This window comes from Cyprinus carpio, chromosome B23 (assembly GCF_018340385.1).
Source record: "Cyprinus carpio isolate SPL01 chromosome B23, ASM1834038v1, whole genome shotgun sequence".
In the NCBI taxonomy this organism is placed as follows: Eukaryota; Metazoa; Chordata; class Actinopteri; order Cypriniformes; family Cyprinidae; genus Cyprinus; species Cyprinus carpio.
Window position 1 is genome coordinate 7,138,246 of NC_056619.1, and position 273,448 is coordinate 7,411,693.

Below are 273,448 nucleotides of genomic sequence, written 5' to 3' on the forward strand. Positions count from 1 at the left end.
CCGGGAGAAAATAAATAATTGAATAAAGTCATTAATTTTGTTTTCTTTGGGCACAAAAAGTATTCTCGTAGCTTCATAAAATTATAGTGTAACCACTGATGTCACATGGACTATTTTCATGATGTCTTTATTACCTTTTTGTGCCTTGACCGTGGTAGTACCCTTGCTGTCTATGGAGGGACACAAAGCTTTCGGATTTCATCAAAAACATCTTAATTTGTGTTTTGAAGATGAACAAAAGTCTTACATGTTTGTAATGACACAGGAGTGAGTAATTCCCTTCTGCCATATGTACAGTGCATCCGGAAAGTATTCACAGCGCTTTAATTTTTCCACATTCTGTTATGTTACAGCCTTATTTTAAAAAGGAATTAATTGATTATTTTCCTCAAAATTCTACAAACAATACCCCATAATGACCAAATGAAAGAAGTTTGTTTGAAATCTTTGCAAATTTATAAAAAAAATAAATAAATAAAAATCAGCCTTTGCTCAATAATTTATTGACGCACCTATTTATTATCTGCCATTCTTCTCCTCGCCTCTTCACCTCTCAAGCTCTGTCAGGTTGGACGGGGGAAGATGCACATTTTCAGGTTTCTCCAGAAATATTTAATTGGGTTCAGTCCCAGGCTCTAGCTGGGCCACTCAAGGACATTCACAGAGTCATCTGTAAGCCACTCTTGATGTGTGCTTAGGGTCACTGTCCTGTTGGAAGATTAACCTTCTGCACAGTCTGAGGTTCTGAATGCTCTGGACTAGGTTTTCATTAAGGCTATCTCTATGTTTTGGTGCATTGAGCTTTTCTTCTACTCTGACGAGTCCCTCAGTCCATGTAGCTGAAAAACACCCCACAGCATGAGGCTGTTACCAGCACACTTTACTTTCAGGATGGTACTCTGCAGGTGATGAGATTATCACTTATTATCACTTAATTAGAAGCACCCCACATTAAATTGTGTCAGGACAGACTACTGAACAGACATCTAGAAGCATTTCAAAATGCAAAGTAATGAAAATAAAAGCTCTGTAACATTTGCATTTTTACAACATTGTAAGTGTGTTCCATCAGGTATTCAAAAGTTTGACACACACTTGTGGTATTCATGCTCACTTGAACACTTGTGCCAAACAGAGGAAATACATCGTATAAGTAGTCAAGTGGTCAAGTGCAAAGACCACAAGTGTGGGTTTTTGGACAGAGCATGTATATTTCTTTATTTTTGCAAATGTCCCTTTATGGGCTCGTACTGTAGCTAGCAGACAGTCAGTTTAGCCAGTCTGTCTGCTTCCTGACTTGGGCCCCAGTTAGTCAAATACCAACTCAAAAGCCCTATTCGCACGGGATTAGTATTACCTGGTGACCTCCATTTATTTGTAATAATTGCAGAGGTTGTCTGTGATCTTAATCCCGTGCGAATCGGCCATGTCTGTAATTTATAAAGTAAAAATTCCCCCACAAATGACCTACAATTTTTCACCGAACACCGAGTTCCTGTGATAATATTAGTCCCGTGCGAATCGGCATCTCTGGGATTTTGCAATTATTGGGCCGGTCGTATATCATTTTTCGAGGTTTTTGTTTCCTGTGCGCCTTTTTATCCATCTTTCGCGAAGAATGGAGCAGTGTTGTAGTGTTTGATAGTATTTTGGGTGCTGTCATATCACTACACCATACAATTTGCAGAAAGAGAAAGCTGAAAAGGTTTTGAGGTTAAAGTCCAACTGAAATCAAAATTGACCATATTTACTTTGTTTGCCTAAATTGTTCGTTTTGAGGTGAACAATTCATCCATGCAAGTCAATCCACACAAAAAAATGTTTTGGCTTCGTAATCTTTAATCAAAATTTGAAAATGCCCCTCCCCTCTGCATTGGAGGACCTTCCCTGATGACGTAGGTTTGACGGTTTGGGTGTCTGCTTAGTATCCGTGACCACGCCCCTCCAACTGACAGTAGAGAGGCTGTCTGTGTGTTTGCGAGCATTGACAGCGCGTGAAAGGAGAGATGGTGAGGAGGTGCATTTCTGGTTCTGGATCCAATCAGGTGCTAGTTGGAAAATAAAGCTACGCCCACTATTTTTCCTCATTTAGTATTCCGTTTCTCTCGGAAATACGTCACAACACTGGAGAAAAGTAGTTTGCAACTTCCGGTTCACGTGGACTTTAATGTATTACAAATAAATCGAGCATAAAGCTTGAGATATTATTTTAACCTGGTGAAATGTAAATGACACAGCGCATGAAACTATATTAGTTTCTTTTTTTAAAATCCATAGAACGGGTCTTGCGAAGGCTTGAGATCCGGGTATCCACGAGATAAGTCAGTAAATTCGAGTAAAATCACAGGCTTCGCTTATCCCGTGCGAATGCGCCACACAAAATTTAGATGTGGGGGGGTAATTTCAAAATCACACAAGGTACCAAGATAATACTAATCGCGTGCGAATAGGGCTTCAGACGATGAACCATAATTCTTGAGAGAAGAAAAGCAGGAAGCTGCTTTGAAACCTTTGTTATTCTGCGGGCATCACTTAGACATCCAGCCACTGAGTGATGGCTATGTATTTCTTCACTAGAGCATGACACAAAAGTGTCTGACATCATACTTGCAAGTACACACCTGTTATTTTTAGTTAAAGTCTAACATTGTTAGACAGATGCAAAAAGTTTTGCAAAGAACACAGCACACTGCAAACTACTGTTGTTCCCAGCCATGGGTTTTCATATATCAACATTTTAAATGTGTAAATATTCTTGACATCACTTCTTTGCAGTTTTTCGAGAAATGGTTTGCATTTGTTGCACCTTTAGCATGATTGTTAAAGCCTCTGCTCACAGGATGTTGGTTTACCACATGTCTGATCGGGAGGCTTAAGAAGAAAAATGACTTCCCACCTTTAACTGCTCGAAAACTGGTATATAAAAACTTCTGTCAGATTTATTTTTGTTTTCAAACCGAAGGCTTTTATTTTTATTTGTGCAAATGTGATTAAAGCGCACTGTAGAGAGAGAGGCAAAAGCCTTCTTCAGCTGCAGTACACTTCAGTCCAGCATTGATATTTTAAAAAATATGTGAAAACAATCTCTGTGAGCACAAGTATCATATTTAATAATCTTTCCTTAAGAAATTTCCTTCTATCTGTTGTTGATGTGCAAACATTTTAGGTTCCTCTGGTTCAAAATAAAAGTGAGAGTTTCATAATTTCACACAATTTCTCATGTTTTTTGCTGCAGTTTCGAATGCCTCTCACAATCCAACAGGGCTCTTTACTCAACAAGATTGGAGGAACAAAGTAGTTCGCATAAAATTTTGCATTCATCAACATTTTTCTGAAACAAAGATGCACTGAAACCACACCCACGATACTTCAAACAGAAACTAGAACAATAAAAAAAAAATTGGCAAGTATGCATGCATGCTGATAAAAATAAAACTTCAAATGTTTTTAAACACTCATGTATCTACAACACATTTTGGTAACATAATACTACATTATTTTGTTACATAATAATTTCGTACACACACAAACACAGCGCTGTTTATTCAGTTTTGTAAGTTGAATTGAAGTAGACACGACATCATGATTTCCTGTCAGGTTTTCATTATAAGTGGTTGTAACAGGAAGTTTCTTACTCATGCAAGGTCTTTCTTCACTGCCGGCTCTGCTTTGACTGCAACTGCAAATGGAAAGGTTTAAAATCTTCCTTTTGACAGGTAGGATGTCGTATTTGGTATTTTAATTGTTAATACAATGGAAACCAGAAAAAACTAAAACTATACTATTACTATAATGCCTTTTCACATTGAGATCTCTGAACCTTTGTGTTCAATTATAGTGGCAGTGAGTGTGCAAGTAAAATCTCAAGACAGCACTACTGGTGAGAATCATATTTTTATACTGTCTTTATGTTAACTCTTGACCCTTGTATTGTGTTCTGGTCTGTGGGACCCATTTTCAATTTTTGTCAAAAGAAAAATTATATGATTAATTATTTTTTCAAACTCGTACTCATTGGCCTTGGCTCATTTTCTGTAAATAACATATATCAGAACAAATTTTCAGTGACCACCACCCACCCACACATATTTATATTTCATACAGGATGTTTGGGTTCCGGAGCTAGTAAAATAAATTTTAGGTCTTGTGTACCTTCACTCTGTCCTCCTATTGTCTGGGCCTGCTATTAGTATGTGTTTATGTGTGTGTGTGTGTGTGTGTGTGTATGTGCGTGTGTGTGAGAGAGAATCTGTAAGAGTGTGAGTTTTGTGTTTCTGCCCCTGCCTGCCACACCCATGGTCTGTGTCTTGTGTTTTGCTCCCCATGTGCTTCCCTTGACCTAATTTTCCCGTGTTACATGCCCATATTTGGTTTCCTTCCTGTTCTGGTTCCTATTGTGTTTCATTGATCCCAGGTGTTTCTCGTAGAGTCCGTTGTCTAGTCATGTATTTAAAATCCCAAAAATGCAGCGGACAGATGAACACTGGCAGAGTAACAAAAATATAAACACCACACAAGGGTTAATGACTATTTTAATTGTTTTATTTTCAAATTAAGAATGGTCTATTAAGCCTGTCTAACCTAAGGATTATTCATCCTCTAGAACCTCCAGTTCAGATTCCCAAGCCCCAAATAACTCTGAATGTAGCTCATAAGGTGCTGTACAAAACAGAGAGAGTCACTCTGAGCTGTGAGGTCACTGGAGGACCACCAGGGTTACAGTATGACTGGTACAAGAACTCAGAAGATCTTGGTGAACATCAGCACAACATCACTGCAAGTGACAGTGGAAAATATGAATGCAAAGCAACAAAAGGAGCTATGTCAGAAAAAAGTGATAGTTACACTTTAACTCTAGAAGGTAAATGAATATCACAAATGTTTATTTAGAAATATAAATTTGTATCTTTAGATTTCTCTCTAGTCCCAGCACTGATTCTGGTATGTACGTAGGCTGAAAGGTCAGTGTGTAATTATAGAGTAAATAAATAAAAAGAATAAATAAAAGAATAATTACTGACCCCAAACTTTTGAACAGTAGTGTACATATAGGCTTAGTGTTAGTATAAGGATATGTATTATCTGTTTGAACGCATTTACATTACAGTTTGGTTCATTGTCCTCTCTTCCTTCAGATCCGCCTCAACCACAAGTCCGGTCTGACTGGACAGAAGCATTTCATGGTGAAAAAGTCTCTTTGCAGTGTGTCATTCAAGCTTCAGAAAACTGGAATTATATGTGGTTCAAGGGCCAGAACAAGATCGTCTCCAATGATGAAACAAACATACAAGGAAACACTCTCACACTCTCAGTTCAGTCCAGTCATGACGGGGAGTATGTGTGTCAAGCTGTGCTGCAGGACAGAAAGGTGACGACATCAATGAGCACACCGTATTCGTTAACAGTCCGTGGTAAGAATCTGTTATCACTGTAGTTAAAAACAGCATTTTATTATTATTATTTAAGATTGAGTTTTAGTGCTGTTTATTTCCTTGCATAAATGTCTCTTGGTGTTTCCATTGAAATCATAAATAAAACTTGCATAAATATAATTGTGTATTTTTGTACAATTATAAAGGCTATGATATATAATACAGTCCAAATTTTTTTAGTTCTGTTACATTGTTCTATATCTGTGCAGAACTGCCTCAGCCGAAATTGTCAGTAGAGTCTCAATGGAAAACATTTTACCCAACTGAGAAAGTGACTCTGAAGTGTTCAGTCAAAGAAGATTCAGATAAATGGGGCTATGAATGGTTTAGAAACGGAGCTCCACTTCCCAAGGACAAGGACAAGGACATTTCCTTGCCTGGAAACACACTGTCCATCAGCTCAGCTAAAGCGGTTCATTCAGGACAGTACACCTGCAGAGGAAGACATCTGAAGAGAACGCCAGTGACTACAGGAGAAGCTGAAGCTGTGCAACTTCATGTTAATGGTAAAACTACTTATGATATTCTATGATTAATAAATATCAACGAAAGTGACAGACACCCAAAATAGTTCAATGAAGAAGCTGCTGAATTTTTGTAACTACTTTTGAAAATATGATATACTGTACTGTGTGATTCATATGAAAGAAAGTGTAAAGAGTACTCTTCTTGACAGCAGACAGACACTATTAGCAGCACTAGTCAGTTCATTTAGTCTTGGATAATAAATAATAAAAAGCACATGCAATTCAAGGCCGTTTTTGTCTGAAGGTGGTGCACTCTTTCTGATTCTTACTTCTGTAACTCTTAGATAACACACCAAAACCAACGATTACAAAACATGAGTGGTTTGAACCCTTCTACAGTAATGAGCAAGCCCAGCTTCACTGTAATATGCCAGGAGATGGTTGGGAATACCACTGGTATAAAGGCACAAATCTTCGGATCACAAATCCAGAACTGACCATCGACTCAGTATCTGTCACTGACACTGGTGTCTATCACTGCAAAGCACAGAGAGGAGACTTCTCAGTGAACAGTGAGACTCTACAAGTGACAGTTAAAGGTGAGTCCATAATTTACCGCTTTATAATCATTTCCATGATGTAATATTCTTCCTGTTGTGCATGCATTGAGTTTACAGTGCCTCGGTAAATTTCCCAGGTAATGCATGAACATAAGCTCTTTATTACCTGTCAGACCTCATTCACTCTTCATTTTCCTCTCTTCCTTCAGATCCGCCTCAACCACAAGTCCGGTCTGACTGGACAGAAGCATTTCATGGTGAAAAAGTCTCTTTGCAGTGTGTCATTCAAGCTTCAGAAAACTGGAATTATATGTGGTTCAAGGGCCAGAACAAGATCGTCTCCAATGATGAAACAAACATACAAGGAAACACTCTCACACTCTCAGTTCAGTCCAGTCATGACGGGGAGTATGTGTGTCAAGCTGAGCTGCAGGGCAGAAAGGTGACGACATCAATGAGCACACCGTATTCGTTAACAGTCCGTGGTAAGAATCTGTTATCACTGTAGTTAAAAACAGCATGTCATGGTTAAATCACAATGTGTTACATTGTGAAATACAGCCATAAAAAAAGAAGAAAAAAAAATCTAATTTCAGAAACCAGTTCATTAAATTTTGCATATTAATAAGCTCAGTGCCGATTAAAGAATTTCAGCATTTTATATTATATATATATATATATATATATATATATATATATATATATATATATATATATATATATATATATATATTATTATTATTATTATTATTATTATTATTATTATTATTTAAGATTGAGTTTTAGTGCTGTTTATTTCTTGTGTGTAAATGTCTCTTGGTGTTTCCATTTAAATCATAAAATTTGCATAAATATAATTGTGTAAGTTTTTTAATTACTTTTATAAAGGTTTATATTTTTTGTACAATTATAAAGGCTATGATATATAATACAGTCCAAATTTTTTTAGTTCTGTTACATTGTTCTTTATCTGTGCAGAACTGCCTCAGCTGAAATTGTCAGTAGAGTCTCAATGGAAAACATTTTACCCAACTGAGAAAGTGACTCTGAAGTGTTCAGTCAAAGAAGATTCAGATAAATGGGGCTATGAATGGTTTAGAAACGGAGCTCCGCTTCCCAAGGACAAGGACAAGGACATTTCCTTGCCTGGAAACACACTCTCCATCAGCTCAGCTAAAGCGGTTCATTCAGGACAGTACACCTGCAGAGGAAGACATCTGAAGAGAACGCCAGTGACTACAGGACAAGCTGAAGCTGTGCAACTTCATGTTAATGGTAAAACTACTTATGATATTCTATGATTTATAAATATCAACGAAAGTGACAGACACCCAAAATAGTTCAATGAAGAAGCTGCTGAATTTTTGTAACTCCTTTTGAAAATATGATATACTGTACTGTTTGATTCATATGAAAGAAAGTGTAAAGAGTACTCTTCTTGACAGCAGACAGACACTATTAGCAGCACTAGTCAGTTCATTTAGTCTTGGATAATAAATAATAAAAAGCACATGCAATTCAAGGCCGTTTTTGTCTGAAGGTGGTGCACTCTTTCTGATTCTTACTTCTGTAACTCTTAGATAACACACCAAAACCAACCATTACAAAACATAAGTGGTTTGAACCCTTCTACAGTAATGAGCGAATCCAGTTTAATTGTAATATGCCAGGAGATGGTTGGGAATACCACTGGCATAAAGACACAAATCCTCGGATCACAAATCCAGAACTGACCATCGACTCAGTATCTGTCACTGACACTGGTGTCTATCACTGCAAAGCACAGAGAGGAGACTTCTCAGTGAACAGTGAGACTCTACAAGTGACAGTTAAAGGTGAGTCCATAATTTACCGCTTTATAATCATTTCCATGATGTAATATTCTTCCTGTTGTGCATGCATTGAGTTTACAGTGCCTCGGTAAATTTCCCAGGTAATGCATGAACATAAGCTCTTTATTACCTGTCAGACCTCATTCACCCTTCATTTTCCTCTCTTCCTTCAGATCCGCCTCAACCACAAGTCCGGTCTGACTGGACAGAAGCATTTCATGGTGAAAAAGTCTCTTTGCAGTGTGTCATTCAAGCTTCAGAAAACTGGAATTATATGTGGTTCAAGGGCCAGAACAAGATCGTCTCCAATGATGAAACAAACATACAAGGAAACACTCTCACACTCTCAGTTCAGTCCAGTCATGACGGGGAGTATGTGTGTCAAGCTGAGCTGCAGGGCAGAAAGGTGACGACTGCAAAAAGCACACCGTATTCGTTAACAGTCCGTGGTAAGAATCTGTTATCACTGTAGCTAAAAGTAGCATGTCATGGTTAAATCATAATGTGTTACATTGTGAAATACATCTAATTTCAGAAAACAGTTCATTGAACTTTGAATGTTTATAAGCATAATGATAATTAAAAGAGTTTCTGTCCCACTTTATATTAAGTGGCCTTAAATACACTCTTAAAAATAAAGGTTCCAAAAGGGAGTTTTTGTAGTGATGTCATAGAATAACTAAAAAGGTAAAGTTAGGGACAGGTTTGGTGGTATGGGTAGGTTCAAGGTTGGGTAAAGGTATAAGGGATCCTTTGACGATCCTGTTCCCCTCTCTCCACCCAATGCTTTCCTGTCATCACCCTACTGTCCTAAAGCCCAAAAAACAACTTAAAAAAAGGTATAAGTGATGGGTCAACAGTGTAATTTATATGTAATGACAGAAATTCATTACTGTAAAAACATGTACACAATAAATGCATTGTACCAAATGATTCATTTAAATGTAGTAGTTAAGGCCACCTAATATAAAGTGGGACTTCAGTTTTAACACTGTGTATTTTATAATTATTTAAGATTGAGTTTTGGTGCTGTTTATTACCAGCTTCAGTTTAAGCAAATGTTTCCTGGTGTTTCCATTGAAATCATAAAATACATTTTTACATGTCTAGGAACAATGTTGGAGAATGTTCAATTCTGTTATGCTGTTTATCTGTGCAGAGCTACCTAAACCAGAACTGTCAATCACACCTGAATGGAAAACATTTTACCCAACTGAAAAACTGACTCTGAAGTGTTCAGTCAAAGAAGATTCAGATAAATGGGGCTATGAATGGTTTAGAAACGGAGCTCCGCTTCCCAAGGACAAGGACAAGGACATTTCCTTTCCTGGAAACACACTCTCCATCAGCTCAGCTAAAGCAGTTCATTCAGGACAGTACACCTGCAGAGGAAGACATCTGAAGAGAACGCCAGTGACTACAGGAGAAACTGGAGCTGTGCAACTTCTGGTTTATGGCAAGTAAAACTGCTTTTGAAAATATGATATTGATCAATACATTTATATGTACACAAAAAAAATTATCAATACATATGAAAGAAATGGTGACAGACACCTTAAAGCTCAGTGTAATGAAGAATTTTAGATTTTGAAATGTGTACAGTAAGGTGTAGAAGGAGCACAGGGTGTAACCTAACACTTTTTTGACTTTCTCAATTTGTGTAAATCCACAGGGGGTCTAGAGGATTTTATTTTATTTATTTTTATCCACAGTAATTTCACACTTGTCTAGTAAAAATATGTCACTTTGTTTCATTGTTACAGTGTATACGTTTTCCTTTATTTACCCTCAAAAAATGGATGTGAAATGTGACGACATGCCCCGTAGGTGGGGTACATTAATACAAAAAAAATATACAAGACAAACTAAAATATTTTGTCAATAAAATAAAATTATTGCCTTTTTCATTTTTTTTAATACGTTTTTTATATAGTCATCGAATAACCCTATAATAATCACAAGTTCCAAGATTAATTTTCTTATATATGTTTTATTTTTTTTTTTAATTATATTTTTTATTTTAATTTTTATTATTATTATTATTATTAAGAAATAATTATTATTATTAGCAGCAACCAAAACAATAGCAATAGAATGTCAGTTGTACACTTTTTTTTAACATATAACATATTTATGCTAATTTTAATAAATACATTTTAAAACATGATTATGTAAAACAAACACATAGTTGCAAATAGTTACTAAAGTATGTCATGATTGAAGTGCTTTAGTGTGGACAGGTTTATCTTCTTCATTGTTTGTAATTATTGCATGGAAATTGTCTGTTTTTGCAGCTTTCTGGTTATGTTGAACTCAGTTCATTTAGCACCAGATCTAGAACAACAAGTACAAGCAACTCAAGACAGTTATTGTTTGAAGGTGGTCAGCTGTTTCTAATTTTACCTCTGTTGCTCCTAGACACAACCCCAAAAGCAGCCATTACAAAACGTGAGTGGTTTGAGCTGTTCTACACTGAGGAACGAGTCCAGCTTCACTGTAATATGTCAGGAGTTGGTTGGAAATACCACTGGTATAAAGGCACTAATCCTCCGATCATAAATCCAGAATTGACTATCAACTCAGTGTCTCACGCTCACACTGGTGACTATCACTGCAAAGCACAGAGAGGAGACTTCTCAGTGAACAGTAAGACTCTACAAGTCCGAGTTCAAGGTAAGTTGTGTCCATAAACTAAATCTTGTGGCCATTTAATTTGGGATGATATAACCATGGCAATGCACTAAACAAGTTTAAAATGATAAGTTGACATGTTAAAGAAACAGTTCACCCAAAATAATATGAAAATTCTGTTATCACATCCCACTCATGTCATGTTGATTCTGACATGTATGACTTTCCTCTTTTGATATCAATTAAAAATGTACTCATTTTTTATCCATTCTGTCTTTATAGTCCATATAGTCTTTGGGGTCTAATGTAGTTATGAACCCCAATGACTTTCAAAATGTCCTCATTGAAGGTAGGGTAGGCAATATCGGAGAGGCTATCAATGACAAGCTAGCTTTGAAAGCATAAAATCCCACCCCCTTTGTATAATCACTCTCCAAAGCCACGCCTCCTCCAAAACACACATGAATGCACTCAGGCAGACCAGAGGTTAACCTGCAACACAGAGAGAGACAGCGTTGGTGGAGCTTTGAATGCAATGCTGTCAGATTACCTCATGTCTCAGTTATCTGTGAGAAAACAATACAGTACAAAGTACATAATATTGCAATAATAATGCCTTACATTCTTGATCAATGAAATGTGCTGATGACCCATCATGTCTGTGTGAACAGAGTGCGCGGAGGTATGTAAATACATACATTGACAGGCAGGTAGGACAGCCTATCATAGACCTCTGACCGAGGAAAATGATTAGATGAGATTTTTAATGTCTGCTCAGACAGAGGTATGATATAAATTTAGTGTTAAAAAAAAATTAAAGGAGGGATTTGATTGGGCATCAGATATCAATGGGGAAAAATATCATGTTGGATATCTATACTGATATGGACTGGGTAATTTGTTAGGAATGAAAGATTGCCACATCGTTTGATGGAAATGAAAATAATGAACCTACAGAGGGCTAAATTCAAAGACACTCCGAAAAATCTAAGTGAAAAAATGATGCAGCATGCTATTCCATTTTGCTGAAATTTTATTGCAGCAACTCAAAATAGTACTCGGTAGTTTGTATGGCTCCCACGTGCTTGTATGCATGCCTGACAATTTTGGAGCATGCTCCTAATGAGACGACGGATGGTGTCCTGGGGTATTTCCTCCCAGATCTGGACCTGGGCATCACTGAGCTCCTGGACAGTCTGAGGTGAAACCTTGCGGCGTCGGATGAACCGAAACATAATGTCCCAGAGGTGTTCTACTGGATTTAGGTCAGGCTAGCGTGGGGGCCATTCAATGGTATCAATTCCTTCATCCTCCAGGAACTGCCTACATACTCTCTGTTAAAATAAAAGCATTAAAGTAATTGCGGAGACCCGATCTGGTTGGGCTATGGAGCAGAGGAGATAGGTACCCGAGACCCAGAAATGACACAGACACAAGTTGTGCAGTTCACTCAAGGTTCAAGCTTTATTATCTAGCGGTACATATATACAGTCTAACAGAAGTGAAATACTGGGCAAAGCAGAAGTGGAGCAAAAGATAAAGTAGCCATATAAAGCAATGTCTCATGACCAGTGGGTAATGTCTACATCCTAAAATACAAGAGGCACAGGATGTTCTAGAATCTCACACTCTCGCCACATGAGGCCGAGCACTGTCATGCACCAGGAGGAACCCTGGACCTACTGCACCAGCGTAGGGTCTGACAATGGGTACCTAATGGCAGTCAGGGTGCCATTGTCTAGCCTGTAGAGGTCTGTGCGTCTCTACATGGATATGCCTCCCTAGACCATCACTGACCCACCACCAAACTTGTCATGCTGAATGATGTTACAGGCAGCATAACATTCTCTGCGGCTTCTCCAGACACATTTTACGTCTGTCACATGTGCTCACGGTGAACTTGCTCTCATTTGTGAAAGCACAGGGAGCCAGAGGCGGACCTGCCAATTCTGGTGTTCAAGGGCTAATGCCAATCGAGATCCACGGTGCCAGGCAGTGAGCATAGGGCCCACTAGAGGACATCGAGCCCTCAGGCCACCCTCATGAAGTCTGTTTCTGATTGTTTGGTCAGAGACATTCACACCAGTGGCCTGCTGGAGGTCATTTTGTGTTTTTAGTGCAGTGCTCATCCTGTTCCTCCTTGCACAAAGGAGCAGATACCCGTCCTGCTGATGGGTTAAGGACTTTCTATAGCCCTGTGCAGCTCTCCTGAGTAACTGCCTGTCTCCTGGAATCTCCTCCATGCTCTTGAGACTGTGCTAGGAGACACAATGGCATGTATTGATGTGGCATCCTGGAGGAGTTGGACTGCCTGTGCAACCTCTGTAGAATCCAGATATTGCATCATGCTACCAGTAGTGACACTGACCCTAGCCAAATGCAAAACTAGTGAAAAACAGTCAGAAAAGATGAGTAGGAAAAAAAAATGTCAGTGGCCTCCATCTGTAAAACCATTCCTGTTTTGGTGGTCTTTGCCCATCTAGTGCACCTGTTATAAATTTCATTAACACCAAAGCAGCTGAAACTGATTAACAACCCCCTATGTTACTTATCTGACCATGGCCGTGTTTTCCAAAAGCATTGCAAGCTTAAGTACATCATAGACCCATTAAAACCAAATGAGCTACGATCAACTTAAGCTTATGATGCTTCAGGGAAACACAGCCCAGATTAATAGCCCAGGTGTTTAATGTGAAAGTGACGTGACATACAGCCAAGTATGGTGACCCATACTCAGAATTCGTGCTCTGCATTTAACCCATGAACACAGCAGTGGGCAGCCATTTATGCTGCGGCACCCAGGGAGCAGTTCGGTGCCTTGCTCAAGGGCACCTCAGTCGTGGTATTGCCGGCCCGAGACTCGAACCCACAACCTTAGGATTAGGAGTTAAACTCTCTAACCACTAGGCCACGACTTCCCCACTTAATTGACTTGACGCTATCCTTAAATTTTTTGTGTACATATAAATACATTTAGCCCACTTAACGTAGTGATTGTTATCGGGATGTGAAGAGAATCTTAACCAGCATTTAAAAAATAAAAAAATTAAAAAATTACCCTGCATGCCTTTAATTCTCCACAAAAGAAAGAAAGTCATACAGGTTTGGAACGGCATGAGGATGAGTATATGATGACAGAATCACTTTAAAAGTGTAGTTTGAATAGTTACTAAAACTGGTAAAATTAAAAGCATTAACGGTACTGATTCGTAGGCTCACTATGAAATATATTTTATTTAAAAATTATAAAGTAACATATTACTTTGCTCTTAGCTCGTCCACCTGCATCCCTGACTCTGGAGACTGAACTGAGCGACATCATGACTGGGGATATGACTCTGAGGTGTAACATCACAGATGGCAGACAGTGGAACTACACCTGGTTCATGAACGGACAGCAGCTCAATGAATCCTCAAATGTACTCAAAGTGGCAGGAAATGAAGAAACAATCAAAAGTGAATTCAAGTGCAAGGGAAGAAACGTAGTGAGACCACTGTACTCCGCTCTGAGTGACGGCTTCATAGCCAATAATATTAGTGAGTCATGGGAATATTTATTATTAAACCTGTTTCATACAATGTATATATGTGAATAAATTGTGCATTAGGACATCTTCAAGATTTAGATTTAAAACAAGAAATAACATTTTTAGTTTTTTAGTTATATTGTCACTGAGATAATATATTCTGTAAACAGGACAGACAAGATAGACAAAATAAACTTCTTATATATATATATATATATAATGTTTGAAGAAAATGTTGCTTAACTTTATCTAAATGTGTGCATTTTCCTTAATATTACAGTATTCAAAAGAAAGATACTGCTGGCCATCTCAGGATGTCTCGTCTGCTGTATTGTAATCCTGATCATTGGATGCATCGTTCTAAAAATCACCCGTAAACCAGGTACAATCAGATATTAATACATATACTTCTGAAATTAAGCTTCTTAATGCTGTTGGCCTTGCATGCAGTGTCCATTTACCAGTGACTGTCCTTGTGTCACTCATTGCTCAGACTCACTGCAAATATTATAGTACCACTTCTGTTTACACTTGGTTTGAGTTTCTCGATATACGCACATGTTAGTGTAAACAGGGGTTTATTTGTTGATATTTACAGTTGGTCTAAACAGTGTCTGTCTACTATAATTTACACTCAGTGTAAACACCATTTCCCTCTAGTACATTTAGTGTAAATAACTGCTTGTCTTAAAATATAAAATTGCTTTTAAACACTTAACCCATTGATGTGGATTCAGCCATCTTGAATTTGTTGTCATACACTGTCATTCAAAAGTGTCTTCTGCTCACCAAGGCTTTGTTCACACTTTGCAACTTTTTTGAATCTGTCAGCATCTGACATCCACTTAAAAAAAAAAAAAAAAATGCTTCTTTTCTTCTTTCCCACTGATGCCAGACAAGAAGCTTTTTCTATTAGAATTTATGTTAAAATGTAATGTATTACTTGAATTTTCAGCATCATTACTCCAGAAACCATTAAAATATGCTGATTTGGTGCATTTCTTATTATTATCAATGTTGAAAACAGTTCTGCTGTTTTTGTAGAAACCATGATACATTTTCAGGATACTTTCATGAATAGAAAGTTCAAAAGAACAGGATTTCTTTAATATATATATATATATATATATATTATAATTTTGTAAACTGTCACTATTGATCTATTTAATGCAAATCTTACAGAACCCAAATGTTTAATCAGTCATGTAACAAAAAACACAATGACACATAAAGAGGACAGTCATATAGAGTTATGGGAAAGGGTCAAGCATCACTTATGCTGGATTTGGTGTCACATCACACATTAAATGGTTAAAAAAATCTGTCCATTGTATTAGACATCAGGGTTAATTTATTGTTGTGATTGCCTAGCATGACTACATTTTACACTTAGCATTAGCTTGTGTGTTTTGAATTACATTTTACATACAGTAAACTATATGTAAAATGTAACACTGTATAAAAACTTTATAAATATTTCTTACAAAAATTTTCATTTCTTATCATCAGAGGTCAAAGAAACACCACATACGGACTTGTTTTTCTCAATGACAGACTCCAAGAACCGTAAGTTTCTCTGTGTGTGTGTGCATGTGAGGGTGTGTAAAATTTCTTTGCATTTACATACATATGGGTTTTTGATTACTCTGCAGAAACTGCTTCACCCATGAAGGAGTACATTGACAGCAGTCCAACAGAGCTGGAGGGTATGTGCTTTTACTGACAATTACAATCAAAGCACCTATTTTGCAAACCTTATACTTTGTAATAATATTAAGTGACAAACTATTAGTGACTCAACAAGTGAGAAAACTTAATTTATGATTTTGTATATTTACCGTGAAAGTAATCACCACACTCTCTGTTATCATTCAGAACTTCAGGAAAAAGAAGAACTGATCACTGATCGTACTTCAGTCGTTCATGAGGATGGTGTGATTAAAGGTAAGAGACCTTAGAAATCAGATATTTTGCTGTATAGTAAACATCAAATGCAGGATTATGATAAAGTTTCAGAGCTACAAGTCTATTGCACAATCTAAAAAAAAATCCATTATGACAAATGACTCTCACAATTTTTCTGTTAAAGATGAAGAAACACCGGCGTCAGAAGCCAATGGCCTGACATCATTTAAAGGTAAAGTTACACTCAGTGTTAGTGTAGTATCATTGAGAAACTATAATAGTAGTTTTCATTCTTATATTTTCTGTTTTCATTTTAATTTTTTGCTAATGTTTTAGCAATTTTATCTGTTTTTGTCTTTGTATTATTGTTATTGTTATAATTGCTATTATTTTATTGTATTGTATTTTATATATGAAGAGGTCAGATGCAAAAGCCTCTAAGTGCCATTTGAAATTTTCATCTAAAAATGAGCATTTTTATCAGGCTCCTATGTTTAGGCTCAGTAATTTTACTCTAATGGCAATGAATAGGTCCTTTTCTATGCAGTTAAAGTGAAATTAATAACTTAGCATAAATATAGGAGCCTGGTAAAAATGCACATTTATTAGAAAATTTCAGATGGCACTAAGAGGCTTTTGTATCGGAACTCTTCACACACACACACACACACACACACACATATACAATGTGAAATCTCATAACATGGCTCACTACTAATTTTTAAAGTATGAGCTTAAAGTATGAGATAAACAATTTCAAGTGTGATAAATGCAAGAAACCTGATTTTGAGTTTACTGTCATATTTCTGCCTCTCCAGGACGCTGAACCATTTCGCAAGCCATCACCATCATCATGGAGTTCCTGTATTTGCACTGAGGCACAGCTAAATGGCATATTCTTATTTTAAAATGACTGCATATAGCACAGCACTTTGTGTAGTAGCAGCTGCACTTCTAAAAACTAAAAACTAGCTTGTTTATGGTTTCTAAAAATGTAGAACTGAACTGCAGTGTTGTGGAGACATACAGCTGTAAATAAAGACGGTGAATGTAGGGGGAGATGAATAACAGACAGCAAGAAGTTACAATTATCAGAAGAAAAAAATATTTCTGTATATATCTGCACATACTCATAACATCTGATTCATATTGCAAATATTACAACACAACAGCATAGAAAACAAAAACTATTGATTTGTAATGCATCTAGTGGATAATTGTGTTATTGTAATTTATCGGCATATTGAACAAAAGCTTTTAATTTTTTTCCCTCTGTATAAGTGCCTTTTTTTTATTGAAGATCTTTTCTTAAAAGTATATGTTTTTTTTTTCTTCTGCTTTCTATTAAGATCGTTTTAAGTGTTTTGGTTTTGGATTATTTACCTTTAAATAAACATGTTTAGTTCAATGATGCAATGAATTATTGATTTTTCAATTATAATTATTAACAGTGTGTTCTCTTTTATAGTTACCTCTGTTGATTTATATTTACGTTACATTTTAATGGCTATAGGCTCTGAAAAAAATAAATCAAAATCTGTCTAGAAAGAATATGTTCACATGACACATACACATATAGACAGATATATGATACTGGGAACATTGCAGGATTTGTAATATAAGAACATCAAAATTTCCAAGTCTTGCATAGGAGTACAAAAATAGTATAATATATAGCTATACATGTGTGTGTGTGTGTGTGTGTGTGTGTGTGTGTGTGTGTGTGTGTGTGTGTGTGTGTGTGTGTGATTACTTCACATCTGCTAGGAGTAAGCACTGATAGTCTTCATTTTCTTTACATCGCTATATAAATTCATTCATTCTCATATGAGCGGTCAGTCTAATTACATCCTGCAACAACAAAAGAGTAGACATCGCCATCTAGCGGTGAAATATAATCGCTTACTTTCTGTCATTTTAGTGATCAAAAAAGGTCTAATAGAAAACAGTTGATTTGAGAAAGACCGGGTGCTTTGGCTGATCAGTAAATCTCAGCAGAGAGAAAAAATAATCTTGACAGAAATCAAAAGTCTGGAGCTTAAGCAGATTTGAATCAGTTGTTGTGTTTGTCTTTTGTCAGTATATTAGTTTATAGATCAGGCCATAAACAGAAGCCCAGATACAGACTAAGACAGAGAAATGAAATTAAAACCAGACAAAAAAGCTGCCAAGTTTATGTGGTTTGTGAAACTCTCTAGTCTAGACCACAAGAACAAGATGCTGCCCACATAGGCTACACTTCTTAAAGGAACAGTTCACCCAAAATTGAAAGTTTGCTTAAAATGCACTCACTCTCAGGCCTTCCAAGAAGTAGATGAACAGATTTGGAGAAATGTATCATTACATCACTTCCTCATCAATGGATCCTCTGCAGTGAATGGGTTCCGTCAGAATGAGAGTCCAAACAGCTGATGAAAACCAAAATAATCCACAAGTGACTCTAGTCCACCAATTAAATGTCTTGTGAAGCGATAAGTTACATGATTGTAAGAAACAAATTCATGGAGTTTTAACTTCTAAACCGTCTTTTCATTTTTGGGTGAACTGGTTCATTAAGCAACAAAGCAAGTTACTCCCATCTTTTGTACCATCACAACCTTTTAATCTCTTTTGCAAGCATTTAATTAATCCACAATCATACATTAAGTCTCTTCCTATTAACACACACATACACACAAATACAGCTACACTTCTGCTCTAGCTTTTGTGGTTCTGTTACTAGATCCGGTATAATTGCTTGTGCTTTTCCTAATTTGAATGTTGCTCTCAATGAAAGTGTCTATAAGTTACAGTAAATGTGTTAAATCTCCTTTTCTTACATATTCTACCTCATTTCATTCATCCCCATCATCTGATATTGCAAAGCTCAGCTATCCTCTGTGTGTGTGAGAGAGAGAGAAAAAAAATGAGCAAGAGCGAACAGGCATAATGCTGGACAGGCCTCATAAATTGCCTCTATCCAATTAAAAGCGAGATCATACATTACTGTGCAGCAGCTCAGCCAATCGGGAGCCCCTGCTGGTGAGTACAGCAGTAAAATATTGAAGGGCTGAGTGAGAAGAGGAAAGATCTTGCATGTATGTTCTCCTCTCCTTCTGCATCAGCTGATCTTCTCTCTGTCAGTTTAGTGTGAATGACACTGGACATCAGATGCCAAAGTGTTTTCTCTAAAGGCACAGCAGGAGAGAACATTTAAGGCAATATAGTGTTTTTCTGAGGCTTTTGGCTTGACACCTCTATAAGTTTCTCTTCGGGACATTTGGCACATATGGTAAGTGGCCATTTTAAAAGGTTCTGCCTGCATAAAATATCTTTTTTTATTATTTTAATTTTACAATAATTTTTATTATTGTTGTTGTCTATTTTGCCTTTTTATTAAATACTCAGAAATATGTTCTTATTACAAAATCCACATAGGTGATTTGGTACAGATTGGACTACTGTGTTTACCCAAAATCCAGCATTAGATCATACAGTATATTCCTTTACTACTATACTGACGGTGAACACAATGATTTATGTGATTAATTTGAAGGATAACTATAGGCAGAGTAAAACTCTCTCAATGCTTAGTTTTGTAACTGACTGTACTGGCAGTCGCTTTGCCCTGCAGAAATGTTAAAATAGGTGATGTTAAAGAGAGATTTTATGTGAGAGCAGAAGGAGAATTATTGTATGTTTTCTTTATATTAATATAATATTAAACTACAATATTTAATGAATTATAAAAATGGTTATTATTAAAACAATGAGAAATATCATACGAGTAATATTGATAGTTAAGCTATGAGCCCATTAACAGCTAAGGTAATCAAGGATTAAAAGTTCATTTTTATACAAATGATACAGTGAGTGATGCATTGCAAAACCATCAACCACTTTTGTAATTTTGTTTATATGCTTTCCGACCAGCAGAGGGCGCCATGCCTTATCATAAATGAAGGAAAAATAAACAATGACCAATTAGTAAGTATGTGCCACTAGATCACAATGTTTCTCTGAGACTAATCTGAAACAGCTTTTTAGACCTCAGCTCTTAAATATTTTTTTTTTTTTTTTTTTTTTTTTTTTTTTTTTTTTTTAGTTTTGAGGTCATTTATGTGCACCCTATGCTCAGTGGAAAACATACTTCTACCTCTAAAAACATACATACACATACAATTGACTGAAGTTTCCAGTTAAAATTAACTCTAGTGGAAGTAAAACACCAATTCCTTTTCATACGAATTGTGATTACAGAGGCAGATTATTGATTAATTACACGTTTCCTTGCACAATACTATTTTATAACCTCAAACCATTTTTATCATATTGGATGATGAAATACTATGTTATACCTCAAACCACTTTATCATAGTGGATGAATTTTTAATGAATACATTCTGACATTTGCATTACATCAACGGCTCCATATCTGTGGATTTCTGACATAGTAAACTTGCTCGGTAGCGCACCTGGTGCAGCATTGCTTGTGATATGAAGTTCTTAGAGTCCCACTGATCATGAAAGAAAAGTGCACTATTCAGTTTCATGAGGTCATTAAAGGCCTTAAACAATATGAATGAGGTTATGGGAGTCATCAAAGCAAGAAGTTTAAACTCATTAAAAAATCTGGTAAATCTGCCCCAACTAATCCATGTGAGATGGGCAATCGATTCATTACAGAGCAAGTACATCCGGTCTTCATGCTGGGCTTTGTTGACAAGCTGATTAATCTTAGGGCGGCAGAGGTGTACTGTGCGAGTTTCTACATTAGGGGGAGTGTGTAGGGCTATGTGTGTATGTATTTTCTGTTCATAGTGTGCATGTGAACATGAGAGAGTGGTGTTGTGTAAGCAGTGTAAAGGAGAGGAAAGTATGAGACTATAATGTAGGACAGAAGAAAGAGGGAGGAGCGTGTGTGGGAGACTGAGAGAATGGTACAGGCACATAAAGACAGAGGGGCACTGTGGGTGAGCATGAGAGAGAGAGAGGAGATGATGGAGTGGGTGTGCTGAAAGCTTCGAGCACTGCGGTATGTTGCAGCGCCCAGCCCCCATTGAGAGTGCAGCATACACACTTCAAACATTACTCTTATTCCAGTGTTCTTCTGTGTGATATTCACGACTCGTTTAACCACACCCGTGCGGTACATCAGAAATACTATTCCTGTCCTCTGAGAGCTTCGCTCAAACTGACGCGGTGTCATGGTCGGTCTTGATGTATGGGATGATGTCCACTGTCAAAACTGCATGTTCTCTTCTCTGAATGACCTTCAGATGCTTTCTCATTCTTTGATTGTACTGAAGTGATATTAAAAGTTTCATTAAACAAAACTGTCCTCCAGATGAATAACCGCAAACATTTCTACACCAGATACAATTTCAATATTTTGTACAAAGTACTCTGTTCTGTCGTCCTACTCAGTGCCATAGCAAAGGTGAAAGCAGTGCATTGCTTCTTGTACAAACTCATTTAAATGTGCTTTCAAAGAGCTATAAATGAAAAGCAGCCTTTAATATATAACGTCAATATATCTACATTACATTAGATTATCTAACCTGTGAATGCATCGTTTCAGATATAACCTAAATGTCTAAAAATATATTGCTTTATAAGGCCTGTCATAGCTCAGAAACAGTTATATTGAGAAACAGTTATTGCAAATGTATTATATCAGTCCGAGGACTCCAGGAAACAATTGCAAAACTGCCAAGCCATGTTTCACAAGGTCTGTGAAACTATGATAGGCAGCAGGGTGTACAGTTGACACATTTTTCTTTTGAACTCGGTTCAAATATATTTGTTCTATGATATAACAGAATCTGGCTCAGAATGCATTGTCAAAACTAAATGTGTTTATGTGTGTAAAATAACTCATGCCTTGGACCCGGTTATTGCACAAAAATAGCTGCTCTGGATTTTTTTAATACTTTAATGTAATAATTTAATAAATATATATTTTAAGTTAAATATGATAATAAGCAGTCAATATACACTGTATTGTTTATTATATTTTAATTACTTATATCTGAAAAATAATAGCAACTACAGACATAACTCGGAAAAAAGTGGAATATACATGCTGGTGGATATCTAGCTGGTTCCTGGTTTCAAGGTAAACCTTTCAACTAATCAGATTGAAATATTTTTTATCCCACTCTTGCCATGTTCCTGTGCAATAAACTATGCATCAGCTACACCTTAGACAATAACAAACAAGAGAAAACAGAGGTGTATGAGCAATACATTTTTATTGAGCTGACTAGAAATAGCATCCAAATACTTGATTTAGTGGTTTCGATGTGTTTTTACAGCTTGAACTTATACAGTAAGGTCCATATATATTTGGACACTGACACAATTTTAATAATTTCGGCTCTGTATCCCACCAGAGCAGAATTAATCAAGATTAAACTGAAGTGCAGACTTTAAGTTTTAATTCAAGGGGTTGAACAAAAATATAACATAAAATGCTTAGGAATTACAATCATTTTTATACACAGTCCCCCCATTTTCAGGGGCTCAAATGTAATTGGAAAATTAAATATAATCAAAAATGAAATGTTAATTTTTAATATTTTGTTGAGAATCCTTTGCAGGCAGTGATTGTCTTAAGTGTGGAACTCATGGACATCAGCAGAGACTGGGTTTCCTGCTTTGTGATGCTTGCCAGGCCTTTACCACGGCTGACTTCAGTTGTTGTTTGTAGGTCTGTATGCCTTTAGTTTTGTCTTCAGCGAGTGAAATGCATGCTCAATTGGGTAGAGATCAGAAGATTGACAGCAATTGCAGAATATGCCACGTTTTTACCTTTAAAAACTCCTGGGTTGCTTTTGCTGTATGTTTTGGGTCATCGTCCATTTGTACTATGAAGCGCCGTCTGATCAACTTTGCTCCATTTGGCTAAATCTGGGCATGAGGTATATCTCATACACTTCAGAATTCATCCAGCTGCTTCTGTCTTCTGTCTCATCATCACTAAACACCAGTAACCCAGTGCCACTGGAAGCCATGAACGCTCATGCATCACACTGCTCCATGTTTCACAGATGATGTATGCTTTGGATCATGAGCTGTAACAAGCCTTCTCCATACTTTTTTCTTTCCGCCATTCTGGTACAGGTTGATTTGTTTTTTTGGCAAAGTCTAATCTGGCCTTGTGGTGAAGCCTCTGTATTTGCTCTGGTGAAGTCTTCTCTTGATTTGATCTCTCGGCTGGATGTTGTGAAAGGGTTTTTCTTCACCATGAAGAGCATCCTCCGATCATCTACCACTGTTGTCCTGCGTGGACATCCAGGCCTTTTTATGCTGTTTTTATGTTCTTTTTTTCTGAAAATGTATACCAAACTGTTGATTTGGCTACTCCTAATGTTCCTGCTATCTCTCTGATGGATTTGGAAATAATGGAAATAACAATAGTCTGTTTTTGTTGTATAGAGAGATCCTTTGACTACATGATGTGGGTTCACAGCAACAGCTTCCAAATGCAAATGACTCACTTAGAATGAACTCCAGACCTTTAACCTGCTTAATTGATGTAGACATAATGAAAGAATAGCCCACATCTGTCCGTGAAACCATTGTCCAATTACTTATGGTCACTTGAAAAAGCGGGGAGGTACATATTAAAAAGCTGTAATTCCTTAACCTTTCCTCCAATTTTGATGAGAATACCCTCAAATTAAAGCTCAGCGTGTGCAGTGTGCACTTTAAATATGCTTTGGTCAGAAGCTAAAATAATAAAAAGTGTGCATGTGTCTAAATATATATGGACCTAACTGTAAATGTAACTATAAGTAGAAGACATTTTCTCTGATCTACAACAATACATATTATCCTACAGATTTAATATTATTTTTGGCATCCCTGTCATGTAAAGATAAAAAAAAAAATAATAAATACAAAGCTCAACTACATAATCAAACCTAACAGGGACAACAATTTAGAATAATTGCATCATTTACAGCCAGATGTATTGTCGAACAGCTGCTGTAATTAGCCATTGTGAGACAGTACAGTCTGAGCCCACATGGGTTAAACGCTCTTGTCCAGGCATTAGCCGGGGAGTGTGCAGTAGTTCCCCTTCATGATGCAATGCTTGAAGCTTTATGTATGTGTGCAGCAGAAGAGTGTTTTCAGACGAGCTTGAATTGCAGCCTTATTTCTTGTTATGGTGCTGTAAGAAGAGCGGAGAATTAAAGGAGGGAGTGAGAGAGAGGGGGGAAGAATTTAATCAAATTTAGACCTCCAAGAATAGAGGCGGAAAGAATAGAGAAGAGAAAGACAGAAAGAGGAGGAGGAAGAGAGAGAGGAACAGGGAGTTGTGGCAGGACAAACTGCAGGCAACACTGAAAATGCTGCAGTGAGCTGCATAATTAATCCAAAGGGAAGGCAGGGGAGGAGTCAGGGGCGGAGCTTAGCCCAGGCAGGACTGAGCACTGCTGTGCTCCTCTGATGCTTCGCTATTACTCTATTCCCTTTGTATTTTAGGCTGTTGTGTTCCTCTGTGATACTGGGAGGAGGTTACAGACAGAGGAAGACATCGCCGCTCTTCTACCATCGATTCATATTCAAGAGATGACAGGATTCTCAAAGAGTACAGGGTGTCCTCTGCATGTCTGTGGCAATGCAGCTCATGTTGTGCATCCAAAATCATTCAGATTCTCTAAATCACACTGAATGGATTCATGCATTCATTAGCCAGGAATAAAATGGCTGATTTCCAGTAAAGCAGTATTGAGTAATTGAACAGCATACAGAGAATCTTAAAAGCAGTTCTGCTGTGCTGTGAAAATGAAAGGAGAAAGAAAGGATGAATGGCATGTTATGGAACTAGCTGAAAAACACTGAAAGGGCTAACAAGCTTTGCAAGGTCAGAGCTGCTCCCATTTGTGCTGTTTTTTTTTAATAATATTAAGCTTAAAAATCTTACATGAACTTCAGTTGACCTGCGATGGAGCACAATAAAAGGACTTTCTGATGTTTGTACATTTTTTAAGTCATGCCAAGAGCAGTGACTGTATTCTTTACAGTTTTATTTTAAAGATAAATCAATCATAATGTGGTTTCTTAATAGAAGCATAAGGAGTAGTTCCACCTATATAGTGTCAATAAAGGAAACCTTTTCTCTTTGAGAATAAATAGTTTTATTCAATTAGACATTTATCACAGAATACAGCAATTTCTGTGACTAGATGACAAAATAACTTAAAAAAATCCATTAAAAATAAAATGTATTATTATTATTATTACATGATCATTTAATTGCAAACTACTGCTTTTACTGTTTTATCTCAATTATATTAGATGACAAAACACTGATTTTCTTTAGTAATAAAAATAATAAAAACAAAAACACCTTTAAAAATATTTTTTTAACACCTATATCCCCATTCTTAGCGAGTGCTCCAGCCGTGACCTAAAAACCCAGAATACTAATTTGCCATAGGTTCCTTTTCGAGATTTTGGGATGGATTTTTATAAGGGAGCTTTTCAGCTTATAAGTAAACAAAGGTCTGTGGTAAATATAAATTGATGATACTTTGACTATGCAGTTTGGTTATAACTTAAATTACACACTTATACTGAAAACAAAAAATCTGAAACAGTTATGTTTATTTCTTAAAACGTATGTTTGCAATTAGTAAATACTTCAGAATGTTTGTGGTGTGCAGTTCAAAACAAGTTATGTTCTATTATTCAGAATTCAGTAGTTCTTTAGCTAGCGTTAGCATATAGATAACTACCGATACTACAATGTTGTTAGAAGCTGCATTGCCGTTTATTGATGTAGATAAGCATGATCGTCTCTAAAGTTTTATGTAAATCACACTGTTACTAGTGAGTTTTAGAGAGCGGTCTATATTAATTCACTTACCCATATAACAAAAAAGAAGCAAATTGGGTATCAAATCTTTCTACCTTGTGTTTAATGTACTGATGGTAACTTTTATTTTTGTTGTCTTTGTCGTTTCTACATAAATGTACCAAGGTGAACATACTAGGACAGGCTGTGAACCTGTTTTGTCTTCAGACAGTCAACTATAACCTTTCGCTTTTAGTGAAACCCCAGGGTCATGTCATTTGCACATGCTAAGTTATATATAAACACTTTTTTTATAGAAAGTTATTATGTGTACAGTCTTCATGTGAGTGTACAGACTTCAGATGACTGCTGAAATTTTATAACTTCATGTGTAAACCTTTATAAATCAACACCAACCCACTGAATTCACCTTTAAGCCTTCATTTCATTGTAAACTGTTTCTCTCTTCTGTTTTTGCACAATTTTTATGAAATGATGATGAGAACAGGGTTGAACTAGACTTGAACATGCAGTGGCTGCATGAGCATCAAAGCTCATTGCATCTGACCACAAGATACTTCAACAGCTTAAGTATTTGATCATTACACACTTTAGCTGTTATTAGTATGCCAGTGGAGTGAGAGGTGTCTGAGGACTGCTCAGTAACCTGACAGTGATGTTGCGCTGGCTTTATGTCATATGGTGCTGTGGATTAGTATCCATTTTGGTGTCAAAGAAAGAGCTTCACTGTTAACCTTTCTGTGCTATCATAGCCACTTTTTACATCTCTACAGAGTGAAGTGCCACCAGAGATGCTTGATTCTCTGCTTCAGTACCATGTGCGTTTTTTTTTTTTTTTTTTTTTTTTTTTTTTTGGCTGCTGGCCTTAGTGCTGAATTTACAAAGAAACCAGCCTGGCTCTTTAAAGACCTTTTAACAACAGATCTGTTGTGAGCTCTGTTTATTTATAAAGACTGTTAATCGATAGTATACAATTTTGTTAAAGTCATATGATGGCAATGTTTTGCACTGAGTTTAACAGTCAGCTTCCAGAAATAAAAATTCCATTCATTTTCTCCATAGAGAAATGGATTTTTACCAAAAACTTTTAAACCTTTAAAGGCAGACCTACTGTGAGCTCTGAGTCTGCTGATGCTATATGCTTTTGTTGAAGCAATCAGTACACATTATTTTAAAATATATATTTTTTTAAATAATCATATTTTACAGCAGAATCCATGGTGAAAAATTACTGTCACAATACGGAAGGAGACCTCGGGGAGACAGACAGGTAAGTTAAAGCTCTTTATTAACAGTTTGATAAAGAGGGGAGAGATGCAGAGCGAATGGGTGAGTAACTCAAAGTCTTTGATAATGACTGGACTTAGTTCAGTTTGATAACAGATCCTTGTATCTCTTAACAGGTCCAACGGATGATGCCTAAGGCAAAGACAGGCGGGTAGCAGGAGAGAGTCCAGGTAGGAAAGTCAGGTAAGGAGTAGCGTAGTGAACTCAAGACCAGACAGAGTGCAACTGCAGTGATTGTGTATTTGAGCTAGTGTTGATGAGGTGGTTACAGGTGTGGCTGATTAGTACTCCGGTAATTGTGATCGGGTGTGTGAGGTGATTGGATCTGACGAGGCTGGATTATCCTTGACAGTACCCCTCACCCACAGGTGGCTCCCGATGCTCGCTGCAGATGTCGAGGACGGCCACGGCCCCTGGGTGCAGGACGATCAGGATGGAGGTTATGGAATTCACTGAGGAGTGAATGCAAGTTAATGCAAGGCTTTAGAAGGGAGACATGGAAGGTAGGTGCTATACGGTAGGGAGATCAAGCCTGTAGGTGACATCATTGATCTGCCTCCTGATGGTGAATGGGCCAATATAGCCGAGACTCAGCTTGCAGAAAGGTATTTGGAGACGAATGTCCTGTGTGGACAGCCAAACCTTATCTCCAGGTTGGTATTGAGGAGTGGGTAGGCGACTAGAGTCCGCTTGGATTTGGAGTCTCTAAACTGCCTGCTGGAGATGAACATGCGATGAGTCCCATACCCTCTCTCACTTTCTCTGAACCAGTGATTGACCGCTGGAACCTCAGATGGTTCTCCAGTCCAAGGGAAAGGGAGCTTGAAAGCCGAGTATGCACTGATATTATGTGAGGCCGGTGGTATTCTGCCTGAAGCAGTTTTGTGCATACTCGGCCTAGGGAAGGTAAAGGCTCCAGTGGTTCTGGTTATTATGGCAGTAGCTACAGAGATATCTCCTAATCTTCTGGATCTTTCACTCAGTCTGGCCATTTGATTATGGGTGGTATCTGAAGGTGAGGCTTACAGATACTCAGAGGAGTTGGAAGAAGGGCCACCAGACCTGGGAGATGAATTGGGACTCACGATCAGAGACGATATCCTCAGGAATGCCAAAGTTGGGAAACACATGATGGTACAACTGCTTTGCGGTGTCCATGGAGGTAGGTAGTTTTCTGAGAGGGAGAAGTTTGCATGCCTTAGAGAACCTGTCAGCCACAATGAGGATACATGTGTGAGATTCTGATTCGGGGAGGTCTGTGACAAAGTCGACTCCGATGTGGGACCAAGGTCGGTGGGGTATGGGAAGTGGCACCAGTTTTCCTTGTGGTAAGTGACGGGGAGACTTGGTGATGGCACAGACTTCTTGGGCCATATTGGGCCACTAGTACTGATTTTGGAGGAGCGAGAGGGTTTGCTGGCTGCCTGGATGTCCAGATCCTGGAGAAGAGTGTAGCGAGTCCAGAAGGGTAATGCGGAGAGCTGATGGAACATAGGTCCTCCCTTCTGGACCTCCAGGAGGAGCAGGCTCAGATTGAGTGGCTTGGTGGATTTCCTCATCAAGTGTCCACTGGATGGGACACACAATGATGGCTGGAGGTAGAATTGTTTCTGAGGACAATTGGTGGGCTGATGGAGACAAGAAAGGGCGTCAGCTCTTGCATTCTTGGTTCCCGGACGATAGGTAACAGAGAACTGAAAATAGGTGAAGAACAGAGCCCACCGCGTCTGCTGAGGGTTCAGGCGTTTGGCCTCACGGAGGTACTCCAAGTCCCAGTGATCCATGATGACCTGAAATGAATGTATAGCTCCCACCAGCCAATGTCTCCACTCATCCAGAGCAAGCTTTATGGCGAGTAGCTTGTGATTACAATATCATAATTCTGCTCCGCCCGGGGAAAGCTTGCGGGAGAAGTTTGCACAGGGATGGAGGATAGGAGGCTCTCCGCAGCGTTGCAATAAAACCGATCCTACCCTGACTGTGGACGCATCAACCTCAACAACGAACAACCTCTGAGGATCAGGATGGACAAGGGTAGGAGCAGTGCAGAAGCCTTCTTTCAGCTTCTCAAAACTCTCGAGGGATTCAGGTGTCCAGGACTGAGAATTGGGCTTGTTTCAGAGCATGGAAGTTAGAGAAGTGGTGATGAGACCTTGGTAAATGAAGTGGCAGTGGAAGTTGGAGAATCCCAGAAAGCATTGGAGTTCTTTAATAGTTTTGGGTTTAGACCAGTTACGAATGGCTTGGAACTTATTGTCATCCATCTGGATACCCTGGGGACTGATCACATATCTGAGGAACTTGGTGGTGGTGCAGTGGAACTCGCACTTCTCCAGCTTGAGGTAGAGGTGGTATTTCCTTAGCTGCTGAAGGACCTGCTCCATGTGGTGGCAATGTTCGACCTGATTCCGGGAGTATATGAGGATGTTGTGGGTCTCTCTATGTTGGTAGCACAGATGGGAAGGAGATGAGATGGTAGTGAGGAAATCTTGGTAATACAGTTCTGAAAACAGTACTCACTCTGGTAAAGAACTTTGTTGATATTTCAGTTAATGATGGGAGAATATAGGGGCATCCTGGGATGATCTCCGTGGTCAAATCCTCCAGCACCAGAAAGGAGATGAGCTCCTCATGAAGGCACCAGATGTGGAGCGTGATGGGAGAGCGTAACTGAATCTTGCCACGGCCCAGCAGTTTTCCCTGGATGGTGAGGATGTTCAAGACTTGAGCAATTTTCTGAGGTTTTAGCTGTAGCCATTGGAGTGTGGCCAGTGAGATGATGTTTCCAGAAGAGCCAGTCTACAAGAGCTTGCAATGAAAGGGATTGGTGAGATAACATTAATGACACATTCATACGAGTCAGAGTTGCTATCTGAGGACTGAGCTGGATGGTACTCACCGCTGGGCGTGCTGGTCGAACAGGGCAAGAGCAAATCAAATGTCTATTCTCTCCACAATATAGACAGAGTCCTGAAGTAATCCTACAAGTGCGCTCCTCACGGGTGAGATGATATTAATCAACTTGCATGGTTTCTGGTGCTGGAGGGGTTGAGGCAGGTGAGATCGGTGAAGAGAGTGGCACGCCTTGCAGGCATGTAGATGCTGAGAGATCTTGATGGCCTTCTGAATGAAGCTTTCCAAGCCCACATCATCATAAATCACCATTTGTAATCGAATGTTGGTGTTGAGCCCTTGATGAAATGCGGCGAGTAAGGCCACCTCATTCCAGCCACTAGTCAATGCCAGAGTGTGAAATTTGACTCATTCGCTGATGCCGTGTCCTGGCTGATGCGGAAGAGCTGATCATGGACAGAGATCTCTGTGGCGTCGTGACTGAACACCTCTTTGAAATGGGATGTAAAGTCTGCTTGAGTGTGAATAGCAGGGCTGTTAAAATTCCAAATGGATTGGGCCCATTGAAGTGCACTGCCAGCGAGATGAGAACTCTGCGGGGAACTCCCATTCGCATGAAGCACTGTGAATGACGTAATCAAGTCGGGCAAAACAATCACATTGAAATCCATCACAAGACCTGCTATTCTATACATTAATAATACAATGATTCATAGTAGCCTCTCGGTAATAGAGCTCTAAATACTGCACTTTCGAAATGATTTAAGTTTAGATATTGACTGTTTGGTCTAAGGGCACCGCAGAGGTGCATTAAAGTCAAGACAGAGGTTTTTTGTGCTGTAGTAAATTTGCCCCATGTCCACCATCTGCTGTCTGCCAGAGAATGGACGTGTGAGGCAGGAGAGTGCAAAGGAATCATTGATCAAAGCTGCTGTTTACTTCTAGTGTTGAGCAAGAGCAAAAGAGCAAGAGAGAGGGAGAGAGAGACAGAGAGAGAGTCTGGCCTCCCAAGTCATGAATGCCAAATCAGGCCTGCAGAGCAGTCCTGCCTTTTCAACACTGTAAACACTTCAAACACTGCACTGAAGTGCAGTGAAACAATAAGGATGTTCACAGACCAGAATTTAATAGAAAATTGGAGATTTTTTTACCTGAAGCAACAAAGGCCCCAATTTACTTCAAGCAAAATCAAAGAACAAACTGCTTCAACGTAATTTCAAACAAAACCAGGCCAAAACAAAACTCATTTTTTATTTAGTGATTTTTTAAATTTATTTAAATATTTATTTAAAAAAAAAACTTTTTGGATGAATATTAGCTACTTTCTGAGACTCGCCAGTATTGTGCCATGAGTGTGAGGTTTTGCTTTCTTGGCACAGACATACCTCTGTCTGCATTTGCTCTCTTCAATGAGTGGCTGAGTGGAGTGACAGGTTCAGTGGAGGCTGTGTGCTGTCTGAGAGAATAAATAAGACTTTCTGTTGCTTCAAACTTTCTATCTGAATGATAAGTTTTACAGTGCAGCCATTGTTTTTAATTTTATGCAGACAATGTCTCGGCTATAAGTCAGGATAAATTTACAGTGCAGTACGGCCGTTTGAAAGTGGCTTGGAAGAGTGCTGGTAGTCTTTGGTTGCATTTCAGTCACTATTTCATATTTGTTCTGTTGTCTGACAACAGAAACAGAAAAAATATGTAATTGAGAACAGCTTTATTGAGAATATGGTTGTATTTAATACAGCATGTGAGCACAAAGAGTAGGGTCAAAGCAAACAGATCCAAATGGGTGATATTTAGCACCATAAATATGCTAGGTAGCTTACAACATAATTTAGTGACATTTCGATCAGACTTTAGCTGCTTTCCATTGAAAATAGTTGGCGACAGTGGGTTTATTTTTTCTGTTCAGTCCTTCGAAGTCAGATGTGAGTAAATGCATGAACACACTTGAGAGCATCTTTATAGTCAAAATTGCAATTGAAAGTGAAATACACTTTCACATTTACTACTGAAAGTCACTTGCTTTAAAGAAATCTATTGTACAAAGTGCAATATAAATAAACGTGATGTGACTTGACTCCCGAATTGCAGAGCTGAAGCAAACATTTTCCACAATACTATGATGTGACGCTTTCTTAACTGCTGTTTTCTCACCAATGTCATTTTTGTTGTGTTTATTTGGTTACTGAGAGGAACATATTCACATATTCATCCAAACGCCGCTGTCAGTAGCATGTGTGGCATCAGTGTGTTCGCTAACAATAAACAACTGTTCAGGTATTTCTGACTTCTTTTTACCCCTGAGTGATAAATTTAATCTTCACATTGAGTATAGCAAAACAGAGAGTGTAGGAAACACGTTAAAATGAATAATGAAATGTTTACAGAGGCATCAAAAAATACCCAAAAGGAAAGGCACTGAACTGACAAATTGAATATGAAAAGACTTCAGCACATTGTCTGCTGTCCTATGCTTATATGACTAATAGAGTGAGAAAGTGTTTTTTCAGCATAAAGATAATAAATTGAGAAGTTATTTGAAAAAATAATTTCCCCTTTAAATGGCGTTTTTACACTGCCATCAGTTGCATTATCTTATAAGTCATATAGAAATTCTGCACCAGTGAAGTGTGCAATTCTTTTAGCGAGTACAACATAAATGCATGTCACAGAAATCACCGGTGGTGCAAATTAACATGCCAATAAACATAAACACTGAGATGTTATGGAATAATTTAAGTCTCCTTACAAGCATTTAACTACTGTACTGTCCTATATGTGTGATATCACAAACTACTAGTCTAACTGGAAAATCAGCTGACAATTCACACATTTAAGACGAGTGACACTAAACAATGTATGTCATTTGTGTATTTGCCGAATTGAGGCGCTATCCACATTCTCCCTGAGGGGCTCGAGTCATTTGGCTTTAAAGCTCACAGCAGTTCTCCTCAGGAGGCTGATACCACCACAATTACCACATGGCTTCTAACTGAGAATCGATTAGTCCTGTCCTCTCCTTTCCTGGCCTTGATTGATTGTTGATTCAGCTCCAAGATTACAGAGCCATGTGTAATTTGGTGATAAACATTCACACCTTGAAAATGAAATGACTGCAGGTGTGTGACCATGTGTAATTTGGTGATAAACATTCACACCTTGAAAATGAAATGACTGCAAATTGAACTTTATGCAGCTTTTTTTTTAATTAACCTAGAAAAGTAGCCATGTGTAATTTGGTGATAAACATTCACACCTTGAAAATGAAATGACTGCAGGTGTGTGATTTTACTTGGCTTTGTTTCTCTTAATGGGAACAGATTTGGGGAAACATCACATCACTTGCTCATCAATGGATGCTCTGCAGTGAATGGGTGCCGTCAGAATGAGAGTCCAAACAGCTGATAAAAACATCACAAAGATCCACAAGTCATCCACACCACCAAAGTCCATCAATTAATATCTGGTGAAGTGAAAAGCTGTGTATTTGTAAGAAACAAATCCTTCGGCTAAAATATGAGTCCTCAATCCATATTATTTCTCTCCAGTGAAAAATATTATCTCATCTGAAACATCACTTTTCACTTCACAAGATGCTAATTGATGGACTGGAGTGCTGTAGATTACTTGTGGATTATTGTGATGTTTTTATCAGCTGTTTAGACTCTCATTCTGACGGCACCCATTCACTACAGAGGATCCATTGGTGAGCAAGTGATGTAAGGCTACATTTCTCCAAAACTGTTCCAATAAAGAAACAAACTCATTTACAATTGATGTGATTCTATGTTTATCTAATTGTGTAAGTATAAATATTTTTAATAATTTTCAATTTAGATAATGAAATATTTATCTTGCTATATTTTTTAGACTAGCAGAACTATGTGATACAATAACTTTATAATGCCTTAAGCTTTAAGATAAGTCTCGCCTTTTCTCCCTTAATACAAGCTCTAGTCCAAGATAACTTGAGGCTGGGATGAATACAAATTTTGTTTAAAGAAAACAAATATGGCTTGATATCTGCAGTGTAAATAATGTGGCCTACATTATTTACAAGGCAGATATTAAGGCATTTGTATACTGTATTCCTAGAAGACCACAACTAGTCTCTACGACACTAAAAAATAATCCAAGCAGCAGGCAGAACAACACTAAAGACCAGTTGATATAAATGTCATACTGTAAAATGTTTAAAGAAAACACATTTGACTGAGACAGATAAAAAAAAAGAAGAAGAAGAAGAAAAAACTATTAAAACTCTCTGTTCCTCATGTCCATTTTCTGCAGTGAAAAATAGAAATCATAAAAACCATTTATAACAGCTTTCAGAAATACAAAGCAGAACTGAACACAGCTGTATATTAAAGGATGCTCACTCACATGAGATGAAGACTCCTGTCATCCGGTCGTCTGATAAAAGCAGTTTAAATTTACATTAACCGGGTCATTTCACGGGGGCAGACACGTTAAAGTCAAAACATGACCAGCTGAATACTTCTCATTTTACTGTCCAATGGCTTTGGACCTTTTCAGAACATAAACAAAATACTGACTACACATTAAACATAATGACAACAGTCTATTTTCTTTTGTAAATAATTCTCAATTATATAATTAAACAAAATATCCTGCAAAAAGGATCCTGTCGCATATTCAAAAGCCTGAAGGGCTAAAGGTTAATACTCACTGTCAGTTAGTCATACTGCATTACTTTCACTGTTTGCCTCTGGGAAAGATTATAATAATTTGCATTTAAGTAAGAAAAGTCAAAGCATGTGCTTATGCACAAGATGAAAACTGAATCTATTTTAGATTATTACGTGTCACGGTACACTTACAGTGAACCCGGTGTTCAATGGTGAATCATCCAGAGAAACATAACTACATTCAAATCTGCAAGACTCTCTTCAACTCAAAAGAAGATATTTTGGAAGGTGTTTCAGTGCTTATTTGTCCATACAATGAAAGTCAAAAGGTTCCAGTGTTGTTGTGCTGTTGGAACTTATTGACTTACTTTATTGTATAGGCAAAAGCAGTTGAAACATCAGACTCAATTTTTTACTTTAAGTTTTTATTTATCCTTATACTGTATTTAAAACATGTACAGTATGAAGTTGGTCTCATCACTATTTTTTATGAATATCTAAAGCAGGTATTTTTATATACTGTACATATCAGAAGTTTTGTGTGTAATTTCAAACAGCATGTCACAGCACAGTATAATATTTGCAGTCCATTCATATCGAGCCACAGAGAGCTGTAATTAATCAGCAGCTGAGTGAACATTATTTTCAGGCGTGATCGTTTGGAGCTGTAAAGGGAGTTGGTGATGGATGACTTTGGTTCTCCACACAAGCAGCAGTCCTTGTGCTGTCCAAGAGAACAGCTGGGGGAGAGCCAGTCACCGGCCAATAGATTTATCACCACACTCTTTAGGAAAAAGGACTTTTCTTAGTAACAGATAATCAAATACAAAACAGAAGAGAAGTAAACCACAGAGTTATGAATCTGGAACATTTCAGGCCTTCGGGTCAGATACCTGTGCAATAGTCTCTGCACCCCTACAAACCGCCCATGGACTGCTCACAGACCGTCTGATGCAAATTACAAAGCTCTGACAAAACAGCATGCTCACATCTGATTTGCTGGCCTCATGCAATTTAAGGTAGGCAGCATACACAATTTTTATCTACTCTGCTGTGAAGTTGATAGTGTTCAGTTACATTACATAAAAAGCAACTTATTATGATGACTTTTAAAATGTAACATTTGTTAAACATTAACATTTATATAAATGAATGATCAGGGAGAAATAAACAGTATGTGATTATTATTAGTTTGAACCTGGTTAGGCTGACAGCTCTTAAAAATGGTATTTGTAAAATTAATTAGTATTTATTTCATCTAGTACATAAATAGGACATTTTGCACTTTATTGAGTGAGTCAGATGTCCATTCAGTCACCGGTTTTAGGTAGTTCATGCAGTGAAAGATTCGTTAGACTGAGTCAAACTGGCTCATACGAGTCATTTGTTCATGAATCAGTCGTCTCAGGCTGCACAGCATTGATTCAGTTTGCTCTTGAATCAGACTTCAATAGTTGCACTTTTTTGATTTGCTAAAAAGAACAAGCTCAGAGTAATTTATTTGACAGTTGGACTTTGTTGATTGAACCGATTTGACTGATTAAAAAGAACTAATTAAAAAGAGAAAGTTCAGAGTCATATTGGTTCATGAATCAGTCTACGCTTTTGATTCACTAAAAGACAGCTAATTTAGATTCATTTTCCGTGAATCATTTTCCCAGTTGCACTATTTTGTTTCACTTGAAAGAAGTAGCTCAGAGTCGTTTGTTCATGAATTGGTCTTGGCTTTTGATTCTCTAAAAAGAACCAGCTCCGAGTCATTTGTTTGTGAATCGATTTATACTGGTTGCGCAGAATGTTTTTGATTGACTTAAACACTTTCATCTAGGGGTGGAGTATCCCTTTAAAAGAACCAGCTCATACTTGAGTGAATTTTGTTCATGAATCGGATTTCAGTCATGCTGTATTTGTTTGTGTTTGTTTTGTGGCAAATAATATTTTATCACTTTACCATCAATCCAGACTGCAAGATGACAGCTTGGGTGATTTATTATTTCTTTTGAAACAGCTACTATATTTGAGCAGCAGAAACACAATGTAAGTAACTATGCACAACATGCCGTTAGAACGCTTTCAGTAAAAGAGTGATGAAGACATTGAAGTCTACTAGTAGTTTTTCACCACATCTCATTTATTTTGTGGTCAGTGTGAGAAAAGTATTCCAACAAATGGTGTGTAACCTGAGTGTGGATGATTGAAAACTAAAAAAAAAAAATTGTATATATAGGCCTGTTGTATAACAACTCATGTCAGGCTGTTGGAGTGAGCAATTGCAAGGAATAATCAGTCTCTATATCTTTAAAGGTTAGCCAGCCTTTAATGTCATGTAAAAATATGAACTTTGGAGGGTCAGTCTCATTGTGAGACTGCAGGGTAGTTACATGAGAGTTGTGTAGTGTGCATATGTGTCACTTTTATCACACCACTTCACCCCATCCAGGCCCATAACTTGTCTTCTTTCCATCTAGACATTCTGACATTAAATGTGCATATCGATTGGCTCCTATCTCTCTTCTCCACAGCTCTTTCTTGGTGATTTAGCCACACCACTTGATGAATATTTATAAAGGCCTGCGGATGAACTGAAGGTTTCACAGTTATGCAGGTGGTGATGCTGGTGAAATATAGCTTGTTCTTCTCTGATACTGTTTGTGAATTCAGCTGAAGGTGATGACTGAGGCTTTCTGTTCATGTACGCTGACTTTCACTCACTGCTGAATCTGCTCTCCAGCTACAGGAAACGCTGAAAGTCACCTAGACTGATATTTTTGTGATTGGAGTGGCTGATACTTGTGACCTTAGCTGCTTCTTATTATATGTTTTGCCACAGCATTGTGTCAGGAAGGAGACATTTTCCTCAAGTCCTCAAGAAATTACTTTCCAACTATTGCTTAGTGTACACTCTTTTCTTGTCTTGCCGTCGGTCACTGTCATCTTAATTTGGTTTACAAAAAGCAGAAACAACAACAGTGACAACTAACACACTTTACAAATCTAAACAAAAAGAACATCTAATATATATTATATAATATGTATTACTAAGCTTACTCTATATGGTTCACAAATTTGCGATCAGTGAGATTTGTGAAAGTTTTTGAAAGATGTTTTCACCAAGGCTGCATTTATTTGATCTAAAATAGGCCAACAGTAAAAACAGTAATACCGTAAGTGTGAAATATTATTGCAATTTAAAATAACTGATTTCTTATTTGAATATATTTTGAAATGTAATTTATTTCTGTGATCAAATCTGAATTTTCAGCATCATTACTCCAGTCTTCAGTGTCACATGATCCTTCAGAAAAATCATTCTAATATGCTGATTTGCTACTCAGGAAAATGTCTTATTATTATTATTGATGCTGAAAACATTTGTGCTGCATACATATGCTACATATATAGACGTTATATGAAAAAAGTTTCAGAAAGTTTTCACTGTTTACACACATCTGTTTAGTGCATTCTCACTAACCTGAAATATTTTAAACTGAACCCTTATTTAAAAAAAAAAAAAAAAAAGCTAAAAAAGTTAAAATAAATATATTTTACTGTGGTGTTTTACAAGACTGCATCTAAGTCATGAGGGGGAAAATAAAAATAGGCCAGCAGAAGAGAATGAGTCCTAATTGCTGTATGAAAATGCTCTCTGATATCTGCCAACTGTTCTCTTAGGCATTCTGCACTTCTTTGAACGTATCGAATGCAAAAAGGCAGCTCTTTTAACTGAGCACAGCTCCACATGCAGTATCAGCAGTTTAGAGACAAAAGCCAAACTCATTACATAACCTCTATGCTGACTGTGACAGACACCCAACTGTCAGCAATCTGCCACGGCACACAAAACTCTACCATCTTGTGCCGCATTTACTCAATGAAGAAATTCAGGGCTTGTCTCCATTTACAGGACTTTGTGTTCGGACCCGTGTGACCATTTGAAAGCAAATGCAAGCCTATTATTTAGCCAAATACTACTGAATGTTGCTGTATTTACTAGTATTTGTTGTAGCACAGTGTCGAGTAGCATGACATATGCCAAAAAAAAAAAACCCATTCATTTTCAAAGATTGCTGCATTTTCTTATAGCTGGGAACCTCAAGGTCAACCTCTAAGAATCCCTGCGGCATTTCCAGCTGTTTTTGAGTATTTATGCACCTTTATACTTATGTTTGGTTACTATTACAAGCTGAGATATTACTGTATGTTGAGCTGGTCACACCTGCTCTCTGTGATTGTGTGTCTCTCTCCAGAGGGCTGCTTTAGTGTTGGCTCTGCTTGTGAGTAAATGAAAGCCTAACTCCCAATCTCCTTCCACGGGGCTTTTCTGCACAATGTGTGGAAAGCTGTTGCAAGAAGGAGGGGTTTGCTTGAGGGTCTCGTGGTCCTTATGCCTTGTTGGAGGCTGAACTGAGACCAGGCTTAAAGGAAACTGAAGAGGAATAATTTAATGGTGATTCGGAGACATGTTCTCGGTTACGTGGACATGCTGTAAGGGAATGCTTGTCTTTCTGGTAGCTGTACATCTCTATTATGTACTCCGTTAACTGTGAGACTATATTGGTACGTTTGACGACAAGTTTGCGACCTGCAGAGGGTGGTACAGAGATGTTATCGTTACACTTTTTCGAACATGAGTTGGTCAAATGCATACCTTTAGTTCTGACAACAGTATCTGACTTTCTCGCACATCCATTGTTTTTGTTTTAACTTTCATATATAATGTTGTTTTTATTGGCATGTTCAATCTTCATCTTCAAGTAGTTCTTAAAATGAAGAGAACAGCTGTGAGTGTTTCCACCTAGTGGACCCACCAGTTAGTGCAATCAATTTTACAAGAATCCTTAAAAACAAGAGTGGCCAACTTAGGTCCTGGAGAGCTTTAGTGCTGCGGAGATTTGCTCCCACCTTGAAAAAAAAAAAACATCTGCATGTAGCTTGCTACCTTGATTAGCTTGTTCGGGAGTGTTTGATTAGGGTTGGAGCAAAACTTGGCCACCCCTGGTTAAAAAGATCTTTCATTCAAAATTTTGTCTTAATTTACCCACCATCATATCATTCTAAGCTTTCTTCATCATACAAAATGCATGTGTCATTTCAAGTCTGGGATACTCTAGTCTACTCAACTTTTAAAATCTGAACAGATTTTAAAACACCAGACATCGTATAGCTGAGGACCTGTTATAGAGGAAAAATTGGGCATCACACACTAAATGACTTTCAGGTTGTCATGACTCAAACTCAGACTCAAAATTAAAACAATATGTGTTCTAAACTTGGCTCCTTCTACTAGAAAAGTCTGAAGCAAAAAAAAATTGGTGTCTGTGCCCATCATACGGATTTTCTGTAAAATCTGTCAACTTCGACTGCCCAAAGTATGCAGACTCTCAGACTTTCGGCAACTAATGACTGCAATTTCAGACAGCATATCCAGACAAAAGTTGTGTTGTGTATTCCAAACTCTGGTATACAATATGTCATACTTGAATTGCAACCTTCCACACTACACTCTCAGATAAAAAGGCACAAAAGCTGTTACTGGGGCAGTGCTTTTTCGAATGTATGCTTCTTTACCTTTAACCCTAAAAGGGACGACGTATCCTGATGGATACAACCATTTGAGAAGCTTGTTGGGAGAAGGAGTGAAAGCAAAGGTCTCATTTCTTGGTTTCATCTTGAAACGGTGTTTGTTGTGAATATCTAGATGAGGTGACTTTTCTTTCTACATTCTTTGTTTAGCTCACAGGAAGCGTTTAAAACAGCATGTCCGCATGTCGTGGGAAATCTACTCACCCTCCGATAAAAGTTGATCTAGTTCACATATTTACACATGTTGGAGGGGACTTACCGGTTTAAAAAGCTGTTGTTCAGCATTAGCTTATTAGGTTTACATTGAATTTTATAAATTAAATGCTTATTTTTTTTGTAATCTGTCAGTTGTTGTTTGTATTTAGTGGGATACATCACCCTTTTATTTTTTTAATTAAATGTTTATTTTTTTGTTATAGACTGTGTGTATATCATTGGAAAGGTCTGGCAGTCAAGATTCCATATCTGGTGACTGTTTTGTAATAGAAGTCATATTGTGACAGAAAATGATTGATTTGTGACACAAAACTGCATTAGAAAAATTCAATAGGGATTGGGTGTAACCCAGTGGTTATTTTTGGTATAGTGCCCAAAGAAAATCTCACAGGAACAACAATTTTTGTGATATCAACTTCAAATTTGGAACATAAATCGGTTAGATATATGGCTTTGATTTTATAGCAATTTAAGAGTGCAACATATTTTATAAAAGATTTATTTTATATAAAATTAAAAAAAAAAAAAAAATTAGTAACAAGCATTGATAAACAGGTGTTCTGCTTCCAGTGAACTTATACCCCCAAAGGGGCGACGTATCCTGGGGATACAAACATTAAAATCAAATATAAGAGTCAAGTTTAGAAAAAAAATCATGAAATTGTATTATCCCAATAAGATGAAAAACAGCATTACATATATATATAATGTCTCTTTATGGGTTTGCCCTTTTTAGGGTTAAGGTACTAATATGCATGCTTTTGTGCCTTTTTTCAGAGAGTGTACTTCTTGAAACATGCTTGAAATATAATCCAATTGACTTTCATAACAAATGGAAAAACAGCTGAAATGTTCTTTGTATTCCTTTGTGTTGTAGGTTCTCTCAGAAAAAAAAGAGGGCAGTACCCTTTGGTGGTAATAGGGCTAAAAAAAAAAGTTGTACCTTTTTGGTGTTTTTGCCTTTATTATGATAGGACAGTACTCGGACAGAAAGTGAAGTGGGAGGGAGATAAGGGCATGGGATTAGGAAAGTCCACGAGCCAGGAATCGAACTCGGGATACCTGAAGCACAACAGCACTATATGTTGCTCTGCTGCTCACAAGGGTATTAAGCACCGTAAAGGTGTACTTTTTTGAAACGGTGCCATCCCAGTGACAGATTTTGTACCAATTTTTTTTTTTTTTTTTTTTTTTCTGAAAGTGTATTTTTTACAGCCCTTAGTTGATATTTTGTGTCACATGACTTGCTCAAAAATATTACAAACCCTGTAGACCAGTAGTGTTCAATCCTGCTTCTGGAGGGTCGCTATCCTGCAGAGTTTATCTCCATTCCTCATTAAACACACCTGAACCAGCTAATCAAGGTCTTCAGGATTACTAGAAACTTTCAGGCAGGTGTGTTGGGACAGATTGGAGCTTAACTCTGTAGGACGTTGGTCCTCCAGGAGCAGGACCAGACACCCCTGCTGTAGAATTGAGCTGATTTTGTATCTTTAGCTAACCAAATACTCATGGAGAAGAGCACATTTTCTTTATAGAGATATAATACATTTATAGCAAGATCTTTCTGCTTTGTTCCTTGTAAGAGTGCTTTGACTATTGCTTTTAAGAACAATTTTGCACTTTACACCACAAAGGAAGCGGCATGTAATTTTGTCCTCTATTCTCTCTTCGTTTATGTGTTCTCATTCCTGGAATTGAATCATCAGAGTGGACAGAAGCGCTTAGTGATTTCAGCCTGGACACTGAATCATCAGAGTGGACAGAAGCGCTGGATGCTTTTTGTTATTTTTTGCTGGTTTTTTGGTTTTTTTGTATTAATGTTTGGCATTTTGTCCTATTGGGAAACAAACAAGTAGGAGAAAGATCCAATTACCTTGTTTGTGTGGGGTCTGCCACATTAGGTTTGTTTTTTTCATGGTTTGGGAGGGCTAACAACCATAATATTATCAAGGGGGATCTGAGCTTCTGCCTCAGAGCGTTTTTGTTTGGGTCTGTGTGTTTTTATTTGCAATAGTCGTCTTTCGGATTTCTCCTAGAAGGTCAACGCCAAATGATGCTTCCTGGTACCTCCTGTCTGTCTGTGCATCCAACAGGAAGAGCTAACAAGACAGAGCGTAGGTGTAATTCGGTTATGGATTTGGCTGTGTCAGAATAATACCATTTTTCATATGTGTGTGGCTGGTCACAATTGTTTAGGATCGGTTCGAAAGAGTGAGGACATAGAAATGAAGAAATTAAAGATTTGTGTAGTTTCTCAGGGGATGAGCTAGTCATGGATGAGCAAATCTTTTAATGTGTTCTCACATTAGCACTAATTTCAAGAAATAGCGGGAGTCTGAAAAACGCTGTTGAGAGGCGAAGAAAATGTGTGTGTATATGGAGAGAAGGAAATCTTGCAGTGAGAGAGAGAGAGATTAAACCAGTTTATCTCTGACTTTTTCCACATATGGAGATAGTAGTCATGGTTATTATGGGGATTGGGACTGTCCCAGAGACATTGAGCAGAGGAGCTGCACTTCAGCAACCTCTAAATGTCTTCTCCTTTTCCCTTAGAGAAGCTGCAATGTGTCTATTACTCATACAACGATGTGGCTGTTGCTAAACCAAAAGCTTCTTTTTATATACAGTAGCAGTGGTTTTACATTAGTGGCGAGCCAACTATACACACAAATGTATTTACAATTAAACAAAGATTTATGAGTTATGAAAATCTGTAGGGTTTGAATGGACTCACGGTTTGTGATGTCTACAACGTGTCAACAACATTGTAGGCTCACGGCTTATGATGTCAACAATATATAATATTGGAAACATTTTGGAAGTCTCTTTACATTTCGCTATTCTTACTACATGCTTAAAAACAGAGGTTCCAAATTTATGCATGATTACAGTATATGGTTAATTGCATGTTTTTATTTGCATTTAGTGTTGTTTTCCCCCACCACCCTCATCAGAACAGTGACAGTTTAAAATGTTTTACTTTATGTCATTTTGTGCAACCTTGTATAATACAATATTGTTCTGAGTTTTATATGTCAGCTTGTTTCCAAAATTTCACAGGAGTATTTGATGCTATTGGATTATTAATTTCCATAAATATTGTTTATTACAGATTAAACCATAAATTTATTCCCACAAGGGGGGCTCAATTAACTTCCAGGGGGGCTGTTGGCTAATTAAAACTAATTAAGCAATAATTTATATATTAAAATAATCTAACTCTATTTTAGTTTTAAATGTAAAAAGAACATGCAATGGGTATTTACACTCCTTAATAACTATAGTTTTTATTGATGAACATGCATTTCTTGAACCACAAAATGGATTGTGGTCAATTTAATATATCAGTACTCTCAGTTTCTGTTAATAAAAAAGTTTGAAAACAAGCAGATTTGCAATAATTGCATAACATTACATTAATAGACCATAAGGTTGGGCATTTAAGTGCTGGACAATGGCAGTCCTTTGTGTAAAAAAAGTTGAGAATTCTGTACTGCTCTGCTCTTTATATTCAGGTTCCTGCACTTATACAAAAGCGATACAAGACAACACATCTGATACAGGTACTGAAGTTTTGTTTACTGAACACATACTGGAGTTTGAGATTAGATTGCTCAGAGCAGAATCTCTCAGCCTCACAGCTTCGCTTAAACGTGAGATTTTTTTTCAGGAATGGAAATCCAACCCTTGTCATGACAAAACAATGCAGTTTTGCGATGGAGATTTGTTCAGCCAGACGGCGCCATGATGGGTGTGCTGGAGTGTGATAATTCAAGAGCTGCAGGGGAGGACTGTGATTTATGGGATATCCTTTATGCGTTACAAAATGTGTTCTTTCGAAAGCCCACCCCCAACAATTCATATGAGTCATTTCCCTAATTGATAGTTGCCTGGAAACTCTATGAGAGGGGCTGAAAAAAGACTAATAATGTACAAAATATAGTGTGTGTTGATCAAGACCAGTAAAACGAAATGTTACAGTTTCATCGACTTGCTTGAGACTATTGATTTTGAATTGATATGGGTTTACACACTACACTGTGCCTGCGAGGTCACTCATAATGAAGTATGGATTAACAATGATGTTTTAAAACAATGCCATATCTTTTGTACAGATATCAGGTGTGATGTCACCGCACCTAATGCGTTTCAAATGGCGCAAATGTACAGCGCTACACCCAGATTATTATAGGCTCTATTTGAGTGCTGTCTCAATTCCCATCATAAAAGCTATTGATTACTCCCTACTTACACTCTCACGCTTGTGCTCAGCCACTGGGATATTGGCATTAATTTCTCCAAGTCAGTGCCTTCAGTGCTGGTCATTTGAGGTCTTTCTGAGGTACTGTGGATGCTAGGAGACCTTTTGGTGCTCTTTGATGTACTTTTTAGGACATAAATGGAAAGGTACTGTAGACAATAAAAATGGCTATATTTAAATTTGCCCTTGGTTTACGATTGATAGTTGTCTCATATAAATCTTATACTGTAACACTGAAATTACACTCATCATCTTTAAAATGCACGTCAGTTAACATAATATCTCAGTCTGTTTATTATAAACAAGACAAGCCCAGTGAGAGGGCTTGTTTTATAGCGGCCAAGAACGTCCTGCCCGTGCCAGAGCCACCCCTCCTCGCTCCCGCTGCAAGCTGTTTGCAGGATGCAGGATCTGGAGGTATTCCCTCAGCACTCACCCCAGCTCCAGAGCTGAAACACTACACCACACTGAAGAGGGCAGACACAGACAAGAGTGACTGGGGAAACACATACAAAAACGGTTTACTAAGCAAGATGAGGGAGTGTTGTTTTTAGGTTACTACCGTTGAGTTTCTGATTTTTACTAGTGATATAGCAGAATGCTCATGTAATTATTTTCTGATTCTCCACAGCAGTTTTAGTAGGTTATGAGTCACACGGGCCTCTGGCTATGGCCGCATTAAACTGCAAATACAGTGGCGCTATTAAAATTTATTAGATTAGAGATCTGTAACTACAACTCTTATGAAATGTATTTAATTGCCTCCTGGTTTGAACAAAAACATCTAGAGCTGAAAATTCTCCTTGCTTATTTTAAATTTCAACCATTCCAATGACAGTATCTGCTTAAATATTGAGGGCATTCCTTATCAATCCTTTAACATAAGCTTTCAGTAGCCAAGGAGGATGATGTTGAATATCTAGCTGTGCGATGTGTTTTATTTTGGTTCCAAATTTTTTTTGTCAGCCAGTGCCCTTAGACAGTATAGGTCCTCCTTATATGCAAAGTACACAAATTGCATATACCCTCCGAAACCACCAGGGAGCCCCCTTGCTCTCAAAGATTATTTAACGAATAGGACTGAGCGATTAATATAATTTTTTGTTTATGTGTGTTTGTTTGTTTGTTTTTAGATTTTAACGATTATGAAAACACCATGCCACATTCCATTAAAATCCTTTAAAGCAGTGCGCTGTCACGCTTCCTACAATATGTAACATCCAAATCATCTAATGTGACAGGACATGCTTGAAAAAAAAATTAAAAAAAAAAAAACTTTTTATATATATATATATATATATATATATATATATATATATATATATATATATATATATATATATATATATATATATATATATATATATATATTATTATTATTATTATTATTATTATTATTATATATTTTTTTTTTTTTGCTGCAAAAAAGACACTATTTCACAAGCAGTTTTCTGTGCACAAGATCCATGATGGAACGAAACAAGGACAAGTTTTGTGTATACGCTTTTGGGGTATGCACTTAGACAAATATAAAATGTCAAAAACAATCAGGTGGGAAAGTAATCGAATGCTTGTGAGAATAAGAAATCTGTGTATTCAGTCTTAAAGTGACAGCAGCTGCTCTGTTAATGTTAAACAACAAAAGAAAACGAGAATAATGTACTGCTTTTTACTGTAACTTTATATTAATAAATTAATGTACAATTAATCCAAGTTTTTAATTTATTTTTTATTTGTATTTATTTTTTACATTTGATTACTTTATTAAATTTCTGTGTAGGCTATTTTACTGTAAATATGCTTATAATTTTTAGGTTAGGTTAAATAGTTTATTTTATATGTGTCTTTTATTCTATTGTATTTGTTGTACTGTTTGTAATTTTCTGCTTTTCATTGTATTACTGACTGTTTCAACTTACTTTTGTTTTCTGACAGTGAAACTGCTCTGAAAGAACAGATTACAGGGTTGGGGGTCATTTTAGGGTTTTTATGAATGCAGACCCCCACTAGCCCTTAGATGTAAAATACTTACTTGAATTACTCCTGAGATGTTAAATTTAAGTCTAAAAATTAGGGACACATTTGCACGTTCTTGGTTCTGTGATATTGGTAATGGTCACATGATATGTAAATAAACAGATAAAATATAAGGTTACATAAATGACTATTTTTTCTTTTTTTTTTTTTTTTTATTATATATATATATATATATATATATATATATATATATATATATATATAATAAAATATTATATATAAATTATATATTATTATATTAGGGCTGGCTGTTATATTTTTGTTTAAACTGTAATTTTAAAAATGAATATATAAATTTATTACTGTTGTAAATTAAAAATGTTCTGTAAAAAAATAACATTTGAAAATTATGAAATTTTATTTACAATATTACAAAATTAATATTTATGTTGTAATTTTAAACATTCAATTCCTCTAGCTTTTATTTTGGCAAATATTTATCCACGGAAATGCCTTAAATTTGATAATAAAGTGATTTTGATTAATTGTGGAGAAACATTTATTTGTTAATTTTACAACATTAATTTAAACATTTGATTTTATTATTAGATTTTTATCAGCACAGAAAGCCCCCGAGGTTTTTCTCACAAACCCACATTTTGGAAAGCCTGATCTAGATCATGATATGAATAAATAATAGTCTTAAATTTAACAGGTTTTCACACTGTTTCTGTCAAGGCTGGTCTATTGTTATTGTGAGTAAACAGAAGGAGCTCCATCCGGTCTCAGAGCTACGCCTCAGGACAGAAGTCACTCAGGGTCCAAGCTGAGGTCACCAGTGAGTGAAATAGATCCAGAATCAGTCAATACTCTGTGGTCACTGAAAGGCAAGTTCCTCTAAAAAGCATCTTACTGAGATCACTTACATCTGCTTGCTGCTCCATATAGCTTGCGCCATTCAAAGTCTTTTGAGGCAAAAAGAACATGTAGTGCTCAATTGCTAACTTTCGTCTGTATATTCTGAAGTAGTCTTTCAATTTTGAGACACTATAGTGTGGCAGTTTTCACAGCTCATGATTAGACACTTTTGAGCACATGTAAGTGTCTTTGCTTCATGAAAGACCTGTGATTTCTTTTTTTAAGCACATTGATTTCTTTTTGAAACCATTCCAAGATTTTCTCTCCAAAAGAATCCAGTTCTGCCTGTTAATGTGAGTAATCTTGTACTAAGCATGTAGCTAGAGTTTGCGGCAAATATTGACAGTCTGTAAGGGCCGAACGATCCGCCTCTCATTGAGGACTAGGTGGAGGAATGGAAAAGGCCATCCCTTTCTCTCCCGTTTAGAGTGATTGAGGCGTTATTGATTTCATTTTCATCAGCTCTGAAGGAGGCAGCCACACTTAAGGGAGATGGGTAATTTTTTGTGACACGTAATAAAAGCCTTGTGAGTCTCCAGCTGTCTGTCTCCGGGGGGCCCGAGACTGAAATCACAGTGGACCAACACAGAGTACAGGCAGATCAAACCGTGAATACGCCATATGAGCGCTATCCCACTGCTGCTTTGTTACTCTGGTGTGCATTAACTCTCACATCATTCACTGAATACTGGGAAACACCAGTGAAATGCTGGAATCGTCTAGAGTACATCTTTCACTCATTACATTTACTTCACGGCTATCGTTTTATTTTCAGTCCCAAATAATGAGGGGGTTTGAGAACTTCAGTGCTTCCAGTAGCTGCAGAAAAAAAAATGCTTTTGCATTGATTTGAGGTTGACAAAACTGTTTGATGCAGCAAGATGCAGGAAGAAATGTCACATGATCCTTATGTTGAATTAAAGGTTGAGTGTATCATTAAGAATTTAATTTCACTAGCTTTACTAGTGAAACCCAGTCTTTGGTCTTTTGCAGTCAATATTTGGTCTTTATATAATCAATATTTGGTATTGACTAAACATTGTGCCTGTGTGTCGTTTAACCCAAGTTTAACTAGTTTTAATACCTGTTTTATTTTAAGTCCAAAATGGATGGTGCACATTTTTGTTTTCAGATATTTTTAGATACTTGCAGTAGTACAATCATGCTAAAAGCAACTTAACATGGTCACTGTTTTTTGCAACTGGTGTTGGGTTGTATCTGGTCCAAGCTGGATTGTTAACCATCAAGTTGGACCTGATTGACCTAGTCTATTTTCGTCATGCATGGGCTCTGCTTGAAAACACAGGTCATACCACCCTTAAGGTAGAAGTATTAGGTATGAAACATGGTGCCTGATGGTTGAAGATTTTGTACCAGTTCTAACCAGCTTGATCAAATGTTCTACCAGCTCAACCACATCTCCACCATCTGGTAGACCAGCTGGTCCATTTAATTTCTGACCAAATGACAAACAACCATACTGCTTTATAAGCAACCTATTACAGAGTATGTTTATATTTAAAGCATGTTTTCAGTTGTGATTGTTTTCTTTTTGAACCCACATACAGTTTTAAAACAATCATGACTTAATAAGTACAAACATCCATTAGCACAATGTGTGTCATGTGGCTTGAATAAAAATGCTTATTTTACCTAGTGTCAGTTTTAAAATACGGAAAACTACTATTGGAAAATCTAGCCGATAACCGATATCCGATAACAGGCCAATCGTTTTTTAAAAATCCGCATTAGTATGAATGAAAAAATTTTCAGTTAATGTAAAATAGAGCTGAAAATTAACAAAAGTAAACTAATGATTTGTACTTACCAAATGAAATTAAATAAAAATAACCTTGCTTCATCACTACAGACACACTGATGATGTTGTTATTTTTACTTTATGAAAAAATGGAATAAAATTATGAAAAGGAGAGAGAAAACGTCTAGAAAGAAAAACTACTAAATTCAACTAAATTCTAAACAATAAGAACTATCGGTGCCGATTAATTGGTAAAACTGATATATCAGTTCATCTCTTATTGGTCAACTTAATACACAGCTTCCCGAAATACTTGGTTCTTATTGGGCAATGATGGGATTCTTTAGTCGGATATGTTTGTATAATGACACTAACCTGTCTAAGCTGACCGCTGTCCCAGACAACCAATTTTCTGCATAGCTTGTATTAAGTGTATAATGTACAGTTTATTTAGCCAGCTGACTTTACATTATCCCTTACATATCAGTCAAACATTATACTTCTGCCATCTCTTTAAGGTTTTCCTCTATGTCTTTCATTCTCTCTGCTGCAACATATTGTGAGCAGCAGAGCCTCTGCAGACCTTCTCTTTAAAAATGCAGGCAACCGCTCCATTTTTCCTCTTCTGTCCAGAGAGCAGTATTGTATTGTATTCAAAATTGAATTTTACCATCAAACAGGCTGCATTTCAGCAAAAACAACAGGGTATTTTGAGGTCACAGAGTTTGATGGGGACAGCAGAGGAAGTGTTTCATATTGACCCGTGCTGATTACCCCACAGCGAGAGAGATGGAGACACGAGAAAAAAAGAAACAGGGATGTATGCAGAGATGTGTGAGCAGCATCTCCAATCAGGCAGCTTAGGAAGAGGATGGAATGGGAAGGGTGGGGGAAGGAAAAATGGAGAGAGAGGGAATGGGTGTGTGTGTATTTGGAGGGGGGGATTTCTCTGTGGGAGAGAGAAAGTGGCAGAGAGAGCACACAGAAGGAGGGGAGGGGTGTTTGTGTGTGTTCACTGGAGTGTGTGTGTGTGTGGTGCTGCAGTAACGAGTGGAGAGGGGGGATGACTGCAGTTTCTCAGGCTGATGGAAGAGCGCGAGCAGGAGACGTTCGCACACCGCTGAAACGTTAACCCCTAAGTGCCTCGCTGGTGTATGGCCCAGACGCTCATTGAGGATTAGGACTGAGCAGATCACTGCAGTCAGGTGTGTAGCCTTTCAACGTGTTTTTTTTTTTTTTTTTTCTCAAAGGTGCTGCAAAATTGGGAGGGGGGATCCGGATATAAGAAGGTGGGATATGCTGTGCTGGATGCTGGAAAGATTGTCCAGGGCACTAGATGCTTATGACTTAATCTTGCAGCGGAGAGGAAAGCCCGTTCGAGAGTGGCAGCACGCTGATTACTAGAGTACTGCAGTGTGATTCATATGCTTGTCAGTCTTGGATAACTCTTGTTTGTGTTGAGTCTGAAGAAAACTGGTCTCTAAAGTGATGTTTAACTGATAGGGAATTGCTGCAGTGTCCCGAGCTCAAAGCGTTTGTCCCAGTCGGCTTATATGGGTTAGTTTAGTTCAACTTGCATTACTTGCTGATCTCAGGTCAGTTTTCTGTCACACCTCATAGAGGTTGAAGTCAGGGACCCGTCACTGGAAGCTGGTCCCGGAACGGTGCACAAGGGCAAAGTAAGCCTCGAGCTGTCGGCGGGCGGGTAGGTGTTTACTCCATCCGTGTATGGGTGCCGGTCGCTTCCTAGAGAGTTTCCAGAGGTCGGTCCCGATGACAGCTGCCACGTTTCCCCCGGAGGGGCAATGGGAACGACACCCTCCTCCCCATCACCAAACAGCGGCAAGACAATATGCTGCGGCTCGTTGGTACAGCTGCCGTTAGAGCAGATCACAGGGAGAGACCACAGATAATGGAGTACATTATAAGAGCTCTGCGGTACAGCAAAGAGAGGAGGAAACTGGATACCTGCTGTCCGCTTTCATTCAATGCACTTTGTCGTTGATTTCCACCTTGTGTTGAACACTTTATAGAAAACTTGATAATCAATACTGTTCCCATTAATACATCTAAATACTCTTTATATATTGAGATGTTTCCAATGTGGACAACATGTCTATATCAATTCACCAATTGTTTTCCTTTAAATACTCTCAGATTCGTCTGGTTTGGTGCTTCCTGTCACAGTGGTTGTTGTAAATGTGTTGTGTTTCTGCTAGAGGCTTGAGTTAGTGCTTATATTGGATGCTAGAAGTGTCAATTCGACACACTGGAATGAAAAGGGAACTTCCTTAGATGCTGGGCAGCTCTCGCTCTCTTTCTCTGGCAAGGATTTTCTTGCTCTCTTGGGATTCTCCTGCAGAGGACTGGGGAGCACAAGGAAGGGACGTTCTCAAGGACAAATGCTGTGTCATCAAGGCTTTAGATTTGAACCAGAGTACAGTACAGTGTGACATTGAGTGCAGATGTAATGAGGAAAATGTGAAAATGCGGTAACAATATTTGTGCTTTATAGCTTGCCTGATCTCTCTGGTTTCAGATGTTAAAGCTGTTGGGTTGTTTTTGCTCTTTTCAGAATGTTTTTGTTGACTGCTAATGTTCATATGTGTTTGAGAAATGTAATATGAATGATTGGGGTTTAAACAAGTTACCCACCACCTTAGATATCTACATGACCAATTACCATGCTTCTGATTGAGCAAGACAAATTAGAGGAATTTTAGACTTTGTTTCACTTATACTGTAGATGTTTCTCTCAAGATAAATATTTCAGTTCATTCATTCTCATTTGTGATTTCTTTTTCCTTTTTAAGTGTTTTTTTTTTAATTCGAGAAAAAGTCACATGACAAATTATTATTATTATTATTATTATCAAATTATTATTATTATTATTATTATTATTATTATTAGATGTAAAAAGATCAACACAGGCTCACTGGAAAAGTAATGTCTAGAGAGAAACCATAAAACAGCTAGTGTCGTTTATCATCATGGACACTCGTTCCCATCTGGTCTCGCATCACAGTTTTGCGTTATGAATTACACTTGATAAGACACAAGTGATAGCTTTTATTGGCAGGAGAACATTATTTAAAACCTGTCCCAAAGGATTATGTTAGAGGGATCAATATAGACAAAGAAAAGTACAATATCATTGTGGAATTCCATTCTTTATGGGGAGAATGCCTCTTTCTTTCAGGATATAGCTCATTAGTTTGGAAACCATCACTGTTAATAGTTCACAAAAAAATGAAAACCATGTCGTCATACTTGCCCTCATTTACTCAAGCCCTGTAAGACTCTAAATCTGTAGATCACAAAAAGAGATTTTTAGCAGAATGTCCAGGCTGCTCTTTCCCTTTGATGGTGACCAGATGTTGTGAAGGCTTCAGAAGCCATATAATAGGTTTAAATGAAGAAAAAACACATTATTCATTGAACATCATGACATTTATTAGACCTGCTGAAAAGACCATTGAATGTTGTGCTTTGCATGCTGGCATCCTGACTAGGTTTAGTTAACCCAAAAATTCTAAATTCTGACATTGTCTGCTCACCCTCGTATTGTTCTGAACCTATATGACGTTCTGTTTGCTGCAGAACACGAAAGAAGAATCTTCCAGCTGTTTTTGTCCATATATTAATACTAGATGGGGTCCAAAGCTCCAAAAAGTACATAAAGGAGACTTAAAAGTAGTCCACTGGTTTAATCAGTTGTAATATCAAAGTATTCTGATGCAATAGAGTCACTTGATGAACACACAAATATGACATCATGATGTGACAGGCAAGAACCAATGAGCTTACATTTTTTGGACCCGCATTGGCTTTTATTCTACTAACAAAAGCAGCTGAAAGATTCTTCAAATTATGTTATTTGTGTTTGACAGAAGAAAAAAAATGATCAGTTTGCCATGACATAAGGGTGAGTAAATGATGACAGAATATTTATTGATTTAATCAGCTTCAAGTCAAAATTTACATTTGAGAAACTCTTTATCCAAAGCATTTTTTGTGTACACATGTTACCTGGGAATCAAACCCATGATCTTGCTGTTGGTAAAACCATACTCCACTAGTAATTAGACCAGCACCAAACCTGAATAAACCAGCATCAGGTCATAATCAGAAGAGGTACCTCAGATGTGGCCAAATCTGCACGAAGGACGTCCATCCACGACAAGAGGAAGCCAGTGTGAAACTTACATGTAGCTCTGAAAAGAGGGTGTGGTTGTGCGCCTGTTCGTCATGGTGCAGTGAAGACTTATTACCCTCTGTAAAAACAGATGCTTAATTGAAGAGCCAAAGGGGCGACAATAAACGAAAAGATACAATTCGTAATTAATGAGGAAGAGCAGCTTTACCCCGAGGATAAAGCTTTTAAGCTAAAACAAGCCTGTGAAACATGTTGAAAGAGTCCACCCAGGGTGATTTGTGAAGATGTTTGTTGTACAACAGTGTTACAGATTTGTTTCAGTATAAGTCATACACTGATTTAAGATCATTATTTGTCCCATTTCAGTTGTAATCTACAAATCGGAGAGATGATTTAGTATGTTATGTGAGCAGTTGCTCAAGAGTCTTTGAATAGTTTCCACCCTCGCATTTGTTTGTGCGTCCAGATCGGACCTAGGGCCACAAAAACCCTCATTAAGTGGCAAACCGAGCGGTCTGGGCCGCCGGGATGTGCGGGGAACACTCATTTTCATCTCACTGAGCTCAATCAGAAGGCTTTCCCATGGAAATGTTCAACCATCAGTAATAAAATGCCTAAAGACAAGATCTCTTTCTGATATGGGTGTACATTTGAGCATGAATGCAAGGGACATCCCTTACCATAGACTAATATTTTTAGCAATTTCAGTAGTGATTAAAAGCCGAATATGTCATATGATGCATGTTTTCATTTGTAAACTGAAAGTGTTTTATAAGTGTTTTTCACACTAAAAGCTTTTTTAACTGCCTTTATATATATATATATATATATATATATATATATATATATATATATATTAACTTTTATCTAATATAATACCAACTAGTATATAGTAAGGGTGTAACCGTATACAAACATGACGTCATGGTTCTATGGTTCTATAAGGTTTCGGTATGGGGGGTGGGGGTATGGTCATAATCAACACTCAACTTAAAAAAATTATGCAAACATGTAAATTGCACATAATGCAGTTTTTAAATGAACTTCTAAATTATAAAATTTCTGGCTGCCATAACATGTTTCATAACAGATATATTTAAACATTAAACATTAAATTTATTAAGACATCACTAACAGTTAAAGTAAAATGTAATGAGTATACAGTCTAATATTTCCCAAAATGCTCTTCATCACTTAATTTCTCTAGCGAACAAGCTGTGGACACTGATGACTTGCCTGAGCTAAATGAAATGCTCTGTGACTTTCTATTTTTATTTTTGACCTTTTTCTGTGGTTGAAACACTGATTGAGCGATTACATGAGGCATGAGATGTTCATTCATGTTTATTTCGTATTAAAACTATTAGTAAAGAGGAAGGGATGATCGTGTTTGAACTTAAGTGTTTGTACAGCGATCTGATGCTCCACATCAAAGAGCGTCAAAACGGCATTTATTGCTTGAATTTCCTTGAATGGACATAATTTGAAAGATGAGACTTTGTTTTTTATCAAAAGTAACAATGTATAAAATGGGAAGTTTTCAATGAAGTTTCACTCGTGCAGTGGTTAAGTCAATGCTGAATTTGTTCAGTACACATGCGTACTGAACTGAAAGACCCGTACCAATAATCTTCGGTATGCACACGTGTACCCTTATGACCCTAGTATATAATGTACTCATCAGTGTTGTTGTAGTAAAATTGTAAGCAGCACCATGCGCATGTGTTTTTTATATGCAGAGGGCAGCAGATGGGATGAGGAGGAGAAGAATTGTTGAATAATGTCGTTATTTTTCAATGGTTTGTAAAATTACGGTTGAGCCACTGATGTCACATGGACTATTTTATCAAAGTGTCACTGATACATTTCTGGGCCTGGGAAAATTTCAGTTGCGTTGCTGTCTATGGAGGGTCAGAAAGCTCTCGGATTTCATCAAAAATATCTTAATTTGTATTCTGACAATGAACGGAGGTCTTACGGGTTTGGAACAACATGAGGGTGATTAATTAATGACAGAATTTTCATTTTTGGGTGAACTATCCCTTTAAACCAAATGAAAATGAGAAATGTTGCTTTGGCAACTAACTGAAGCATGTTTTATATATATTTTATATTATTTTAAAGTGTATTTTATGGTTTTAGTTAACTATACGTGTATATACCTATACCTGTATATTTGTGTGTGTATGTATACATATATATGCTACACACACAAACACTAGATTTCTCCAGACGTCACTCCAGACGTATAAATAGCACTTTTAAAATAATGAGACATACTAATTAAATGTTATTAAATTGCTGTAACTTGGGGGCTTTTCCCAACAAATGTGTTATATGTGACTGATTGCAAATAATTCAGTTAAATAATCTGCATATCATGTAATTGATTCAATTAAAGTTTGTAATCGTTTGACAGTCATATTGAATAGCCTACTCTTAAACACTGATCAGCAGTAACAGGCAAACAGCTACAGATGACAACACTGTGTCTATGTAGTCGCCCTTGGTGGAGAACAGGGAGTGCTCAGTCAGTTCGCGTGTGTGGTGTCCTGTCTGTCTAGTACGTGTTCACTGTCTCAGACGGCCTGTTTTTTACAACAGAACTTTCTGTTCTTGTAATATATGGTGTGCTGCAGGATCTGGATAGTAAGCTCCTCTGTGTCTTTGGGACTTACAGTTTAGATTTTTCTCATTCTTCCTGTGTTTGACAGTAATGGTACAGAATGGTTATAGTTTCCATTCATTTCTTCATTTGTTTGTCGGTTTATAAATATTTGTTCCTGAAACTGACGTGAGCTGATTGAGCGGCAGCATTTTGCTTTGTGTTACTGCTGATAGTCGGTGTGTTCAGCTTTCTGTTTCTGTCATATTTGCTTGTTGTTTGTAACTGTGACTGCAGAAATATTGTCTGACTGAAAAAAAAACAGTTTTGTAATCAGTACATTTGTCTTGTTCTCTAGGAAGAATATGTAAATATCACTGAAACAAAATACATTTATTTTAAATAAAATTGCCTGAGCAATTAAGATCTGTTTACAGAGTCTAATACTTTTCTGTTTAATGCTTTTATTTTTTAAACATACTGAAAGATGATTTTTTGCTAGAACATATTTAAGAAGTATTTTTGTGTCAGAACGTAGACGGTAATAATTAGTCATTGAAAGCATGACAACAGTGTGCTGGAAGTACTTGACTTATTCTTTCTGTAAGAACTGATGAACAAAAAGCCCTTCTCTAATTTAAAATACAGATAACTGTAAAAAAAACTATCCTTTAAAAATGTTGGTCTCTATGAGTAGTATCAATAAACACTGCTCAGAAAACTAAACGCCTTTTTAGATTAGTGAGAAAAACACTCAAGGTGTGATGGTGTTACTGTGTGCAAAGCAACACTCGAGCAGCTGCATGAAAAAAGTCTTATAGTGGACACAACATGAGATTGACTGAATCACTGTCAGCACTTCACATCCCAAACACTTTTCTGCACAGAATCATGATATTTAATGATTTCACACAATCAAACATGACATTATGAACCTTGATTATATCTGTCCCATCGGCAACCCAGAATGCAATCGTTTGAGTGATTTATTATGAGCTGAACAAAGGTTGAAGTTGGTCAGCCGGAGTCTGGCTTGTGATGCTCATTAATTTAATTAAAACAATTTAATTAGGACGAAAGACTGCTCTTTGGGCGAGAGGAGGCGGATGGTGCGGCAGAGTCTGGGAAGAACCGCAGGTCAGATGGACGCTGATTCCACTGCTCTGAAACACACACACACACACAGCCATACAGCAGTGCAATCTTCATCCTCATTCAAGATCTCTGCACCTCGTTTCTGCGTGTGATGCAAGAACTGCGTAACTGTGATAAACATTCTGGAAGAGATTTTTAGTCGTCATATGAAAATGTGAAATAAGAGTGTCTCTTGACTTCAGAGTAGGATTTTAAATTTAGGATTATTACGACTGCAAATCCACTCATGTTATACTCATATTCATACTCATATTTTTTTCATGTATCTCAGCCTGTCATCATAACACAGCATTTATAAAATTATATTATATTATATTATATTATATTATATTATATTATATTATTATATTATATATTATATATATATTATATTATATATTATATTATATTATATTATATTATATTATATTATATTAGAGGGGACTGAATTGGTCAAAACAGCATAATGGTGCTGTTATAGTGTTAGCATTTTGCTAACTGGGTCTGCCATTTTGTTAATTTCAACCAAACCCTCACTCTGTCCAAAACCCTGCCCTCCAAAGTCATGTAAGCAAACTCCAACAAAATGAATTACAGACAGAGAGTTTCATCTGCAATTCCACTTTAGAAAATGCTGTCGTCATATCAGCTGTCTTTCCTCTCTTAGACAGCAATAAAAAAGGCTAAATTCATGGCTGTTTCTCAGTCAAGCATTACAAGCTGACCCAACCATTCCAGCGGATTTATCCCACTGAGCCGCAGTGCCACCGGTCAGTGTCTTTCATTTCTCACCTCAGCGAGTCAGCACCTTGAATTAATCCCACCATAAAGCAGAAAAGTGCTGTGAGATAATGTACGACCACACCATAACTGTATTATTGTGCTCAGTTGTGTTGTAGCAGAGGACCTGAGATGGGGTGAGTGTATTTGTGTTTCTCACATCTGGGATAAAGTCCTGGCAAACAGCTGTGTAAAGGGAATTGGAGCCTATAGTTGTGAAGGCTAGAGAGGGCAGCAGGCCTTGGTTGTCTGGCTGTGACGTTTTAAATTATCTGTCATCTGAGGACTTGTTAAACAGCTGCAGTTTGTCAGCGATACACACCCAAGGTTATGAGCTGGAATAGGCTGAGGTAGCAGCTTCAGCGTTATCAGGTTCAAATAATTAAAGAACTCACTGTCATCACTTATTAGGTTCAGTTTGCATATTATTAAATCAGCATAATAATATTTCAGCCCTGAAAGGGGTTATTAAAAGTAACACATTTATCTTATTTTACAGGAAAATGAAAGAACATTTTAAAAAACTTGGATAATTACCTTAACCTTTTAAACAAGTTGAGGGAAGTAAAAAATCAGCTTTCAATTTCAGCGAGTGAAGAAAAAATTTACACTCATGTGGGTTATCTATGTTATCGACTTTGACAGACAGCATGTTGAAGCCACTCAGGCAGCCATTTTCTCCTCCTTCTCTGAAAGAGATGACGTACAGTAGTAAAAACATCTAGTAGTGCAGGCTGCTCATAAATACTATTGTGTATTGTGTATGTTATTTTTTGACAGACATCGATATTGTGATATTCAAAGGATGTGGGTTTGAAAACAGATGGATCACAAGGTAATAAATATTTATTTCTTAGCTGGCAAGCAGTGAAGTGACTGATGCCCATGAGGGTATAATGTCAATGTTTTTAGTTCTAATATTACAACTGACAGCCAGCTTAAGTTTTTGATGGACATGATAACATGCATAAGGGGTGAACTATGTTTGATTGTTGGGTATAATAAATTGAGAATTTAAGCTTTTTGCAAAGCTAACTATACTTCTTTTATGGAATGAAGTTTATGTCATGGCTTAAATAAATTACATGTCCCTCAAAAACTGACATGTTTGCATGCTGCAAATTCGTTGACTATTCAAACATAATTGCAAGATTGAAGATGCAATTAAAATGGCTGTAACACTGACTTGTTTTGGATGTACTAGAATCAAATCAATGTCTTATACAAGACACATTGTCAGATTGATTACATATTTTAATTTTTTATTTTTTTAACACAGAACAATGCTTCTTGTTAATATTATTTTGTTGTTTCGAGCAATATTGTGCACCATGCACTAACAGTGAGCTGTGAATCTGTAGAGACCACCCACTCTCCCCAGATAGCTAGTTTCTGTTCAGCCAAACGTTTGGCAGGACCTACAGCTTTTCTGTTTTGTGTTGCTTGCTATCACAAATAAGTTTACCTTAGTTTGAATAATAACATTTACATAATGATCATATAATGATCATTTGATTTTTGCACTAGTTATATCATGATTAATTTTAATTAGTTACCTGGTTTTTATTTACTTGTGCATTTGTTGTTTACAACAATGTTACAAAAAATCTAAAGTTGTCTTTTACCTCAAGAACAAAAGAAAATAAAAACTGTGGCATTTATTAAATATTTTTTTCAATTAAACACATCTGGATAAATTCCAAGAATGAATTCATCATATTTCCAGACGTTGTTTTGTGATATATATGTATATATATATATATATATATATATATATATATATATATATATATATATATATATATATATATATATATATATATATATATATATACACACACACACACTTGTGTGCGTGTGTGTTTGTGTGTGTGTGTGTAAGTATGTATATGTATGCATTTTTGTATGTGTATGTGTTGTTTTTATTTTTTTTAATATTATTAAATTAATAGGAAATTTGATATTATGTTATTTAAAATTATTAAATATATATATATACAGTATACTGTCATTTTATGACTTTTCACACTTAATTTGCAAAGCTGTACAACTTTACAGTTCGACATTTCTGCATATTGTTTTGGTTTTATAATGAGAATGAGTTTTTTGCAATACAATAATGACAATGGCGGGAGAATGGGTTTAATTATCGAAAATCGCAGTGCAATAAAGAAACCTTAATGGACTTCATTTGCAGAGTATTATTTCATTATTTTCATTCTGGGAGGAAATATAACCTGGACATTTCCTTGATAGTATTGTGAGTTTCTCCCAAAGACATTATGTAGTCGATATGTAAACTTGTATGGCATACAATGGATCATCGTGGATGATTAGCGTTCTTGAGAAGCAATAACACTTTGTTGATGTGTGGATTGCATAGAGAATTTCCTCCCACACTGAACAAGAGAAGTTTGGCAGATGCCCTGAAGCAGTTATCATTATGGAATTCAGCAGTCATATCTAGATGTATCTCCAAAGGTTTGATTTGGTCTGCCAAAAGCATCCCTTGCAGCAGGTCAATTTCTGTTCCTTCTGTTCCTAGATCACTCGTCCGATCCTGTTTATTTGCGCTTGCTAAAACTTTGTCTAAGTCAAATGTGTCATTATAGCCAGTAAGTTTGTTGGCAAGACAAAACAGACATCCATTCTGCTGATTACATCTGATTATTCCTAGACATCGCATTCACAGACCGCTTTATCTGAGCCAGACTTCTATTTTATTTGTATCTGTTTATTTGTGCTGTTGTATTTACAATATGTGCTCTGGCAGTCACACAGATAAACCAGCAGGAGTATCTCGGAGAGCTGTAAAATCAGTGTGAGTGCAGTGGAGATAATGTGTCCCATAAAAAGCAAAGTGTCTCTTGTCCTCTAAGCGGTATGCGGTCACCCCAGAGCAAAGGCGCGGACGCAACTTCTCATTCACTTCCGCACTTCTCTATCTCCCTCAATGCAAACAGAGGGATCAATCTCAAGCTCTGTGAGTCCAGTGATCATATCAGCGTGTTAAAGGCACACAAGAAGAAAAGACAAGGGGAGGATACGGCAAACATTGCATCACATATTCATTAGGATTTGGTTTAAACAATGAGTGTGTTAATATGGCCTGATACTATCTGTAATTATCTAAATAACTTGCATGAGCATGTCCACAGTAGAGACATACCCGAAGCTAAATACCGTATATGGAGAGGCACGGATAATGGCATCAAAATAAAAAAACTTCTGAGCAATAGATCAAGTATTTGTCAGACATAGTCACTCCTCGTGTTTGGTAAGCCAAAGGAAAGCACAATCTTATGCATTAACTTCTAAAATTATACATAAAATTTTAAAATAATGCAATGATGAGTGTGTGAAGTCAATGAGCGAAATGTGGCTTCCTCTGTGTGTCTCTCAGAAATCAGCGCTTGACCGCAGTAATATCAACTAAGATACTGAATCATATATGTTTCTCTCAAGCTCTAACTACTTTATTAACTTCCCATTTTTAGGAGAAATAGCTATAATCATTGTCCATTTGGAGCGCCTCTGTCATTTCACTACACTCATTCAAATGTAAGCCAGTTGAAATTACCTTGAGATCGTTTAGCCAGCCAATTTCCTTAGATCACAGGTCTTGTTTTTTTCCACCATGAATTAGTAATATCATATAATTGGACAGCTGTGGGCTGGTTGCAAGCTGTTCAAACAAGTGCATTATTTGTCAGTATTTGTTAAATCTGAAAATGATCCAGACTCTGAGTCACTCTGTAAATATGTCAGATGTATCTAATGAAACTGAATCACATTGCAAAGTGTTTTTGAATCAGGGACAGAGTTATTGTGCTGATATCATGAACTCAAGCAAATAAAAAGCGGTAAACTATGGTATTCTGTTAGGCAGATAGATATAGATAGATAGATAGATAGATAGATAGAAATCATCAGCTAGACAGATAGATAGATAGATAGATAGATAGACAGACAGACAGACAGACAGACAGATAGACAGATAGACAGACAGATAGATAGATAGATAGATAGACAGACAGACAGATAGATAGACAGACAGACAGACAGACAGATAGATAGATAGATAGATGGATAGATATATATATATATATATACACGGATATATATATATATAGACAGACAGACAGGTAGATAGATAGATAGATAGATAGATAGATAGATAGATAGATAGATAGATAGACGGATATATATATATATATATATATATAGAAGATAGATAGATAGATAGATAGATAGATAGATAGATAGAGTTGTTTTCTGAGTTGTTTTCTGAAAAAAAAGTATTGTTTTTTTCTTACCCAGTTGCATAATGGCTTTTTCGTTTTAAGCATAAACTCTAACAAAATGTGGAGTGTAATTGCATAATTCATCTTAAAATTATATTTGTATTGTTTATACACAAGCTGTATTATGTTTTTTTTTTCTTTTTTTTTTTAATGATAACATTTTAAAGAGTATTTTCCTCATTGAGAATCTTTAGGGGAACAAATTAACTTCTGCTTGTTTGTGAAAAAGTCGGAGAATGTCAGATGTTTTCATTGCGATTTGCAGGTGCTGAAGTGTCATTAATCAAACTGGTATTCTCGAGAGGCTGCCGGGCTTCGGCTCTGACTCACACTGGTGTTTTCTATCCTTCTTTGCATCTTTTCTTTTGTTAGCTCCTCCTGCAGTCGATCTGTGGGCCACTTGACTTATGCAATGTCAGATTGCATAACTGCAGCATAGCGCATTTTGCAATATATTCCCAGTGTAGGAATGGGACCTTGAATAATAAAACGGCTTGTCCCGTGAATTGTCAGATTCATTAAATTATTCACACAATGCAATGAGTACAGACAGGCTCTCCGCCACTGGAGCAGAGAATTGACGCTTGAAAAATGAGAAATCCTTTTTGTTTGCCAATATCGCTGTGTTTTTAATGAAATTAGAGGGCTAAGTCTCTTTTCATTATGTTTACCATTCTTCGCAGCACAGGTGGACTGCTTCAGTTGAGCTATCTGGAACTTTGAAGCAAGAGTTTTATATTTTTAATAATTAATGCCTAAAACCAAGACCTCCATCTGATAGTTTCTATGTGAAGGGATTCAAGTAAACAGTTCAAACATATAGTTGCTTTTACCTCTAAGAAAAACTAGCTTCATTTCAAATTAAAAAATTGTTCAATACTTACTCTTTCAGTTATTTTCAAATATTTTTATCTTCATTTATTCAATCCTGCCATACCCTATTACTGATGAAATCCCACTTACTGACAAGTAGCACAACACATTTCACATTATAGGCCACATTTTAATAATCAAGAGATCAGACAGTATGTCACATTATGTTGATGATCTGTACCTGTCTATGTTGGCAATATTTGCTTGTTTGATGGGGCGAGTAAGTCGTTTCATTCAGTTTCCATCAAAGCAAATGAGATTCAGAGACTCAGGAGCATCTCATCACACTAATGTCATCTTGACTCTCTTTTTGCCTGTCAGGGTTTCTGTTGGTGTAGCCGTCAAGCATGAAGTGGAATTTGTTTAAGAAGAAGCCTGCAGCCATGGTGGGCCCCGAGCCCACGGGTGCCAGTGCCCTGACCATGACCCCTGCTGTTTCCACACCTGCAGACAACTCCACTGAGCACCAGGGCCCAGTCAGCAAGAATGACGTCTTTGGTGACATCAAAAACAAGTTCCTCAACGAGATGGACAAGCTTCCATGTGAGTATTTGACTGTTTATTGCACGATATTTCATAATTCCTAACCAGAGACCAACATTTCTAATGTAACTCAAGCTCCAAACTCAGCTCAGATCTTCAGACTCTGCTGTTTTGTGTGTTGTATCTTTTTGATTGGACCATGTCAGGCTGTATACTGCCTAGAAACACCCTAGCAATGCGCTAGCCGACATAAAGGTCTGTCTTGACTGGGGCTGCCCCCGATTTTCTATATCTATATTCTCTAAAATTTTTCTAGTCGTCTTGTAGTCGTTCATTTAAGCCATTACTAATTCCATGTCTATATTAATCCAATTTATTAAATACATATACTGACAAGAATATGACTATGATTGTGTCCAAAAAAAATAGCTGGAGATATTTTAATTATCTATTAATAAACTAGTGTTTTCTGAGTCATTGTCGGTTGCACTGATGAAGTTGATTATTCTGACTCGCCATTTTCATCATCACCAGAGTTTTTGTTTTCAATTTTATTGGTTTGTTTAAAAGTAGGCATTTCAAATTTACTATAGATATATTTCTTATATCAGTGAAGCAAGTAGCTGTGGAAGGTCGTTTCTACCACTGAATTTTAAATAATAATGTAATTGTGACTTTTTATCTCACAATTCTGACTTTTTTCTCCCAGTTGCAAGTTATAAAGTCATAAGTGTGAGATTTAAACTCACAATGCTAAGAAAAAAAAATCAGAATTGTGAGAGAAAAACTTGCAAGAAAAGGCAGTCGTGGCCTAATGATTAGAGAGTAAGATTAATGCGATATAATTAAATCTAGCGTATGGTTAAAACGATGAGTTGGCCTGGTGACATTTTGCTTGACTCAATAAGAGTTTAATAAGTCTGTAAACGCAAGTCCTATCGCATCATTTGTATTGTCAACGTGAATGTTAAAGTCTCAGACGATTAGTGCTTTATCAACATTAACCAATCGGTCTGAAAGAAAATCTGCAAATTCTTTAGGAAATAATTCTAAGCAATTACTGCTTTGGGTGCGAGTGACCTAATGTTTAGGAGACCAAGCTTTAAAAATTGTTTTTGTTCATTTATTTAGCATTTTTCCCATTTAATCATGTTCAGATTTTTACTAGATCCTGCATTAAATTTATATTTTGACCTCACTAATTGGGAAACACACAGTCTTTATAGACTGGACAATGCAAGTATTTCTATCATTTAAGCAGTTAGAACAAAAACCATCATATCAGTTATTTGAGAATTGGCTTACTAGTCATATGGAGTGTAGCGTCCTGGAGATGTTGTCCGAGAGGAGATCCGCTCCAACTCTGCTGGGGTGCAGGCCATCAGCGCGAAAAAGCCTAGGATGCTCCCAAAAAAGATTCAAATTATTAACAAAGAGCAGTTTCTGTTCTTTACACCATGACAATAACTATTTGTTTAAAGCACAGCCTGTGCAGTTTATGTTCTTTAAAAAGTGTAGGTAACTATAGACTAAGAAGAAAGTTTTGAGTTCTGAAGCTTACAGGATGTTTTTATAGCAAAATTAACACTTATTTATCAAAGGATCAAAGAAATTTTGATTTCTCAGTTCATGACACCCTTTAATATAGAGCAGATTAAACATACTGCCTAACTAGACAATTGCAGTAATATAAGGTTTGTCCATATTAAACAAATCTAAATGAATATGATCTGGTTAGTTAAAATAATTTTACATCAAATCAAGATTCAGGAGTCGACCTGATAGTAGAACCTATTGTATGCATTGTTAAACAGCATGATATTTTTTTTAAATCATACTCTCATTGTGGACTGAGCCCCCCTAATATGGAAATCCTAGAATCACCCCTAGTAATTAATTACCACAAGGACCAGCTATTAACAAACACTTGTTGTTGTTGGTTTTATTTTTATTTTTTTTCTGTGACTTACAGACTAATAAAATTTTGGTCCACTAAGCCTCTTCTCGTCAACCAGCGTTTATTCGACTATTAGGGGTGCAGCCCTAGTCTTGACAAACTTTCATTGTCTAGAATATGCCTAAAGCTATGGCTACAAGCAGTGAGATTTAAACTTCAGTCCTGTTCTGTATTGATGAAGGTAATGGTGAAGACAAACACTGCTCTCTTAATGACCCTGATAAAACTAGTTTGTATTTCCAGCCTCTCTTCCTCCATCTTTCTCTGTCTTTCTCTCACTTTTCAGTGCCTTCCTGGGCCATCATCGCCATCGCGATTGTAGCCGTGGTCCTCATTCTCACGTGCTGCTTCTGCATTGTTAAAAAGACCTGCCTTAAGAAGAAAAAAGGCAAGAAGGGAAAGAAAGGCAAGGGAGAAATGGGAATGAAGAACATGAAGGGAGGAGAGGTACGACAACCCAACACCAGCGCTCTTCACCCTTAAAGGGATAGTTCACGTCAAAATGAAATATTTATATCATATTTACTCATTCTGATGTTTCGGCCCTGTATCTCTTTCTTTCATGACACAAAGTGAAATGTTACGGAAAAAAGTACAAGCTGTTCTTTTAGATAAAATAAAAGTAGATGACAAGCTCCAAAATGACATAAAAATTCAGATAATAATGTCATACATTATATATGTCATACATACATGTGCAGCTTGAACATTCTTCTAAACATCTCCTTTTATGTCTCACAACAGAATGACTTGAGAGTTAATAAATGATGTCTAAATAAAATTTGGGGTGAACTATTCCTTTAAAAAAATATGAAGAGACAGAAAGATTAATGTTTTCCCATTTGCTAATTTCCGTCTGCTGCTAATGAGTTTAATAGGGTTCGATACAAATCTAATCTGAATCTTTCACTTGTTTAATGCCTTTAACCATGCAATATATTTGAAAGACTCAGCAAAGCTTGTTTTTTTTTTAAAAAAACTGCTGTGTTACTACCCCTCACATATCCTTAATATAGCTTCTAGGTCAAGCAAATGGATGGTTGGTATTCTGGAAAGATTTTTTAGCCATTTAATATTCATGGAATATAAAATATTCAGTGTTGTACGTCATTTGCTGCCTGTAAAGCAGGAAAGCTACATGAAAGATTTCCCGCCACGTCATTTCATTTGCCGTGTTCGTATAATTTGGTTTCCAAAAGAATGTATGTGCTGTTAATCTCTTGTGCTTTTGTGTTAAAAATGACACATTTTCCAGCGAACGCGCAGCAGCTCTAAATCTTTTTTTATCTGTGCTGGAAATATAATAACTGAATAGCTGAAGAGTTTTGCTGTATTTGCCGTGTTGTGTCAGATCCCGCTGTGTGCTGTATGCTATTGTGACAAGCTAATTTCCCTTTGGGAATCATTAAAGTTCTGCCTGTTATATATTATTTTCTATATAAAAAAATCTCAGAAAAACTTAGATGTGCATAAGCACCATCAAGACATGCTTATTAATTATGGGAGATAAGAGGTTATTATAACATGTTTTTTTTTTTTTTTTTTTCGTTCATAAACTAATGTGTACTGCATATTTATCTGCAAGATTTTTGTACAGTATAAGTGAAATTTACTCTATATGTAGCAAAAGTAACTCTTTAATAGACTTATAATGAGAATGACTAAATTTGATACTGAATTAAATATTCATATCACTGATAAAAATCGGTAACTGCTCACTATTAATTATAAATCTAAATATAGTTATACCCATTTCAAATCAGGCTTATTATTTTACTAATTAAAAAAAAAGTGTTTGTAGTTTTTGTTACTTGAAATAAAATAAACACTAACAATAAAAACAATTATTATTTTTAGCTAGTTGCAGAAGCTACATTTTTCTAACTAAACATGTTTAACTAAAAGAAATAAAACTAAAATTGAAGTAAATAAATAAATAAAAATATCTAGGCATATTTTAACAATGCCTAATAAAAATGACAAAAACACAAAATTATTAAAATTAAATATTTAGATGCTATGCTAAAAACATTTTAAATATAAAATTTGTGTTCAGTTATACAATTTTATTATTAATGTTATTATTTTTTGTTATTACTAGTATATATTATTTAATACATATATAATTATATAATATTATATTATAATATAAAAATATAGAATTTATAATAATAATAATAACTGTTGTTAACTGATGATGTCATTATAGCATTTTATTATTAAAAAATGTATGATTTAAGACATTTAATGGGTTACAGTTGCCCTTAGTCTCCCATACTGTACAATAAGATTGCTTCAAATGTGCCTCTATGTTATTTGCTTCTATGTTCTATGTTTTTGGTTAAACTTGATGTTTGTATTAGCCAATAATGTAACATGTTTATTTAAACCAAAATGTGTCATTTTTGATACATGTCCATTAAGTGTTACTTGATTCTGTCTTCTGTGAGTTCAATCTCTCCCTCTCTCTCCATTTCTTCATCTCTCTATCCTACCCGCTTTGTGTCTGATATGTGCTCCGTGTATCTTGACTGTGCTGGACCTGTCTTCTTACGGTAGGTGTGACATGGCTTGCAGCGCCCCTCTCTGACCGCCTGGTGTAAGCTCAGACCAGGGCGGGGGAACTGGGCTATGAAAACTGGCTGGGAATGAACTCTTTGGCTTCTTCTTAAGTCTTGCAAGCTGCAGGGGTGCTGAGGTTGCTTGAGGAGCTAGTTTGGGGTTGGTTTGGGGAGGGCTCGCATTCCACCAGTTTGACATGCCACATGAACACCGGCGGGATGGGGAGTACAGCCAAATGAGTAGAAGGAATGGCCCTTTAGAAGTGGATGTGCATTTGGTTATGAACTTAAACTTCATCTTAGCTTACTGAGAGACACCAACACACCAATCCTCACTAACATGCATGTTGAAAGGGTACGGTTGGTGATTTGTCCTCTAAAAGCTGCTCCACCTATCGCAAATCTGTCCCTTAAATGATCTCTAACTTAAGTTATGCAACATACACGTATCTTTATATATTGCTTTCTTAAAGCAGTTAGGTAGCAGCAAAAGAAACCAAAGAAATATCAAGATGAGGTGAAGCAGCATTTGAGACAATGCCCAATGCATGCCCTTCATACAGGCACCAGTGAATGACCATGACTTGACTTGAGAGTAACTTTCCTGGACGACCCATTGTGTGCAAAGATGCAAAGAAGCTTTTATTTTCTTCCTGAAATGTAGAAATGATTCGGGGGATGAATAGGTGGCGTGGGAAACAGCCGTTCACCAGGAGAGCTATGTGTGTGTGTGTGTGTGTGTGTGTGTGTGTGTGTGTGTGTGTGTGTGTCTGTGTGTGTGTGAAAATTGTTAAGGGTGATGTGTGTAATATTTTCAGTGTTCAAACTCTTTATGTAAACAATGCAGAAATGTGTGTGGGGGAGGGGGGTCCTGATGTGCTGACAACTGATTGGCTGAATGATCTCAAACAAAACCCTAAATGATAAATGATAACATCATTTTTGGAGGAACTATCCCTATAATACGACAAAAAATGAAAATAAATTTACATTTATTTGAAATTTAATCAATTGTAAATATTATTACATTTAAAAACAACAGTTTCCTTTGTAAATATATTGTAAAATCTAATTAATTCCTGTGATCAAAGCTGGGTTTTCCGCATCATTACTCTAGTCTTCAGTGTCACATGATCCTTCAGAAATCAGTTTAATATACTGATTTGTTGCTCAAGAAATAGTTCCTGTTATTATCACTGTAGAAATAGTGATACATTTTTTTCAGGATTCAAAAGAACAGCATTTTTTGTTGTTGTTTTTCAAAATCTTTTCTGTCAATTTTGATCAGTTAAATGCATCCTTGCTGAATATGCAAATAAAAAATTAATTACATTTATAAAATAAAACTGGTATAACATCTATAATATATAACACATAATAGGCTAGTGTTTTTCTTGGGGCAGTGAATAGCACCTAAAAAAGTTAGGCTGAACAGGTTTAAATTATGAACTTAAATCATAATGGAATAAACATGGTAAATCATGCTGATTTGATCACAGGGCTGCTGGTGCAAATAATTGTTTATTGTGAGTGATTGATTTCTCCTTCACCGTTTCTTATTCCATCTGCCACCTTTACTAAGATGAATGTGCTGTTACTTAGCATGCCTGCGCCGGAATGCTCAATGCAAGTCTCCTGAAGTTACGTAAGCGAACCATTGCACACTTCATATTAGCAATTCCATCATTAATCATCCTACAGATATAATGTCAGCATCTTTTTTTTTCTCTATGTCTTAAACAATTCTGCTATCAATGAGGAATATTTTCAGACTTTGCATTTTGTGGCTTGGCATGCATGAATGCATTCTATCCTGTCAATGGTGTTTTTTTGTATGTGCGTGTGTGAGAGAGAGAGTGTGTGTGTTTTTGAGTTTGCGTGTGTTTGTATATTTTGGGGTGAGTGGTCAGGAAGGACAAATCCTCACCCCAAGCATTTTTTGTTCTATTTAGAGACGTTCTGATTCAACTGTTTTCGTTCATCTTGTATTATTGTATTTCTTTTCTTTTCTTGTTTTTCCCAAAGCTAAAGCAGACATCTCCCTCTATGTAAGCTAATATTTGCTGTTTCCCTAGCATTGCGTTTGAGGCTGCATAAATTCTTCAAAGTGCATGACAAATCTCAGAAATGCTTGATCTGATGAACAGTCGCAGTGGGGATCCAGTAATGCTGTTGGATGTTCCCACGTGGATGAGCTTGCTGGGGTCACTACTACCCCCAAAGCAGTGTTAGTCATGTAACAGCGTTATGTACTGTGTTAACTCCATCTCTTTCAGAGGACACAAATGCTAGTCTAGCAGAGAGAAACTTTCAGTTATCAGCATAATGTCTGGTCTACTTTACCGCTTACACCGTGTCCTAACCAGCGTGGTGCGATAAGATTTCAGCGGCAAGCAATTTGTCTGTTCACAAAAGAAGCGTCACAGTTATGTGACCTGAAAAAATCAATCAAAAACCACAGCCAATCAGAACAGTCTGTGGGTGGAATCTCTCTGTAAGTGCACTAAGCTTATAACAACATGGATGAGTACATAATCTAATTTGTAAATATTAAAACATTTTAACATTATTAAAAATACATACTGAGAGACTGATGCAATCTTTGTTATGGATACACTTGTTTGTTCACACTGAGTTCAGTTTATGTTCTTTTAATTTATTTCAAAGCAGGGTACCGTAGGTGATTTGGTTGAAAAAAATGTTTGTCATGCTGGTTGAAAGTCCTTTCACACCCCTATAACAATCACTAATGGTGTGTTCACACCAAAAGTGAATTTAATTTAGTGCTGTCAAATGATTAATCGCGATTAATCGCATCCAAAATAAAAGTTTTTGTTCACATGATACATGTGTGTGTGTAATGTGGATATTTATTATGTATAAATAAATACACACACATACAGTATATATTTAGAAAATATGTACATGTATTTACATTTATATATATATTTATATTTGTATACTTTATATTGTATTATAAATACATTTAATATATAAACATAACATATTTTTCTTAAAAATATACATGCATGTATTTATATATATATATACATAATACATAGACACATATCATGTATACAAAAGCTTTTATTTTGGATGTGATTAATCGCGATTAATCAATGCAAGTACAATATATAGATGTGCCCACAGATCACTTTTACTCGATTCGAAGAGCTTTAAACTAAATTTCGATTAAGATTTGATCCCACAGACCTCACATACAGTAATTTGGCAAAACCAGTGACAAATATGCTATACACTGCCCATATAATCCAAATTACTAGACGAATTTTATTAACAAAGACTCTCATTTTTCTTGTTTTATGATTACACTATTATGTTTAATTTAATCTAAAAAGTCATGTTATAGTATATTCTGCAGTATGTGGCACACACAATGGACAACCTTGTCAAGTAATATTCAATTACAACAGAGGGCACAAAAGTATTAATTACAACAGAATCATTAAATGACAATATAAGTTCATTAAGATTCATTTCAGCTTTTGTCATTTTGAAGAGCAGCAGGACCGTGAGAAATTGTGTAAAATAACACTTAATCTGCTCTTGTACTGTGATCTTTAGTATCTGTCTGCCAAAGGTTTCTTCCAAATTGTCCATCATTTTACATTGTATATATGGGCTGATATGAATATTGGCTTTAGAGCAGCAACACTTCGGTTTTGTATCTTCTAAATCTTTCTTCCTGTGCAAAAGGGAGTCTTTTAAACTCAGTCATCATCTCTCAGGGTTTTATTATACCCTGTAGACTCAGAATCAATTTTAAGGACAGACTGCTTCAGAAAGACTAGAAGCCTTCTGTCTGGCTTTGCCTCCACAAAAGTAATGCAGATGATTGCAAATGGTGTCATGAAAGGAAAAGTGAAATCAAGTCATGTTGCTATGAAGGTCATCGCTGACACAGTTACATACAGTAACACCCGGGTGGTTTGACACCTGGCAAACTTCAGGTAAGCTGAGAATTGGCCCGACGAATCATGTTTGGGGAACATCATTTACCTTCCTGTGCCTTTGATCTAGTTTCTCCTCTAACGTCCATCTGTGCTTCTGTCTCTCCAGAAACAGGAAGAGGATGATGATGAAGAAGATATAGACACGGGAATAACTGAAGAGAAAGAGGAGGAACCGAAAGAGAAGGAGAAGCTCGGCAAACTGCAGTTCTCCCTTGACTACGACTTCTCTGACAACAAGGCAAGACCTCTTTACGCTTTGCAGTATGTTTAAACATCATAACCACAGGCAAAATCCAGTCATTTCAATAAGAATACATGCATTATAGAATTTTGCATGAGGGCATAAAATTGAATTAAGATTTTTCCACTGGTTTACATCTCTCGTGCAAATTCGCAATGGTGACCAACCGAAATATATTTGGTTTTAAAAGATACTGGACCTTTTTTGACCACAAAATTTTGCTAATGTGATGCACCTTTAGATTGACCACAATCATACTGGTTTCATAGTGCTCTTGTGGCAACCATTAATCAAATAAAAAGTTGTAACAGATTTAGCTTGCACCTTGAATCCACTGTAAAGGCTGTCACTCTTATCCTGTAGCTGACAGTGGGCATCCTGCAAGCTGCAGATCTTCTCTCCATGGACAGTGGCGGCACCTCAGACCCGTATGTCAAAGTTTTCATTCTCCCAGACAAGAAGAAGAAGTATGACACCAAGGTGCACAAGAAAACCCTCAACCCCGTCTTCAACGAGACTTTCCACTTTAAGGTACAGCATCAATTACAGTTCAGAACCAGTTTATGTCATTTTCAAACACTCATGAGCTGATGTTGATTTGTAGATTCCGTTCACTGAAATGGGAGGAAAGACTCTGGTCATGTCTGTGTATGACTTCGACCGTTTCTCGAAGCATGATGTGATCGGTGAGGTGAAGATACCTATGAACACCCTGGACCTGGCACAACCTATCGAGCAATGGAGAGACCTGGATAGTGCAGAGAAAGAAGAGGTACACCTGCCCTGCATCTGTCAGCCGCTTCACGTTAGCTAGCAGCTGTCGTCCGCTAATAATAATGAGAGTTAATGAACCAGCGCCTCTAAACATGCTTTTATGCCCATAATATAACATAATGCTGTTCTTTTCTACCTTAACACGTTTCCATTAAAATGACTGTTTGATGAGACACGATTGATGTATTATTATATCTTCATTTACTCCTCATGTTGTTCCAAACCTAGAAAACAGAAGCTGTTTAGCAGAATGTTCAAACTGCTCTTTTTCATACAATTAAATTTCATACAAAAAGTGAATAGAAAAAAAAAAAAAACATGAAAGTGCATAAAACTACTACCAGTCAATTGTTTAGAAGTTTTTTACGCTCACAAAATTTTAACAAAAATACAGTAAAAGCAGTAATATCATGAAATATTAAATAACCGTTTATGTGAATTTATTGTAATGTAATTTATTCCTGTGATGTGCAGCTGAATTTTCAGCATCATTACTCCAGTCTTCAGTGTCACATGATCCTCTGTAATGATCTTCTGTAACATTAGAACTAACACTTTTAATGATTTAATTCATCCTTGCTGGGAAAAAAATGTTTAAGATTTAAAAGTCCCCATGAAATCAAAATTAATTTTTTTTTTTTGTGTTAGTATCAAAACGTTAGTCTTTAGGTTATCTATAAAGCACTGTGCTTGAAATCAGTGACAAAATTCGCATTTAGCAGATATAAGCACTCAAAGCTTGCAGTTCGTCACTTCCGGCAAAACGGCTCATCTCATCAAACCTTCTGACCAATCAAATGCTCTCTAGAATCCGAAGTGCCCGCCCCCTGCACTATACATAGATGCTGAAGCCCGGCTGAGATCGGTCACTTGTTCACAGTGTAGTATTTCCTGTACAGTGAATGGCTCGTAGTGCAAAATGTAGGCGATACGGAACAATTCAGTCAGTGTAAATATGCTTTCGATTGGTGCAAATGAGGTCTGGTGTCACGTTGTTTCCTGCGAACTGTGGCAGCACACACAATTTGACCCGGACTTTGGCTCTGGTCCAGAGACGCAATGTAGGGAGTGGATCATATGCGCTAGTCGGCATTTATATTAAAAACTTTTACAACTACACAGACTCAGCATGATTATGACCACTATTTTGTTTTACTAAGAGTTTCAAATTGAATCTAGGGGGTAATCTATTAGACTGTGGCTATCAAAACTGTGGCTTTACTGAGTTCAATGGCTCTGGCCCGAGCAGATATAAACAAAGTGCTATTGGCTAATTTAAAAAGGGGGCGGGGCTGCTCTATATGTCCTGCCCTCTCTTCCTGTTTCAGTTGAAATTACGTCACCACATAGAATACATTAATGCTGTGTGTTTTAAGGCACTTCAGGGGAACTTTAAGTATCTAATACGGCATTTCACGACTCATAATTGGACACCTAACATTGGGCATTATTGGACTCATATCATAATGGGATTTAGGCAATATTGTGATTAAACATTACCTCTTGTAAACACCATTCTTTGATCAAACTAATGCAATTAAGTTCTATAATCGTAACCATTCAACTCTTTGGCATACACCTATTTAAATCACAATAAACAGGCATCTAATACCTTAATAGCATTATTACGGCTCTGACCAAAGTGTGCATGTGCTCGGACATACATAGATGCCATGTGTTGTTCTCACAATTTCATAAATTAACTTTCTTTTTTTTATTATTTTCCATTTTTGGGTGAACTCTTGCTTTAAGGGTGCTTATTTTATTTTTCCCAACACAGCCTGAAAAGCTTGGAGATATCTGCATCTCTCTGCGCTATGTACCTACAGCTGGAAAACTCACCATCTGTATCCTTGAGGCTAAGAACCTGAAAAAGATGGATGTTGGAGGACTCTCAGGTATACACACACACACACACACACACACACACACACAATGCACTGCCTTTTCTCCTCTCTTCTCTCTCTCCTCCAGAGAGTGGGTGGAGATGAACTCGTGCAGAAGACTGAATGTTCCTGCACATGCTATAACCAAAAATATGGTTTGATTTCAGGTTTTTTGGTTTTTTTTTTTTTTTTTTTTTTGTTTGCACTTATGTGTTATATATCTTTATTATATATATATATATATATCTTATGTGTTATATATGTACATACACTGCACCATCATGTTTCTGTTAGACAGCACAGCAGGCCTCTGTGCCGCAGTAGTGCGTTTGTGTCACGCCTGTGCTTTAGTGTCAGTGGTAGCCATGCAGAAGAGATAGCACGCACGTGCTGACTCTGCAGTCCTGCCTGCGCAGGTCACGCGTCCCCACTGCAGCCACCTGCTGTCGGCTCTGAGAACAACACGCTGCGCCAGCATAAAAGAGCCAAAACAAGTCTTAACCTTCCAAATCTTCATTAAAATTGGAGGTGATGGACTAATAGTGTAAGCATTGGGTTGGTTGTAGGTTTGAACCCTGCAAAGGTGATCCATGAGCTTGCACTATTCCTTCAGGGGAGTTTACCCTGTAATAAATGTTTTTATATACAGTGTATATATATATAATCCTATTACTGTGTAAAACAAGACCTGAATAATTACTATATTCCATCCAGTTATCTTTATATTATGTATTCACATTAATCTGTGACTTAGCAATATTATTAATGAAATATTCACTAGCTACAGAGCTGGTTAGCCTACTTACAAGAGTGCAGTGGGTTACAGTCTTATTTTAGTAATATTAATATGTTATTATGGTATTTATTCATATTTTGAATTTGCTTTTATTTTTATATTTTCTGTTTTCATTTTAATAAAGCTTTGAGCTTTTTTTCTATTGTTTAGTAATTTTAGTACTTCAACTTCAGTTTTATTTCAGCTTTATTTCATTTACTGAATATGATTTTTAATATTTTTAGTTAACAATGTTAACTGGATTATCTGTGCTAGAAAAAAAAAAAAAAAATATATATATATATATATATATATATATATATATATATATATATATATATATATATATATATCTGTCCTAGAACACTGTGGAAAATTGTATTCAAGTCTTCTAGTTAGAGCTCATTACTTTAAGGAAAAATCCAAGGACTCAAAAAATCAAAAACTCTAAATGCATAAGATGCAAACAGAAACATCTACAGTATATAATTGCTTGATTTCCTGTATTGATAAACCTTTACAGATCCCTATGTGAAGATTCATCTTCTGCAAAACGGCAAGCGGCTGAAGAAGAAGAAGACGACTGTGAAGAAGAACACACTGAACCCGTACTACAACGAGTCTTTCAGCTTTGAGATCCCACAGGACCAGATGCAGGTATGCTTTATACGGCTCAACACAAGAGTTTTACATTTCCATGCTCCTTCAAGCGCAATATCCATTTTTTTTCTCCCAGAAAATACAAGCTGTGATCACGGTGCTCGACTACGATAAGATTGGCAAGAATGACGCCATCGGGAAGATCTGGGTGGGCAGCAAAGCGCAGGGCACTGAGCTCCGGCACTGGTCCGACATGCTGGCGAACCCACGCAGGCCCATCGCTCAGTGGCATCCACTCAAACCTGAGGAAGAGGTGGATGCCACGTTAGCAGCCCTCACTGCCAAGAAGTAATCCTGTTCTTCTCCCTTCCCTCCCTCTCTCCTTTCCCTACCCTTTTCCTTTCTTTCACTTTTCAACATGCACAACACGTCATCTTACCCAATCAGCACTGAATTACAGCCATGGGCCACCAGACTAGAGTTATTAAAGAAGACCAGCTCAAATGAGAAAGTGGATCAGAGTCTAATGAGAGAGACTCTTTCCACAGATGTTCCTGAAGACAGGCCGAGCTCAAAGTTGTGTGTGTGTGTATATCCTTGAGGTTTATTCACAGAAGAGATGTAAGCTCACATTCACACCCAAATATCCAAAAGCATTCCAAAGTTTTCCATCGGAGACCATGGATAGAAAACACTGCCTAATTTAACACATTCCTTCTAGATTCTCTGGTCATCTACTGTAGATGAAATCAGTTCTGTTACTTTTGTTGATTCTGAAAGGACAGTGAAGAATTGTTTATCATTGTGAATAATAATAATAATAAAAAAAAATTAAATGTGGGAACTGGAGAGATAGTTGGACTAGATGCTCCTGCCCAGCCAGAAGGAATCTTTCAGGTGTCGATTACACTGCCTGCAAAACAACCTCTTCTTCCATTCTTCAGTTCCAGCTGTCAGCTGGCTTCTTCCACTGCCCAACATCCTAACAAACCCTGTCAAAAAGGAGACAAGCCTTGAAACATCATGAAATAAGCAATTCTTAGCTGCCAGGGACGTCTTCCTGTTAGCATCGGTGTATTTGTTTCTTTGCTTTGATTTCTTGTAGTAAATGTTTTCTGCCTGAGCACTTTAAATCAAGGTGTGTTTTTATTCCAGTCAATGCTTTCAACCTGCTTTTTATTGCTACCTGCAGTTTTTGATGTTCTGAATCCTCTCATTAAAGGAATAGTTCTCCAAAAAATGAAAATTAAGTCATCATTAACTAACTTTTCTTTCTTACGGCAGTGGAACACAAAAGGAGGTGTTTCAAAGAATGTTCATGTTGCTCTCTTCCATACAATGGATGTGAATGGTGACCAAGCTTAAAAAAAAAAAAAAAAAGGCTTGATCTGACAGACTAAAATTGTACAAAAATCTTGCTTGATTTGGAAAAGAGCAGTGTGAACATTCCTCAAAATTTCTCTTTTTGTCTTCTACAGAAGAAAGAAAGGAATGTCATACGGGTTTCGAAAAACATGGGTCAACTATTCCTTCGAGAACTACCATCACTCTTTGTTTTCATGTTTTATTCTTGCTTTAAACCAGAAGTTATGGTTTCATGAGAAGAGCTGATAGAAGGCACTGTTACTGTGTGTATTTAACTGCACATCTTACCAAACCGCTGAACTTATTTGCACTACTGGAACTGCATTCTGTACATATTGCTCTATCAATCTCAATACAAACAGTACTTTTGTGATGGCGCATTCTTGAGACAAGTTTGCATTTGTTTAAAAAGAGAGCTTGTATCTTTTGAAAGCTGCTTTGGGGCTTACAGTACGAGTCATTGTGTGAGGATATGAATCTCAGAATATCTTTTTGCTTAAGACCGACACAGAACTAAATCTTTGTGCGTTTTATCCTCATATTTCTTGGAGAAACTCTTTTGGCAATGATGATATTTGTTCAGTTATTAAGTAGTTGGGAAATTAAGTGCTAGCCTGAATTGGATCAAGACTTTTTTGGAGCATTATTTATTGAGTAGAGACTTTTAAACCAGGCCAAAAACTACAAAGAAGAGAGCCAAGAATGGATTTGAGGGAGACTTTGTTGTGAACATGCTGTAACCCAATGAAAACAACTCCTTCTCATAAGGAAACGTCACTTTAGCAGCTTTTATCCTGCACCACTATCTCATCACTGCAACATTACTCTACTGAACTCTAGTGAATCATCATTTGTCCAGTTACTTTTAGAGTTAAAATGAAAAGTCTGTAATCGTAACATTTGAAACCTGTCTGATTTTCTATCAAAAGCACAATAAAAGTAACTCTACTCATGCTTTATATTCAAAGTCTTCGGAAATCCTATTGCTTTGTGTGAGGAACAGAAATGTACATAGATCACCCAAAAGTGAAAATTCATCATTTACTCACCCTCGTCTCATTCCAAACCTGTATGATTTTGTGTAACACAGAAGATATTTGTTTTCATCCACTCAGTTAAAGTCAGTGGGTTCTAAAACAAGATTGGATCCCATTGACTCTCATTGCATGAAGGAAAAAAAAATTCAAACATTTTTTTTCAAAATGTCATCTTTTGTGTTCCACAGAAGGAATGTCATACATGTAAACAATAACGGAATTTTCCGTTTTGGATAAACATTCCATTTAAGTTTGAAAGTTTTAAATATTGGCAGTTGAAGCCATTTAGTGTCAATCAAACATAAAAATCTCTGAAGACTGTTGACAGAATCTTTATTTAAAAGTCGCTTCAGTGACGTTTCCTGTATGAGATTCCCCTGGATAAAACAGAAGCTGCTCTTCTGACAGGCTGTGTTCAGTTGCAATAACTCTGTTGTTCGTTATTTCCATCCACATTCACAGTGGAGTTTGACATTTTCATGTATTTTTGCAGGTCTAATGAATGTGTGGTTATTTATCACTTGTTTATTTGACATCATGCTTTTTTTCCCTCTAGTATCGTATCGAAACCTCTTTTTTTTACTCTGTTACTGTTCTGTACACCATTTGTTCTGGTGTAACCTTTTACACAGATATGTCCCTTATTTCAGTACTTTCACAAAAAAATTGCACCTCGCAACTACCACCCCCTCCCCAAACCCATAGGCGTGTAGTTTGATCTATATATGCATAGTTCCTACTTTATGATACTGCATGTTACAGTACAAAAAGATGTGCATGTTTCAGAGATGAAGCAAAAAATATATTGTGTACCTAAGTAGGTGTTCTTTGTCATTTTAATAACAAAACGGAGGGGGATGAATACTGTGTATATTTTCTAATCAAATCAAATATGTATTTATTTTCTGTGAGTGGGTACTGGAGAGAATATGAAGTATACTAGACTAATCTTCATTTTCGGATTCAATCCATGCCTGGACATCATGAGCAGATACTGTATGTTAAGTGCTTTGTGTGAACTAATATAGAATGAAAACGTAGCCGCATGCTTGCCGTCTACTAATATTGTTAAGGGACAAAATGATTATGTATTTATTTGAAATGAGTTATTTATATTTATTTTTCAGAGTAATATTTGTATGTGTCTTTGTCAGAATATGTTCGTGGGAAGTCAAAACTTCCAGCGGGGGCTCCAAGTGGATATTTCCCCCATCTTGTAGGATCCTGTAATCAGCAGAGTATCTCTGTTGGAACTACAATGTAAAGTTTCGGATCATACGGAATCATTATGAAAAAAAAATTACACTTTATTATCATTTTTCGTCTTTTCGCTGTCAGTGCCAATGAGAGAAGTCACGTTTACTGCCATTTTAGCTGACTTTACGTCATTCTTACGTGATTTTTTCGGACCAACTGATTTCTACCTTGGCAACAAAGTTGCTGGAGCACAATACTATCAATCGTGTTATAGAAAACTTGGAGTCCCCATTGTTTTCTAACAAGCTTTTATTTATGAATCTTTTACATAAGAACAGTGTTTAACTAGCCAATAAACCGCAAGTTTGTGTGTGTGAGTGTGAATAAGATAAAGCCATAAGACTTGAGCTAAATCTTTGGAGCTCAGCTATATATATATATGATCCTAAAACGTCTCCTCCTTTCATAGGCCGATTAATCTCCTCGACATTCCACATAGTCTGTGAAGCTACAGGGCCGCACTGTTTCCTAAGATGTGCTGAGTTAAGCATTATTGGCAGTTCAACTTGAAATAGTCAGTCTTTCTGTTAATAATAATGTATTTTTGATGAGTTTATGATGATTTCAGTGTATATTGGGGTTTGGAAACGCCTTGATTTACCACAAAGTGTGCTAGGGACGTCTGTGTGAACTTATATATGTGCTCGTAGTTGTTGCCATTCCACTATGTATGTACACATGCATTTTTGGGCAAAGGGCGATTCTAATCGTTTAACTATGAGAAGTTGTTTGCTTTTACCATTTTAATAATAAATCGCAATCCAAAATTCAATATGGGATACCTAAAAAGTATATAATTTGGACATTCGGACAAGAAAATTGAACATAACTGTGCAGAAATTCAGCTTATTCAAGTAATTTCAATCAGCATTGCTTGAGGTTTGAGTGAGAATGCGTGTGATTTTAATAATAATGCATAGGCCCTTCAATAAGGAATAATCATTTGTTGGGAGTTACTCGAGCACTGCCATTCTGCCTGTATACGGCAGCGTGCACAATAAACATTTATTTGAAACATTCCTGATCGTAAACCACGGAGTTGTTACTTGCAAGCAAGGTATTTGGGGGCAGTTTAAAAACTGCTCATGGATTCCGTCTATAAGTTGCTCTCCATTTACGAAACCAGCTCAGTTGTTTTTGTATCTTTCTGTGACTGTTTTATGTGATACAAATGAATGAGAAACTGCTCTAACGCCCATAACAGAGATGGTTTCATTTATTTTTATTTTTTTTCGAATGCTAGCTGATGCCTTTATGTCTGCTTTGGCGTAATCACATAGCTAAGTTCTGGGGATAAAAGAATCAAAAGCCTGCCATTGTGTCTCTTTAATTTGATTCTTCTCTTGCACTTTTCATTCTGCTTATCTAGAGTTGTAAAATGCTCTTTTTTTCTATTTGTATCTATTTGTGATCAGATTTTTTTTCTTTAGTCGGTGGGAGATTGTGAGGGTTTGTCCCTCAGGCTATGTTTGTACCTGTTTCGGTGTTTTCGTGTGCGTGCGTGTTTTCATGTCCGTATTGTCGTGCCTAGTGTGGATCAATCGCATGCTTTAGCCCTTGATGGGACACTTTGAGAAAACCTTGCTCACAGACTCTTCCCACAACCCCCTAGTGGACAGTACATGAGCATCAGCAATCCTTGTAAAGACGTCAAGGGAACCAAATAGCTCTACAGACTTACCATGTGTGTTACCAGCTCTGTACTGAAACAAATGAGAAAATAAAGGCCTTTTAATTACACTAAACTCTGGGTGTGGTGTTGATATGTCGTATTTAACACTGAATTCCTTCAGTTTGCTTTATTTAATTTTGACCTACAATTACAGCTCTGATGGTGTAAGCCTTGTCTTGTGGTTTCAGAAGCAGTTATTTAAAGAGCAGGTCATATGGTATTTTAAAGTGTCCCAATATTGTATTGGAGTCCCCTACATCAGGTTTAAATGCATCTAAGGTCAGAAAACATTGTAATTTTCTCAGAATATACATTTAATATTAGAGTCATTTGCCAATGATTAGGAAATGATTCGTTTCAAGCAAGTTCGGAGCAAGCCCCTCCCTTCCTCAAGCCTACTCTGCTCTGATTGGTCAGCTGGCCAAACCTGTTGTGATTGGCACAGAGATGAGTCCTTGAGCCAGTTAGCCAGCGCTACCATTGACAAAGCACCTTTACATAAAACAATAATATAGTCAATCCGTTCTTATAATGAAACATAAAATACAAAAACACTTATGCAAGGGAATCGTGCCCACAGCTAAAATTTAGCTGCTAAACTGTGAACACTAGGTGGATACGTTAGCAGAGTGCTAACGTGACTAACTGATTAAACAATACAGTTTGTAAACCAAAATATGTCTACTGTAATGTTTGAAGAACGACAGACAAAAGACGCTTTTAATCAGAACGCAGAACAGTTGTATCACAGGAGCACCAGCCGAAATCACTCATCTCTCCCGCATTAACCCTGTAACTGCCAGTGCAGCACAATAAACAGCAGTTTCACAATTATTATAAAGTCTGTGTGCTACACTACATTCTTTATTATTAAACAAAGTAATTAGAACAACGTCAGTCTACGATAATCGACATATTCTTAGGTTCACTGCGAATTTTTAGAACTACTTCAGTAAGACAGTAATCGTGCTTACCTGGCTTTAGCCTAGGTATACATCACATAACACAAAAAATATTATATTTTGAGCACTCAATTGAAAATGTCCACCTAACGTATCAATCCTACTACTTACAGGTCGTGGTTCAGAGAGCTTGTTAGTCCAAATTAATAAGAAGCCAACGAAGATAAAAGCCCAGATTAGAGAAGCAGTTCTTGATAAAATGACAAGCACACAACAAAAGGTTCGAATTGTATTTCTGTGGTATCATTGAACTCCTCGTCTTCTCAACATGATGTAAACACACTAATAGCAAAAAAGTGTTTGTGGGCAGATCAGACTCTGTTCTATTTCGCGGGCAGGCGGGGATTATGCAAATGTGTACCCAGTGACGTACACCGGTAACAGGCAAAAGAGTCGAAAATATAACGACTCGTTACGGCGATTCAGAACTGACTCTCTCTTTTGAGAGACAATATCTTTATTTATCATGCACTTTTTTGATTAACAACTTTGCAGATTGTTTTCATTTAAGGATAGCTTCGTTATAAACTGCAAAAGAGAGATTTTTCAAAAACCCATATGACCTGCTCTTTAATAAAAGGTGGTTAGAGTGACTTCAAAAACCTTATAAATAATATTACCATTAGGTATAATTACCAAGTAGTATGTACACTAATATCAATGTACTTGTGCATAATTTCAAACTATTTTAAATCTCTCGGGACAAAATTTAGCTATGTACCTTTAAGTGTATTTTAAGTGCAAAAGTAGTAAACTTGATTACCCAATTAGTTTATGACTAAGTGTTTCTTTAGTATTGCAACAAACTTTATGTATACTGTTAGTCTACTAATATACTTCTAATCCACAGTTTATGAAAGTACACATTGAAATACACTCAGAGTAAACTATTAATTTAACAGTTTTTATGCTGCAAGATTATATTACTAACTAGTAGTTTACTGAGAGTATTCTTTAAAACGTATTTTCAAAAAAAGAAAGAATTAGAAATATATAACTAGTAAACCAACAAGTTCACTTTTACATGTAGTTTCAATCTAATTTATTGTAGTTTTTAATCTAGACTTAACTAGTTGAACTAATTGTGTACTCAGTTACTGTTCTACTGTTACACAAAATGTAGTCCCAAAAAGTATTGAAATAGTACAAGTATACTTATACATAAAGTATACTTAGAAAATATACTTGAAATTTACTTAAAATGCAGACTTTATAGGTCTGATGAGAAATGGCTACTTTAAACCTAGTTCCGAATCACATAAGAACACTAAATGTAAAATGAAAATGGTGGAACCTGTATAATGGCTGTGATGATCATACAGGCAGGCAGGGGGCAGCACTGCACCTAAAAAGCCACTTGACTACATTTTTTTGTATTTTACAGTGTGTTTTTAATACTCAGGCAAATAACAAAAAATCATAAACAAAGTGCTGTGAGCATTGGTTCAAGATTACAGGTTAAAAACCGTGGACTATGAAAAACAAAGCATCTGAAATGGCATATGCGTGATGTGTTTCTGTTTTATCCATATAGTTACTCTTAATTACAAACAAAAGGCACAAATAAATATAAAACATTCGGTTGGTTCGATGTATCCATTCTTCAGCCCATCAGGTCATATATAAACACTACAAATGTAAAAGTAAACAGGACAAATGGGTTGACATGAGGAGAATGACATCATCTCTCAGTGGGAACATTCCTTTTAGAATGTTTTGGCAGAGCTTCTGAAGATCATACTGGACCAAATGACAGCTTCAGAATAATTCGATTTGATTAATGATCAAATACCGTTTAAAGGAATGGCAGTTTGTTCAGCTTTTCCCTGCTGAAAAGATCAGAACAGTTGGTGACCAATGCTGTGGTTTGGCTGTTTATCCGTAATGTACTGGTGTTCCCACAAGGCTTCTTGACAAGCAAGAGTCTTCTAGTCAGCCAGCTTTATCATAAACCTTGGCCAGCCTCACAAACTATTTTTTGCTGGTTTAAGAGAATGTTTGTGCTGGTTCCACAGGGAGACTATTGGCAATCTGCTTCCAAAAAGGGGTTTCCCCACCAAAGAAGAACCACTTTGGGTTCCCCAAAGAACCTTTAAGTGAACAGTTCTTAAAAGATTTTCTTAGTGTTAAGAACATTTTAAGAACCGTTTTTTCTTGATAAATGACCTTTTATGTAATGGAACATTTCCATTTCTTCTCTGGAACATAAAAGAAGATGTTTTGAAGCATGTTGGTAACCAACAGTTTTGGTGATGACTGACTTTCATTGTATGAATATGAACAATTCTTTTATGTCCCAGAGAAGAAAGAAAGTCATACCAGTTTGTAACAACATGAGTAAATTATGACAGAATTTGAACTTTTTGGTGAGCCAACCTCTTTAACCCTGTAGCTGCTGCACCAAGAGCAGGTCAATGTGAAGTCAGTGTGAAGTTCTCAGATTTGGTCTCTTTCTGTTCAGTATTTCTCCTCTTCTTTAACCGGTCGTCCTCATTTGGAAAGTTTGCTGATGACTCTGATTAAGGCTCCATTCTCATCTTTTAGCCGCTGGTTATCAGACTTGAGTTCTGTCAAAACCTGAGATTGATTAAAGATGAGAATGAGTAAGAAGAATGCATTCATTTACTTAATTATTTAGTGCTCATGCGTTTGGTCATGTGACATCAAAATCGCAGTGCCCATCAGATGGCGATACACTATAAAGTTAAAATGGTTCTTCTAGACCAATATTATCTTAATCTCATGTGAAGGTACTTCACAATAAAGCATGCAAACATTGCTGTATCATAACACCACAGAATATCATTTTTTATAGGAATGGCAGTTGGCAGTACCATGTGAAAGTGTGCTCATGCATTAACCTCCTCCTACTCCAGTGAGTAAAAAAGCATTGCCAGAACTACAAAAGCTTTAACAGGAGAGCAAACCCAGCCACTCATGACTTCATATCACATCTTTCCAACCATCAGATACAACAACAAAGCTTTTTTTGTCCTCCCTTGCAGGAATAATGAGCACACTGTGGATAGTTCTGGCATTCTGAATATGAATAGGATACAAATTGGTGCCCTGCTGTTTTTAAGCAATAAAAGCACAAATCCCATGTTCTTTAGAAAGAGAATTATTAGATATGTATGATAAATTGTTATCTAACATAAGATTTACATAGCATGTAAATTGCATCAAAGATTTTGGCCTGTCAGTGGTCTCGATCTTCTCAACTAAATCCAGCAATTAAAATCATTATTTGCAAAATCAGCTGCTGAACTGCATTAAATTACTTGTGCAAATACTATCCATATAACATAACATAACTATAAATATAACATAAAATTTTCAATAATTATTAACCCATATTTTGTACATTTTGTATTTTTTATTATAGTTTCATCTTTTATTTTTTTTTAATCTGTATTTTTTTATCATCTGTTTTTAATATAGACATCCAATAGTATGTAATTTATAACCAATGAGTTACATATTATATCATTATTTTTATAGCTATCCATGTGTAATATAGGCAATCATTAATCTGTAATGTCATTTATAATCAGTGAATTACATATTCTATTATTATTTTTGTAATTTTGTTATTTTTAGTTTAATTTTTTTTTTTATGCTTAATTATTTATTATTATCTGTTTGTAACCAGTAAGTTACATATTATACCATTATTCTATTTTAGTTTAATTTTTACATTTTGTTTGTTTATTTTTTATAGCTATCCATGTGTGATATAAGCATCCAATAGTCTATAATGTAATTTATAGCCAGTGAGTTACATGTCCTGGCATTATTCTATATTTATAATTTTTTATTCATTTTTAGTTTCATCTTTTAAAAAATATTTTGTTTACTTTTATTGTTTTCTGTTTATAATATAAGCATCCAATATTCTGTAATGTCTAACCAGTTGCATATTCTATCATTATTCTATTTTTGTAAATGTTTGAATTTTATTCATTTTAATTTAATTTAAAAATATTTATATATTTTTATGCTTACTTTTATAGCTATCTGTGTGTTATATAGGCATCCAATAGTCTGTGATGTTATTAATAACCAGTGAGCAGATGTGTTGACAGAGACTAGAATGTGACACTACAGAGGCTGTGATTTGATTTGGACACTGCTGAAGTATAGAGACATTTGGTCATGTGTTTGGAAGATCTATAAATATCTTCAAAGCCACCGCCTGCAGCAGGAATGTGAGGGGTTACCCTTCCCCAGACCCAGGAGAGAAACAGGGAGAAAGAAAGGAGGAGCGAAAAAGCCTTACCAATGCAAAACAAAGGAATGAAACAGAGAGACCTGCCTGAGAGGTGAACAGCAGTGGGATAGAGGAAGAGGACTACAGGGTGCATTGGAGAACAGGAAGGAGGAAGGGACAGAGAGAGATAGAGAGGAGGACTAGAGATCGTCCGTCTCTGGGAGAGAGGCCGTCTGAGTGAGGCGAGCGAGGGAGCGCAGCATGGCTTTATTCTCCTGTAGGAGGCGCGCGTTCCCCCTGCGGAGAGCCTGTAGCCGAGCCAGAGCGGGAAAGGTCTGGAGATACAGAGAGGCCCGAAATCATGAGAGCGAGTGTGAGAGAACTTCAGAGAGGGTTTGGGAACAAAAATGAACAGCATTAGTGTGTCTGAGTTACTTAAAACAAAGTCAACATGAAAGCAAACTTTATTTTTACACATTCCTGGTCTTATTGTGTTTCTAATTCATCATTGCACATTATTCATGAGAAAAGTTTTTTATAATTATTCATCCAAATGTTACGGTGGCCCAGAAGTGCATATTCCAAAGAATGTTGGTATCCAAACAGTTCAAGTTCCTATTGACTTTGGACAAAAAATAAAAGAAATACAACAGAAGTAAATGGGAACAGAAACTGTTTGATTACCATTAAAGGGATAGTTCACCAAAAATGAAAATTACCCCATGATTTACTCACCCTGATGCCATAGGTGTATATGACTTTCTTCTTTCAGACAAATACAGTCGGAGTTACATTAAAAATGTCCTGGCTCTTCCAAGCTTTATAATAGCAGTGAATGGTGGTTGAGATTTTGATGCCCAAAAACGTGCATCCATCCATCATAAAAAGTGCTCCACATGGCTCCGGGGGTTAATAAAGGCAAATCGATGTTGGAGACTGGTTTTCCTTTGCTGTAAACAAAACTTGGTTCTCATGAGACTAGCATATTCTCGCTCTCTCGTGAACGTATGTGTATGATAGTTACTGGCTAGAGCAGGGATGCCCAAACTCCATCCTGGAGGGTTTAGTTCCAACTTGCCTCAACACACCTGCTGGGAAGTTTCTAGCATGCCTAGAAAGAGCCTGATTAGCTGGTTCAGGTGTGTTTGATTAGGGTTGGAGCTAAACTCTGCAGAACACCAGCCCTCCGGGACCGAGTTTGGGCACTCCTGGGCTAGAGATTACAGTTTATGAAGTTTTAAATATGGATTTTTATTTACACAAATACATTGCTTCACTTCAGAAGCCAGGTCATTTTTTAATATAACTCTGATTGTCCTATACACCTACTGTAGCATGCCTTGAGGGTGAGTAAATCATGGGGTAATTTTTTTTTTATCAAAAAAATATCTTTGTTGTGTTCTGAAGAAGAAAGAAATGCATACAGGTTTGGACCATCATGAGAACAGAGTTCATTGTTTGGGTGAACTATCCCTTAAACTAATGACAATCCAGCTACTTATATGTTAGTTACTAATCAATGCAAGAATCTCCCATTTGTATAATGCAATGATTTTAATTATCATTATCAATTGACTTTAATTATCCATATCGTTAATTCTGCTTGAATTAAACTCTGTTAAAGCTGAATATGCCATGTCAGAATTTCTCTACCACCTGTAAGGGGTGCATTAAATCTGACAAAGTGGTTTAATAAAAGGGTCCAGTGGTCTAAGGACATCCAAGGATATATTTTACCAATCTTTTTTTAATGAACACTTGAATTTTGCATATAATAATGTAGCTATGTAATATTACTACTTTTGAATGAGTCAGTCGGTTTCAGTCAGTCTTTCTCTACCCGCTTTAATTGTGCAATAAATCTAACATACTGGCATCTTGCATTCTACAAAAATTCCAAGTTGACTTTTGATCAATCAATCAATTTCCATTAAATAAAATCAAGTCTGGTCCTATATCTTTCTTAAGGACATTCGAATAGGAAACAAATATTTTGTTAAATGCATTAGAATATAAATCATGTTTCACTCTTAAGGTATGAAAGTCGTCGTCAGAATACTCCATCTGCCATCAGACATGCAATCTGGGTTATATGACAAAGACAGTGACGTGCCTTACAGCCAAGTATGGTGACCCACACTCAGAATTCGTGCTCTTCATTTAACCCATCCAAAGTGCACACACACAGCAGTGAACACACACACACACACACAGTGAATACACACTCGGAGCAGTGGGCACAATTAAATGTCATATTACAAATAAAATGAGTTTCATGTTGACTTTATAACGGAAACAGAAATATAAGCATGCAAAGATGATCAGATGAGAACAGAAATTTGTGTTTGATGAACTCACTGACACACAGCACATGCAACTGTAGTCATTCACAAAAAGGATGAGGAGTACAGGCTTGCAAACATCTTCATGACCACTTACTTCAAATAAAGTCAAGCTTTTTATTGGAGGACTTTTAAAAAGTAGTAATCACCACTATTTTCTTTCATAAAAGCCACATTGTGCAGTGAAGAGATTAATGAGCAGCGTGAGGCATCTGTGGTCAACCTCAGAAACTTCCTGAACCAGCATGTGGAGAAACCCTGAGGTTTGACACCATTTCCAAACATGGTTTCACAGCTTATGGATTTGGGACCAGGCCATTGAGTTTCTCCAATGCATGAAAAACCAACAGAGAACTGCAAGGCATCCGGCATCTGTTGAGAGCTCTTTCATGATTCATTTTTTTGTCTCTACAAAGAGCATCTGTAGTCATATTTAAATGGTTAACTCTATGAAATGACGCACTGCTTTGATAAACGGAGGTTGGCATGTCATAACGGCCAGCACAGATAACCAGTACAAGTGCTGTTGTGCTTCAAGTCATGACTCTGTTTGTCACAACATGGCTTCTAAATGGTGCTGAGGCTCTCGTCTCTTTCTGCTGAGCCATTCCTTACTCAGTAGCCTATGCTTCATAACCTGCTATCTAACCTAAAGCAACATCCTTCAAAAACAGCCATGTGAAACACTCTACATAGGCAGCAAGACATGACTAGCAAACAACTGATTCCAATCCGCTTGTTAAGTTTGATGTTACACGTCACTGTTTCCAGATCCAAATGCTCCTTCAGATCTCAAAAGCAAACAGCAAATGGTGCTAATATACATTTATGGTGTGCTATAATATACTGGAAAAATTATAATCCTAACCTTTGTCTTGACAGTGAAATCATAGTTGGCCAGAGAGTGATACATTTTTTTTTTTATGGATGTTAAAACCTTGCACAGAAACTGATATTGTGAGTTCTTAATAATGTGCTATAAATAATTTGTGGACAAAACTCAATCAACTCAGCTGCAATGGAATCGAGGCTTGGACCCGAAAACAGTATTTAATTCATCACAGTTTATGCGGACAGAGTTTGCCCTTAGCATGTTGCTTCTAATGTCCCTCTCAACAAACTATACGTTTATTAATAAGGCATTAGATTGCATAGAGTGCTTTCCATTTGGCTTTTGGTTTATTGCAGAAAATTAGCTCTGTGACCTACAAAAGTTTGTGACTTTTACTTGTTTTATTTTTCAAGATAATATTTACAATTGAACACAACTTTTATGAATAATAATAATAATGAATTTTGAAATACAATCACCAGAATTCAAAAGCTAAACATAGGCTATGTAATCTCATTTAGCCATTTGTTAGCAACCACATTTTGATGTATTACTGATATATTTTATGTCACAGAATAAAACATGAAAATATCTAGAGCTTGTGTGAATCAGAGACCTTATTTCAGGCATTTAATCAAAAGCCCATTGGCTTTTTTGGAAGATGGAACCAAAAGTTTTAAAATTCAAATTTATTTCCAGATTTTGGCCTACAAAAACATATCATCCTTCCAGCATTCTTCTGTGGCTTTGTCTATTGACTACTCAAATTACACAGATTCATTTTTGCATTAATAGTGTACCATACAGATGCATAATTCAGAGTCTGAGGAGAACAGCTCAGAGCAGGATGCCCTGGATTGTCATCTAGTAATTATGTCATGGCATTAACACAGCATTTCTAATCAATATTACGCTTGATTCAGCCAATGCATTCTGGGATTGTCATTATATTATTTGGTCACAATGAGTAGCGGTTTTTCATACAGTGCTCACTGTTGTCTTCATAGGACAGTAAGCCTGCTGTTAAGGAATTACAGTAAGAGTTATTTCGAGAGCATTACAGAGAAAAAAAATGTATGGATACAAATCTGTGACTAAGAGTGATCTACATGACTCACACCATGTAGTAATGGGTGTGTTTAGGTGTCTGTGAGCAAGCAACCACACGTGGGGCAAAACCACTCACCATCTGCCCCCTTTCACCCAGTCCAGCTGAGGATGAACTCAGGGCTGGTACCGAAACCTCACTGAGGGCGTCTGCTGGGGCAACAGTGACATCACTAATCAAACAAACATAAGTGCTTCTCATTTTCTTATGCTTATGAGCTCGATGAAGTGAGAGTCAGTTGGACCTACCAATCTGTGTTTGAAAAGCTGCATAAATATACACTGTTAAAAATAAAGGTTCTTTTAATGGTATTAATAGTTACATCAAGAATCTTTAACATTTATGGAACTGTTCCATTGAAAAAATAAGGTTCTTTATAGTGGACAAAGGTTGTTTAGGCTCTTCACACAAACGGTTCTTAGTGATAGGGATAGTTCACACAAAAAAGAAAATTTGCAGCAATTTTGCAGTCAATGGCTACCGTCACTTTGAGAGTGAAGCATAAGCATATCAGGCAACACAAAAGTAATACTTATGGCTCTTGACGATGTATTAAAGGGGACATAGAGTTTTGCCCAATCTCATGTTAACCTTGAGTACCTATAGAGTAGTACTGCATCCTTGATATCTCCATAGAGTCTTTAGTTTTATCATATTAATAAAAGAAAGATACAGATTTACAATTCTTTCTGAAAACAGCCAAGCTTCTGGAGGTGTGCTGTGGGTGGAGATAAAGAGTCGCAAACACTTGCACGCCGATTAACAACAAAACGCATGGGGTTCCGAAAAATGACTGGGATCTTTTTTCACTGGGACCACTCCATCTTTCAGTATCAAATGATGTGCAAATCCAGCGTCGAACTGGTCCTTGTTTATAATACATTCATCACCAAAATGAAGGGAACAAACAAACACACACACTGCATCCACTGTTTCGTAACAATGGGTTGGCAAAAAACGGCATCATACTGTAGGATCATATACGCTGGTAGTTGGATCATGTCGGGTCGGAGTGACTGTCAGGAATGTCTGATAATGAGTTTTGACTGAGTAACATACAGAGCCACACACTGTTATACACAGTTCTGTCTGATTTTGTGTACTGGTTCAACTAGTTCACTAAAAAGAATCATTTGAAAAGAATGATTCGTATGTGAACCAAACACCTCTCAGGACCATTTGACTGAGGCTCTGGATTGCAGGTAATAATGTCCTGGAGAACCCCCAACACTGCACATTTTAGATGTCTCCCTATTCAAACATGCCTGATTCAACTCATCAGCTCATTAGTGAAGACTTCAAGACCTCAGATGTGTGTGTGTCAGATAAGAGAGACACCAAAAGCATTCAGTGTTGGGGGTTCTCCAGGACCAGTATTGGTAAACACTGCTTAAAGAACTGTCCACTGAAAAATTATTTTAGAAACCAAAATGGTTCTTCTATGACATCATTGTGAAAACCGCTTATTGGAACCTTTATTTTTTAAAAGTGTATTTTATTACCTCCATGGTATTCTGAAGGTAAAGCTGTTTTTATATTTGCAGTATAAATGACAATGTCATCTGCATATCTTGAATCTAATCTAATCAACTTTTAACTAATTTGAATCAAAACACCCCAGAATCCATGTTACCTTAATTGCAACATGGATCAGTTATCCAACTGAGCCTGGCAGACTACAGCAGCCACAGATATCTCATCTCCCTCACACTGATTTGGCCTTTCATATATTTGGCACCATGCTCTTCTTGGCCCCTCAAAATGCCAGCTATGTGCAATTACTGCTGGAATGCTGAACAAAAGCCGTGCCGTGTCTCTGTGCTGGATTCAGTCCAGCACTGGCGTAGCTGGAACTAGGTCACCATGTACTGCTGCAGCTGTGATTCGCTACAGAGCCGAGAGTAGTGGGCCAGTAGCAAGCATTGTGGTGTCTGAGATTGACTAACATGGGTCAAAAGAGGCATGGTAGTTACACTAGCTGTTAAAATCTTGTAATTTAACATTTTTAACAGTCAGTTCAAACAAACTGTCAAACAAAATAAATTTTGAAGTTAGCATCTTTGAACATGCTTCCATAAGTCACAAACACACACAAAAAAAAAATTTTCTTCCTTTTACCTTTAATTCTTCTTCCATGTTTGAAACCCTCTTCTCCAAAGCTTCTTTTTCCTACACAAGCACAGAAAAAAAAATATATAAAAAAATCAAGTTTTTAAAAAAAATAATCTATATAAAAAAAACAATTTTTATATTTATATTTTTTATTTAAATAATTCATATTTTTAATATTTACCCAAATGTAACAATTAAATTAAAATTTTAAATTACTGAAATCAAGATAATAAAAAAATTAAAACAGTTTGGAAATGCTCCGGTTACTCATGTAACCTCAGTTCCCTGAGATAAGGGAACGAGTGTTGCGCTGTCATTGACGACTGTTTGGGGAAACTCCTGTTTACTCTGTTACTGAAGCCTGATTTGTTAACGTTTGTGTAGTTCCACAAACCAATGGTGCTCGAGCCTGCTATGTAAGTCGGCCCATTTCATCAGAATCAATGACTGAAGTGACAGCCATCGATTTGCATGCAACTATAGCACGGGCAGTTACGCAACACTCGTTCCCTTATCTCAGGGAACCGAGGTTATGTGAGTAACCAGAGCACGTGAGGTGGAACCGGCGTCAGCTTTCTGTCATTCAGCATCATTTATATTTTTGATATGAATCTTATCACACTAGACAGTGTTTACTCATGTGGTTGTTTGATTGCATTTAATTCTGAGGAATAAAATGAAGTATTTATCTGACTGTGAGTAGTTATATATACAGGGGTTCTTGGTATAAAAATTTCTCAAGTAAGAGCACGTGTTTACCTCTCTTTCTCTGAGGAGCTTGAGGCGGTCAGCAGGGGCTGCTGGGTGCAGGCAGTCCTAACCTACCTTGTTCCAGCTCCTTATTCTGGGGGCGTCACTTCTCTTACTCCGCAGTCTAGAGTCAGAGTGGCACTCCCAGACCGAAGGTTTCTAGCGGAAGGCGGTTCTGCGGACCATCATTCTAGCTAGATAGCCTTTGTCTAAAACGTCCTGACGTCTAAGGCCTATAGGACTTCTGAGGGACAGCTCCCTCTGGGAAAGAGCGGTGTACAACGCATTACACGGTGCCCATCCTTCCTCAGTGTCCTCAGGAGATCGATCTGCCAACTCTGCCAGTTTTCCAGGGCGCAGCGGTCTCCAGCGAGCGCTTCTCTCAGTTACCGCCCGGAAACGTAGCGGTGCTAAGAGGCTTGCGACCTCCACGGAGGTCTCTAGAGCAGCTAGTATGGCCATCCCCTGCCGGTTCGCTGCTTCATGGCACCGAGCTAGCCGCTCTAAGTGCACAAGAGGCCAGTCTCGTGAGACTGGTTCCCTTAGTATGTCACCTGGTGTTGTGGAGTCCCTGCCAAGCATGCTTCATTGGGTCCTGCCCCGAGCAGGCTCTGGTCTAGTCTTCCTAGAAGACGACGTGGGTCTGAGGGCCATCGTTTTCAATAGGAGACTTCATCTATGAGAGTGCTGATGCTGTGGCTTAGGACCTCAGAAGGCAGGCCCCTCTGGGGAAGAGCGGTGTACACCGCATTAAACGGTGCCCGTCTCTCCTCATTCCCCCTTAGGAGATCAGTCTGCCAACCCTGCCGGTGTTCCAAGGAAGGATAAAGTGTTGCGTCCTATTTTAGATCTGAATCTTTTGAACTGTTCAGTCAGGGGACTGAAGTTCAGCATGCTTGCACACTCGTCAAGTCATCAAGTCTGAGGACTGGTATGCCACAATCGATCTAAAAGATGCACACTCCATCCTTTTTCATCATAGGAAGTTCCTGAAGTTCCTGAAGCTTGCTTGCGGTGCTTCTTTTGGCCTTGCACTCTCACCCCACACTTTCGCGACTCAACCACATTGACGATTTGTTGATATTAGCTCAATCAGTGCGGATGGCGGTTTAACATCAAGATGTCGTTCTCGCTCACATGAAAGAGATGTGAAAGAGACTTAACGCAGAGAAAAGTGTGCTTTCTCAAGTACAGAGAACCACTAATCTGGTCGTGGTGTGGGAGTCAACCACGATGCAGGCACGTATGTCTCCTGCTCGGATTGAGTGGATCCTCATCGCAGTCGTGAGAGTGAGTGTAGGCCGGTCACTCACTGTCAAGCAGTTCCAGACTGCTGGGTCTGATGGCAGCTGCGTCCAACGTGGTTAATTTTGCCTGCTGTACATGAGACCCCTACAGTGGTGGCTTAAGACCAAGGGGTTCTCCCCGAGGGGAAAACCGCTTTGCATGCTCAAGGTCACACAGCAGGCATAAGAGATCGCTATGTGTTGGTGCGCACTGACAACACAGCAGTGGTCTCTTATATACACTCACCTAAAGGATTATTAGGAACACCTGTTCAATTTCTCATTAATGCAATTATCTAATCAACCAATCACATGGCAGTTGCTTCAATGCATTTAGGGGTGTGGTCCTGGTCAAGACAATCTCCTGAACTCCAAACTGAATGTCAGAATGGGAAACAAAGGTGATTTAACCCTCTGGAGTCTAAGGGTATTTTTCGGGCCTGGAGAAGTTTTGTCATGCCCTGACATTTGTGCTTTTTTCAGTTTCTTATAAATATCTAAATGGCTAAAGTCTAATCTCACTGTAATCAGCACAAACTAGGCTATAAATAATATGTGAGCAGCATGTATGAACATGATTTGTGTTTTTGAGAAAAAAAAATGTTATGCGTGGTTAGTGAAAAACGAAAAATGTTAAATCACTTGAATAAGGCAATAAAACACATACAGAAAAATGGTTCCCAGGAATTTTGAGAACTGGAGCTTGTAGCCTAGAATGTTTTTTTTTTCTAAATGATGTGAAAATCATCTTGTTTACTCACTTACAGAAAACAATGATATTGATTTAAATTTTCTAAGACACTTTTTGTTGGTAAAAGTCATATGCGTGTAGGCGTCAACTATCATGAATTCACACCTGAGAAGACAAAGGCCTGCATAATGAGCTGCATAATGAGCCATTCAGTCAGCTGTGTGACTGAGAGGGATGAGTTACAAGAAAGAATGTGAGGACAAAATAAATGTATATAATTTTATGTCTGTAGTTTATTTAGAATATATTTAATTATCCCACAACATAATTTAATAATTAGACGCATTGTGAGTGCAGTTAAACAGTTTATTAGGAACATCCCAAAGCTGACTTTCAAACTGAATTTTTTGCACCATTACTCCAGTCACACAATCCTTCAGAAATCCTTTTAACAATCTTATTTTCTACAAAAAAACATTTATTGTTAGGGGGTTATCATCATTATTATTATTATTATTATTATTATTATTATTATTATTACATAATGTTGAAAAGAGCTGAGAATATTTTTTTTTAGGTTTTTAGGGGGGATAAAATTGAAAGAACAGCAATGATTGTTACATTTGTTACAGTTACATTTATTGTTACATTTATATAGTATTTACATCAAGCTTTTGAATGGTATAATAGTGTATATTGTTATTGAAACTTCATAATATTTCACTTGATTATACATTTAGTCAGGAATTATAGTTTGGAAAAAGTCTTTGGAAAAAGTCTAACTAGTAAAATGTTTACACGTTATGTGAAAACTAGTACAAGTATATAAATAAATAAAAAGAGACTTACTCATGTTTATGATCTTGTTGAATAAAGTGCTTCATTCTTTTTTCTGAGGAAATCCAAATCTCAAATCCTCAACCACATCACATCTTTTTGGGGTGAATTATGTCTTATTCCTCTCATCGCGAAGCAAACAGTAAAATAATAAAAACTTGAAGAACAGTCTGGCTGTTGTCTTTTGTTGTGTGGGCGTATTCAAAAGCCGCGCGCTTCAGTGAAACATTTGAATCTCAAAAAGCGCGCTCAGCGGGGGGGCGTGGTCGCATTAGAAGATAATGAAGGGAGACGTGAAAAACGGACATCGCGTTGTTTTCATATGGATTACTTTATCACAGAATATTTGTTTTCAGCATGACATTGTTTAGTTTAAAAGTAGACATGTCAGGCTTTCTATAGATATCTCTCTCATGTCTCTGTGTTGAGTATTCACTGAGTTACAGTTCATTTTAATGACGCATTTGTATCTGAAGATCAGCGCAGACAAAGGCTGCAGACAGCACTCCTTGTTTGTTATCTTTATTTATAAGTGCACAAAGTTTTGTTGTTATTATGTCTGTATACAAAAAAAAGTAGACCATTTACAGATTCGTTGATATATTGCACTTATCTGTACGATCAAAACTGAAAGTGTAATTTAAGTTCTTTTCGGGGTTATCAGGAGAAAAATACCCCAAAACGCGTATACACGTTAATCGACTCCAGAGGGGAATGTCAGAATGGGAAAGAAAGGTTTGTTGGTGCCAGACGGGCAACCATTTCTAGGGTTTACAAAGAATGGTGTGAAAAGGGAAAACATCCAGTATGCGGCAGTCCTGTGGGCGAAAATATCTTGTTGATGCTAGAGGTCAGAGGAGAATGGGCCGCCTGATTCAAGCTGATAGAAGAGCAAACTTTGACTGAAATAACCACTCGTTACAACCGAGGTATGCAGCAAAGCATTTGTGAAGCCACAACATGCACAATCTTGAGGCTGATGGGCTACAACAGCAGAAGACCCCACCGGGTACCACTCATCTCCACTACAAATAGGAAAAAAAAGAGGCTACAATTTGCACAAGCTCACCAAAATTTGAAGAGTTGAAGACTTGGAAAAATGGGGATCCATTATTGAGAACATGGATCCATCATGCCTTGTTACCACTGTGCAGGCTGGTGGTGGTGGTGTAATGGTGTGGGGGATGTTTTCTTGGCACACTTTAGGCCCCTTAGTGAAAATTGAGCATCGTTTAAATGCCACGGCCTACCTGAGCAATGTTTCTGACCATGTCCATCCCTTTATGACCACCATGTACCCATCCTCTGATGGCTACTTCCAGCAGGATAATGCACCATGTCACAAAGCTCAAATCATTTCAAATTGAAAAATTGAACATGACAATGAGTTCACTGTACTAAAATGGCCCCCACAGTCACCAGATCTCAACCCAATAGAGCATCTTTGGGATGTGGTGGAACGGGAGCTTCGTGCCCTAGATGTGCATCCCACAAATCTCCATCAACTGCAAGATGCTATCCTATCAATATGGGCCAACATTTCTAAAGAATGCTTTCAGCGCCTTGTTGAATCAATGCCATGTAGAATTAAGGCAGTTCTGAAGGCGAAAGGGGGTCAAACACAGTATTAGTATGGTGTTCCTAATAATCCTTTAGGTGAGTGTATGTGGGGGCGGACATCCTGTTTCCTAATAATCCTTTAGGTGAGTGTATGTGGGCTCACCCGTTCCTGCCTCACCCCGAGGAGAGTCTTTGGCCAGGCTCAAGTGGACTTGTTTGTGACTCAGATGATATTGCATGGTCCCCCCTGGTTCTCTCTCTGACTCATCCAGCTCCACTGGGGCTGGATGCCATGGCCGAGGCTTCGTCTGTACACCTTTCCCCTGATTGTTCTGCTCCCAGGTGTTTTGGATGGGGTTTGATGTGATGGGGTTGGATCTGCTACTAGTAGCCTCATTCTGGCTGGGCCGAGTATGGTTCTCGGACCTGATTTCCCTTCTCCTGAGCAACAACAGCCTGTGACCGATAAGTTGCCATTCTGAGTCGCTAGTATTAGCCAATCATCGAGGTAGTTCAATATTGGGATTCCCATCTGTCTGACCCATTCTGCATCTAGGCACTTCGTAAAAGTGCGAGGGGCCAGGGACAGACTAAACAGTAGCACTGCATACTGATAGATATGAAAGGTGAATTTCAAAAACGGTTTGTGACGGGGTGCTATTTGGATGAGAAAGTAAGTGTCTTTCAGATCCACAGACAGAAACCAGTCCTCAGGGCAAATTTGCATGAGGAACTGCTTCAAAGTCAACATTCTGAACGGGCATCTCATGAGGGCCCAATTCAGATGCCTGAGTTCGAGAATGGTCTCATCACTGAAGGAGAACATTCTGATGAAATGGCGCTCCGGGCCGACTTATATACAGTAGCAGTTGGCTCTGCCCCTTCTGGCGGGCTCGAGTGCCATTGGTTTGTGCAGCTACACAAATGTTAACAAATCAGGCTTCAGTAACAGAGTAAACAGGAGTTTCCCCAAGCAGTGTTCAATGACGATGCAACAGGAGTTACCTTTCAATAGGGAACAAATTACTATGAGCTACTATGAGAACAGCATTAGCCAACATTGAAGAGAAACACATCGAAATTTCTCAGAAAGTGTTAATAATGATTATATGATGATAACATATATACCCTTTTCTCTGATTCAAATACAGAGGATCTCTCTGATATTCTGTCCTGCTTCTGAAAAACATTCACAGAAAGATTAATAAGCAAAAGAGAACAAATGCACATAGAAACAAAACCATAAAGGGGATAAAATAACACTGTAAATTCATATTCAAAGCAAAATACGGATGATTCCGGCAAAAGAAAATCTCTCTCCTTATCTGTTGGGAGTGTTTTCTCACCTGTGTGACTCTGTCAAGCTGAGAGCGGATTTTGGTGAGCTCCTGTTTGCTGTCCTGCAGTCGAGACTTCAGCTTCTCATTCTCAGTCAGTGCGTCCTCATACAGCTGATAAATTAAACAAACAAGGGTTGAGTTCATCTGACTAATTTAGCATCTCCACTGGGAGCCTCTTTCCTGTTGCTGGTCAACAGAAGGCCGCTAATGGTCTGCACTGGATAAACACATTGGCATTTAGATGTATGTACTACTGTATTTTGATTTAACTAGATTTGTACTATATATATATATATATATATATATATATATATATATATATATATATATATATATATATATGCATTGTCCATCCCTTAAAATACCCTTGTCTCTGGGGATAGTATTTGAGAGAGAATATCTAATGTAATGAACACACAGTAAGTATTTTATTAATCAAAGTTATCCTGACCTTCTTATAGTCCTTGCTGGCCGAGTCGTCCTCTGTTTTGCTCAGAGAGGCGAGTCTGTTCTCTCTGCGTGTGTATGTGCTGGTCCGGGCTGACAGTCTGTCTGACGGAGACTCCACACCACTAGAGTCTGACCTGCTTTTAACATCATTCATCAAGTAAGTGTTGATCATACCAGTTTTTATGAATTCATCTTTCAGTAAACAGAAGCAAATCAATAAATAATGTTTTTAGACAAGGAATAGAGCAGCTTACCTTGACGCCCGGTCTTGCTAAAAAAAAAAACAAAAAAAACAAACTAAGTTAGATAAAATGTGCTTAAGTTGTCATTTAACATATAAAGGTGATAACCACATTACATTCACAAAGTAAAGTATCACTTTTTTTAAATACATGTACCATGGTATTCCATGGTATTCATTGATAAACCATACAAGCACATGAATATGCTACTCATAGCGCCACTATGAAGGTCTTTCTTTTTTTCTTGTGAATGCACCCTTGTGAAAGATAAATGCACAAAAGCAGTACTTTCATAAATAACATACTTTAAAATGATATATTTAAGTACAAAATGAATGTAATGTTGTCAGACACTAACGCAATTAGATGCACTTTAGAGTGCTTTTTTGGACTTAAGCATGTCTTCATATCTAACTTAATTAATCTTTCTAATATGGTTAAAATGTACTGCTGAATGCACTGACAAACATTAATAGTAAAGTAAACATATTTTAAATACAATTCCTATTGAAACTTGTATTTCATGTATTCAAATATGTTTGTGATTACAGGTTTGTAATGATGAAGATGCAATTTAGTACATTTAAAATATATTTTTATATGTAATGCACTACAGTTAAAATTTACTGTAAAGTTAAGTACTTTACATGTGCTTTAGTATGTTAGCCAACACATCAAAATAAGTGAACTTCTTTAAAGCATGACAAAAAAATTATTAAAGTATAATGATGTACTTTGAAGTAACACTTTTAATTTGCCATTGTTACAATGTGCCCTTTATAAATGTTTTTAAGTGTAACATATTCAAAGTAAATGTGAACTCACTTTAAGTACACTTAAGTGGTCTTTAATTTCATTAATATTATATATTAAGTACACTACAAGTGCACATTCAATACAATTAAGCACACTTCTTTTTTCATGGGAAGGTTTGCATCCACTTGATCACTAATCTGGATACAAAAGCTATTGGTTGCGGACAAATCTAAATAAGCTGTTTTCTGATTGGGTGATTTTTCGATCTTCTTGATCTGATCATAGTGATCGCATCTTAATGTCAACATGTTTAAATGACCTTATTGTGCAAACAGTAGAGTTTGTAAGTGTGACTGAACTTGTGATATAAGTGAGCTGGAACGGTCTTCTAGACCCCTCAATCTGTCAATGGAAGTCTGCCATACAAATTCCTGGAGCAAGAGTATGATATGTTGTTGCAAACTTGTGCATATGTGTGTCTACATAAAAATGTTGTAAAGTGTTTTTAGTAAATCCGCTCCATTTAGCAATGACAGCAAAACAGCTCATTTCAAGAGGATTTGTGCATTTTGTAATTTTGTAATAAATTGTTGCTCATTTTTGTCCACTAGCAACTACATTCCTACATTTTCCTTATACAAGCACATAAATCAGGTTGTTTTTATGGAAGGGTATCTTGCAGACAGTAAATCTACTAAAAGAACATTTAATTTCCATTTTAGGTACATGTTGTGCATAGTCACATTTTGTATACATCACTGTCCACCATCACTGTCTGGATGACCTTTTATCCTGAGGATCTGCATAGATGGTAAATGACTCGTGTAAAGGTCTGACAGTCCAAGCAGAAACATCCATAACAAAGATGGCAAGCTACAAGCCACTCGTAATTTCAAGTAGTTAAACTACAGTCAAGCTGCTCAACGGGTGCAGATTCCACACGGGTCTGGTAATATGTTCTCATTGCTTCAGATTTAAGGCCGTTCAGTCCAGAGAGAAAGAGAGAGAAGGAAAGGCAGAGAAAGAATCCCCTCTGTTCCTCTGCTAAAGACAGCACATCCTGTTTAGGCACTCGGCAGCACACTTGATTATGCATCAGAGAGGAATAACAGTCCACTGTCTGAGGGGGACGTCTGAACAACGCCAAAAAAGGTCATGCAGAATCAGTCACTACAGCTGGACAAAGTTTGGCAGAGAAAAAGAAGAGCTTTCCATGTGCTTATAAAAGTAATTATAACTATATATGTGCATCACTGGAGAATATGTTTTATTCTTTACCTGACAGTCACGCTTATTACAGTGAGTGTGCTAAATTGTATTGAATGTGCACTTCAAATCTTAAAAGAATATTTTTAAAAATCTGTACTTTAAGATAATATTACTGAAATAACAGGCGACTCAAGTGTATTTAAGGAGAGTTCACTTTTATGATTATGTTTTTTAAGTACATTTGTACAAAAAAAAGTGCACTTTGTAATTAAATTGTAATTTATTTAAAATTAAAAGTTTTACTTCAAAGTACATTTTCAGTCGTTACATTTAAATTATTTATTGTCATGCTTTAAAGTGCACTGATTTTAATGTGTTGACACAGAATAGCGTACGTTGCCTGCTACGCTGATTTGGAGAGACACAGAGAAGAGGAATTGTTGAATAAAGTTGTTATTTTCGCTTTCTTTGTGTACAAAAAAGTATTGCTGTCGCTTCATAACGTTACGGTTGAATCACTGATGGAAGATGGACTATTCTGATGATGCGTTCATACTTTTCTGGACCTTGACACTGTTATTTATTTGGCAGTCTATGGGACAGTCTCAAGCCTCACTGTTTTTATCCAAAATATCTTAAATTGTGTTCCGAAGACAAACGAAGTTTTTACGGGTTTGGAACAACATGGGGGTAAGTGATTAATGACAAAATTTTCATTTTGGGGTGGAGTATCCCTGTAAGCATGTTCTTTCAAAGTGTATTTTTAAGCACTGTTTTAAAAGTATACTTAAGTGTACTTCTTTTTTACAAGGGTTTACATAACATCTCAAATTATGCCTACCAACATCCCATGAGGGAAATGATGGTGATGATGGAAATTACATTTTAAATACTTATGGAATAAAATGTCTGACTCCTATATCAAGCTAATTTAATAACTATATCACAAATATACACAACTAAATAATATTTAATTCTTTTTGCAAGATTTGACAAAATTGGCATGAATATAAATGCATCAAATCACCTGTCTCATACAGTATGTCCTTTAAACTCTGAAACTATTGTCTCTTTGATAATAAAGTACACTACTTCTGAAACTGTTGCTCATACAGGAAATTAAATCTATTTTCACAATGCATTTTGAAGTGGTTTATTTTTTTTATTTTTTTACATGATCAAACTTTAAAAATTTTATATTATATACTTTATGATAGATATAAAAAAAATATTTTAAGACTGAAATTCTGGCACAAGTGTAAAACAACCAAATTTAAACAGACAGAATATATGAAAAGTAGATCAAATAAATAATTTAAGGCATATAACATAATATTTACAGATAGCAAAAAGTTAAAATATGTGATCTTTTTGGTTGATTTTAGAATTAATTTTAAATCAACCTAAAAGAGCCCGTAGATGTTAAAGGCAGTATGACATATACAAGCATATGTGACAGTGAGAGTATCTTACTGATCATAAATGCATCTGCTATAAATGCATCTGCATGATTCTGTGGTATTTTTACATAGAAATAAACAGAGGGATGAGAGCATGGCCCCTGGCCACTGGAGAGACAGGCCCATCTGAATGTTTACACAGTATTTCAGAGACATCTCTCCTTATGTGGTTATACAGAGCGTCCCCAGGAACCTGCTCTCTGACCACATCCCAGCAACACTGGAGGAGAAACAGAGCTTGACCTGCAGCACAGATTTACAATAACTGCTGTAATATCTGTGGCTCCTCTGTGTTTTACTGGGAATAATTATGATTTCTAAAAGTGAGGCAAGATGTCTTATTCAAGTGTTTACATGTAGCCACAACAAAAAAGTTTCTGAAACGTTCACAATGTGTGCTGGTGGTCTTGTTTAGTTCTGTGTGGCCACATCATGTGGGGTAGATGAAGTCTGTATTTAGTGCATCTGTGTTCTGGTGGTCTTGTTCTCATGTCTGGTCATTCTGGGATCTGAGGTTATCGCAGTTTTCTTGGTTTGGTATATATTCTTAGTCCAGGAAGAACATTCTTATCAAATAACTATAAACCACCTTAACTTACAATCAGTGAAAATAACAGTTCACCCAAAAATGCAAATTTGCTAAAACTTTATCCTCAGACCATCCAAGATATAGATTAGTTTGTTTCTTGATTTGGAGAAAGGTATCATTACATCACTTGCTCATCAATGAATGCTCTGCAGTGAATGGGTGCCATCAGAATGAGAGTCCAAACAGCTGATAAAAACATCACAATAATCCACAAGAAATCCACACCACTCCAGTCCATCAGTTAACATCTTGTGAAGTGAAAATTTGTGTTTATAAGGAAAAAATACATCATTAAGAATTTTAAACTTCAAACGTTTGCTTCCAGCTAAAATATGAGTGTTTAAATGGTCTCTCAGTCTAGTTCTGTAGGCTACACAATCATGGGGAAGACTGCTGAATTGACAGTTGTCCAAAAGACGACCATTGACACCTTGCACAAGGAGAGCAAGACACAAAAGGTCATTGCAAAAGAGGCTGGCTGTTCACAGAGCTCTGTGTCCAAGCACATTAATAGAGAGGCGAAGGGAAGGAAAAGATGTGGTAGAAAAAAGTTTACAAGCAATAGGGATAACCACACCCTGGAGAGGATTGTGAAACAAAACCCATTCAAAAATGTGGGGGAGATACACAAAGAGTGGACTGCAGCTGGAGTCAGTGCTTCAAGAACCACTACGCACAGACATATGCAAGACATAGGTTTCAGCTGTCGCATTCCTTGTGTCAAGCCACTCTTGAACAACAGACAGCGTCAGAAGCGTCTTGCCTGGGCTAAAGACAAAAAGGACTGTACTGCTGCTGAGTGGTCCAAAGTTATGTTCTCTGATGAAAGTCAATTTTGCATTTCCTTTGGAAATCAGGGTCCCAGAGTCTGGAGGAAGAGAGGAGAGGCATACAATCCACATTGCTTGATGTCCAGTGTAAAGTTTCCACAGTCAGTGATGGTTTGGGGTGCCATGTCATCTGCTGGTGTTGGTCCACGGTGTTTTCTTAGGTCCAAAGTCAACACAGCCGTATACCAGGAAGTTTTAGAGCACTTCATGCTTTCTGCTGCTGACCAACTTTATGGAGATGCAGATTTCATTTTCCAGCAGGACTTGGCACCTGCACACGGTGCCAAAGCTACCAGTACCTGGTTTAAGGACCATGGTATCCCTGTTCTTAATTGGCCAGCAAACTCGCCTGACCGTAACCCCATAGAAAAGAATGCAGAAGAGCTGAAGGCCACTATCAGAGCAACCTGGGCTCTCATAACACCTGAGCAGTGCCACAGACTGATCGACTCCATGCCACGCCGCATTGCTGCAGTAAAGGAGCCCCAACTAAGTATTGAGTGCTGTACATGCTCATACTTTTCATGTTCATACTTTTCAAGTTGGCCAAGATTTCTAAAAATCCTTTCTTTGTATTGGTCTTAAATAATATTCTAATTTTCTGAGATACTGAATTTGGGATTTTCCTTAGTTGTCAGTTATAATAAGCAAAATTAAAAGAAATAAACATCTGAAATATATCAGTCTGTGTGTAATGAATGAATATAATATACAAGTTTCACTTTTTGAATGGAATTGGTGAAATAAATAAACTTTTTGATGATATTCTAATTATATGACCAGAACCTGTAATAATATAAAGGTTTGTTTTTTTGATTGGAGTTGGAAACAAATATGTCATGGATTTTGATGTGAGAGGACAACAGGGGATGGCCGTTTTCACTGGATTAAGCAGATTCATATTTTGGAACATCTTGATGGATTTGTTTCTTACAAACACACAACTCTCGTTTCACAAGACATTAATTGATGGACTGGAGTGGTGTGGATTACTTGTGGATTATTGTGATGTTTTTATCAGATGTTTAGACTCTCATTCTGATGGCACGCATTCACTGAGGATCCATTGGTGAGCAAATAATATAATGCTACATTTCTCCAAATCGGTTCCCATGAAGAAACAAACTCTTTTACATCTTGGATGGCTGGAGGTTGAATAAATTTCCAGCTAATTCTCTTTTTTTTTGGGGGGGGGGGGGTGAACTATTCCCTTAATGCTATACTTATCCTCCAAATCCTATTGGTTAATAGGAGTGTTGATCCAAGAACAATTTCTGCTTTGGGTAAATCATGGCACAGACTTGTGTTGTTGCCATTCAGAAGTTTTAAAGCCCTCGGGGGGCATCATTATCCACTGGCACCTGCTGGCCCTGAGCTCACTGTGTACAGAAAGAAAGAGAGGAGGAGAAATCGGCCGTACACTTTCACCACAGTAAACCATGTAAGGCAGTGCTGATGCTGCTGCACACATTCCATCCTGATATAAAAATAACACTGAATCAGATTAATTGGGATAGAAGCAAGCAGAAGAGAAGAGACGCTAACCCACTGTTTCATTGTGATCATCATCAAACCCCCACAATTACATAATAAAGTGACAAATAATGTTTCTCATTTGATACTGATGCTAATGGAAAGCACTTACTGTCGCACTTTCAGGTACCTGCTCAGGTCAACATGGACTAAATTGTAAACTGTACACTTTTATGATACTGAAATGCTGCTACTTATGTAATGAGAATGTTATCTTTTTATATATTGTTTAACATATTAATGTGGTAATATACACAATCTGTGTTTCCCATCTCTAGTTTTGTATGATATATTATTAGGTATTGTGTTTTGTCATGTTCATTATTTATTTATATTATTTTGTGTTGTATGTTTTTGTCACCAGAAATGTGTGTGTGTGTTTTATGTTTTTGTAAACAAATATGTACTATACACACACACACACACACACTCACACACAACATATAATATATATATATATATATATATATATAATCTATAATATATATATATATATATATATATATATATATTATATGTATTATATTTTATATTGTATTATATTATATTATATTCATGTGATACCTTTTGTATCTTACTATTAATATTATTTTTTACTTTGATACTTTTAATATTATTGGCAGTGTGTATCGGGGTGGGAAATTTTAATGTTACTATGTGATGTTTAATTTGGCTGCAAATTTAATTGTTTGGATGTTTTTAGACCTCTGTTTGATCATGTGATATTGAATTGAGTTGATTGTTCCAGGTTATTAAGTATTGTTTCTTATTTGGTCTGAAGAGTTGTGGGGTTCAAAACAATATATGTGCATGCTTTGGTTTATTCTTAGCATATTTTAAGGCCCTTTTATACTGGCTTCCTTTAGGGGTTTAAGCCTTAATTGAGGGGTCAAACCCCTCTGGAATTCACACCCTGACTATAGCAGAGCTGGCAGAGCTCGTCCTTTTCACTATTAAAGATCTGTGAGCAATTATGTCAATTATTTTACAGTGGATGAATGAGGATTGGGTAAAGCTGGATCAGTGCAGCAGGACAACTGTACCTTCACTGCACATCAAAGGCATGTGAACTGTGTCGGGTCACAGCATGAACACCGCAGGGCTGCTAAATTCTCCATGCGTTTAGCACATATGAGCTCTATAACTCATATACACTATGAAGTAACAGACTGAGACTGCTTCACGCAGCTGTGGGCTTCACCCTGATCCCATAACTCCACAAACTGTAACATTTACAGGATCTGGCTCATGCTGAAGTATTTATACGCAACCACTTTAATCCTCTCTTTCCCCTCATCACTTCATCCCCCCCTTTGAGAGCCAGCTAGTCCGGCTGCCAGCATGCAAAATGGAAAATGTGAGCATTTCCGTACTCAAAAGGAGTATTACAACACAAGTCCAAAAAAAGACTTTTCTGCCTTGCAGATCTTTCTCTTCACCACTCCCACCGCTCTTTGGGTGATAAGCCAGATATATTAAGAGAAAACAAATCAAGTCATTTGTTTTGATTACTTTATAAGGGCTGGTTTCTTCTGATCTGCTCTGATCGAGGAACACTTCATCAAAAAAGAAAAGAAAATTCTGAATCATTTACTCATTATGTAGTTTCAAACCCATATGAGTTTCTTTCTTTCACACTGATGTGTGCCGGTTGCTCTTTGCCATGTAATTACAATGAATAGAATCTATCAAACTTCAAAAAAGGATTCAAATGATTCATGATTTATTCAGAATGATTTCATGATCTGAATCAACCAATTCAGATCAGACTTGTTTATGTATTTTCATGAACTCTCATTTTGTTTATGAACTCTCATAAATACACAGAAAAGAACAGGGAAAGATTTCTATTTTCAGTGAACAATGACAGTTTAAATCAATTAATCTTATGATTTCATATTCAAATGCCCATATGACTTCAGAATACTGTGTAGGATTTACTTGGAAACAATTTACACTCAGAAATAGCAAGCATCACATTGAATCAAATAAGAAATATTGTAGTGCAAAGACTGAAAAGGCTTTCTACTTTGTAACGAGAAGCGCTTTTAAAAATAAAATAAAAAGCAATTTTATTGTATTTTACAGTTAAATATTACAATGATGATATTAAAATGTTTTATTTGTTTAGTAATTTTTATATTTGTATTTTATATTTAATAATAAAATATTATTTTTATTATTATTATTATTAATATTATTATTTAGCCATATTGATAAATAAAAAAACAAACAATGTGCATTTACAATGTACAATTATACACTGTAATAACAAATTTCACTCAGAAATTACTATTATCATTCACACACACACACACACACACACACACACACACACACACACACACACATATATATAATATATATATATATATATATATATATAGGTGCATCTCAATAAATTAGAATGTCGTGGAAAAGTTCATTTATTTCAGTAATTCAACTCAAATTGTGACTCGTGTATTAATTAAATTCAGTGCACACAGACTGAAGTAGTTTAAGTCTTTGGTTCTTTTAATTGTGATGATTTTGGCTCAAATTTAACAAAAACCCACCAATTCACTCTCTCAACAAATTAGAATACTTCATAAGACCAATTAAAAAATAAATAAATAAATAAATAAATAAATAAATTTAGTGAATTGTTGGCCTTCTGGAAAGTATGTTCATTTACTGTACATGTACTCAATACTTGGGCTCCTTTTGCTTTAATTACTGCCTCAATTCGGAGTGGCATGGAGGTGATCAGTTTGTGGCACTGCTGAGGTGGTATGGAAGCCCAGGTTTCTTTGACAGTGGCCTTCAGCTCATCTGCATTTTTGGGTCTCTTGTTTTTCATTTTCCTCTTGACAATACTCCGTAGATTCTCTCTGGGCTTCAGGTCTGGTGAGTTTGCTGGCCAGTCAAGCACACCAACACCATGGTCATTTAACCAACTTTTGGTGCTTTTGGCAGTGTGGGCAGGTGCCAAATCCTGCTGGAAAATGAAATCTGCATCTTCAAAAAGCTGGTCAGCAGAAGGAAGCATGAAGTGCTCCAAAATTTATTGGTAAACGGGTGCAGTAACTTTGGTTTTCAAAAAACACAATGGACCCACACCAGCAGATGACATTGCACCCAAATCATCACAGACTCTGGAAACTTAACACTGGACTTCAAGAAACTTGGGCTATGAGCGTCTCCACCCTTCCTCCAGACTCTAGGACCTTGTTTTTCCAAATGAAATACAAAACTTGTTCTCATCTGAAAAGAGGGCTCTGGACCACTGGGCAACAGTCCAGTTCTTCTTGCCCTTAGCCCAGGTAAGACGCCTCACGAGTGCCTTAACAAGAGGAATACGACAACTGTAGCCAAATTCCTTGACATGTCTTTGTGTGGTGGCTCTTGATGCCTTGACCCCAGACTCAGTGCATTCCTTGTGAAGTTCACTCAAATTCTTAAATCGATTTTGCTTGACAATTCTCATAAGGCTGCGGTTCTCTCGGTTGGTTGTGCATCTTTTTCTTCCACACTTTTTCCTTCCACTCAACTGTCTGTTATCATGCTTGGATACAGCACTCTGTGAACAGCCAGCTTCTTTGGCAATGTATGTTTGTGGCTTACCCTCCTTGTGAAGGGTGTCAATGATTGTCTTCTGGACAACTGTCAGATCAGCAGTCTTCCCCATGATTGTGTAGCCTAGTGAAACAAAACTGAGAGACCATTTTGAAGGCTCAGGAAACCTTTGCAGGTGTTTTGAGTTGATTAGTTGATTGGCATGTCACCATATTATAATTTGTTGAGAGAGTGAATTGGTGTTTTTTTGTTAAATGTTAGCCAAAATCATCACAATTAAAAGAACCAAAGACTCAAACTACTTCAGTCTGTGTGCACTGAATTTATTTAATACACGAGTTTCACGATTTGAGTTGAATTACTGAAATAAATTAACTTTTCCACGACATTCTAATTTATTGAGATGCACCTGTATATTACAGTGTACAGTATAGTTCCATAAACCACTTTTATGTTACTTTTGTTGTTTTTTGGTCATATTGGGAGTTTCTGGAGCAGCTCCAGTCCTCATTCACTTTAATTATATTGACAAAGTGGACAGGATTTAAAAATCACATTTTATGTTGCAGGTAAGATGAAGTCATACAGTTTTGGATTGACATGAGTGTTAGCAAGTGATAAAAGACTTTACATTATTTTTATATTAACGACCCCTTTAAAAATAGTTTTCACACGCCCAGTCAGATGTGTTTGTCTGTTTATTACCCTGTGTTCTGTTGTTTGGGATAAAAAGTCCTTCATAAACATGGATTAGAAGAGCACTAAAAACAAAACATATGTTTATTCTTTCGCTCTCTTTAACTTTCGCTCCCAAGGAGACCTCACGCGCTCTGCCTCCACTCGTCATGGAAACTTCAACATGTGCAGCTTTGTTGATGGGAAAAAAAGCATGTTATGATTAGAGGAAACATAAAACGTCATGAGCGTTTTCTTCAGCTAATCTTGTCCTATTATGTGGCGAGCCTGCCGTTACCATCACTAAACATTAAACCTCTGTAACATTGTGCAGACCAGTGCTGGGAAGTAACTATGTAAAAGTAGATGGTAAACTTTGCAGTAATGTGACAGTCGTTTATCTTTAAATATAGTGTTGCTTTTCCAGTATCAATAGCATGACCAAATGCTTCATCGCAAGTGCATATATTTATTTATGACTGTGTTCATTTACACGTGAGCTGCTCATTGTCTAATGTTTTCAGCATCTCTAAGCGGTAGGTAGAATTTATATATATATATATATATACAGTATATATATATATATATATATATATATATATATATATATATATATATATATATATATATATATATATATATATATATTGTTTTATTCAGTATTTTTATATTTTTATTCATGTATTATTATTTTATAGTCATATAAATATATAATAACAAAATTTCGGTTAAATTGCACAGCCTAATAAACAAGCACAGCAAGCCGGTATTTTTTGTAATTGCATTTGTAACACCGCAATCGCAAATTTATCAGGAAAAAATCACAATTTGATATTTTTTTTTGCCATGCATCACTATTAAAGTGAGTAACATGTTTGATTGCTGTTTGTAATTGTTATTGATAAATGATAAACAAGGTTGATTCTGATCATTTACAAACTATCACTTTTAACCCATGGTGAGTTACACTATTTATTGTATTTGTCTACACTATTTATTGTATTTTTACACCAAGTAGGACCCATCCCATTTCAATTCATTCTGGTTCTACATTGTTCTGCTCCTATTCTGGTTCATTTTAGTGAATTGATTTAAATAATTATTAACTACTGTAAGTACAGCTCCTGCAATGCATTTTTGTTCTTTTTTTATATAGAGGTGTATTTCGTTAAATTTTGCTGTTCACTACATACACATTTTGCTGTTTTGACTCAGTACTGTAAATTAGGGTTTATTCTATTTATTTTTTAGCTGTATTTAATGTAAATGTATCCACTTAGAGTTTAATGTTAATAACCAAATTGTTCATTCATTAATTAAAAAAAAGTCATTGTTTCTGTGTCAGAGACAAAACACAGCTTGATTAAATTATGAATTACATCATTGGATAGTAGTTGAAAATACTGCCCTTATATAGCTTCAATGTGGCAATACCTTTGATACAGTAAAGGTAGTAAAGATACAGCATGTAGTGAAGGAAACTATTGTTTCAAAAGAGTTGCTTGACTAGTTTTGTTCACACAGAATACATTTTTCAGGCCAGAGGAATGGAAAAAAATGCAACAACTTATTTTTTTTTACAACTTTCAATTTGAGCTCTGTGTTTCTGAAATGCCTTGTCAAGCACAAGACACTGCAAAAGATGCAAGAAGTGAAAGCAATGGGCAAACATGTCCTTCTAGCATATGTTTATATAGAAAGACAATAGAAAAGCAGCTCAGTGCTATGCAAAAATGTGTTCTGTATAAACAGCCCCCAACTACTTATAAGTTATGAGTAACATCTAGCTTGACAAACTACAGAGATGTGGGACTAGTGATGTCATACATGAAGCAGCAGTTTTATGTCCAAATTGGACTGTCACACTCAACAAAAGCACTGGACTAATGGCAATCTGTTTCTTCTTCATTCAGTGCTTGCATTACCTTCCTAAAGACAGAACAGCTGCAGCACCTGCTGATTTTATAGGCATTTTTTCACTGAAGTAAACACAGTCTCCACACGTCAACATGGCCTTTATTGGTCTCGTTCACTCACAGACTTTGAGTTTGTTTATGGGGTTTTAAAGTGGCAATACAGCAGCCAAAAGAAAAACTGAAACAGCGAGTGTTTCAACAAATGCTGTCTGATTATGAAACAGTATATCCTGGATTGGTCCGGTGAGATTTAAAAACTGAGTCTTATGAAATGCATTATGGTAGCACTTTTCAAACCCAGCCACGTGGAACCGTTTATGCACTTGTAGTTACAACTCAATGACTGTGTGAGAGGGAACTCGCAGTGTTCCCCGTCACACACAGATATTGGTTTCTCATGTCATACAAAAATTGACAGGATTTTCCTGCTAAAAAAATGATGAGGAATTTTCAGTTTCATTTTATTCACATTAATGGTTATGTATTATCCAGGAAAGGTGTTTAAATCTATTAAGGGGAAATATTGGATTATATGGGTGCATTGTTGGCTTATATGTGAGATCAGCTTACTGCCTAATAATACAGGACAAACCCTGTTCGCAAACACAAGCATAATGACTCAAACTGGATCAAAACCTGTCCCACACTGCCATAACTTCATGCATTTAAAAGACATTCAGAAATGGCATGTTGACATGAAATATCAACCAGTGACAGCAACGTCTTTCAGTGTGAATAGTATAGTATGTGCTTCATCTAAACTGCTTTTCTAATCATTTTAGAATTATTCTGCCATAACACAGAAACTACATTTGTAGTTTTGTACTTCTATAATTCATTTTTTATTTTTTTAGTTTTGTAATATTTATTATATTTGTGGTTTTGTACTTTTTTTAGTCAATTTTAGTATAACAAAACTCATTTTTATGACTTAAACATCAATAAATCAGTAGAATATATATCTTTAGACCAATTTAGACCAACAAAACTCATTTTTTTAACTTTATACTTTTTTTAGGTGAATTTTTATATGTGTGTGTTTTTTTTATGAATTGAATATTTTTGAAATTTTTTAAATTAAAAAATATAATATATACAATTTTTTTGAGGTGACTTTTCCTTACTAGCCTCAGTATTTTGCTCAGTTTTTGCTCAGACGAGCCTCAGATCTGAACAGATATTAAACTTACTGTTTATGCTGAATGATTCCTTTAATCATTGGTTTGTTTAGAAGAGGTGTGTGTTACTTCTACCGCATACCTAAACCAGTCTTATGATTTCTGTCTGGTGGATTATAAAAAGAAACACCCAGAACACCTAGAAATGTTCACGCAACCACAAAGCAATCGCTGGCAGCATCCACAACACTCTAGCATCATGCATTAACAAACATCACTCATATTTTCTTAAGAAAACCTGACAAGAACTTCCAAAAAATCTTCACATCATGTCAACTATATACCATCAACTCACTACTGTACCATATACTAAGCATTTGAAGAGAATTTTCTTAATAGGCCTCTTCTGACAATGCTGCAAACTGTTTATGCTCTGCAGTAATTATTAGCAAATCACTGGGGGACATGGCCAGAGTCATTTCGAAACTGAGTGAACCATGATGGCTGGGACTGACTCCCACAACATCCTGAATCAGTGTTTACATGAGAGACACTGAAGCTCTGTTCACTCGCTGATGTCAGGAACAACAACACCGTCTGATGAGCTCAGAGATGCTCTGTTGTCATACAAGCACCACAACTTCCTTTACAACATGATTATTGGTTTGTTTGCTGCAAGTTAAGGACTGTTTCTTGCAATTTTGTTTGATTTCTGAAACTGTGTACTGATTTACCAATAAAATTAGCTTTTGTTTGCTTTAACCCTATAAAACCTACCGCATCATGTCTGATACATACATTTCTGAGGTTTCTAAATAACCAACATGAACAAAGCATTGCTGAAAAACCTGTTGTACACTATACCACATGCCTTCTGTCGAATGATTGATGCTTCATACTTTTATAGCAAGTACAGTAGTAAAAACGTTATTGTGCTGTGAAAAGTAGACTGAAGAATAACTTTTATATGGTCAGTAATATTTCAAGATGAACACTTGCTGGACTGAAGCAGCTTATATTATACATACATCATTAAAAAGAAAAGAAAAAAAAAATCATGTTATAATACCAAATGTGATCCATAAGGCTTTTAAGGAACATTTATCATTGTATTGCGCTGCATTATATGTTTTGACCAGCACAATAAAAACTAACATTTTGATCATGAAGTTAAATATCATCTTATTAAAACATATTATATTAAGTGACAATTGATATTTAGATGCATTTTATGCAAGTAATCTGCTTTACTGTTATAAAGATCTCATTGGTTTACATTTAAGCTCATTTAAGATCAGAAATTCATTTTACCATTTGGGTATATAAATATTAGGAACTGCACCATATTGCATAATGAGATGGTTTTCCTCCTCAAGTATGAGCTTCATATTCTCACTATATCATATGAGTTATATACAGTAAGCTTGATGTATCAAATATGATAAATCAAAAAAACAAAAAAGACTTTTATATTTTATATTTTGCGTAAAGCTTCAATAAACTGTCCTATTTAAAAAGTATATCAATATTTTTTTCTGATTATTATTTTATGTCAGGCTTTACAGGGTTAATGACAGCAGCACTCAAGCTGCATGAACTCTATACGTTTGGATAAAACCTGATGATCACGTTCTCAACAGTCTTCGAAACCAGTCACATGATCATTGTCACAAATTTACTTCAGTTTGATTAGTGACCTAAAAATACTGCAGGATCTGACATTTAGAATGCATTTCTTTGCTTAAAAGTGCTCAGAATCCTAAAACACTGTTTATTTCCAGGTTTGAATGAAAAACAAAATCACAGATTTTCACTGTGGTCTTTTGGTAAGAATCCTAAATAAATGTTTATTTACTTGTTTGCTAAAATGTTTAACCCATAAAACTTGTTTCCTACTGCTGTTGAAGACCAAAAACCCTACATATAGCCTAAAACATTGTAACACGTGAACATTTGTATCCTCCAGTGACAAATGACAAAGTTACATCACATCGAACACAATACTGCCTATTGAAACATCAGTGTTACTGTGACAAACACAAAGCAAACACAGCTGACTCTTACTCTGAAGGTTTTGGTGCTGGGGGACGGGGAGGAGGGCGGCGAGTCCGACAGGGACTTTCTGGAGCGAGAGGAAAGGTCCTTGCTGCGCGAATAGAGCGATGACATCTCTCTCCTGTAAGATTGGAAGACCCCAGATAGACACGAGCACCCTCTCACACAGCTGTGGAGACGGCCATGACTGCTAGACGTGAATAGATACGCTCAACAGGTGCAAACGCGCGCGCGTGCGTCCAGAGGAGTCCTTCTCTCTGCAGTGTGTGCGCTGAGACTGACAGCCGATCTGTGTTTCCGTTCCTCCTCGATCATTACAGAAAAATGAAAACAATTAGAAGCACCTCTCCTCTTCGCTATCTCCACTCCCTCTATTTCCGTCCCACTCCCTCACTCACAAACGCATAAACAACAGTTGCGTCTCGTCCAGCTGACGTTCTCTCTTTGACACTCACTCATTCATACAATGAGAGCTAAATAAGGAGAGGACTTTGCTTTGTTAACTTTACAGACGGCTGAAAGCCTCCTTTACTGTTCTGTCTGCTTACAATCACTCCACACAAACACTGAAAGAACAAAACTGTTTTCACTCGGACCCACGCAGCTCCGTCTCTCTCTTTCTCTTTCTCTTTCTCTTTCTCTTTCTCTCTCTCTCTCTCTCGTACACACACACACACACACAGTTTCTCTCTTCATAAATCTCAGTCCTTTCACTTATTTGTTCTCTTATATTCCTTCTGCACTTTCTCTGGCTCAGTACCAGGTGGTTTAAGTCACTATTGTATCTATTTTATTTGAGTACTTTAAACAGAAAAGGACTGTAAAAATGTTATAGTAAAACTTGTTCATTTGTTGAAGGGATAGTTTAACCAAATTTTAATTCTGTAATCATATGATCACCTTTAAATTGTTCTAAAATCAGTTTTCTGTAAATTACAAAAGGAGAGATTTTGAAGAAAGTGCTGGTCACTCTTTTCCATGCATATTAACTGCATGGAAAAGAGTGACCAGCACTTTCTTCAAAATCTTTCCTTTTGTAATTTCTCTCCTTTTAAAAGGATACTAAAACTTTATTGTTATACTGTATATTGACTTTAGAGAATTGGAAATATAGTGCATTTGTAATATGAAGTACTTTTTTTACGGATTTTTTTTTTAGCCCCCATTCATTGTACAGTAGCCTAATATTGTTAAAATATTTTTTAGGCTGTAAAATAAGTGTGGAAGAATAAAGTATGAATTACCTTATAATGTACAGTGAAAAAAATACATGTGCTGTTACAGTAAAATATTGATTAAATTGTTTTTGTTAGTTAAATCTCAAACTTTTTTTGTCTATGTATTTTTTTAATAAAAGCTCTCAGAAGTGCCTGTGTGTTGCATTACTTTTGATTATTTTTTATTTGAATAGTTATATTTTATTATCAGGGTTTTCTATCTTATATTTTATTTGGTTAATGTTATTGTTTATCAGTATATCTAAAAGTGAAGCCCAGATCAATGCAGTTCAAGTACAGTAGGCTGTAATTTTAACATTATACAATATATGCAGTTATGAAATGTAAAATAAACAGGTACCAAACAAATATTTTTGACAATGTTTCAGTATGTGAAAACTGAACAGTATATGTGGACTGACACATACTGGAAACAATGATGAATCCATGACGAAAATTTTGTACCGGACCTAAAATTAGCTTACAGCGGTCCTGCCCCAACTGCCCACTAGCATGTTCCAGTCGTGCCGTATGTGTCATGAAGTTGGTCTGAAATGACATTTGAATGAAGAGGCTAACTGTCAGAGCTCATGTGAGTTAATGCTCTGTCAGTGAAGCTCAGTTCCTATCTCGTGTACCGCTCTCCCTTCCTTCAACTTTAGCCCTTGTGCCGAATTAAATATGACAGATCACTGACACTGAAGCAAGTTAAGCAAAAAATAAAAGCAAATACATTTTGTTTTAATCTAAAAGTTAAAATTTGCTGAAAATGTACTTGCCCTCAAGTCAAAGGTGTAGATGAGTTTGCTTCTTCATCAGCACACATTTGGGGAAATGTAGCATTACATCACTTGATCACCAATGGATCCTCTGCAGTGAATGGGTGCCGTCAGAATGAGAGTCTAAACAGCTGATAAAAACATCACAATAATCCACACCACTCCAGTCCATCAGTTAATGTCTTGTGAAACGAAAACTGTGTCTGTAAGAAACAAATCCATAATTAATACATAATTCAAACTCTTCCTTCCTCTATCCATAATATTGCTTTCTTCAGTGAAAAAGTCATCTTGTCTGAATCAGGAGAGAAATATGCACTGATTAAACACTGTTTGCAAATAAAACACTGACACTGATGAAGGCAGCAAGCCGAAATGTCTGTTATTTGTATTTATCTCCTGTTTAAATAAAGAGAATTTTAGAGTGCAGACCTTGAGTAACATTAAAAAAAATAAAAAGTTCTAAACAAATACATTGGTGGATTTTGATATAAGAGGACAACAGAATTTTTCACTGAAGGAAACATTATTATGGATTATGCTCTCGTATTTTGGTTAAAGGCAAAGGTTTAAAGTTAAAAACATCTTAATGATGGATTTGTTACAAATGCACATCTTTTGACTTCACAAGACAGATTATCAAGATTATCATGATGTTTTTATCAGTTGTTTGGACTCTTATTCTGACGGCACCCATTCACTGCAGAGGATCCATTGGTGAGCAAGTGATGATTCTCTAAATCTGTTCTGATGAAGAAACAAAGTATTCTTTGGTGGGCAGTTGATGAGATTATATTGTTTTCTATTTTTAATTTTCGGGTGAGCTATTCCTTTAATCTTTTAAAACCTGACAAAGTACTTTTTGGAAATTTGTTGCTTTAAATCTGTAGTTGTACAATCTTTCAAGACACACAACTGGTGGTGTTCACTGTCATTAATGTCTGCAGCACAAACGATGCAGAATGAATTATGTGCTGAAGTTTAATATTAATGTATTTAACATTAAGGATTTCTCCAAATACTTTTCAAGTACATAGGTTTTGGAGCTGGTCCGCTCTTTAAAAGCAGTTCCTCTTTCTTTCTCTTTCATCCTGTCTGTTTCTGGCTAATAATGCAAGAGAACTCAAAGCCATCTGCAGAGGTGAACCTAAGCCATACAGTGCACCTCATCACATCGGCCACAATGGCTTTCCTTTTCCACTGGCCTGGACGGAGTAAGCCGGTGGAAACTGGCCTTGGGAGACTTGTTTAAGACAGTGGATTTCAGTCTGGAAGCCAAAGGTTCAATAGCTGCATCTGCGTTTCGGGTTAAGCAGACCTGACCTATTCTTCTTTTTATGACTTTCCAAATGGAACATTCATATCCGCGAGCTCTTGGGTTCAGTGCGTGTCCTCTACTTATCCTCTCGATTCAGGACACAAACTAATCTTTGAGATCCGCATCCCAACAGTGAGATAAAATGAGATGAAAACAAAAGGGCCACTGGAATGAATCGTTTGACTCATTGGGCTTTTTTAGGTTGGATTCCCATCAACAGTCATAACATGTAAGATAGATGAATATTCACTATTGCAATCTTTCCTTGTTTCACAGCTCACATATATGAATAAGTTTATGAGTGTTTTAGTATGGTCTCTAATTTATTTATTTATTTATTTATTTATTTATTTATTTATTTATTTATTTATTTATTTTAGTAAGAACATATTTAATATGTAAAAATTACTGTAAAGACATTTACAGTGTTGCTAATGATTTCTATTTAAAAAATTAATTTGTTTATTTTAGTGTGTGCTTTTTTTGTGTGTGTGTGTGTGTGTGTGTGTGTGTGTGTGTGTGTGTGTGTGTGTGTGTGTGTGTGTGTGTGTGTGTGTGTGTGTGCATGTATATATATACAGTATAGACCAAAAGTTTGGAAACATTACTATTTTTAATGTTTTTGAAAGAAGTTTCTTCTGCTCATCAAGCCTGCATTTATTTGATCAAAAACACAGAAAAAAAATGTAATATTGTGATATATTATTACAATTTAAAATAATTGTTTTTAAATTTATTATACTTTAAATTATCATTTATTTTTGTGATGCAAAGCTGAATTTTTAGGATCATTATCACATGATTCTTTAGAAATCATTCTAATATGATGATTCATTATCAAAGTTGGAAACAGTTCTGCTGCTTAATATTTTTTTTCAGAACATGTGATACTTTTTTAGGATACCTTTGATGAATAAAAAGTAAAAAAAAAAAAAAAAAAAAAATGTGTTTTAAAATAGAAATATGTTTGCAATAACCAATATACACTACTGGTATATTTGTATGTTTTAACAATTTTCTTTCTCTTTTTTTTAAATAAAATCCATTCTTTTATTCAGCAAGGATGTGTTAAATTGATAAAAAGTGATAGTAAAGAAAATATATTATTAGAATATATATTATTAGAATTTTTTTTTTTTTTTTTAATAAATGCAGTTCTTTTTAACCTTTTATTCATCAAATATATTAGACAGCAGAACTGTTTCCAACACTCATAATAAATCAGAATATTAGAATGATTTCTAAATGATCATGTGATAGACTGGATGTTACATGTGACACTGAAGGCTGGAGTAATGATGCTGAAAATTCAGCTTTGCATCACAGGAATAAATTATTTTTTTAAAGTATATTCAAATAGAAAACCTATTATTTTAAGTTGTAATAATATTTCACAATATTACTGTTTTTTTCTGTATTTTTGATCAAATAAATGCAGGCTTGATGAGCAGAAGAGACTTCTTTCAAAAACATTAAAAATAGTAATGTTTCCAAACTTTTTTTTTTTCTGTATTTTTGATCAAATAAATGATGTTTTTGCGGTCAAATGATTATTTGCGATTAATCACATCCATAATAAAAGTTTTTGTTTACAACAAATGTGTGTGTACTATATATATATTTTTATGTATATATCAATACACACACATGCATGTATATATTTAAGAAAAATATGTTAGGTTTATATATTAAATTTATTTATATATAAATTATATGAATATAAAAATATTCACGTAAACATTTTCAAAATATATACTGTATGTGTGTATATTTATATAAGCATAATAAATATACACAGCACACACATTTATTATGTAAACAAAAACTTTTATCTTGGGTGTGATTAATCGTTTGACAGCACTAATATACATATATATATATATATATATATATATATATATATCAGCAGCACAACTGTTTTCTAAATAAATAAATGAGTCATGTTAATACAAATAAATAAACTGGTAAATAAACAGATTTTTCTTGAGCAGCAATCATCATATTAGAATGATTTCTGAAGGATCATGTGACACTGAAGACTGAAGTAATGATGCTGAAAATTCAACTTTACATTACAGGAATAAATTACATTTTAAATTATATCCACATATAAAAGCAGTTATATTAATGATCATTTATTTGATCAAATAAATGCAGCCTTAGTGAGCATAAAGGACTTCTAGCTTTAAACTTTTTTAAAAAATCTTACACACCCCAAGCAGTAGTGTAGTGTATATTTGATTCATTTCTATGAATCAGGTCAACGGTCAACTTAATGAAACTCAGTGATTCATTTGGATTACCACTCAAGTATTCTCTGTGTGACAGCTAGCCCTCACATTCTCACAAAAAGAACACTATACTGTGCGTGAAACATATAGTATTAATGAAAACACATGGTTTTATGAAGGCTGATGTCTTCTGTATTTCAACACTATATATATAACGGATGTTGTGGCATGTTATCGCCAGATTAAACAACATGTCATGGCTTCATGAAGGGTCAAAAAAGAAACAGCAATTACAATATAGAACTGAGGAGAAATGTATGTTACAGCACAGCAGGAGATTTCAGGCCTGTGTGGAAAATATGAAAGGAGAGGAGACACAGGATGGAAATGTTTCTAGCAGAAAGTAAACTTCCATTGCTCTCTGCTGGGGTCAAAAAGAGGCCATTTCCACCATAAACACACACATCAGCACACACACACTTTGTGCAATCTATTCCTAGGATAACACGCAAATCCATTAAACACAAGAAATACACAATAACCAAATATAGACATACGCAATCACAACAGATTATTATGAATACAAACAAACTCGGTGGCTTCTGCATAAAACACACACTCACATACACACTGAGATACTGAAGTCCACACACACACACACACACACACGGCGTCTTCACACTGTAGCTGGTCTGTCAGATCATTTAGCTCTTTTATGAGAAGAGGCAGAGTTTTGGTTAACCACAGCATCCCATGGTTTGCAGCTTTCTGGCTCATTCCCAAGATCTCAGCTTACATATCATATAATACTCCATCTCAAACCTACAGCACCCAGTATAGCCTTCCCTTACAGCTCGTGTCTTTATATAATAATAAACAATATAGTCAGAAATTTGACCATGTCTCACTATGGAGCAAAAGCTCTATTGTGTAAAATGAGAAAAAGTTCCACTGGAATAAATCATTTTTTACAGTCAAATTATGATTTTTGTGTGACATTTAAGATTTAAGTTCAACTTGAAGTTAATCTTTGGAATTTCCATATATGACTACACAAGACCTAATTTATTTTATTTACAATATATGTACTGTTAAGCCACACAGTATTTATTTACAATATATGTACTGTTATAAATATCTAGGCTATCTACTATAATATAATATAATATAATATAATATAATAGGCTATAATATATAATATAAAAAAATAAAATAGCTTAATTAAAAAAAAATGTAGATTAAAAAATGTTAAGTGAGTTATGTGATTAAAAAGTAAGTAAAATTTAAAATGTAATTTGACAAAATCCAGGTTTACTTTGCTTGTTTTCGGGGCTGCACAATTCGGTCAAATCTTTGTGATTATATATTAATATGGCTATAAAATAATAGCAATAATAATCATCTCATTGTCATTGTCATCATCAGTATTATTATTCATGTTAAAAATAATAATAATACTTACTATTATTATTATTATTACTACTACTACTAAACAAAAATTTGTAAATAAAAACAAAAAATACTACTGTAGTATTTCACTGTTAAATGTAAAACAAAAATCAAGTGTTAAAGAATAAATAAATAATAAAAAATATAATTTTTTGATTTGCATTACTGTAAAATTACATCTTAATTTCTTTATTTTCAACATTAAACTATATATATATATAGATAATATATATATATATACTATATTACACACACACACATACTATATATATATATATATATATATATAATTATTATTATTCATTTTTTTGTAATTTTTTTTTTTTTTTTTTTTTTGTGGAAAACCGCAAGTAGCCCTAAAGCTTCTCTTTTGTTGACATGCTTGTTGAATGCATGATTTAAGATTTAATCAATTAAATAAACTGAAACAGCTTGATGTTGGCACACACTCTGATAGTGTTACAGTGATTCATCTTCCATCAAGCTGGCAATAAGCACTGCTGCCCATAAAACACATAGAAACAGTTGCACTAAACACACACACATACATTTCCCTCATCAGTAACAGTAACATGACTCAGTTTACATTCATGCGGCATGCTGAAACAGGCTCCGTCCTGATGAGTATCAGTGTTAATTATCAGTGACCGATATAGGCCGCAACTGCACAGAAGCTTTCTCCTATTACACAGCGGCTTCCCCAGAGTCATTCAGTGCTTCGAATCAGACGAGAGCCAGCTGACGGATTGAGAAGGGGATTCACTGTACCTTTCCACTGCCACACATATAGGTTTTGTCCTTGTTCTCTCTCTCCTCCACCCATTTTGTTGCCTTATACAGTACGTCTCTTTATGCAGTGCAGGCTTTTTCTTATTGTTTTATTTTCATTTATTTCCCTCACTTTATGTGATGTATTAAGCGTATAGTGCTGAAAGCTTGGGGAAATAGAGAAGGAGTGGGATGAGAGGCTGTAGACGGCTCGTTTTGCCCTACATGGTATGGAATGTCAGGATACCTCGCACACTCTTCAGGGGTTCATTAAGAGCGGAGAGCAAGCTCTGAGCCTTACCATCTCTATACATAAACAGAGGAAAACATTTATCCTGATAAAAATGTATAATGGGCATATAATGTGAGAATTTAAGGATAATAGATTACTTTGAAACAGATCTTCTACTGGGCCAAAAATGTCATTCTACATAGACTAAAAAAGAACTATGCTGCAGTGCTATCTAGTGGTGTGAAAGTGCAATTATTTGTTTATTTTTGAGAAAGGAAATACCAAATTGTCAAGGTTATAACTGACCTTCTTGGGAAATACTAAAAAAAATGAGGAGATGGAGGTTCTGATCTCTCAGAATTCATCAAAAATAACTTTATATATTTATTTAAATAAGAAATAATGTTTTGGAACGACATGAGAGTGAGTAATTAATGACAGGATTTTCATGGCCGTAAAAATTCAGCCTGCAATTATCACATACAGTAAAATGGGTGAAAAGAAGAAAGATTCATAAAGACCTACAAAACAAGTGCTTTAAATGAAAGGGTGTACATTTCAGAATTTCAGTAAACGATAAATTATTAATTGAGCTATTGACATTGCTATTCTTGTGCTTCTCATATGAGCAATGTATAAATATAACAATATACTGTACGTTTAAAACAGCAATGAATAAGCACACTAGTGGTACCTGAGTGAGTTCAGCGCTGAGATCACGGTCTTCTGTCAGCTGCTGTGTCAGAGACGCATCCGAGGAACCGTGAAGGATGTTGTCATTTTCATCTGTGCACTCAGACTCTGTAATCAATAGACCGGTATTATGATGATGATGCAGCTTATATAAATCACCGCACACTTTGTCAGATCTTAAGGTGCAGTAGTACCAATGCAGGTGCTGCGACTCCTCAGACTGGGGGTGAAACCACACGCTCCTTTAACTGATGATGAGAGGCTAAAAGATGACCTTTCAGGTTTGCTTCTTGGTCTTCTTTTCCAGTTTCCTTGCTTGGAGAATTAATGAAGCAATAAATGAATCAAAAACATACTACCACAATTAAAAAAAAATCTATAAGTCACACTTTAGGGTCACAGCTTCAGTCAACGGCAGATTACAGGTGTGATACTGCTTTTATACAGGCGTTTAATAAAGAAGAAGTTAATAGTGAATAACTTAGACTGAACATACTGTGATAATGCCAGTAACTTTTTATTCTGCCAATGAAAATCTCCAAGTAACACATGAGAAAAAGCATACTTTTATAAGCATACTTATAAAGAGTAATTATTAGGGAAATAAACACACTTTAGTTAAAATTATAATCAAGTACTTTACACGGCATGTACTTTAGTATGTTAGTCAATGCATCAAAATAAGTGTACTACAAATGACTAAATATTATTAAGCCATTTGTAAAACTTTTCCAAAATATTCATAAGTGTATTTAAGTGTGTCAAGCAACAGTCATGAAAGTGAACTCTCTTTACGTACAGAAATAAACACCTTTTTATTTCAGTAATATTATATTATCTGCAAATATAGGTTTGGAGTACACTACAAGTGACAAGTGCACATTCAATACAATTTAGCACACTTTTTTTTCAAAAGGTCTAATAGTAAATTATGCAATGACGCCTCTTACAGTATAAAGTATTTTGATTCAAATGCAATAACGTTCATACATATTAAAGTGTGGTGTCCAATACTTTTGGGGTCACTGCATATGATTTATTCTTTTGAATAAATTGTAAATTGCATATGTTTGTGCTGTCACCTTATCCAGGTGTTCACACGGGTGTTTGTCAGACAGCTGTTCCTCCCTCAGAGCCGGGCTGGTTTCTGTCGTGTCCTCGGGGACTCTTCTATTTGACGGGCTGAAGGCTCTCTTTGCCTCCAACATCTCTGAGAGGGTAACTCCCTAAAAATACGACGATTAAAAATGAGAAGAGACTATATCAGAAACATGTGTACAATACATTATAATTCTGAATGATCAAACGCAACACTAAGCGGTCATATATTAACTGTTGACAACTTGACAGCATCCTGTGCGACTTTCATGCACGTGCTTTTTATGAAGTTAAAATTAGCAAATTGGCGCCATCTTGCGATCCATAATAGTTACTGACTTGCTAAAATGGCTTCAGATGATTGCCTTTCATTTTCTATTGAGCATAATGAATAAAAGACTTGTTGGATTTGAGATAAAAAAATAAAAATGGTAAATTATATTATATTAACAATGTTGCAGTATTGATGCGAGACCAATGATTTTCTAAAAGATATTTAAAGGGTAAGTTCACCCAAAAATGAAAATTCAGTCATTAATAACTCACCCTCATGTCGTTCCAAACCTGTAAGACCTTTGTTCACCTTCTGAACACAAATTAAGATCATTTTTATGGAATTTGAGATTCTCTGACTCTCCATAGACCGTAACACAACTGACACAATCAAGGCCCAGAAACATAGTAAGGGCATCGTTAAAATAGTCCATGTGACAACAGGGCTTCAGAACGTAATCAGCGTTGTTTATGTTCAGCATGCGCGAACTGTCTACTGTACGTAAACAATGCTGATTACGTTCTGGGCTACTCTAGGAATTAAGAATTGCTGAATAAATTATGCTATTAGCCTATTGTAAAGTATTCTCGTAGTTTCGTAAAATTACGATTGAACACCTGTTGTCACATGGACTATTTTACCGATGTCCTTATTATGTTTCTGTGCGTTGATCGAGGTAGTATCCTTGCTGTCTATGGGAGGGTCAGAGAGCTCTCAGATTCCATCAAAAATTTCTTAATTTGTGTTTTGAAGATGAACGAAGGTCTTACGGGACATGAGGGTGATTAATTAATGACAGAATTTTCATTTTTCGTTGAAATATCCCTTTAAGCTTTGCGTTGAGGCCATGTCCTGGTTCATTTTATGATAATTACTAGCTGACCACACATTAAACCTTATTTTAGCTAATATGTAATCCAGTCTAATTAGAGCATACAGAAGAGTCATATTCTTCCTTTCCTGTGTGTTTTGTGATTTTGACTGTACATCATACCTGTGTAGCTCGTCGAGTCTGTCTGGCCTGCCGTGATTTGGCCTTCCTCTGAGACTCTGCCTCCTCATCCCTCACTGGGATCATGCGTGTCCTGAGACAGAATACAGGAAGAACTGATGAATCTAAACACACTGAATATATCTTCACAGTGAAAAAAAAAAAGGATAGGAATATACCCAATTATAGAATAAAAGCCTATAGAATGTTTGCTTATTTCTGCCCCTGATTAAGTATTAATGGATTATTTGTTTTAGAATTAAAACCGCAGTTGCAATTTCTATTCTTTACCATTTGTAATTTCAAAATTGTAGTTATAAAACTCAATTTCATCAAAATTAAGATGTGCAGGCTGTAGGGATAAACTGACATATTGAACATACAATAAGTCAATTAAATGTTATATATATATATATATATATATATATAATATATATATATATATATATATATATATATATATATATACATATATAAATGAATGCTTTTCTTCAGCAGTGATGCATAAATTTATCAAAAGCACCAGTAAAGACTTTTATATTGTTTCAAAACATTTCTATTTCAAATAAATTATTTTTTAAACATTCTATTCATCAAAGACTTCCACGATAATATGAAGCAGCTCAACTGTTTTCATGATTGATAATAAAAAGAAATGTTTGACTGGAGTAACGATGATGCTGAAAATTCAGCTTTACATCAAAGAAATAAATAACATTTTAGATATATTCAAATGGAAGATAATTATATTTGTAATAATATTTCACAATACCAATACTATGTTTTATGTATGCTGTATTTTTTTAGATAAATGCAGCCTTTGTGAGCAAAAGAGACTTCTTCAAAAATATTACATTTTACTGACAACAAACTTATGCACTGTAGAGTAGTATATATACAATACACTCATACACACACACACACACACACACACACACACATGCACAGACATTGTAAAACTTTAGATTAGGGAATATTCACTATAGTTGCTTATTAGTGTGCATATTACTAGCATATTGGTTTATTACTGCTTATAATGCACATGCAATATTGTAACCTTTGTGACCATAACATGACCATATTCTACATTCCAATTTATTTTGGGACAGAAATATGATCTTATGTTCTTTACAGCATTTGTGAGATTCATCCAGTGATGTCTGTGCTCTCAACAGATTGTTTCATGCTGCACAAGAAGATCAATATCTATAAGTGTTGAATTTCCCCACTGAAAGCACTAGAGGCCAGACGACATACTGTCCCACTCAGATGAGCACAAAGAGATGAGTAAGCATTCTGACTAATGGCCAAATCAGCCCACTTAGCACTCTGCATGTTCCCCACCCTTCCTATCCAGCAGAGTTATCGATCGACATGTGGCCATGAGCCTCCAGAACCATATCAGAGCATTACTGATGTGATGATTCATTTACATTCAGTTTCATTAAAACTAGTAGCCCTACCTGCCAGCTGCTCATTCTCCAGCTGTAGATTCATTTTAGTTAATTATTGTTGTGATGCCTGCCAGCTGCTCATTCTCCAGATCTGTTTCTCTCATTAAAACTAGTAGCCCTACCTGCCAGCTGCTCATTCTCCAGCTGAAAACACACTTTAATTTTTTTTATTATATATTGTTTTATTGATAATAATATTAATACCAACGATTTTATCACCTAGTGTATTATAAATAATAATATTATTGTGTGTGTGTGTGTGTGTGTGTGTGTGTGTGTGTGTGTGTGTGTGTGTGTGTGTGTGTGTGTGTGTGTGTGTGTGTGTGTGTGTGTGTAAACAATATTGTCCAGTACACAATATAATACAATATATTATAATCTACAATTTTAATATACAATGGTATTATAATATACAGTAGCAAATATTGCAAAAATAGTATAATCTGCTTCTAATATCACCCTTATTAGACTAATAATAATAATATTAGTTTATTAATAATAATAATAATAATTATTATAATAATAATAATAATAATAATAATAGCAGTGGCAGTAATAATAAACAAATTGTCCAGCATATACATAATATATGTTTTGTATTTCTAATGTACAATTATAAAATACAATGGCATTATAATATACAGTAGCAAACATTGCAAAATGCTTCTAAAATCACCCTAATCAGACAAATAACAGTGCTGATAATAATATAAACTATTTCTGATAATAAAAAATATAGTCCAGTATTCATGATTATAGGTTACCAATATGCTGTGCTTCTTATAATGACACTCACGCCCTTATATTAATAAATAAATAAGTAGTCTGATTAACATTCATACCAAACTGACCATTCAAACTGCTCACATGCAAAGAGAACATAACATTAGGTATTAATTATGGCATATTTTTATTATTATGAATACCAGTTACCTCAGAGCTCCACAACTCTTCAGAAAGTTAGAAGAGACTTCATCTGTCCTATAAGACCTAATCTCAGAACATGCTGCTAAAGCAAAGTGTCTTAACTCCTGGTAAAAGCACAGTATTGAAGACATCATTGATTCCTCAAGGCCACAGACACAGCAAAGTGATCTTACAGTGTATCAGCGATGATAAAGGAGGAGCATGCAGCTGTTTGAGGGAGATAAAGCAGATCAGGCTGAATACTGTACCTGAGCAGACAGTCCTGCATCGTCCGGCCTGACACTACACGACTCGTGCCGATGTTAGCGGAGGAGAGAGACTGCAGCTGTGATGAGAACAGGGATGGAGGGGGAGGGACAGAGAGATAGGACACAGGATACAGTGACTTTCAAGGGAGGAGATTAAATAGCAGTAGGACAGAACAGACTGTAAATGACAGAGAGATACAAGCATAGAGGCTAGTCACATGATGCTCATTTTATCCGGATTCACGAAATTCAAAAATACAATAACAATGCAATTCACAGAGACAATGATTTGAATTTTTGACATTTCAGTTTCTGTGTCTCATGTTTTCAATTTCTTTACGTTTTTGGCATAAGTATATTAAATATGTTATTGCTATTTAAAAAATAAATAAATAAAAACTAAAATACTGGAAGACATTTTTGAAAATAATGATTGCATTTCAATTAGTAATTCAGGAAAATTTATTTTTACTTTATAATTACATCAAATTTTTTGTCATTCAAAGAAAATTAAAGTCGAAATTATTAAAGCTATAAAATGAAATAATAAGAAATTGAGTTAAATTCAAAAATAACAATGACATAAATGCTTTTTATCTCATAATTGTAACTATTTGTCAATTATAACTTACCTTTTTTTTCTTATTGTGACAGAAATGACTTTCCATGCATTCTGATACAGCTTTATTTGTTACTGATTCTTCTTTGACACTGAACTTGTAAACTGCTATAAACTGAAAGAAAAAAAAATAGAAAGTCTGAAGATACTGACATATCTTGTTAAGTGAAGCACAAGAACATGATCTTAGAGTTCATGTAGTGACACTTAATTGCCTGTAGAGGTCAGCATCATTCTCTCCACACACAAATTGTTGGTAACATGGCCTTGTTTCTTTAGTTAGATGTAAGATTACATCACACATAAGACAGGGTTTCTACTATGTAACTGGAAATGTACAAATATTTATAGCATGGTATGACTGCACGTGTTTCTTGAGTTTAGAGGTCTCTGTGATTTAAAGGTGAGCTAATTCTATGTATGTCATGTTGCAATTACCGAAATTGCAGGGATTGAGTTACAGGAATAACACCAGCATCTTAAAATGCACAAAGCAGTATGTCAAATGAATAGGATGTCAGAATGCTCAGTATTTATGATACAGTAGGCATACAGAAGTGGATGACCTGCATACACTCATGGACAAAAGTACAGGAATTCAAACTCAGCCAAATTGGCTTGTCATGTGTCATTTCAACACGGCGACCATCATGACACTTCACACAGAATTAAAAAATAAAACAGCATGAATGAAAAAACTCACTTTTTTTTTTTTTTTTTTTTTTTACTAAGGAAACTGGTTTTAAAAAGGTCTCTCCCTCTCTTTCCCCTTTTGATTCAACAAGGAATGAAATTGGTCAATATATTAAATATTAAGCATTTCTGAAGGATCATGTGACCCTGAAGACTGGAGTAATGATGCTGAAAATTCAGCTTTACATCACATGAATAAATTACAGGTTAAAACATATTCAGATAGAAAACAGTTAAAATTACATAAATATATATAGTTTAAATTATACAATAATATTTCACAATGTTACTATTTTTACTGTATTTTTGATCAAATAAATGCAGCCTTGTTGACCTTAAGAGACTTTTTTTCTTTATTTATTAATCTTTTTTTTTTTTTAAATAGAGATTAATAATCGATACATAAAAAAATTGTGTTTCTGAGCCAGGCATGACCACGTGTGTGTGTGTGTGTGTGTGTGCGTGTGTGTGTGTGTGTGTGTGTGTGTGTGTGTGTGTGTGTGTGTGTGTGTGTGTGTGTGTGTGTGTGTGTGTGTGTGTGTGTGTGTGTGTGTGTGTGTGTGTGTGTGTGTGTGTCTTTCCCTGGACTGGTAGAGGTCAAGGATCAGCACTTGAAGTGGAAATAAATACCCACCATTTCTCATTCTCATCAGTTTTGGGAGTAAGTAGGAGACCCATGGGTTTGCAGAAGAGAAGCTCATAAAACAACATGACACTGAGAGGAAGCCCACGTTAGGCGTGCTGAAAGATGACAGTATTTTTGAGACTGCGATGTTATTGGTTTCTGAGGGTAGGTGTGGGGGGGGTGGGTGTTAACATAGAGATTTTCCCTCTTAGTCCCACATTACCACCCCATTAACCTCTGACCCTGTGCTGCCGAGAGCAGAGGTTCAGCGGAGGGCAGAGCGAGGGAGATGAGTGGAGGAAGAGGAGGCCTCTCGGGCAGAATGTGCCCCTGGCTTCAGAAAGAGAAAGTGAGAGTGTGGCCCGTGACCTCGCGCACACACACATGGTCTGCATTTGGATGTCTGCGGGTGGCACGGAGCTAGCGCTAATCTGAAACAGCCTCCGCTATAAACAGGATGTCGGAGAGTGGATGAGAGAGAGAGAAAGCTGAAAGAAGGTGAGCAGGAGGAAGAGCTTGTCTTGATAAAGGTGTTGGTTTGGTATGAAGTCTCACAACTTTTTTTCCCATAATTTTAACTTTATTTACTTAAACTTACTTATTTACTTATGTAGCCTATTCAACTTTATTTATATCTCACAATTGCAACTATTTCTGACAGTTGCATTGTTTTTCTTTTATGTAATTGCAATTAATTTTGCCATTATTTCTCATAATTGTGACTATAATTAAAAGTGTGAATATGCTGTATCTCGGAATTCTGAATTTTTTTCAAAATTACAAATGTTATGCCACAATTTTAATGAAGCTATTTCTTACAATTCTGAAAACTTTTTTATGTAATTGTGATTTTATATCAGTTATTACTTTGTAATTATTGCATCTGTTTTTCATATTGTGACATTATCTCTTTTTGTAATTGCGACATTTTAACATTATTGCACCTTATTTTATTATTGCAACTTTTCTCTACAATTGGGACTATTTAACTGCAACTTTGTGTTTTTTGTAAGTGCGAATTTATTTCTCATAATTGTAAATCTATCTCACAGTTGCAACTTAATTTTAGTAAATTGCAATTTAAAAAATTGCAGCCTTATCTTTATATCTTACACTGTGAATATATCTTATAATAGTCACTTTTTCTCATAAATATCCCATCTGATTATTTCTCACAATTGTGAATAATTCTCATTATTGTAATTATATTTCACAATTACAATTTTATTTTTCATTGTTGCAATTATTTCTCACAAACTGTATTTTTGCAATGTTTTTCTCACAATTACAACTTAATTTCTCCAAATTGCAATTATAATAATTACTGCATTATTTCTCATAATTGTGACTGTTACTTCATGTGATTATGACTTTTTCCTCACAGTTATGAGTTTTATATTGCATGTGACCAGACTATTTATCATAATCTCAAATAATTCTCAAAATTGTGGCAATTTCTTACAATTACAACTTTATTTTTCATTATTGTGGCTATTTCTCATAACGTGACTTTGTTTAACAATTTGACTTATTAAATGGCAATTTCTTATTTTATACTTCATCTATTATTTTTTTAATGAAGTCCCAAAAGTACGTTCAGGAGGAGCCTAATCATTCAGTCCTGTCAATCATCATTACAAGCCTACTGTATATAAGCAGCTCTCATTGTGCTGTCCCAGCGTCAATTCTTCCAGCATCCCTCCACCTCCCCATCTCCACCTCTATTCCTGTTTGTTCTCCCTCTAGGTTGTACCACAATGGGGGGTTAAACTCAGTGCTCAAGCTGAGCCTTGGGTTCAAACTTCCATTAAGGACAGCAAGCCAAGTTCGTTTGCCATCAACCATCAGCACTGCAGGCGAACTCATGAAATCAGCTGAAAACAGTTTTCCATACGTAACTCTCTTTCACACACACACGCAAAAGTGTGTACTTTTTACTTTTTCAAAATTAAACATTTTCTTTTAAAAAAAATTTTTCTTTAAATGTACATATATTGCCTTGTATGATATAGAATTCCCTTACATATAAACCAGTTAACATGTTGCCGTTAACTGTAACCAGTTAAGTAATCAATTGTTACAATTAATACAGTTTGTACAGCTAACCAATTAAGTGTAGCAGTTTTACTTTTTTCAGTTGAAATGACAGACTTTTCCCCCGTCACATGTTTAGCAGTAGTGAGCTTTCTTACGCATGCACAGACAGCACACATGTGCACAATCTGCTGTCGGCATGACTGCTAAAGCCACACTAAAGCACTGCTGGAGCGAGCTTACGGTGACAAGGCAGGATGAGCCAGTTCTCCTGATGCTCCACAAACATGCATTTGTGATTAGCACAGAAAACATCTTGCATGCAAATGGAAAACTTGAGTTCTCACTTTCCCCTTAAATTATGTTACCATTATTAATAGTACATGTTTGTTAGTGTTTCAGATTTATTTAGTGTTTGTACGCCACCCTTTGCCCAAGTAGAGAGCAAGAAGAAAATGCAAAGGGAATTTCTACCAATACTGTGAGGGAAAAAAAAGATCATCCTGAATAAACCGAATTTCCTCATTTCAGTTTATCCATCAGGATCTTATTTGCTTCTAAGATACTATTAGAGGATTCTGGTTTGACCCTATAAGAGTTAGTTGCAAATTATATATGGATAGAAATGCCATTAGCATACCTTTAGGACTTTATGTCAAGAGAAAAGGAGGGCAGTATAAACTTAGAGATGTTCTGTATGCGTGTCCTCACTAATACACACACATGTGGCGGCCGCAGGTCTCAGGTCACCGCTGGGCTATGAGGTGCTTGCTGTACTGAGAGAACAGCCTGTGTTTATTCAAACTTATTTATTGGGCTAAGCCTGCAGTAAAAAACTATCAGAGTCTGGAATGATATCCTTACCTCACATGCTCCTAATAAACGCCCCTCTGTGGAAATAAGAAGAAGGGAATGTACTCGGCCTTTAACTTAAGGCAAGCGAATCAAATGGCAATCTCATCTTCTTATTATAAAGATGTATTTAAGGCCAGTACATTTTCTTAAAGAGATAGTTTTCCCATAAATGAAAATTCTGTCATCATTTGCTCACCCTCACTTTTTCCTTTCTTTTGTTGAACACAAAGATACTTTGAAGAATGTTGGTAGCCAAACAGTTGACGGTAGCCATTGACTTCCATAATATGGAGAAAAACTAATATGTAAGTCAATGGCTACCGGCAACTGTTTGGCTACCAACATTCTTCAAAGTATCTTTGTGTTCAACAGAAGAAATAAACTCATGTTTGGAACAACATGAGAGGGAATAAATGATAACTGAATTTTCATTTGGCAGCCGGTAATCCCATATTTTGGAATTTTATATTATGCAACGATTTTCAAAAATGTTTTGGACAATGTCTTTTTTAAAACAGTGTGGACACATTAAAAAACACACCAGACGACAAGGATGTTTTAGACTCCATGTTGGAAGACCAGGAAAATAAATACACTTTTGTTTCTTTCATTGAAAAACTATTTACACAGTAGAAAGCACAAGTATCATATAGAAGTGTGTACATGTGAGCATGTATATGTGTGCATACATATGTTGGTGTATGTGTAAGAGAGATGTTACTTGTGGAAATTTCCTTTCACTTTTTTGCCATATTAAACATGAATCTTTGTACAAATAAGATAGTTCTGCATATTGTCCTTGGTAAACTAAATCCTGGAATTGACCTGAGATCTTCATATGGTTTTGCTGGGAACTTGTTGGTGCTCCTTTTATAAGAAAATGAGGAGCAGTCAGATGTGTGACTGTGTGTGTCTATGTGTGTGTGTGTATGTAATAGGACTCTAGTGGCAGCCACACGCTCTGACCACCATGTTGCGGTATTTCTTCAGGATGACATTGGAGCTGTCGTCGAAATACAGGACGGAGATGGCGTGGAGTTGTGTAGGGGCGCAACATGGTTTTGGAACCGTTTCAGGGTTGATGAAGTGAACCTGAGAAAAAAATACAACGGTCAAAGTTGAAGGTGTAAACAAAAGTACTTTACTTACAGTAGATGTTAGTTTTATGAATGCCAATATAACATGGTTTAAGTCAAATTGTAAGAATGACAGTCTGACTCTTTGTGAAATGCTTGATTCAAATAAATTTAAAAATAAATAAAAATAAATGTTAAAAAATTTAAATATAATTAGAATTATATGTTTAAAATATCTTATAAATATCTTTATTCTTATGAAATAAAATATTTTATATATAGTCTCATTCTGTTTGTGACACTGTATGCTACAAAACCATGCAGTTTTTTACTACCAAGATGCAATTTTCTGAGTGTGGGTTATTCAATAACGGACACAAACAATACTGTCCCTGAAGAACTGAAACGTAAACAAAGGAATTATCATCATATTACAATGTTATTGCTTCATTGGACTAAATGTGCTCTATGAGATGTCGTTCAGTGGACCCTTACCTTTCTAACTAAACTGGGATTTACAGCTGTGGATGTGTTTATGACTCGTTATAACGACGAATCTGGTATGTACTGCGTTTTCATTCTTCATGTTTTGATGTGTACTGCTTACAAAAATTTTAGCAAATACATTCTTTATAAGCTTTCCATTGAAAAACAGAGATCTGTTGTCGATGCTTGAGGCTTAGATCTTTATAATGATATATAGTTTGTCAAGATCAATTTTGTCCCGTTTCATTTAATCTATTCGTTAACACTGACACATGCAAACAAAGAGAGTTCAGTGCGTCTGCGTCCAGATGCGGGTTACAGGTTAAGAGCATTTTAGGGGAGAATGTACTTGTTTGGACTTCAAATTTTTTATGTTTGCTAATAAAGATAACGTCTATATGAAAATTTGCTTTGCAGTTTTCGGAGATGTAAGCTCTAGGGCTTCAGCGCTCATAAACCCGCAGAGAGAGCGCCTCACCTTGGCCAGATCTTCTGGAATCTGCCGCTGGCTCTGATGTCTCTCATAATACTCTACTATACATAATACACCGCTTTTAATACAGTATTACAATATGCTTTTAATGAAGCAACTCAACATTCCGTTGTTACTAGTTCTAAAGTGACGTTTTGGAATTAGTAACAGAGGCTTGGGTTATAGCTGTTAAACTGTCAACTTTAGATTTGAATCTGTGGAGGAAGGAAGTAGTTCACAAAGAAGAGGGCTTTTAAAGACAGACCATCGAACTGTTGTATAAACGCAATATCACACTGGTAGATGTGAGATATGGCTGTATATCAACACTCTGTGATTACCTACGGCCCAGTCACAGCCATGCCGATATACAGCTATATCTCACGTCCACTCGTGTGATATTGCGCATATTACACACACAGTATACAGTAACTGTATACACTACCATTCAATCTAATGCTCACAAAGGATGCATTTATTTGATAAAAAATGCACCACAACAAGAATATTGTGAAATATTATTGCAATTTTAAAGAACTGATTGCTTTTTGAATTATGTTAAAATGTAATTTAACTTAATGTAACTGTGAAGCAAAGCTGAATTTACAAGCATTATTACACCAGTGTCACATGATCCTTCAGAAATCTAATTCTAATATGTTGATATGCTCAAGAAACATTAATAATTTTGAAATAAAAACCTTTTATAACATTACGAATTCCTTTACTGTCACTTTTGATTAATTTAATGCACATTGCTTAAAAAAAGTATAAAATAAAATAATGCAAGATACAGCTTTAGAAATATTTGTGATTGGCAGCTGTGGTGAAAAAGTACCAGACTTACCAAAGTCTGTACAATGGCATGGTTTGTGGCATTCATGTAGGAATTGAGAGGAAAGGCACATTCTCCCATACAGTAATATGCAGCGTATCCTTCAGGAGCTATAATCCAATCCTGAAAGATGGACAGAGCACAAATCTGTTAACACAACATCCAACTTCAGTCATAAAGCTTTAGCTAGATCTTTCCCAAACAGATGGTCTTCAATTTCATAATGCATTCTGCACATCAGAACAAAAAGATCATGATAAAGCGTAATCGTATTCTGCACTCGTGTTAAAGTATGTGTAAAATGTTATGATTGAAAAGGGAATTTGAGAGTAATATAAACCAACATGCTAGAGCCAGGGTCTCAGAGTCCTCGTCAGCTGCTCTGAGTGACTGTTTTGTGCTATGATCCAGTAGGAGAGACAGATATGTTACAGGTGGCAAGACTATGGGTGTTTTAACAGAAACCAGGCTCTCTTATCTTTGCTTGACTGCTGGTGCTCGTACTCTTGAGGTAATGCAGCCTAATGGACAGACTGACTTGAGCTACACAGACTCATAAAATGGTTAGAGCCATAAACACAGTGAGAGATAATGGAATGTCGAGTGAGAAAGAGAAGGAACAGCTAATGAAAAAAATCAGGTTAAACCTGATTTAGACTATCAAGTTGGTTTTGGAATATTTCAGCTGGTTAGTTGTTGGCTCTGGGCTGGTGGTTATTCATCCTAAGCAGATTGACTGAACCAGCTACTGCCAATACATCCATAACATGCTGCTGTAAGCATGTAGAAATACTGCTGCTGCACATATGTGAACCTGGACCATGAAACCAGTCAAAAGAGTCAACATTTCGACTGAGATTTATACATCATCTGAAAGCATAAATAAGCTTTCCATTGATGTATGGTTTATTAGGACAGACAATATTTGGCCGAGATACAACTATTTGAAATCTGGAATACTGAGAAAATCGCCTTTAAATTTGTCCAAATGAAGTTCTTAGCCATGCATATTGCTAATGATATAATAATGATATATTTACGGTAGGAAATTTACAAATTATCTTCATGGAACATGATCTTTACTTAATATCCGAATGATTTTTGACATAAAAGAAAAATCGATAATTTTGACCCATACAATGCTTTTTTGGCTATTGCTAAAAATATACCCAAGCGACTTAAGACTGGTTTTGTGGTCCAGGGTCATATATATGAAATAACCCCATATATAGGATACATGAAATTACCCCATAGCAGATCTATACAGGTGGAGCTGGGGAAGTGGAGGGTTTCTGAAACACAATGCAACTGCTACAGCAAGCACTAGCTGAGTATTTGAATGTTGAATAGCAAGATCACTGGCTACTGATGCAAAAAAAAAAAAAAAGAACTAATCAGCTGCGCTGTGTGAATGATGATGTAATTATCACATTGAGTTAGAAAATATCGGCCTGAAAAAGAGAGATAAAGGGGTGAACAATAACACACCTGCCATCCAAGGTCTCGGAAACTAACGTACAACTCATGTTTCTTACAGGCCTGCTTCTGATCCGCACTGCTGTTCTCTGAAAACAAAGACAGAGAGAGAGAATTGCTGAATAGAAACCTTTTAATGAAATGATAATCCCGTATGATGATGTTTAAAACTCAATGAAATCAAAAGTTTGCATGATTAGATCTATGTCTGTTAGTTTTAAGGTCATCTATATGCAAGTGCAGTGATCTTCCAACAATAATAATTTGAATAAAAAACGAAAACACTATGTGAGTGTCCAACAAAATATACGTTTAGCAGATATGCACATTTAAAATGAACCAGGGTTACGTATTAATAAGTCATCTTGTCCAGAGGAGTGTATATAAAATTATTATAATAAATTATTATTATGATTATCTGTGATAAAATACTTGGTAATATTATAATATATCACGTTATATATTAATATAATAATAATAATAATAATAATACTTTTTAATATTATAATATTAATTTAGAATTAAGCATTTTGATTGTTTTTTAATACATATTCTTTAAAATGAGGACGTCCCCTTCTCCTCATACCACCTGTCACCAGCTGGCAATAGCAAGTTGCAAATCATGGCTCATGGCTGTGACATAAACAAAAGGCTATTTGATTTTTTAACAATATGGGATGTATAGTCCATGTGCTGGTGACATGCTGTCATTCCTCTTAGAAGAATGTTTTACACAGACATTTTCTGCTCAAATAGTACAGTATTTCAGATATGGGCACTGTCTGACTTTTAAAATATGTGAAGGGGTGTTGAAGCTAATGCTAAACTGTGAGTGACATGGAGAAATATGAGGAATAGGTCATTGAAGTCGCCTGGAATCGTTATAACCCTCATACCTAAGCAGAACATCGACCCAGATTCATTTAATATCCATTTAACACTGTAATGCTATTACTGTGCAAAATGACCTGCAGAGAATTACACAGTAATAGGAACCACATGAACACACTCACTGACGCACACACATTTTAGCTGTGATTTGCCTTTGCCTTAAAGGGACAGTTCACCTTAAAATTAAAATTCAGTCATTGTATACTCATATCATGTTGGGTCCAAGCCTGCATGCTTACTTTTTCCTTTTTCACATATGGCTAGGCAGATTTGGACAGCTTTTTTCCCTTAATAAATTAAATCCATATTTCAAAACTGCATTTTGTATTTACTCAGGTTATCTCTGAGTAATTTTAAAATTACTTTGATGATCTGAATCTTTTAAGTGTGACAAATATGCAAAAAAAAAAAAAAAAACAGGAAGGGGGCAAAAAACCTTTCATGGCACTGTATAATATATCTTCTATTGTCTATGAAATATGGTCAAAGTGAACTGCTGAATGTCCTGTCAAGGATTTAGGATGAACTAAAATATACTTTAATGTCATTTCTAGTGAAACTTTTATTGCATGTAGTTAAAAATATTTGTAATGACAATGTGTAATGATGAAGTTGCAATTTATTGTAATATTAAATTATTCAAACTTAATGTAATATTAAAATTAACACAAAAAAAAAAGTTGAAATTTTAATCAAATACTTTACATGTGCTTTAGTATGTTGATCAAAAAATCTTAATTAAGTGTTCTTCTTTAAAATAAAAAAGATTATTAAAACAATGTCTCAAAATGGACTTTAAAGTAAAACTTGGCATTATTACAAAGTAATTAAAGAAAGAGTGATAAAAGTGTGCTCTCTTTAAGTACTCTTAAGTGGCCTTTAATTTATAATGTATTATCAGCAAGTACAGCTATTTTTCTTAATATACTTTTAAGATTTGAAAAGTGCACATTCAGTGTAATTAACTGCACTTCTTTTTCACAAGGGATTTCTAGTTTCTAATAATGAAACCATCAAGCTAAAATGATCATGGTATTTCCATGTTCTTTGGATATGGATCCATAGTAAGTTTACCAAGGACATATGGTATTCTTTAAGTACCTTTCTTTCTGATTTATTATTTCTATCCCAGCATTTGTCTTTCTTCACCTAGCTTCACACTTTTGTACTCAATATATTGAAAACACACACCTGCGATATTGGCAACACGCAGTCCCTCCTGGCCCTTGGTGGTTTTGGAGCGGTTGGGATTGCGCTGCTTGTTGCCGCCCTGTGGGGAGCGGATGCTGCGGATGTGGACCTCCGTGGCTTTGAAGAAGGCCACCATGAAAGGTTGTTTGCTCTGGGGTCCGCTGCGGCCCACCAGCCCCGCCACCCATGGGTTCACGCTCTGACCTGCAGGGGGAGACAGAGAGACTTCAGCGCATACAGAGACATTTACAATTAAGGAAAGAAATACATTGTTAGTAGCAATGCTGACAGGTCTCTTGAAAGACATTTTTCACCTATGTCGCAGGAGGCAAATGTTTCCATTTGTGTTTCTGTGAATCGGTTCCTTAGAGAGACCCACATTTCACTCAGTGGGACAGTTTAGCAATCTTTTATTTTGTCAGAGCCCTGTGGCCTAATAAATCTTGTAATATGAATTATATAATAATCAGTTTGTGTCAGTCGCATTCTTATAAATCAAGACAATTGTGTAAGAGAGAGAGAGAGATAGTGTGTGTGTGTGTGTGTGTGTGTGTGTGTGTGTGTGTGTGTGTGTGTGTGTGTGTGTGTGTGTGTGTGTGTGTGTGTGTGTGTGTGTGTTCTCCAAGAATATGCAACTACTGATGTTTATTTTGTGTAATCTCTCTCGCTCTCAAGAGCACTTTTAGTTCGCTGTTTACTCAGAAAATTCCTGCACTTACATCTGTTTCTGTCTCTGTGCCATTCTGGACTCCTTTTACCTACACACTGGCTTTAATGTGTGTGTGCGTGTGTTTCTTACAAATAGGAAGGAATGCTCTCTCTGTCTCCACGCCGAGGTAAAGCCGGGTTGCCGGTTGCCTACGGCGACAGGGTAGGCGTCCCGCAAGCATGTCTCGACAAGCTCGCTGATCTACGCGAGCCCCATAATACACTGCACCTGTTTTCATGCTAACACTTAAAACCTGTAACATCCTGTACACACACACATCGTCCTACTCACACAGATTCAGTGCAAAACACACTCCCACTGCAGCTGGCAATAAAGTATGTGAGTGAAAAACAGTAGATTCAAATCTGCATTAGTTAGAATGTATGTAGGACATCCAGACCAAGCACTGACCTTAGACTAAACTACAGCATTAATAGTGATTTCTGCTGATACTCCAGACTAAGCATTAGTGATCAGCTCATCTGAATTAGGACCTGATCGGTTCTGCGCATTACCTTGTATTACTGGTCTTGATTCTCATGGTTAGTTGAGGAAAAGTCAGATCTTCCATTAGCGCTTGTCTAGGTTCATGTGTGCACATTTGACTGGATCTTCCTTTTAAGGTTATATATGTATACAGCCGGCTCTAAATGTACATTGAAAATCAAATTGAATTCCATATTTGGGAAAGCTCATGCTCTCTGGATCTTAAATAATAGTAGTAATAATAGTAGCATTTCTCTCCTGGTCTCAGACTTTTGGACCCCACTGTAGATGTTTCCTTTGAATGGCCTGTAAATGCATTATAATAAATTACCCTTCAAAGACACTGTAAACATTTACTGAACTGAACTGCATTGAACTTAACAGCGAACAAAAGCAAAACAGACTGAGTACTCTGCAGTGTGGCCTCAGAAATGGTTTAATTTCTGCAGTCTGTCTGTGATGCAATATGATGTACATGTTTCATATTTTGACCTCTGTGACCTGCGGCGTGTGCACATCCACTTACCATCCAAACTCTCCAAAGCGAGCTGCAGGCCCAGATTCCTGCCTGGGTTTAGCACCCAGTGGTTACTGGTGGCTGTGATGTCGAACACCAGCCAGCCCTCTTCTGCTGCCCAGATCACCCGCGAGTCCAGCAGGAACAGATCTGAGTCCCTGAAGGAGAGAGTGAGAGCATATGAGCCTGCTGAAAACAATAGCCTATCATACATTTCATATACAGCTGTTTGCACAAGAGAAAAGTAGCATATTTTATGTTTTATGTAATTTCTTTTAAATGAGGATGTGGGGTTTCATTGTTTAGCGGCGTCAAAACTAGAGTTATTACTGCTGTAAAACTAAAACTAAACCCATAAAAAAATGCAAAAATCTAATTCCAAGACCTTGAACTGTATTCAGCTCCTTCCCCAAGTACATGACCCCCAAACTTTGTATTTGCCAACGAAACGCCTCTGGGATGATCTGTGACCAGCTAAGTGTGACAGATACCTAGAATGACATTCGTATTCAATAAAAGAGGTCCAGAGATGGAGGACTAATGTAGTGAACCACAAGAAAAATACAATCAGTGGCATCCTGATTCTTTGAATGATATAAAGGTGTGACGTTTAAATTATCCTGTTCATACAACAGTTTGAATGCTGTTTACATTCAAGCTCCTTTTCTACTCTCATAATAACTGTGAATAACATCCGGTGATTTCATACAGTATCGCCACAAAGTGATATATGATACATGTTGATGAACTGCAAAAATTATGAAATATTTCAAACTTCACCTTTTTTTCACATTTTAATAAATTTTCATATTTTAATTAGGTTGCCCGGTCAGTCTGCCGATTCCAAGCTGAAAATAGTTCCAATCAAAGCCAAAGCAGAACTGTTTTGTGCCTCCAAGCATCACGTCTGTGTTTTGTTACTGAATGAATCCACGTTTTTGAATGAATTAAGTGAGTCAATGTTTTAGTAACCCATTCATAAAGACAGTATCACTTGCCTCGTTACTAAATGAATCAGCCATTTGAACAAATCTGTTAACTAAATGCCTCACTCATTCAAACAGTCATTTGTTGCCTCCTACGTTTGGTTTCATATAAAACTATCATTGCATTTTCCTGAATATTTCTTATTTTTTCTGTTTTAAAAATATTCAAAAAATATTCTTATAAAAAATTTTATTATAAATTTTGCAGTGTAAATGCATTTATGGCACCTCCGCTTTATCAAACAGTCTGTGTAAATACATCTAATGCCACTTCAGATGCAGCTTCTGTGTTTCCTGCAGAGGAAAGATGGAGTTTGTTGATTCCGATGTCATTTGAATGGTAACAGCTCTGCAGTTTCTTATTATTCCAACTGAATTAATTGAAACAGTGTAAGAATTTGACGTGAAAGATGACATATTTAATAGGCCTAGTAGTGAAGAAATGTCAATTTAAGGAACATAGTGGGAAATGACATCTGTTCTGTTATGCTACAGCAACTCCTTTTCAGTTAATTATTTCTAGCTCTTTTCTAGTCACAGAGCACCTTATTTTGAGAGTTGTTTAAGTGAGAGAACTTCTGTAACTTTGTCCAGATGGAGGAAATTGTAATGTTTAATAATTTTGTATAATGTAGGCTAAATATTTTTTTACATATATATATATTTGTTGGTAATGCTGTCAATTATAGTTTTTAAAAAGAAATCAGCAAAAATTGGTTTCAGCAAATTGGCCCGTTCACATCAAGGATGATAACTATAAAGATAATGATATAGTTCTAAAAATTGTTCTCATTATTAAAGAATAGCAGAGTCCACACCACACCACTATAATGAAAAAGGCACAGAGAAAAGGTATCGTTGGAATCACTTTCAGAAAGATTTTTTCCAGCTGATGATTGATACAAACATTGACAGCCAATCAGAATCAATCCTGCTATAACAACTTGGAGAATTTAAAGCGGCACACAAGCGTGTACTTAGAATAACAGACAAAATCTTCTGCTGGTGTGGACGCTAATATCGTTATCTTTATAGTTATCATTCTTGGTGTGAACGGGGCTTTACAGTGAAAGACGGACAAGGTTGCAGACAAAGTGAAACAGAGGGAGAAAGTGAATAAAGTGGAAAAATGGGAAAGCGAGAAACAGAGCACTCGCTCCAGATGGTAAGACCCTGGGGAGCACTTCATTTCCTTAATTGACAATAATGGCTTTATAAACGGCTGTTGATCTCAGAGTGTGGCTGCCCTGCACTAAATCAAACAGAGGAATTTAGAGCAAGACAAGACGACAGCATAAGAACAAGACTGAAAGGCAGTATACAACAAAAGACAAGGGAATCGCTGCAGGGAGAGAAAGCTGAGCGACTGGAACCACATGAACACACTTCAGACATTTCAAAGACTCAGAGCAGTTCAGGTGCTCAGTGTGTGTGATCCAAACACCTGTTCTGCTAAACATCTGCGGCCTCAGCCTTAGTCTCATTTATCCCTCCATTTCTGTCTCTTTTCTCTCCCTGATGGGAGCACAATGGGGTGTGTTGTTCCCCACAGACCTGTCGATGCAACTGAGGCCTTCAGGAGGGGTCGAGCAGTACGTAGGAGGAGCAAAACGTTCTTGAACCCAATTCACAGTGTGGGTCATGCCAATATTCTAGAAGGGCCCAAATATGTGGTGAAGGGAAGCCCTGTGGCGCACAACTGATTCTTTGAGAGGAGAGCCGCTGAGTTGGAATAGGAAACATGGTGTGGGGCGACAGTAAAGTTTGCATTGGGATGCTTAGATAGAGTGAGCACTGTGTGTGTGGCAAAAAGAAATAGAAGGAAAGGAAACACAAATCAAATGTGTCCAGCATTAACAGCCCTCAAGAGGAAAGGATTTTCCTTGGAAAAAAGTCACAGACAAGAAACACCCACCATAAAAAAATAGTAAAGTATATCCAGGCCCACATGAAAACTGCAGACATTTTCCATATTTTGGGGGGGAAACTTAAAGTTAAAGGTTGTAAGTCCAATCACTTTTTCTAGTGCAAATTCAACTGTCACTTGGTAGAAGTTTACAGGCTGAGTGGCTTGTCTGCATCTTCATAAAATACGACCTAACCTACACAAGGTAGCAGAAAAACTGACCTAGACTTTTGGCATTTTGTCTTTTAAAGTAGAGACTTGACAGGAATGTTTCCTCACAATGTTCTGTATAAAGTTTTCTGAAGTTTGGATGATATGATCACAAGATATAGGCTTAGTCATTATGATCCTCACCTATAAACATATTGGTCTATATCTGCTAAACAGTTAAGTGAATCCAAATTCTTTTGATACATTTTTGTCAGGAGCATGTCTAAATGATACGCACCAAGTTTTGAGCAAATCAGACCATTGGCCTACTGTAGGACAGGTACGAAAAAGCTTTTCGTTGACCTCTCTTAAATAAGGGATGCCTCAAGGATTTATTATGGGACCCATTTTGTTTTCATTGTACTGTACATGCTTCCGATTGGGTCTATATTTAGTAAACACGGAATATTGTTTCATTGGCAATGATATGCAAATATATGTAACAGTAAAGAATGAAGGCAACTCCTTTAGGGACTCTTCTTGGATGCTTAAAGGATTTGAAAACATGGTTGGCTATGAATTTTCTACACCTAAATAAATCTAAAACTGAGACTATTGCTTTTGCACCCTCCAATTCATCTGGGTCCATCAATATAGATTTAGGCCCTTTATCTATTTATGGTACATTTATGGTAAAAAAAACTAATAATAAAAATGTAGGTTTAATTTTTGATTAGCCTTGAAATTGGACAAATAGATTAATGGTGTTTTCAGATCATTTTTTTAACTAAGCAAAGGTCAAGCCATTTTTATCCTTTTGTGAATTTGAAAGGATGATGCATGCTTTTCTGTCTTCTTGCCTGGACTATTGTAATACACTGTATGTAGGGATTAGTCAGTCCATGCTGTCACAATTACAGATTGTCCAGAATACCACTGCTAGAATGTTGACAGGTTGTTGGAAATGGGACCATATTACTCCCATTTTGTCATTGGTAACCGGTCTGTTATAGAATTGATTTTAAAATGTCCCCCTTTTTCTTTTTTCTTTTTTCTTTTAAATCTTTGAATGGCCTTGCACAATCTTATCTTTCTGATTTGTTACAACCTTACTCACCATCAAAATCGCTCAGGTCCTCTGACCAGAAGCTTTTGATTGCTCCTAGGGTCAGACATAACTATGGAGGACCGTGCTTTTGCAGTGATATAAGAACTACCTCTACTTTGGTGTTTACATTTTACATTCTACATTTAAGTCTCTTTTAAAGACTCATCTTTTTCCCCAGGCTTTTTAGCAGAATGCTGCTCAGTGACTTGTTGTTGGAACCTCAGTGTTTTTTTTTTTTTTTAATGTCAGAATTATTTTTTTTTAATGTATGTGTTGTATAACAAATGTGTGTGTGTTGTATGTTTATTTATTGTTTAGAATCTGTACAGCACATTGGTCAACATACTGTTGTTTTCAATTGTGCTTTAGAAATAAATTGCCTTGCCTTGCCTTGCCTTTTAAAAAAACTCAATGGCCGAAAGTTTACGTATGTGCATCTACAATGCCTTCTGTTTATGCTTATAAAGTTTTGTTAAGTTTGGACATTGCATTCAGGAGATAATGGTCAGTTTGTAAAATATGAGCGAGATCTTCTTGCCATGTTCCTAACTGTTGTGTGCAAAATTTGGTGAGGATTGGATTAACAGCCTGGATGAACAGACTCTAAATCGCAAACGATAGCATGCAATTTTCATAGCAGGGAATAAATCTGCCAAGAACATTATTTTTAGATTTTGTCCCAAGGATTCAGAGTAAAGAAAATAGATTCTAGCCTTCATGGAGTTAAAATAGAATACGCAAAGGACCTTATTATAGCGCCACCTAGTCTTTGACAGATGTGTGTTTGCTTGCCTAAGAGCCTTAAATATAACTTATACTTAATATCCATGGTATATTGTGTAGATGTACCTGTCTGAATGTTCTTCCAGCACCTGGTAGATGCTGATGCGGAAGGTCTCATTGTCAAAGCGTTCTGGAACAAAGTCCTTGTAGATGCGGAACTCTGCAGCAGTCACCGCTTCACCCTCCGGAATCTTGGACAGGTCAAATCGGAATTCTCTGTGATGGCGCCTCACAGGCAAAAACTCCTTATCATGTTCAACTGTATAAGACAAACAGTGAAAGAGATGCATCCATGTTATATCAGTGCTTCAAAACAGTGTCAAAATGTTCAGTGAAAGGTTAGCTCGACGTTTACACTGTTAACTCAAATGTCACCTTCATTTGCACTATTGCCGCCCGCAGGCAAGTCAAGCCGCCCCTTTCTGGTTTTTCATGCATAAACACAGAGCACATTTCTAGACAGATGTTTGAACTCTCCAGAGCCACTGATTGAGACATAGTCCCGCAGACAGCTTTATGTGTCTTTTATTCTCAAGCCCTTTTTCACTACTTCCTCCATCATCTGGACTCTGTGAGGCAGAAGGCATCTCTCACATTTTGTGAGCTTGGGACTTGATTCAAACTGGCTGACCAAATTGTGTTTACATTTTATCATCTTGAAATCTCTGAATGTTTTTCGCAAAGAGCACAGATTCTGACATTGAGCCTTGAGTGTTTTGGTAGCCTAAGAACTTGAATTAAAGTGATCATTCAACCCAAAATGAAAATTCTGTCATCATTCACTCACCCTCATGTGTTTATAAGCCTATATGATCGTCCCTCTTCTGATGAAGACAAAAGATGTTTTGATGAATGTTCACCCTGCTGTTTTCCATATACAAGTTTAGTGGCCTTTCCCTTTAAAACGTAATCATTACTGATTTACACTCCCCCCCACCACATTGCATTTATATTCTGGCTTCATCTGCTTGCCTTTACAAAATATACATAATCAATAAGGTGTTTACTGAATTTCGCCTTTTAATACCCGCGTTTAACTACATTACTACTTAATGCAAACTGCGTAAAAATAACTGGCGGTCAGTGGAGCAAAGCGTCGTTTTGCCCTCCAGGTAGGCGTTCCTATAAGGGTGTGACATCACGTGAAAACTATCAACATCAACCAATCATCATAGAGACGTAAATTTTGTGATATTAGTTTGAACGTCTCCTGCTGAGCTGATAATGCAACAAATAGGTTATGATGAGTAGCGATGTTGAATATTTGATCGCCAACAGATTGATCAAGCTGTCATTCAAACAGTATATACAAAATAAAAATAAAGGGAGAACACGCCTTAGCTTGATATAGGCTACAGCAGTCAGCTTAATTAAATGGCACAACAGGCAGCTCTCTTAAGTCATAGGCCAGGTAAGTGAAGTTATATGATCTTGCTGTATGTGTGTCATTTTCTTTAAGTTTTCTGACTAAAAGCAACCAAAAAGCCATTTTAAAGTGGTTAAGCAAATAATAATAATAATAATATTCAGCACTGATCCCCAGACCAATACAATTAGTGTGCCTCCTCTATTTTAAAACCCACGAGCCGCCACTGGTGGCACATAATGAACTTTACAGCTTTATATGCTGTACAGGCTTAATGTATTTGGTGTGCAGTGTGTTCACTGTGTATGTGCACAGTAATATTTCAGAAACATGATAAGATGATGTATGAAGAACATGTCTATGTATCCAATGTGTTGAACTCTCACTTTTCAGTGATTGATAAGCTCTGTCAGGGACTGAAGATAGCTCTCTGTGTCTCTCTGGGTCTTGTTCTGTCTTTTATCACTGTGTGAGAGTGCTACACACACACACACACACACACACACACACACACACACACACACACACACAGACAATAGCAGCCTTGTTGACTCTTCAGTCAGTGCATCAGAGCCAGAGAGAGCAGCTGTCATCCTCATATCTCTACTGAGAGCCGTGAATCATGGTTTGAAGAGACTCCACTGTGTGAAAATTAAGCTGTATGTTTCTCTTAAGACTGTCCCACAGAGTGTGATCTATTCTGGTGCTTCCACACTGTATTTGCTCCAGGATCAAGATTTTACATTGGTCATCAAGTAACACAATACCAAATGGCATATAAGGCAGTTCATATATATATATATATATATATATATATATATATATATGTGTGTGTGCGTGTGCGTGTGTGTGTGTGTGTGTGTGTGTGTGTGTGTGTGTGTGTCAGTTTAACGCGTTAACTTAATTAACTAGTTATGAAAATATTAACGCACTGGCCCCACCCCCAGACATTTACATCATCTTACATTTCATACATCATATTACAGTTGAGAAATATGATGCAGGGCTACATAAATGCAGTTAAGCCCTAAAACTCAAGATATTGGGGCAAAAACATGCCCTGTGTTATATTTTATACAAAATATTGTCTGTTTTTGTTCAATGTTGCCAACGAAAATATCACCTATAAAGCCACAGCAGAACTCTTGTGTGTCTTCAAGCAACACAGCTGTGTTTAGATTCTGAATGAATCCTCATTTTGAACGAATCGTGTGAACCAATGATTCAAAGACCTATTCATAAAGAGAGCCATTAGCTTTATTCCTGAATGGATCAGCCGTTTGAACGAATCGACTCAAAGACATTTACCGCCACCTGCTGGTAGTTTTTGTTTCTTCTTTAGAGTATCATTTTCTTTAATATCAGAACACCAGCGAGACAAGACAAAAACAATAAAACCCATTACAAACGAAGCATTTGTTGCATCCATTGGGGATGTCTGCATTTTTGATTGGAGAAACAACAAACAAGAAGCGATACTCTACACCAGCGGTTCTCAATTCCAGTCCTCGCGCCCCCCAGCTCTGCATATTTTGCATGTCTCTCTTTGTTAACACACCTGATTCAGATAATCAGCTTGTTAGAAGTGAGCTCCGTGCATGAACTGTGTTCCCACTGACATGTAAACACCTCTGTGTTGCACTATTCCCTGCTCACCTCATTTATCCTCATTGACTTTCTATCCCTCCATCCCTTTCTCTCTTCTCCTCCTCCAGATCCTTTCACCATCTTTTCCACCCATCCTCTGCCCTCTCCGTCCACCACTACCTGTCCTCATCCTCCTTTCATAGCGCCTTTAGAACGGCAGCAAACAGCACAAAGGCCCTACTGTGCAGTAAGGTGAAAGAGCGCGCATGGATCCGGTTACCCAGCAGTGACGATTAGCAGGGGGCATTCCGTGTCTCATTGTCCCGCTCTTCTTAGAGGACTGGAATTGTTTACCCACCCTTCTAATTCAGAGCTGCCCTTCCACTGAACCCCCTGGGTGCCCCCTCACAGGGCAGACGCAACACCAGGGCCACCTGTGCCCGCTTGGCACACAGCGACGCCTCTCACAGAGACGCCCAGACCTCTACGGCAGCACTAAAGCTCTAAAACAACTATAGCTCTTTCTTATTATGCAATACTTTATGAGTTCAAAGCCAGAAGAAAATAAAACACTGTCTAGAGTAATTGCACCTCTGACAGCTGCACTATAACCTGTATCATTCAACGCATGCTGAAATGGATTCTAAGGAACTGGATTTACACATTTCCCATAGTTCATCAGTTCACACCTACAAAAAGTTTCATAAATCATTCTAAAGACCTGTTCACACAAAGGGCGATAACTAAAGTTAAAAACACTGACCAATCAAAGCTCAAGCATTTAACCCTTGTGCTACTATCTACTTCCTAATTTGGTGTCAAAAATGACTGGCCTTTTAAAATATACTTGTAAATCTCTTATCATGCTATATTATCTCCAAATCGTGGATTCAATCGTTTTGTCAACAAGTTTTCTTTCAATTAGCACAGGTTTTGTTTTTCTTTTTGGAGCTGATGAGATGGTTCTCACTGCAGAACACAAGATCCAGGGGGCGTGGTTGGATCCAGATCCAACTCCTCCCACCTTACATATACCTAAACCTACCCGTCTCCACCCCCTGATCCCTAAACCCACTCACCGCCACCCCTAAACCTACCCATCTCCACCCCCTGATCCCTAAACCCACCCACCGCCACCCCTAAACCTACCCATCTCCACCCCCTAGATGGAGATCCAACCACGCCCCATGGATCTTGTGTTCTGCAGTGAGGGGCTACTGGAACTGATCAACTATAGGCTTCTTTTATTTGAGCTTATGCACTTCAGTTTTGATTGAAAAAGGCATTGTTTATGGATAATTTAATGAATAATTTGATGGATAATTGATCATATTTAGTAATAGCATAACAAGAAATTTATGTCATTTTTTTTAGCTCAGTTATTTCTGACAGGGAACACCACAAGTGCAACCTATGTGATAAACAATGTGATTTTTATTTATTTTTTCCTGTGGTGTATTGTTTGATGTATTTCTCAATCTTTCTTTGTTTTTTGTTGCAAATTTTGTTGCAAGGAGTTGCAAATTGAATCTCGTAAAAATCGTGCAAAGACAATTAAGTATTCAAATTCAAATGTACTCGCATTTTCGACAAGAAACTTCTCTCTGGGTCAAAATGACTGGAACACAAATGGAGGGTTAAAGTGTCAGAATATAGTAACTTTAGCACATGCTCTTAATAAATAAAACATTAATAACCTTTGGTGATTATCTTTTTTTTAGCTGATCAATGATACAAACATTGACAATTGACTTTAAAGCAAAAAGTGGTATACAGAACATTATCCTCCACTGGCATGAATGTTTTTTAAAAAAAAATACAATATTTCCAAATGTTTCCAAATACAGAATGTTCTTATTTACTTAAGATTGTTCTCGAGACATCTGAATCTGAGACAAGCTCTTATATTAAACATGCCATTATTTTCCTTGACAAGGCTAATTAAATTCATGACAATCAGTAATAAACTCTTGTCAAACCAGTTGCGATAAAAATAGTATGCAATTGCAACCTTATCATTATAATTACGGCAATCTGCAGGCAGAGCAAAAAGATGAACTGTGGTGTATTTTCAGCATGATCTGCCATACAATCAGATAACACGACTTTTGTGAGACCAGCCTCAGAATGCTCTAGTGACATATTGTAGAACATTTTAGAAACCACATAGCAATGCCCCCAAAACACCCAGAACTCCTTAACATTGTGCCGGTAAGTATCACACTCACATTTTCTTCCAAAAGTCTAAACATTTAGATTGTTATAGTAGAGAGAAGAGAGGAAATTATTCAAGATTCAAACTCACTTTGCCCATTTGAGCACCATAGACTAACATGCATTTTGGAACACGTGTTTACTGCTAAGCCACAGATCCAAGGGATGCTGGCCAATTTAAGGGGGAGAAATGGGATCAGAAAATGTTGCAAGCTATATCTAAACTTGCTTTGCTCAAATTAGGCTATACAGATTTAGTAGGTGCATGGCAATTTAAGCATCCTTTTAACCAGGGAATGATCTATGCATTCAAAAATCAAAGTATAGTTCATTTACAGAGTTTCTTCTTCTTATCTTTCTTTTTGCCTTCTATATTCCCTTCTGAAGTCAACATTTAACTTGGGATTTTTATTTTATTTGTGTATCAGAGGAAAACATTATTAACAACTCTATCTCTCTCACACACACATCTCTCACTTCCTGTTTTCCTCGCTCTGTCTGTCCCTGAATCTTTCTGTACTTCTGTCAGGGAAGATCAAACATTTTGCTCTAAGTGCTTTTCCATTTCTCTGTAGTTTTAATGGATGATGTGTACAAAGCTGTCATTGCTTCACCCTTACACCATTTAAACATACCTCCAGGAATGTGCTTAAACAACACACAGACACACACACACACACACACACACACACACACACACACACACACACCTGATAATGTAGACCGGAGCACAAACACCCATAGAGTGCTGTATACTGCATGCATGTGTACACCAATACAGTCACCCCAACAAGCACTGGAACACACTTACAGTAAACCACAATTAAAAATATGATTTTAAGTGGATTATACTGATTAAACACAAAACAAACCATTTAACATAACATAAGTTTAAGTCTGAATGCTAAATATATTGTCCAAAACTAACACAAAAAGTGTTGTGATGTTGTGGTTGTCAAATGTTGTGGAACATGTTCAAAGTTATTATAACTAATGCTCCCTTCAGTTATTTTCTGCTTCCCACTTCTGAAGTCATAATTACAAGTCTGTCACATTCAAGTGCTTTGTTGTCCGAAAGAATAGAAATCATGCACCAGGTGCATTCTTGCCTATTTCTTGAAGAAATCATTTTTGACCTAAATGCACTGAAGATATTTAGTCGATATCCAATGTATTTAAAATTAAATGTACAGTAGAATCCTTTTTTATTGACGAGACGATCATATAAATGTATACATTTATTGCATCTGTAATTTTGGTTAAATGAATGCTGTTTTGCTGAAGATACATACTGTATGCATTATGGCTTACAATATACAATTTGGTTATTTATATACATAAATATAAATGACTAACACAATCTCATGAAAGTTTAACTTTTTTTAAGTTTTGCAAAATTGGTGACTAAGTCATATAAATGTGTATGATCTCAGTCATTACTTTTTTGTACATACAACATTTGTATGGTTTTATTTGAAATCGCCACCTCACAAAATACTTATGTTTACATAAAATAATACGTTTACATTTTCTTGTGATATGGGGTTGTGAGTGTAATGCCAAGAGAAAGCAATGTTAAATACGAATAAAACTTAACAGTAACTACAGCAATGGTTCTGTTGGAACTCAAAATGAGTTTCCCAGTCATAAATATGAACTGAGAGGCCGTTCATGTCCAATTTCTAACTAGGAAACTATTTACAATAATTCTGATAGAATGCGATGGCAACATAACTACTAGGACACCTGTGTGAACTTGTGGAGAACTGACTTCATACATCCTCTAAAAAAAAAAAACATCCTGACATCAGCTGGAGAATATGACATTAATAATGAGAATCATTTGCAGGTGCCACATTTTGTCATCTAATTCTATTCATTTTTAGTGTGGCCAAATACTTTTTGGATCCACTGTGTTTATGCACTTCTAGAGAAGGTCCCATGAGAATTGGAATCTAGGTGACGGCAATTTGGCTGCGTCTTCAAAATTACACAGTGTTCTGAATGCTTTCGACTGAACCAGAAACAAATGATTCAAACGGCCACCTGTTCATCAATGGCATCAGCAGAGTGAGACCAGAGGAGTGTCATAGTTCAGCTATTTAATAAGAGCCTCTTCGCATTTTTCCCCTATAGTTCATTTGGCTTCATTGTCTGCGCACATGTGAGGCTTAACAGTAAATTAGATCACACACACACACACACACACATCCACTCAAAATAACACATGGCTACAAACACAATGCACGTGGCTACAGATACATCATGGCAAATCTACTCTAAGAAACATCTGCAAACGTGGACACACACACACAGAGTGAATGATTGCAGCAGTTGTTCTGTTCCACCCTGTAACCAATAAATAAGATCTCCAGGCTCAGAGCAGCCAGAAGTGATGACACAAGTAAGCGTGCGTCGCCCATCCATAAAGCCCTCAAAAGCCAAAATCCAGGCTGTACCCCAAACCCGTGTCCCAGGCCCCTTAATCTCTCTGTTAAAGCTTCCACATTAAAGAGGACTTTATGGACTGTGTGGAGCAGATGTGAAGCAGACTCCTCTCCAGCCTCCTTCAGTCTTCAGTCCTTTCACAGAAGTCCTGTGATGCTGTTTTGTATCATTTTAAGACTTTAAATTAACATCAAAATCAGAAAAATTAAAAACTGTCGATTCATAAAATATTGAATAAGGGTGTGTTCACACTGCCGATTCTCTTAGTTCCTTTGGTCTGAATGAAAAAAGAAAATTATACTTTTAGTCCTGGTTCGCTTAGCGTTCACACTGTCATTTTTAACACCAAACCTAAAGATACAAAACTTAATGGATTTGTTCTAGCTGGTCTCATGGCATAAATGTACCTGGATGCGCTTTTTAGCTAGACGTGAAATACGTACCAATAAGTACATCACTGCAGTTTCCAAAATAAATAAACACTAGAGGCAGTAAAACTCCGACACATTTTAGTCCTTTTCACACAAATTTATAGAGTTTAGATTAATAACGCGTAATTTTCGCACAATTACTTGAAGAAAATCATGTTATGACTTCAAAATAATATTAATATGCTGGGAGATCTGAAAACTGATGCTTCTGAATGTTAGCATCGCACATATCCATCTTCATATCTATGGGTTTTCATAAGCGTTCGGTTTGTATGGTAGCTCACAGAGTAAGGAGATGTACTTAAGAGGCAAGGAGCTCCGGTTCGTATCCCGTGTAACCACGGTTCGACAGAGCAGTTCAAATCTGCATATAAGGAAGTTAAAATGGCACAGTTGCATCAGTAAATGCATTTTTAATAACAGTTTTGCATTTGTTAACACTGTTGGGTAGGTTTAGGGTTGGGTTTGGTGTAGGGCATATTTCCAACACGACAGAGCAGTAACTTTTAGCGACAGTCCCCAGATATTTGAATTCTGAACTGTCGCAATACGCACCAGAAGCGACATAATAAAAACATAGCAATACGTAGCTATTTCAACGTCATAAAATGTGCCAGGGTTCACAAACTGAACCAGTGTTTTAGCGCCACTCAGTGGACATTCCTGTTTGAAACTGCGGTGAAACGTGCAGTAAGGTACGTAAAAACGGTGTTGCACAAAAAGTGCACAGAGGTATGTATTTTTATGAGACCAGGTTGGATTTGGTCTTGGCTTAAAGCTGCAGCCCGTACGTTTTGCCTCTTTGTCGCCATCTCTGTGTGAAAACCTGCAATTACACTTATTTGCGCAATTTTCTTTATTTACTGTTCATGAATTGTGCTTTGGATCAGCTCCAGCGTGAATGAATCTGATGTTTTGAGGAGTATGTGTGGCTGTCAGTCACCGCACCAGTGTGGATACTGTACTTAGGAATCACAGATTCTAGCCTACGTCTTGGAAGTATGACCCAAATAAGAATTTTCACCAGATAATGTGATCTGAAGTAACAAGTCTGCCACTTTTGTTCTGACCAACTGAGGAAAAAAGCATTACAATAAATCGCACTATCAATGGTGATTAAATCTAACGATCACTTAGCTCATATCACATCAAACATGCAAATTATTATTATTGTTATACTTTATTCTCAAATTGTTAATGTTAACAACATATTGCGTGACTATGTGTATATAGTGTGTATGAGTGTGTAGATTTAAATTTCTGTACAGTCTAATCTCTAATTGTCATACCATTTGAATTTCATATTAAGAAATTCTTTTAGCACAAAAAGCAAATTATTCTTCCTTCAAACTGGTTTTCTTTAAAACACAAATCTTGTGTAATCCCAGGCTATCTGTAATCAGAAGCACATTTAAAACTGCAATATAATTTAATTTCATTCACATGTGTTTCATAAACACATAGTGCTTTCTCGATTACGATCTGCCATTAAAATTATACATTTAATTATTTCAAGCTGCTGTGCGAAAAGGCTATGAACGATCTGCCACCTGCAGCATCCTCACATGCGATAGCCTACTAGCCGGGACAGTTGCCAAAGATATAACTTTTGGGGTTTTTGTAATTAAAAACAAATAAGCTAGCCCAGCCCAGGTGACAAAAGTAACACAATGCATTACAGTCCGAAAAGAGTAACTAAGTAACACAATTAGTTACTTTTAATGGATTAATGCAATATTGTAATGCTTTACTTTTAAAAGAAACTTTCTCCAACACTGTCAAGACCCCCAAAAAGGTGGGTCTTGGTCCACTTGTTTGATGTGCATCATAGTTCAGGTTGCATTCACACTTATTTTAATGAACCGCACTAACAGAGCAATTGCACCAGAGTTTGTTTTAAACTAACCAATCCTGCCAAGTGTTGTTAACATGCCCTAGAATATAATGCTAAATACTTTCAGAATCTAATCAGAATGAACTGCAACTTTTATGTGAGCATCAACAGAGAATGCTTTTACAACATCTGCCAGCAGTGGCTTATAGGTCTATGCTAAAATCCTAGTGTACTTCAGTTTTGATGCAAATACATAATCTTAAGTATATTCCATTCGACAGCATGTGAACACAGGCAGTCCACATATGGAATGAGATGGAAGAGATGGAACAACAAAAAAATACCAGGAACTGCAACAAAAATACACCCAAACTGCTACTTCAGAAAAATCTGGATGTGCCAATACAGTGTGTGTGTATTATGATGAAATTTACTTCACTTGCACTGTATGTATACCTTACTGTACACATAAAAAAGAAAGTATAATCTGGGTTTAACCAGTCAAATTTTGATCCATTCATTCACCTTTTGATAAGCTCCGCCCCCTTTGGTTTCAGGTGCTACAAAATATCACATAGAAATGAACTGGAGATTACTTTGAGTTTTCCAGAAAGTTTGTACTTGCATGCTGTTTTAAACCATAGAAGTTAATTCAAAGTAGGCTACCTTCATTTTGGCCAGATTTTGATCACAATTATGTCATGCATTCAATTTTACTTAAACTATATCAGGGGCCTTAAGTGTCTTCTCCCTCTAGCAAGCATGTTTCTTCTGCCTAAGGTAAACTGAATGCTTTTTTGTGAACTCGGCAAACTCCTCAAATTCCTCTAGACAAGTTAAAAAGTCTGGATGAGAAAGTGCTTTAAAACCTCATGTTGTTTCTGGATGGAGACCAGAACAAATCCCTGTGAATAATCTCCTCACCTTTCTGTGATGGCAGCAGCTTCCAAAACATCACCTCTTCATGTTTATCATCCCTGCATTTCCATCTCTTTCTCTATCTCTCTTCCTCTACACATATATAGCAGTCATTAGCAGCGGGGCTGGGCGCAGTTAAACCCAAGCGGGCACATTTATGACTTCCTCTGGGAGGAAACAAGTGGCTAACGGCATGTTCGCCCTACCTGTGTTAAATAAACATCACTGAGAGAAAGAGAAAGACACAGCATTTATATGAGCAGCTAGGAAAACTCAACCCACAGGCATCTGAACAGCTGCCTGTTTCCACTGCTTTTCCTTTTCATCCCAACACACGCAAACACATAACAATCCCATTAGCACTCATGGCCTGCATCACTCCTGCTTCTGCAAGCGCACACACGTGCACAGCATACACACTGTTTACATACGAGGTAATGAAGGTGACCCCGCAGGCCTGCTGAACCTGTCGCCCACCTGGTGCTATGCAGATTGAGCGCATGTGCTCCTTACCTATAACATTTAGATGTTTCATACCTAAAGAGCACTGTAAAAGTCCTGCATAGTTCTGTAAAAGTAATAGCTGTTGATATGGTTTCATTATTCTGTCATTGTAAATGTCAGCAATAGTCACAAATGAAAAAGTTGTGATTTACTGATTTGTCTATACTCTTTGGACTAGAAAGAGCAGACTACTGTTACGACTGTTTATTTTATTAATGCATCTTTAGCTCCTCTGTGCCTGCACAAAATTCAGTGTTAAGATGCAATGCTGGATTAAAGTCAGACTGAATTATGCCTACTCTGACCAACTTTAGCCCCTAGTACAGTACATAGGCGGAGTTTCACTTTTTTTTTTTTTTTATGTTCTACATTTCATGTATTTATGTAACAAATTCTACATTTAGAATGAACAACTGCTGTACTAAGAGTAAAAAAAAAAAATTGCAGAAAAGAATTTTCCGAATTGCATATGACCAGTAATTTTCTTTCATCTCTTCGGACAAATTTTCAATCAAATCATTTTATGTGTGCTACAGTATATCAGAGCTAGTTTCTTCTCCTCATAACTGAGAAACTTCTGACGGACTAGAACTTTTTTACACCCCTAGAACACCCCTTACACCCCTTCAGGCCAATTTTCACATCATAGTTCAGACGCGGGCTGGGCCTCGGGCCTGTTTTAGGCTTCTCCTCATTTTTATATTTTAAACATCCATCAATTAGTGATGAATTAAATTGCTACGCTGGTGGAAACAACCATAATTAAAAGTAATTACCACAAATGTGTCTGGGAAAACAGTAAGGAAATATCTGAATTATTTACTAATAAATAGTGTTTTCTGAGTCAGTGTCGCAAGGATGAAGTCTCCATTAGACGCACCTTTAGAGAGAAGTGCATCTTTGTGGATAACGATTATAATAAAAGTTTTTGTTTTTGAGCACAACTTTTGTTGATATTGTGAGTGCACACCCTTTACAGTTACGAATGATGCAAATGAATGATCCTTTGAGAAAAAAGGATGGCGTATCCACTGGAAAAATGCAAGTTATTGCGCTGGCCTGGCACCTCCATGTCCTGCAAAGAGTCTTTTATCTAGGTTTAACATTTAAACATTGTTATATGCTTAAACAGTTTAATATCTATAGATTTTATTTTAAGCAAGTTGTGATGATTTGAGAAGGCTAAATTGAACAAATATAGGCTCAATCGCCGCTGGCCGCTTGGTCGTTGCTTTAAAAATCAAATACTCATATTTAATGAACAAAAATGCTCCTTAATAAAAAAAAATAAAAACCAAACGAAATATAATCACTTTGCCATTACATACAAAACTGAACCATTTTAATAGCTGAAATTGTAGTAGGTGGGAGAAGGGGAAAAAATATGCTTCATGTGAAAATCGCCTGTCCAATTTAGCCAGGAGTGACTCAGTCCACCACATTTTTATTCACGGGTTTATACAAATATACAACGTATCTCCATTATTCAGTTAACTTGCTAAAGTGGGAAAATAATGAAAAGGAAGTCCTCTCATGTAGCCTATGGCAACAAGTTAAGAATCATGATGTCGAGTCGCGGCTCACGAGGTTGGGGCTTAAATGTCATAGAAATGAATGTAGCCCAAAACATAGGCTACTTATTCTATCCACTAATATAACAAGATAATACAAATAAAATGAGAAAATATTAATTTAATTTTTATATTTTATTCATAGCTCAGACAAAATCATGATTGGTTCTTGTCTGTGGGGGCAGTGCCCCCCTCAGCCCCCACTAAACTCCCCCTATGCCCTAGAATATAGTCTTCTTGGTGTGAACGTGGCTTTCATTTGCCATAATAGATTAAACAATAAACAAACTTGTTTCAGAAAAACAAACAATGCTACAGCTTTTCACCAAACTATAGCCAAATTTACAATGCAAAGGCATAATTTAGTCTGGCTTTGATCGGACATTGTGTATTTACACTGAACTTTGAGCAGCCTTCACTCAGCTGTGTGAAGTTGCCATAACTTATCTTTAGCAACACATTTTTAACATGATATATAATCAACTTATTTTTACGAATTTTAAAGCATTTTTAAACATTTTTAGTAGATGTATAAGGTCAGTTCTCCTCAATTTCACACAGAACGTTAAATTATCGTTTGACAACCACAAAGTGTTCAACGCCTTAAAAACAAATAAACAGTATATTTATAATTATATAATTTATATCGTTATATTTTTATTTATACTGTACAACACTGTCAGTTGCATTAACAATTTTTTCTTTGCAAAAACAGATTGAAATAAAGTAAAAGAAGAAGAATTCACCTCGGAGTAAACAGTATTGGTGCTTCATTCCTGAATGAAACAATATGTTGGCATTAATGTTTGAGTGAATGATTCAATGATTCATTCAATATATATTCTATTGTCACCACTACTGGTGTATCAATATATATATAACCCGCAGAAAGAATTAATGAAAATCCCCACCACTAATGAACAGCATTCAGGCTCAGCCAATCAAATCTGAGGACTGGAACTAACTATACAGAAGCCAAAAAACAGGATGTGAACATAATATATCCAAATTCATAGTTTTTACAAAATAGTAGACCAAGAGTACCTGGATGACTACTAATGCAATGACTTTCATTCTTTTTCAGTGTACTGAAGAGAAAATCTGTAAGTAACAGAAAACATTTTCTTTTTGTTTTTATGTTACAAATTAAAATGTCCTGTAATGTGCTGCATTTAATTACTATAAAAAAAATCAAGTTTTCCTTCCTCCACTAAACCACATCAGTACAGCCAGACCAAAACCCACCGATTCATCTGTGTGTGTGTGTGTGTGTGTGTGTGTGTGTGTGTGTGTGTGTGTGTGTGTGTGTGTGTGTGTGTGTGTGCGTGTGTGTGTGTGCGCGCAAAGCCATTATGAGATGAATGTGACCTCTAATTGGAAACACACCATCAAAAGTAGACAAATGAAAACGCATTATTTATCCTTTGTGTCTTTCTAATTCTCTTTGTCTCTTTCTCATACACAGACTTACATTCCCCTCGTTGTTATTATTAAATTACTGTCGCTACATTGTTTTTGTTTTATAAAGTATGAGGTAAATTTCCTGTCTGTGTTTTTTCTGCCATAATAAGCTGTTCTAAACGGCACATGCTCAAACGGCTCAATTTGGCAGGCGCTCTCAGTCTCTCACATGTGTTGGCCACAGGAAAGAAGTACTGGGGCTGTTGAGCATCTCACCAAGCGCTTCCTCCACACACATGCACACTTTGTTTAGTTGTGGGATTACGAGCGGACCTCTCACATTTAAACTGAGTGCAGCTGCTCTTGATACACACACACACAGTATAACCGCAGAGATGATGTCACTCTTCATCACTTACAACCTACACCAAACAGCTCACCAACATCCTTCTGATCGCCCGACAACACCCTGTATTTCAAATCCAGTTCGTAACAAGGCATTCTGGGGCAGTCACTTCTGTGCTGTGTCCTTATATCATTAAGCTATTTTATAATGTTGCTCTTTCAAACATTTTCTTTCCCTGTATACTGCACTTTTCACCCATAATGCATGCTGAATTACAAGAATAGTTTACCCAGAAATTAAAATCTGCTGAAATTTTACTAACCCTCAGGCTATCCAAGATGTAAAAGAGTTTGTTTCTTCATCAGAACATATATTTCACCAGTTGATCCTCTGCAGTGAATGGGTGCCGTCAGAATGATAAAAACATCAGAATAATCCACAAGCAATCCAGTCCATCAGTTACCATCTCTAGAAATGCAAATTCATCAAGAAATTTTTTAACTTCAAGCTGTTTCTTGCGGTTAAAATACAAGACCTCTTTCCACAATATTGCTTTTTCCAGTGACAAAGTTATTTGAATCAGGAGAGAAATATGGACAGATCAAGCACTGCATACAAGTGAAAACAGTCCAAAACAATAGGACAAAAAGAGATGGTCTTTTTCACTGGATGAAGCATTATTATGGATTATGGACTCGTATTTTGTCCAGAAGCAATGGTTAATAATTAATTTGTTTCTTCCAACACGCAGCTTTCAAGACGGCACCCATTCACAGTAGAGGATGCGATGTAATGCCAAATTTCTCCAAATCTGTGCTGATGAAGAAACAAATTGTGTGCTTATATTGATAACACTTTTGATGAAAAATTATAAGTTAATACTTTTATTTAGCAAGGATGCATTAAACTGGTCAAAAGTAACAGTAGAAATATGTATAATGTTATAAAAGATTTAGTTTGCAAATAAATACTATTCTTTTTTACTTTCTATTAATCAAAGCAGTTTCCACAAAAACAGCACAACTGTCTTCAAAATGGATAATAAAGAGACTTTTTTGAGCAGCAAATCAGCATATTAGAATTATTTCTGAAAGATCATGTGACAATGAAGACTGGAGTGATGATGTTGAAAATTCAGTTTTGATCACAGGATTAAATAACATTTTACAATATATTCAAATAGAAAAGCTATTTAAATGTTACTGTATTTTTGATCAAATAAATGCAGCCTTTGTGAGCATTAGAGCTTTCCTAAATCATAAAGAATGAATAGGGGAGCAAGTGAGTGGTTTATTTGTAGCAAAGCATTGTGGGCCATGGAGTAGGAGGGTCAAAAAGTGCCTTGTCAAAGTGTGACACGTTTCAGGAGGTTGACACCTCTGAGGCAGGATGTGAAGGGAGGCCGGGTGACACAACAGATTAGTGCACACGCCCGTCACCCGCTTCACACCCGCCGCCCCAACCGGTGTTCTTCCTCTTCTCAGCAGGACACCTGAAAACTCCTTCTCCATCCCTCACTCTTTCTTTCTCAGCTTCAGTCCTTGACACTATCCATGTTACATTCATCTGCTCTTGTATGTTAGACTCTGCCACGAAACTCCAACTTTGTTGATCCCAAATCTCATCTGTATTCAATTAGGTTCAAAATACAAACTCATCAGTCAGGTTTTTCAGACTGGAGAGGCACTGATAAAAATTTTTGGCTCATTAGCTTGTAAATAATTATAAAATATGTAAGGTAACACCTAACGGCTGATAGAGAGATAGATCATCAACAGAGAAGATTAATATTATAAAGAAGATCCATGCCACAGCCACTGAAATCACTTTAGTCAAACACCTTGCAGATCAAGCTCTGAATAAACAGCAACATAATAGCATGCTATAAACCATGCTGAAACCAAAACATCGCCTGGAGACCACCTATAGCCTTTATATTAATATGCACACAAATGCACAGATGAATAACGTAAGCTACACAGAAACGCAAAATAAACAACAATCCGCATCATCACACGCAGCACAGTCTGTTTGCATTGTACTGTTGCACTGTTGTTTATTTACTTTAATTAGATCCAGAAACTCTTAGTGAATTAATGAAAGAATCCCGTTTAGCTCCAAGCTGCCTGCGGTTTAAGCATTTCCTAAATAAACTGATGTAATATTTGCCGTTTTCATTTTTCAGACTAATTTGACACACGTTTCAGGTCCTCATAAACAATGGTTTGCAGTTATTGCTTAGCCTCAAAGTAATGGGCTTTCATTTGGCTCATTAGCATGTGCTAACATCCTGTGATGCATTATGGGGTTCTGTGTACAAAAAGATCCTGTTTACACACACACATGCAGAAACATGGACACTCTGTCACAAAATGTCACACAAACTTTTTATCTTTTTTTATTTTATTTTTCAAACAGTTGGTCTTTTCTTTTGTTTTCGTGCTGATAGTATAACAAAGGTTCTCTTTGTGGAAGTCTTTTCATTTGAAAAAGTTAATTCTTCTAAATGGAGTGCAGATCTCAGGGTTTGGTTTGGCATCAGTTCAAGGAGGCAGGCATCTGAGCACAAACAGTGCTACTAATACATCCTTTATCTCTGGCTCTCTGCTTCTCTCAGCTGTGAAGAGTCGAAGTATGTATGAGTGTGTGTGTGTGTGTGTGTGTGTTTTTATTTTTTGAAATGCCTGTGATCGGTTATGGGGTCACTGGCTGGATTTTAGCCATCTTCTGGACTCTCTGCAGTGTTGAGTGAGTCTTAAGCCTGCAAGTCTGTTTGGAAACTTAAGGAGCCTGTGTCAGACTGAGCCAAATATTCATTTCTCATTTCTATTTATTTCTGAGGTAAATTTTGTGCATTTGCACCATTCTTTACTCAGATTACAAAATATAATATAATAATATAATAAAATAATATTTTCCCTGAATTTACTTTTTTCAGTAGTGCTGTTTGAAACATATTCAAATGAATTATAAAAAAACAAAAGAATGAGCTCATTTTGCACCCCAGAAGAAAAAAAAATAATGCTTCGGTTGATAATTCTAAAATAAAAAGTATAAATTATGAGCTAAATAATTATGAGATAAGAAGTCAAAATTATTATAAAAAGTAAAAAGTATGAAATACTAAGTCATAATTGTGAAATGAAGGCAATATTATGGTAAAAAAAAAAATCTAAATTATAGGATGCTACGTCATGATGAGAGTAAAATTCAATATTGTTACGCTAATTCAATTATGAGATAAAAAGTTATAGCACAAGTCAGACTTATGAGATAAGTTATATTTATGACATGAAAAGTCAAAATTATGACAAGTAACAAATAAAAGTAACAATTAAAAGATAAAAACTATACTCTTGACAAAAAGTCAAAGATATTTGCATTATTAAAAGTTTAATTGTTATGAGATTAAAAAAAATCATAATTATGACAAAAATTGCAACATTTTGTCGTAATTATGGCTTTTTATGTCAGGAAATTTGAGGGTTATTGCATGATTGTGACTTAGTTTCTTAATTAACTTTATGAGAAAAAATTAGTCAAAATTATATACATATATATATATATATATATATAATTTTGACTTATTTTTTTAAATCTCATAATTATGTATCTCATAATTTTGGCTTTTTATCTCATAGTTATTAACCAAAAGCATGTTTGTTTGTTTTTGTGTTAATGGCCTTCAACACATTTGGTAGTCCCAACATATCAAGTGATTCATTTAATAATTATTTTGATTTACCCAACCATGATGGGCTTCAATACAAATAATAGCCATTGCAATAAGTGTTAATGTATATAAACATATAAAGTTACAAAACAATATTTTGTTTGTTTGATTTCTATTTCATTAAATGTATGTCTATGTTCTAGTATTCTGTTATATTTTATTATTTTAACTTCACGATGACATGAGGGAGAGGAAACAATGAATTTCACAACAGCCATCAATACACTGATATTCCTCTTGGTTGTTCTCCACATTCTTCCAGTCCTTTTTTATATTTTGTCAATTGGACTAAAGAAAACAGCTGAGGAATCTTTTGTTGTGCTTTTTCTGATATTTCCCAGCACAGCAAGATCTCTGTAACAATGTTACACAATGTTGATGCTCCGGAGATGTATGAGGGGTGAGAAAAACTGCACTCAGACCAACAACAAACAGGCAGGTTATGCTTGATTTTCCTCACAAAGAGAAAAGAAGAGGAGAAGAGGAAAAGCAACAAAAGTGATAAAACAAAGGCAAAATGAAATACATTAAATAGAAAGCAGCGATTATGATCTCCAAGTGGTAGAAAAGTAACACTTCATTTACACAAGACAACATGTCATGGCAAGAGTACTAATCAAACTCAACAAGAGGAAACAAATTCTGTCAAAAACCTCCCTTTTATTTGGTGCCAAGCAGGCCGATGGGAACATTTTCTCCTTATAAGATCTCTATTGTTTGTTATAACTTCCAAGACTTGTCCATCTGCACCAGTCACATCAACAACCAGCAAACACAAGCTCTGCACAGAAGGAACTGACATGTCTAGACCTACAGTTTGTACGCTTAAAAAAGAGTGGATGCAAATTAGATTGTGTGTGTGTGTGTGTGTGTGTGTGTGTGTGTGTGTGTGTGTGTGTGTGTGTGTGTGTGTGGTGTGTGTGTGTGTGTGTGTGTGTGTGTGTGTGTGTGTGTGTGTGTGTGTGTGTGTGTGTGTGTGAGAGGAAACAAGGACAGAAGGAGGTGGGGGGTAAGAGTATGTGTGTGTGTGTTTGGACTTTGAGCAGATAAAGTTCCCCACACAGCTGCTTTGGCCCGCAGATGCACAGAAACATCTGTATTAACCTCTGGCAGTGTCCCAAGGGCAGCCCGCTGAGAGCAGGAATGCTAGGAAGGCCCTTCCACAGACCCAGAGGCAGAGAAACAACAGAAAGACACGGAAAAGAGGCACAAAGAAGAAAGGAATTAGAAAGGAAGACACTCTGCTTGATATTTTAGCATTTAGCAACAACAGCTATGCCATAACTGACTGTCTCACTTTAATGGCACTTAGTGGCACTTTAATAATTTCTCTGAACATTTATGAGCACACGGTGAGCCAGCTGACCGGTGAACACTGGACGGGACATATCCGACCGGCCTGATAAATCAGTGATGCATTTTACAGTTTTGACTGGTGTGCTTGAGTTAAAAACATTTGTAATCCTTTTAAGTGGAAAAATGGAAAATCACATATAAATGGTCCCACATGATTCTGTGCTGAAAGTGTCCTACATTTCAGTGTCAGCGGTTTGTCTCGCTGTGGAGCTTTAGAGACACATGAGCAAATACTGAACTAAATATAGATCTGTTAGTCTGGAATCTTTACTTATTGACACACAGCTGATTCAAACATGCAACCCTTCCCTTGTGACAAATAAGTATTTTTCAAAAAGAGTACTTATTATGGAAATAATGTCATTTAAGAAACTGATTATAAAGTTTTCAGACACTTAAAGGGATAGTTCACCCAAAAAATGAAAATTCTGTCATTAATTGCTCACCCTCGTGTCGTTCCAAACCTGTAAGATCTTCGTTCATCTTCAGAACACAAATTAAGATATTTTTGATGAAATCCGAGAGCTTTCTGACCCTCCATAGACAACAACACAACTGACACATTCAAGCCCAAAAAGGTATTAAAAACATAATTAAAATAGTCCATGTGACATCAGCGTTTCAACTGACGCTACAAGCATACATTTTGTGCGCAAAGAAAACATAAACATGAACATAAACAAGCACAGTTTTTAAGTGCACTTCTTCTTCTTTTCTTTTTTTCTTTTTTCTTTTAAGTTTGGATACAAGCCCAGATCTTTAAAGTGAAGGAAAAAACTTTATTCACCCTTATGATGTCCCAAACCTGCATGCCTTTATTTTTTCTATAGGACAAAATGAAACCTTTAGCAGAATGATCTGCTGAGCTCCAAAAAGAACAAAAATGACAACACATCTCCTTTTGTGCTCAAAGGTCAAGAAGGTCAAAAGGGTTTAAAATAACATGAAGATGAGTAAATGATGACAGTTGCGAAAAACTGACACATCAGGTGGACTAAAATCCTACAATCCCTCCTGAATGGGGCGTCATTTATTTTCCATGACAGAGACTGTTAATAGTCCAGGATGAATTATATACACAAGTTTATTCCTTCAAAACACAAACACACCATGTAAAAACAGCAAAACAATGGTGTGATGTGTTCGCTTGTGAATGTGCATTGACTCAGTCGCCTTTTAATGACAACACACTGCTAATCTTAACAAATGTACCTATTACATCATGCTTCCCAAACTAAGCTCCTTATTACCTAGCCGCTATAAAACATTACTGACTGCCAGCCATGAGCCTGAGTGTCCAAAGAGATCTGTGTGTGTGTGTGTGTGTGTGTGTGTGTGTGTGTGTGTGGCAGAAAGCAATGTGTGTGTGTGGTGTACCCATTGTTGAAAGACTCCATGAGGATTACCCATTGTTGTAGTGAGACTCCAGAGAGTTTGTGCACTATATAATGTATAGATATCACTATATATATATATATATATATATATATATATATATATATATATATATATATATATATATATATATATATATATATATATACATATATATATAATGAGGTCAAAGTCAATATGTTTCTTCTGTTTAAACTGTTCAATGTCATGTCAAATGTTATGTGGTGTGACTAAATAGTAAAAAAAGGCAGTTAATAATCATATGGTTTATAATCTTATGGTAAAATATTTTAGTTGTTATGTCAAATAATACTAATACTAATGCTAATACTACTAATACTAATAATAATAATAACATTTTAACAACCTGATACACTGACTATTAATATTTTAAAAGTCATTTGAAATGAGAAAATAACTCAAACATTAAATTATTTTATAGAGATGTCCTTCATTCATGTAGACCTTCATGGGTGTTTAGTGGGTGTTTAGTCATGTGGTGCAACTCCTAAAAGAATTGTGAATTAATAATTTATTATATTTGTTTCAAAACATTTTAAAAGAAATATGATAATAATAATATCATTATCATAATCATCATTATCATTATTAATGGTAACGAAAACATATTTATGATGTGGGCAAATATTTGAATAATTTTTACTTTTTATGATTACACCACATGACATTTAAAGAGACATTCTCTTGAAAACACTGTTTTCATTACATTTTTGTGTTCCATGTCATGACAATAAGTAGGTGATCATTTTCATTATTGGTTGAAATATACTTTTAATTGCATTATGCTTTTTGTTTTGGTTAATATTCAGTATCAATATTCAGATAATAATAATAAGTTGTTTTCTGTAGAGCTTTCTTTCATAATTGATGAACACTGAACTGACTCGAGCTCAATAAGGACACTATGGGAATGCTGTAAAGTTAATGCTGTTATTTTCTTGTTTATGAGTTTGAATCCGCTATGAAACAAAGTATCATACAAAGCGCTATTTAAATAAACATTACTTGACTATTTTTTAATCACCATTGTCTGTTTCCTCTAAACATCTGCTAAGTATTAATGGTAACGCACACAAGTTCATTCACCTTTATTCTGTGTTCGGATGTGTGGCTCATGATGCCAGGAGTGCTGTTTAATTTTTGTGAATCCTCCAGAGACTGTGATGTAAATGTGACCTATTACAAGGACAGGAATCAATTAGAGGCGTAATAACTATGAAGCATTTAGTCTCTCTTCCTCCCTCCCTCTCATCTATCTATCTATCAGAGATTCCACTCGCATGCTAGCCAGAGGATCGCATGAGAGCGAGCTGTGACTAATGCTCTCAATAGCGCATTAGCGGGGCTGAGAGACGGAAAACAGACCCATAAAAAAATTGATGGGGTAATGACGTCTCTTTCTCGTGGCAGGTAGCAGACAGGCCATTTCCTCAGCCGACAGGACTCTCAGCAGTGTTGGGGTGCGATTGAGCTAACGGCGGGGTCAGGTCAGGTCAAACGCATTTCACCCCTCTCCATCTTACTCTCAGACTGCCGGAAGTCTGAGCACTCGCAGAGAGAAGTTTCATTCGTAATAGGCAAGATCCAGTTAGATGATCAGGACTAATTCCTGCTGGAAGTCTGGTGTTGACTGAACTGTTCAAATGCACCTGGATTTGGAGTCAGTGCTGGTCGAAGCTAATTTATAGGTCTGTCCCAAAACCTAGACAGACACACATCAGAATTTAAGGATGTTTCCGGCAACATAATTGTGATGCTTTGTAAGATACATAACTTTTATAGCATTAACATTAATTGTAATTAATTGTATCGTGACCATAGTTTATCTGATAGAGAAAATTAGTGTGGAAATAGTTTAATGTAGTTAAAAAAGCACTATTTTAGCCAACATTTATTTATTCATGAATGTTTCAAGCAATGAAAGTGAGCAGACAATAGTAATTTTTTGAGAACTCTAGCACACTATTTTCCAAATATTATTATTTTTTTTTTAAACAAAACATAACAACTGACTACACAGCAAGTCCCTCGTCCACTCAGAAACACCTTGTGTCTTTAGCTCTCCCACCCATTTTCTGCACATCTTTTCCTCCAATGCCTCATTCTGCTCCCACATTAGGTGAATAGAGCGAATGAATCTTGTAGTGGCCAGAATTATAGTTCACTCTTTGGACGTGTTTGTATGTGTCCTGACATGCTAGGATGGAGACATCCCACCTAAATATGTAACTCTAACTTTAAAGGAAGGAACCACAAAGTGGTCTGACTCAATTAAAGACCTTGATATCTATAATATTAATTAAATAAAATGCCACTAAGTGTACTCAAACAGATTTCACTTTCATGACTGTTTCTTAACACACGTAAGTACACTTTTAAAAAGTAAATGTTGTAGTAATATCAAATATTGACTTAATGGGCCCTATTTTAACGATCTAAGTGCATGGTCAAAAGCGCAGGTGCACTCAAGGTGTGTCCGAATCCACTTTTGCTAGTTTAACGACGGGAAAACGGTCAGTGCAGCTGGACGCATGGTCTAAATGGGTTGCCCTTATTCTCTTAATGAGTGATGGGTGTTTTTTGAGCGTAACGTGCAATAAACCAATCAGAGTCTCATCTCCCATCCGCTTTAAAAGCCAGTTACGTTTGCGCCACGGTGTGTTCGCTATTTAATGTATTTTTTTTCATTTTTAAAAATGTTTGTGTGCTGCTGCGTATCCCTGTGTGTGTAATAAGCAAAGTGTACATGGGTTGTGCACCCCCTTATAGGTGCATATTACTAACACGCTTTTTAACTAACAAAGAAAAAATATTGCGCCAGACTTTAGACCAGGTTTGAGTTGGTTTATGGTGCAGTCTATTTTCAGTTCCTCAAAATAGCAATGCACCAACAATGCGCCTAAACACACCTCTTTATTAGACCAGCACACCCATGAGCGCACAAATGGACACAAATGCATTTGCTATTTAAACAACGTGGCACAGGACATGAAAATGAGTACTGCGTCAGGCTGAAACTAGCAAAAAGGTTTATACCATGCATGGCGCCACATTGCGCCAGGTGCATGATAGGGCCCTAAATTCCATTCAAATCATTGTTTTAATATTTTTTTCATACTTTAAATATACTTATTCTAATGTGTTGACTAACATACTAAGGTATATGGACTCCCATTATTGCCAGTGAAAACAAAATGTATTGTGACTTTTTATCTTACAATTCTGACTTTTCTCGTAATAGTGTGATATAAGTTTACATTTATGATTTTTTTGCACAACGTAAACTTGTAGCGCAAGTTATAAAGTGAGAACTGCGTGATAAAGTCAAATTTGTGGGATAATGACTTTATTTCTCACAATTACAAGTTTGTATCCCGAAATTCTAACTTTATAACTCACAATTACAAGTTTATATCACACAATTCTGAAAAAAGTCAGATCTACTTGTCAGATACAAACTTGCAATTGCAAGAAAAAAAAAATCAGAATTGTGAGATGTCGCAATTACCTTTTTTATTTTTAATAAGGAAACTGGCTTCCAGATAATTTCAACTGTAGTGTGTTATTAAATATTATTGTACATTTGAAGTTAACATAGTTTTAAAGTTTTAAATTGCATTACACAAAGTCATCTTTGTGTAATTACAAATCCATTGACTTCTTTGGTTAAAAACATATCTTCTTTTGTGCTCAACAGAAGAGCGAAACTCAAACAGGTTTGGAATAACTTGAGCATGAGTAAATAAGGAAAGAATTTAAAATTTTAGGTGAACTGTCCCTTTAAGTTGGTCAAACTTAAATGCAAAACTATTTGCATTTAATAGAAATGTAATCTACATTTCAATTTAATTCCATTTAACATGCATTAACATGCAATAAAGTGTCTGAAAAGTTTTTGTCCTTTAAGGTTCTTGATATTCACCATACACTTTAATTATATGGTAAACAGCAACCTAAACATTCAGCTAGGAATCAACACTGATTAGTATTCCTCCTTGTGGATTTATTTGAGTAGTGTCTTGCCGAGTGTCTGCATTTCACACACTGAAAAGCATGTTCTAGATCCCTGGAGCGTTCACACTCCCTCCGCAGTTTTGACTCGTGTTGCGTGCAGCATGTTGCATTTACATTTTACATACATGCCGTAAGCCATTTACACAGCTGGGCTTTTTACTAAGGTGACTCAGAGACAAAATGTCCAGGTGCCCCACCCACTTACTCTACACACGGCACACTAACATCTCTGTTATCATTAAACCTAACAAAATGAGACCCTTTTAGGGGCAGAATGACAAGACATATCTGAATGAGACAACTAGAACTTGGATATCAACTCAATATTAAAATGAATTACATAAAAACAGACATTGAATATCATCAAAACTATATCCTACACATACCATAACTCAGAAACAGATGGCTCTATAAAACTCTGAACTCAAGTACAAAGCCATTGCCTCCAGTTCTACTACAAACAGTTTTAGTGAGTCACACCTGTGCTGGAATTGAAACGCACTTCATCCGACAGACGGAAAGATTCATTCTCTTGGAGCAGCGAGACACCCACATGTCTGTCGTAAATTGTGCCCCAGCCTCATGAAACATTTGTAGGAATGAAGAGGGTCCGGCCGTGCCAAACAAAGCCTCTTTAGAGCCTGTCGTTCAGCAGACCTCCCCACCGCGCTTCAGAGGAGTATCTGTGAAATCAGATCCACGAGTGTTGTCATAATATTTTAGAAGCAGCGAATGCCACCCAGCTTCATTCAGGAGGAAAGACTACAAGTCGTCAAGATGGAGGGCACAAGAAGTACACTTTCTTTTCATCATTTATGAGAAACACTTAAATCGCTTCATCTGAAAATGTTGCATGTGTCTGAAAAGTTGAAAAAGCTTCAGACAGTATATGTAGGTAAGAAGACAGGAAGACCTGGTGTTGAAAAGAAACGGTTAAAAGAAGTAAATCTCTTTTAAAACATCTATTCAGTTAAAGGGATAGTTCTCCCAAAAATGAAAATTCTGTCATTAATTACTCATTCTCATGTCGTTTTAAACCCTTAAGACCTTCGTTCATCTTCAGAACGCAAATTAAGATATTTTTGATGAAATCCGAGAGCTCTCTAACCTTACATAGACAGCAACACAACTGAAATGTTCCCAGGCCCAGAAACGTAGCAAGGACATTGGTAAAACAGTCCATGTGACATCAGGGGTTCAACCATAATTTTACAAAGCTACGAGAATACTTTTTGTGCGCAAAAGAAACAAATTTACAACTTTAATCAACAATTTCCTCCACGTCACTCTAGTGCCATTTTGGAGTATATTTGCTGGACGTAAACAGTGTATGCTGTTCTGTGTCAGCTGCGTCACACGGATACGCCGTTTTCATTCAGATCAAATCACAACAACATAAGAACCAGATCCGGTGTGACGCAGCTGACACAGAACAGCACACACTGTTCAATTCACATAATAGTGCATCCAATTCACATGTGAGATTTTTTTCTTTAGGAAAATGGTTTCGGAAGAAGGTTTTTTGATTGAAACATTGGTTTATCTGAATTAAACTTTGAAATCTGCAACAGAATGCAGGAGCTTTTCTTCACTGAATGGATCTCTACACGTAAAAAAAAAAAAAAACCCAGCTCAAATGATACATTTCTTCTTAAAACCATTGGAAACATAATTGGCCATTTTATAATTTAAAGGGATTTAGGGGAAATCATATTCCAGTAAACATTAAAAACTCTTTAGATGTTACTGGATCGCATGTGGTTTCTGCGTGAACTCTTTTTGTTTTCCTTGTGTTTATTTTGATTATGTAAAACATCTTTGTTATGATTAACTGTCAGGTTTATGGATCGCAGATTCAGTGAAGAAAGCAAAACCCTCATATCGTATGGCATCCATGCAGTGTTCTCTGGGCCTAATGCAATATAGCAACTTACGTAACCACCACAGTGTAAATTAAGTATATATATACACATATCTGCACATTCTTCTTGCAAAATGCCAAAGGGGAAAGTCTCTGTTGACACTGTGTTTAATATAAAAGGTGTGCTGTGGCACTTGGTTTTGGTTGAATGGAGCGGCTACAGCAGGTTGTTTCATTTAAAGCTGGCGGGAAGCGCGAAAGCAAAGCAGAAAGAGAGAGAGGCCCTTGATTCTGCGAGCCTCTGTGGTCAAATCCATCTGTGTCAGTGCTTGTCCAAAATAGGCACAATACAGCAGTCCTCTGGATAATTACACATTTCAGAATAAGAAACACTGTCACCTCCCTCCCTACAGTCATACACATACTTACACACACAGACACACACATTAGCCTTTTCTCAGATGAATCATTTCTTTTCATTATAATAAACAAAATATGTTTTTAATTCTTGATCACTATTTAAAGGTGTTCGGTATTCTGACATATCATTCCAAACCTTTAAATCAGCCCAAATATCTTCTTTTGTGTCCAAAGAAGAGAAAGAAAGCCATACAGGTTTGAGACGTCATAAAGGTTTTACAGCTTCAAAAGAATTCCGATCGTCACTCAACTATCAAATCCAACCCATCTTACCAATATAAAGCAATACAAATCACACCCTTAACAACATAATTGCTCTTATCGGACAATAAATCACACTTTGCATGGCAGTGTTGTGCTTGCGTGCAGATGATGACGCTTTAATGAGGAAACTAACAGGCTCGCTGATAAGACAAGTCAGGTACTTATGAAACATTAAGGCAGGAAAGTTAGGCGGTGTCAAAGATTATACTTTAGGTGGAGGTAAAGGTGGATGACTAAAAGCTGCTTGAATGGTGGGAGCGTTCATACAAGACGTGTTGCCAAAATACCAAAGTTATTACAGTTATTGTTTTTATAATAAAATAGTGAACCGTAGCTACCACGGTGCTGAAAAAAAGGCATTAATCAAACTGACATGTATATATTATGTGTCATGGTTTTACAGTAGCAACATTAAATGGTTTTGGCAGAAACTATGGTTTCCATAGTTAAGGGCCATTCCATTGTTGCTTTTGAATGCAAGAATATACATGAGTGGCCCCATAGGCTTTCTCACTGCAGTTAAGCAAACGAGTCATGAGACGTACTTTGCACTTAGCAAAACACTTGTGCCTCTGTCAGCTGATATCATTACTGCAGAGAGAAAAAAAACTGAAGATAAAGAGACCGTTGAGCTCCCAGACAGCCAACTCTGAACACCTGAACATTAGCGGAGGACACAGCTGGCGCTGAGACAGCAGACTCTTGGGAATGCGACAGCGCTTTATTATCACTCCCCAAAACACACAATGCAAATATAGGTTTGCGTTCACCAGTATTAGGAGCATGGAAATCACGCCAAGGTTAAGACTTTGCACAGATAAGTGGCCTAATAAAATCAAACAAACAATGAAGGAGAGAACTATGCATGCTATTTGGCCCAGGAACAAATAAAACATCTAAGACTCTCGGGGGGGAAAATCCCCATTCTTAGGCCAGTAATTATTCACTCAGTCCTGTTATTATTTGATTTCTGTGGCAGGTCTTTCCTGTCGATGCCAAAACATGAAGAGGCAGAGGATCAATCTGATTTTTGACTTTTATTTGAACTGACTATCAGATAGAATAGAATGCAGTCCCCATCATGATGTTTCACATTCAAACGCTGCAGTTTCATTAGCCGCTCTTTGTCTTCCAAAATAAACCGCATTTTGGAACCAGACTTTGTGACATTGTCAAGAACATCTATACAAACACTAAATAGCAGAGTTATGCATGCTATGCAGCTTGAAATTGTTTCTTATAAAACTATCAATCAAATATGTTGTTTTTCTAAGTTTTAACCCACATAATGTTCTCAATGATAGGGTACAATGGGAATAAAACCCCAAAGATGTGATTTTCCATCATAGCCATAGCATGGTCTTATTGGTTTTATTGAACGGTTACTGCAAATTGTTCTTAGAATGTTCACTTTTCATTTTAATAAGCAAATTCATGAAAGGGCCTCAACAATGTAGAATAAAATGCTGTGATGTTTCACTTCATAGTGAAAATAAAGGGGTCATACAAAGCAATTTCAATTTTTCCTTTCTCTTTGGAGTGTTGAAAGTGAAACTACTTTGTAGTTTGTAACTACTTTGTAACTACTTTGTAAATACTTACGCAACACAACCAGTAAAAATACAGTATAAGTCATTATAATCAGTAATTATGTCCCCACTTGATGATACTAATGCCTCGTTTATAGCCAGGACACTAGGCATCACAGTATGTTAAGGGGCGTAACATTTCCGTCACACACTTTAGGCATTCGGCCAATCACAACGCACTGGATAGCTGGCCAATCAGAGCACACCTCGCTTTTCAGAACCATGAGCTTTGTATAAATCAAGTGTTTCAGAAAGGTGGGGCATAGAGGAGAAACAATAATGTACAGTATGTGGAAAATAATGTGGGGTTTTTTTTACCTTAAACCGCATAAACACATTTCATTACACCAAATACACAAAATAATGGGTTTTTTTTTTTGTTGTTTTTTTTAGCAGCGTCATATGACCCCTTTAATGGTTCAAATCAAACTTATAGATTTTGAGAATTTAGCCTGGGTTTCACAGAGACAGTTACATATTGTGGAAAATAACACAACTGGATGCCCAAGTTAACCAATCAGAAGCACGGACCAGAAATATCCGTTTTATAAACAAAGATTTTTGACTGATGAGTTGACCAATTAGAATCAAGTAGTCTATTCCAGAGCGCCTTGTAGCCTAATAAAGTTCATTAAATGGACTTTTTTTTTTTGTCAAAATTGTGTACAAATGTTCTATAGTGTTTCTTTGACCTATTAAATCCATTCATATTTAATTATTATTTCATAGTACACAATATGACTAAATAAGAGCGTTTATGCACTGCATGGATTTTAATATAGTTGAATTAGTTTCAATTTAAGCATCATAGGTGGGCGCAGTTTCACTTGGCAGGTTAAATTATGGCATTTGACATCCCAGAACTGTCAGTGCATCTTACCTAGATTAACAAAACTCATGACCATGTCCGCGTCGTTCAGAAAGTTGTTGTCCTGCAGGGTCGCAATCGGCGGTCCCTGAGTGGTGAAAACCGGCTTGTAGGGGTACGAGAAGCCCTCCTCGTCTCCCTCAGTGGACATGGCATTGTACAGATCCAGCATGAACATCGGCGCGGCGTTGTGCTTGCCGTGGAGGTGCGGCCGCGGCCGGTGCGGTAACCCGAGGATTGACAGGATCTCCCGCTGCATCTCCCGGCGCTCCTGGCTCTTCAAGCGCCGGTGGATGAAACTAGAGTGGACCTCGTTGTCCAGAGTAAAGTTTGTGAAGACCGTGTCCGCCAGGACGCAATATCCCCAAACGAGCAACAGAACAAGAGCGCTTAAATCCAGCAACGAAACCATGATGAACTTTCGCGCAGAGTTTCACCCAAATATAAATGAGCCAATCCAAATAGGTGATGACTGAAACGTTAACGCTGGTTTAATTAATTATTTTGTTCCAACATTTCGCCCACTATTGAACGCTCTCGGATTCATTAACGCACTTGTAACCTGTTGCGATTGTTTTAAACCAATCCTGGAGACGCTCAACCTGGAGACGCGCAGAGCTCTGAGTACAGATGGCAAACTGGAGGAGGAGCGAAGCGGAGCCGCATAAACTCCGCTAACTAAGCGGAGAGAGGGAGGTATGAGGACGCAGGCGACTGATAACGGTGGGTTAGCTCCGCAGATGCTTGTCTTTGAACTGTAATGATGGGTGCAGGCTGCTTTACGCGCTTCATGGATGCGCGCTTTCAGAAATGCACCTGCGGCGACAACAAGTTGCCCCGACGCGCGTCTCGCTGTGTCAAGATATTGCAACATGTCAAGGAGAGTGAATTATACTGCTGGTATTACCTGTAGTGCTGGAGATCTTACCTGAGGGTAGAGATTACAATCAGAACATCTCAAAAGCGAGTAGAAAACGTTAGTTTCACGCTGGCTGTAGGCTAAATTATGGGAGGTTTGTCTGACCCCATGTTTCAAACGTGTATAAGTAACCTAAACGTCTAAAGAGAATTAATTAAAAAATAAAGTAGTATTGTTCAGTGCTTTGAGCAGAAGAACGTTGTAGAAATATAGGCCTACTGTTAACATTTAGATTTACATTTAGTCATTTAACTGACAAAGCGACTTACAAATGAGAACAATAAAGCAGTCAAAACTAACAAAAGAGCAACAATATATAAGTGCAAATGACAAGTCTCGGCTAGCCTAACGCATATTAACTGCATGGACCTTCTATACACATAAGTTGATTTCAGCTGTATTTACATGATAACAAGAGAACAGAGAAAACATTACAAATGACAGCATGTCTACCTTATTTTTAATTGTTTGTTTGTTTGTTCATCACTAAAAATACCCCCCAAAAATCACCAATTATATTTAAATATCACCAAAATAGCTCCTTGTCACAAAACATTCATAAAAGTGTATTAATGTTTTGTGAAAAGGAGCTATTTTGGTTATAATTAAATATATTTGGTGATTTTTTTTTTTCAGTATTTTTAGTGATATCAATGAGAACAATGAGAAGGTCACAAAATCCCCAAAATGGCAACATCAGTGCACACATATCAAAATCCAACAGTCAATGAACCAACCTACATTTTTTCTTTTTCGATAATCTAGTACACGCAGATGTACATCACAATACGGAATTAAATATCTGTCGCTACACTGAAAAAAAATGATTTACTTAAAAATAAGTTTTCACACAGAAATTTCAAGAAAAACAATTGCAATGGAATTGTCAAGTAACACCTTGCATTAAATGAGAAATTTTTATTTGTTTGTTTTGTTTTTAAGTATACTTCTGTTTCATTGCAACTTTTTCACCACTCTTCATGTTGCACTTAAAAACAAACAGGAAATTAAGGAATATAAGATAATTTGGTTTTAAATTGGTTCAAATCTTCAACAAATGAACTCATAAAAATGAATCATGAGGATGTGTTGATTGCATGATCATAAAAATAACTTGCTTTAAATTAAACATAACATGTAAATTTCACCAATAGCCTTTTTCTCGGGGGAAATATGCAGAAGGTTAGGCAAAAGTCTACTTTTATTCTCATGGCTGAGAAACAATGAAGGTAAAGAGAATTCCTTTGTGATTTATGTAAAAACTCATAATGATGAAACAGCCAGATATATAGGGACTCAGATGGCGGACAGCTGTTGTGTGAAGCCAATGCCACCTGCCCCATACAGCTCAGCACCTCTTAAACACTCAGTTTAATGCCCTGCTTCTGAAGCTCACCTGAGCTGTTTATTCTGTCACCCTGACACATTAACCTCCAGATGCGCTGTACAGTTAAGAGCCACGCGTAAAAGGACCCAGACGCAGAGATATTGCAAAATCTTTGCCTTGAGCACAGGTGTCAGGTACACTCATTAAAGTGGCTTCAGCACCAGGGGAACAGGGCAGTCCCAGATGTGAACAACAGCTGCTTTGATTTAGGTTTTGGGAAGATAGATGGAGAGGAAGTCACTCTTTGCTTTACGCCCTTAATTGTGTGCATTTCTCATTTAAGAATACTTTCAGTCCTTTGATTTGCAAGGAAAATAAATGTGCTTAATCTGCACCGAATATCCGTTTATGCCTCGATCAGTGTTAAATGCAAATTAGTAGCAGCCTGAACCATGTAAACTTAGATAGAATCAGTGAATGGCCGCAGGTGTTTACATTGAGGCAGTGTCTGATTCAGGGCTTAAAAGCGAAAGACATGGTTTCAGTTAAAACTGTCCTCCGTCCCTGTATGTGGGAGCCAGGGCCCCCCGGTCCATCTCTTGGCCCAACAGAGAGCTGTCATTCTGGGGAAGGACAATAGGAACAGACCCCCCTTTGTTCCAGCTCCGGCGGTGGCCCTTGTGACCGGCACAGTAAACAGCGGGTACAGGCTGATTTGCCGGCCTGGATAGCCACATTGAGGAGCTTTTGACTGGGGGAAGTTAAGCAGAACAGCACCCTGAGATCTCCCAATGACTCGCTCTTTCAAGCACAATCTCTCTCTCTCTCATGAGTTGTTCTTTTGACCGTCTTTTTTATGTTTTTAGCAGGGAAATGTACACAAAAGCTAGGCACTTAAGCAAAGGAGAGGTGGGGAAAGAATAACAATGCAAGGGTGTTTATGCGTATATATGTTAAAAGGGCACCGTCACTCATGTACTGAATAATAAGGATATACAGGGGTTGGATAAAATAATGCAAACAGCTGTAATGGTTCATATAACTTAGGATACAGTGGAAAAACAAACGTAGCGATTATCTTTTACTTAACTTTTTGATTTGTGTAGAATACTTTTGTACAGCAGTGCCATGAGTGAAATGGGTTGGACTTCCAAAAATCATGAAAGTCCATTATTTTTAATGTCTGTAACCTTAACAGTCCAATTTTTTGGTGTTTTAAGAACAACAGTCATAGCAAGACGGCACTGATAAAAAAAAAAATAAATAAAAATAAAAATAGTGGGCGAAAAGAGAAAATGAATTATATAGGGATCTCTGAACACTAAAGGATTGTGTCCAAATATCACAGAACTACTGATGCAAAGAGACAGCCAACATCAATGTTCACCTTGAAGACCCTGTTTCCTCAAAAACCACAAAGCCAACATCCATGAAAGAGCTGCAACTGTTAAACCTTTAATCAAAAGATGGAGTCATGATCTTAAAACCTGGACAACTGGAGCACCAAAATGAACTTTAACACCTGCCCAGGCCAGACAAATCTCCTGACAGTCACCTGAATTGAATATTATCAAATAGATTTGGGCTGAAGAGGGAGAAAACAGAGGAAACGGACATCTGAAAAGTAACTTGCAGTTGATTTTATAGACAATATTTCACTGAAAATAATTCAAAATTTGTGTGAAGCTATTCTAAGGTTGGAAGCTGTATTAAAGGCAAATAGTGGTAAAACACCTGCCAAGAGTTCATTTTATTTAGTCCAACCCTGTTTATGACTGACTTACTTCAGATGAACACAAACAAACATTTGTAGAAATATTAACCATTTCTGTGAGTAAATTACAAGTGGACAGTAACTTGAAAAAAGTTGTTTCATAAACTAAACAAAGTGAATGCGATGGTAACCCATGCAACCCTAGTGTATGAATCAGTTTCTTCTGAAGCGAAATATTCATATTTTAATTCACCTTCAGCCAAGTGTCATGTGCACATCCATGAAGATTGCATGAGAAGTGATGTTCCCACATGTTTTCAGTCTGTTCTTAATGCCAAGCTATCAAATAGCTTTATGAATATAAGTTGTTACCATCCAAATTTGTTGTATTGAAAACTCAGCCAGCTGGAAATACACAGTAGGTAAATAAATGGCAATAAAATGACAAAATTATATGACAACATTTTCATATATTAGACATTCTGTAGATAGCTGGGGATTGGATCCAGCTTTTCTAAATTAACATGTGAATGAGACTAGTTAGACATTTTCCTGACAATGCTGGGTAACTTAGCCACCCTGATCACATGAAAGGAAAATTATGAAGCTTTCCTGATTGTTTACACACTATGGAGCACTGACATTGCATCATGTCTTAAAAGCAAGATAAAAAAGGTCACAGTTCTTAGTCTAAACAAGCTCAAGCCACACTGCAAACTGTTGAGTGATAGAAATTTTAGTAATCAAGTGAAGAAAGAAGAACACTTTTTCGGCGTGAAACACTACCACTGAGCAAAAGATATTTAATATTATTAATAAATATAATATAAATTAAAATATATTTTATATTAAGCTGTGAGATTGCAGCATTTGCAGTCAAATACATAATTTGGGGTCTGTAAGATTTTTTTTTTTTTTGAAAGATATCTCACACCATTTATTAGATCAAATGTGCAGTAAAAATAGTAAAATAGTAAAAAAAAAAAAAATTTTGCAATTTAAAATAACTGTTTTCTATCGTAATATATAGTAAAATGTAATTTATTCCCGTGATGCAAAGCTGAAGTTTCAGCATCATTACTCCAGTCTTCAGTGATCCTTCAGAAATCAGTATAATATGTTGATTTGCTGCACAAGAAAATTATTGTCAATGTTGAAAACAGTTGTGCTGATTAATGTTTTTGTGGAAACTGATACATTTTTTTTTCAATACTTTTGATGAATAGAAAGATTAAAAAACAGCATTTATTTGGAATAGAAATATTTGTAACATCATAAATGTCTTTACTGTCACTTACTGTATCCTTGCTGAATAATGCATTCATTTCTTTCGAAACCTACCCTCTGTCTCTTGAATCTGTCTGCCTAAGTTATAATCATTTTAACTCCTGCAGGTTGGAGCATGATGCTGAAATCAAAAGATGTGCTAATTCCAGTCTGAGGAAACTGACACATACGCTTGTGTTCACACTCTCCCACACCACCTCAAAGGCCTTCTGAAGCTTCTCTTCTTTTTTTCCTTTTCACTCGCTCTGTTTGACTCTGGCACCAAGAGTTGGAGACATGGGTCAGAGTAATATTTATTTCGCATGTTGTCTGGTTCAAGGCGGGGGGTGGCCTTTTGAAGGCAGCGGGATGGGAAACAGTGGGGTGGCCCTGTGAAGGATACAGTAAAACTCTTTCAGGGTAAACTGACCCTCAAATGAAGATTTGGGGAGGGTCGAGCGGGGCAATGAGTGTTCCTCCACCCGTTACGTCCTGTCTAGATTTTCGAGACACCCTGAAGGTGAGCACCCAGCATCATGGCAGGCTGTTAAAACACTGGCGGCCAGGTGGGACTGAGCGATAGCAAAGCTGACACCACGAGAGGCCGCATGAACATATGAGACACAGCTGTGAAAAAGGGGGAAGGAAGAAAAAAGAAAACGTGCTTTAGATCTCTGTCCTATGGGTTTCTCACATGCAACGGCTGGAGCACTGCATTTCTGCCGTGTGTTTTACATATTTGTGCAAGATGGCCACTCATGCAGCTGTTTGAAAGCTTGGAGGGATTCTTGTTTCCGCTCATGTGTTTGAATGTTATTGCATTAGGTCTCTGATCTTTAGTTTGTCATAATTTTATGCTTTGACAGTTTCTGCAAAACGATTTGGACTTTGTATACTCGTCCTTGAGTCTGAACCCTGCACTTTTAGCTCTTTCTGGCCTACTTTGTTTTGCAGTTCTTTAAACATTGCTTCTTATATGACAAATCACTTACATTACCATTCCTCATTTTTACATTGCTTTTTAATAAATGAAAGAGTAATGAATCAATCAGCCAGTTATTCCCCCAACACTCAACTAAAACTATGTGTTCACACTTCTGTGTCCCGAGTCTCCCGACCAAAAAATAAATTATACATTTGTACATTATGCATATAAATTTGAAAGAGCCCATTTTAATAGAACTAAACCTGCCAAATGTAAACATTCCCTATGTTCAGAATACTAGCTTCAGGGCCCATTGAGAGACTTATAACAAAATGTGTCATGGATCATCCAGGTAACAACACATTAAGAATCCAGCATATGTCAACCATACTCCAACCGTTTCACCATTTGTATCACTCTGTTTCTAGTATTTCTTGGCAGATGCCCAAATCCACTATAATTAAATAGTATATAACAATACAATATTAAATAATTAAAATTAAAATTTTAAAACAATGCGATTAAATCAGTTTCAATGCAAATCAAAATTTCAGGTCCTTATTATTATTTATTTGGTCTAAAGCTGCATAATAAGTGGTACTGTATATTATAGCTTAAATGTCGGTCTTGTTTGAACTTGTTCATTTGTCTTGCCTCAAACATTACTGTTTTTCTTCTTGGAAGCTTTTAGTTTTGAGCTAATAATATATTTCAAATTGATATTTCATGTCCATGTATCTACTTTTGTGGCAAGTTCCTATATGTAATAGACGGAATAATGCATGTTATCACTTAATGAAATATGCAGTTATAAATTTATAATCCAAATTTACTGGCATGTTGTAATAGAAACTGCCAAATGAACATTACATAGGTGGCACAGAAGCGCTTCTGAAGTGGCATTCAGGTGCCTTTACACAGACAGTTTAATGCTGCTCAGAGGTGGCATGAATGCATTTACACAGCAGTTACAGCGGTATACTTTGAGACTAATGGTCATGGAGGTGGGTCAGAGCAGGCATAATTTAGTCTGGCTTTTATGCAGCATTGCATCTTTACACAGAACTTTGAGCAGGCACAGAGCATAAAGAGCTGCGTAAAGTAATTTTTATTTTGTTCAAATTTTAACATTTTACAAATTCTGCAAGGTGTATGACCACAAGTGGAGACAGTAGGATTACTGAGCCCAGGACCTAATGACAAAGCCCTCCCACATTCTTTATCTCATCACTCGGTGAGGCTATGCAGAGCTGTCCATTACTGCCAGGACCAATCAGTCACTTCCTCCTTTGGGATGCTTCTCTGGGTCCTATTAACAGGCTGAGAACAAGCAGTATTTGGCAAAGGGCAGATGTGAAAGAGATGAAGAAGTAGTGGGGTATGTGCCAAATGAGAATGAGAGAGGCAGAATCGAGGCAGCTCTGTTTTCTGTTTGTGGGGATTAGACTGACAGATCTGTGTTTGGTTTCAGAGAGGCCTCTGGCTTCAGCTAATCCTCATCACCTGCAGGCCGGTGCCCTCCTCCCTTCAAAAAGTCTCTAAAACTTCCCCTTCTGTGGCCCTATAACCCTGCACTTCGGCCCAACAAAGCAAACACTCAGCCTCAGACACAAGCCTCACACTACGTGAGATTGACTACAACCTCAGCACAGAGGAAGAGAGATAGTCTTTCTCTTTGTATCCTTTCACAATCTATTAAAGCCGGCTGTGAGGTGTTGCTGTGTTGGTTTTGGAAAGATAGCAATTATCTGTAGATTAAACTCAAGTGTTACGGAAACTGCTTGTCAGTGTCACTCAAGAAAAGAGGAGAAGATGCCCAGATGCTCAGTGAGGAGCCGTAAGGAGGTTTTCAGGTCAGGTCAGGGGCAAAGACCTCTGTCTCCTTTAGTCTCACAATTTTTTTTTTTTTCACACACTGTCAACAAGATCGGATCCCTCTCTTGACATACTAATAACATACAATTCTGCTACTCATTTCAAACTAGATATATACATTGCTCAGCAAAACCACAACATGAAATAACACCTGTATTGAAAAAATTGATTTTTTTTTAGGTTTATTATAATACTACTGTATGTAATAAAATACCACTTAAGTGTACTTAAAGTACTTTTAAGTACTTTTTAAATTATTATGTCTTTAAAAAATCTTGTATAAGTACACTTATGAGATGATGTGTTGACTAAACACATGTAAAGTACTTGATTATAATTTTAACTGTAGTGTGCTGTTAAATGTTACTTTTAAAGTAAATATATTTTAAAATGTACTTAATTGCAAATTTATTATTACATAACATACAAGTTCCAACAGAAGTAACAAACAGTTTTAGCTTACCATAAATGCCTGTCAGTACATTCAGCAGTACACTTTAACCCCAATTAAAGACAATAGAAATAATTATATAATTACATATATACTGTATATAGCTCCTTGAGTCCAGGGGCCAGTTGCATAAACATAGTCACCATGTTAAGACTAAGTAGCAATTAACCAAGTGGTTATCATTCTTACTTTTCATGGTTCAATGGTATGTTTAATGGTAAGTTTAAATCAAGTTAGTTAAAAAAAATTTAATAATCTAGGAAGTAGTCAGAATACATTATCTAAAATGGGTAACCTGTAACTACTCAGCTCTTGTTATACTACATTTTCTTCTGTATGTGACCCAGGACCGCAAAACCAGCCATAAGGGTTTTTTTATTTTTTCAGAAATAAAAAATCATCTGAAAGCTGAATAAACAAGCTTTCCACTGACATATGTATTGTTATGATAGGACAATATATGGCTGAAATATTACTATTTGCAAATCTGGAATCTGAGGGTGCAAAAAAATCTAAATATTGAGAAAATCACATTTAAAGATGTTCAAATGAAGTCTTTAGCAATGCATATTAGCTACTAATCAAAACTTACTTTTTGATATATTTACGGTAGGAAATTTACAAAATATCTTCATGGAATATGATCTTTTTTGACATAAAAGAATAATCGAATAATTTTGACCCATACAATGCTACTTATGACTGGTTTTGTGCTCCAGGGTCACATATGCAAATAACATGCCATTAAATGTGCAAAAATATTACATTTACTTCACACTTAAGTATTCTTGTATGTTATTTCCGTGAGTAGCCTACAATTTTTTTAAATCTATACTAAAGTCTAGCTACTTAGGCCTATGGGTCACTTTTTTTCAGTCACTACTGCATTCCGCTCAGTGTTGCCAACTTTCATGTAAAGTTGCTAAAAGTTGCTAAATGATGGTGTGACATCATTGGATGATGTCATTATGTTACCACAACACAAAACTGCATCATTGCATAGAATAAACATTGAAATTACTCAAATATCAGCAAAGAATGTAATCTGATATTCATTTAGATTTTTTCGTAAAATATAAACATTTAATATATATTATTTGTGATGCCTATAATTTTTTTTTTTTACATATTCTTTATTTTGTATTTGTAGCCTATTTGATGTAGGCTATTTTTTCTAAACTAAACTAAAACTACACATTTTTAACAATTATATTTTTTAAGCAGTGTATTGTTAGTAAGTTTAATGCTACACAAGAAAAGTCCAAAAATAGGGCACAGTGTTCTGTGTTAATGAAGGGATTTTGAGTATTAATTTTTTCTCCAGTATTTTAACTGTATTTAAAATTACACATTGCATTTCGATAGATAAATAAGATAGATACGGTGTCGATTTTTGAGATAATAAGATCAACAGTGTACCTAACTGATTAACTGAACCAAACAGATTATAGGTACAAACTAACAGCTAAGGTGTATCATAAATTGACAATTATTATTGAACAAGTGAAACTAGCAACAGATTCACACGTGATGTGTGTATGGCACCTCTCTCCAATTCGCTACCAACTGATGTGCTGCTTGGCTGACTAGCTGTTCAATAATTTCTTCTTTTTGTGTGGTTAAAAGGAAAAATGCATGCTTTTTTATAATCTGAGTCACTTTTCAAAAGTTGATAAAAGTTGCCAAATACATTTTTAAAAAGAGCTAAATTTGTCGCAAGGTGCTACGGTAGGCTAGTCTGAAAAGTTTCCAAATCTAGCAAAAAAAAAAAAACTGCAAAATTAGCATCACTCGCTTCTCTTTATTGATTCGAATTGCGCGCGACAGAAATCAGCGCAGCGCGCGCACAGTCGTTATTTGCTCACGTCTGAATCGTTCCGCTTTAAGTGGATTATTTTAACTAAATACAGACCAAAACCTCGTTTAGCATAATCGGTGGGTTCACCTTCGATTGTTTTCTCACGTGGCCGATAATTTCCATAAAGTGCTTCCCAATCCGCTGATAAGCGTCATCACTTCTGACGCTAATACGCTAACTTAAGTTGCTGAAAACCGCTAAACTGTTTTCAACTTACAAACAAACAACAGCTAACGTACAACTACAGCGAGACGAAACATTAGCAGCCATTTAGACTTCGGTTCTTATTCTTCATTTAAATGGCTGACCAGTTTATTGAGGTAGATGAGTTAAGAGACACTCTGCGCGAGAGTCTGGAAAAGGATGACAGACGCCAGGAGGACATCAGCAGGTGACAGCAGCAGAAATATAGAAATATCAGGTTTTATTTCTGGTTGACCTCATCTCTGGTCTGTTTGGTCAGTATAATTGTAAACGAGTTCTCCCCACCCACAGACAGGATGTTTTGACGCGCATTGAGAGAGTCATCCAGACGATAGTCTTCAGCGTGTCTGAAGGAGAAGCACCTGTGCTGAGACTGATGAACAGATGCAACTGGGCCAGTGTCAGGTGTGTGTGTGTGTGTGTGTGTGTGTCATGTTTATTTATAAAGCCTAATTAAAACATGCAGTAGCCTCCTATCTATCTGTCTGTCTGTCATTATATTGTTTATTGTTATCTATCTATCTATCTATCTATCTATCTATCTATCTATCTATCTATCTATCTATCAATCTATCTATCTATCTATCTATCAATGTCTGTCTGTCTATCTATCTGTCTGTCTGTCTGTCTGTCTATCTATCTATCTATCGATGTCTATCTGTCTGTCTGTTTATCTGTCTGTCTGTCTGTCTATCTATCTATCTATCTATCTATCTATCTATCTATCTATCTATGTCTCTGTCTGTCTGTCTGTCTATGTATCTGTCTGTCTATGTATCTGTCTATCTATCTGTCTGTAGTACTCCGTCTGAACTTTTATCCTCTCTAATGAAATAACTTCCTGGCTCTAAACAGGTGTTATTTCATGAGAGGATTAACCCCGCCTCCCCGCCTCTCTCTTGGACTTAGACAGACTTTAAATCCTCTGAAGAGGTTTTCACTGTGCACGCTGTGTAATAGCTCTTGTGCAGAACAAAGAAAACTGTCTGGTCAGATCTACATCAGCCCTCCCTAAGGCTTAAAGCAGGTTTCATCTGGGCCCCTCAGAGGCCAGGGGCCTGACAACTTGGAGAATGACTTGGATTTTGCCTTATTGCTTTTATAAAGGTATCCTCTGGGCTAGCAAAATGACTGATAGTTTTAATAGCAGATAAGAGAATGAAACACTCATTTAAGTGAATTATTTCATCATGCGTAACAATAAAACCCAGAGCAGCATTTTGTTATGATCATCATAAGATTTCTTTGAGACGTCAAGCTGTTTTCCCCAAAACATTTCACCCGTACACCCAAACATGGAGTAACTCCTGAAGTCATCTCCATCTCTCATCTTTATTTGTGCATATTTCAGAGCATGCTATGACTTAAGTGATCTTAGCCAACAAAAACTAATTTTCAGAAAATAAATAAGAAAAAATGGAAATGAGTAAAACTGATGTTGCTCTTACTTTCAGATTTCACGAGTCTGTTGGTTTAGTACGGAAGGCAGATGTCCCTGTGACGACTCTCCGATGTGACTGCCCTTCATCAGCCACCAGATTTGGTAAGATCACTCTGGTTACTTGCTTTTACATATTCATATTTACAGAGAAGTTAAAAGTAATCACATACCACGCAAATCTGTTTTTATGTGGATATATTCAAACTTTCAGTTGTTACTGTAAAGTAATCTTACAGGTTTTTGCCTGACGGACAATAAAACAGGCAAAAAATCCCATATACTTGCATTTAAACATGGACCAAATCATATATAGAGACCAAAATACACTGTAAGTAAGAAATCTGTTGAAAAATGGAAAAAGTACTGGTAATTTTCTGCCAAGAAATTATCCGTTAATTTAGCACAATGCAATCTGCAATTCAAACTACAGGTAAAACAGCTGAGAAAACTCAATACAAAAATTCCTTCTTGTTAACGCAGTACATTTGGCCTTGTTTTTCTGGGAGTGTATCATAGAAGCTCTTTTGATTGGGCCTAGCCACTCACAACATACTACATAGCAACACGCCAAAAACCACTAAGAACATATTAATCCTGATTCGGACGGTAATTGTTTCTCATGTGGATGTCTGTAAAAATAAATGTACATGGCACCGCAGTGAAAAAAACTCGATTCGGATGGAGAAATTATTATGGATATAAAATATTGTTCTTGTAAATACATTCCAGCATTTCAGAAAGAAATATGTACAACAGGTACTGTACAGTGTACGGCTGTGGTCAAAAAGGATTTAAACTCTGAATTTTGAATTGATTTGTTCTTGTAAAGATGTGGATTCGGACGGAAGTTAAATTACAAGATGCCCCTGGTGTTTGTCAAAAAACAGTAGGTAATTCGGCTGGGGATTTTTACGCGTGTCATGAGAGAAAAACACAGACATTCTGGATTTGGGCCGCAATGAAATCACCGACTACCCCCCTGTAAATAGTGAAAATAACTTTGTCCCCATGAGAAACAATTAGCATCAGAATAGGGCTTAAGAAACAATACAGCAGCCCTCTGGCAACCATGCACACATAGCATTGTGATAGTAATGTCAAATTCTAGTTGAACTAATATTGTCAGTTATGACTGTCTGTGATATGTTTCTGTTTTACAGCCCTGATTTTTAAGCTCTTGTCTGTTATTTACAAACTTGTACAGAGTGACTCCTATGCTACTAAAAGGTAAGTGATATTCGATACAAGCTTTATAAGTTCAAATGTGGTCAACATTTATATTTATTAAGTATTTATTAATTGTTAACCTTCATTGGTTCACTTTATATGGTTTGTGTTGAGACGAATAGATTTTTTAAAGTACAAAAAAATCTGTGTTCCATATTTGCTTGCATAAAAATAATTTAAAAAAATGTTTAAAATAGTTTTAGGTGGAGTTCAACTTGTCACACTGCAGGACTTCTTAGAACTATTTCATGTCAGCTACCCAAGATCTGTATTTTGGCAAGTTTTACTCCAGTGCCTTTTAGTTATTGCCTGTTTCGTGTCTAAATATTTAACATTTTTGTCAGCTTTTGCGGACCGTTTCATTGAAACCACCTGTGGATGTAAGTGATGATCTGATTATAAATCAGCAAACTGCATCATAAATCATCTGATATAGGGAGCAGGTGGAACCTTTGATTTTTATGACGTGATTTGTCAAGTGCACCTGTGCACTGAAATGTTTTCTTTTCTCTCCGTCAGGGACATATACTATAATGATCCACAGCTGTTTGGGTCCCAGAAGACCTTGGATTCCATCCTGGATGACATTTCATGCATGCTCAAGGTTCCTCGCCGGAGTTTGCATGTGGTACGTGCATGTGTGTAAGATTTGAATTTCTCAGACTTTTATACACTGCTTTTTTCATAAGCACTAAAGAGAATGTGTTCACAGTAAATCATTTCTTTTAATAACCCTCACAGTTTGCAACATCCAAAGGCTTCATCTCAGGTGATCTGTGTTATTTGGAGGAAGATGGCACAAAGGTGGACTGCAATTCCAGTTCCACTGTGAGTCCAGATCATCCGGGCAACCTTTCTGTAAAACTCACATAATGCTCACTGTGTGCAAGTGCATGTTTTATAAAATCCTCTTCTGCCCGCGAGCATTCATCTATAATTCTACTAGCAATGTTTTGAAACTGTATCTGTCAAACATTCACATCAGCTTGCTGCTCCACTTCACACACACCATTCTGAATCCACTCAGTCATTTTATCTCTTTGAAGTTATGAGTTTGTTTTTCCACACAAGACTATTTTTGCTGTGAAATATGAAATGTTTTTATAATTCTGTTCTTGTTTCTCTCTAGGCGGTTCCGGTGTCTTCCAATGTTAATGGGATCAGAAGTATCCTTCCTGTTTACTTTAACCATGTCATTAAATGAATGCCACCCTACGCCCTTGTGGTGATCTATCTTTCGGTTTGTCTCTGAATCCCTGTGTGGACTAGTGTTTGGGCCAGTTGTTTTAGTATTATTCATATGCTGTTATAGTATTTTAAATTATATTTAATTTTTTTATTTTCATTTTTCTTTGTAATTTTAGTAACTTTATGTGCTTTTGTCATATAAGTAAAATTTTTACTTTAAGTTTTCATCTAATATTTATATTCTATTTTATTTCAGCTTTTTTATAAAAATTTTTTTTTTTTTTTTTTTTATAGTATTAGTTAACAGTAACTGCACTGGTTTGGATGGTAATTGTGTCACAGAGGGACCAGCACCCGAGACAGAACTTTGGAAATATTTTCTGACCGTTGCCAAGTGCCTTACAGTTGTTCTGTGTGTTAATGTGTGGATTTTTTGCACAACGGAGGCTTGTATCACAGAATTTTTGAAATGATTCACATTGAAGTTACATCACTGCTGCACAAAATGAATGGGAGCTTTTAAAGGGATAGTTCACTGAAAAATGAAAAGTCATTTACTCACCCTCATGTTGTTGCAAACCTGTATGACTTTTTTTCTTCTTCTATGGAACATGAAAGAAGAGCTTTTGAAGAAACCTTAAACTTTAATATATACAAATATTACAATTTGAAAGACTGTATGATCATTATGCTCTCTGCTGTATTATGTTACATTCCTCAGCAATGTAAAGACATTGTATCAGCTGCGAAATTCATTCTGATAGTGGAGAAGGATGCAACTTTCCAGAGACTACTGGATGATGCCTTTTGCACCAGACTTTCTCCCTGCATCATCATAACTGTAAGCGTCTTTGTTAGATCAGTGCTACTGCGTGTTTTCAAGGCCTGAATGTTTGTTCTTGTGTGTCCGTCAGGGTAAAGGTGTGCCTGATGTCAACAGCAGACTGATGGTGAGGAAACTGTGGGACACGCTACACATCCCTGTCTTTGCTCTGGTGGATGCAGATCCTTACGGTACAAACACACACACAGAGACTCTGAGATGATTATTAAAGGAATAGTTCACCCAAATATGAAAATTTGCTGTAAATGTACTCAACTTCAGGTTAGTCAAGATGTAGATGAGTTTGTTTCTTCATCAGAACAGATTTGGAGAAATTTAGCATTACATCACTTGCTCACCAACTGATCCTCTGCAGTGAATGGGTGCCGTCAGAATAAGAGTCCAAACAACTGATAAAAACATCACAATAATCCACAAGTAATCCACACCACTCCAGTCCTTGACTTATTGGCCTGTAAAGTGAAAAGCTGCATGCTTGTAATAAATCAATTATTATTTAAGATGTTTTTTTGTTGATTCATGCAAAAATATGAGTCCTCTATACATTATATTGCTTTCCCTAGTGAAAAAGTTCAGGGGGGAAAAAATGCACAGATCAAGCACTGTTCCAAGAGTTCTGATCAAATGTGTCAGATTTTGATATTAGAGAACAACAGGGGATAGACTTTTTCACTGGAGGAAGCTAATATTTTAACCAGTTTGAAATTAAAAACATCTTAATGATGGATTTGTTTTTTTACAAACTTTTTTTCACTTCACTAGATGTCAGTTGATGGACTGGAGTGGTGTGGATTACTTGTGGATTATTGTGTTGTTTTTATCAGCTGTTTAGACTCTTATTCTGACGGCACCCATTCACTGCAGAGGATCCACTGGTGAACAAGTGATGTAATCCTACATTTCTCCAAATCTGTTCTGATGAAGAAACAAACCCACGTACGGTTGGTATGGCCTTAGGGTCAGAACATTTTGAGCAAATTTTAATTTTTGAGTGAACTATTCCTTTAATCGTGCTTAGGTCAAGCAAACTACCTCTCAAGGTCTCAATGAAAATTATTGAATTATTCAGTGTTAAGGTCACTTCACAAACATGATGTTCCCTGCAAAATGTCATTTATACTCGGTAAAGTCAATGAACTATGAACATACACATGCACTTAATGCAAAGACAACAAACACAGGCACACTCAGCGCTGATGGTTTCTTTGAGAACAACCAGCCCTGCAGTGATTTTCATTTGTGGCAGGTCCAGTACAGTTTAGCATGAGGAGCGTTGAGGCCCCTGCTATTTCTGACACTGTCATTATCAATGACTCCAGCGCTCTCTGTGCATGTGTAATGCTTGACTTTGTTCTAGGGTGAATTAAGCTGTCCCAAAGGATAATTGCAAGGGTATGGTGGTGGTGATTGCAGAATCAGTCTCTCTTTTTTTTTTCCCAGGCATCGAGATCATGTGCATCTACAAGTACGGCTCACGGGTAAGTCCTGTTTCCTGCTATTTCTGTGTAATTTCCAGTGAGGCTTTTGCATTGCGGCGACGTGTAATTATTCTTCTCTCTTTGTGGCAAGACAAAAAAAAGGAAGCACTCATTCATGAACTTAAAATTTACCCTGTGGAAAAAGTAAAGCGTTTCTACATGTGTGTGACACATCTGCAGAGTATGTGGCAGCAGTTTGGCTGTTTAACCTGCTTCCACGTACAGAATCTTGCACTGTGAAAATCATTTTCTTAATGAATATTTTAGGGATGTAGAATATGGTCATGCAGAGTATGTGCTTTATAAGAACTAATAAAACAGCCAATATATCATTAATATGCATGCTAATAAGCAACTAGTTAATAATGAGAATTGGTCCCTATACGAAAGTGTTACAAAAAAATATAATGAAAACGATTTTGTTCATGATGATGTGTTCAGCACATGAAAACATAAATGTGGTGAGTTACATTTCATTGTTCTGTCACACATCCTATACAGTCAAACCAAAAATTATTCAGACACCAGATATAATTTTTTATATCTTTTTTTACTAGTGGGTGCAGGACACAGTTTATTTGTATAAGTGAGGATAGAAAAATAAAGTGAACTGTGACATATTACACCCAAAAATTCTTCATACAGTGGACTACAAGTAAAATTTGGGATCAAAAAATATTCAGACACTTTGACCTGACCATGTTTTGCTTAAGTGTTTTTTCTTTAATTGCTAATGCTACCTTTTTACACCACAAACTGAACAAAATTAAGCATTACTTGGTAATTAGTTGATCTAAATTGGTATTATCTAATTGTGTACAGCTGAATAATTTTTGGTTGATCATAATCCATTACATAACCATTCTATCAAAGACATTATCAAGATGAATTCATTCTGACACAGTTTAACTCTGAGTTCTTTTCATATTTTATTACCATTTTCTAACTATAGCATATAAATTGTGATATAATGTGAGAAATGCTGAAGGTGTCTGAATACATTTTGGCTTGACTGTAATTCATTTAACTTTGTTTAGAATTTTTCAATACTTAACTGCTTTAGTAAATCATGTAAGCTCATTTAATGTCCGAAATGAAGTCTGTCCAGCTTTATGAACTCTATCTGTCATCTGTCCTCAGTCTCTGGCCTTCGAGGCCCACAGTCTGACTGTCCCCAGTGTGCTGTGGTTGGGCCTCCTGCCTTCAGACATCCAGAGGTTTGGGAAAGTCAACTCATTACTCTGCTTTGTGGTTCGTGATTGAGGCTGGGCTCGCTCTGGTTTCCGTTTTCTGGGTTTTTTTGTTTTGGTTTTTGTTGCTGCTGCTGTTTGTTATTTCCTTCCTCTTGAAGGCTATTTTTATGTGGATGTGTCAACTGTCATGGACCTCAGAAATCAGAAGCTCTTTTTAGAAATACACAGTAGAAAGAAGTCTTCGTTACAGTTGTTGGCACCACGTACATATGTTCAACACTGGCCACTTTACATGCTACACTCTCTCGTTTCACTTTCGTCACTTTTGTGCTTTTAAAAGTGTTTTAGTGGCCACACCACCGAAAAATAATTAAATTCCAGTTTGCAATTTTCCATCTTCCAATCCGGATTCAGCAGACTACCTCAATCTGGCGTAGTTTACTGGATCTGTACAACATCTATCTTTACTTAAGTCAACTCTTTCAAATTCTGTCCACTTAATTCAATATACGCCCAATTTCATTTGATGATTTTAATCAGTTGATGAAGAACTGCTGCCGTGATTCATGAAAGTGAAATTCTGTTTTCCGCCAGCACAACATTAATTTTGGCAAACAGTACTTGATGAATCTATATAATAAACCTGGTTTTCATTGGAAGAATGGCTTAGAGTTTGGATTGTGATCGGATTGCAGTTTTTGTACTGAAATGTACGAATGGCCAGCTGTTTAGTGAATTCAGCATGCATTCAAATAAGCACTGGAAACATCCTCAGGTATTTTAGTTCTGATTCCGACAGCATCAGCACATTCATGCTGCCAGCTTCCTGCTCCACCTCATCCCAGAAACACTACTGGACTGAGATCCTGCACGTGTGCATGCGCTTGCAGTACACTGATGTCATGTTTGAGAAAACAGTTTAAGAGAAAGCATCATTTGTAGATGAAATGACCAGTGTATTGGACTTAATGGACTGCGCAGTAGTTTGAATCTTCTACAGCACAGTATGATTTATGAAGAGAAGTGTTTCTGGATTGGTATTTGTGATTTTGTATTGTTATTTGAACAATGCTATTGTAAAGCGAGCTTCTGAAATGTGAAAATGTCAGCACATCAGAAGTTTCTCAGATGTGGGAATCAGCACATGGTGTCTCCGAGTTCACACGCCTTCCCAATTTTGATGTTTTGTTCAACATCTGCGACACTTTAGGATCATGTCTGAATGCCAAGAGGAATGATGACCACAAAAACTAATTTTGATTTGTCCCTTTCTTTATAAGAAGAATAGTGAAGCGTATCATTTTATAAAAACACGCATTATACAGTTAAAACGTGCTTTATTTAAGGTGTTAAGTTGTTAATAATGCGTAATGATGTCAAGTTAAATTTTGACTTCAAAGTAAATTTTAAATAATTATGTTTTCATAATATTTGGTTGTGTTTTAAGAAGTGCACTTGTTTTGATGTGTTATAGTTTCAACTTTAGTGTCATAAATTATTACATTTTAAGTTAATAGATTCTAACTTGCACCTTCATCATTACAAATGTGTTATTATATCTAAATATATACAAGTTTCAACAGAAGTGACATTAAAGTATGTTTTGCTTTACCGTAAATGCTTGTCAATACATTCAGCAGTACACTTATATTTCAAAGTCAACAGAAGTAATTATGAAATTGCATATTAATATGCAAGAGTCCTACTTAAGTGAGTCAAAGGCATTTTAAAGTTCAACTAACTGCATTTAATTTCAATTTAAACTCTAATACATTTTCATTTAATTGCAGTTAAGTGTCTGAAAACTTTACAGTCAGTTCTGACATAAAGGGATCGTTAATCCAAAAATGAAATTCTGTCATAATTTACCCTCAAAGTTGTCCAGATGGTTTCTGGTGCAAGGGAAGACTTACTTAATACTTACCTTGTATTACACTTAGAATTGACCCCTACATTAGTTCCAGTCACATGCTTATCTTTATTAACTGTAGTACTATGTAAAGTGGGCAGTGAGTGTATGTAGTCTTAATTGTGTTAACTGTATAATAGATTATCATGCATGCATAAGTTCTCATGGTGTCTGATTATGTATATGGCTGTCACAGGTACAGAGTCCCAGAGGAAACGCTTATTCCATTTTCTCAAGCAGATGAGAGCAAAATCAACAGCCTGAGGACCAGAGACTACATCAGCTGCCAACCTGCCTGGGAGAGAGAGGTGCCATCACAATAACAACAGCCCAAAGATGTTTCCTCTGAGGATGTGTGTGATGTAATCTGTGTGTTTGTGTGACTTCTCAGATAGAAGCTATGCAGAGACTGAAGCAGAAAGCTGAGATACAGTCCCTGTCATCCATCGCCCCACACTTCCTCACTCGAGTCTACCTGCCAAATAAACTGCGCTATGGAGGCTGGATATAAGCATCTGCTGCCCTCTGCTGGATTGGTTATATATATATATGCATGTTCTGCATGAATTGCACGATTGAATACTGTGCAGATGTTCCAGTGTGTTCTTACTGAATGTTAGATACCCGTCACCACTGACTGAGTTATGAGCTCAAATATGCCATAAATCATTTGAGCCGTTATGTTGAAGCTGCTCTGGAAGGTCACATATTTGCTTTGGCTGTGAATATAACGCAATGGAAAAACGTCAATAAATGAACTCTTCCCTTTCTTTGCTTACTTCCTTATGAAACAGACTTGTTTAAGTATTAAAGTATTAAATTATGCAATGGCTGGTGCAAGACATTAATATTTATTTAAATATTTATTTTCATGCGGATTTTGTTTTGCAGTAGTCTGTACGGTACTCCAGGTGTTTAACAGTCCTGTCCTAATGACTCTTGTTTAGCGCCAGGAGGCGGTGTTTACTCAGTTTTGTTCAATTCAGAAAACATTTACGCCACCCTTCTTAGTTTTCGAGGTTTAAGCAAATATCAATGACAGTCCTCAGGGTATCATAGTCATATTTTTCGTTATAAAGCGTCCGCGTTCAGGAAAAAGGTGGACTTTTTTTTTTACCAACTAATTACATAATTTCATGAATGCTTTATACAATTTTTTATTATCTATGCATGTTATTTGACTCATTTGAGGATGTTGAGGTGTCTTGTCTCCAGAAGACATTATCTGTCTGGCCTCAGTCGGACTGCAGCGCCTGGGAGCTTCCTCAATGTGCTCCTGAGCCAGTGATCTGAAGAATAAAGAAACTGACACTCTCCTCAAACAAGCTACAAAATCAAGCCTGCAACACTTAGAGGAAGTCTTTAAAAGTTTTCAGCAAAAGATCAGGTGCCTAACCTTCAGAAAACCATGATTGTCCACCACAAACACTTCAAGCTCTTATATAAACGATGACTCTTATTGAAGTGGTTTTGTTATTTTCTTCCACTAATATGTGAGCAGTTTTGGGTAAGTTACTCTAAAAAAGTAATTAATTTCCAGTTACTAACTGCATCTTCAACAGTATAAGTAGATTACTGTACAAATTACTCTCTCCAAAAATTAAAATTCCATATCAACCTCGACGAGTTAATAATACAAGGATTTTAATTCTTTCTAGTAAGTACATAAATTATTCTGGTCACACTTTAGATTAGGGTCCAATTCTCACTGTAAACTATTAACTATGACTTGCCTCAATACTACTGATTATTAATACTTAGTAAAGGAGTTGTTAAGTTTAAGAATTAAGGATTTAGAATAAGGTCTTGCAGAATAAGACATTAATATGTGTTCTTTAAGTAATAATAAACAGCCAATATCCCATTAATATTCATGCTAATAACCAACAAGTTAATAGTGAGAATTGGACAGAAAAGTGTTACCAATATTCTTATTAACTTACCAAAGTATTTAAAGTGTGAAGAGTACAGTACATAAAAAGCATGCATTTTAAGGTTAGACTTTAAATTGTGATGTTAAATCCAATATTGTATTGTGTATAAATGCTCTACAGTCTATATAAAGTTCAATTACATAAGAAGTAACTGTAATTACATTTACTTTACAAAGGAAAAGTAATTAAATTACAGTAACTAATTACTTAGTAATTAGTTACACCCAACACTGTATGTGAGTCCATATAATAACGCTTCCTCCAATGAAAACTCCCATCGTCCTTCTCGCATCAAAATCCATCTGACATATTTGTAATCAGTACTTGTGCATATTTCTCTCCTGAATCGGACGAGACAACGTTTTCACTGGAGGAAGTGTTATTATGAATTACAGACTCGTGTTTTAGCTGAAAACAACATTTTGCAGGTAAAAAAAAAATGTTTTGATGGATTCATTTTTTTTTTTTAAATTCATTTATTTTATTTTATTTATTTATTTTTTAACACACAGCTTTTCACTTCACAAGACATTAACTGATGGACTGGAGTGGTGTGGATTATTATGATGTTTTTATCAGCTTTTGGGACTCTCATTCTGACGGCACCCATTCACTGCAGAGGATCTATTGCTGAGCAAGTGATGTAATGCTACATTTCTCCAAATCTGATTCAAATTCTCCAAATGATTTTCAAAAAATGGGTGACAGGGTTGCAAATTTGACCTAAATAAAGCTGATTAATGTATATTTTCTACAAAAAGATCAATTCAGCTATAAAAACAATAATTTTGATAACATGGTGGAATGACTGAGTTTGACGAATGCTGTACATCTGATCAGGGTTGAAGCAAAATTTGTGATAAGATAAAACAGCCAAGGTGTTGGACCTGAACAGTACAGGTTTCACAGGGAATGAATGATATCTATCTAAAACCTTCTAAGTAAAAAGTATTATGTAAATCTAATTACTAATTCTAATCTACATGCCAGAAGATTAACAGTTCAGCCAGGCCTCACGTGATTATTGTCCAGTACTAAACAAGTCAACAATACTCTACAACCAGTGGAAAAATAAAATAAGTCAATCTTTTGAGATGGGGGTTAAAGTCATTGGCTAGAGACATTTGTCTGCAGACAAAGGGTCTTTCAGTCTCTTTCAGGTTTGAGAGGTGTGAACAGCTGCAGGCTGGAGAGGGTGTGAGGTCTCCATCAGTGCTCAACACCAAAGCCTTAATACTTAGCAGAGACGTGCCAGTAAAGTCACTCCATGTCTCGCTCTTCTCATGTTCTCAACAAATTTGCCAGCAGTCTTACTGTGTACTGGACGTATAACCTCTCAAGATGTCTGTTGTGCTGTCCGTCTTCAAGAGCACTGAGGTCAAACTCGACTGTAAGACACACTGCAGCACAATGCTGTGGAGCCTGTCTGTGCCTCGCTCTGACTTGCACCATTGTTGCTGTGGCGTATTAAACTGATAGATGTGTTGGACACTGTGGCATTTGCCATTGTGGGTGAAGTTTATTCTGAGATGTAAACGCACAGCAAAAGCTATGATAAAAAGGTAGTTTACCCAAAAAAGAAAAATTCTGTCATCATTTTACTCACATTCTCTGCAAACCTGCAGGATTTGTTCTTTTTCTTTCTTTTTTATAGATAGACTTATAGAAGATCATTTGGAGGGACTTTTTCATTGTTTATTTTTTTTTTTCCTCTGACATTTTTTTTTAAATATCATCTTTTGTGCTTCACAGTAAGGTGGAGCACAGACATGGAGGTGAACACATTATGACATAATGTTTTTATTTTTGAGTGAATTACCGTTTAAGATTTAAAAGTAAAAATGTGTTAATATTAAATCAGTGAATTTCAACTAGTTTTAATCCAAGACTCAGATGTTACATTTTAAATAAATGTATGAAACAAAAACCAACATTATTTTGCAGTGATGTTGTTGTTAAATGTCATAATTCCAATAAATAAATGTGTTTCATAGTTTTATTTTTTTTATAACCAATGAGTGTACATGATTTTTTAGTTAGTGATTAAATTATATATGTGTGTGTGTGTGTGTGTGTGTGTGTGTGTGTGTGTGTGTGTGTGTGTGTGTGTGTGTGTGTGTGTGTGTGTGTGTGTGTGTGTGTGAAATTAAATAAATGAAAAGAAAATGTATTACTTTTCATTTATATAATTTCATTTTCAGGTTTACAAAAACATCACTTTCAAAAATTCCAATTGTTAACTAGAAATAAAAAAAAAAATAAATAAAATGTGTTAAATGAAATCAAGCTGAAATACAACAAAAATATAAATATTATATTTAAAAAATTAAAACTTAAGTACTTAAATTAGTAATTAAAAAAAAAACTGAACCTTAAAATATACATATAAAATATAATCCAATATATTTTATAATATATATAAGTACCATAATAGTGCATAAATAATACAATAATACAAATAATACAAAAAATAGCACTCTTGTTTTGCCAAAAAGGAACTACATATAACATATAACAATCCCAACAAGATTATTTCATTATATGTATTTAGCATTGTATTTTCTTTCTGTCAGAACAGACATGAAACCATCTCACAACCCACAAGCTGAGAAAACGTCTTCCTGATATCACAAGAGTGTTTGCATATATACAGATACTGAATGCAACAATGATGCTTCTTTTCTTACCGCAACTATCTTTAAACTTTTGTTCCTTCTTCTTTGATCGCCCTCCTCTTCAGACTTGAAGGCTGCAGGCGTGAGAAACCCTCGCTAGTCTTCAGGCCAGAGCTGTAGTTCCTGTGCTTCCTGTGAGCAGCGGGTCGAGGGTGTTAATGTTCCCACATAAGGCTGCACTGTAAATTTAAATGACAGTATGTGAGTGACTGACAGACTGGTGTTGAGTTCTCTGATGCTGAACCCTTGATCAAGCATATGAAACTGTCACCTAGCAGATGAAGAAACCATGCATATGTCCCTGGCACAAAAAGGTCACAAAATCTATATATTTATGTACCTTCCAAAATCTACATTCAATAATCAACTGTAATAATTGTGTGTTGTTTTCTCTGAGGATGTGGCAGGTTTTCATCTCCTGCTCCTCCTGCGTTCACTTGCTGCTGGCGGGTCACTCCCTGCATTCACTTGTGGCTGGAAGGCCACCTGCTGGCACAGACGGATCCCACGTGACCTGAGCCGCTACTGTACAGAGCCCCGCTGCTGCCACCAGCCAGGCCAAGGCTGTGCGTCCAATCTGCTATTGTACTGAGATTATTGACACATCTACTATAGCCTGATAAACAGGCCAGCCTTTGGCCATTTTCAGATTATCTGCATTGACCGATAAGTGTGCCCAAATACCTGATATCCTGGGCAGTAGTTCCCTCTTGTGACAGTTTCAAAATAAACACACTCAAATATATATATATATATATATATATATATATATATATATATATATATATATATATATATATATATATATATATATATATATATATTTAGGCCTAGAAAAATTAAAATTCATTTAAAATGTCCTTCCATTTGCATTACACAGTTTTAACATGAACTAACTAATTAACTTTATGTGATGCATATTTTGTCATTCATACATAAATGTAGCAGGTAATATTTCTGTAATATTACTAATAAACAGAATATGTTTTAGATACACATGTGCAATTTATATTAATATATGTGCAATATAATATTTATAATGTATTAAATTATTACATATTATAAAATTATGTCCTCATTTGTAAGTTAAATGACTAAATGTAAATGCAATATATATATATATTTACATTGTCTGAAGATACATAAGTTCAAGAAGAAGTGCTTGCGACCTGAACATAATGTACAACACACAAGGAAACCTGGTGAGACGGAGGAGAGGCCGGGGCAGGAGGCAATTTTGCCAAATTTTCTGAGGAAGGCATCTTGTGAAGCAACAGTGGAGGAGAGACCAGCACTCATGGAAATTTGTGATAACCTGAGGGAGCACATTAAAATTTTGCGAAGAGCTGAATGTCATCGCAGGGACAGGAAGCGACGAATGAAGGAGCGGACAAATTTCACCAAGAATCCTTTCAAATAACTGTCGAAACTTCTGGGTGATGTAAGATCAGGGCAGCTGAAAGCTGGAAGAGGGGGAGGAGCACCTTTCGGCAGGTCCATAGCGACCCTAGAAGGGAGGACAGTCTGGAGGAGATGGAGAAACCATATAGACCAACAAAACCAGCTATCCCCTTCAGAGCTGAGGAACCGAGCTGGCAGGAGATGAACACTATTCTCAGGAAGGCCAGAGCAAAATCAGCCCCAGGGCTGAATGGCATTCCGTACAAGGTATATAAAGATTGCAAAAGGCTCAGGGGACGACTTTGGAAGCTACTGAGAGTGGCATGGAAGAAGGATTTCCTCGCTGACAGTTGGCTGGTCGCCAAGAGGCTGACCTCCTTTATGATGGACAAAGGGTAGATGGACACGTCTGTCCAAAAGGGGGGAGTTCCAGGGGTAGTGGGCTGTCTTGAGCACATTAGCATAATCAGCAAGATCATCGAAGATGCAAAGAAGAACCGTGGTGACCTGGCAGCTCTGTGGCTGGATTGTGACAATACCCCATAAGTTGGTGGATTTGACATTGAATCTCAGAGCGTTTCCAGAAGCTTTTGCAGCGCTACTATGACAACTTCAACATGCGCTTCACCTGTGGAGATTTTACCACCGAATGGCAGAGGCTAGAGGTGGGCATTGTCACTGGCTGCACGATTTCAGTGATCTTGTTTTCAGCAGCAATGAACCTTCTCGTAAAGTCAGCAGAGAAGTTGCAGCGGGGTGCAGTGTTGACCAGTGGCATCCAGCAGGTACCCATAAGAGCATTTATGGATGACCTCACCATCACAGCAATATCAGTACCCGAAGGGAGATGGATCTTGGAGATCTGGTTGAGCTCACCGATTGGGCAAGGATGGAGTTTAAACCTGAAAAGTCCAGAAGCCTGGTATTGAGGAAGGGGCGCATTCAGGACCGGTTCCATTTCAGGATAAAAGATACCATCATCCCAACGGTCCAAGAGAGACCAGTGAAGAGCTTGGGGAAGTGGTAAAGGGCAGACCTCAATGATAAGCAGAGTGTGAGGGAGATGATTATCCAAGTAGACACCTGGATGACATCCTAAGAGTGAATGTCATCCAAGAGTGGCCTACCCGGGAAATATAAGGCCTGGGGGTACCAACATGGGGTACTTCCTAGATTGCTCTGGCCTCTGCTTTTTTATGAGGAACCAGACATGCCAGGCCATGATGCTGCGAGACAGCAAGGACGAAAGTGTACGCCAGGCAGGCATTGTGGTCAGGACAGGCCGTAAATGATCAGCCAGCAGAGCATTGATGGAGGCTGAGGATCGGCTGCAGCATGCTGACATTGTTAAGACAGTAGCTCAGGGCAGGCTTGGACTGGGTTGTTTCACCAGAACGAGTTGGAACAAAGCTGACCCAAAGGAATGCCACAACATGATACAGAGGGAGGTCCGGAGGGCAGAGGTGGAAATCCGGAAGAAGGCTAAACTTTCCAGTGGGCACCAGTTTATTCAGTCCGTCAGGACAGGAGATAGCACTGCAGCAGGACGGAGGAGTAGAGGGGTCTTGGCCTCGGCAAATGACTGGGAGATGCAGACAAATCTGAAGAAGCTGCTAAAATTCCCAGAGGAGATAGCACACACCAGCCTCAGACCAGATATTGTCCTCTGGTCTAGAGGCACTAAGCAGGTGGTGCTTATACAGTTAACAGTACCCTGGGAAGAAAGGATGGAGGAGGCTCAGGAGCATAAGCGCAAGAAATATCAAGACCTTATCCTTGAGAGCCAGCAAAATGAATGGAATACTAGGGATAGATATATTTCACAATTAACAGATTTACCTGGTTCAAGCCATTTGAATAAATGTATTTTAAAAATACGATTATTTAAATAAAATCAAATAATTAATAATAATAAACAATGCCATGATTTTTTTTAAGTGCAGAAATTTTACCCTTTTCATTTATGACTGACAAATAGCCTATGCATTTAGTTTATCAGTTTATGTTAAAACTGTTTAAAATGGATTGAAATTTTATAATTAATTCAAATTAAATAAATCTTAAATTTAAGCCTAAATATTTTTTTTGTGCACAGACAAGCCTTTCCACGAACAAGTGCATATTTCCTTTCAAATACGATACATTATTTTTTTATTTATTTTTTTATTTTTGGTAAATATTTAGTAAATAATTGTTAAATGTTTATTTCCGAGCTTCTATACGCAAAACACAGACAATCATTATAAATGCTTCTACAAAAGTACAAATGTTAAAATCAGCAAAATAGTGATTGAGTGATAATATAATTGTAATCTAAATCTGAAAAATGATGCATTCCAATATTTCATTTCACGATTCCAGGTTTTCAAAGTGATTCTGCTTGGCATCAGTTATTTAAATACACATAATTTGACACCTATAACAATACATTGACTTACAGCCCTTACGAAAATTAACCATGGTTATACACTACAAATAAAACCAAAATACAATGGTTACTTTAGTTAAATCATAAAAACCACAAATTGGTTTAAGCATGGCATTTGTAGTAAAAATGTGGTTATACAAATGGTAATCAGTACCAAAAAAAAAAAACATAGTCACTACACTTTTACTATAATAAAACCATGGTTAATTTTCGTAAGGGAGTGGCTAATATAGACTGTGGGTCATTTTTCAATGGATAAATCTGTTGGTAGATGCAAAAAGAAATATTAATGCGCTAGGTTGTAAATATTAAACCAAGTATTCACATCAAGCGTAAAGAATACAGCAGTCTGCCATCAAAAGCACAGCTAAGACTCAAAGCCATGTGTCTTCGGAGTCCCAGAACAAAGACAGGTGCAGTTAGGGAGCAAGGTGAGGAGGCAGAGGAAGGGTCTGAGAGCGTCACAGAGAGGAGGGGTGTATCTCATCGAGTGCTGCTGCAGCCGAGAGAGCTTCACCTGCTGTCAGTGTTTCTCCGGACATGGACTAGTGAGGAGAGCCACGGGAACCACAAGCCAAAGGACTATCTTTATCTACCTCGCTGCCTTAGCAACCTTTGTAGAGTCGCTGAAGACACGGCCGTTATTTATGTTTATTTATATTTATTTATAACGCGCGCGCTTCGTATCTACCTTGCACTGAGTCGCGCGCCCCGATGCTTTTACATCAGTTCGCGAATGGGACGCTGGAAACCATGTATCCCGGTATTCAGAAAGACACGACTTTCACCAAGATCTTCGTCGGCGGTTTGCCGTATCACACCACGGACGCGTCGCTGCGGAAATACTTCGAGACTTTCGGCGACATCGATGAAGCCGTGGTGATAACGGACCGGCAGACCGGGAAATCCAGAGGATACGGCTTTGTGAGTGAAAAATACCGTGCATTAAGTGTTGTTTTCTTATAAATCTCAATAGCTTATAAAATTAATAACGTTACTTTGTTTTTGTTGGTTTTACTCTAGCTACGCAGTTCTTTGCGCAGACTTTAAGTAGTAAATCGGACGTGTTTGTCACTATCACAGAAGTTTTGAAAACACAATTGATCGTACAAAGAATAACAAACGCGATAGCTGTTGTGGACACGAGCGCGGTGTTCGATTCGTCAGTGATTTGTTCTTGAGAGTCGAATCGTTCGAACGATCGGTTTGATCCAGGGTTAACAAAACCGTACTGAAATATTTGTTTTCCGGTCAACTGACTCACTGAACCGAGCAGCGGACTCCGTTCCGTAATGAGCTAAAAACTGTAAGTGAGCTGAGCTCATATTTTATTGACTTATGACGAAAAATACTTGAATAGCAGAAGTGTTACAAATATGTTTGTTCTCGACTTTTGTATGATACCTTTTTATTAACACGCGTACGAAATAGAGCTGGTTTTAATATAATGACAAGGGACCATGTTAATATATTTAAAAAAAAAAATAAACAATCTTTCTTTGAAACGGTTCTTTGAAGCGAACTGTTCAAAAGAATCGATTCGCAGAAGTGTGTCGAACTTCACTTGAATGATTCGCTCGTGCGCGTGCGGTCTCCAGGTGACAATGCAATCGTCGCGTGCCGCTGGCGCATGTCTTTGTTACAATTGTGAAGAACAAAAGCCAGTAGATGTACAGTAGAAACTCCTTTAATTTGCCTTAACACATATGCTAGTCACTAATGATGACTATGAGCCTTTTTAATAGGCCTAAATGTTTTTCCACCTAGTCCGATTTAGTGCTGAAGGATCTTAAATGTAATCCGCAGATATTGCGAGCTTTTCAGGAGCACAATGTGCTCTTACATCGCATTGCTCCACAAGTGTGTGTGTGTGTGTGAGTGTGATGTTGAGAGTCACATGTGGGACCACAAGAGGATTATTTCTAAAAAAGTATGTCATCAATTATCTTCTTAGCCTCTTGGATGAAGTTTGAAAGCAGGGTCTCAGATTTCTAGAAGTGGCCCCTTTTAAATACTTCTTTTGAGCATTGTAAGTGCAAAGCGTGGTCCGGTCCAAGGGTTTATCTGCTGTGACCTCTGCTCACTTAAGAAGGAGGTTATGAGGGGCAGAGAGGAACGGCCCTAATGTTGACTGTGTTTATAATATGTATTTTCATTATTCTGCTTTCTCTTGACCTCTTTGTATAGGCTATAAAAGGGATCGTGTGATATCATGGTGATGTTATCAAATGGTTATATCATGGCACTTTGATATATGTGCGTTGGTACATATCAAATCACACCCTATATTACCGAACAAATACTGTAATCAAATAATGTATTCATTTAAATCAGCTTTAAAGTCTAATGGGATGTTGTTCTTTTTTTTAAATATATAATTATATAATTATATAAAGCTTGTTTCTACTGTGGAATAAAAAAATAAAAGGTAATTGTGACTTTTTATATCAGAAATCTGACTCTTTTCTTGCAGTTCTGAGAAGAAAAGTCAGAATTGTGGGATAAAAAGTTGCATTACTTTTGATATTTTTATTCCATGGAGGGGAAAAAAAATTAATGTGAGATAATGTAACAACTGCAACGAGTTTAAACTCGCAATTTTGAACTCTCTCTCAAAAATGTAAGAAAAAAGTCTAAACTGTGAGATAAAAGTGGCAAATACCTTTTTATTTATTTCATTCTGTGGCAAACACAGGCTTCATTACATGTTAATGGTTTTAAATAAAAAAAAAATTCTAAAAGTAAAATATCTTTTTACATTTTTCTTTTGGTTTTGGGATGAATGTGATCTGCACTTGTTGCACTTGTTTTGAGTTTCGCTCATATAGATCTCTTTTTCTCGGCTTGCGTCTGCTGTGTTCACTGGTACAGAACTGTATCGTGGTTTGCCTTCAAAAGCATTTGGAAAGCACAGATAAGACTGCACAGTTTCACTTCATGCTTTTTTATTTTATTTTTTTGGCATGTAATCTGCCAAGGTGTAAACAAGCACACTAGATAAACCGAAGGAGGCGGTGGGGGGTCTGGGGGGAGAAGGAAATAAAAGAAACCAGACGAGAGGGTGACAGATTTTGGTGGCTTTGTTGTAAATGATAGTCTTTAATATCCTGGCTGATACACTCCCTGTGTGGGAGGCCTGGTCTTAAAGCTGAATTCTGGAATAGGAAAAAGAGGGAGGGTTCCCAGAAGATTACAACACAACCCAAAAAAAAAAAAAAAAAAAAAAAAAAAAAAAAAAAGAAAAAATAATTTGGTTTTCCCAACACGCTCACTGAGGCTTGTCGCCTCATTTACCAGCCTGGTTTTGTGACTACTGAGATAATAACATGGTCGCAGCTATGTGTGTTTGTGCTTGTTTTGTTCATGTTCAGTCCGAGACACTCTCCACACAAGGACACTCCAGAAACGAAGCGCACACTCTGGTGTTTACCTGACAGAAACCAGATCCCATGAATCCTCCTCCTAACCGCTCTCTCCGCTACCGCTCTGGCTGTCTTTCTCGTTCCACCAGCCCTGGGGAACACAGCTGCCGCTGGGTCTACACAGGGTGGGGCGTGTGTGTGTGTGTGTGTGTGTGTGTGTGTGTGTGTGTGGTCACGAGCAGCTCAAACCTCATATTGCAGAGCAGTGGAAGAGCGTTTGTCACAGAGAGCCGAGCTGTGAAAACAAGTCAGCAGTTGAGGCTGCTTAACCGCTTCACAGAAATAACCATAAACCCCTTCTACTTAAGCAAACTGGCATGGTATTAATGCCATGCTTGTATTTGTTAGATTAGTTTTAAGATGAAACACAACTTAAATGAGACACATTTTTGGCAACATAAACTATATAAATTGATCAGCTGATAAGAGGAACTGCATTGTGCATAAATACTGGTAAACCATGTCTCAGTTTATTATTACATCTCAGTTTTATGAAATCAATGCAAATAGGTTATTCTTTATTCTTACAACTTAAGAATGGCATAATATTTGTCAGTGTATAATATCCACGAGCTGAATTAATTGGAGTGGGTTTATAAATTTGGGGAGAAATGGCACAGTGAGACATGAAGATTGGAATGAAAAATAAACTATTATTATTCTTTCCTTGCAAATAAATAAAATAAGAAATAGATGCATTTTTATTAGACATGTTAGGTTTATTAGACAAGGGAGGTTGCCCAATTAATCACATTTCTAATCGCGATTACAATTACAGATGCCACAAATATGTAATCGTTCAAAACGGCAATTAATCGTTCAAAGTCCACTTATGTTATTCTGTGTGCTTAAGATGTGTTTTTTTTCTTTCTGCAGGTTATTTTAAGGGTTTTTCCATTGTTTTAATTTTAGTGTTAGTATAACATTATAATACCATTCATATTTTTCACTTTTTTTTATTATTTAAAGAAGAAACCAATCCGATGTACAGTTGACATTTGAGCCTTCACGCTATAGAAAAGCACTAAAACATTTTCTCTTTGAGTGATTCCAGCTTGTTTATTTTCATATAAAAATATGGCATGCAGTTGCTTCAAACAATGGTATAAACATCATTCAATGTAAATTGTGATAATTGTAATTAATAATCGCAATTACAATTTCAAGGGAATAATCAACAATAAGAGACAGTGTCTCCTCAAAATACTGGATGAGAAAAAAAAACATTTGTGGTACAAAAATAAAACTATGCCAGAATTACAAAATATATAATTAAAGGTGTATAAATCACTCATTTTTCTGAAGAAAGTTTGTCCAACAGCGACACAAGGAGGTAAAGTTACAGCGAGACTCAGTACTCTCTTGCCTCCCCTGAGCCCATTAAGTTTTAACAGACATGGGGTGAGTTTGGTGGGGGGGTGATTGAGAATGAATGAGGGAAAGTCACATGAGAGGAGGCAGTATGATTGGATATGACCGGTTCATGCAGTTAATCCTGCCTCTTGTGTATATGTGCATTCGCAAATCAGTCTGAACGAACAATATGATGGTGTTAATGGGAAGACTAATTTTAAAAAGTATGTAAACAGCTGACACACTTAGATATAACTACTTCGATACATTGAAATGAGACTTAAAATAGCATGAAAACATGATCTGTGGGAGTTTTTAGTGAGTAATCAGCTTGGTGAAAGTCACAAATCTCTGTCTGTGACCAATATTTACAGAACTTTGATAGAACAAATAGAAAACTACTTGTTTAGAATTGTTTTTTTTTGTTGTTGTTTGTTTGTTTGTTTTTCTGATAGTTTAAGGAATGTTTATTTTAATGAATTTACATTTGATTTAAAAAACAACTTTGAGGAATTTGCCTCCTTATTTCAGAACACCACTACACAAAACTCATTTGGATTTCGCAAGCGACAACAGTGTACCAGCTCTAATGCCATGGTGAAAGTTTGAGCAAAACATAACTGTTCTGTCTTTGGCTGCACAGAGGAGCACAGAACACTGTTTAGAGACCCAGCCTCAGAGCAGACGAGAGAGCAGTGCATTTATTGATTTATTTACTGTATATTGCTGCTGCCACACAGATGTAAAATAAACATGCAATTTAATTCCCAGCTGTTTACCTTCACAGACATAATCAACTGTTTTTGTAACTCGTGTGTTTTTAACGTAAACTTGTGTGTGAATGAGAACTTAGTTTAGTACTCACATGCAGTGACAGCCGCTTTCTGTCTGTGTGCGCTCAAAAAAAAAAACGTATATCAGAAGTGTAAACTACTATGGTTTTAAAACGCATGATTTCAGTGCGATAAACATGATAATCATAAACAAAACAGATGTTTTTTAGCAGGTACGAGCTGTAATGACACAGCTCTATTCTGGAAAAGGGGGCGGGGAGCAGCAGCTCATTTGCATTTAAAGAGACATGCACGAAAAACAGCGTGTTTCTGCTTTCACTCAAAATAGGCATTTTCAAAATGATATAATAAATGATCTTTGGAGTATTTTGAGCTGAAACTTCAGACACATTCTGGGGACACCACAGACTTATATCACATATTGTAAAAAGGGGCATAATGTGTCTCCTTTAAAGGCACATTGGAGTGTACATTTACACGACAGCAATTGTACTAAAATCGGAAAAGTTTTATAATTTTTTATTAAAGTTGTGCATACTGACGCCAATGTTGATCCCCGTTTACACAAATCAGAGTAAATGACTAAAAATGCTGTATTTTCATCCCAGGCCAGTAGGTGGCAACATACGAAGAAAGACTGTGTGTCTGTGGACATACCTATAGACTGAACACGTAATACACTTTGCATGACGTCACTTTTCACAAATTCAAACTGAAAAGATAAAAGTATTGTTTTCAAATGTTTGCATTTTCAGGCTCCTTAAACACCGTTATTGTGTAAATGAACAGCCAAAACGGTTTTCAGTTTACATTTGAAAATAATGTCATGTAAATGCCCCCTAAGCTTATAATACGATCATATAGAATTATAAAAAATAATGCAAACAGTTTGACAAAAAAGTGAAAAAAAATAAATAAATGTATGAAGTGGCTCAACAAATAGCCACAAAAATCACACTCATTCATACTGTGTCTGTACTTCATTTCTGTCTTTCTTCTTCAGGTCACCATGATTGATAAAAGTGCAGCTGAGAGCGCTTGTAAAGATCCCAACCCTATTATTGATGGACGCAAAGCTAATGTCAACCTGGCGTACCTCGGGGCCAAACCACGCAGCCCACTGACAGGTAAACACCCGACACAAGCTTTAAAATTACTCAAAATTGGGTACTTATCTTTGAAATCCTATAGTTACCTATTGTTCTGTCACTTTCAAAGGAGACGTGTGTAATTTAAGCACCACAGAAATGCAAAAATAATGTGTTTTCAAACAGGTTTTCTTAACATTTCCCCAATCTGCCATTGGTCTGTCAAACAAGTAAGTCTGTCCCAAACTCAGATAATGTTGCTGTGTCAGGCTGGTTCAAACGAACACAACAGTGTTTTGAAAGTGAATCATTCTGTATATTCAGTTCTATTGTGATTAATAAATTATACACTTCCCCTTTAAGAATCCTAAAGTTGTATGGTAGAGCAATTGTTGCAGCTTTTTCTTGATATCTTCGCTATGGATGATTCATACTTGCAAAAACTGATGTATGTTTTCATCATATCATGCTTTGAGTATCATAATGATCTTTTGTACTCTCTCACACACACAGCTCTCTCTGGCTGCCACACACACAATATCACACTTATTTTAACGGGTTGTTTGACGGGTTAAGCCTGTCAAGAATTTACTGCCATCCTACATTTGCATCTATACATGTGTGTGAATGCCCTGGCATAAAGTGATATATGTTCTGTCAGCACGTCTACTGCTCGTTCGACCTCCAACTTTGCATTTCTGTGTGTGTGTTTTGTGGCTAATATGTCAGAAAGAGGAAGGGTAACCTAAAGCATGTACACCTGTCCTAACACACCGTATTCACTCAGGAAAAGAGGATATTTTGGCCCCTGCTCTTGTTCTCGTCCAAACATGTTTGAAACGGCAGTCCTGTATCACTTTGTCTCTCTCTCCTCTGCCTTTGTAGCCATCGACACGTGACTCACGCCTCGATAAACGTTTTTTTTTTTGTTGTTGTTTTTTTTTTTTCAGGCTTACATGTTATTTTGGGAAACATACTGTTCAAGCACATTTTAGTTCAAAAGTGAATGACAAATAAAGATGATTAAAAGAAGAAATCTCAAAAAAAAAAATCTAGTTCAAATATAATGCCAAGTTCTTAAAAAAAAACATTTATATGACATTTATTTAGACATTATTAAACAATATACTTTTAAAAAAAATATTCTGTTTAGCTGTAAATTATTATTATTTCTGTTTTAGTTTTAGTGATTTTAGTAATTCAACTTAAACTTATTTTGTTATTTTGCTTATTTTTTATTTCAAAATGTTTGTAAAAGTTTTTTTTTAAGCACAAATGTTCTATTTCAATGATAACCAAGATCAATGTGCCAAGTTCTTAACAAATGTTAAAATCAATGTCGAAAAGTAAAACAATATGTATATATTATTAGTAATATATTATTTCTATTTCTGTTTTAGTTGTTCTAGTATTTTAACTTATTTTATTTTTAATTATTTATTTCAGTTAGTTCTTAGTTCAGTTAGTTCAATTATTTTTATAATGAATATTTTCAGTTATGTTATTTTCTATAAAGACCATTTTTAGATGTTAAATTATTTTATATATTATTATATTATATATTTATATTTTATTTCAGCTTAAATAAAACAGAATTAAATCAAATAAAATGATTGATAGTTATTAAATAATAGCTAATAGTTTCAGTTTTAGTTAACACATTATTATTATTATGCAATCATTTGCAGATAAATATTTTTGCCAAATATAATACTAGTTAAAAAAACTGAATGTTACGTCACTGACCTATGTATAATGAACATAAAATGAGAGAAGAACGTTTTTTTTTTTTGATAGACATAGAAAAAAAACACATCGAATTATGTTCACCATATGGTTTGTGTAAAGGGTAAAGTGTGTTTATGCAAATACAGCAGTGCTGCAGAAGAGGCTGTTGAGCGTGCCAGTCGTGTGTGTGTGTGTGTGTGTGTGTGTGTGTGTGTGTGTGTGTGTGTGTGTGTGTGTGTGTGTGTGCTGAATGGGCATCCAGGCGAGAGATGTTTCGGATCTGTGTCCAGGCAGATGCACTGTTACGCTGCTGAATAGAGCTGACAGCCTGGAGTTTTTCACATGAATGACTTCATGAGAGCGCACAGACAGGACGAGAAGAAAGAGAAAAAAACTAAATCAAAAGTGCATATTGGGTGAATGGAGAGAATGAGTGCCAATTAAAGCCTAAAGAGTGTGCGGTTGTGGAGGACACAGAATTACAAATGTGCATCATGAATGTCAAACATAGGGCAAGCAGAAAACTGGAGAATGAAAGACTCCGTTTGAGGACAAATGTCCAGAGATGATAGTCAAATAATTATGTAGCATTTGTCAGCTGATCCATTCAATTTCTGCTGCTTAACAACCATAAAGCTTAATTTACTGCCAAGATGTCTTAAAGGAGTGTTCTGGGTTCAAAATGTTAAATGAAGCTCTGTCGACAGCGTTGACTCATAACGCATGCACATGTACAGTACTGGACTTAAAATAGAAGTCTATGTGGCAAAACTTTCTACTGGGTTTAAAAGCAGAAATGTGCAGCTTTTATTTTTGTACTTATTAAGGGTTGACCAATATGGATTTTTTGATCTTAGGAAGCAGGGTAGCCAGTGGCTGATGGACCACCAAAGAAAATAAGTAATTTTTTTTTTTTTTAAGTTTGTAATAGACGTTCTCATGGATGTCAAAATAAAAGTCATGTTTCTGACACTTGACCAAACAGAAAAACTAATCGACCAATAATGCTGATACATTTGCCCTGGTATATTAATATTGTAATAATATTAATTTTTCCATACAAAATTAGTTATTTTAGCTATAAAACTCAATAAATCATTCGTTTCAGGCAGATGGATTTTCGGTTATGTTGTTATAACAATCCCTTTGTGTTCTGTCCTAGGGTTTTATGCGCTCAGATTTTGAACGGATGGAATAGTTTCATGATAACACGTATAATAATTAGGTTTTGTGGTTATACTTTCCAAATTGTGTGTATTGCAATGTCTCGATCCCTTAAACTTCCATTATAAGTGCATTACTGTGCAAATAATATTAGTTTGTTTTTACAAACTGGAGGATGAATTTTAAATCTGGGTCATTCCTGTAAAGGAATAGGTCACCCCCCCCCCCCCAAAAAAAAAAAAAATAATTTTCTGAATGACGAAAAGGACAAAAACAAAAGGAAACACCAAATATAAATGGCAGTTTGTATTTAAGACCTGCAGCTTGAGGAAAGCTTGATATATGAATTGTAGCTGTACTAAAAAAACAGATGGCATGCAAAACAAGACTTTTCGCAACACACATTTTTTTTTTTTCAAAAATTCTTCTTTTGGGCTCCACAAAATAAAGTCAGTCATACAGGTTTGGGACGGAATCAAACTCATCATTTCCTCGCCCTCCTTTCTGGGTGAACTGTCTCTTTAGTTCTCAGAAGCAGATTTCAGTCTCTTGTTTGTGCTCTTGTTGTCACAGGATACTCGACTGGAGTACAGCAGGTTCATCCAGCCCTGATCCAGAGGCAGTATGGGTAAGCATCTCTTCTCACTCTGCTAATGTCAGGGGTGAGGGAATAACATGAGCACGACCCCTCAGAAACAGTCCTGTCAAAACTGCACTTTCATTTAGCCCAGAACTGTCCGTTGTTCTTAACAATCGGGCTTCTTCCTCTCACACGTCTCACTCAGATCTGAGGACACGAGCTGTGAACGTTAGTGCACCTCTTCCTCACTATTTCTTCTGATGTGTTTACAGTAGCGTCTGCGGTTTATTTTCATCTCTCTGCCTCCTTCCCAAATTCTCTCTCATACTGTCACTCAGTCTCGGTTTCTCTCTTTTTACTCTCTTCCTCTTTCTGTATTTCCCTCTTGGTATCTTTCTGACAGCGTTTCTCTTTCTTTAACTTTCTCGACTCTCTGTCTCTCTTCTCTATCCTGTTCGACCTGTTTGTCTGTCAGTTAGGTCACCACCTGCCTCAAGTCTGCTAAACAGCCAGATGTCATGCAAAACAAACCTTCATCTCTCTTTCTTTGTCTCTTTCTCTCTCTCTACAAACATCTTTCTTGTTCCCTATCCCACCCACACATACTCACCGACATCTGAATCATATTTTACATATATTTCAAAGAAATTGTTCATTAAAAATATATTATCATTCATTGTTTACTGGTTGAATAATGAGGTTGTAACTCAACCGTTCTCTGTGTACAGAGTGAGATTTAGCGTTTAGGAGAGGAGCGAGGGCTGAGTCTGTATGTTAAAGGGTCTTGTCCATATCTGTGGGGGTCTCTATTTAAAGCCACTAGCTTTTGTTTGAACAGGTGTCCTGTACCCGTTGTGGGTCTGTATGTTTTTTCAGTTAATAGTGCTTCTGATCATGAACTTCCTCTTTGAGACAGACGATGCTAATAATGAGAAACGCATTAGAGGTGAACTTAACTCCACTAGAGTAATGGCCAACAGACTGCAAACAAACAGACCTACCACAGTATGTTGGCTAAAGGTTATGCTAACATGCTAACACTTAACATAAGGCCTGTTCAAAGAGATACTACACCCAAAAATGTCAATTCTGTCATCATTTAATCACCCTCATGACGGTCCAAAACTGTAAATTTATATATTGTGGAAAAGAAGAATGAAGTCCAAAAACAGACTCATGTATGGAGAATGAAAGAGACATTTTTCATACAGGTTTGGAACGACATGAGGAGGAGTAAATGATGGATTTAATTTTTCAGTGAACTGTATCTTCAAGGTAATTTAAAGGTATACTCCATCCCAAAATGAAAATTTTGTCATTAATCACGTACCTCCATGTCGTTCCAAACCCGTAAAAGCTTCGTTCGTCTTCAGAACACAATTTAAGATATTTTGGATGAAAACCGGGAGGCTTGTGACTGTCCCATAGACTGCCAAATAAATAACAGTGTCAAGGTCCAGAAAAGGTATGAAAGCATCATCAGAATACTCCATCTGCCATCAGACATGTAATCTGGGTTATATGAAGCGACGGGAACACTTTTTGTAAGCGAAGAAAACAAAATTAACGACTTTATTCAATAATTAGTTTGTCAAAGGTCTCCTCTGTGTCTCTCATTATCACCGTATGCTGTGTATCTCTGTATCATCCGCACCACAAGGATGTGCTGCTTCTACTTGTATTTAGCTTTGACTTGAAATAAAACAGTGCATCCTTGTGGCGCTGATGATACAGAAGATACACAGCATACGGTGATATGGAGAGACACAGAGGGGACTGTTGACAAAGGAATTGTTGAATAAAGTCATTATTTTTGTTTTCTTCGGTTACAAAAAGTGTTCCCGTCACTTCATATAACCCAGATTGCACGTCTGATGGCAGATGGAGTATTCTGATGACAAATCTCATACCTTTTATGGACCTTGACACTGTTATTTATTTGGCAATCTATGGGACAGTCTCCAGGTTTACATCCAAAATATCTTAAATTGTGTTCTGAAGACGAACAAAGCTTTTACAGGTTTGGAACGACATGAAGGTAAGTGATTAATGACAAAAATGTCATTTTGGGGTGGAGTATCCCTTTAAGAGATTGTCTGTTGTGATTAGGATCAGCATTGTCTCTGAACAAAGCATCCATTGTCAGTTTTGCTATATATGAGGCGTCATGAAGCTCAGTCAGTGAGTAGCATGTCCTCGTTGAGAGGAAGATGCTCCTGCTGTTGTTGTGGGTTGGCACTCTCACCATCTGTTGGCTGGCATTAGAGGGATTTCTCCCGTCTTGCCGTTGGGGCTTCCTGAGGTAGGAGGCTTTATCAGGGTGCTGGAGATGGGGATTACGGGAGCCTGTGGTTGGGTGTTGTACAGGAGGTCTGCTGAACCAGCACAATGAGGATCAAACTACTTGAGCATCTCAGATACACATACACGCTCATGCCTCTCCCACAGCTTGTCGTGCCTCGAGCCGAATGTATGTTCACTGACATCTGACCTTTATCACTTGGTGGTGACATTCACACCACTCTACCAGCGAGCAGCCATGTGACACTGCTGATAATCTAATGTTAATAATATTTGATGATTCATCATATGTATTGATTCAGACAAAAAAGGAAGGAACGAAAGAAAGAAAAATGTTTTTGAAAGTAGTCTCTTTTGCTCACCAAGCCTGCATTTATTTGATCAAAAATACAGTAAAAACAGCAAATATTATTACAATTTAAAGTAACTGTTTCTATTTTAATACGTTAAAATGTAATTTATAACTATGATGCAAAGCTGAATTTTCAGCATCATTACTCCAGCCTTCAGTGTCACTTGATCCTTCAGAAATCATTCTAATATGCTGATTTGCTGCTCAAGAAAATGTCTTATTATGAGTGTTGAACAGTTGGCTTTTCTGATTCAAAATTTATTAGAAATACAACTCTTTTTCTAACCCATATAAATGCTGTTACTATCACTTTTGATCAATTCCTTGCTATGGAAGCCTGTTTCTGCCATTGAATAAAAAACACAGTTTCTTTTTCTCAGAATTGTGTCATATAAACTTGTAATTGTGAGAAATAAGTCAGAATTGTGAGATAAAAAGTCACAATTACCTTTTTTTATTCAGTGGCAGAAACAGGCATACATTGCTGAATACAAGTAATTCATTTTTTTCTATTTTCTGGGTAGAAAGAAAAATATTATTATTTATTTTTTGCACATTTGTTATGTTTTTAGGGTTATGCATATTCATTTCAGACAGCTGTGAATCTCTATGCCCTACGGTCTCACACAAGCTCTCATTTTAGCAGCGCTACATTTAGTTAGAGAGACGTGACAAGGGTGGCCCTCTCCCAAACTGTCCCTTCACTAATTCATCAGTAATTTAGTGATTGCACTGTTTGTTTCTGTGTTTGCCTGGTAAGATATGACCTTTAAAAACCCCCCTGACTCTCTGTCTCTTCCTGTCTGTGACCCACACCCAACACAGCTGGGGCTGCTAAAAGTGATATTCTGCTCTGGGCATGACGGCACGACCTAAAATCATTCGTCCTTCCTCTTTGTCGTCATAATTTGCTCTCCCTTATGTTTCTCTTTGTGCTTCTGCTCTTTGTTGCTCCCCACATCAACAGAACCACCCAAAAAAATTACAGATAAACACTCAAACAAAAAGATATTGTGTTTTTAACACTGATAAAAACACATACACTACAAAACCTACTGAGCTGTCTGCAGACACAGCATTTAAAGTCACTATGAAATCAAAATGGACAATTCTTAAAATAGAATATTATAGTGTTTATTATAAATGATTTATCCATGCACATCATTACTTTTTTTTTATTTCATGTGCCATTGTAATCTTTAACTAAATATATTAAGGTCAGAAAGCTCACGGATTTCATCAAATATATATTAATTTGTCTTCTGAAGGTTTGGAACGACATGGGGGTGAGTAATTAATGACAGAATTAAAGAACACTTGCGTCTGACCGGAAGACAAGCCACTTTAAACAGTATGCTGAGTTCATCTGAAGCGCTTAACATAAAGCATGTCTCATATTAAGGACTTTCTGGATCAGCAACTTACTTTGTGTCCTCCGTTGATTTTCAGATGCATTTGCAAAAAGTTTCGCACACACAGATGTTCTGCACATACAGTAATTAAAATAGTACTGCGTTTGTCTGATACTTGTGTGCCGAACCAAAAGACCTGTACAGAAAATGTTCACTCTATTTATGCACCATATCAGTGTGGACAGAAGGCAAAAACGCAGTGTTTTCAAATCAATCCGGATTAGTGTACATGTAGTCTCAGTCATTAACGAGGTTACAACTTCGTTAGCAAGCAGTGGTTCTCAGTCAGGTCCTGTACTACGCCAGCACTCCACATTTTCAGTTTCTTTCTTATTTAACCGTTGCAAAGTACGAGAGGATCTCTCCTCTGTATTGACGAGCATCGGACTGAAAAAGATTATCAAAAAATAAAATAAAAATGGGTTGACTTGGTTTTGTCCATCAGATGATTGGATGGAAGCAGATCTGAATGCAAGGTCAAAAATTTTAAAAACATGCCTAATTTTCACAAAAAGATAGGGTGAATGTTATTTAACCCTTATTTTTTAAATCAAGTCAACCCAATAGGTTTATCTAAGGGTTAAGAAGGCTTCTACATAGGCAGCACAGAGCTAAAAACACATACTCATTTCCAACTAACTTGTAGCAATCAATTTTGTCAGTCCTCACACCCTTTTTTATTTTGCCTTGTCTCTGTTTTTGTCTCTCCTCCTCCTTGTCTCTCTCAATCCCTCCGTTTCCCTGTCTGCATTAGCGTTTGCTAGGATGAATAGGGTCAGTAAGGACGGCAGACTCAGTTGATTTGCTTACTCCACAAAGCCTCTGTCAGAGCCTATAAATCATCCTAAAGCGAGGGACTGGCAGACGAGTGACACTGCAGCTGTGTGTGTGAGGGGAAGTGTATGCTGCTGCAGATGTGTGAGGCTGTGTATGAGCATGTTTTTAATATTTTGAGCTCCGTGTCGGCGGCCCCTCTGGGTTCCTCTGTTTCTGAGGGTGGCTCATGGGTCTGAGCTGTGGGTAGCAGCCTCCGGTCTCTCTTTCTGTCTTCAGTTTGCTGTGATATCATCAGACACAAACTCATGAGAAATATTAATGAGGTCAGTGAGCAGGTCAGTTAGAAGAGCAGAGTAGCTGCACTTCAAATAATATGCTATGTTTATTTGTAACAGTACACTACTGTTCAAAAGATGTAATGTGATGTTGAAAACAGTTGAGCTGCTTCACATTTTTGTACAAACTGGTGATAATTTTTTTAGGATTCTCTGTTGAATAGAAAGTAAAAAAAAAAAAAAAAAAACTGCATTTATTTGAAATAGGAATCTTTTGTAACATTATAAATGTCACTTTTGATTAATATAATACATCCATGTATAATTGACATTTGATACAATTGACACTTTATGTAACAATGTTATACTAAAAAGGCATAAATCTTGCTATAATAAATGTACTCTCTGGCTAGTGCCATATACTTCAATGTAATATATATATATATATATATATATATATAGTAACAGAATTTATCAAATTTATTATTAATAAAATGTTAATAATAATTATTAATACCTGATTGTATATAAATTTTGACTTGATTTTATACAAAAACTATAAATCATTATTATTATTATTATTATTAAAAAATAAAAATAGAGTGTTTAAGAAAAATATAATGTAAAAACAATCATTTTATTTTACATTACAATTGTAAAATGTTGGAAAAAACAGGTTCGCTGTGCTATTGCAATTATTATTATTATTATTATTAAATATAAATATCAAAATTAAAAAAGTTAACTAATGGAGCCTTAATGTAAAGTGTGACCGAACTATAAGGAATCAAAACATTTTCAAACAATATCTAGGGCATGTTGTAGTCCAGGTTAAAATGTGAAAATAAATAGCCCATTAATCCCAAGTATTCAAGTATTTGGCGAAAACAAACATCTGAATGGATGTTAAAATCATTTAAGTACGTTTCAGAAAGTAGCGCAGCTGCTTCGTTTACTGGGTTTCCATGATAACGACTGCATTTCATGGTATTTTGAAGTGCCCACGATAACAATATTGTGCATATATTCATTATCGGGATTTATCGCATTACCGAATACCGGCACATGTCTAAACATGCAGCACGTATATTAACCAAATAACCAAATAGCAGCCTTTGTGATCTGATAATTGCACTCGAGATTTCATTTTTTATTTTCAAAAAATTCCTGCAGGCCTCGTTAATAGTTAACTCTCTCTCTCTCTTTGCAGACTCAGCCAGCCGTATGTTTACCCTCAGGCCTTCCTGCAGCCCAGTGTGGTTCTGCCCGCACAGGTCACCTCCAGCGCCTCGACCCCTTACCTTGACTTCAGCACTGCCTACACTCAGTACGCCTCCTCGGCCTTCGAGCAGTATCCCTACGCCCCCTCGCCAGGCTTCCTGAGCTACATGTACCCTCCAGGCACCCCCGGGGCCTCTGCCACAAACCCCCCGGTCCCCACAGCCCTCCCCTCCATCGGAGGAGCCCCCAGCACAGCCTTCATCCAGATCCCTCCTCATCAGCTCCACGCCGACCGCCTGTAGAACAGGCCACAGGGACCCAGCGCGTTTGCTGATATTGCACTAGAACATCATCATTTGGGACAGGGAACTGTGACATCATCCGCCTGAGACCGGGGTCGAATACAAAAGGGCTTTTACTCTGACTGGTTACTCTTTATGGTTAATAATGATATATATTATTGGTAGAGTTTGTTGAATAAATGGTGGATTGCAGGGTTGTAATGTAGACGGATCCAATGAAGGAGAAGAAACGAGAGGTTATACACACACAACCGTTCAAAAGTCTGGGGTCATTAAGTTTTTCTAATGTTTTTGAAAGCTGTCTCTTATGCTCACCAAGCCTGCATTTATTTAATTAAAAATACAGAAATATTATTACAGTTTAAAATAACTGCTTTCTATTTTAATATGTTTTAAAATGTAATTAATTCCTGTGATGCAAAGCTGAATTTTTGCTGAGTAGCTGCTCAAGAAACATTTCTAATTATTATTATCAATGTTGGAAACAGTTGTGCTGCTTCATATTTTTGTGGAAAATTTTTAAATGATTCTTTAATGAAGAGAAGGTTCAAAAGAACAGCATGTTATTTCAAATAGAAGAGTTTTATCAAAATATAAATGGCTTTTGCTTCCACTTTCTATCAATTTAATGCGTCCTTGCTGAATAAAAGTATTAATTTCTTTCAAAAAAAAAAAAAGTTACTGACCCCAAAAGTATGCACGGTAGTGTGTGTATATGCCGCTAAGTGACAGTTTTTTAAGTTTGGATGGTGTGCATCTGTGCAGGAATATCTGTTAAGCACAAAGCCTTAGAGACTTCTCCAGTTTATATATATATAAAGCTGTTCTTATGACACAAATGTGCTTCCCTCTATCTGAGCAAAAATATGTGGATTTTTTTAACCAGACTTTTTCCAAGAATAGCTAACTTTTCTAGAAATGTAGCACTGCAAAGGATTTGTAATTCTGCTTATCACCGTCACCTAATGTCTCTTCCATCCCTGTAGTTCCTTTCCTCCAGATTCCTCGCAAACTTAAGTAGCTCCATGTAGATTGCAACGACATTAATCCAGCATTCAGTAACACATGGGTTCAAGATGCGCTGTAGCTCGCCTGTCAATAATAACGAGGAAATAGACATTGAGTATTAATCATATTGTAATTCTGCATTATCTGCGATGCTTTTTAGACTCAGTTTTGGTCTGCTAAAAGGACAAATGAAAGAGTATTGTGACAATTGTCCGTGGTTGCTTTTGATATCCCTTCACGAATGACACTACAGGACAAAATGCCAGCAGGAACATGCAGAAAACCTTGAGAAAAGTCTTGACTGATGAAACGTTTGGACAGCACAAGAGGACATGTTGCCAGGACAATCGGTATGTTTTCACAAGAACAGTGTTGTCATGAATCTGCCCTGAGACACTCAACTCAGAATATGAAAATACCTTACAGTGAAAGCCATAAGACCAGAACATGCAAAACAAGTAATAAAGTCAATTTGCAAAAACTGACCTTCACTTATGTGGTTCTTTTGAAGTCTGTGTATGTTTTACTTCATTCTTAACCCCACCCCCGCCCATCCTGACGATGCACTATTATATGGTTCATATGATTATACTGTCAGTTTGTCTGTTTTACACTTGTCAGTTGAGTTTGTTTTTCTTCTTTGGAACTTGTTTTTTTTCTGCTGACAAATTCATTAAGAAACACGGAAGTATACATGTGCTTACAATGAATAACCGAAGGCAGTTTAACAATCATTTATGGCTGCTTCAATGGAAGTGCTGGAGTGAATCCAAGAGTTCGTGGACGAGCATACAAACCTATGCAAATGAAGGGCATTAGGGCTTTATACAGGGCTTTATATATTTTTGTGAGTAGGCAAACTATCACTATGGAAACTACTGGAAGTTGTATGCATGAGGCCTCAGACCTCAATCCAAATGAGCACCTGTGAACGACTTCACAAACAGACAGTCCTCCCTCCAAGCAGATGAAACGTTTATGCACTCTGCGTGATGCTCCCATTATATTGCACAGATGTATTTTTTTCTTTTTTTTTTTTTGTTCAGTTTAGTATGATTTTTGTTTTGTTTTGAGTTTTGTATTAATGTGTGATGTGAGGGGAGGTTTGATTTCAGGGCAAAGTAAAGAGACTGAAAAGAAAAATAGAAGTGAAGGTGCAGTTCAGGAGAGAACTTTCAATTATTTTGCATGTCCCTAGCCTGGGTCTAAACCTTTTTAATGTGATGGCCATACAGAGAAATGTGTTTCTGAATTAGTTGTGGGTGTATGGGATGGCCTGGATGAGTGTGAGATTTCCCGGCCTGAAATTTTGTCCCAGTCCACCCCTGCATGCTTACTAAAAGTACATTTTGACTTCATGGAATTGAGTTTGTGTTTTTCTCCCTTTAGTAATAACATTACCACTGCATTTAATTCTGTTTTACTGTAAACAGGTACTGGCAAATTTTCTTGTTCCTAGTTTCTATTCCTAAATGTCTTTATCTCTAATTCAGTGGTTCTCAGCCGGGGGGACAACCCAATGTCGGCTAGTTAGGTTTTGATAGATGACAGTCGTAATCAAGGTAAAGACGATTACAGTGAAATACAAGAGTCAAGTTGTTTTTGATGCACAACCGAACTGTGTAACGTTATGTGTGCGCTCGGAGCACTGATCACTAAAACATTGTTTCTACTTATATTGTATATTGATGTAGCTGTCAAAATTAATGTACAGCGAGTGTTTTATAACGGATGCTCACCTTAAGAGGTGTGTTTTGGAGAAATTTGTGAGGATCAGTGGTGTTTATGTACATCACACAATCGCTTGTTCTGACATCTTTTTAATCACTGTTCACTAATAACGTCGAGTCTCCACACACGCAGAATGTTTCAGTTTTTCATTTGTATTTTGGTGTGTTTAGTGATTCTGAATAGGGCCGTATAATAGTTTATATGCAGTCCTCCCTGTGGTCTTGTTTGGTATGGCAGGTTGACTTGTGCTTATTTGTTAAAGCTACTTTATAGTTGAGCTTTATGTACTTTTAAGTACTTTTAAGTTGTATTGAATGCCTGCAGTGACATTATTGCAAAGTATGCTAAAAAGAACACTGGATATTTAAATCTATTTTGAATTTGTTTTGTTTAAAAATAATTAAATGGAATTGAAAAATTAATAACAAGAGAATGCAAAGGTTTTAGTGAATGTTGGGTGGGGGGCTTGCAGTATTTATTCGGATTGGAGGGGGGCCTCGGAGTAAAAAAGTTTGAGAACCACTGATCTAATTAAACCCCGCTATAATAAAACTGTAATGGCAGCTGAATGTTCTGAGGTCACAGACTGTTGTACAGCGCCGTCTGGTGTTAATATTAGTCCCTGCATCATTCATACTGCAAGCAAAATGAAGCATGCGTGCATGCGATAGGATATACAAACACTTTCTTTTCATGTATTTATTTGCATTCAAATATGATTCATGTTGCTGTTTTTTTTTTTTTTCTTTTTTTTTTTTTTTTTTTGCACAGTCATGGATGTTATCCTCAAACAAGATTTAATGAAAGGCACAGACACTGTAAACTTGAGAAGTAATTGCAAAGACCGGCTGTGTTTAGTCAGCTCAGTCCACGGGTGGTTTGTGTGAACGTCAAAGTGAATGGAATATCATTGCAAACAATACATTTTGGGGTGTCTTCGAGTCCCGTAAAAATAAGAAAGAAAAAAAAAACATAAGCGTGGTACAAACACGAGCGAGCTGTAATGATAAAACCCAAAATAACTGCTCAGCTGACAGACACACACACACACATACACTTGATTATCATGCACGAGCTAAACACACGTACATACCTGGGCACGGTCTCACACACACTCACACACACACACACACACACACACACACAATGACCCACACATTTGCACTCACTTGCACACCCACGTGAACTCTCACGGAAATTAGAAATAAAAAGTGTGAAACCCTGGTTAAGTTGCATACATCCACATCTTTGGTGTTGTAGAAAACGAAATTGAAAAGGAATTGTGAAAGTGAAGTCAGATGAAAAGTGAAAAGCATGCTTAAATAAACAGCTCTAGCCCCGCCCACATCCACCCGAACCCTGCCTCAACCCCGCCCCCTGCCCTGCATTGATATCAGCAACAAACCTATAATACTAAACAAAATAGAGTACTCAATTCATCTCCCTTAATGAGTTTAGCGTGGATATGCGACCCCCAGCGAGATGGTCCAGTGAGGTAGAGCCAGATTTGGGTCCACAGGTTCTTAGCAGGTTTATAGGGTTTGAGTCTTCAGCTCGATGGGCTCCCCGCGGGTCTCCTGCTGGTTGTCGGCCTCTGGGGGCCGGCTGCCCTTGAGAGTGGCTAGCCGCTCGGAGAGACCCCGCATACGGGGAAACAGCATGAAATCATACAGGATGGCACCCATAGCACCACCAATCATGGGTCCCACCCAGTACACCTGTCAGAAGAGAAAAAGAAGCTCACTAAATACTTTATTCCTGTAGTGCGGGACAGTTTCAGTACTTCACTTTGCGTTTCTCACCCAGTGGTTGATGAAATTCCTCATGATGATAGCAGGAGCGAAAGATCTAGCTGGGTTCATGCCAGCTCCAGTGTAGTACATCTGATTCAAAGACAAACAAGGTACAGGTTTGGTGCACTGCACACTTAAAATACTCACAAATGTTTATTCTAATACTAAAATATCCATTCTCACCCCCATCAGGTGGCCCATGGTGATAGAGAAGCCAATAGACAGAGCGGCAGAACCGAGACGGCCGTTTCGTCTCTCATCTGTGACGGCGAAAACGCAAACCACCAACTGCATGGTGAGAAACACCTCCACTGTAGTCGCCATGCCGAGACTCATGCCGGGCTGCAGCTGCAGAGACATAAAGTACAAAAACAATGAATTAAAAAAGATGTAAAAGCCTGCACCATAGATATACAGTTCTGTAAGGGCCTATCAGCGCAGTACTGTATACTTCTATAGTACTATATACAGTATGAATACAGTAAATATGATTTCAATAGATGAAATTTATTAGATAAATAGATTTTCCATTAAAACACATTCAGACTCTTGTAAACTCAAAATGAAATTAAATTAAATTAAATTAAATTAAATTAAATTAAATTAAATTAAATTAAATTAAATTAAATTAAATTAAATTAAATTAAGAATAAATAAAATAAAAATTAAGATTTATAAAATAAATAAAATAAATTTTTATTACAAAATAATATAGCATTCTTGTTTTTTGCGTCACTCTTACCGTGTTAAGTGCCAGAGTGCCTCTCATGTTGTTGGGTGTAACTCCATAAAGGGCCGCGGCTCCTGCCATGGCCCCCAGGCACTGAGCGCAGATGTAGAAGAACGCTCTGAAGAAGGACATCTGAGAGCCGACTAAGTAGGCGAAGGTGACGGCCGGATTGATGTGTCCTCCGCTGATGTGGCCGATGGATTGGATGAGCGTGGCAGCAGCGAAACCGAAGCAGAGGGCAGTGTGGAAGACGTGGTACGGCCCGGAGGTCCAGCGTAGCGCTGCGCCCATCCCAAAGAAGACGAAGAACATGGTGCCGAAAAACTCTGCGAACACCGCCCGCCAGAACATCATAGAGCGGAACTCCCACATCATGAAGTATGAGATCCAACTAAAATAATAAACCAAAGCTTATTTAGAGTTAGCAAAAATGGCTAAAGGAAGTGTCTTTGAGGAAAAAAAGTACACAAAAGTACACAAAAAGTAAAATCCTTAACTAGTTGATCTGAAGCTGCCGCAAAAAAACAAAAAAAAAAAACAATCGAGGGCGAAAGAAGTGATGAAAGTCCGCCTTATAGAACTAGCCGTTAGCTAAGGCCGTGTGGGAAGCCGCGAGTAAACGGTCACACATGTAGCCGCGCACAAGTCGTCTCTGCCAACGTCGTTTATCTTCACCTGCACAACACCCAGACTGCTAAAGAAACATGAGGTGTGTGAGGTTGTGTGTGTGCACGCGCAGAAGATTTGGAGGGTTTTGTCAGAGAGACCTGAACATCGATGCTAAAAGCTAAATCTACACGGCTAATTCTAGATGAGCGACACAGAAGAGGTTAAAGAGCATATCCTGTCCACACCTAGTAGATCTGTTCTGACGGACCACAAAGGGGCCATAGGGGGCATTTATAATGGCCTCGGGGCCCAGCGTGACGACATAATCCCCCCCGAGAGGCAGAAGCTAAAGGGGGCATCCCACATCAAGCACACGCCACTCACTTCTCTCTGCATTAAACTCCTAGAGAGCGAGATTAAGACAGGGACACCAGGGCTCAAAGGGAAGGGGATGTATATTTTTGAGGCCTATAGTGGCCTAAAGTACAAAACAGATCCACCAATCAGATTTTGGTGAGGTCATTAAATGTCTAATTAAAATTTGCATTCGAATCGCTTATAAAAATCAGGAAAGTTGTGGATTTTTATTAGAACTTTGTGTGGATTTATGTTTGCCCTGAACTCACACACACACACACACACACACAATACACATCCTCAGAATAATACGACACATCTGCACACACACACCTTTCTATCAGTCATTCTATCTACTGTTATACCGTTTTTTTTGTTTGTTTGTTTGTTTTTTGGATTTTGTGATGTCACTAACTGTAAGCATGGTGTAGATAAACCTAATTTTTTTTTTTTTTTTTTTTTTTGAAATAAATCAGTGCAGTGTGGTTTATGGATACATGTCTGAGTGCTGTTGGTGGTTCTGGTTTGTTCAGGGCAGAAGTGATTAGGCAGAGGTTTGTATTGTGTGTGGAGGGGCGGGGGGGCCTCATAGCTGGATAAAGCCTGGAAAATCCCTCTGTTAGAGGAGCTGATGGTGAATTAGGATCGCTGATCTCATCTGTTTTACTCCCTCACTTACACACACTCACACTCACATGCATGCTGAACAAAACAAAATTGCTGGCTTGAACTGTGTGGATGTTCTTCATTGTTTAAGTGCATGTGTGTGTTATTAATTGCTGCTATGTATGATTTATGCATGTATATTCTAGCATGAATGTTCACCACAGTGGTTGTCCATATGTAAACTTGAATATGTGTGTGCAAATTTACAGGTCCTTCTCAAAAAATTAGCATATTGTGAAAAAGTTCATTATTTTCCATAATGTAATGATAAAAATTGAACTTTCATATATTTTAGATTCATTGCACACCAACTGAAATATTTCAGGTCTTTTATTGTTTTAATACTGATGATTTTGGCATACAGCTAATGAAAACCCAAAATTCCTATCTCAAAAAATTAGCATATCATGAAAAGGTTCTCTAAATGAGCGATTAACCTAATCATCTGAATCAACTAATTAACTCTAAACACCTGCAAAAGATTCATGAGGCTTTTAAAAACTCCCAGCCTGGTTCATTACTCAAAACCGCAATCATGGGTAAGACTGCCGACCTGACTGCTGTCCAGAAGGCCATCATTGACACCCTCAGGCGAGAGGGTAAGACACAGAAAGAAATTTCTGAACGAATAGGCTGTTCCCAGAGTGCTGTATCAAGGCACCTCAGTGGGAAGTCTGTGGGAAGGAAAAAGTGTGGCAAAAAAACGCTGCACAACGAGAAGAGGTGACCGGACCCTGAGGAAGATTGTGGAGAAGGACCGATTCCAGACCTTGGGGGACCTGCGGAAGCAGTGGACTGAGTCTGGAGTAGAAACATCCAGAGCCACCGTGCACAGGCGTGTGCTTTTGAACCAGAAACAGCGGCAGAAGCGCTTGACCTGGGCTACAGAGAAGCAGCACTGGACTGTTGCTCAGTGGTCCAATGTACTTTTTTCGGATGAAAGCAAATTTTGCATGTCATTCGGAAACTCAAGGTGCCAGAGTCTGGAGGAAGACTGGGGAGAAGGAAATGCCAAAATGCCTGAAGTCCAGTGTCAAGTACCCACATTCAGTGATGGTCTGGGGTGCCATGTCAGCTGCTGGTGTTGGTCCCACTGTGTTTATCAAGGGCAGGGTCAATGCAGCTAGCTATCAGGAGATTTTGGAGCACTTCATGCTTCCATCTGCTGAAAAGCTTTATGGAGATGAAGATTTTGTTTTTCAGCACGACCTGGCACCTGCTCACAGTGCCAACTCTCCTGACCTGAACCCCATAGAGAATCTGTGGGATATTGTGAAGAGAAAGTTGAGAGACGCAAGACCCAACACTCTGGATGAGCTTAAGGCCGCTATCGAAGCATCCTGGGCCTCCATAACACCTCAGCAGTGCCACAGGCTGATTGCCTCCATGCCACGCCGCATTGAAGCAGTCATTTCTGCAAAAGGATTCCCGACCAAGTATTGAGTGCATAACTGAACATAATTATTTGAAGATTGACTTTTTTTTGTATTTAAAAACACTTTTCTTTTATTGGTCGGATGAAACATGCTAATTTTTTTGAGATAGGAATTTTGGGTTTTCATGAGCTGTATGCCAAAATCATCAGTATTAAAACAATAAAAGACCTGAAATATTTCAGTTGGTGTGCAATGAATCTAAAATATATGAAAGTTTAATTTTTATCATTACATTATGGAAAATAATGAACTTTTTCATAATATGCTAATTTTTTGAGAAGGACCTGTATATGCATAAAAGGGGTGATATGGGAATATTGGCACTGAACATCATGCATTAGCATTTCTGTAAGAACACAGAAACAAAACTATTGAATATTAAAGTTTATTAAATTCTGCTACAAGTACAAGGTGAAATGTGGATCGAAGTAATTTGTAGCATGGCAATTCTAAACGTGAGAAAACATTTTCGTGTTGTGCAAGGAAATGAAAAGCAGGTTATTGTGTACGTATGGCTGTGCTTGTATTCCCATTTGATATCATTTACAGAAGATTGATATGATTTAAGTAAAGTAAGAGTTTAAGAATCCCATTATCCATAAATATGAAAGTCAAACTTTTGCTCCAAATTTAAGTTAATCTGCCAAAAAGAAAGACAACACACTGACATATACACTTTAAATGTTGTTAAGCACTTTCAATTATAGCCATAAAATCAAATTTAAGCTGAAATCCTGCAGCTATTTGATTAACAGTGGATTTAGGGAAAAGAACATAATACTACTGAACCATAACAGCAAGCTCAAGCCACATTGGCGTATGTTTGGCACTTTAATATCTATGCATGTGCAAGCTGAGGGTTTTTAAAAACGGTGTTAATTACATAGCTTAAACAGTATAGTACTGCTTCCAGTCCACAATAGAACATTCTAGTACGAAAACATTTTTATAGAATATTTACAGAATATTAGATATTAATGTGATAGTTAACTTTAAAGCCTAATGTATCATATTTGATATGCAAGTTTCTAAGGTTTCTGATCTTATCAACATGTTCAAAACCTTAATGAAATACTTGCTATACATAAACTTTTAGATTTTTTTTTCAGATTCAACAATCTGTTCACCTTCAAAACTAATAATAATCATTCTTAAATCTCTTATTGCATCTCTCAGTTCATGTTAGCGTGGTTATGAAGAAGCCTCACAAGATCTGTTCTGTTCATGTTTCATGATTAAGAGCCATTGATTGGTTGTTTGTGACTAAATGTAAACCTGTAAATGTAACCACGGTAAGAGTGACGTAAAAACCTGCATTCTGAAAGAAGTGAGTGTGAGCTTAGCTGTGCTCCAGTTTGTTGCTTTGTTTGTTTCTCATGGCGCTCTGTGTGACAGTGGACAGGGACGATCGAGACACGCTGGCCATCTCCACAATCTCAATGTCCTTACAGGTCAAACAAGCCATCAGCTTCTGTCTGGATGCACTGGGGGCAAAAATGAACTCATGAGACACTCCAGCCAGCACTGCACCGAAGATTGGACCGATCCAGTAAACCTGAAAACAACAGAAAGCATAGATACATAGCATTTTAAAAACTGGTAAAACATCAAATAACTCTGCACATCTACATTTAGCTCAATATTTGTATTCAGCCAATGCAATGAACTCTTTTCAGATTTCTAGGCCTTTGATTGCAGTACAGGCTCATGGGAGATCAGGGTAAATATTGTTTTCATGCTGACATTTGCTCCAGCAGCTACAGTTATTGTTTTTGTATTATAGATCTGATTAGTCAACAGAGCTGCTTAAAATAGTTTTGCTTTGCTTACCCAGTGATGTTCCCAATATCCAAGTATTATAGCGGGACCAAGAGAGCGAGCTGGGTTCAGGCTGGCACCAGAAAACCTCCCCTAAATCCACACACACACACACACACACACACACACACACACACACACACACACACACACATACATTTAAATAAATAAATAAATATATGTATGTAAGTATGTACATATGTGTATGTATAATACATGCAGAGGGAGGACAGAACAAAGGGATCATTATTCATAAAAAACATATTATAAATGATAATTAAAAAATAGCCATCCTGTAGCTTGACTGGTATTGTACAGCACTAGCAATGCCAAAGTCATGGGGAGGCACATGCACTACTGTCCAAAGGTTTGGGGTCTGTAAGATTTTTAATGCTTATTAAGGCTGCATTTATTTGATCAACAATACAGTACTATTGTAAAATATTACTAAAATGTAAAAAAAACTATTTTCTATTTGAATATGTTAAAAATGTAATTAATTCCTGTGATGCAAATCTGAATTTTCAGCATCATTACTGCAGTCTTCAGTGTCACATGATCCTTCAGAAATCAGTATAATATGCTGATTTGATGCTCAAGAAACATTTCTAATTATTATCAACAACTGTGCTGCTTCATATTGTTGTGTAAACCTCGATGCATTGTTTTATTTTGGATTCTTTGGTGAATCTAAAGTTCAAAAGTTAATTTATTTGAAATATAAATATTTTGGACAATATATCTTTACTGTCATTGTTGATTAATCTAATGTATCCTTGCTGAATAAAACTATTAATTTCTGTATTAAAATAAACTTTGGGTACTTTTAGCATATAGGCTGCCATATAAGTGTGATGAGGAATATTATGCAAAAATAACACTGATAGTAAAATGAGGATATAGCAGTCAAATCAAATCATATAAGCAGGCTTACATTCCCTTTAGTCCCAAATTGAGACTCCAGGTCTTACTCTCACACATCCAGAGCGCACACACTTACAGCGATAAAGATGGCAGTGGTCACAGCGAACCCAATGGCTAAATTCCCTGGTTCATTTATTTCTCTCCTGCGTTGATCTTCCACAGAAAATACGGTGAAACCCAGGAGAAACGTGGTAAGCATCTCCATCCCAAGAGCTTGACCTGCGTTCATTTCCACTGGGACCCAGAAAAGAAAATGAGAAGGAATTTTTATTTGTAATAAATTGTTTGATTTATCTTAACATTGAGTGTCATCTCTGTATCTCTATGGACTGGAAAATAAGTGCAAAGAGCTCTAAGGAGCATAATATATGTGTGTGTGCTGTGTATATTTATTATGTGTGTGTGTATATATATATATATATATATATATATATATATATATATATAAACAAAATAAAATATTTTTCGGAAAATGTATATATTTCAGAAAAATATGTTATATTTATATATTAAATATATTTATATATAATATAAATTGTATGAATATAAATATATACATGTAAATATTTTCAAAATATATACATGCATGTGTGTGTATTTATATATACATAATAAATATACACAGTATACATACATATATTATGTAAACAAAAACTTTTATTTTGGTTTGACAACACTATATATATATATATATAAGTAAACAAATGTATGGATAGGTTGTTATTTTTTTTAATTACATATGTGTTTTATGTTTTGTATCATATTCAGTCAGGCTTTTATGCCTCATATAGTGAGAATATCAAGCTCATACTTGAAGAGAAAAATAACATCTATATTTTATTCAGAGGTCCAAAATGAATGAAATTATGCAGTTTGGTGCAGAGGCTGATATTTATATGACCAAAGAGTAAGATGAAATTCTGATCGCTTGTAATGTAAAGCAGTGAGATATTTGTAACAGTATAACACATAAAATCCATATTGATATCACAGTTGTCACTCTATATCTTCTGATTAACATGTTATTTAAATGTTTAGTTTTATGATCAAAGCTCTGTAGTTTTTATTGTGGGGGCAAAACATATAATGCAGTGCAATACAATGATGATAGAGAGATGAACAATAAATGTCTGATATATCATATTCCATACTCACATTTTTAGGGAAGGGATGTAGATTGTGTGCAACAGGTTTTGATCACATTTATAATTTAGAGCCCTTAGAAATGTGTGTATGAAATATAATAGGATTAACTAGCCTTAAAATCAATGGGAAATTTCAGGTTGACTCTAAAATCTGACAGGTGCATATGAATGTAGTGTGAATCAGAACAAGCCCTGTGTGGTGAAAACCTCTGAACCTTGTTGATGTAGTTCTGTGCTGTGGACTTCAGGGGCAGCGAGAGGTACATGAGGCCAGCTGCGAGGATCCCACCCAAACACTGAGCGAGCAGATACACCACAGCCCTCAACACATCCACCTTACGAGTGGCCAAGAGAGCCACAGTCACCGCGGGATTCACCTGACACCAATAACACACTAATTACACTCTAAACTAACTTCCTTGTTGTTACACATAACATGTACTTACTGTTTTAATAACAGTTGATTACATTCAAGTAACCCTAAACCAAACCCTAACCATAGTAAGTACATGGAGTTCATTAATATTACTCAGTACCTAACTTGTACTTATTAATTCCTTCACACTTTCATCAATTCTTCATTCAATTCTAAACAACATTTGTATTTATTATTTTTGCTGATTCTTTTATCCAAAGCAACATACTGTGCATTCAAGGTATTATTATACAGTTTGGTGTTTCTTGGAAATGAACCCGTGACCTTGATTGTGTACACTATGATTTACCAGCTGAGTTACAGGAAAATAATTAAATTAATCACATTTCTTTACCTGAGCCCCACTGATTTCACCAAAGCAATATCCCAGAACCACAGTCGCCATACCAGCAGCCAGTGCGGGGTAAATGGGCCCCGGGGAGGCCCCGTCCGGCCCCGGCACTAAAGAGCCCAACACAGCAGACACGAAGATCAGGGAACCAAGAGTCTCTGCTAGAATCCCCTGCCAGAACTGACGGCTCCTCAGCTCCTGAGTCGACAGAAGAGATCAGCGGCCGAAAGAAAAGAAACCTGTGATTCATTCACTACTTTACTATCAATAGCCAGTAAACAATACCCATTTATATGAATAAATTCCCATATTTATGTATTCGTATTTATATTGCATTTTTGTAACCATAAAACAACATGAATTTTTTGTGATAAGGCAAGAAAAAAAAAAAAAAAAAAAAAAAAATATATATATATATATATATATAATTTTTTTTTTTAACAGAATAAAACCAAATTTTGTTCATTTAGAATTAAAGACAATATAAGATGCAATGACAATATCTTGATGCAAACTATTTAAAAAAAAAACTTCCAAATGTGTATTTAAATCCAAACCACAATTATTAGAGACAGAATACTGTTAAAACATGTTTTACTACATTTAAGTAGCCAAACAGCGTACTGCAGACACTGATGAAAACGAATTAATAAAATAAATAAAAGTCGTCAAGTCAAATTTATTTATATAGCGCTTTTCACAATAAACATTGTTTCAAATCAGCTTTACGGAATACCATAACAATAATGACTATTTATAAATACATTATAATTAATTGTTTACGATAAATAATGGCTTAATATAACCATTATTCATATTTTATATATATATATAAAATTTAATTGTTTGTAATTTAAAATAGTTAAAATGAATAGCTTTTCATTAAAAACTGAAACATTAAAATGATAAACATTAAAATAGCATGATGTTCATTTTTCATTGTTTTCATTGTCTCGTTGCATTTAGCACATTACATAAATAAATATTTAAATACATAAATAAATACCTTTTTGAAATACAGATGTAACGTCACCATAAAATCCATTTATTAATTTTGGTCAAATGCGGGAAAAACATCAAACTTAAATCAACTGATGACCCCAAAACTTTTTAGCTGGCATTTCATCATAAGTTCACCTGATCATTCACACAAACTGGAAATGAAACTGAGTCTCTAGTCATTTAAATCCTTGCCTATCAGTCACTCTGATATTTGTCCTTACCTCCTTTATGGCCATTCCAGGTGTGATGTTTTATAGTCTGTGTGTCTGTGCTGATGTTGTGTGTGTTTGAGGACATGGGTCGGACTGAAGGACGTCTTCTGTAATTAATTTCAGCGGAGGACACTACAGGAGGCCCGGCACAAAGGGATCACCGCCTCCCTCCGTCCCGCTACTCGCTGACAAACCTCACCACAGCTTGATCATGAACATCAATTGGACACATGAAGCTTTAATTCACTATAACAACAACCACCCTTGACAGCAGTCCCTAGATAGACAGCAAGCTAAACTGTGAGGTGATAAGATGCACTGAGTTTATCATTATCTACCAACATCCGTCAATTAGAAAATAATGCAAACCCTAAGTGCACACATATATTATCTACCGTTTCTCTCCTTTCATCATCCTGCTTGTGAAGTACTGTGATCATCGCCATGGCGACGGCCTGATTCAGTTGCCATGACAGCTATTATGATGCTGGACGGCATCTTTAAAGTGGCCTGTATAGATGAGCTGTTGGCCTTGAGACTGAGAGGGGTTTGAGTTCATTTAATCTAATTCATCAGATCAGATGAGGCTGATAGAGCTTCACTCAAATGTGATTCATTTCTATTAACTTACAGTGTGTGCATAATTACTAGGCACGTTGATATTCTGATCATATTTTTTCCAAGCACATTTGGCCAGTTCCACACCACATCAATCAATTACTATTCATTTTGTATTTAATCACAAATGCAATAACACTAATCAAAATGTTTAGACTTTTTTTTTTTGTTACATACAAATGTCGTTGTTGTACTTACTTTTTGTTGACACTGACTGTCAGTTTTGTCTGAATGGCCTTGTGCATCACTGAGCTTTTTAGATTCAGATTTCAACGATAAGTTTACCGGAAAAGTTCAACACTGAAGTACATATAAAAAGAGTATGCATTTATATGTATAACGTACATTTTGTTCTGTAGCAATGTGTTACATGTAAAGAGAAAACATTCCATGTCATATTAAATTAAAATCACCTGCCTAATATCATGTGCTGCCAAAACAGCTCTGATCTGTCGAGGCACCTGATCTAAAAGAAAACGTGATTCATCTTCTTCAGTTTTCTCTATGGTCCAGTTCTGACGCTCACGTGCCCATTGTAGACACTTTCACCTTGGCCCTGATACCTGGGTCACCAGATCTCCTTCCACAGTTGGTATTAATCACTGCATACCAAGAAACCCCACAAGACTTTGCATTTTAAAGATGCTTTTTTCTATTGTAATTACTGAAAACTTATATATATATATATATATATATATATATATATTTAGTTTTAGCTAACAATAACAATACTGCTATGATAATACTACCATTATACACAAACATTTTAAAATGTAATATATTATTTTTAATTAAAAGAGAATGAGTTGGATGGAATGTGCTTAATTTTCTTTTTTCTAATTAAAACAATTTCAAATTTTTCAAATATAACCTGGGTATCAACAAGTTCTTGACAAGTTTTCATGAGAAGCTCCTGAGGTCCATGATCAGTTGTGAAGAAAATGTGCAAATAATGATGAAATAGTCTCTTAACGTTCATCTCGGCACACTTCTGGGGCAGAATATGCTTGGCATAGCGGCTGACTGCAGGTCAGAGTGAAAGTTCAACTTCTCAGACTAGATCAAGGTCAGTATTGCCTTGGAGAGGTCAGGGGAGCAGGGAGTGTGTGTGTGTCCCGTCTGTAATCGACTTCACACTGCTGGTTTGTGGAGCTGTGATCCCCTCTTTTGTGACCCTAAACCCTGCGTAGGCCAGCAAGGGGGGGTTAATTTGACAGTGTAGAAACCCGCCTGCGCAACTTTTTCCACACACAGAATGCTGACACCAACGGTACACACACACACACACACACACCAGCCGGAACCGCACACAAGTGCATCACACAGCACCAAACTGCCAGCTAAGGGTTACTAGAAAATAGAGGAGGATAGAGGAGGCTAAAACAGGGTTAGTAAGAGTGAAGTTATAACAAGACAACTAGAGCAAGATAAAGAGATTCCAAGTGTTCGGAAACCTAACCCACACAAGTCTTAAGTCACAAATCCATTTCATTTCATTAAACAACAAAACACTGAATGCTGCAGCTTTTCTCAGAGCTGACTTCATGTTTCTAAGTCATTAGTACAAAATCCAAAAATGAAACAAAAAAAACAATTTAACAATGCATTTAGATGCATAAGCCACACTTGAATGTATGAATATCATTGGAAGTGGTATTTATTTGGCATAAGGATAACACAAGTACCATTTTAAAGCTAAAAAGCTATTAATTATTTAATCAATGTATTTATGTATTAAAACGTTATTAAAAAGTAAATTTAGTAAAAATGTATAAATTTATGGATTCACACTGTGCAATTCTGGCTTTTTTTCTAGGAAACGAGTGATAAAAAAAATTCTTAGTATTATTAGATATAAACTCGCAAATGCCAGTTATAAAGTCAAACCGCAAGATATAAAGTCAGAATTGCGTGATAGAGTATAAACTTTCAATTCATAGAAAAAGTCAGAATTGTTAGATTATATAAGTTGCAATTACCAGTGGTGGAAACGGCCTTCCACATGTTTAGTGGGACAGTTAAGTGGTAAAGTATGTAGTATAAATATGGACTATATAGTAGGGAAGTATTAAGACAGGGTCATTTACTCTGGATCTATGAGTCACTGAATTATTCACTCAATTGGATCATTCAACAGTACAGAGACACGCACAATTCTCCTTTGACTTCAGTTGGAACTATTTTCGTTGCTGAAGAAAAACAGACAAACTGTGATTGTAAACATTGTGTATAAAACTATATAACTGGCTCAATATTAACTTATTTCTTCACTTATTGTATAAAAGCAACATCACACCTGCAATCATGGAAATGCTGATTATTCTGAGTATTCTTGCTTTTGCAATATTACATAAACATAAAACTTCATTACCAGACGCAATCCAGTTTATAAACACATTAAAGAGACCAGCTTTCGTCTACTAGTTGGGTTTTATTTCCGCTTACAGTACATTCTACAGATGCACGTGTGTTACATTACCTTGAAACAACATGGTCATTTAATGTCGCCTCTTAAAAACGATATATTGGTCCTAAAAATATAGAAAGGAACAAATTTAAAGTCACAAAAACTGTACATTATTAAAAATTCACTAGACACCACATTTGGAGTTTTCTTGTACTGTCTTCAGTTTTACCTTCTGTAAAAAAAGAAGCAAATATGTCCCTTTTGTATGATGAGCAACACACAGTGAATGACGCACTGCCTACTACGCGGATCGAGTTCAGTGTATGAAAACATGGCAAATGAACATGAATAGTGTGCTCTACTGCGCTCCTCTACTCAGTGCACTAAGGAAAATAAGAACTAAGGGAACTCTTATGCGTCAGTTACACCAGTAATGATGCAAGGCATTTTCATCTGAGAAAGCATAGTTAATGTCAAACGACGTGTAAAAATAAAAAATAAAGTCCTTTTTAAGGGAGTTGGTCCAGGGTCAAACACACACAAATCCTTAAAACACATAAAACAGTCTAAACATCTAAGGATGTGGAGGTTTCAGAAACCCAACAAATTGACATGTTCATGAAAACCAAGAGCAAAGCAGATCAATCATACTGAAGAGACAGCGAAGATACTGTTCCGTTGAAAAATAAGCGTCGATAAACAAAACTATACTGCCATAAGTACGTACACATCCTTTCCATATAAACCAATATCAACACAGTCTAAAGTTTTTTTTTTTTCTTTTTTTTCCCCACAGACAATAGTCATACACCAAGCAGAAGCTTTGAAAACGGCTATCTAGCTAGCAGAGCTTAAAAACAAGAAAGTTAGAACCGGCCTTTCGTTGCATCAGTTCTGCTGCAGGCATTACGTTAGATTTCCTTATGCATAAACACTGATTTCTTTCTGGGTTTGGGGGGCGTGACAGAAAAAAATACCCTAGTAAAAGATGGCAATCCTCCAGTTTATAAGACCAATACTCTAGAAGCAAAAGACGTGATGAGTTACACGTGATATAGTATGTTTACTGGCCATTTCATTAGTCACCTATACAGCTCTCTACGACGTGGTCTGTACAGAATCACTACAGTCTATTGCTATTAAATAATCTAGACTATTTTTTTTTTCTGTCTTTAAGTGTATATATAGCATATAATAAAAATATACTGAGGAAATTGCTTGTAGTCTCGAAAGCACGGTACATTTTCAATCAAGGGGACACAGGTGGTCCACGACCTATACATTATGGAGCAGAAGGCTTCGAGTAGAATGGTCGAAAGTGAGAGATCGTCCTGATAGAGGTGTGTCTGCGACACGTGACATCAAGTGTGACCCAATCAAGTCCTGAAGAAGTACTTCTACTCCGGAGGAGTGACGGATGAAGTTGAATATAATGAGACGTCTGTACGCCGTAATACCAGGTGATGAAGAAATGCTTTAAGCTTATCAAGGCGGGCGAGGAGGACAAACAGATACTTGTAAAACAACAGAACATATCTATACATATATCTACACGTGTATGCATACAGAGACTGGAGGACTGGCTCTCCAGACAGAGTTTTTAGTAGTTATGAGCATCAAAGGGGCGTGGCTTTCGAGTGCTTCCTCCCATGCAGCAGAGGGCAGCGTCTCTATTTGTCCTTGTTCTCGTAAAACTCCGCCCAGCGGTTCTCGAAGAAGCGCCGCATGGCGTGTCCGGCCTTGCCCACCTCCGACGTGTCCTCGTTGAAGAGCTCGCAGTTGTTGAAGACCAGCTGAGCGTCGGCAGCAAACTCCTCACAGCTGCAGTACCTGAGACACACGGGCGGAAACACAGACGCTGATCAGGTTATTCACTCCACCTGATCTTTGGGTATTAACTCTTTCTCAGTGTCATGTGCTACCAAACAAACACCAAATTACCATAATACATCTAATATTACGAAGATACAAAAAAATAACAAAATACAGCAAATGCATTTACAAATCATCAAAAATGGTCCATAAACAACAATCAACAAAATATACACCAATAAAAATGTCATGACTCCAAAGTTTTAACATCACTTTTTATACACACACACACACACACACATACATATATATATATATATATATATATATATATATATATATGGGGTGTAATGGTACACATTCTCTATTGTGTAAATTAATATATTTCAACAAGAAATTAAGCAGAATTTATTTTATTACTACATTTACAAGTTTTTTTTTTTTTTTTTTATGTAGAAACGGCCTTTTGTACAATTTACATGTTTGCATACAATTTTTTACTTGAGTGTTTTTTTTTTTCATGTAATATATAGTTTATATCTATTCATTGATCTATTCATCCCTCCAGCCGCATGTGTGTCTGTATACATATTATATATACATATACATGCATCTCAAAAAATTTGAATATCATGGAAATTAGGAGTAGTAATTTGTGCAAAAGGAGCCCCAGCCAAGTATTGAGCGCATAATTAAACCTACTTTGGAGATCTTGAACATTTCTGTTATGTAAATTTTTTTTTATTGATCTTTGAGAAAACAGTCAAAAAAAAATTGAGTTACTGAATTTTTAATTTTCCTAAGCTGTAAGTCATAACCATCAACTAAAAAAACCTTGAAATATTTCTGTTTGTGTGCAATGAATCTAGAATATAAGAAAGTTTGCTTTTAAAAAAAAAAAAAAAAAAATTTAATTACAAAAAAAGACATTTTCCATGATATTCTAATTTTTTGGGATAAACATACACACATATATATATACATATATATATACACACACACACATACATACATATACACACACATACGTTTTTTTTTTTCTTATGTATTTTTTCTTTATTACAGTTACAGAACTGGCAAATCCAGTTACTAGTAAATTGAGTTTATAAACTTATAAAACATCTAAATGTGAATTTCTGAACTTATAAATGCTTGTGAAAAAAAAATAGTTATCAAATAAATTATAATTATATGAACAAATTCTAGTAAAAATAAATTGCATTAAAAATATAAGTAAAATTTAAAAATATGAATAAAATTAAAAATGTATTAAAATGTATGAAATTAAACTAAATCTAATCTATAATAAAGACTATTTCTGGGTACAGTTCATGACTCAGCGCTGCTGTAATATTGAGATCAGCCTTAATCCAGGCACACGGTCTCTTACCCCCCCTGCAGAAGTCTTTCCCTCATCGTGAGGAAGTCCATGGGGTTCTTGATGATGCGTCGGTAGCCCGGCACCAGGCGGGGATTGACCGGCTCCAGGAAAGGCCAGGCGTCTGAGTGAGCCTCCATTTCCATCAGAATGATCCTACAGCACAACAAACAGCTCGTTAATTACTCCATGAAGCCCACTAATCATTCCACGCAGTGAATTCATTTAGAATCGGCTCAGAGATGCACCAAATCACAAGAACAGGTGTTTATATACATCATGTCCAGGCAACCTACTAACATATAAAGTGCCACTGAAAAGTAATTCTAAATTTAATAATAATAAAAGCTCTTAGCTCTTAATAAAAGCTTGTCGTATTTGGAAAGTACTGCAGACTCACTCGCAGTAGGTGAGGTCAGGCTGGTTTCGTGTGGCCATCCGTCTGCGTTTGGAGGGCGAGATGCTCGCCCCACTCGAGGAAGCTGCAGCATCTTTTTGTCGTGTGGTCATGCCTCGTCTGTACCCATCATCCTCGTCTGAACTATCCTCTGCAAGACGCCTTTTCTGCACCTTTGATCTTTTCCGCGATGAGCGATGTGATCTCGGAGCTTCACCGCTTTCCTGCAAAATTCTGTTTCTTAGTTTTTCTTATAAACATGGGCAATATAGGCAAAGAGAAATATACAATTCAAACATTAATATGAAAGAGATGGGGCAAAAACAGAAGCTGTATTGTTAAAGATCCTGGTCACATTACCTTAGCAACGCAAGTGGGACAGAACCAGTCGCCTTCTGGCACCTGCATGACCTTTGGCCTCAGGCAGAACATGTGACAGCCACGATCACAGCCGTCACACAAGAGCAGGTACTCGTCATCATCGCCCTTACGGCACACCTGACACGTCTGTGGACACACCAGCACCAGTTTATACTAAACTACAGCACAATGATTTTGATAATACATAACATCATCTCCAGAGCTGCTCTGAGAGTCCCTTCACGAGCATTTTATTATTTATTTATTTATTATATATTTATTATTTAATTTGAGAAAAATGAATCAAACTTAAAAGGTCTTCACGGCAACCCATCAAAATAAAAGTTTGGTTTCATTTAAGAAATTGTAACAAATCAATGTTTTTATTCTAACAGTAAACCTCTGGGTTTGTTTCATTAGATTAAAAAACAAATTACATTGTTTTATGTCTTCACTTGATTGCCAGAAAAATTTAAATAAACAAAATGTCATTTTTGTTCAACTTTTAATAAATTATTATTAAATTGTAAAAGTTTCATGATTTCAATAATTAGACATGGTTTCTGATTACTAAAATTTAATTTCACCATTATAACAGAGACCAGAAAAATGAAAATGGAATTGGAATGGAATCCAGAAAAATGACAACAGAAAAACAAAAACAAACTGAATTGGGGAAAAAATTCAACATAATTCATAGAGCCCTACAAAACACATTCAACATACACTGAAATAAACATATTTATGGTTAGAGAGCAACACTGCATATGCAACAGCCATTTCACTGACATCCACCATACATGGTGAAGAAGACAGAAAACAGAGGTTGTGATTTCTCAAGACATCTATTTTAGTGATATCTGTCAGGTATGTATATAAACAAAATTATGTGTAATAAGGGCTGGACAATAATTCAATTTCAATATATATCGCAATATAATTTTTGCAATAATGGTGATATGCTTTTTAAACACATTTCCGATATTTGATATACATTAACCAGTGTTTACCATACATTGATTTATTCGTGCTGGCCACGATATCGACACTGACCGCCACAAATAGATTTCCCAAAAGACTTTAGGACAGTTTGACTTCGTTGAATAAATATGAGCGCTGCACGTTTCAAAATCAAAACGCAGTGCGGGTGTTTTTACATGAATGTATCTTTGAAGGGAACTGACTGTCTTCAGAAAAGCTTCCATGTCATTTTCATTTGAGCTGATAAAGAAGCACTCAAGGGAGCTGAGCCATTTACAGCCGTTACTCGGGAAACCGCTGGTTCTGCTGCTCTCAAAGCGCCTCCTGCTGGCAGAGAATCAGCTTGCATTTTCAATAAGCCCTGCTTCTGGAACGTGTTTTTGTTATCGCTCCTTCTGTTTCCTGCAGCAACTCTGAGCACTTTTAATATTCTTTATCCTGGCTGAAGCTCTTTTGTTTTTAATCTATAATAATAATCAGCCTGTGTTATAGTTTAAAGTTAAAGCTATTAAAATTAATAAAGTGAGTCTGAAGGTCCTTGAGTCCAAAATTTTGCGTATGCATTTTTTTGTATTTGTCATGCTTTCTTATCAAAATGCTTGCTATGGATGCGAAAACGCAGAAAATCAAACCTGGTCCGATTTATTTATTTTTTTTAAATGACGAACGAAAATTTCTGAGGCAGCATGTAAACATGATTGACAACGTCGTATTGAGGTCGTATTTATTTTTCAACATGCAAAAATTTCGGTCAATGCAATGTGCAATAGCCTTGAGAGTTTATTTGATAGTGATTTCACATTTTTTGTTTGTATGAAGGCTAAATACAAATAAAAAGTGAGCATTAATTTATTTGTACTGTTTTTCTTTCTAAAATGTTATAGTTTTATAGAAGTTTTCATAGACTTGGCAAATTAATTTTTTCAGAGGTTTTGTGTGCGTTCTTGGCAGTTTTTTTTTTATTGTTCATATCGATATCGGAATTAAATCATCTCAACCGAAATTAAGAAGTATACTGTGATATAAATTTTGGTCATATCGTCCAGCCCTGCGTGTAATATAATAATGGTACAGGCTCTGTGTGTGTGCTCTCACCACTCTGACGACGGATCTTTCCCAGGCGATGGCTTTCTCCAGCTGCAGCAGACAGAGAGAGAGTTGAGACGCACTGCGGCAGCGGTCCAGGGCCTGCCGCCACGTCCTCAACCTGGGTGTGATCTCACTTTCCAAGCTACAGAGACACACAAACACATGACTGATATGCTCTAGAGGGCATATAATGTACTGTAGAATTTGGAACAATCATTTGTTTTGATAAAGGCTGAAAAATGATTACTTTGAAAAGTGATGCTTTGGAGATAATTTTCACTTTATTACCCAAAGACCCTAACTCTGACCCACCTGACAGCATCTAGCTGGACCTCCTCCCCGCCGGGCGGAGGGGTGAGAGGCGCCAAGCGCACCACCTCGGACAGGTTCCACAGCGGCTCCTTCAGATAGCGCCGCTCGATGTTACGCTCCAGATTAGTCAAGCGGAGGACGGCCAGGTCCAAGGGGTTGCTGGGAACTCGCAGGAGGTCGGACCATTCCTTCTTGGTCTTGACTATCCAGTCGTCCTTGGGGTCAAGCTCGTGCTCGTAATACTGCAGGTCCTCCCGCGTGGAGTCTGCCTCGGGAGGGGTATACATCTGAAACAAGTCCAATGTGAATATTACAACAATTTTGATGTCAGGATAATCCAAAAACATAATTACTTTAAAAAAAATAATAATACATCTATTCTCTCTCTCTCACACTCACATATAAACACACACATATTCAGTAGGGTTGCTGCGATAGTGTTGATGGTTTTATCGGTGTGAAGCCATAACACCGGTTAGGTCACTTGCCCACACCACAGTTTCGATTTTTTTTTTATGTTAATAAAAATCATTTAAATTTGTTGGATTCTGAAAAGCCTGTTGACTTCTGCAATTTATATAAAGTGATATTGTAAGTTTTTTTTTAAACATTTGTTTCTTATTTATTTTCATATTTATTTGGTTCCACAGTGTTTGTAGATTTTTTTTTTTTCAACGGTGTATTTTTATTTTATTTCAAGTATGCTAATTTCAACGCTTTCTTATTCATTTTGCTAATAAACGTACGTTTTCTTATTTATTTGGTTCCACAGTGTTTACTGATATAAACTTTATATATATTCTTAAATATATCTTTTACAAGATATTTGTTAGTTTATATTATGCATACAGCATGGTGTATTATTTGTTTTGTTAATAAAAGTTCTATGTTCTAAATTGTATTTTGTGGTTGCTTGAATTGAACTCAAGCAATTAATGCAGAATAAGCTATTTATAAGTGAAGGAAAGGAAGGAAAAGAGGTAACTAATTATAATAATAATATAATTAAATAATACACCTTTACCCTAATATTCCCTTTTGAAGAGTTTAAATAATCAGCAATAATGAATAATGAAATTAAATAACTAAATATATTAACACCGGTTTAAATGTGAAATTACTAAAACTATTTATTAGTTAGAATAAATATAAACAATGTGCATACATACATTTTCATTATCTCATTATTTCAAGATATTCCTTTTCTTATGAGTAATAATTTATTGAATGCATTTAATTACATTTTTATTATTATGTTTTTTTTTTTTAATATTATATTAGAAATAATTTATTGTCTGTATAGTGAAGAGAGAAAACCAGGGGAAATGCAATCAGGAAGTGATGTCAGACATAATCGTGAACAAACCACAGCGCTGACAATTTACAGAAACTCTGTTGATATGGTACGTGTTTTTGCTCTGTAAAACATTACTGAGCGTATGGATATAGGCGTATCGAAATGAGTACAATATTAAATATATTTATTAATTTTATTTTAGTTCATTAAAACATTCATATTCCTTCAGACATATATATATATACACACACATATATACATACATATATATATATATATATATATATATATATATATATATATAGAGAGAGAGAGAGAGAGAGAGAGAGAGAGAGAGAGTATATTTATATTTATTTATAAAGTCATGAAAAAACCTCAACACTTACAAATTACTTTTAATTTAAGCACTCTGAGCAACTCATCAGGTTGTGTCACATTCATTATGAGTAACTCACTGAGCAGTTTCCTCTACTTGTTAGGATTAATAGTCTCAAAACAGAGCACTTTCATTACCTGAAACTGAGAGCTTGATGATTCCTCACTAGCCTCACTTTCCCCCTCCGCATTGGGAATGGCCATCTGGAGAGAAGGATTGTGGACATGGTGATAAAGTGAGCGCGCTTGTGTGCAGTACATACAGCATGAACAGTGCCACCCTGTGGCCACAAATAGAGCAAGACCTCGCAGTACTGTGATTACTTCAATAAAAGAAAAAGTGGCTTTTGAATCAGCTGAACAGGTTTTCTTTACCTTGAGCTGAAGGTCTGCACCGACGACCCTCTGCTCCAGATCTTCCACGCACTGGAGAACACGGATGTCTAACTGCAGGACTCTCTCCTGTTCACTCCACGCCTGTTTAGACGCCTCCAGCAGGGCATCACCATCCTCCACCGTCATCTGGAAGATGGGATCTGGGAGGAAACGATGGAAAACAAGGCAATAAACATGCTGGTATCCACCAAATCCTGCAGTCCCTCTGTATGTGCTGCTGCTCCTCACCGGTGACGGCCCGCGTGCAGACCTCAGACATGTGCTCCATGTGTTTGGCGAGGTGCTTGTGGAGCACCTTCTCACGGATGCCTCGAGGGTGGAGGGCGCTCAGAATGGCTGTCAGCTCCTCCGGTTCTCTGATCCACCACCAGCCCTTCACCATTTCTGTAGGACAGAGAGACAGTAAGTCAATGAACGCTGCGCTGCTGGAAAACAAGAGCTTTAGGATGTCCTTCAAGATACACAAATAACATTTTGGAATATCATATACTAAATATTTTCACTTTTCTCTGTATTGTACCAGTAGAGCATCACAAATAAAACACTAAACGTAGCATGAAGATAAAACTCTTCATATGGGATCTGAAGACATTACTGAAGTTAATGAATATAGGAATTATAAAGCCTTTATGTTTCATCCTAAACAGACAGTTAAATGAAGTTTATTCTTATGAACTCAAGGTTATGAAATATTTTGAAGAAATCAATCAGTTCAGTAATTTGAATTGAAATTAACATATCAAACTGATAGTGAATTAGAATATAATTTCATGATTTATTATTATTATTATTTTATTTTTACAAAGAATAGGGCAAGCATTTTTTAAAAATAATATATCATTACGATATTATTATTCAGCAATGTTTTAGTATTGTTTTTATTCTATTTTACATTTTTCATAGTTTTTATATTTTCAGCTGAAACAAATTTTTATAGTTTCTCACCTAATATATATATATATGTCAAGTTGACAAGGCTTAGAAAAACTTGATTTCACCTTAATTGTCAAGTCCAGCATAAGTCACTCACCTAACGGGATAGGCTTCACCACCAGCTGAGTGAAGTACTTCAGCTGCACCTCTTGGAAGAGATTGGAGGGAGGTCTGCCACGCCTCTTCGCCGCACTGGAGCGAGCGTGAGCTCGGGACGTCCCGCTGCTTCTCCTGCGCCTCCTTCCAGCCCTGGGAGCCGGAGTGGAGCACACCTTAGGAAGAGGAGGAGGAGCAGCTTCTGTTTGCATCTGCGGTTAAGAAAAAAGAGGGAAGCGATCAGAAGAATAAAAATTCGACATTCAGTATATTTGCAGCAATAGCCAACAACACACTGGGTCAAAATGATCCATTTTTCTTTTATGCCAAAAATCATTAGCACATCAAGTAAAGATCATATTCCATGAAGACATTTTGTAATTTTCCTACCGTAAATATATCAACTTAATTTCTGATTAGTAATATGCATTGCTAAGAACTTCATTTGGACAACTTTAAAGGCGATTTTCTCAATATTTAGATTTTTTTTGCACCCTCAGATTCCAGATTTTCAAATAGTTGTATCTCAGCCAAATATTGTCCGATCCTAACAAACCATACATCAATATAAAGCTTATTTATTCAGAATAAATCAGTATTCATTTCCAAATTCAAAACATTGACCCTTATGACTGGTTTTGTGGTCCAAGGTCACATATTATTAAAGGGTGAACCTGTGCTGTCGGAGGCTGTGGTGGAGCAGGAGCGAGCGGGTCACTATCGAGGGGTGCTGGAGTGTCTTCAGTGGGGGATGAAGCGGGTGCAGGTGTGTTCTCGCACGGCTGGGAGATCGACGTCTCGTCGCACGGCTCCTTGGGCAGCAGATTGAACCACTGGCCTCGTTTCTCTGCCTGCTCCCTCATGCTGTCCTCCGGCTGGCTGTTATCCTCGCCCTGACCGGCTCCAGACGCTGTGATCGGCGCGCTGCTGTCGGCCTCAGCGTCCTGCGGCTGCTCGAGAGGCGTCTGGAAAGCGGGCTGAGCGGGATCCTGCACAGGAGAGCTGAGAGTCGAATCCTCGGCTGCTGATCTGCTGCTACGGCGCCGCCGCCGGTTCTTGGCCTCTCGCAGGTGGAGCTCCACTTCAGGTTTGATCTTGCGCGGGCGTCCCCGTCCTCGATGGCTGCTCATCAGAGAGGCCTCGCCGGGGAGAGGATCCGCCTCTGTGGGGGAAAGCTGGGACGCTCGAGGAGAAGAGGGGAGAGATGCGGCGAAGGCCGGAGAGACGGGAGGCTCAGCTTTAACCTCTGTCTTCACTGGAGTTATGACCTTCACATAAGTCACAGGTTCATCGCTGACTGTCACTTCATCTGAGGCTGAACACAAGGAAGCAGTAACTGGTCATTAATATCAGTAACAAGTAGGGCAACACAATAATATTCGCACATGATGAAAATCAGAAAGCCATATAGTATTTTATAAATATTTTACTTTTACAGTTGTAACAATTTTTTTATTATTCTGATTGTCTATGTGACATTACGTCAGGTATGGACTCTGAGGGGGATCTTAAAGGCCTAAATCTCAAAGTGTGCGAGATACCAGACCAACTGCATGCTGGGAGTTTCCACTCACCCAGGATATCCTCGGCTCCCTCCACGAGGACACATCCCATATAAGGCAGCAGCAAGTACCTGCGGCGGTACCGATCCTGCCCCAGAGACACGGCCCGCATGGAATGAGACGACTGCTGCAGCTTCTTGCGGAAAAACACTTGACGCTGAGAGACAGAAGCAAACATCGTTACTCAAAATAAAGAGCAGCCAAGATCCTTCACCGTTAACACAGGTTTGAAATCAATGACGTTTGTTTCACATGATCCTAAAAAGCTTTTGAAGCTGCTTTGCAATCTGTATTGTTTAAAGTGTTATGTAAATATAGATATTTTACCTTGGTCAGTTTATCAATCTGACGCTCCAGCTCAGCAACACTGCAGGTATTGGGACTCTCAATCTATGAGATAACAAAACAAACATAATATTAACACACAGGTAACACAACAGTTAAACCAGGGAACCCCTTTGAACAAACTTGAAGTAACCAGACATTTATTATTTAGCAGCACATTTTCATGTTCACATGTCTCTAGTGTTGGTTAATGGTACTGCAACATTCAGATAAACAATGTTTGCTCTGTTTTATTCAGATTTTTTTTTTTTAAATATTTAATGATTTAATTAATTATAAGCTTTTCATTACTTTACGAACCCCCTGCAGTTCCCTCATGAATCCCAGTTTGGGAAGCCATCAATTAAGCTCTGAAACTGAAGTGACTCATTTATGATAGTCTCTCATAATCACATCTGAGGTCAAAGGAAGTCGAGACCCAGCCCGTTTCCCTGAACTGACAGCTCTCACTCAGGAAATGTTTAGTAGATGGCTCTTCTTGATTAATTACATCATTTCACATCTTCAGAGTAGCTGCGGTCTACACAGAGTCCCTCTTGTTAAGCAAATTTTGAGTATGGCACATGAACTACTGACGTGTACTGCTCTAAATAACATAAGCGCAGCTCTGGTTTGGCAGGGGTCCTGTACCTCTGTGTGTTTGGGTTCCTCTTTGGCCTTGCGGCGGCTCCCTCTCTCCAGCACGCAGCTCTCCTCGATGCTCTCCTCCTCGGCCCCGCCCACACGAGCACTGCGCCGGCGCTCCTCGAAGCACAGCTCCTCCTCCGGACGGCCCGTCTTACGCATCAGCGCAGCCTTCAGTCTGCTCAGACACACACATTTATGAGAATGACGAAGCGGATCACAGAAGAGCTGCTTCACACCTGGTCCAAACCCTCCTCCCACATGCAGGATTATTTTAATGTCTGAACCACAGTACGTTTGTGTCATCAATGTGAGGAACTAGATTCAGAAAGAAATAATCCAAGCCATTATCTCAGAGTGTATTCTAGTGATCATCCAATATACTGCCGAGGCCGATAGTTAGCTTTTTTTTTTCTGTTCAGCCAATATGTCGAAACGACTTTTATCTTGACAGGATCTAATAAACGTCTACACCTACACACTTCAGAGAATCTCACAGCTAAATTTGACAAATTTGAAATCTTTTATATCAAGTTTGCTGCGGTGTTGTATTCATGTCATTTTCACTATGTGCAATAAGTACAATTAGTGTTGCATTGCCAATTTGCTGAATGCATGTCGGTTACAGTGTTCACTTTTAATTCATATTTTTAAGCATTTCTTTATTTTGAAAAATACTATATCGGAATTACACAAAGAATTTACCATCTAAATAAATCTCTATTTTAAAGATTTATATTTTTATCAAGTTAAATTTTTTCATATGTGATGTATTCTTTTTAAATATAAATATGTAAAATAAACATTTAATTTCAGCAAGCTATGCATGTATTCCTTTAAATGAAATGTGTGTGTGTGCATGTGTGTGTATATATTATCTATGATAGGTAAAAATTGATGAGCCTGAATGCACTGTAAGTCGCTTTGGATAAAAGCGTCTGCTAAATGCATAAATTTATATATATATATATACTGTAAGTCGCTTTGGATAAAAGCGTCTGCTAAATGATATATATATATATATATATATATATATATATATATATATATATATATATATGTGTGTGTGTATATTTAATATATGATGTGTGTGTGTGTGTGTGTGTGTGTGTATATGTGTATATATATATATATGTGTATATATATATAGTATATATATATATATATATATATATATACACACACATATATATATACACATATAAACACATACACACACACAGACAGTAGGGTCATGCAGAACAAAACAAGGCATTGATATGTGCTATATAAGTACTATAACTGCTTATGTAAGTAACAGCCTATGAAAGCTAATTATCAGCTAGTTAATAGTAAGAACTAGTAAAGAACTATAGTATAGTAGAACTACAGTAAGAACTATAAAGTGTTGCCCAAATTTTGATATCAAACAGACTCTGGTTCACACCGTAAGCTGTCAGGATAAGAAGCAGCAGGGGTCTTACTTGCGTAGTTTGCCTTCTATAATCCACTTGTTTTTCCTGTAGGTTGCCATATTCTCTAGCGTGTTATCAATCTCCCTGCAGAAACAGAACGGTTGGGACATGAAAATGATGTTTACACATGCAGATCTACAAACCTCTTTGAAAATATGATGTTAATGTGATTTGAATTCCTGCTGACCTGGTGATTATGTTGCTGGCGTTGAGTTCCTCCACCAGGAAGGCCAGTATGGAGGCTTTGACGTCGGGTTTGAGGGTCTGGAAGCTCTTTGTACGCAGGCTGTTACACACCTCCAGCTCAAAGCCATGGGCTTCCAGAAAGATCCGCAGCACCTCGGACACAGTGCTGTGGCTCAGCTCCAGATCCACCAGCTTCTCTCCCAGGATCTTCACAGACTGAGACAGGAAAGAGAAACAAACCAGCCCTCATTAACTCACTGGCCAATCGCATCCTACATCCTACATTATTTTCCAATGAATATTCAATGTTAATATATAATAAGACTTCAACAAGTTTAATGTGCTGTGGATGTAGTTTCTTGTTGGTTTTTAAGGCTGTTTTCCATTTATGTTTAGTTATTTTAGTTAGGGTTAGTTATTTAGTAATTACTTAGTTATAAAGTAATTTTTGTCCAAGTTCAAATATTTTTTAGACCGCAACAGATCAGATTTAGACTTTGACACTGTTATAAATAGAAAGCAACTTAATGCACTGCTATTAAGGCTGGGACATTAAATCAATGCATTGCAAATCAAGAAATTATTCTGCATTGATTCTGAGATTTTCCGAATGCATCGTGATTGATTTATTGTCCCAGCCCAAACTGATATCAGTCAAAACAAAGACAAACCTGGTAATATGAGGGCAGTCCAGGATCGTGCAGAGCGGCCTCCACCAGTTTAATGAGCAGATCCAGGAGCTCTCCTTGGCTCTTCTCCATGCCGAGGAGCCCTTCCTGCAGGGTGCTCAGGCTGGGAATATCCTTGGGCACCTGGAGCCCCAGAATCTTTCCGTAACCATGCAGGAACTCAACCACCCTTAAACAGTTGGAGAAGGCCAAACCCGAAAGCACCAGTCCTGGTATCCGAGTCAATTGTGGGAGGGGCTACAGAGGGACAGAGAAAACAACTCAATGAGTAATGGAATAAACCATCCCAGATAAGACAGCACACTTTAATTATCCAACATTCAGTGACACACTCAGGACAAAATAAACTGTAGTAGACGAGTATAGGTCCCTCAAATGAAAGTATTATCAACAGTAAGTTTTATTGGTGTGTGTGAACTGGTGTGGAGTGGCAGAGTTGAGCACCAATAAATGTAGTATACATTAAAAGTCAACCCTAACATCTCTTTTAGTGTGGGATGACAAATCACATGATTCTGTAAACGTATCATATTACTCTGGTTATTATGACACTGTTAAACAATAGCAGTTATTGCTTTTGTGAATAACACTGGCTTGGTGATACTTCAAATGGAAAAATTAACCCAACAAATTCACAAAAAGTTTCAAAGTGGCTTCAAAAGTAAATTTTGCCAAGTGAGGAAACTTCTGTATAGGGCTGTCGCTATCGATTATTTTTGGTAATCGAGTAGTCAGGCGATTATTCTATCGATTAATCGAGTAGTCGGATAATTATATATTTTTTTTTTTAGTAGTAATAAAAACAGACCTAAGCAAACAATAGCCTCTACTTAAAATACATATATAGTATAATAGCAATGAGGCAATGTAACATTACATTACGCATAATAACAAACATCCTTATGATTATTTTTACAATTTACTGCGCAATCTTATCCTTGTTTAATATTGACTAAACAACATAATTCAAATGTCCACTAAATTTTTTATATTTGCTCATTTCTTTACGACAGAAATGCTAAAGCCGCTGTTTAAGATGCACAACACATTAAATGATAACAGTTTGTGTGGAGCAGCATTTACTGTGAACGGAGCTGCTCTTAGATGCACTTATGTAAACTACATGCATGTAAATAATAAAGGGGCATATATTTAACCTACATCATCTATATTTATTTAACTGAATCATGCCGTTTGTGAATTCACAATAGCATTTTGCGTTATGATTTTTAAATGGGTTTAACATATCATGCAGCCTTGGAAAACGGTCTGATAAAGCATTTCATAGATTTTCATCTGTGGAATGTGCCACTTTTGGTATTCTGCCGGTTACTAGACATGGGCAAAATGCAATTTTTTACAAATAGAGTACTCGATTCAAGGACTTGTGACAGCGCTACTCGTGTAGTACGTGTGAATCCCTCAGCACAAGCTCTCACCGTGTGGTCGGGGAGACACATGTCCTCTGCGGGCTTCTTCATCTCCTCCAAGATCATCTGCTGTCTCTTCCTCTCCTCCATTCGTCTCTGAGCCTGCGCCCTCCGCTCCGCCTGCCTCTTTGCTGCCAGCGCAGCCTGCGCTTCGGCCTCTGCTTGAGCCTGGGCTTTGGCCAGAGCCTTGGCTTTGCTGCGGGCCCGGGCCACTTTCTTGATGGGACTGGCCTTCTCCAGGTCCAAGGCCTCTGCTGCAGGTGGTGCTGCGACCTTCTTCCTGCGGCCGGGCTTCTTGGGTCCCTCTGCGGCTGAGAAAGGGCTTTCAGATGCCTGGCTCAGATTCTGAGACTGGTCTTCATCATCCTGTTCCTGCTCTTTGGCTTTCTCCAGCTGCACAAACACATCAGAAAACACAGTCAGAGTTCAGAACACTGGGATTTACAGCTAATAAGCTAAAATTATGTGTATATCAGGGTTCTTACACCTTCAGAACATTTTGATGACTTTTCCACTTACCTCAACTTTTTACTTTAAGGATCCACTTTATCAAAGACAATATTTAAAAGAAAATATTTTACTTCTGATATACTACTCATTTACAGAAACCAGGAGTGGCAAAATATTAAAAACAATGACATAAAATAATTATAATTGAAATGAAATTTCATAATTCCACTAACTGAATGTTCTTCATGGATTACCCTTTTTATAACATGAATAACATGATTTTCATATCTTGGGACTACAGGTTTAAAAAATATTTTTTACTTATAAATAGCCATTTCTAGCCAGTAAAAAATATAGCTTTATAAAAAAGGAAAATGTATTAAATTTCATAACTTTTCCAGGTCTATATGAAAAATATCCAGTTAAAATTCCAGATTGTCCAAGATAGTTAGAACTCTGGTTGTTAAATAAAAAAGACAGTTGTTAAAAGAACAAATTAAAATAAGAAAATGATTTTTAGCTGTTTTAGGTTTTTTTAAGCATTGTTTTTTATATAAAAAAAAAAAAAGAAAAAAAAAATATTAGAAAGCATTAAAGAAAACTTAGAAAAAATGATAGACATTATTAAAACGTATAACTGATTACAAACCATAGTTAGGAAGCATTTAACAGGTGCTACATAGATATATTATCATTATTAAATTTTTTTCTAACTTGACTGTATTTAAATGCATAATCTTTCTGAGTTTTCAGGTTTTTCCATCATTACGAACCCTGTTATGAACATATCTGAAGACATGGAGTTTCTTACTTTGGCTTTCCGTTTCTCCTGCCGGATCTTTTTATTCTTTGCATCCTCCTTTCTTTTCATTCTCGCCTGCATGAGAAAAACCAGATGATCAGCTGGTCCCCAAAACACATTTTTGTAATAAACAACAAGTCAGCTCACCTTTCTCTTCATCTTCTTCTTGATCTTAATCAGTTTTTCTTTTTCTTCCTCTGTGAGATCCTCTGTAAAACAATCAACATGAACTGAGCTATGATTCTCATTATATTTCACATAAAGAGCTTTAACTACAAAATGATGAAAAATAAAAAGGTGGTACTTCTGCAACAAGCACCTGATCTGAATATTCAGACTCACCCTTGGCCTCCAGTCTCTTCAGCAGCCTGGCGTCCACTTTGCTGAGCAGATCCTCCATCTTGGGCTTGGGAGGACGGCCTGGCCGTCTACCTTGGGCTCCTCTGGCTCGGCGGCCACGGGAACGAGGCTCTTTGTCTGGATTTGGTGGACGACCGCGTCTGCCTGTTATAGCCATGATCATGGAGGGCACTTCCTCATTGGCGAGGAGGAACCATTTCTTACCCTGTAACAAATTAAAAAGCAATGACATGCAACAGTGTAACTGTCCTGAATCCACAAACCACATGTTCTCCTGTAGCACCTGTAGACATCTTCATACACACCTCAGGGGTTTCCCGCTCCTCATAGAAGTCACCCACTGGCATGCGTGGACTGAAGCTGAAGTGCTCTCTCGAAACGCCCTGGAGAGCATCCTGATGCCTCTTCAGAAACTGGAGAATGCAGAGAGACAACAGCAAGTGGATGAAGACAAGCCTTTTTATCACTCACGCAGATTAGGTTACAGTGGTACTGTGGGCAATCATTTGTTATGCAAGTATAACAGATCTCACCTTGATGACCTCGGGGAACTGCTTCATCCTCCGGCCGCAGGGGCTATAGTACCACGTCTCTCCTTTCAGGCGGTCCTCGAGCCTCCGGACTCGAATCTCTCGCCTCCAGCTAGCAAATGGGAGAAACAGCACGTGAAACAGGAGTGCCATACCAGTGAATTTCCATGACATTTCAAGCTGTTTGAAACTGCTGGATAAATAAGGTAACACTTTAGATTAGGGCACACTATTCACTATTAACTAGTTGCTTATTAGCATGCAAAATACTAGCATATTGGCTGTTTATTAGTACTTAAAAAGCACATATTAATGACTTATTTTGAAGAATCATATTATAGATCCCTTAATCCGACCCTATACCTAAACTTAAATAAACAACTACCTTAACTTGCAGGGCTCGACATTAAGCTTTGACATGTGTCATTCACTTCTCAGAGTAAAAAAAAAGTTACTTGTCCGGGGGAAAAAAAGTTGTTGTTTTTTGGCGGAAATGTAATTTATTCTGAAGCAAAAGTCTCATCAGTGCTCTATCAGGTATTACTTTAATTAGCATATTTGTGATATTTGCCTTAAATTGATTGCTGTTACACTTTTTAACTTTATGAAGGACAATATTTTCCTAACCTGATTAAATGTACGTTCACCATTTACGTCAAATTCTTAAATTTGATCAATACATTAAGTTAGAATAATAAGACACTATATGGATGTTACTATTCAAATGAAATCAGTATCAACAAACTCCATCTTTCCACTGCAGAGGAAACACAGAAGCTGCATAGAAAGTGCCATTTAGATGTATTTACTCAGACTGTTTAATGACGATAAGAGTAAATAAATTAATTTACTCAAAATTGCAGATACATAAATAATGCTATTAGATTAATGTTTCAGTTTTTTTAATGCAATGATACTTTTCAATATGAAATTAAACCACCAGTAGGTGATAATGAGTGAATCATTGATTCAACCGATTCGTTCAAACGCCCGATTCATTCAATAAATGAAGCAAGTGACTGTCTTGACGAATGGCTTACTGAATCATTGACTGTTCAAAAATGCTGAATCATTCAGTAAGGAAAGACTGTTGTGTGTTGCTCGGAGATGCACGACTTGTATAAAATTAATATCACATTTGCAATCGAGCTGAAAGTCAGAAAAACATCACTCTTGGTTGTGTGCTGTTGCATATATTATATAGAATATTTATCTTTTTTTCTACCACAGTATGTTTGTTTCTTTGTGTGTGCTGTTGCGCTTATAGTTCTGATTTCTCTGCGAGTCCTGCAGGCTGCATGAGCCTCAACTGACGCAATTTTAAACTGTAAAATATTTACAGTATATCAGCAAATCATTATTAGTCACCATTTACACTGAAAAGTAATAAAATCAGAATCATTCTCGCCAAAGTTTCATTGCTGCCCTAGTTATTGTTTGTAATTAAAATTTTAATCAGGTCACTTGTCCGGTCGGGCAAGTAAAATTCTCTTTCACTTGCCCCTTCACAAAATCCACTTGTCCCAGACAAGCGGACAAGGGTTAATGTCAAACCCTGACTTGCTATCAATAAGAAGTTAATTAGGAGTTTGAGGCAAAACTCTTAGATAATAGATGAATAGTTAATAGATAAAGTGTTGCCTTTTTTATTATTATTTTGAGAAGAGCAGATTTCTATTTGTACGTTAGCTACCATATAGTGCCAGCATTTCATTAGATATGTGCAAACTGTAAAATGTAATTAGGAGTAGATGGTAGTGTACTTTTTGTATTCAAATAAATTAAATATTTTATTAAGTAAAAACTATTTTCATTGCACCCCTAAAGTTCTTTTTTCAAATTAGGAGCACATGGGCTCCTTGGGACAAGTGAAGCATCAAGAGCTGGCTATCGATACTTTAGATCAAGGACTGCTCACCCTTGCTGCAAAGCAAACTGGACCTGCTCTTCAGTTGCAATCCGACGCCTTGGGGTATCACCTGAGACACACAAACAACAGTTTAATCTACTTTGAGCTTAAGTGCCAGAAGTATGCATATAAACGAGACTGAACACTACTTAAGAACAAAGCAAATTTGAAACATGTAGGTACCTGCTGCGGAGCCGTTATCATCGTCATCTTCTTCAGTTTTTCCTTCGGTGAACTCTTTGGCTGGTTTGGGAGGCTTTGCCTCGTTCACGCCTTCTTTTATCTTGCGCTTCCAGATCTTCTTTGGCCGGACTATGGGGCTCTCGCTATTGGTCAGGCTTAAGTCATGGATGAAGGTCACTGGATCAATTAAAAGGTGAGGCTGAGCATTTGAAGGAGTTGAGGTATCAGTTGGGACGCCCTCCTGTTCTTTTGCCTCTTTAGAGATTTTCCTCTTCTTCACTGCGGTCGGTGAATTATCTTCTGTTTTCTTTCTCCTTCTAACCTTTTCTTGTTTTGGGCCATCAGGTGTTAACTTGCGCTTCTTGATCTTGGAATCAGGAGAGCCAACTGGAAACAATTAAGTAAATTAAGTCAGCATTAACCTAATTTTGACCATCTGATTCATTAAAGACAATGATCTTAAAAAGAAATCTGTAAACCATTAGCTATGCAAGCACGACAGTAAAATTGAGCAATGCATTTACTTTCAGCGGTAGCAGCTGTCGTCTTTGGGGTTCTAGGCTTCCTTGGCTTTTTTGTTGGCATGGCGATAAGGGCTTCAGTCATATGTGTGGTCGTCCCTTCAACAGAACCGCTTACGACCGCTTGCAGTGCTTTAACCGTCATTACAGAGAGCGCAGATCTTCTGTCACCTCCTGAAGTATCACCTCCATTCTCTTTACCAAGAATATGATCACCTGTGGGCAATAAAATTAGTTTTGTTTAAACAAAAAAGACATCAAAAGATGTCAACAATATATATGTGCCAAGCATTCAGATCACCGTCTGAAACTTTAGTGTTCAAATGCACCTGAATAAGGGCTAAAATTACACTACAGGTCACTTTTGACCAAAACATTTTACATTTCGAAATATAAAAAAATCATATCTTCATTGGAACGGTACAAAACTTGGTAACTTTAATGGCATTTGGTATTTTGTATTTGAACACAATTTGAAGGAATGATTCGAAAAGGCTAAATGGATAAAACATTATTATTATTATTATTATTTTTTTAAGTGTCACGCTTGTGGTCTTTGCTGTAAGAAATGACCACCATAGGAAATTATTGGGAACTGGGAAAACACAGAAAAAAAAAATCAGCCATGATGCAGAAAAAAAGTGCACAGCTAATCTCTATCATACTGTATTAACAGATTTTTTTTTTTTCAATTGGAAAAAATTTATCATTATTATTGCATAAATATAAATTGGCACATAAAATTATCTCAAAATACAAAAAGAAATAAAATCATAGATTGACTTTCCTGAAAAATTAAAAAAATCCAATCCTTTGGTCACTTTGACCAGCAAGGTACCAAGAGTGACCCAAAAATGAAAAGGCTTGGAGGGTTAAAATTAATCAATAAAAATACAATTTATCAACCCTGTTAAGATGGTTGAAAGATTATAATCTTCAGCAAGTGAACAGATTCACTTATTTATTCATTTATTATTAGTTCAATATTAGTGCATTGGAAATCTCACCTTTGATAGAATGTGTAGAGGCATTAATCGCTGCAGAAAGCAGGGAGGAGCAGTTTTGTGAGCTGTCGTTTAAAGAGTCATCCAGTAGAGACGTGCTATCTTTGAGGGACGCCGCCTCGGTGGAACTGTTAGAGGTCATGGAGCTGTTCAAGTTTTCTTCTTCATAAGAAGTGTCCTGCAAGTCCCTGGAGTCATCAACCATGGATCCTTCTGTAAACTTTGATTGGTCTCCAGTCTGGGAAAGACTATAAGAATTATCAAAAGTGTCCATCATTGAACTCCCATCCTCAGCTCTTGAGCTTTCAAGGTAGGTTGACTCGGCCAAGGACGGATAGTCCAGTGACGTGTCAGTGCTAAAAGAATCATTTAAAGTCTCACTTTCTCCCTTCCTCGGGGCAGCATGATCTCTGATACTGTTAGAGTCCTTTCTGCCAATGGCCATAGTGTCTCTTTCAGGTTCCTTTGGAACAATGAAAGCTAGTTCAAGGTTTCGACCATGAATTTGCACCTTATGCATCTCAGCTTGAGCCTCATTGTTGGATGTGGCCATTGTGACTGCAACTTTACTCTGGGAACCACAGGCCTCATGTGTACCATGAATCAGACTAGAGTGCGATTCCCCAAAGTTGTGCCGTAATACACCATGAGAACTCATCTGCCCTGGACTGTGAGAAGAAACATCTACGTTTGCCATCATATCTGAATGTCGAGCTGCAGAACCAATAAGTGAACGAGATACATTTGGAGCAGCAGAAACATTGAGACTTGCTGAAGATGCCTGAGAAGAATAGCTAACAACAGGAGGTGGTGCAGATGAAGCCAAAGCGGCAACTTGAGGAGAGCCAGCGACCACAGACTGAAGTGCAGAGACTGTGGGGAGAGAGACGTTGTCGGCAACAGATGTTGGAGTCGAGGAAGCAGCAGGATGTTTAGGACTCTGGCCTGTTAGAGGTGATGCCTCTTGGGGTCCTTTAAGTGGTGCCAGCGCAGGAGGAGCGGAGACAACAGATGGAGATGCAGCTAAAGATAGAGGTGTTGGAGAGACCTGTGGACTTTTTGACCCCTGGGTCTCCGCCAGAGGTTGTGCAGCAGGCACCGTTGGAGGATGCATCAAGGTCTTTGAAGAAAACACCACAGGCTGGTTGTGGGAAACAACAGGTGGAGCTCTGGAGCTCTTAGGAGAAGACACTGAAGGAGATGTACTAAGCCCTGCAGGTGTTCCTTCAGCTGATGAAGGTCCAGAGAATCCAGGTCTTTGGCCTTGGACTGTCTGAAGCGGAGAGGATGGAGAACTAGACGCATTTGCGCCGACACCTGAAGTTTTAGATAAAGCAAATCCTGAAGATGAAGGAGAATGTGAATCCTGCCCAGAGCCCGTTTTCCGAGGCGGACTAGCTAGTGGTGGAGGAGGTCCAGAGATGGGGGAAGAACTAAGCTCTTTTGCTGCAGCTCCCATCTCCTGAGATTGTTTTACAGGTTTCTCCAGGTCCACGGTTGGATGGTGCGCACCCTGGTTATAGTCAGTAGAGGACACAGGGCCAGGGGGCTTTACAGGAAAGCTCTCTGTTTTGGGTAAATGTTGGGGTACAGAGCTTCTCTCCACTCCATTGAAGCCTTTATCCGTTTCTTTGAAAGACTCATTCATAGGAACTACAGACCACAAAAAAAAAACAACAAAAAAAAACACAACAGCTGTTAGCAAGACATGTAAGAATATAAAACTGTTCAGAATAGTAGCAAAAATCCACATTCATTTGTTGGTTTGAAATGCAACTAAAATTGGATTTTTAGGTCAGAGATGTGGCATGGAATGTAGTGCACTATACTGTTAATGTGCAGGCAAGTAGAGTTCAAACCTGACTTGGGTTGTGCAATAGCATGTGTGCCAAATTCACTCTTTTACACTCACTATCCATGTAAAGAAATATAAGCGGTGTATAATAAATGAGTGTACAGGCCAAAAATCAACATATGCATCAATGTGGAAATGGCTGTCCTCTTGTGCTCCTCTGAACAAAATGAATACAGTGTGAATAAGGTCAAAGCAGAGCAAAATAAAAATTAAGACACAGACAATGCATTTTGATCTTCAATGAAAAGCACAATATTGTTGATTGTTTTATTGCATCTAGGCTGCGTGAGGTTTTCCATTGTCTGATGAATGAGGGAGAATATGGGTGGAAAAGAGAACCGGGGCAAGGTATCACCTGTTTACGAACTATTTTTCAGTTTGAATCACTTCCAAATCCAAAGAGTCAACTACCATTGGTGAAAACACGTCTGACTGGCCTAAAGTTACTTTTGTCAGAGCACAGAATACTAGCGTTGGTGATATTAAAAGCCATTCAGGAAGTGCATGGCACCACCTAAGTACAGGAAATCAGAACATGCATGATAAAACACGCTGCCATTCTTGTAATCATATTACTTACAGTTTGAATGCCAAAGATTATATATTGTTTCCACAAAGCTATCTGCAAAGAAGTGAGACAATCTTGTTTTGAAATGCTGTAGAGCTCATAAAACAAACTGACTATGCAGCTGGTCATATGTGCAACATACCAAAATGTTTTATTAATTTAAGACAGCACACTAGTATAGATCTTTACTAAGGCTTAATTTAAGATGGAAAACAAAGTGAGAATTGGACAGGAGCACTAATCAAAACAGTGCTTTATTTAATTAATGTTAGAGGAAAGTTACATAGCGCACATACCTTTTCAATGGGAAAATTTCAAATTAAAACACAGTTTCAAGATTCTAAAACTAACTAAAATAATATCAAATTCATTGTTTTTTTTTTACAACTTTACAACCCACCGCTACTAAACACGAAAATGCTACTCATTAGCAATAAGGGCTGCACGAATGTGACAAATCATAATTGCAGATTATTCCCTTTATATTGTAATTGCGATTATTAATTACAATTATCACAATTTACACTGAATGATGTTTTGAGTAGCTTTATACCATTGTTTGAAGCAAGTGGATGCCATATTTTTATATAAAAAAGAAACAAGCTGAAAACACCCTTACTGAAAAACTGTTTTTAACGGCTTTCTATAGCATTAAGCCTTAAGCACATTTTAACCACACAGAATAATGTAAGTGTACTTTACCACTTTTAATTTTTTTTTTAATTGCGCCTTTGAATGAATATGAAATTGTGGCATCCATAATTGTAATAACGATTAGAAATTCGATCAATTGTGCAGCCCTAACAATAACACCACTAGACTGCGATGAGAAATCTGATGTTGTTAAATATTTAGCAATTTAACTTTTGGCAGCCCTAACTAATGCAAAAAATAAATAAATAATAATAATAAATTAAAACTTACAAATGAGAGTATTAAAAATAAAACCTAAACTGAAATTACAAATTAAAAGCTACATAAAAAATCTAAACCATACCAACCCAGTTTCCAACACTCTGAGGCCTGTTTGTGGCAGTCGCTCACCTTGCATCTCTCTGCTCTTAGGGGAACCGCTATCAGGCACAGCAGAAAGGGACCTCATTGGGACCGGCACGTGATGGGGACTGCTTCTGCCTCCTCCACTGGCCACGTGATGGTGCTGAGGGCTTCCTCGTGGAGGTGTAAAGCTCTGCGCGGCAGGTGGTATCATCTGAGTCTGCGCTTGAGACTGAGTCGGGGCCTGCGGTTGGGACTGGTGCGATGGATGCTGGTAATACGGCATTCCATTAGGCATCACACCATAATGCTGCTGCTGCTGCTGCTGGTGTTGAGGTGGGTGGTGGTGTGAATGGTGTTGGAGGTGATGCGCCGTTGCAGACTGGTGCTGCAATGCTGGAGGCTGCTGGTGATGCTGGGACGCTGGGATCCCCTGGCTGGGATATGTCCCATACATGCCGTGAGAGTTATATCCCATTGGCATTGAAGATCCCCCCTGCGGCGGCTGCTGCCCAGCATTTCCCCTTCCCCAATACTGCGGCCCCGTGCCCGGAGTTTGCCGAGACGGTCCCATACTTCCGTTGACTTGGTAAGGTCCATGGCCCTGGAAGTGGTGCTGAGGCTGCTGTGGTTGTATCCCACCCTGGGAGCCAGGTTTCTGGTGCAACCCGTGGGATGGGACGGGCCCCATCGCTGGGCTGTACTGAGACTGGCCCCACAGATAGTCAAAGCCCATGCTGCCTGGGAGGTGATGGTTGCTCATATGAGGATAAGAGGAAGAGGGTGGGTGGGTGCCTGGCTGGCTGCTCCCACCTGCAGTAGTGATGCCGTTCACATTCATTTCGCCATTCAGATCTGTGTGACCAACAGCATCAGTTAAAAACAGAGCATTAAAGGGATAGTTCACCCAAAAATGAAAAGTCTGTCATTAATTACTCACCCTCGTGTCGTTCCAAACCTGCAAGACATTCGTTCATCTTCAGAACACAAATTATGATATTTTTGATGAAATCCGAGAGCTCTCTGACCCTCCCATAGACAGCAAGGGAACTACCACGATCAAGGTACTAGGCCTGTCAACTTTAGTCGTTTAGTCAACTAATCGGTCGATGCCGTCTTGGTCGACTGACATTCTCATTGGTCGACCAGTTGCATAATTTTTTTTTTTTCACCAATAAAGAAATTTTCATTGATTTACTCCTTGATATTTATTCCTTTATTAGCAGTTATATATTACTGTATTCTAAATATAATTAGCCTATGTTTTATCCCAAATGCTTGTTTTAGGCTATTTGGGTTTTTTGTGTGTTTGTTTGAAAACGCCTAACGTTAGATCGGCTGGACAAAAGTTAACCCATAGCTTTGGAAGTAAAGAAGAATATACAGCCTGTATAAACGAGAGCTTTTGTTAGGATTTTTCATTATTTGGCAGTTTTAGCAGTTATATTTTTTGTAGCGTGTGGTGTGGTCAGGTGCACGATTGTGACTGTCACTATAGACCTAGGACAGAGCTCCTCACTTTGCAGTTAAAAAAAATCACTTAATTTTCAAAGAATTGTATTATTATTATAGTTTTATGTATTATTTTGTTGTTGTTTTATAAATGCTCTATGACAATTGTTTAATAAATGTTCAATCAAAATGCAAAACATTGCGTCTTTTTTTTTTTTTTTTTTTTTTTTTTTAAGTCGACTGATCGTTGCGCAGGACAGGACTTTGGTCGACTAAGCATTTCTTTGGTTGAATACAGCCCTACAAGGTACAGAAACATAGTAAGGACATTGTTAAAATAATCCATGTGACATCAGTGGTTCAACTGTAATTTTTTGAAGCCACGAAAATACTTTTTGTGCACAAAAAAAACAAAAATAACAAGGAGACGACAAATTGTAGAATAAAGCCGTTATTTTTGTTTCTTTGAGCAGAAAAAGTATTCTTATGGCTTCAAAAAATTACGGTTGAACCCCTGGTATCACATGGACTGTTTTAATGATGTTCTTATTACCTTTCTGGGCCTTGAACTAGGGCTGGGCGATTTTTCTGATTTTAATCGATTCATTCGAATTTAATGTTTTCCCACGATTTTATTTTTTAGAAGTCGAGAAATCGCTATTTTGAATAGAAATATTACCAAACGTTAGAATTAGACACTTTGTGTCACATTTTCAAGCTGACCAGTTAAAAATCATAAAAAAATAAAAATAAATCGAGAATCGGTCAAATGATCTACAAAAAAAAAAAAATAATAATAATCTAGATTTACATTTTTTGCCAAATCGCCCAGCCCTACCTTGAATGTGCCAGTTTGCGTTGCTGTCTATGGAGGGTCAGAAAGCTTTAGGATTACATCAAAAATATCACAATTTGTGTTCTGAACATGAACGAAGGTCTTACGGGTTTGGAACGATACGAGTATTCAATCACTGCATTTTCATTTTTGGGTGAACTAACCCTTTAAGGGCTCAAAATCCACCACATTTACGGATCTATAGTCTACATGTATGGATAAAAAATGAAACGCAAATACAAGACAGAGACTCACTTTTCCCTTGCTGGGGGAAGCTCATGGAGGACCCGTTAGTAAAGAGAGAATCCCCTGAGGAATGCTTCAGTCCTGAGTTAGCGGACACAGAAGAGTGAGGCCCGTAGTTGAAATGGTTATTTGCTTCCATCTGGCGGAAGAAAAAAAACAACAACTGAAAGATGATACGAGGCATATTTTTAGTATTAAGATACTTTCACTTACGCCACATTCTTATGCACAGACAACTGTATATACGCCAACTGTCACCTGACTCCCCTGAAGAGTGTAAACACTGTCCCTGCATCTGAACATGCCTACTAAACATATGTAAAATCAGTACCAAATTATACACTATGAACAATACAAGTTTTGTAAGGTTAACTTGTCCAGAGTCTGAATGCGTGAAGTGTCCATTCCACACCTAGTTTTTTTTTGTTGTTGTTGTTGTTGTTAATTAAATGCACATCCAGGCATTTGAAGTGCACTTATTTTTGAAATTTTCAGTGTGAACACAATAATCACACTATTCATGCTACAAAATGGCACAGAATAGTGCACAAGGACACAAATTGGGATGCACCTTATGTCCAAAAGCATAGTGTTCAATGAAAAGTACCTACTACTTCAGATGAGATTCTGAAGTACGCATCCAAAGCACACTTTCCTATTCCACAAAGGCCATGGGAGAGGATTATGAATGACAGTGAAGCGATGCAACGGCTGTTTTATTCGAAACAACTTACATGAGTTCATTTATTCCCTGGGAATCGAACCTATAACCTTGGTGTTGCTAGGTCCATGCTTTTAGAGATTGAACAGCTCAATAGCTTGTGCTTTGTTTGTCTTGGGGTCTGTCATCCAGCTGTCAAACCATTAAAAACACAGCTTTACGTCTTAATCGGATTTTTTCCTGCGTCTCTGTGGACACACCGAACGCAACACTGCTGCGCGAGGCTCAGAGACGCTGCTGGGGCGGACATCACAAATATTGCTCTTCGCATCTCAACATAAAATGTCGCAGATAAAGCCGATGAGATGCCCGAGCAATCGCGTTAAATAACACGCATCTCACACTCCAATCTCACGCTGAGCGCCAGCCTCAAACTCGTCCTGAAACACAACAACAAGTCAGTCCGGGACATTTTTATAAAATCTAATAAAAAACGACATCATGTGCATGTATGCATTTAGAGCAAACCCGGCGGCGCTAATTGTTTTATGCGAGTCCATCACTAGCCACACGGCTAACTGTAAACATCAAACTCAAAACTGTGCGATTTCACTCAGAGAGGCCGTGCCGCCGACATAACGCCACTAAAAACAACACATACTTAGAAAGAGTGATGTTTTAATTACATATTACACGGGAAATGTGAATAAAGAGACGAGGGAGATGAAGGAATCGGTTAGCATGAAGGCTATGCTCCGCACACGACCACGCGCTGCTTCTAGATCTCACACACACACACACATATAAATATATATATAAATATATATATTCACATTTGATAAGACTTCTCCAACTCTAAAACACCGCAGCTCAGGGTAAACCAGCTCGCATCTGCTCTAGCTCGGGTTCTTCGTTCTCTTTAGTATAATTTCACTCTCGTGCGATCATACATTAACCCATAAAACGAAGAAAAAGACACGAGACGCGGCCAAACACAGAAAACACAGCGCTTTGAGATAAAAGACTAATTATGTATTAACACATACCACCGCGAATAAAGATAACTGGAGAGATATCGTTTCAGTGGTGTACACAGTGTAAACCTAGCGCTATACAGAGTACAGACACTTATAATGTTATTCTGATGTGAAGTTTGATTAAAGTGCTCGGTTTATATCAGCGGCGATGACAAACCGAGGCCTGCATCACAGCGAGTCCTCGCGAGCGCTTATGACAATATTCCCCGATTAGCATTAATGTTAATTCAATATTTAGGAGTATGAATGAAATTGGGCTCGGAATTAATTTAACAGGGTTTAATCTTCGACGAGAGAGGTGTAAGCGAAAGCACCAGCTCTTATTTACGTAAACACGGGTTTGTGCGTTATTTAAATAATTAAAGACGTACAGATAAAACGGGCTGATTATATAAATACGAGAGGGTTTGTGAGCTGTAAGACATTGTGGGAGGCTTGTCATGTTTCTAAAGCTAGCTGATACAAATGCGATATTAAAAACGGACGTGCATCGTCTCGTCTCAGAAGGTCATCTTTCGTTGATTAATTCAGGTTAATTCAGGAAAATGAGGCAGCATCACCCACACAACACTCTCAGAAGTTTCCCCGTGTAATGATAATAAAACTGGCCAACCTTGATCCCCGCAGATCGCGCAGGAGACGGGAGCGTGTCCCGCGGCAGAGGACCGATGTGGAGGAAGAGGGGGTAAGCGATTAAAGAATAAACGGGTAAATAGCTAACCTTTGGGTTTCAGATTCGCAAACATGGCTGGTAATGTTTGAGCGCAGCCATGATCACCGACGAGAGACAGAGAGCGAGCCGAAAGAGGAAGTGAATTACGGGCGGCTGGAGAGCGCGCGCCTCCGGGTCTTAACGCCCGCTGCATGCGCTGCCCTCCAGTCCCTCACAGAAAACAGCTGTGCATCCACCACAACACCCCTGAGAACACGACTGTCATGAATGTGCACCTGTGGTGTACTTAAATCAGATAATATAATATTACTGAAGGTCATATGTGACCCTGGACCACAAAACCAGTCATAAATAAGTCAACTTTTAGGTGCAAGGTGAATATGTAAGCTTTTCATTGTTAGACAATATTTGACAAGATACAACTATTTAAATACCTGGAAGCTGAGGGTGCAAAAAAAAAAAAACATTCTAAATATGAAGAAAATCACCTTTAATGTTGTCAAAATGAAGTTCTTAGCTATGCATATTACTAATAAAAAAAAATAAGTTTTTATATATTTATGGTAGGAGATTTACAAAACATGACTTGCTTAATATCCTAATGATGTTTGGCATACAAGAAAAATTGATAAATTTGACCCATACAGTGTATTTTAAATATACCTGTGCTACTTACGACTGGTTTTGTGCTCTAAGGTCACTTATTAAGTGTACATAAAGAGAGTTCATTTTCATGATTGTTTCTTAACACTTAAATACACTTTTAAAAAAGTGTCATTTGTAATAATGTCAAATTGAAAGGTTTACATCTCTGATCATTGGTTTAGATCATCTTTTGTCATGCTTCAGAGAAGTAAGCTTCTTCTTTATTATTTTAACTGTAGTGTTGTTTGACTTTACATTTAATGTTAATGTATTTTAAAAGCCCAGCGACCCTACAGAGGGTAAGCGGTTTGGAGAATGGATGGGCGGATGTTTGAAATACTAAATTGAAACTTCAGCTACAAATGTGTGGCCTAGCTATAGCCTAAATATATTTAAATAGGTCTACATGACATAGAAGTATCAATAGAAATGACATTAAAGTATATTTTATTATAAATGTTATACTTAAATTTAATTATGAAATTACAAAGATGTATTAAAATTATAAAGATGTCCTATATGGGTCAAAAAACACTCTTAAGTTTAATTAATTGCATGCAATATAAACTATAATACATTTTAATTGAATTAACATGCAGTTATGTGTCAGAAAACGCTTCTTCAGTTTGCATGTTCTTTTAAAGTATTATTTTCCATAAAAAGAACTCTTTTTAAAATTATGCAAAGCAGCTTCTGAACAGACAGCTAGATTTGATGAATGCGAAACTGGTTGACTTTCCCAAGCCCCTATTGGTGGAAAATCGATTATTATGATATTCTCATATTCAGTTGCAAATATACGTAAAAGCTTTCCTAAATATTCTGTCCGTCTTCCATTGCTGTTTTATTCAGCAAGGATGCAATAAATTGGCCAAAAAATATAGTAAAACACTCACACTGTTACAAACCATTTTTGTTTTTTGTTCGCTTAAACTTTCTATTCATAAAATAATCTTGAAAAAGGACAATCACGGTTTCAGCAACATTGTTTTTTCAACATTAAATGTTTCTTGAGCAGCAAATTAGCACATTAGATTGATTTCTGAAGGATCATGTGACACTGAAGATTAATGAGTGATGATGCTGAAAATTCAACACTGAATAAATAATAGTAATAATTTTCACTATAAACTGTCAGTAAATTTATATAATAATATTGCCTCTGATTGGCCAATACACAGGGCCCCGGTCAGATTCTGGGCCTGTCTCAAATCATATTCTTAAGGAATTCTGATGAGCATCATCGCATATGACTGTATGACTTCATAAGACAGGTGTCCCATTTTAGGTTTCATTTGGGATAGGGCATGATTTTTGCTGCTATAGGGCTGTCACACAGACACAAGTGTGTGGTCAGTTTTACACACGTGGCACTCAAAAAAAAAAAAAAAAAAATCAATTATACAGCAACTCTAATGGGGCAAAAACCAAAAACTTAACAAGGAACCACAGCTATTTGTAAATGTGGTCTGGTGAATAAAAAAGCAGGGCGGGTTGCAACAAACAAACTCCTTTAGTAATATACAATTATGAACAAAATAGTCATTATTGATTCGCTTTTCAATAGCCTGATTTGTTGCTGCTGAGCGGAGCAGAAAGCTGTCAGGCTTTAGGGCCCAGCGCGGTGATGCTCCGAGTCGCTGGAGAGGAATGGATGCGCAGCCACAATGCGGCTGCAGGAAGTGATGGTCCGCTACTGAAAGGTAGAGTAGAGGCCATGCCATTCATCCAATAATAGGTGAATAATATGTAAGCGACTGCATTTATTAAGAATATCCCCTTTACATATTGCCGACCGCATTTATGCATAATTAGCATAAATGGCCTAAAAAAAAATAAAAAAAGATACATAGGCTACACCCTGCTAAGAGTTGGTGTTGGTGTGAGCGAGATGTGTCCGCATGGCGTCATAGGCCTACAGCGCGCATTGTTACGAACCCATCATCATTATAGCACCTCATTCTAGACCTCGAGGAGAAATTATGTATGAAAGCGCGAGCTGTGGACGCTTATTAATTATGCCTCTGGAAATACGGAATTGGCATGTAAAAACAATTGTAGCTCATGCTTGCTCAGATATCTTATCACCATTATGCCCTTGAAGGTTGCCTGAGGGAGGAGTCTTTACAATAAGGTTCCATTTGTTTACATGAAAAACACGCATGAAGCATTTATTAATCTTAGTTAATGCTCAGTCAGCTCAACATGAACTAATATTATTAACATCTAAAGTTGTATCTGCTAAAGTAATATTTCACCTCAAGTTTGCTGAAAATATACTCGCTCTCAGGCCATCCAAGATGTAGATGAGTTTGTTTGTCCATGTGAACCGATTTGGAGAAATGTGTCATTCTTGCTCATCAATGGATCCTCTACAGTGAATGGGTGCCGTCAGAATGAGAGTCATATAAAACATCACGATAATCCACAACAGGACTCCAGTCCATCAACGATGGATTTGTTTATTACAAAGACAGCTTTTCACTGCACTGGAGTCCTGTTTTGGATTATCGTGAT

General features: G+C 36.9%; 9 protein-coding genes across 18 annotated transcripts; 4 read left to right on the forward strand and 5 right to left on the reverse strand.

Annotated features, from left to right (window-relative positions):
- The first annotated feature begins 3,601 nt into the window (after positions 1-3,601).
- Positions 3,602-17,762, forward strand: LOC109101525 (titin). 3 transcript variants are annotated; one of them, XM_042750281.1, is made up of 19 exons: positions 3,603-3,716; positions 3,839-3,880; positions 4,604-4,861; positions 5,136-5,411; positions 5,642-5,938; positions 6,244-6,498; positions 6,669-6,944; positions 7,438-7,734; positions 8,040-8,294; positions 8,465-8,740; positions 9,451-9,747; positions 10,710-10,964; positions 14,196-14,459; positions 14,730-14,831; positions 15,959-16,015; positions 16,102-16,155; positions 16,325-16,393; positions 16,539-16,586; positions 17,173-17,762. In XM_042750281.1, exons 1-19 carry the CDS (start codon positions 3,686-3,688, stop codon positions 17,178-17,180), a joined length of 3,417 nt encoding a protein of 1,138 aa, XP_042606215.1. In that variant the 5' UTR covers positions 3,603-3,685; the 3' UTR covers positions 17,181-17,762. The 3 variants fall into 3 exon arrangements, with proteins under 3 accessions (XP_042606217.1, XP_042606215.1, XP_042606216.1); XM_042750283.1 differs by lacking the exons at positions 7,438-7,734; positions 8,040-8,294; positions 8,465-8,740 and having other exon boundaries at positions 3,602-3,716; XM_042750282.1 differs by lacking the exons at positions 6,244-6,498; positions 6,669-6,944; positions 7,438-7,734.
- Positions 17,763-19,429: 1,667 nt separating this feature from the next.
- LOC109081822 (synaptotagmin-2-like) lies at positions 19,430-82,176 on the forward strand. Of its 3 annotated transcripts, none has more exons than XM_042751285.1 (9): positions 19,430-19,625; positions 63,843-64,064; positions 66,248-66,408; positions 72,603-72,734; positions 73,101-73,268; positions 73,342-73,509; positions 75,292-75,409; positions 76,696-76,829; positions 76,909-82,176. In XM_042751285.1, the coding sequence occupies exons 2-9, from the start codon at positions 63,869-63,871 to the stop codon at positions 77,122-77,124; spliced, it is 1,293 nt and encodes a 430-aa protein (XP_042607219.1). In that variant the 5' UTR covers positions 19,430-19,625; positions 63,843-63,868; the 3' UTR covers positions 77,125-82,176. The 3 variants fall into 3 exon arrangements, with proteins under 3 accessions (XP_042607219.1, XP_042607218.1, XP_042607220.1); XM_042751284.1 differs by lacking the exon at positions 19,430-19,625 and adding an exon at positions 50,707-50,873; XM_042751286.1 differs by lacking the exon at positions 19,430-19,625 and adding an exon at positions 50,707-50,873 and having other exon boundaries at positions 72,609-72,734.
- Positions 82,177-84,431: 2,255 nt separating this feature from the next.
- Positions 84,432-130,298, reverse strand: LOC109081823 (protein phosphatase 1 regulatory subunit 12B). 4 transcript variants are annotated; one of them, XM_042750062.1, is made up of 12 exons: positions 130,201-130,298; positions 127,575-127,665; positions 126,291-126,434; positions 125,403-125,523; positions 125,210-125,316; positions 100,838-100,854; positions 100,585-100,720; positions 100,140-100,244; positions 99,922-99,972; positions 93,676-93,726; positions 91,636-91,706; positions 84,432-85,642 (listed from the first exon to the last, which is right to left on the reverse strand). In XM_042750062.1, the coding sequence occupies exons 1-11, from the start codon at positions 130,218-130,220 to the stop codon at positions 91,674-91,676; spliced, it is 876 nt and encodes a 291-aa protein (XP_042605996.1). In that variant the 5' UTR covers positions 130,221-130,298; the 3' UTR covers positions 84,432-85,642; positions 91,636-91,673. The 4 variants fall into 4 exon arrangements, with proteins under 4 accessions (XP_042605996.1, XP_042605995.1, XP_042605994.1 ...); XM_042750061.1 differs by having other exon boundaries at positions 91,636-91,709; XM_042750060.1 differs by lacking the exon at positions 91,636-91,706 and having other exon boundaries at positions 100,585-100,717.
- A 5,280-nt stretch (positions 130,299-135,578) lies between these two features.
- Positions 135,579-178,956, reverse strand: bmp7b (bone morphogenetic protein 7b). Its single transcript, XM_042750757.1, has 7 exons — positions 178,252-178,956; positions 148,165-148,357; positions 143,175-143,323; positions 141,454-141,657; positions 139,384-139,460; positions 137,908-138,018; positions 135,579-136,118 (listed from the first exon to the last, which is right to left on the reverse strand). Exons 1-7 carry the CDS (start codon positions 178,649-178,651, stop codon positions 135,969-135,971), a joined length of 1,284 nt encoding a protein of 427 aa, XP_042606691.1. The 5' UTR covers positions 178,652-178,956; the 3' UTR covers positions 135,579-135,968.
- A 9,260-nt stretch (positions 178,957-188,216) lies between these two features.
- spo11 (SPO11 initiator of meiotic double stranded breaks) lies at positions 188,217-198,841 on the forward strand. Its single transcript, XM_042751046.1, has 13 exons — positions 188,217-188,965; positions 189,070-189,183; positions 190,233-190,321; positions 191,380-191,446; positions 191,966-192,074; positions 192,188-192,274; positions 192,576-192,612; positions 193,366-193,475; positions 193,549-193,648; positions 194,919-194,956; positions 196,097-196,173; positions 198,255-198,366; positions 198,450-198,841. Exons 1-13 carry the CDS (start codon positions 188,874-188,876, stop codon positions 198,567-198,569), a joined length of 1,152 nt encoding a protein of 383 aa, XP_042606980.1. The 5' UTR covers positions 188,217-188,873; the 3' UTR covers positions 198,570-198,841.
- An 8,061-nt stretch (positions 198,842-206,902) lies between these two features.
- Positions 206,903-224,758, forward strand: rbm38 (RNA binding motif protein 38). The gene is made up of 4 exons (XM_042750614.1): positions 206,903-207,420; positions 213,069-213,192; positions 216,619-216,673; positions 222,953-224,758. The coding sequence occupies exons 1-4, from the start codon at positions 207,211-207,213 to the stop codon at positions 223,263-223,265; spliced, it is 702 nt and encodes a 233-aa protein (XP_042606548.1). The 5' UTR covers positions 206,903-207,210; the 3' UTR covers positions 223,266-224,758.
- Positions 224,759-226,427: 1,669 nt separating this feature from the next.
- Positions 226,428-229,582, reverse strand: mipb (major intrinsic protein of lens fiber b). The gene is made up of 4 exons (XM_042751017.1): positions 228,540-229,582; positions 227,981-228,145; positions 227,807-227,887; positions 226,428-227,722 (listed from the first exon to the last, which is right to left on the reverse strand). Exons 1-4 carry the CDS (start codon positions 228,900-228,902, stop codon positions 227,537-227,539), a joined length of 795 nt encoding a protein of 264 aa, XP_042606951.1. The 5' UTR covers positions 228,903-229,582; the 3' UTR covers positions 226,428-227,536.
- A 3,310-nt stretch (positions 229,583-232,892) lies between these two features.
- Positions 232,893-237,866, reverse strand: LOC109058964 (aquaporin-4). The gene is made up of 6 exons (XM_042750768.1): positions 237,473-237,866; positions 236,253-236,447; positions 235,699-235,859; positions 234,414-234,579; positions 233,426-233,506; positions 232,893-233,150 (listed from the first exon to the last, which is right to left on the reverse strand). The coding sequence occupies exons 1-6, from the start codon at positions 237,485-237,487 to the stop codon at positions 232,935-232,937; spliced, it is 834 nt and encodes a 277-aa protein (XP_042606702.1). The 5' UTR covers positions 237,488-237,866; the 3' UTR covers positions 232,893-232,934.
- Positions 237,867-240,492: 2,626 nt separating this feature from the next.
- baz2a (bromodomain adjacent to zinc finger domain, 2A) lies at positions 240,493-270,536 on the reverse strand. Of its 3 annotated transcripts, none has more exons than XM_042750831.1 (30): positions 270,335-270,536; positions 267,925-268,054; positions 265,431-266,237; positions 261,967-263,616; positions 260,963-261,175; positions 260,439-260,825; positions 260,265-260,325; positions 258,350-258,458; positions 258,122-258,229; positions 257,799-258,021; positions 257,604-257,665; positions 257,466-257,531; positions 256,214-256,597; positions 254,757-255,011; positions 254,087-254,301; positions 253,909-253,983; positions 252,452-252,623; positions 251,804-251,866; positions 251,489-251,633; positions 250,589-251,229; positions 249,916-250,126; positions 249,114-249,269; positions 248,865-249,025; positions 248,628-248,693; positions 246,818-247,104; positions 246,512-246,647; positions 244,436-244,582; positions 244,079-244,299; positions 243,691-243,834; positions 240,493-242,318 (listed from the first exon to the last, which is right to left on the reverse strand). In XM_042750831.1, exons 2-30 carry the CDS (start codon positions 268,052-268,054, stop codon positions 242,159-242,161), a joined length of 7,455 nt encoding a protein of 2,484 aa, XP_042606765.1. In that variant the 5' UTR covers positions 270,335-270,536; the 3' UTR covers positions 240,493-242,158. The 3 variants fall into 3 exon arrangements, with proteins under 3 accessions (XP_042606765.1, XP_042606766.1, XP_042606764.1); XM_042750832.1 differs by having other exon boundaries at positions 246,818-247,111; positions 248,635-248,693; positions 270,227-270,536; XM_042750830.1 differs by having other exon boundaries at positions 270,227-270,536.
- Between the last annotated feature and the right edge of the window lie 2,912 nt (positions 270,537-273,448).

Bases quoted from the DNA above. Each gene is read 5' to 3' on its own strand.
- bmp7b (XM_042750757.1), bottom strand. From the start codon at position 178,651: ATGGTTTCGTTGCTGGATTTAAGCGCTCTTGTTCTGTTGCTCGTTTGG. The intron at 141,658-143,174 runs GTAAGTGGATGT...CTCCCCCTGCAG, and splicing joins CGCTTTGGAGAGTTTGGATG to GTCAGAGCGTGAACCCATGG. The intron at 138,019-139,383 runs GTGTGTTATTGT...TCCATCTTTCAG, and splicing joins TCCGAGACCTTGGATGGCAG to GATTGGATTATAGCTCCTGA.
- LOC109101525 (XM_042750281.1), top strand. From the start codon at position 3,686: ATGGAAAGGTTTAAAATCTTCCTTTTGACAG. The intron at 6,499-6,668 runs GTGAGTCCATAA...CTCTTCCTTCAG, and splicing joins TCTACAAGTGACAGTTAAAG to ATCCGCCTCAACCACAAGTC. The intron at 14,460-14,729 runs GTGAGTCATGGG...TTAATATTACAG, and splicing joins CTTCATAGCCAATAATATTA to TATTCAAAAGAAAGATACTG.
- spo11 (XM_042751046.1), top strand. From the start codon at position 188,874: ATGGCTGACCAGTTTATTGAGGTAGATGAGTTAAGAGACACTCTGCGC. The intron at 190,322-191,379 runs GTAAGATCACTC...TCTGTTTTACAG, and splicing joins TTCATCAGCCACCAGATTTG to CCCTGATTTTTAAGCTCTTG. The intron at 192,613-193,365 runs GTATCCTTCCTG...AGCAATGTAAAG, and splicing joins CAATGTTAATGGGATCAGAA to ACATTGTATCAGCTGCGAAA.
- mipb (XM_042751017.1), bottom strand. From the start codon at position 228,902: ATGATGTGGGAGTTCCGCTCTATGATGTTCTGGCGGGCGGTGTTCGCA. The intron at 227,888-227,980 runs GTGAGAATGGAT...TCTTTGAATCAG, and splicing joins CCATGGGCCACCTGATGGGG to ATGTACTACACTGGAGCTGG. The intron at 227,723-227,806 runs GTGAGAAACGCA...CTCTTCTGACAG, and splicing joins GGAATTTCATCAACCACTGG to GTGTACTGGGTGGGACCCAT.
- rbm38 (XM_042750614.1), top strand. From the start codon at position 207,211: ATGCTTTTACATCAGTTCGCGAATGGGACGCTGGAAACCATGTATCCC. The intron at 207,421-213,068 runs GTGAGTGAAAAA...TTTCTTCTTCAG, and splicing joins AATCCAGAGGATACGGCTTT to GTCACCATGATTGATAAAAG. The intron at 213,193-216,618 runs GTAAACACCCGA...TTGTTGTCACAG, and splicing joins ACCACGCAGCCCACTGACAG to GATACTCGACTGGAGTACAG.
- LOC109081822 (XM_042751285.1), top strand. From the start codon at position 63,869: ATGAAGTGGAATTTGTTTAAGAAGAAGCCTGCAGCCATGGTGGGCCCC. The intron at 64,065-66,247 runs GTGAGTATTTGA...CTCACTTTTCAG, and splicing joins CGAGATGGACAAGCTTCCAT to TGCCTTCCTGGGCCATCATC. The intron at 66,409-72,602 runs GTACGACAACCC...CTGTCTCTCCAG, and splicing joins AGAACATGAAGGGAGGAGAG to AAACAGGAAGAGGATGATGA.
- baz2a (XM_042750831.1), bottom strand. From the start codon at position 268,054: ATGGAAGCAAATAACCATTTCAACTACGGGCCTCACTCTTCTGTGTCC. The intron at 258,459-260,264 runs GTGAGCAGTCCT...CCCATTTGCTAG, and splicing joins CAGTTTGCTTTGCAGCAAGG to CTGGAGGCGAGAGATTCGAG. The intron at 251,634-251,803 runs GTAAAATATCTA...TCTGTCTCTCAG, and splicing joins AGATTGATAAACTGACCAAG to CGTCAAGTGTTTTTCCGCAA.
- LOC109081823 (XM_042750059.1), bottom strand. From the start codon at position 130,220: ATGCAGGACTGTCTGCTCAG. The intron at 125,524-126,290 runs GTGACAGCACAA...TAATTCTCCAAG, and splicing joins CGTGTGAACACCTGGATAAG to CAAGGAAACTGGAAAAGAAG. The intron at 99,973-100,139 runs GTGAGAAAACAC...AATGTTTTTCAG, and splicing joins AGCTTGACAGAGTCACACAG to AAGCAGGACAGAATATCAGA.
- LOC109058964 (XM_042750768.1), bottom strand. The intron at 233,507-234,413 runs GTAAGTGTGTGC...GTGTGGATTTAG, and splicing joins CCACTGCCATCTTTATCGCT to GGGAGGTTTTCTGGTGCCAG. The intron at 233,151-233,425 runs GTAAGCAAAGCA...TGTTGTTTTCAG, and splicing joins GATATTGGGAACATCACTGG to GTTTACTGGATCGGTCCAAT.